Consider the following 232,500-nt stretch of genomic DNA (forward strand, 5'->3'; position numbering starts at 1 on the left):
TCTTACTTTGGGTTAGGATTCACACCTTAAGCATGGAAGAATGTTATATTAATGGAGCATTAAGCCTTAATATTTCATTTCAATGCTGTTCAAACATGAAACAGATTACAACCTGTTTGTTCAATACAGTGGCTCACAGTTATAAGACTGAAGTTTCAGATAAATAAATAATACCTTTTCATACAAATCTTACAGTGTACATGCACAAGTTTACTGAATAGTATTTTCTAAATTTGAGTAAAAAAAATCAAAAAAAATCGCAACAATCGATTTACAAATTCGTATTGGGATTAATCGGTATCGAATCGAATCGTGACGAGAGATGATAACGAGAAAGATGTCCATACTATATACAGTATTAGAATGCTACAGTATTATTTTTGTTATTCTGTATGCACTCGATGTATTTAAGTGCCAAATAAGAGAAAGAAATGACTTTTGCAGAACAACTTACATCTCCGTAACATTTACGTCATTTAGTTTTACTTTGCGGCATCGTTTATAACAGTAGCTTGCCTGGATTTGCGACATTATGCTGCTTTACGTTAACACATGCGCACAATCTCACACACACGCAATTCAGACAATGGAGGAGGAAGAAGGCAAAAGAGCGGATCCCGAAATGGAACATGTTGCATCTTAACTCCATAGAGAGAAGCACTTTTTCTGGAAAAATAAAAAAGGCGGTACATCTTTTGTTTGGTTTCATTTTGTTTTCACGGAGTCCGATGTGGAGCATAAAACAGTATCGTAATATACAAGTTATGCCACAGGAACATTCTAACACCTGACGCGAACACAACACACATATTCTATCACCTTGAGGAGAAGCACGAAAAAGAGCACGACTGTCCTATAGATGCGACTCAACAGAGATAATATACGTGAATCTAGAACAAAACTCAAGAAGAAAAAACAAAGTCAGCTGAACATACAGGAGTCCTTTGCACGTGTCACCCCGTATAACAGAAACACTTCACTGGGGAAAAAAAAAAAATTAAATAAATAAATAAATAAATAAATAACAGAAGTGATAGCGTGTTTGATTGCAGATTCTGTAAAAAAAAAAAAAAAAGGTGTGTGTTTATTTTGATATAATTGCATTTGCCACATGCAAATAATGTTAGGTACTGTTGATCTACTACTCTAGCTGCACTCCAAAGCTACAGACATAAGAAAGTTGAAACTTTGCACTTTGAAAAATATTTTTTGTTGCTGCATTTAATTTATGACCGAAAATGCCTGAACTTTATTTTATATGCCTTATAAAAATGTGTAGGCTACTGGCCTCCTTTGTTTACATTTATTATTTTATATTGCAGTACTACTCGATTCATTTGTGACATTCACTAATGTTACTTACAAATAAAGTATGAAAATGTAAACAAAGTATGTTTCATGGAAGAACTGCAAATATATCAATTTGTGTTATATCGTTATCGTGATATAAAATGGCCCATTATCATGATAAAAAAAAAAACAATTCCTATATTGACCAGCACCATACCCCACCTATTGCTGAAGACAGCTGAGATGGGCTCCTGCACACCGGCAACTCTTGTGACAATAGGTGGTTCAGAGAACCGATGGATGTGGGTGGATGGATGGATGGATGGATGGAGTACATTGTTGAAATATCAGTGTCAATTAAACAATAATGCTATAATTGAATTATTTGAAGTTACCGTATTTTCACAACCATAAGGCGCACCATATTAAAAGGCACAGTCTCAGTTATGGGTGCTATTCCTGACTTTAACACACACATAAGGCGCAGGCAAGGTTAAGTGCAGGCACGGTTAAACGTGTGGTGCTCACAAGACAGGAGGACCAGTGACCACTTTGATTATTGTAAGCAGAAGATCTCGCTTACCCACCTTCAACTCGCAGAATGCAGGCAAGTCATTCTTTCCCATGTCATGTACAATCACGGTCACGGCAAAATTAAATCACCACGTAGCAACAAACTAGAAAGCACTACCAAAACGAATACAACAGCTTGACCACTAACTAGCAGAATAATTAACACAGAACTTGCATTTTAAACACCCTTTCAATCGCCAGTGCCACAAAGCATGCTGGGAGCGCCTCCAAGCGACGCTACACACGGTAGCATGCCATAGGTCGCTTGCACATCGTAATGCATCATGGGAGTTTTTTCTTCGGGCGCCATCTTGGGTGTCCGCCGGTTCACAAGGTACACTCGTGAGTTACACGGTAGAGCTCATCAACCTGATGTAATTTTCGCAGTATTTTCACGATTTACCGGAAGATCAAAAACAACGATACAGGCAGAAGGTGTCTCTGTGTGGTGGGATTGATCCTAATTACGTCCTGACCAAGGGTTAATTTTTTTTGACGGAGAAAGCTTGCTGGCCAAATGTGACATCTCTGGACATCTTTCACTACCTCGTGTTGACAACATGCTCCATAACACGCCAACAAATCCCTGGAGGCTTACAATTATTTTGTAAGCGGGTGGATACAGAGTGTAAACTTTAACATCGCATCAGAAGAAACTGTTGCTGTTGCACGTAAGTAAACCACATGGTGTTGGTAATTCTGCACACAAAAATGTTGATTTGTTCTCAGGCTTCCTGTTATCATTGTGTTTACATGCACAGCTGGGTTTACCTGATGTGGTTTTTCTAATAATTTTATAACAGGCAAATATGGCAGAGCGTATAAGAATAAAAAGTAACTATGCACAGCCTCCCCGTGGCTTAATTAAATTTAATGCTACCCTTTCACTAGTTACATGTTACTTAATCAACTTATTCTAAATGGTTAAGGTTAACCACTCTCAGAGGACGTATTTTTAGTTTCAGTTTCCAGTACAATAAAACGTGTTCATGGTAACTACTGAGCATACTGACAGCTTTTCTTATGATCTCACGGTTAAGGAGGCTGTCACAACACCCAATTTCTGTCTGGTGCCGGATGGCAACAATTCCCATCACTTGTCACGACAACACCAATATTATTACCAGGTATGTATGGCTTTACTTTTTGTAGTTTATTATTTAATTCTATGTTTCATATTTTCATTACAATGTTTGTAATATTTTCAGATTCAGGCACAGATGAGTTTAACTGGACGGACTTCTGCGACTTTGTGGTGTGGACAAAGTGTGATTGAGCGAGTCCACCCAGATCGCTCGTTTTGGCCAGTTGGAAAAGCCAGAGTTTTTTTCCCCCAAAATCCCCTCCTTACCTGAACTGCTCGGGAGAGCATTTACTAGATCAGCAGTGGACTTCCAGTGTTCCTGCTCAGCCGCTGTCACCTACCACTTGCTCATGTACTTCAAAGATGCGGAGTAAAGTAGTTTTTTTGTGCTGCAGCACATTGTAAAATCAAATGATATCACTTGAAGTGTGCCAATCTAGACTGCGTTTTGGAAGTCTAGATTGGCACAGTGGACAGTGGTTTTGTGACAAGTGTGAAACAAGGATTATTGGGAAAACTGTAACAGTACTGGTACTTGTCTTACATTAAACAAATTTAAAAGAGAGCAACTTTTTCCTCTGTACATAGCATAATGAAAGTCATTGCATACCCCATCAACATTACATCATACCGTCATACTCTTAAAATAATGGCCTAATATTTTGACACAAATTATCAACCCTCGTGAGGATAAGCAGTAAGGAATTTTAATGTAAATATCTCAGGATGGTAGGCACCTGTGCTAAAATAAACTGCATTAATTAACAGTTCAATTTTATCCCTGAAATTACTACATCTAATCATTATTCACTTCATTTTTTGTGCTTTTAGAAATAATAGAGATTTATGCCATTACTTTAAGAGGGACCATATTGCCATATTGAGTCAAATCCTGTCATTTGTATTATGTATAGCTTTGTAAACAAACCCAACAATAGAATTTGTATATTCGCTGCCTTTATTAGCGCCAAACAAACAGTCGCATGTTGTCCTCCTTCAATGCTCGCCTTCGTTTCCATCATGTCATTGGCAATCAAGTCGGTGTGGCATGAGATCCCTAAAGAAATAATAAATAATAATAAAAAAAAAGATCACAAAAAAATACATACCAGTAATAGGTTTAATATAGTACAGTAGTATAGTTTTTTTGTCAGTGTAAAAGAAATGTACACATTTTGTTGCATTTTTTAATGTATGAACATTGCTACAGGCAAATACTTGTTTCTATAAACACTTCCAAATGTCTCTAAAATATAAGGTGCGTGTACACACACAAACATAAACACATACATTCACTCATGCATACAATATATCATGTAATGAATTCTGAGTGGCATACCAGAGTCAATGATGTCAGCAGTACTTGAGGGTACAGGTTACTGGAGCCATCTGGCTGCATAACTGCAACAAACTCTCTGCCACTTCCGAGTCGTCTTTTCTTTGCTTGTCTCTCCTGTGCACGTTCATATCTTGGCACCGACTGGGCTGAGACATAGATGTTGTAACTTGGGACCCAACTTTAATGTTGGAGCCCAGTCGGGATGATTGGACAGAAAAATGGGCGCAGGGCGACCTGTTAAAATAAACAAATATATAAACAAATAAAATATGGAAAGACTGGTTATTTTACCGCAGTAGGGTGGCCGTGAATAAGTTCTTTAGCATGATGTGTAGGCTACCGAATAAGTTCTTTAGCATGATGTGTAGGCTACCGGGGTCTGTTTACTTGCATCACCCCCGGGGGTCTGTTTTCTTGCATCACCCCCTTCTGTCTCTTTTTTCCAAGTTTACATTTTGCCACCAAAAAACATGTTATCGGCATTAAGAGCCCAAGACTAATCAATCCAATTTCAGCAGTAAACACTTTGCACTGGCACTACTTGGGTGAAAATGTTCGATGTTAGCTTTCGGCTAACGTCCGCTATCCAGCTTGTACTACCGAACTTGCTTGCTCATGAATCCAAAACATAAGCAACTTGCCCATATATGGGCGGTCGAAACGTTATTAATCCGCATGCATTAAATTAAATAAAGGTAAACAAGCTTACCGCTCACAAAGTGATCGCTGCACACACGAGCCCAAAGTAACGACTTCCGTCCGGAGTCCGCACTCCTCTGTCTCCAGGCCCTGGTTCCTAATTATTTTCGGAATTCGGAAAAAAGACCGACCATTTTCCCCCTTGGCTTTGTTCGAACAGCCAACGATGCAGCAACAATGTACCATTTTAAACGCAGAAAACAAACGTGATAGATACGTGTTAGACCGAATCGCTACGTAAATGGAGGCCACCCAGCATGGCGACTACGAGAAATCCGAGGCGGAAGTGACGACATGTGCAAGCGACCTATTAGCAGTATGCTAAAACTAGCGCTAGCATGTTTTTAAAAAGGCAGAGAGCAATAACAATGTACTCGCGTTGCTTTTGATCAATCACAAATCCCTCAAAGTCCTCGACTTCTGTATCCGAAACAAACTGGGCAAGTTCTCCATCAAACACACTAGGCTCCATCCCATTGTCAGTCAGTCTCGTTGATGTGCGCTCCTCGTTGAACGTCACCGTCACGTCCTCTGGCTCCCTCTCTATCTATCTCATTCCCTCCCTCCCTCCCTCCCTCCCTTCCCCATGCTCGCTGATCACGTCTTCTTCGCATATTAGTGTCAATCAAACAATTCACTTTAAGTGTCTAAAACAAGCAAAAAAACAAAACAAAAAAACAAAAAGAGGACACATGCTCACTGAACATGCACGCTTTAACTTAAATGCCAGAAGTTACCCCCTTCGTTTCATGTATCCTTCCGCCGATGGCCTCATTCACAGTACAAAATAGATCCCCAAAGATATCAATGTAAAAATAAATCAATTTGTCAATGGGGAAATCCTCCCACACAGAAAGAGAAAAAGATCAAATATTCCCTCGCTTCCAGTGTTAATTTCATTAATTTTATCGACTACAAATGCTAGTTATGGTACAGGATGTCGGCAACCCCCCCCCCTTTTTTTTGTTTTTTGTTTTTTTGGTATGTGCTTGTGTGAGCGCTCCTCCCTGACTGGAGGCCCGTATCCCCAAATCTGTTAACCAATCAGGGGAAGGGGGAAGCGCTGATGACATACTGGCTTTATTTATTTATCTATTTTCACAACTTTTACACTTGTAGTGTTTGTTTATTCTAGGCTCTTAATTTATTTTTCCTCATCATGTTTTGTGTGCAGCATTCTCTAATTTAACTTTTCAATTTAACTCTTTCAGTTGACTCTTTCGCGCTCTCACCATGCTGGGCGTGTCTTGTGCATCCGCATGCCGTCATCTTTCAGTTGACTCTTTCGACTAATGCTGTCCTCAATCAGGTCCGCTGTTCATGCATATAAACAATGTGTCTCCTCATACACAGTCAGTCAGAGGTTGGACCTCAGTCCACACACAAGGTGCACCTCACTATTAGGCGCACCGTTGACTTTTGAGAAAATGTAAGACTTTAAAGTGCGCCTTAGTCGTGAAAATACAGTACAGTGGTACCTCTACTTACGAAATTAATTGGTTCTGGAAGAAAGTTCTTAAAACTCATTCACTGCCTTTGACAAGTATACTTGTCAATTGTATTTTTTAGAGCGGTGCTAAATGGGGGCGAATCTGAGCATGCTCCACTGTAAATATCAAACTTGGAAACAACTTTACTGATGCCCAACCACCGGTAGATGACATCATTGCCCCATTTTATAGGAAATAAACACAGTTTCAGAGTCCATGGGAGAAATGGCTGTATTTTGGCAAACCTACATTTTTCTGCTGTCAATTATAAAAGAACGGGACGGGACAAAAAGTAGGGAGTCTATTCTGTTATTTGGTAGATTCGGTTTATATATAATTATTGAATGTAATATCACGTGAGTATTGGAAATGTAAAAATTTTCTATAATGACTGGCAGTGAATGAGTTAAGTAGAAAATTTTGTAAGTAGAGACGCATTTTCCATGTAAATGCCCTAATCCGTTCCAAGCCTCCCAAAATTCAGACATAAATGTTTTATAAAGCATAAAAATGCATCAAAACTTGTAACAAATACATGTTACAATTAGATTAGTGCACAATAAATGAGAGTTGTGCATAATATAAAAAACAAAGAATAGAGTAAAGAATAAAAATGATGGTCATTTACCTTTTTAACTGCTGTCCTCATCGTTTTTTGCCCTCTTTGGTTCATGTTCTCCTCTCTCAGAAGTGTTTTTTTTTTTTTTTTTTTTTTTTGCCTGGTGTTTTGTAAAGAACGGATCCAAAGAGGTTTGCTTTTTTTTTTTCTTTTTTTTTTTTTTAAACAATCCTTCGGAAATGTCCAAGGCAAACATCATCTTAGTGCGCAAACGCCCGACTGGTGAACACTTTTTCTGGGCGATTCTTTTAAACTAATTCTGAAACTTCATGGAAACTTCCGGAATGGCAAGGCATCTTTTTCAAAAAAAAGGCCCGTCTCGTCGCAATTAAAAACGTAATTTTTGCACAAATTCGTTGGCCGTTAGTTCATACATTTACGGAACACCTCATGGGCCGCGGGATGAATTATGAGGACGCTGTATAGACACCGATCTAGTATACGCTCAGAGATACCTATGGTAGAGGTTCCTCTTAGCCAATGGGATGCCAGAACGATGCACAAACACCGATCTAGTATTTACGCTCATAGGTACCTATGGTAGGAAATAGCCATAGCCGAACGTATGCTGCGTTCGGTAATGTATTTTTACCTTTCGTATCTAGAAATTTCTTTCGTAACAAGAGGCAATATTTTCCCGTTGAGGCGTTTCATAACTCGAAAATTTCGTATGAAGAGACGTTCGTAAGTAGAGGTTCCACTGTACAGTCTTCCCTCGCTATAACGCGCTTCACTTTTCGCGGTCTCGCTGTATCGCAGATTTTTTTTTTAAGTGCAATTTTGCATATTTTTTTACAGTAATATACCCATTTTATAAAATTTATGAAGGTTTGAACATTGTCAATGTTTGAACAAGAGAGAAATGTGAGAACATGTAAATGCCTCAATGAGAAAAGTGTATAAATTGTGCAGTCGGGGATTTTAGAGCCTTAAAACATTTATAAGAGTTGTAAAACATAAAGCTAACTACTTCGTGGATTTCATTTATTGCGGGTATTTTTTGGAACCTAACCCCAGCGAAAAACGAGGGAACACTGTACTGTAATTATGCACATTTTGTGCAATTGCAATGCCTTGATTTTAGTGACGTTAGTATACAGTGAGTCATAGCTATAAATGTAGTTGTACAGTATAAAGACGTTAAATATGAAATAACCACTAAAACGTAGATATTATATCATAAATACACGAGGCCAGTACCGGTTCTGACAAGGTTACAATTACAACAACTTGGGTCATGGTGACCCTCTCAGTCCACCACACAAAAACGCTGAATGTCACACACTGTTGCACAATAAACATGTCAACAAAAAGTGTCACTGTCGACTGTCTAATATTGTTTGTTCCTGCATTATCTCCATAGTGGCTTAGAGGGGCCTGGCTCATGTTCCTCCAAACCAAACTCCATCTATCTCAGATGACTTTGGGCAAGAGGCAGGGTACACACTGGACTGGTCACCAACTAATAGCAGAAAACATGTGGAAAACCATTTACACTTATATGACAATGTAGGCAATTTTAGCATTTTCAAAATAAACTAAGTTCTAATGTTTTCGGATTGTGGGAGGAAGCCGGAGTACACGAGGCAGACTTAAACCCTAAAACACAGATTTGTGAGGGAGACGTGCTAACCAATCAGCTGCCCACACCAAACTCATCTACCGGTAATCAATACACTGCCTTGACTTGTCGAGTCTCTTATGTGTTATCTGAATTTCACCCCTACCCCTCCAAGACACAAATTGTTTATGCAAATTATGCAAAAACTGAGGCAAAACCAGAATTATGTCATTACAATGTTGCATTGTTGTTTTACACCTTGGGTTTCCAAAACCATCTGGGAAACATTAAAGCAGCGTGAATCATATTCCAAGTATGTAAGCTACATCTTGGTTCTCATGCCTTCGGTATCTCTGCTCTTTAGTCTGAAGGACTGCAGTGGCAAGGTGAAGGAGGTTATTTTATCTACAGTGCTGGGTTACTTAAACTGTGTTAGTGTCATCATCAATAGTGTGTGTGAGCCTTGATATTTAAAACACATTCCTATGTCATCAAGATGCATCAAGCTGGAAGGGTGTTTGCTATAAAAAAGAAAAAAAAGTGTGGTTTGTGTTACATGGGGGTAGAAAAATAGTGCGGATGAAATGTAGGAAGAGAGCAGAGTGTGTGGAGGGATGACTGATCCATAGCGCTTCAGCTTCCTCGAGCTCTTTGGAGTACAACAGTTACTGCAGAAAAGGAATTCAGCACCTCATCTGCACATCGACTGTCACAGCTCGCAGGTACAAAGCCTACTACACAGATAACACAGCCAGCTGTTACATATTACTGGTAGATGCAGCACATACATTTCAGCATTTCAGAATCAGGAGGGCCTTAAAAGGGAATGTATAGAAAATTTATGCAACAAGTGCAGTTGGTCGGCACACCCCGCTGAGAGAGCTCTTATCAACAAAATAGTATCATAGTTGAAAGAGCGCTGCTTCATGTCCATGTCCGATAGGGCTTTGCTGAGGTAAGGGACCCTGCTCTTTATCAGTTAGGGAGCTGGTTCTTCTCAGAAACACAATTCGGAGAGGGGAAAAAAAAAAAAGGGCTTCACAACGTAAACTGGATACATTGAGAACAATAAACGGTGCTTACACACAGCACTTGGTTTTTGCGGCAACAACCACAGAGTAGGGCCCAAAGATGATGCGCTTATTTGGCGCTGGTGAAAAGGAAGAAAACTGCTGAGTAAAAGTAGCAGATAGCTTTGCAATACAGTATACAGTTGTGCTTAAAGGTTTTAAACTTATGAGTAGGGGTGTGCTCAAAAAAATCGATACGGCAATATATCGTTGCGGGCCTCATTACAATACATGTATCGATACGCAGGCATGACAATCGATATTGCTCATTAACTTTAAATTGGTAGTGAACGTTTGCCTTTGCAGCTTGCATTGTACCTAAAAAATAAAAACCAGCAGCGTCTTTGAAGTTAATTGCCTTCAATTAATGCAAAAATAGCTCACCAGTGATTGGACACTGTGTCTTGCTAAGAAAAATGAAAGTAGAGGAAGAATATCCACATTTAATTTACTAATAAACTTAGCATGGCACGTGTCTTAATGTACACATTTTCCTATATTTTGTTTCAAAACAAAATAGAATGTGTTACATGAAAAAAAAAGCTGTTTTTATTTCCCCAAATATTTCAAATAAGCACATTTTAGAGCTGTAATTTTAATACTTTCGGGAAAATAAATTTTCCCGGTGTGTCTGTGAAATCTGCTCCTTGCTCTGCAGTGCGTACACATTTAGACCAGGAATGCCGCTTGGAGGTAAACCAGAAGAGCTAATGAAAACATTTTTGTCATCCAGCATAATAAACATATCCTTTAGGTATACATATGACTGTTATTATAAAATGCAAGTAAATGAATGTGAAATCTCGGGATACGTAACACCTTGAAGATCAAGTATTGGGATATATATGTATCGCGATACGTATCTTATCGTGACCGCTGTATCGTGATACGTACCGTATCGTGAGGTTGGCGGCAATACCCAGCCCTACTTATGAGCGCACTGTAGAGCGAGAAAAAGGCTTAATGCCTATAAAATCCAAAATACTGTGGCAATTGTTTTGACATTTTCAGAAGTTGTATTTGACATAATCAGAGATGCATATGTGAATTTGGGCGACGATTCATTGTATTTTTTATCATTAAGCGACGTTTAGCTTTTGTACATTTACAGCTGTGCTCATGTCAACTTTCAAGCACAACTGTATATTTGTCACCACTGTGACAAAAATCCCTGGCTTTACAAATAATAAAGAAGAGGGAGGAGACGAGCAGCAGCTAAAAGGAGGGTATGAGTTCATCCAATTGTAATGGCACAGCAGAATCTGGGGGAGTTTAGGCGCATCTATTCTGAAAGCTACACATCCTTTGATGTGTATTTTAGGTTGAGCGTAGAGCAGTTTGCAAGGTGGAGAGGTGCACAAGCTTTTACCTGATTAGCACCATCTGATTTAAAAGGTACGGTTTGTAACATACTTTATTCAGGTGACAACATGATAAACTTTGAAGTCCACCGTGATGCGTATAGTGTGGGTAAGAATTATCGATGTATTATGTATCCCCAAAATCATTACAGATTGCCTGTGTAAACAGACCACTGCCACTTTATTATTTCAGCCGGTACTGTGGAACTAGGTACTTTTTACAAAAATAAAAAATAAAATAAAAAATAAATAAATAAATAAATAAAATAAAATAAAATAAATAAATAAATAAGCTTGATGACTAACAATTTTTCCAACTAAAAACAGGTTAAGGGAAGAAATGTAGGCGTAGGGCTGTGCAATTAATCGAAATTCAATTAAGATTTCGATTATTACCCTCTACGATTACAAAATAGGCATAATCGTACAAAAAACGATTAATAAGAGTAGAGCTGAAACGACATTTCTGCCTCGGATAGCCGCTGAGATAGTCGTAATCAAGCTAATGGCAGTATGCATGAAAGTGCACGGGGCTGTGAGAAACCAAATTTCAAAATAAATCTTCCTTTACCAAGTAGTATATGTAGATCAATGCATTGTAGCACTTTTATTTTGAAATTGTTACCGGAAGCATCTCATCGGGGCTTACAGCGAGCTAACCGCAGTGTTAGCCGTCATGTGTAACCTTAACCCGGACGCTAGTTTGTTCGCCTTTTCATCCGCGTTGAGTTGATTAATGATGAACGAATCAAGTAATTTGAATGGCTCTTCAATGTGAACGATGGGAACCGAGTCTTTATTGACAGCGTTCAACGACAACGACAAGCCACCCCCCGCCACCCCTTTCCCACTATAGTGCGCCGAGCATTCACTTTTGGAGGGAGCGTCATCTTAGCACATGTCTTAGCACATTACCGTCAATCAAACAATTAACTTGTAAGTGGCTCATTAAGGTCTGAAACGCGCAAAAAAAACAACCAAAAAAAACAAAAAAAACTGCTCACTGCGCGTGTCATGCATGGCAGAAGTGAAGAACACAACAACTACGGTGACAGGATCGGCTGGCGAAAAACAGCAACACCAGTGCGGTGAGCGGGGGAGAGGAAAAGTTCTCCACCAAGTAGAAGTGAGTAACTACAGAGTAGATTTGATAAATGACAGCAAGACAGTCAAAACACGCTCGCTGGTGCAGTGTACATACGTGGTGGCCAATGTATGTAGCGTTGTACATACACATTTATATCTTCCTGTGTTCTATAAAATTATGAAACCTTACTGAATGTTATTTTTTAAGACTATTCCATATGTCAAAATTAAACAATGAACGGCACAACCTGTCAAGCATCACTAGTCCTACAGAAGTGTACCGTAGATTGTGGTGTGAAAGTGGACAGGGAGATTTTTCATGACTTACCCACAGCTAAAGGGATGACCTGCTGGTTAGTGGTTTAAAAGCATGGTACTAAATAAATAGTCGAAAAGAAGTTTGAAGTTGAGTTTTTAGTGATATTTTTTTTATCAATTAGTTACACAAACATGATCAATAAACCACGCAAATCTTTATTGTTGATGAAAATACACCTCGAGTCTGATGTACAGTGTTCCCTCGTTTTCCACTGGGGTTAGGTTCCAAAACATACCCAAAATTCGTGAAGCTGTTAGCTTTATGTTTTAAATTTATTATACATGTTTTAAGGCTCTAAAACCCCGCACCACACAGTTTATACACTTTTCTCGAGGCATTTACATTTTCTCAAATTCTCTCTTGTTTAAACATTCTCAGTGTTCAAACTTTCATAAATGTTATACAATAGGTATATTACTGTGTAAAAAAAAAAAAAAAAATCTTCAAAACAGTAAAGCCATGAAAAGTGAACCGCGTTATAACGAGGGAACACTTAATTTTTGTAAAAATATGCCCTCTTTGATCCTGACAGCCTGACTAATTTGCCATTCCTACTGATCACTTATTAACAAACCAGGGTTACTCAAATGAGCTATTTATTTAGCTGACAAAAATTGCTATTGTGGGTCTGATGTCACTTTAGTTCCACTGAATAAAATCTATGGGAAGAGATGTCTAAAATCTCACTGTTTCAGAGGAAAATAGTTTGCTGACAAGCTTGTTGATAAGCTATCCAAAAATGAAAAACAGTTGGTTGTTAATTACATGCAAATGTGTTTTTTGTCTTCTGTATTTATACTTGTTTAACCAAAAAGTAGGCTATATACTATAGAGGTAGGTTTTTTATTTCTATCCAAATACCAGATTATTCGCTACAATTTTCAGTAGGATACCCTAATACCAAAATATTTGATAGTTGCAACCCTAATATTAATTTTGAGTTGTTTTGAGGCACGCCCACACACGTTATTTCACCAACCACCCCTGTTAAAACTAGATTCCACAAGTCATATTGCACACGCTGCACCCCAACTTCAAATTTTTGCCAACATAAATAATCATTTATTACAAAGTCTGTTTGGTCCAAAATGAGCTTACTTTTTTTTTTGTCTTAATATTTTCAAATGTTTAAACATTTTCTTGCTTTGAACAAAAACATAATCGTTTTGAATAATCGTGATTTCAATTATTACTACAATAATCGGGATTATTTTTTCCATAATCGAGCAGCCCTATGTAGGCGTAGAGCCAGTGTGTTTATTTTGTATTTTATTTTATTCATTTATTTTTTTTTATTTATTTATTTATTTATTTTTAAATTGGGGCAATGTATCATTTTTGCTATATTCAAAGTTCATGTACAGTATCTGACTTTGTTTACATTTCTTTTAGCAATCATGTGGTGGTACACATACTACATAGTACAGATAGTGACAGTTTTGCCCATTCTGATGTATATGAAATATTAATTCAAAATCTAGTGTGCAGAAAGGATTTGCATCCTGCATGGTAATAAAACAATGTATATAAACACAAAAGCCCATTTCAAATGTGAATCATATGCATGTATGGGAATCATATGCATGATTGTGTTCGGGTTTAGGTCAGAATTCCAGTTTCTGAAACACTCGCGATAACCTGTTTTTATGCGTGGTGTCGAGACTTACAATACTCTGTAAGCGCGACGCAGGGACGTCATTACGCAAATAGACGTCATTTCCGCTTTAGCTTTCTACGTTCAATGAAAAACATGGTATTTATGTCACTCACCACACTGAATAAAGTAGTCTGTTTCTTCCACACTCCAGAAGTTTGCTTCTTATGATGCGTCACAATGTATGTTTACCTCTTCCTGAGAACTTTCTGGTGGGTTCCGCACCAGAAGCACGGACTTATATACACGTGTATATATATGTGTGTATAAATCAAACATTGTTGCTGTAGAAACAGAAAATAATGTGAAAACACCGTGGAGAAAGGAATGTCTTTAAGCGATGCTTGTTTAGCAAGTGGTCCGGCGCCGCGCATACAAGTCGCTCCTTTAATACAAAGACCATGATTCCTTGCGAATAAAAATAAGTGAAGAAGAAAAGAAGAAGAATAGAGCATGCGCACAATGCAAACCAATTTCTCGTTCAAACGAGGGATACTGAACGCCGTTTACATGAACAAGAATTCAGATTATGAAAGGGTTAACCCAGGGGTCAGAACCCGAATACGGGCATATTCGGGGTTTTGCGCATTTACATGGCCTTTCAAAACCCGAATATCACCAATATTCAGGTTTTAAAAAGGTTACTGCCTGCATGTAAACATAGTCAGTGAGTGGAGGAAGTTTTAGTTACCTTCTACACATGCACTACGTCTATTTTCTGAGTACAAGTGAGAAACATCTGACATATTTCCTTCCTCTTATCACTTCCTCCGAAATACTGTCATCCTCTGCACAACTCACAAACACTATGGGAAGTCCCTGCTGCTTATTTATTTATTTTTTTACTTTGAGAAAATGTTGGTGCGTAGAGCGAACCCACACTAGGGGAACATTTACATTCCCGAGTCAGTATCACCGTGCCTTTGAGACTTCCCTGCCTTTGAGACTGCCCCATTTCACCAAAACCAGTTTTGACATTCCTTTCAAGTCCATACTGACTATATTAAATAGATGTTATGCTGTTAGAAATGGATATTGGTCAAGCTCTCAAACTTTTTTTTTTTTTTAATATAAATTAACTGCAGGTGACTGACATTAACATTTAATGAGCATGTGGTAGACGTTCACTTAGCATCATAATTCAGCTAAGAATATATATCCATTATTTTACTGTGACAGAGTGGAGACGTTAACCTTGATAATGTCGAATTACACGCAAAACATGATGGATCGGAAATTATGAAACCTTTAGTGTCAATATTAACTGTTTCAGTCTCCATTGAAGAAAGACAAAATGTTGTTTGTAATGTCACTGAGTTTGAGGGGCAATTAACTGCCATATATTGACAGGGTGGACAGATGTAAAATATTCAATATGAATACAAAAATAGAATATACATGATCAATTAAACTTATTTTATAAAATAACGTGGGGACAGTAAAATAGAGGGGGGGAAAGGTTCTGTATCATTTAACCACTTCATAAACATGCAAAAGTTAGCAATAACACTGTGTGGCTCATGCCAAAGTCAGGTACAGCCAATGGATGGTGAAAAAAAAGTGGCATAACATGAAGGAAACATTTTATGAGACTTGACCAGTTCAGGGTGTACGCTGCCACTTGCCCAAAGAGGCTCCAGGTTGCCCGCGACACTAAACACCCCCCAGCTCCCATCAGCAGTAGAGAGAATAGCCTAATGGTTGGATTATTGTACTAGTATGTGTCCAAATGTTTGGCCACGAATAAAAAGACGTATGAGTTTCATTACTCTGCTCCATTTTTATGACGAGCGAATGATTCTTTTAAAGGACATCAAAGGCCCTTCCATAGTGAAACTGCCCCACTTCAATTCTGCAAAAGAATGGTCTTGACGATGTAAATCTCACGACAGACGTGAGATGTCTAACAACTCGGGCTGCACGATATTGGAAAAACATGCGATATGCGATATACTTGCTGAACATTGCGATATTGATATTATTGCGATATTTAACATGTACCTAAAGAAATTACATTTTTATTACCTAATGAAAGAAAAACATTTTTCATGTGGCAAAATAAGCAACCTTAATGTAATCTTAGTTAATTAAGTGTAATTATGTCTTGATAATTTTCAACTATTGAATGGCGATGCACATTTTAGTTAGCATCTGACTGGTCAAATTCATATAAAAAGCATAAAATTTCATATTAAACTTATTGCATGCCTTTGCGATATGCATATTGCAAGGGCCAATATCGCGATATCGATAGTTTTTCGATATATTGTGCAGCCCTACTAACAACCCACAATTTGTGATGTATAGCACACAAAAAAGTACAAAGCAAGAAAATAGAATCTTACCTCTCCTCATCCCCGTCGACAGGTATGTGAATTCCAAACAGGCTATTGACAGTTGGAGTGGAGAGCTGCAGGCTCTCGGGCATGAGGGGCTTCCCCAGATCCTTCCCAAATGGCTGTGCATTGATAACACCATCCGATTTCCTTACACCGCCTCCCTCTACCAGTCCAAATCCGGCTGCGAGGAGACTGTGACCCGCCAACGCCCCTGGTGTTTTGCCTTGGCTCATCTGACCTGGAGTCAAACTAGTGGCCGTCACCTTTGGCACAGCTGTGGTGGAGGCACTGGGCACAGCAGTAGGCACAGTGGGGGGCACACTGGAGCTCGCTGCGGTGACAGGCACATTTTGTACACCAGAGGATGCGGGGTGGATGCCATGGGCTTTGACTTGTCCAGTGAGGTCATACTGACCATGAGTCGCTCCACCAGCCAATCCAGGGCCCCCGACACTTCCCATTCCACTGGTCTGGCTCGGAGCCGTCTGTCCGGGGATTACTGATCCGCCGCCAGCGACGTCCCCAAAAACACTGTGAGCAGAAACTCCTGTAGATCCCTGGGGCATAGCGGGAGAGGTTGCTTGTCCCATTATCTGTGGCCCTGCGGATTGGCCAGATACTGACAGTGACTGACCAGTAGCGAGCCCAGACTGCTGTTGATAGAACTCAGTCTGGTTCTGGCCAGGTAGGTGGTGTCCCACAGAAAGTTGGTAAGCTTGCGTCTGGGCTGACGGAGGCAAGATGGGGGACTTCTGCATGTGAGGCAATCCATTGCCGACGCTCTGTGGAGCGGCGGGCTGGATGCTCGCCACCGCAGGCTGGACTGGGACAGATGTGGACTTGCTACTGGTGAGCGCAACCTGCGGGCCAGACCCGCTGACAGCATGTTGCCGAGTGATGAAGTTCTGCTGTGCCGACGTCTCTGCTGGATGCATGCGGTTGACATCGGGTGAAGCACTGGAAACCTGATTTGTGTGTGTTATTGGGCCAACCACAGAGCCGCCGGTCTGCCCCAACCCACTGTCTCTGTCTGCAGCAGCGTCGGGAGTCGCACTGGCGTCTCGCCTCGTGCCCTCAACAGCGCGATTCACTACAGAACCATCTGACTCTTTCTCGTAAAACTCTGTACACATCCACCGGCCTCTTCGGAAGGGTTCTCCAGTACCGTGGTCAAGTTTGATGACCCTGAAACGGGAAGTACAAGTCCCTGTGGAGGAGGCAGGGGCAGGAGGAGGAGGAGGAGGACCTGGACTGGGCACTGTAGCGGGTTGGGATACATTTACGGACACAATGACAGGCCCGGGACTGGATGAAGGGGCAGCCTGTTGCTGTGTGCCAACAGCCGTACCGCCAATTCCTGCTGGCTGCTGAACCGGACCGGACACCGGCACTTTCCGAAACTCCCCCAAGGGATTGACTGACAGCACAGAGAAGTGAGGTAAGTGCGATGGCGCCACAACTCCTGTCGCCTCTTTCTCTCCAGCATTATTCAGCACTTCTTCAGACGAACTCCTGTCACATGCCGGCTCGTACTCAGTCTGAGACACGTCATACATCTCCGACGAAACATCCTCGGCGCGGGACTCATCCGGGTCCTCAAGGCTCTCTGTGTCATCCGCGGTCCCGATAGCCGCCACCTGGGCCTGAGTCACACTTGTGATCTGGAAACAGCTCTTCTTTTTGGCCGGCATTTTCGACATAGTGGCAGGCTGATTCCTCACCCCTAGTGTGTCTATATCCTGCTCCACCAATAAAGGAGAGGCTGACAAATACTCAGCAGGCAAACTTACGTCCTGTCCATCAGGCGGTGTTGTGGTTTTCTGTGGTCAAAAATTGATCAAAGAGTTACTAAACAGCACACGAGGATATATTTTAGGATTAAGAGTAACTGAGGTGAATCTGCGCCATCTCTTTCACATCTCCGGAGACGATTCACGACGCAGACGCCGGAGTAGTTTCAAAGTGCGTCGCGGGCGGGCGGGCGGCCTGCCTGCCTTGTCTGCTCGTCTCCCCCAGTCGGTGCCGTTGTCGCAGAGTGTGTTCCACCGCTTCGAGAGGGAGCACTACAGGGCTAAGGAGGGCCCCGCAGTCCGAGCAAAAAGCTAGCGAGTCAATTCAATTGGTTGCCGCACACTCCCCCCTACGTAGGAACAAGTAAGCGAGACATCTTCTCCAAAGCACTCCTATCACGTAATGTGCACTCACTTCACCGCTCACTCACCATAAGCTAACTGCGGTCCAGGGAAGGAGAGAAAACGTCTTTGAGTGTCACTATTTCAGAATAAAGAGGATATAACCACGAGTGCCACACTGCTACCTTCCTCCCTCGGTGACAAGATGGCTATGTTCGTATGTCGTATGCTACCGCAGTGCATGACGGGTAGACTAGTGTGGTTGGCGTTGCCTACAAGGACCAGCCGAAAAGTCGGACACCGTATTGACGCATATGAGAACGGAGCCTTTATTGTGAACGGAGGTGGCAAACTCATGAGACAACTAAACCGTGGTTAGATGCGCATGTTTTTATAATTCGGTTGTTTATATTTTATGTTATTCATGTCAAACGAGCGAGAGTGCCCATACTTGACTTGGATTATGGAGTACCGTAGTCTGCGGTACTCACAAGCCTTTTCTGCCCCAAGTGGCGGAAATATAAAGAAATAAACTATCTGTAAAATATGAAAAATAATCCCATGAAATGTAATTCACTGTCGTTTTTCCCTCTATCACAATAATAATAATAATAATAATAATAATAATAATAATAATAATAATAATAATAATAATAATAATAATAATAATAATAATATGGATGGATGGATAATAAGAAATATTATTATTATTATTATTATTATTATTATTATTATTATTACTATTTCTAGTGTGATTATAATCAACTATCTGTAAAATATGTAAAATAGTGGAATAAAATATTTAATAATTATCATAAATAATTTAAACAAATAAACATTTTTATGTTCATGTAAATTCATTTTAAATGTTATTCACAATGAATTTAAGCATGAAATTATGATGAGCTGAATGAATATTTTTATTATTATTATTATTTAACTGTCTAGAAATACATCAAATTAATTTTTTATTTTATTATTATATATCATATTTTATTTCATTATTTCTAATTTAGAAATTAATCAAAAAAACATGATAGTTTATTTTACATTTTCAAATATTATTCAAAATAAATGAAAAATCAATTATTTAATGAGATTAACAATTCAAATAAAGTTTTAAAAAATAATTTAAGCAAAACTGTCATATTGTTTATTTTAATAGTAAAACTATTTCATCATTCTCATTTATATTTTAGAATTTGTAATGAATCATTAATGTAAAAAAAAAATCATTTGACCATTTTTTAATTTAATTATTTACTACAGATGAAATAAGATATTATTTAATGAGATCAATTAATTTAATTCATTCACCAATTTTTTTGTCAAATTAGTTATAGAACATGTTAATTGCAATATTTTTTTGTAAATTGTGTTGTTCTCAATAAATCAAATAAGCCATGTTTTTTTTATATTAAGGAATTTAAAAAAAAAGAAAAATAAAGAAAGAAAGTTAAAATAACGTAGTGATACAGAATTAACCATTTCATTATACTATGGTTATTATGGTTGGTTAATATAACTGTAAGTAATCATTCTATTATCTAATAAGTAGTGCTGTCAAAGTTAAAGCGTTAACTAATTAATTAATCACAAAAAATTATCGCATTAATCATGTATTAACGCAGATTAATTGTACTATTAATTTTGACTGCAAATGATCCTTTAGCTTGACAGCGGATGGCTACGTTAAAGGTAGCACAGGTTGTGTTTGAACAATAAACATAACATGCGTTAAATTGAAGCATTTAATAAATGTTTTCGTGTGACTTTCAGAATATTTGTTGATGTCAAACTACAGTATTGGGGTCATTTTTTTTCCACTTTAATTTATGCAAGTAATTAACTGATCAGCAAAAGAGGAGGATGAGACGTCCTCTTAAAATTAAATGCCAAAAAAAATTAACACATAAGAGGTGCATTTTAAATTTGGCGTTCAAAAAATGTTGATAAAAAGCCTTTTTAATTAAGCGATTAATCGTGATTAATCAAAATTTTAAGATGTGATTAATCTGATTAAAAAATTTAATCGTTTGACAGCCCTACTAATAAGATAAAAACATGTAAAAATTGGTATCTTGTTGGAGCCACCAAGCTCACATTACCAAATTATCTGTCATCCTCATTCACAGAACATTAGACATGTTTAATGCATCATTCATTAGTCCTATAATTCACATTCAGATCAATACTGGCTATTTAATATTGCTCATTTTGGTAGTACAATGCATCTGGTATCACTCAGCACATCTATACCCTGGAGTACAGGTCGATAATTTACTGAAATGGAGTGAGCATATGACAGTATGTTTGTTATTCCTTGGAATGTATGGTGTGAAAACTAAAATGACTCAAATTCGACTACAGTGGTGTTTTTGTCAGTGTGATTAGTCTAAAAACAAAGGCAGAAAGCAAAGGTAATATAAGTTGCCATGAAGGTAGTCGAACAAACCAAAACCAAAAAATTCAAAACTGTGCGACCCAAAGTCAGACATGAGCCCTGGTTCAATGAAAAAACGCGTGCAGCCAAACGGGAGTGTCGCAAAGCTGAACGAAGGTGGAAAAAGGACAGATTGCAAGTCTCCTATCAGATCCTGAAAGAAAATTGGCGCTGTTACCAGAATACAGTGGAAGAGGCAAAAAAAAATACCTCGCGAATATCATTCAGGCAAACCATCAAAATCCACATGTACTATTTAAAACTATTGATTTAGTACTTAAACCTCCTCAGCCTACATACACAAACTCTTCCCCTGAAATGTGCAATAACTTTCTTCAGTTCTTTATTGATAAGATTGACAAAGCTAGAGCACTCACCACCACCACCAACATCACTTCTGACCCTTCCATTCAGGTCCATGGCTCGGTGGTGCTAAACTCATTTGAAGTAATTTCTCTGAGATCTCTAGAAGATGTTGTCCACCAGATTAAGCCATCTGGCTCCCCATGTGATTCTGTTCCCCCTCATTTCTTTAAAGAGGTTCTTCCGACTATCGGCAATTCAGTTCTGGTTATTATCAACAGTTGCCTGTCTTCTGGCATAGTCCCCAAACAATGTAAACATGCTGTGGTGCAACCTCTCCTGAAGAAACCTGGTCTAGACCAATGTGTGCTGTCAAATTTTAGGCCCATTTCCAAACTGCCTTTTATCTCTAAAATTCTGGAGAAAGTGGTACACATGCAACTAAGCATCTTCTTGGAGAAAAATAACATCTTGGAGGTTTTCCAGTCAGGCTTTAAGAAGATGCATAGTACAGAGTCAGCCCTGTTACGAGTTTTTAATGACATCCTCCTGGCAAATGACACTGGAGACTATGTATGTCTCATACTGTTAGACCTGACTGCAGCGTTTGGTACTATGGACCACAGTTCTGTTGGCTCGTTTACAGCGTCAGGTGGGCGTTGGTGGTAGTGCTCTTGAGTGGTTTCGATCCTACTTGGCCGACAGAACATTCTGTGTTCGCCTTGGGTGCTCCGAGTTCCCACCGCCCCACTGTCATATGGTGTTCCACAAGGATCTGTATTAGGGCCCATTCTGTTCTCATTATATCTACTGCCCTTGGGCTCAATCCTTAGAAAACATGGAATTTCTTTTCATTGCTATGCGGATGACAGTCAGATCTATGTCCCGCTTAGTAAAAAGGACGCTTTCTCATTGAGGCCTCTTTTGTCCTGTCTGGAAGAAATCAAAGCCTGGACGGCTTTAAATTTCTTGAACTTCAATGAGAAGAAAACAGAAGTTATGGTCTTTGGTCCCAGCGGCTCTTCTCATCCTGCCGACTTGGGTCCTCTGGCACAATATCTGAAGCCAACAGCCTCAAACCTGGGTGTCAAGATGGACAGTGACTTTAAACTGGACCGGCAAATTGCCACTGTTGTCAAATCCAGCTTTTTTTCATCTTAGACGGCTGGCTAAAGTCAAAAATCTCCTATCTCAGCAGCACTTAGAAATGGTAATCCATGCCTTTGTTACATCTCGGCTGGATTATTGTAATGCACTTTATTTTGGGATCAGCCAGTCCTCCCTGCAGCGTCTCCAGCTTGTCCAAAATGCTGCTGATCGTCTCCTTACTGGTGCCCGGAATAGGGAACACATAACCCCTATCCTCTCTTCACTGGCTGCCCGTGAAATTTAAGATCATTTTAAGATTCTTCTATTTGTTTTTAAATCTCTCAATGGTCTTGCCCCCACCTTATCTCGCCGAGCTCTTGCACCCCTACACACCTGCCCGGTGCCTCAGGTCAGCAGACCAGACACAATTGCAGGTACCAAGGGCTAAGCGGAGGCTTAGAGGAGATCGAGCCTTTGCTGTTGCCGGTCCCTCCTTTTGGAACGACCTACCACTAAATATTAGGCAGTCCCTCTCGTTATCCTCTTTTAAAAGACGTCTTAAAACACATCTATATTCTTTGGCTTTTGGCGCACCATGAGACTTGTTCTTGGTGTTTTGTGGTGTGTATGAATTTGATGTTTTGTCTACCTGTTTATGTATTTATCTCTTTATTCATTACTTCATATTTATTTACTGATGTAAAATGTATTTACTTGTAAAAAAAACAAAAAAAAAAACAACCTGTATTCGCACTTCAAAATGTTTGCTTTGTTCTTGTTTACTGCAAAACTGATGTTTATGTACAGCATTTTGTATACAGCAACGCCTGTTCTTAAAGCGCTTTATAAATAAAGTTGAGTTGAGAAAAGGAAGAAACAAAGAAAGAAGGAAAAAAACAAAGTAACGAAGAAAGAAGGGAAAAAAGAAACTAAGAATCAAAGAAAAAAAACAAACAAAGAAGGAAAGAAACAAACAAATAACGAAAAAAAAAAGAAAATCTAATAATTTAATGTAATTTAGCGTTAGCATGTGTAATATTCAGGGACTTATTAAAGACGAACTCTTGCTTGGTCTCACACTGGCGGGAATGTGCCAACTTTTATTTTTCGTCATTTCCGTGTCGACACTGGCGCATCTTGTATACGTCATCGCTAGTGGACATGTGATATATACAGAATACTACATCTCCTTTCTTATGATGAACCAAACTGTAAATAACATAGCGATAAACATCCAAATAAAATCAAGAAAATATATGCAGTATAATCCTTGTTATTATTATCAAAAGGATGACCATATGTCAAACAAAATATTTGTTATTTTTAACCTAAGAAAACACAAATAGAATGCTATCAATAACAACTTGAGCATTAGCTTACTGGTAGCTTAACAATCACAAACAAACAATTTAGACACTTTTTTCTTTCTTTCTTTTTTTATAGATCAGTGATGATTCTCGGCTTTAGGCCTGATCTAGTGGTAATGTAGGGTGAGGATTCCTTGGGGGTCGGTTGACCAACAGGACTTTCTTCTAAAGTCACAAGGTGCGTTTCCATTACCCTTCTTCGCAAAAATAAAAGCGATATTGTACTATTTCGATAAAGTACAATTTCGAATTGTCGGTGTTTCCATTGAAGAGAGTTTCGCTTCTGAGGCCAATTCTCGGAATGTCCCGTCTCGCGAGACCTCGGTGTTCTGTAGGAGGTGTTCATGATGTTTACGGTAGACGGACGCCCGGTGTAGTTATATTACTTAAAAAAAATAATAATAACACTCACTCCTCACCTGGCGGTTTCGGGCATTAAGTGTTGGTGTTGTTGTGTGTCCCTCGACAGTCGGCAAGCAGTTCTGACATGAAAGCGAGTGGCCCCGTACTTCCTACTTCCTGTAATCCTAAAATGTTGTTGTTCCCATGCAGAAGTTGGGTAAAAGGCGGGTTACAAATTGTTAAAAGTTTCTGATGTTTTCTGCTAAATTAACCAGACATGGCAGGACAGGATTTTAAGCTCCTCTCCTTCAACTTTTCGAAGGTGGCTCGCTCGATTACACCTCTCTCTCTTTTGCGCTCATGACGTGCAGTAGCCGATACAAATCACTTCAGCGTGTAAAACTAAAATACAAAACCAAAATTAATAATTCTCAATACAAATAGTCATTGCAAGTTTAATAAAAATACACATAAACAACATGTTACAGTCCTTTCCGCCGTGACCGGGCGGGTGTCACATGACTATCCATCCATCCATCCATTTTCTTGACCGCTTATTCCTCACAAGGGTCGCGGGGGCTGCTGGCGCCTATCTCAGCTGGCTCTGGGCAGTAGGCTGGGGACACCCTGGACTGGTTGCCAACCAATCGCAGGGCACACAGAGACGAACAACCATCCACACTCACACGCACACCTAGGGACAATTCGGAGCGCCCAATTAACCTGCCATGCATGTCTTTGGAATGTGGGAGCAGACCGGAGTACCCGGAGAAGACCCACGCGGGCACGGGGAGAACATGCAAACTCCACCCAGGAAGGTCCGAGCCTGGACTCGAACTGGAGACCTCAGAACTGGGAAGCGGACGTGCTAACCACTCGACTACCGTGCCGCCACGTCACATGACAACTAATGCGTAAAAAGTGTTTCCATTACACTTTTGCGAAATACTTCTTTTTCGATACCTCTCAAAAACCACCTCATGAGAGCGCAAAAACATTTTTGCGATATTTGAGAGTTTGTTTTTTTTTCGAAAATCCGGTGTTTCCATTACCAGCTTACTTTTGCGAAACATGCCTTTTGCGCAAAACTGACGGTAATGGAAACGCACCTACAGAGTCAGGACCCTCATGATCAGAGTCACAAAGTGGTGCTTTTTCTTTGGTGTTGATGACACTTTTCTGGAAAAGCCGTCTGTTGCGTCTCAGAATCTGACCATCCTCCATGATGATGTTGTACGATCTCAGGGTGCCTGCTGACTCGACGACTGTTGCTGGTTCCCATTTCCCATTCGGCAGTTGGAATCGAATTGGAGCTCCCTCAAGCGGAGAAGGTTGTGCTTATGCTGTTTTGTCATAATAAAACTTTTGTCTTGTTTGACAAATTTCTCTTCGTCTGAAAACTGTATCACGGCTGACAAGCTCTGGTTGAAGTTGCTTCTCAGTTGATGGAAGGATTGAGCGCAACTGCCGGCTCATCAACAGCTGTGCTGGCAATTTCAGTCCATCGACCGGGGTGTTTCTATACTCCAAAAGGCTCAGATAGGGGTCTGCATGCTGTCCTCGTGCTTTATCCATGAGCGCTTTGGCTGTCTGGACAGTCTTTTCAGCCAACACATTGCTCTGTGGATATAGCGGACTGCTTGTGAGGTGCACAAAGTCCCATGTAAGAGCAAAATTTTTGAATTCTTTTGAACCATAACAAGGTCCATTGTCGCTGATAAGTGTTTGCGGTATACCAAATCTGGCAAATATAGCTTTGAGTTTCTTGATAACTGTGTTGGATGTGAGGTTGTTGATTTTTTCTACTTCAAAAAATCTGCTGAAGTAATCGACGACAACAATGTATTCGATGTTGTTCCAGGTGAATAGATCAGTGGCAACTTGCCAAGGTTGCTCAGGAATTGGATGTGGAATCATCGCCTGCTTTTGAATGGAGTTGCGACATTCCTGACAAATGCTGCATGCTTCTATCAGCGCCTCTATTTTCTTACCCATCCCGGGCCAGAACAGTACACCTCTCGCTCACTGCTTAGATTTTTCAATCCCTAAATGTCCCGTGTGAATGCATGACAGCATTTCTGCTCTCAGCGAGTGAGGTACAATAATCTTTTCTCCGTTCAACAGGATACCATTTGTCTCCGAAATTTCATCCCTGTGGTTCCAATATGCTGCAATCAGAGGTGAACATTTCTTGTGGGACTCGAAATGATGACTGTCTTCAACATGGAGAGTTGCTCATCCTGGGCTGTGGCAGCTCTGATTTCTGCCATTTTGTTGTCACTTACTGGTGTGTTGCTGATCACAGTGTGTATTTGTAAGTCCATCCCTTCACTCACCGAATTCTCATTGCATTCAATGGGCTTCCTGGACAGGGTGTAGAGGCGAATTGTTCGTTGTTTCATTTGGTTCCTTCCCCTCTTCGATTAATGGTTGACAGAGACTCGGTTTTTACGCGTGACAACAGCATAGCACGGTACAAAGACCGTGTTGCTGCAACCATCTTTTATTTTCCTTCTTCAACAATGTACAGAGTCACACTTCTTCTTCGTATACAATAACAACGATGGACTTGCGCCCCCTATCGCAACATTCTATAAGTAATTCAATACAAAAAATATACACAAAAAATGTCATTTGTTTTTCATCAAAAATCAACTGAGAAAATATTCAAAATATTTAAATCAAATGTATTGCCAAAAATATAAATATGTAAACTTAAATGGCATTAACTTTAAATCAAATGAAATGGCGCTTACATTCCGGCCCCTAATTGTTACTGCTAAGGCATAACAATTATCAAAATTACAAAATGCGACATTTTAAATTTGTCTGTAATTCACACCATGTTAACTATATACACATTATCTTGTGTATTAAAACAAAAACATACATCATTGATCCATTTCAAGCAAAATACACAATTTGTCTACTGGCCTTTCCAAAACACTACTCTTAGTTTTAACTGAGACTCTTCTCACATGACCATTTGAATCACAAATTGTGTTTTCAACCGTTCCCATTAACCATGAACCTCTAGGTGCACTGTCATCTACAATAAGAACAACATATCCTGGTTGTAGGTTTCTCTTTACATTGAACCACTTTTGCCACATTTAACCTCAAAAGGTCGAAAGACGAAGTCAAGCCAGCCGCCCCAACGATTTTTAATACTGTGCATTATGGTAACATGCCGACATGCCGCTGCGTTAGTCACCTTCAAAATAAAAGCTAATCAACACCTGGTTTAGGGCTTAAAATAAAGAATCATAAAGAATTAACGGTTTGTTATCCCAGGACCAGACCAGTTCTAAGGGACACTACACCACCCCAGGTATCCAACCATGAAATTTTAGTGATTTTAATAATAGTCGACATTTCAATATTCAAAGGAGTTTTATTTTGAAATGTAACATCAAATTTTGTTTACTTTGGTTGGATACCTGGGGTGGTGTAGTGTCCCTTAGAACTGGTCTGGTCCTGGGATAACAAACTATGAATTTTTTAATGATTTTTTTAAATCATCAATTTTCAAAGGAGTTCTATTTTGAAATGCAACATCAGATTTTGTTCAAAGTACTTTGGTTGGCTTGACTTCGTCTTTTCGAGTGGAGGCTGGCCTGACCGCAGTTCGAAATTGACAGTCTCCTCTTCCTGCTCTTTTGTTAAAACTGTTGGGGCGTTCTGTAATGACAATGCCCAAGCCAGCGTCACAAGTTGTTTCTTTTTCTTCCCCATAACACTGTACCCTCGTTTCTCACAAAACTCCTTTAAAAAAAAATCACTTTACAACGCTCAAAGTAATCGAAATCTGCGTTACACGCCGCCATGTTTACCGAGCTGGGTAAACATAACCTTTGACCGGGACCAGCATGCCTTGCGCGCGCTGAGATTCCGATTCGATTAGCATGACATGATGCATAAAGTAATTTCAAACATGGCGGTTTTAACGCCACAAGGTTATATGTAGAAAAACACAGACTTACAGGCGGTTTAGGAGTTGCAGGTGAACTTTTATCCACGAGTCTCTCGGGCAATCTGCCAAAAGGAATTCGGTACAGTATTGCCTTTAGCCGCCAGAGGCCGCGCTCCCTTCCCCTCCTCTCTGCAGGCTGTTAGCGCGTTCACGCGCTCAAAGCCCCGCCCCTAACCCCGCCCCCGAACCCTCCCCCCTCCACGTTAAAACACTGTCAATAAGTTGAAACTGAAAAAAGGAGAAGTGAAACTGAAACCCAGCGAGTTGAAACTGAAAAACCGTGAAACTCGAAAAAAGAGAAAGCGTAAAATGTTTTTGCAGATTGGCATTGAAAAAGACATCATAATTAAAAAAAAAAATGTTTAAAGAAAATAGTGTTTTTTCAATGTTTGTATTTTATTTTTCAATACAACCTTTTACAATGCCAATTCTTGTTTTACAATGCCAATACTTGTTTCAATGCCACTGCAGCTTTTTCTACAATGACATTTTTTTTTTTCAATACCAAATCTTATTGACAGTGTTGTGGCTCCATACACAGATCCCAATCTGCATTTAGATGAATCGACCTGCAGCTTTACCTCTTTGGTGTGGTCGAAGTAGGTTAGCACAGGGCCTGGCTCCTGTGTCAGAAGTTCATCGTGATTTGAGTTCCATGCGAACTCATGGCTCTCTTTCAACAGTTGCATGAGGGGGACTGTTGCATCCAAGAGTCTGGGGGCATACCTGGAGAGGTAGGTGACCATGCCCAATATGGTCTCCAGCTCTGCCTTGTTGCGTGCGGGAACCATTTCTTTGATGGCCTGGATCTTGCTGAGGTCAGGTCGGATACTTTCCCGTGTCAACCTGTGGCCAAAAGAGCTCACCAACGCCACTCAGATGACGCTTTTTTCTGCATTCAGCTTTATTCCTCTCTCTCTCTCGTTCTTTCCAACATGGCACCCAAGTTTGTGTCATGCTCCTTCTTGGTGCGGCCGTACACCAGGATGTCATCCACTATGGCTGCAACGCCCTGGAGCCCCTCATATGCTTCATCCACCCTTCTTTGGAACTCATCCTGTGCAGACATTATTCCAAAAGGAAGTCATTTGAACCGGTATCTGCCGAAGATAGAGCTGAAGGTAGTGAGCATTGAGGATTCATGGCTCAGTTTAATTGTCCAGTAGCCGGATCTGGCGTCCAGCACACTGAAATATTGTGCTCCAGCGAGTCTTGGTGTGATGTCGTCCAGAGTGGGTGCACCTAACACCACATTTCCAAATATGCTGTGAAAGGTGTTGGCAGGTATCACATTGGCCTGGGCACCGGTGTCAACTTTAAACTTCAATTTATGTCTTGCTTTGCCGATTTCCAACTCTGCAAATGCCTGCTCCCTTTCGGTGTTCTCATTCCGTTTTGTTATACTGTCAATAAATAGCTCAGGCGGTGACTGCCCTCCATCGTCAGAAACAGTGTGTACTTTCCTCGACTTATAGGTCGCTTTCACATGTTGTCACTTCCGCCACGGATTTGTTGTTGTCGCCATCCTGGGTGGTCTCCACCTCCACTTAGTGATTCGTTCAAACACGTATCACGTTTGTTGTCTGCGTTTAAAATGATACATTGTTGCTGCATTATTGGCTGTTCGAACAAAGCCAAGGGAGAAAATGGTCGGTCTTTCTTTTCCAAATTCCAAAAATAATTAGGTACCAGGGCCTGGAGAAAGAGGAGTGCGGACTCCGGAGGGAAGTCGTTACTTTTGCTCGTGTGTGCAGCGATCACTTTGTGAGCGGTAAGCTTGTTTACCTTTATTTAATGCATGAGGATTAATAATGTTTCGACCGCCCATATATGGGCAAGTTGCTTATGTTTTGGATTCATGAGCAAGCAAGTTCGGTAGTACAAGCTGGCTAGCGGACGTTAGCCGAAAGCTAACATCGAACATTTTCACCCAAAGTAGTGCCAGTGCAAAGTGTTTACTGCGGTCAGGCCAGCCGCCACTCGAAAAGACGAAGTCAAGCCAGTCGCCCCAACGATTGTTAATACTGTGCATTACGGTAACGTGCCGACCTGCCCCTGCGTTGGCCACCTTCAAAATAAAAGCTAGGTAACACCTGGTTTATGGTTTAAAATAAAGATTCATAAAAAAATAACGGTTTGTTATTCCAGAACCAGACCAGTTCTGAGGGACACTACGTCACCCCAGGTGCTTTCAACAAAATCTGATGTTGCATTTCAAAATAAAACTCATTTGAAAAATTTATTTTCCGACATTAATCCCTGATTTTAAAAAATCATTAAAAATTCATGGTTTGTTATCCCAGGACCAGCCCAGTTCTAAGGGACACTACACCATCCCAGGTATCCAACCAAAGGACTTTAAACAAAATCTGATGTTGCATTTCAAAATAAAACCCACTTGAAGATTTAAATCTCGACTATAATCCCTGATTTAAAAAAAATCATTAAAAATTCATGGTTTGTTATCCCAGGACCAGACCAGTTCTGAGGGACACTACAGCACCCCAGGTATGCAGCCAAACGACTTTGAACAAAATCTGATGTTGCATTTCAAAATAAAACCCATTTGAAAATTTAAATCTCGACTATTATTGCTGATTTCAAAAAATCATTAAAAATTCATGGTTTGTTATCCCAGGACCAGACCAGTTCTAAGGGACACTACAGCACCCCAGGTATCCAGCCAAACTACTTTGAACAAAATCTGATGTTGCATTTCAAAATAAAACTCTTTTGAAAATTTAAATCTCGACTATTATTGCTGATTTCAAATCATTAAAAATTCATGGTTTGTTATCCCAGGACCAGACCAGTTCTAAGGGACACTACAGCACCCCAGGTATCCAGCCAAACTACTTTGAACAAAATCTGATGTTGCATTTCAAAATAAAACTCATTTGAAAATTTAGGTATTATATTCGAGATTTAAATTTTCAAAAGAGTTTTATTTTGAAATGCAACATCAGATTTTGTTCAAAGTAGATTGGCTGGATACCTGGGGTGCTGGAGTGTCCCTTAGAACTGGTCTGGTCCTGGGATAACAAACCATGAATTTTTAATGATTATTTGAAATCAGGGATTAATGTCTGAAAATCTAATTTTCAGATGAATTTTATTTTGAAATGCAACATCAGATTTTGTTCAAAGTAGTTTGGCTGGATACCTGGGATGGTGTAGTATCCCTTAGAACTGGTCTGGTTCTGGGATAACAAACCATGAATTTTTAATGATTTTTTTAAATTCGCAATAATAGTCGAGATTTAATTTTTCAAAAGAGTTTTATTTTGAAATGCAACATCAGATTTTGTTCAAAGTAGTTTGGCTGGATACCTGGGGTGCTGTAGTGTCCCTTAGAACTGGTCTGTTCCTGGGATAACAAACCATGTATTTTTAATGATTTTTTGAAATCAGCAATAATAGTCGAGATTTCAATTTTCAAATGAGTTTTATTTTGAAATGCAACATCAGATTTTGTTCAAAGTAGATTGGCTGGATACCTGGGGTGCTGGAGTGTCCCTTAGAACTGGTCTGGTCCTGGGATAACAAACCATTAATTTTTAATGATTATTTGAAATCAGGGATTAATGTCGGAAAATCTAATTTTCAGATGAATTTTATTTTGAAATGCAACATCAGATTTTGTTCAAAGTAGTTTGGCTGGATACCTGGGATGGTGTAGTATCCCTTAGAACTGGTCTGGTTCTGGGATAACAAACCATGAATTTTTAATGATTTTTTTAAATTCGCAATAATAGTCGAGATTTAATTTTTCAAAAGAGTTTTATTTTGAAATGCAACATCAGATTTTGTTCAAAGTAGTTTGGGTGGATACCTGGGGTGCTGTAGTGTCCCTTAGAACTGGTCTGTTCCTGGGATAACAAACCATGTATTTTTAATGATTTTTTGAAATCAGCAATAATAGTCGAGATTTCAATTTTCAAATGAGTTTTATTTTGAAATGCAACATCAGATTTTGTTTAAAGTCCTTTGGCTGGATACCTGGGGTGGTGTAGTGTCCCTTAGAACTGGTCTGGTCCTGGGATAACAAACCATGAATTTTTAATGATTTTTTGAAATCAGGGATTAATGTCGGAAAATAAATTTTTCAAAACAGTTTTATTTTGAAAGGCAACATCAGATTTTGTTTAAAGTCCTTTGGTTGGATACATGTGGTGGTGTAGTGTCCCTTAGAACTGGTCTGGTCCTGGGATAACAAACCATAAATATTTAATGATTTTTTGAAATCAGGGATTAATGTTGAGATTTAATTTTTCAAATGAGTTTTATTTTGAAATGCAACATCAGATTTTGTTCAAAGTAGTTTGGCTGGATACCTGGGATGGTGTAGTGTCCCTTAGAACTGGTATGGTCCTGGGATAACAAACCATGAATTTTTAATGATTTTTTTAAATCAGCAATAATAGTCGAGATTTCAATTTTCAAATGAGTTTTATATTGAAATGCAACATCAGATTTTGTTCAAAGTACTTTGGCTGGATACCTGGGGTGCTGTAGTGTCCCTTAGAACTGGTCTGGTTCTGGAATAACAAACCGTTATTTTTTTATGATTCTTTATTTTAAACCCTAAACCAGGTGTTGAGCAGCTTTTATTTTGAAGGTGGCCAACGCAGTGGCACGTCGGCATGTTACCGTAATGCACAGTATTAACAATCGTTGGGGCGGCTGGCTTGACTTCGTCATTTCGAGTGGCGGCTGGCTTGACCGCAGTAAGTGTTTACTGCTGAAATTGGATGGGTGATGGGGGTGATGCAAGAAAACAGACCCCCGGGGGTGATGCAAGAAAACAGACCCCCGGGGGTGATGCAAGAAAACAGACCCCCGGTAGCCTACAGATCATGCTAAAGAACTTATTCACGGCCACCCTACTGCGGCAAAATAACCTCTTGCCATATTTTATTTGTTTATATATTTGTTTATTTTAACAGGTCGCCCTGCGCCCGTTTTTCTGTCCAATCATCCCGACTGGGCTCCAACATTAAAGTTGGGTCCCAAGTTACAACATCTATGTTTCAGATATGAACGTGCACAGGAGAGACAAGCAAAGAAAAGACGACTCGAAGTGGCAGAGAGTTTGTTGCAGTTAAGCAGCCAGATGGCTCCAGTAACCTGTACCCTCAAGTACTGCTGACATCATTGACTCTGGTATGCCACTCAGAATTCATTACATGATATATTGTATACATGAATGAATGTATGTGTTGATGTTTGTGTGTGTACACGCACCTTATATTTTAGAGACATTTGGAAGTGGTTATGGAAATAAGTATTTGCCTGTAGCAATGTTCATACATTAAAAAATGCAACAAAATGTGTAAATTTCTTTTACACTGACAAAAAAAAGGCTAGTTACAGGAACAGTACTATATTAAACCTATTGCTGGTACCGTATTTTTTTTGTGATCTTTTTTTTTTTTTTACATTATTTCTTTAGGGATCTCATGCCAAACCGACTTGATTGCCAATGACATGATGGAAACGAAGGCGAGCATCAAAGCATTGGAGGCGGACAGCATGCTACTGTTTGTTTGGAGCTAATAAAGGCAGCGATTATACAAATTCTATTGTTGGGTTTGTTTACAAAGCTATACATAATACAAATGACAGGATTTGACTCAATGTGCAAGATTGTCCCTCTTAAAATAATGGCATAAATCTATTATTTCTAAAAACACAAAAAATGAAGTGAATAATGATTAGATGTATTTTCACGGATAAAATTGAACAGTTAAATAGTTTATTTTAGCACAGGTGCCTACCATCCTGAGATATTTACATTAAAAAAAAATATATATATATTCATTCCTTACTGCTTATCCTCACGAGGGTTGATAATTTGTGTCAAAATATTAGGCCATTATTTCAAGAGTATGACGGTATGATGTAATGATGGGGTACGCAATGACTTTCATTATGCTATGTACAGAGGAAAAAGTTGCTCTTTTAAATTGGTTTAATGTAAGACAAGTACCAGTACTGTGTTAGTTTTCCCAATAATCCTTGTTTCACACTTGTCACAAAACCACTGTCCTTTTGGCAGTCTAGATTGGCACACTTCAAGTGATATCATTTGATTTTACAATCTGCTGCAGCACAAAAAACTACTTTACTCTGCGTCTTTGAAGTACATGAGCAAGTGGTAGGTGACAGCGGCTGAGCAGGAACACTGGAAGTCCACTGTTGATCTAGTAAATGCTGTCCCGAGCAGTTCAGGTAAGGAGGGCTTTTTGGAAAAAAACAAACAAAAAAAAACTGGCTTTTCCAGCTGGCCAAAACAAGCGATCTGGGTGGACTCGCTCAATGTAAATATCACACTTTGTCCACACCACAAAGTCACAGAAGTCCCGTCCAGTTAAACTCATCTGTGCCTGAATCTGAAAATATTAAACATTGTAATGAAAATATGAAACATAGAATTAAATAAGAAACTACAAAAAGTAAAGCCATACATACCTGGTAATAATATTGGTGTTGTCGTGACAAGTGATGGGAATTGTTGCCATCCGGCACCAGACAGAAACTGGGTGTTGTGACAGCCTCCTTAACCGTGAGATCATAAGAACAGCTGTCAGTATGCTCAGTAGTTACCATGAACACGTTTTATTGTACTGGAAACTGAAACTAAAAATAGGTCCTCAGAGTGGTTAACCTTAACCATTTAGAATAAGTTAAGTAACATGTAAATAGTGAAAGGGTAGCATTAAATTTAATTAAGCCACAGGGAGGCTGTGCATACAGTTACTTTTTATTCTTATACTGTATGCTCTGCCATATTTGCCTGTTATAAAATTGTTAGAAAAACCACATCAGGTAAACCCAGCTGTGCATGTAAACACAATGATAACAGGAAGCCTGAGAACAAATCAACATTTGTGTGCAGAATTACCAACACCATGTGGTTTACTTACGTGCAACAGCAACAGTTACTTCTGATGCGATGTTAAAGTTTACACTCTGTATCCACCCGCTTACAAAATAATTGTAAGCCTCCAGGGATTTGTTGGCGTGTTATGGAGCATGTTGTCAACACGAGGTAGTGAAAGATGTCCAGAGATGTCACATTTGGCAAGCAAGCTTTCTCCATCAAAAAAAAAAAAAAAAAAAAAAAAAATCACCCTTGGTCAGGACGTAATTAGGATCAATCCCGCCACATAGAGACACCTTCTGCCTGTATCGTTGTTTTTTATCTTCCGGTAAATCGTGAAAATGACATCAGGTTGATAAGCTCTACCGTGTAACTCGCGAGTGTACCTTGTGAACCGGCGGACACCCAAGATGGCGCCCGAAGGAAAAACTCCCATGATGCATTACGATGTGCAAGCGACCTATCCTATAGGTCCTATCCTATAGGTCGCTTGCACATCGTAATGCATCATGGGAGTTTTTTCTTCGGGCGCCATATTGGGTGTCCGCCGGTTCACAAGGTACACTCGCGAGTTACACGGTAGAGCTTATCAACCTGATGTAATTTTCGCAGCAATTTCCCGATTTACCGGAAGATCAAAAACAACGATACAGGCAGAAGGTGTCTCTGTGTGGCGGGATTGATCCTAATTACGTCCTGACCAAGGGTGATTTTTTTTTTTGACGGAGAAAGCTTGCTGGCCAAATGTGACATCTCTGGACATCTTTCCCTACCTCGTGTTGACAACATGCTCCATAACACGCCAACAAATCCCTGGAGGCTAACAATTATTTTGTAAGCGGGTGGATACAGAGTGTAAACTTTAACATCGCATCAGAAGAAACGGTTGCTGTTGCACGTAAGTAAACCACATGGTGTTGGTAATTCTGCACACAAAAATGTTGATTTGTTCTCAGGCTTCCTGTTATCATTGTGTTTACATGCACAGCTAGGTTTACCTGATGTGGTTTTTCTAACAATTTTATAACAGGCAAATATGGCAGAGCGTATAAGAATAAAAAGTAACTATGCACAGCCTCCCCGTGGCTTAATTAAATTTAATGCTACCCTTTCACTAGTTACATGTTACTTAATCAACTTATTCTAAATGGTTAAGGTTAACCACTCTCAGAGGACGTATTTTTAGTTTCAGTTTCCAGTACAATAAAACGTGTTCATGGTAACTACTGAGCATACTGACAGCTTTTCTTATGATCTCACGGTTAAGGAGGCTGTCACAACACCCAATTTCTGTCTGGTGCCAGATGGCAACAATTCCCATCACTTGTCACGACGACACCAATAGTATTACCAGGTATGTATGGCTTTACTTTTTGTAGTTTCTTATTTAATTCTATGTTTCATATTTTCATTACAATGTTTGTAATATTTTCAGATTCAGGCACAGATGAGTTTAACTGGACGGACTTCTGCGACTTTGTGGTGTGGACAAAGTGTGATTGAGCGAGTCCACCCAGATCGCTCGTTTTGGCCAGTTGGAAAAGCCAGAGTTTTTTTTCCCCAAAATCCCCTCCTTACCTGAACTGCTCGGGAGAGCATTTACTAGATCAGCAGTGGACTTCCAGTGTTCCTGCTCAGCCGCTGTCACCTACCACTTGCTCATGTACTTCAAAGATGCGGAATAAAGTAGTTTTTTGTGCTGCAGCAGATTGTAAAATCAAATGATATCACTTGAAGTGTGCCAATCTAGACTGCCAAAAGGACAGTGGTTTTGTGACAAGTGTGAAACAAGGATTATTGGGAAAACTGTAACAGTACTGGTACTTGTCTTACATTAAATAAATTTAAAAGAGAGCAACTTTTTCCTCTGTACATAGCATAATGAAAGTCATTGCGTACCCCATCAACATTACATCATACCGTCATCTCAGGATGGTAGGCACCTGTGCTAAAATAAACTACATTAATTAACAGTTCAATTTTTAACCCTGAAATTACTACATCTAATCATTATTCACTTCATTTTTTGTGCTTTTAGAAATAATAGAGATTTATGCCATTACTTTAAGAGGGACCATATTGCACATTGAGTCAAATCATGTCATTTGTATTATGTATAGCTTTGTAAACAAACCCAATAGAATTTGTATAAACGCTGCCTTTATTAGCGCCAAACAAACAGTCGCATGTTGTCCTCCAATGCTTTGATGCTCGCCTTCGTTTCCATCATGTCATTGGCAATCAAGTCTGTGTGGCATGAGATCCCTAAAGAAAAAAATAAATAAAAAAATACGGTACCAGTAATAGGTTTAATATAGTAAAGTAGTATAGTTTTTTTGTCAGTGTAAAAGAAATGTACACATTTTGTTGCATTTTTTAATGTATGAACATTGCTACAGGCAAATACTTATTTCTATAAACACTTCCAAATGTCTCTAAAATATAAGGTGCGTGTACACACACAAACAAACACATTCACTCATGCATACAATATATCATGTAATGAATTCTGAGTGGCATACCAGAGTCAATGATGTCAGCAGTACTTGAGGGTACAGGTTACTGGAGCCATCTGGCTGCATAACTGCAACAATCTCTGCCACTTCGAGTCGTCTTTTCTTTGCTTGTCTCTCCTGTGCACGTTCATATCTTGGCACCGACTGGGCTGAGACATAGATATTGTAACTTGGGACCCAACTTTAATGTTGGAGCCCAGTCGGGATGGTTGGACAGAAAAACGGGCGCAGGGCGACCTGTTAAAATAAACAAATATATAAACAAATAAAATATGGAAAGACTGGTTATTTTACCGCAGTAGGGTGGCCGTGAATAAGTTCTTTAGCATGATGTGTAGGCTACCGGGGGTCTGTTTTCTTGCATCACCCCCGGGGGTCTGTTTTCTTGCATCAGCTCCTTCTGTCTCTTTTTTTTCCAAGTTTACATTTTGCCACCAAAAAACATGTTATCGGCATTAAAAGCCCAAGACTAATCAATCCAATTTCAGCAGTAAACACTTTGCACTGGCACTACTTGGGTGAAAATGTTCGATGTTAGCTTTCGGCTAACATCCGCTAGCCAGCTTGTACTACCGAACTTGCTTGCTCATGAATCCAAAACATAAGCAACTTGACCATATATGGGCGGTCGAAACGTTATTAATCCTCATGCATTAAATAAAGGTAAACAAGCTTACCGCTCACAAAGTGATCGCTGCACACACGAGCCCAAAGTAACGACTTCCCTCCGGAGTCCGCACTCCTCTGTCTCCAGGCCCTGGTTCCTAATTATTTTCGGAATTCGGAAAAAAGACCGACCATTTTCCCCCTTGGCTTTGTTCGAACAGCCAACGATGCAGCAACAATGTACCATTTTAAACGCAGAAAACAAACGTGATAGATACGTGTTAGACCGAATCGCTACGTAAATGGAGGCCACCCAGCATGGCGACTACGAGAAATCCGAGGCGGAAGTGACGACATGTGCAAGCGACCTATAGGTTACTTGCGCTGTGTATTTGTTCTACACACATTTGCAAAATGGTTGAATTTCTTGCATTGTCGCCCTTAGCTGGACAGTCCTCTGTGCGGCTGCATCTTGGCCCACATGCACCACACTCTTTGCTCTGACTAGTTCCACCTTCTGCTGCGTTCGCCATTTTGCTTCCACGGCGCCTGTGCTCTGCTTCATCTGCTCCTCTATTAACTGCATGCACGGACTGGCTAGCCTGGCTTGTAGCAGGGAAAACCATTGGTTTTTGTAACGTTCCGACTACTGTCGGTGGAAAAGTGGATCCCAAAAACGTAGGCCCAGACAGGAAAATACAATTTTGATGTTTATTCACAAACCCACAATACGCAAAACGCTGGCTCAGATGCAGGGGGGGGGCGGAATAAAAAAAAAAAAAAAAAGCACGAGCACAATACCCGAAAAAGTTCAATAAAAACACTTGCAAAAGGCAAGGAGAAACAGGAGTTAACAAAAACACACTTAGAACGCAAGCAGGCTATATCAATACACAACACACACTACAATCTAACTATATACACAAAAAGCGCCGTGGCAGATACACGTGAAAAATACTAACTTATCAAATCAAAAACTACTATACTATAACACGAGACTAAGATTCAAGAACAAAAGGTCTAGAGAATGACTTGAGCAAGGGCTGCGTGCAAGAAATACCGAACACAATTCGGTCATGGACCATCTCGTCACCGTTGGGGTAGTTACAGTCTTTTACTAGCAATCTTAGCTTGTCACAAACTGGTCAAAACTTTCACTCTCACCTTGCGTCTTTTCGTGAAACTTGTATCGTGCAAAAATTGGATTTGCTTTTGGAGTTAAGGCTCCAAACCTGTCGTAACATGTCTCCAGCAACTTTTCTTCATCAGCTGTTAGAGTGTTATACAGATCACAGCCCTTTTCGCCAACCCAAAGTAACAGGTAACTGCATTTCTCCTCTTCCCTTTAGAGCGCAGCGGACCTGAAAACATTAGCTCCACATGCTGGCGCAACTTCCTCCATGCATCGGGCAGGTTAGACGAATCCCAGTCCATCCGTGGCGAGGGAACACACGAGCTGGCCATCTTCCGCCGGCAGGTTGATGAGCGTTCACTCTGACACCTGTTAAGGAGGGGGTTAGGTGGATGGACCCAGAGGCGGAAAAAACAGGCAGGGAGATGAATGACAGTAACTAGAATAAGTTTGACGGGCTGAAATGTGGGTAGATTTTGCGAGACGAACATGGACTGACTTGGCGTGGATGACTCGGCGAGGACAGAGGCGGAGACGATTCGGAGGACTCGGCGTGGATGACTCGGAGGACTCGGCGTGGATGACTCGGAGGACTAACATATAACATCCAACAATGCTCCCACACAAACACCACTCCCTTATACCAACACGAATGACACTAACAGGACACACCTGGGAGACACAGCAGGCAGAGGGCACTAATTAGGTCACACAAACGGGGAGGGGAGACACACACAGGTGGACAAGGTTAACAGTGACGAGACTAGGGGAGACAAAACTGGACAAAAGACAACACAAACACCCAAAACCAAACTAAAACCCAACCACCCAAAACCGAAACATGACAACACCATGTAATATTCAGGGACTTATTAAAGATGAGCTCTTGCTTGGTCTCACGCTGGCGGGAATGTGCCAACTTTTATGTTTCGTCATTTCTGTGTCTACACTGGCGCATCTTGTATATGTCATCACTAGTGGACATATGATATATACAGAATACTACAGCATATTTGTTGATTTTTGCCAATATAGCTTAAAAATAAGTTTATTTTTGTTTTTCGTTTTGGTTTTTTTAGAATCATGTATTCTCTACGCAGCAGTAACACATGAAGGTCCATCAATTTATCTATACACTTTTGCCTTGACTTACTAGTTTTATTAATTCTGTGACCACACCAGGCTATCCTCTCATCTATGGGGGTGAACCCCAACGTACAGACGCCAAGTATGTAAGTATGCCCGCCCCACACCTGCTCTGCGCCTCTCACTGTGGGGAACTCCAGTACAACTCCAGAGCCCAAGCTGTGTGTGGAAGCTAGTCTGACTATGTCTAGTGGCTAGTTAGAACTTCTCTGCCTCACTCACCAGCTTGAGTTCCTTCCCTGCCAAAGAGGTGATATTCCATGTCCCGATGGCTCGCTTCTGTAGCCGCTGATCGAACCGCTAAGGTCCTCGTCTTTGGCTGCCACCCAGCTCACAATACACCCGACCCTTTTGGCCCATCACACAAGTGATGAGTCCATGGGAAGGGGGACCCACATTGCCTTTTCGGGTTGTGCCCGGCCAGGCCCCATGGGTGAAGGCCCGGCCACCAGACACTCGCCTTCGAGCCCCACCTCCAGGCCTGGCACCAGAGGGGTGCCTCGGTGACCCACGTCTGGGCAAGGGAGAACAAAATCCATTTATGTCACACATTTTAACTCATTCACTGCCAATGACGACTATAGACGTCAAATATCCAAGTAAACAGCCAGTGCAAATTTTGACAAGAAATTTGAATTTAGTTTTAGTTATTCATTGTTTTCAGTCCTAGTTATTAATCATTGTTGTTATTAATAACAACGATGACAACAATTTCATTGCTACGTGCTACCATCGTGCGTAGAACGGATTCCTGTTACCCTACAACACAGGCGTTGACGTTCTTGTGGTCGGTCTTGGTCTTACTGAGACCACATACTGGGTCTCGGCATCTAAAAGTCAATTTTAGTCGACTAAAAGTGCTCTTTATTTTTGTTGACTAAAATTGGATTAAAACTAAAACACAATCAGGTGACTGAGTTATGACTAAGGCTTTAATGAAATTTCATCAGAAGACTATAACTAAAACTAAATTAATTCTTTTTGTTATTATTAAAATTTAAAAAAAAAATTTTTAATTTTTTTTTAAATTAACACTGGCTGTTTGCTTGGATTTTTGACGTCTATAGTTGTCATTGGCAGTGAATGAGTTAAGGGGTCTTTGGAGCGATGCTTTGTCTGGACCCTCACCTAGGACCTGCTTGCCATGGTGGATGACCCTGCCAGGGGCAAAAAGCCTTGGACAACATAGCTCCTAGGATAATTGGGACACGCAAACCCCTCCACCATGATAAGGTGATGGATCAATGGGAAGTTGTTGCTTTACGCAGACTGTAAAGAATAAATAAAAATTCCATTCCATTTTCTCAACAACTTACTCCTCACAAGGGTTGCAGGGGTGCTGGAGCCAATCCCAGCCGGCTTCGGGCAGTAGGTGGGGCACACCCTGAACCAGCCAATCGCAGTAAATAAAATAATAAATAAATAAATACATAAATAGATACAATCTATACACACACACACACACACACACACACACACACACACACATATATATATATATATATATATATATATATATATATATGTGTGTGTGTGTGTGTGTGTGTGTGTGTGTGTGTATATAAGAGAGAGAGAGAGAATATATACCAGTGAGTATTGATATATGTATTGTATGTCTGACCGTTATTTAAATGGCAGCGATATCTTTGCTATTTGTTAGGTAGTCTATGGCATTATGTACTGTTAGCATAAAGCTAATAGACTTCCGTAAGGCAGTTATGTGGTTTGATTATACACAAAGTGTAATTCTCTTTGTTTCATGTTTTGTTTAACCAGTTCAGGGTGTACCCCGCCTACTGCCCGAAGCCAGCTGGGATAGGGTCAGCACCCCCAAACCCCCCCCCCCCCCCCCCCTCCACCCCCACCCCACCCCCCACCTCCAACCCTTGTGAGGAGTAAGTGGTAAAGAAAATGGATGGATGGATAATGACCAAGCAAACAGCTCATATCACGGAAAACTCATGTTGGTTTGTTTGTTGGAAATAAGTCACGGTAAGACTGTATGTTTTTGTATGTGTATTACTGCATGTGTATATTCTCATGAGATATATTGATGATTGTCTTGTCTTAGAAGGGAATGGTATAGTAGTTGCAGCTGCTTCACTGATGCACAAGACAGATTTCCTAGAGGAACAATAAAATTGATTCTGATCCTTATTTGTCAGAATAGTAAAAGTTGGTGTGAAGGACAAGAGGAGGCAAAGTCATGATCAGTACTACTATAATGTTTGGCTTTGCTAAATGGATTTAGTAATGTGCCTAGAGGGTCAGTACGGGTGAAACTACTATGCAACTGGTTGGACTTCAAAGTTCAAATCATGTGATGAAGAGAGTTATTTATGCTGGTACAACATAAAAACAGTGACAAATCAAAATGTTCAGCCAAATAAAAACACGAGTAAAAGTCTTCTAGTTTCAACTGGCAAGAAAAAAAGAGATTATGTCACTATACCTATCCCAATTTGTCACAGAATGGGGTTATGTGGCATTACATGATGAGAGAAAGAATTGCCAATACTGTTTAATGCTCAATGGTATCAATGGTTTCATTTAACTGTAGGCCTATGTGGAATTCACTAAAGAATGTTGAAGGCCGTTATCGTGAGGTTCACCCACACTTATCCAGTAAAATCCGATACACAAGCAAACAAAATAAAAAATAACAATGCTCAGCCTGCAATTGGCTGACAACCAGTTCAGGTTGCACCCTGCCTACTGCCCGAAGCCAGCTGGGATAGGCTCCAAAACCCCTGAGGCCCTTGTGAGGGATAAGCGGTCACGAAAATGGATGGATGGAACAATGCTCAGTTATAATGTGGAGTATTAAATGAATAAGGTTTGTTAACATGGTTGTTTAGCTACATTGTATTCCCAATACTCCAAAATATCACATACTGTACACTTCATGGTATGGCATCATCCATCCATCCATTTTCTTGACTGCTTATTCCTCACAAGGGTCACGGGGGGTGCTGGGGATATAAAATTTGAAAAATAGTTCCCAAGATTTTCTGAATGAACTTTGAAGTTGGAATGGTTTGAATTGGTTAAATACATTCTGAAATTAAATTGGGAAAATGTCCTCATCCATTGTCATGGGAATCAATTTCAGGGAAAATGTGGAGTCATGAGGAAAAGTAGGAAGAGGATGATGTCAAACATCTCTTAATTTGGCTATTTGGGCGATGTGATACATATTTACATTATGTATGTTCTGAATGATTTAAACATTTTTATTTTATTTTAAATGGCTTGGATCAGCCGTCATGAAATGTGGAAGATGTTTAATAAGTATGGAAGGAGAAGGACATTACTTATCTGAAATGTTTGCAAATTGTAAATGTTATCAAGGAAAACATGACATAATGAAAATAAATGACGATCTGTGAAAACTAGTTCCCAATATGTGATTGAGGTGAACACTTCGAAATAAAATATACAGTGAAATGTAGATTTATGGATATAAATAAGTTATTTGGGCAAAATAGTTCCCAAGACGTCCTGATCGAGGGCAAAAGTTGGCATGTTTGAAGAAACGTGTGAGGAGTAGAAAGGCGAAAATTGGCCAAATAATAATAAAAGGAAAACAGGTGGAGGATTTTCAGCATCCGCACAGTAAATGAACAGCCTTTTTGTATACCCCAGGCAAGTATTCCCCCAGACATTTGGCTAATTCCCTCTTCCACTTCTTCTTCTTTTTTTTCCCTTCCGCCGCCCGCTGCCGTAAAAACGCCGGTGGTGGTGGAGGTTCATTGTGCGGAGTGATTTGAAATCCGGACTACACCCAGCCAGCCGCAGCCGCAGCCGCAGCCGCACTAGTGCCCCGGCTTTCTTTGCCGCCCCAGCGCGTCCGAGTAGTGGTGGCTCACATCCGAGGCTCCCGAATCTCTCTCTTTCCGGCCTTGGTCGCTTACTCGCGCCTCCTCAGCCATTTTGTACCACTACTTTGTCTTTCTTCAACATGTCTTGGCAAAACTACGTGGAAAACCTGATGGCCGATGGCAGCTGTCAGGACAGCGCCATTGTTGGCTATTTGGACGCCAAATATGTTTGGGCAGCACATGACGGTGGGACTTTCAACAATATCACGGTAAGAATGTGAAATCGAGGGCAAGGTAGGTGTAAAGTGTTGGGAGTCTGAGCGCGAGGCTCGCCAGAAAAAGCACGTCTGGGGGGAGGGAAAAAAATCCGTTATCTATGCAAATGACTAGCCAACTAGCGGCTATGCTAAGCTAACGCATCGCTGGCCTTCTCTGGCTAAAGAAAACGCCGCAGGATTATTTAGCTGCCTCGTGTACGACGAGACGCATTGGAAACGGGCGTGGACCCCAACACAAATCCCCTTTCTCCCACCCAAAGCCCACTTTAGATAACGATAAATAACCTCTTTATTGTTTGTTTTCTCAAACCATCAAGAAGATTGGATTCGGCTTTGAAGTAAAAGGAACATTCTTTGTGTGCCGTGGCTGTGATGATTAGCTAACGTTAAGCCGCCGATCTGCCGGTTACCTGTGGTCACACACACAAAGCTTGTACTAACTGACTTTTGATCAACTTGTGATTGTAAATACAATTTAAACCAGCTTTATTGTTATTGTGCCGATGTGGGATTGTTGCAGTCATCTATGGAAAAGGGGCGATTCATCATTCCTCATTGCTTTGATTGTGTGGTAGATAAGATGGATCGATACATAACATAGGCCACAATTCATGACCCCATTATTTATATTTATGATTGAATATGTTTATATTTATTTGTGTGGATGTCAAAGAGCATCCAATATTCAGGAAATACAGGGACATGTATTTTCTCCCTTTAAAAAAAATCCACTTCTCATAATTGCATTATCCCACATGGGAGATACCATTCAAAAAAAAAAAAAAAAGTTTTGTCTTTCACATTCAACTCATTCATGCTGGGAACGTATTTCTACATTCCAAGAAATCCCCCACTCCCCATATTTCACACATTTCACTATAAAATTACCTAATTTAAAATAGTTTGCCTAGTTACCCCTCCATTAACATTTAAGTCTTTTACTCAAATTAAACTTGAAACAGTTTAAATCATTCAGGTCGATTTAATTTATTAAAAAAAAAAAAAATCAAAATAACACATTCAAATGTGTTGATAATTTGTTTAAAAAACAAAAATGCCTATTTGCTGGGATTGATTTATTGTTTTTTGTGTTAACAAATCAAGCTACAATCAAGTGAGTCATCAATTCTGGGCCACCCTGTAGATACTTGATTCACACACACGGGGCATTTACAGTTGCAGCGTTGTCCACAATGAAATATCACTAACAGTGTGGAATTACAAAGCCTTTTTCTTTTTTATTTTATTTTATTTTATTATTTTTTATTTTTTATTTTTTATTTTTTTTATAAATGTGAAATTATCGTATCCTTTAATGGCAATTTATTAATTTTTTGGGGGAGGTTTTTTTTTTTTTTTTTTGGGTGGCATTTTCAGGGTAGCTTTTGTCGTGCTCACTAATTAGGGAAGGTCAGAATCTGAGCTAAATGTATGCAAAATAATTTAATTTAAAAACGTACAGCATTTTAGGGTTAGGATTTGCGGCTTTCGTTGTTGATGCAATGAACTGTTTGAAATTGAACCTCAGTTACTTATTTGCGTGTATGATTTTGTTTTTCAGTCCCAAGAAATTGATGTTCTGGTAGGCAAAGACAGAGAGACCTTCTACACCTGCGGTCTTACTCTTGGCTCAAAGAAGTGCTCGGTGCTCAGAGACAGCCTGCAGGATGAGGGCGACTGGACAATGGACATGAGGACAAAGAGCCAAGGAGGAGAACCCACATACAACATCTCTGTGGGACGAGCCGGACAAGGTAAATAAAGACTTTAGGGCAGTCAGAGTCGTATTTGTTATCTGCTGCGCAAGTGAATGTGATGTTCAATTAAGATAATACATTCTCCAGATACATCCAATATAAACATTGGCATGACACCTCTAAAAATGATTAGTTTCCTGTATTGGCAAAGTAGTGACTTCACTTTGTGGAGAATTCACAGATTTGTGAAACAGGCTCCTGATTTGCACCATTGAAAAGCAGTGTAAGTGCTGACTTCAATTAATTTATTTATTTTAATAATTTCAGCTTCCCTCATCAAATCTTATGTAAGGGTTGTCTCAAACATTTATTATTTTTTATGTTTTCAAGTCTGGGGTGTTTCAACCTTTCCCTCGTATCAACTTTGTTAGGCTCCGTCCAAATCTTTTGGGACGAGGCAAATGTTTCCGTTTTCTTTTCATCCTTTTTTTATTTTTTTCCCCTCTTCAGTTCTATGATGCAATATTGAAAATGTAAAAAAACAAACAAAAAACAATCGCATAAAGATCCCAAAGTCTTAGCACACCTAGTATTCATTTATATACTTTTAAAAATGGCCTCCTTTTGGGAACACATTGGTTAAATATCTGGCTTTTTAAGGGCAAGTGGTGTTAAAAACCAAAGTGATTCAAATCCCAGACAAGAATTAAGTTTTTCATTTTCTGATTGGATGTTATTGACTGGAAATTAGATCAAGAAAGTGTGAAAGACTCGAAGTTCTGCTGCAAAGACCCTGCCAAGTTACAATGATTAAAATAAATCGTCAAGTATATAAAATGAAGTTTGAAACCATGCTCAACTCTCAATCAAATTCCTCTGTTACGACTGAAAGACTGACTTCATCTAGGACCTTCCTTGAGTCTGCACATCAGTCCAAGTTTCAGCCATGAAAATATATCCGCTTAAAGTCACAACGAAAGGCGCTAGCCACCAGCTAGCCCTTGCGCAGACAGGTTTGCGTCTAGTAATGATAGCTTGAAATTGAGCTGGGCAAACCACTTAGACAAATCAGGGGAGTAAAGTTGTTATACTGGGGGTGGGGTGACTCATGCTGGATGCCCAAGTATGTAATTGGGCACCATTTTAGCCATGCCCAGAAAGTTAACAGCATCCCTAAAGACCTATCTTACTGAGTGGTGCAGTCTTGCGAAGCTATGCGTTGTGTAGCGATTTTTTTTTTTCTCCATCATTTTTCGTTCAATGTGGAGTTGACACTCTCAAATCCTTTAGGCTCAAATTTGTTTGCGACAAGAATGGTTTAAGAGCATTACTCTTCAAGAGGGTGCGAATAATTAAGGACATTTAAAAGAAATAAATGAAGATGGAAACCATTTAATTTTAACCCTAACCCTTCAGACGCTTCATTTCCAGTCAATAAGTCTAAAGCCCATATCTCACTGGGAGGCGCAGGCTTGTGATTGTGTGCGCACATAGCGACTAGCGAGCGTTGCTTTTTCGGCCGGCTTTGCTCAATGTTGCAAAACGTTGCAAAGCGTCTTGCTACACTCATATGGGGAGAGATTTGGAATAAAATGTGAAAATGTCAAATGTTTGTGGTTCTGAAAAACGTAAAAATCAATCATTTGAGACAACTCTTTAACCCTACTCTCAAACCATCTCTATGCTCTCAAACCATTTTTCTTGTCGCAGAGAAGTGTTGAACATGTCCAAAATGTGAGGGTGACAAGAAAAATGGTTTGAGAGTGTAAAGAGGTTTTGAGAGTGTCTTGCAAGTGTCTTTGCTGCGGTGAATGAAGACTGCCGAGATACGGGCATTAGGCTTAACTGGACCCCTGCATCTTTTTGTTCCTATCAAATCCAAACTGTCCACAATCCAAATACAAGTCGCACAAACTTCAGCATACCTTCACACTTCTCATGAAAGAAAGTACTTAACTTTGGGATGCTTTCCTTGGATTCTTACCTTTTTTTTTCCTTAACCATCCTCCCTTTTCTATCTCTTCTCTTTCAGTTTTGGTTCTTGTAATGGGAAAAGAAGGGGTCCATGGAGGCGGATTGAATAAGAAGGCTTACTCAATGGCAAAATACTTGCGGGATTCGGGCTTTTAATGTTTCCCAGGCTCATTTAGGTAAAAATTTGAGGGACATAAAGAGAAAATAAATAATGCTGTTAAGATTTCTCCTGCAAGCTGTCAAATGTCATGGAAACCTTTATAGCATTGAAGAGTGGTAAGATCCTGACACCTGGACCTCCCCCTCCATCACGTGGGGGCGGGGACAGTTCAGTTTTGTTCATTTTCTCTCTGTATGTTTTTTTTTCCTCCCCCTATGTGCCCCAGTATTGGTTATAGTCATGGGAAAGGAGGCGATCCATGGTGGAAATCTTAACAAGAAAGCACATAACATGGCGGAATACCTGAGGAAGGCTGGATATTAAGCAACCTCACCATCCATCAACCTTAACAGCTCACTACATACTTCCAGGATTTAAGGGCAAACAATGTTATGTTATCCCTTTCTGTTTTATACACAGCCCCCCCCCCCCCCCCCCCCCCCCCAAAAAAAAATCCTAATCATGAAGTAAACATTTTTTTTCACACTACAGTAATGGCATGATCACTGAAATTGTTTAAATGTTTATAAACCAAAGGAGTGTACAAAAAATAACCACCAAGTGTAATGAAAATTTAATTTGCCTTGTATGACATCATCTTCGCTAGTAGCTAATTTAAAGAGAAGGCATTTCCCCGTCCTACTCATCAGCATGTCTGCATTGTTGCATGCGTTTCTGCTTTTATTATGGTTCTCCTGGCCCTTCACCTGTCTCCCAGCCAAAACATCTTCTCACCTGCCTCCAATAAAAAGTTTACGCTGACTTAAGCTTGTATCTGTGCATAAATTTTTCCCTCAGCCCTGTTTTCCCCGGTTTTTGTTTTTTTTCCTACCATCACATGCTTTTATGTCTTGTACCTGGATGTGGTCTTTATCAGATGTGGTGTCTATTTCTTGTTCAAGTGTAATGTAAGGACAGCGTTGTTGTGATACTTCAACACATTCGAATGGAAAGCTGTCTGAGCCTTTATTCCATAACATCCTTGATATCTTGCTTCAGATCCATGCACTCACTTGTACAAGCTATGTCCTCGCTAGAAAGTCACTAGTAGGAGGGAATAAATGTTCGCATGACTGTGCAGCCATTTGAACATTTGGTCAATATTCTACTAGTATGAGATGTTCTTAATATCCAGCCCAAGGAGCATGTCCGAAGTATGTTTTGTCCTCAATAGTTGGACAACTACATACTACTAGCGAGGCAAAAATGTGCATTAGTTGACATCTGCATGCTATGACTGGCAATTGAATTGTCTTACTACTGATTTTCTATTCGACTAGTTAGCTAATTTATTAGTCAATGAGTTTGATATACAGTTTAAGAGGTCCATGTACTAGTACAATCTTTGTCATTAGTAGGATGTTTCAGTTAATAGTAAGGCAAAACTGCACTAGTTGACATGGGTTGGAAAGTGATAGTGTGGTGAAGCATTGGATTTTTGTTTCTAGTAGCACACACTTGTCAACTACTGCACAGCTTTTCCTAGCTATTAATGTAGTTATAGTTCTACACGTATGTCAGGTGTACAGCCAGTGAGGACAAAGCATTAATAAATTAACGTTAAGCTGCAATCAAATCGAATAAAGACAATTAAGCATTTATCCGATGAAGTTGATAGCATAAGGTCACACTGGTAGGTCAAAGGGCGCACGAGTTGCGGAATGAACATTACTCGTCAGTCTTGCGTTCTACTAGTGTGGCCTAGTCATTGTACAAGTGCTTTGAATTGTGGCAAAGCGTCCAGTACAAAGACCTCAAGTTGAATATCAAGGAAACAGAATAAAAGCTGAAACGGCTTTCCATACATTCTGGCATCTGTGGTCATTCCACCTCTGCAACAGCTCACATTTATCAGTCAGCTCCTGCATTTTGTCCAATTGGCTGTTAATTGCCACCCTTTCCTCGTCCTCCTTCCCCATTTGTTCCCACCTTGGACCAATCATTTATGTACAAGGATGTTCACCTCCATTCTGATAGATGATTGTTGGCATCACCCGTTGACTGTAATGAAGAAAAATAAAAAATAAAACCTTAGGTGGCTTCAGAAAGTTGTAAATTCGTAACCGCTCCTTTTATTTGTATTACTATTTTTTAAAGACTTGGACACTACTTTAAATTTGTCAACACTAATAGACGTTTTTCATTTTTTGACTAACTTCATTAACTACTGAAACTACATGAATGCATATTGACTGTAAACCAAGGGTGTTAACTTCTGACACCTTGTCATTATTTGCATTGTGCTTTAGTCATCCAAGATGTATTCACAAATTGTCATCGTATGGTACTTAGAAGTATTATAGCTTAAAAAATAAAAAATAATGCTGTGTACACTAAACTTATTGAAAGTGGTGTTGGTTGGAATAAGAACATTTGTAAGTTGTCTTGTGATAAACTTCCGAGAATTGTGTATTCAGTGCCATAAAAATCAACCTCGTGTTGCTACTAGTTGGATTTTTACCTGCTGCCCCCGGCAAGATATAACTTTTAGTGGCACTTTCTGAAGGGACATTTTGGCATCAGTTATCTCCAGACTTTGTGGAATATGTACAGAATTAAACGAGAGAGAGAACAATGTGTTTGTGTCTTTTATGATGCTGGAAACTGCGCATATTTCTAATTTCATTAACTGAGAAAGGCTTGAGTTTTTATAATTATTGTAATAAACTTTTTATTTTTATTTTTTTTTCACAATAGCATCCAATACTCAAGGTCAAATGACGTCTCAAACACTAGTTTGGAGATGAAAATGTTCAGATCAAGAATGATTGTTTCAAGGTAATTATATAATCAGTTCAAATATGTTAAAAAAAACAAAAACAAAACAACTTTATATTTTTCAATATCAGTCAAGTCATCTAAGCCGATTACGCTTGCTTAGGAATGGTTGTCTGTGCCATGTGATTGGTTGGCTACTCTTTCAGAGTGAACTCCTCTTGCCCACTATGCCCAGTGACAGTTGGGATAAGCTCCAGCAATTGTCATGTAGTTAAAAGTACATACAAACGTCAAAATATGTTAGCTTGCTGGCAGGTTGAACATTCTTGGCTATCCTAGCATTTAATGAGAACCTGGTTGACCTTCACTTGACAATGCGATTCAGTTAACAAGCTGCCTGTTTATATTATTTCACTATGACTGAGTGGACACGTTATGCTTGACAACATCTAAATACACATAATGAAAATGGAACAGTGTAAATCTTTATTCTGCCACCACCACTCACTGTTAGTGTTCCATCCTCCATGGAAGAAAATGCTCGTAATAATATCAGTGAAAGCGGTGGATGAACTACTGATGGGAAGATGGATAAACATGGATTATTGACAATTCCAAACATAGGGCATTTTCTGATATTTCCGCAATGCAGCGATATGAAAACACTTCCTTTACAAGGTGAAAGCAAACCCATATTATATTGCCTTTACCTGTGACTAACATACAGACCAGGCAGCATGTTGTAGTAGTCAAATGACATTTCATCTTTTTTTAATTTTTTAATAATACTGACAAATAAATTACAACGATCGAAATTCCAGTGCTTTCCAATGGACGGAGACGGTCATTTCACCTAGAATGCAATTTTGACTTGTGACGTAAGCTCGGAATTGTCAATAGGGCAATTTTACTTTCTATTGCTTGCCGCTTGTTGGATAATTCTAAAGTAATTTATGCACGAAACAAAACTGACTTTAATTAGCATATTAGTTGTACGTTTTTAGCATATCATCTCAGAGCATAATACTCTGTTCAAGTGAACTCCGGGGCCTCACAATCCAATGCTGCTGGAGTGTGGTGTTCGTGAGTCTAGAACTGAACCTGTAAGCAAGAATTTTTGAGTTGTTGCTATGAGAGGAATATTAAACATAAGATGCATGTAAAGATGAGTCTGTTTTGATCGTTTTGTTCAACAGTTGTATTCTACACGAAAAACATATTCAAGGATCAATAAAGCTATTAGAACAGTCTTTGAATTTTCCATTTGATGATTCTACATTCATTCCAAGATTTTACTCAACTATGTTACAAGCTTTGAAAAAAAAAAAAATAGAAACGTGATTACAGTAATCGCAAATAATTACGAGATATTATGTAATTAATGGCGACACAGTGGATGACTGGTTAGCACGTCCGCCTCCCAGTGCTGAAGACGTACATCGAGTCCGGGCTTCCTGGGTGAAGTTTGCATGTTCTCCCCGTGCCTGCGTAGATTTTCTCAGGTTTCCTCCTCACACATTCCAAAAAACATGCATAGTGGGTTGATTAGAACTAGGCGGTCACCTAGGGTGCTATCTAGTGGAGGGGGCGCCAAATTGTAGGGCAAAAAAAAAAACAATAGATAGATAGATGGATTGATAGATAGCCCTTTGTGACAAAAGTCTCAAAGGGCTTCACATGCCCACAGATGACAATTATTTCCCCCCCAAAACATTTACAATGAAAACATCCAATCCCTCAGGTGCTGTATTAAGAAAGGGACGAAAGGAGGAGGAAAAATGGGCCCAGGGTAGAGGCATGTATGTCAGTCGATCATCATTGTCTATAATAATAAACATGAAAATAGAGTTAGCTTCTTAGCTTGATTGTAATGCCTTTACTCCACCATTACATCCATGCTACTCTGTGCACCAGAGCGGGGCAAAGCTTGCTGCCTTTAACATAAAGTAGTCAGTCCAGTCCAGATACAGTACCTGCAAATAGAGTTGCTTAAATCATTGTTTCACATAACCATGAATATTTGTTCCACAAAATTGTATTTGTTTATTCCCAACGATCTATTCTCTTAGATTTTCAATTGGCAGTGCTGCTTCCAGGACGGAAGATCGAGTCCAGGCTTCGGCCTTCCTGGGTGGTGTTTGCATGTTCTCCCCGTGCCCGCGTGGGTCTTTTCCGGGTACTCCGGACTCCTCCCACATTCCAAAGACATGCTTGGCAGGTTGATTGAACACTGAATTGTCCCTAGGTGTGCTTGTGAGTGTGGATGGTTGTTCGTCTCTGTGTGCCCTGCGATTGGCTGGCAACCAGTTCAGGGTGTACCCCGCCTACTGCCCGAAGGCGGCTGAGATAGGCTCCAGCACCCTCGCGACCCTTGTGAGGAGCATGCGGTTAAGAAAATGGATGGATGAACAGTGGTGCTTCCGATGATGGGTGATGTATGTGAATGTTGGATTTTGATTGATTGATTGATTGATTTTTGGTCCAATCAGATTTCAGTGTGTCTGTGTTGCCAAGTCAGACTAATCTGCCAAATCAGATTTTAAATTTGGCAAGCTGGCCCTCAATGACTCGGGCATCTGGTTCGGATGCCTCCTGGACGCCTCCCTGGGGAGGTGTTCCGGGCATGTCCCACCGGCGGGAGGCTTCGGGGACGACCCAGGACACGCTGGAGAGACTATGTCTTTCGGCTGGCCTGGGAACGCCTTGGGATCCCGTCGGAGGAGCTGGTTGAAGTGGCTGGGGAGAGGGAAGTCTAGGTTTCCCTCCTAAAGCTGCTGCCCCCGCGACCCGACCTCGGATAAGCGAAGATGGATGGATGGATGGATGGATGGCCCTCTGTCCTTCGATGGGTTAGTCAGAGCAAATTAACTATTCAACAAGCAACAATGTCAGTAGGAATCTAAATACTTAAATAATATCTCCAGTATGATTGATTTATTTAATTTATTAATGTTTTTCTCATGTTATTAAATGAATATTAACATGAATTGCCCCCATGATGTACGTGACAGTTGTGTGCACTTTTGGAGACTATGAAGTACCAAATGAGTGGCCTGCACTGTGTTTCTAATGTTTTGTCCCTCCTGGTGAATAATCTTTGAGAACCTATCGGACACATTTGTGGCCACAGCCAGAATTAGGCCATTGATAACACCTGGTGAACAAGCTTTGAGAGCCAATAGGACACATTTGTGGCCACACCCACAATTAGCCCATTGATAACACCTGGTGCAGTGCAACTCTTTGCTTCCTCATTAATCCTACCTGTGCAGCCGACTGTCTTTTAGGTGGTCAGCACAGGAGAACTTGACTTTTTCCTGTATGCACTGCATTATTTTTTTTAAGTTCCAATGGCGTGTAGAGAGCGAGGGGGCTCTAAGATTTTATTATATTTAGGACTTTTTCTGCTTGTTGCCGGTCCATTTTGCCAATGCTCCCACCTGGCAAGGCTAAAGACATCCGTTGGATTAGGGCACAACTCCCCACTGATTCATAACAAAAGTGAAGTTTCCTTTAGTGGAAGGCTCTTAATCTCTCAGCAAATTGACCTGGAGAACACAGCCACAAGTCGGCTTTTGGATGCTGATTCAGATTACCAAGCAGATACAGGTATGTATTCCTTTTCCCATTCTTATGACAGTTTATATATGCAACACACTGTTGTCCATTAAGCAATGTTTGGAGATTTAAATTAAAGTTTTGATTTATGTAACACTTCAGTCAGTGTGCTTCATATATGAATCAGGAGTTTCTAATTTTCCTGTAAACATTTTGGGCCTTATGCAGCATGGCCATTTGGTCAATATTGCTTTAAATGAAATTGTATTGTTTTAGTGCTGATGGAAATGCTGTTAAGGTGTTCTTAATTGCTAGCGTTGGCTTTTCAAATAACAGAAGTTGCACTTTTTGGCTCTATCAGGCCATTTTTAACTTGGCAAGTATTGACCATGGAAGAAAAAAATGGATCTTAATTTATTGTAAGAAGTGGAAGCTCAGTCTGCTGGTTGTAGAAAGATTGCACTATTAACAGTGCACCATGTTCCAAATTATGCCAATGTTTTTCTGTAGTATACTTAGTTTTTTTTTTTTTTTTTGACATGTTAATGGTGTCAGTAATTAATGTAGTAAAAATACCTATCAATCTGCAACACTATTCTATAACTCTGCCAATGTTAATTTTTAAAATGATAAAATTCCGAGGAAATCAAAATGTCATCACTCCTGCTGAGCTATTTTTAGAACAGGCGCATGCATGCCTACTCATGTGGTCCAGGGGGTCTACCTGGTGCCTGGTGGCATGTTTATCATCACTGTTCTATGCATATGGAACGTCATAATTTTCAAATAAATGGTTGGAGAATATTTATCAATGATTAGTATTCCCAAGTGTTTTTTTTTTTTTTTTTTTGCTATTTTTTTTTATTATAAAATGCACTGTTCCTAATTATCCACAGCTGTTTCAAACGTAGTTTGTACAGAATTGAATAATATAGTAACTTCTTGAATTTGCATTATTTGATTATATTTATTTAAATCAGACATCTTAACAGGTCAAGTTACATTTTAAAACAGAACCTTTTATTTTTTTTACGGCAGCTTTGCAAGTTGGATAAATCACAAATCAAGTCCAACTAAATATCTTAACTTTAAATGTCCACATGGAGGTAGCTTAGTTAAAAAGTTAACTTTTGTTTCAATCTTGTGTGAGGCACATTAAGATACAATGACACTAAATCCACCAATTATAAATCTCATTGAGAGCTACAAAAGTGGTCAATTTTATCTATTGTACACACATTACTATAGGGCTATGCTATCAGACACGGCGCTCCGCATACGCTTACCACGCACTGCGCGTAGGGCACCAACTGCCTAAGGGGGCACCAAAAAACAAATCAGGCCCGTAAAAATAATCATATTAGTAATTATGATATCAGTGTCTAATATTTAAAATAAAAGCTTGTAAAGCATGTTAATAAATACAAAAAATAACGTAGCATTATTTACCCCCCCCCCCCCCTCTACTAACTTGCTTGCACTTTGTTTATTTCCAGATGTTTATTTGTTAATAGTAGTGGCATTGAGTTTTATTTTAATTCATTTAGCTTTATTTATTTGAGTATTTGGTGTCATTGTTAGTTTTATAAAGACTTATTTATCACTTATTTTTGTGAACATTTTTAAAACTTCAATATTGACACTTAGAAGTAGGGCTGGGTATCGATTCAGATTTCCAGAATCGATTTAATTCGATTCACAAGGGCCCGATTCAATTCATGATTCACAACGATTTTCGATTCAGTTGAGAAATTCATGCAGCACATATTTTAGCCAGTCAAAAGTACCAATGCTGCAAAGAGTAGAAACTTCTTGCTCCCACAAAACATTTATGCTTAGGGGACCAAAATGGCTAGCGCCCTGTATGCTATAATTGCATCTCTGTACATCTATTGAATGAAATAACTTCTTTTTTCTCTTTTTTATTTTTTTTATTTTTTTATTTATTTTTTTTTTATATAAAGGGTGGGATGTTTACAGGCAACCCAGTATGCAGGGTAATTATTTTTCAAAAGCAGGCAAAGCAGTGACTGATCAGCTCATTAAAATGGACCCAAAGGTGGAATGTACCTCGGACTCTATGAAACTTCAAGTCCAAGATGTTGGGTCCACTCCTGGATCTCTAATTTGGGTGGATAGGGGTATGTTTTTCTTCTTTGGGAATACTTGCAAAAATACTCTATTTCACACTTATTATGATTAGCCTGTTAAATTGAAATTGTGTCCTAGGAAATCTGTCTCCATTGCCTCTATCCAAGCTCCCACAAAGCTGTGGTTACACAGTCAAGTCAACACAAAAAGGAATGATCTTGGTTGCCCCTTACCATGGTTGTTTTGTCACTCTTGAGGTAAGACATAACAATCTTGCACTATTGCTCGATTTTTGCAACTTTTCACACAACCTTAGCAACGTTTCTTTTGAAAACCACCATAGCAACAGATTAAGTTTTTGGAAACTTAACAGCTTTTGAATGGTGAGTAGAACATGTTTTTCCTCAATTACATAGTAACAGTCAAAAACCAATACAAAAGGCAGAGCTATAGCTTTTGTTTGTCTAGGAAGTTCTGAACTCTGAGGACTAAGCCTTTTTTTTTTTTTTTTTTTTTTTTTCTTTTTTTTTTTTAAACTACATAATTTTACTATTAACACAAATTAAAATGTATAATAAAAAATATTCACACTGAAACTAAATGTGGAGATATTGAAGGATTGAACTAGATGCACCAAAAAATGCAGTGTTTAAAATAAATAAAAATCACTGATTCATTGAAGTGGCTAGAACTCAAACAGTTTTCATTATGTAGGAAATTTGTATTGGCCCCAACACAATCTTGTAGTGGCCCCAGGCCAATGTTGATGGTCCGTAAAATCCTGAACCAGTCTTGTGAAACCTAGGTTATTAACAGCAGTTTAAATTTTTGTTTTAAAGATTTCTGATCAATTTGAATGCTGTTGATTAATCTATAAATGAGATCACTTAATGAACCATCCATTGCTATATTTTTTTTAATTCAATTTAATCTCAAATTTCCAGTATAAGGGAAGCAAATCGGGCATTTGAGGCTGAGAGCTATGAACTACATGCCAGCAGTTCCTAAGGAATTTAATGTATTTCATAATTTATGTTAACGTTTGCTCAATGACTATGGTAAATTTTCAAGATCAATGATGGTTTCTCTGGCTGGAAAAACAAAAATAGAACAAGGATAATTTTGTCCTTGCTTTATTAGTTGCAAAATCCAATTGACATCTTACCCCATATAGTGTGACAACTTACCCATTGGTGGGGCAACATGTCACATGTTCACTCCCTCTATTTGATGGCTTATAACTCTGCACTGACACAAAGTACGAAAATGACATAAATACAAAAAATGTACCCAAGACTTTGGTCTTTCCTTTGGTATAGGTTTTTATATTAGGGCTGTTAAAGTGTTAATAGATTAATTAATGACAGAAAAAATGTCACATTAAAATCACGTGTTAATGCATATTAATTGCACTTTTTTTTTTTTTTTTTTTTTTGTGACCACGGATTACATTGAAGGCTGCGCAGGTCAGTGATTAGGTCAATGCACGGCATTTACTATGCCTGTTCCAAGATGAGCGGGGTGTCTCCAGTTGGTGGTAAATTTCGCTTTAAAAAACACCCCTATGGGACTTTAGATAAAACAAAAGTAATTTGCGTTTAATAATTGCTGAATTGCACCCAATTGATATGATGCTGTTACGTTTTGAGCAATACAACACACACACACACACACACACACACACACACACACACGCATGCATGCAATTGCGTACATGCATTTAATCAATGTTTGCAAATGACATTCAGATAATGAAATGCATTGTCAAAATATTACGGTATTTTGTATTTTATATTGCGCCAATACGAAAGTAATTTTGGTGATTAATCAAAATTAGTGTGATTAATGAGATTAAAACTTTTAATCATTTGACAGCACTAGTTTATATATGATGTATTGATTCCAAGCAATGTATAAAAATTGATACAACTAGCCCCTGTCTCCCTTACTTGCACTTAATACTATACTCATTTAAGGGTTGACCTCTTAAATCATTTGATATTCTTCAGGATGATTCTTATGTGCTACCATTACTTTGGTGGGGGTTACCAGTGAGGATGACGTGCCCCTTGGTGAGACCACCATCATCCAGCTCGCCAATGGTCACATGCCACACAGACGGCATGATTGTGAAAACTGAATGGATTGTCCCACTCTCTAAAATTAAAATAAATGGTGAGTTATTGGTTGTTCACTATCTTAATAAACTCCTTTTGGGAGCCATTATTGTCTATTTAAACCAGTGGTACTCAAACCTTTGGTTGAAGGATACTCTTATGGGGTTGTTGCATGCCAAATCTCCCCCCCCAAAAAAATAAATCAATAAATAAATATTTACCAAGCATTTATTTCAATGAAACTTGACAGTGATGGGGAAACTCAAATTTTAGGTCGGTCATAGCGGGGGTTCTGATGCTACGCCTCTGCAGATTTTTATACCAGGCTTCCACAATTCTGGTCCTTGAGGGACAGTCCTTCAGATTTTTGAAGTTTGCCCTCAACACTCCTAACTCATATCAATTCATCAGCAAGCTCTGCAGAAGCCCTTTAATGGTTCAGTTGTTCCAGAAACATCAAAACTCTGCATGACTTCAGACCACAATTGGGGAACACTGTTTTACATTTTTGCCGAAAAGGGGTTTTATCACTTTTCTTTGAACCCTTGCTTTTATATCTTAGGAACTACTGGGTCAATCCATTTAAAAGATTGGTGCATATTTTAGTAACCTTGTGGAGTCAAAGTACCAGTGACTAAGGATATAGATATTGAGTCCTTGTTGCTATTATGCAAAACAATACCTTAACTTTGTTTTAGTTAAAATGTGAGTATTACATGAACAATTTTAAGGTAACTTGATACAAAAGGTTACTGAAATATAAATCAAACTTCTAATTGCAAATATTGAATTTTTGTTGAATTCCATGTGCAACAATAACAGATTTTTGGAGACTGACAGTTCCTGACATATGGATTCAAAGGAAGCCAATTCGGTGGGCCGTCAATCCAAACACCTGCTCGAACTGATCTAAAATTTGAGATTCAGTGTTGGGCCATCACTATAAGGGGTGCAAGGAATTCTACTGCATTGGTTGTTTGCAAACTCACTGCTGTGATGGGCCCAGATTGTGGACAGTTTGTAGTTGTGCCAACATTACTTGACTGTCTGAACCTGCGATCACAAAGCCTATGTTTATCTTGTTAGTGTATGTTCTGCATAAATTGTGTGCATGAGTCAGTCAATAGGGGCCTTTCCACTGCCGGAACTTCTGGAGAACTTAAATTTACCTTAGTAAAATTCATTTTGTTGTACACCAACAATTTCAAGGGTAATTAACTTCCCCAGGGGGCATCAAAGCACTCTCAGGAGCAGGGTCTTACTGAGCCAGCCTGGAACTTTGAGGGCGCATGCTGCAATGACCAAGGCTGATTGGTTCGTCAAATTTGGGGGTGGTTTACATCGGCTGGGCTCATCAAACTCGGATCTTGGACTTGCTGCTGCTTTTCCACAAAGTCCAGGATCTTTGAGTTCTGGGTAAAGAGTTCTTGGTTGTACAAATTAAGTAGGGGATTTATAATTTGTTTCTAGAACATTGTGGAGTTCTCGGTAATTAATTCAAATGTGTTGGAATCTAGCTGATGTAAAATCACCCCCCCCAAATTTAACCAACCAATCAGCTGTGGTCATTGCAGCCCGCCCCCTCAAAGTTCCAGCCTGGCTCTGCAAGACCCTGCTGCCGAGTACTTGGATGCCACCTGGGGAATTTAATTACCCTGGAAACTGTTGGTGGGGGAAAAATATGCAAACTGAATTTTTACCAAGGTAAACTGAAAAGTTCTCAAAGTTCCGGCGGTGGAAATGCCCCTAAAGCAGATTATTGCAAAGCATCCCTAATTTTTCTGATTTTTCAGCAACTAGTTGAGGTACTTTCATCAGACTTAAAATAAATGGTTGTGCACCTCCAAGGAGGTATGCACATTTAAAATGCCTAGTGTAATTTAGTTTTTACAGATATTTTAGTTGTGGCCCACAGACCCCCTGTGTCCAGGATCCTAGCTTGAGCTCCACTGATTTAGACAGACAAAACTGCAAAAAAAAAATCTCTTGTTTTATTTTAAACACATTGTAACTCTTAACAGTGAATGGCAAATGGGAGCTGCTAAATGCTGCATTACGTAAATGTGGGATCGGTGTAGTGGATAATGCTGAAGGTGTGGTCCTGTCTGTCCACTACGGTGCCTGTGTTAAGAATGAGGTAAATAAAAAAAGCTTTTGTGGCAAGTAAGGTTGTATTTAAAGGATTTCAATGACTGATACTTCATTTCAGGATGGGAGGTACACTGTGGAATTGGCTGGTGAAGGAGAAACTGAGGTTTCATGTCCATCTATGGCCCCTGGTCTACCTGAACGTACAAAAAGCTCAACACAGAAACCATCAGAACCTCCAAACGTAGGCTTGTATCCCTCACACCCATTATATTATCCACCTTCAAGACCTTCTAAACCTGTGGCACCTCACAAACCTGGACCTGTTCGAAATCCGTTCCAAATTGAAGGCCCTCCTGGTCATGTGAAGCCGCCACTCTTCCCATTCTTTCCTGTGTGGCCTGAATATAAACCAGGGGATAAGCGCAAACCTGCTCCCAATCCCTCCCAACAAGAAACACCTGATACTCCATCTTATCTCTTCCCCTATCCACTTAATCCTACACTTGGCCCTGTAGCAGATCCTGTCCAAAAGGTTATAGCTGCGCCACATAAAACAGAAGACTCTCTAAGTAGAGTGGAGAAGCCATATTATCCCTTCTTGTCTAATCAGCAGCCTGAAAATAAACCAAGCAAAGATGCAAAGACGGTTACTTCTCCAAAACCCGTCAAGCCACAACCATCTGAAGTCCCTTCAGGTCATTCTCTAAAACCATATTATCCTTTCTTGCCAAACCCACTCTCTGAAAATAAACCAAACAAAGATGCTAGGACTGTTACTTCAAAACTTGAGGTTCAACCAGATCAAGGTGGAAATCAAGCCTCCCCTAACAATCAATTTTACCCTCTGCCAGCACCTGATATCAAGCCTACATCTTCTCCACAACAAAGCCCAGAGGTGCCAACAGTTCAAGCTGGTCAACCATTCTATCACTACCTCTATCCACTTTTCCCTGAACCTGAAAATGAACCACAACCTTCCCAACCGCAAGAACCTGAGAAACTACCAGGTAAAGTACACCAGCCAGTCAACCCTTATCCTTCAAACCCCATGCCTGGACTTAAACCAAATGACAAGCCCATGCCAGCTCCAAAACAGCCTGAGGATCCTCTGGATCAAATGCATCAGCCAAACTATCCATACACCTATCCACTTTATCCTATACCTAGTCTTAAAGAACCAATTACAAATTCTAAACCTGAGGTCCCCCCAGGTGAAGTGACTGTGCCAGCCAATCCATACACTTATCCACTGTATCCTTTGCCCAATCCAAAAGAACCAGTCACAAAGCCTTCTCTTGATCCACAAAATGCTGAGGTTTCTCCTGGTCCAGTGAATCAGCCACCTAATCCATACAACTACCTAGTTTATCCCATGGCTAGCCCTAAAGAACCCAACAAAATACCAATGCATAATCCACTGCCTGAGATCACTCCAGGTGAAGTGCATCTGTCACCCAATCCATACCCCCACCCACTTTACCCTAGTCCCAATCCTAAAGAACCCACTAAAAGGCCGATGCTCAAACCACAAGCCAGAAAGCCAGAGGTCACTCTAGGTCAAGTGGATGAGATAATCGTTCCATACCCCTATCCAGTTTACCCAATGCCCAGTCCTAAAAAAATCTCCAATAAACCAGAGCCAATTACACAAATGCCTGAAGTCCCACCAGATGTGGAGCAACCAACCAATCCATTCACCTATCCACTTCATCCTATGCCCAGGCCTCAAGAACCCACCATAAAGCCAATAGCTACTCCACAAAAGGCTGAGGTCCCTCCAGATTCAGTGAAGCATCCAGCCAGTCACAACCCCTATCCACTTCACTCTATGGCCACTCCAAAAGAACCCACCAAAAAGCCAACGCATAATCCACAAAAGCCTGAAGTCTCAAGTAAAGTGGAGGAGCCGACTGATCCATATCTCTATCCACTTTACCCTATGCCCAGTCCTAAAGAATCAGCCAAAAAGCCAATGCCACAGCTATGGCCGTTCGAACCACAAATATATTCGCTTCCTCCTGAACCAGTGAAGCTTCCAACGGCCCCATACCAGAATCCTCTTTACTCTAAACCAGGTCATAAAGGACAAGCAAAAAAGCTAATGCCAAATCCATGGCTATTGCAGCCTGAGGTCCTTGATGGACAAGGGAAGCAGCTATCTGATCCATACCCCTTTCCACTTAATCATAGACCCGGTCCGAAAGAACCAACCAACAATCCAATTCCAGATCCATGGCCATTCAAACCACAAGATCTTGGAGTCCCTCATGGACAAGTGAAGCAGCCATCTGATCCATATAATTTCCCATTTTACCCAAGACCAAATCCTAAAGAACCAGCCAAAACACAAATTCTGGATCCATGGCCACTGAACCCACAAGAGCCTGAGGCTCCATTTGGTCATGTGAAGCGGCCAGTCTACCCCTTCTGGCATGAAAAATTGGTCGCCAAACCTGCTAAGCAACCCCAACCACCAGCATCCCAACAAACCCAAGTCCAGCAGCCACACAATCCCTACCTGGTTTACCCGATGTCAAACCCAGCAGAATTTTCTAAAAAGCCCATACCTTTTCCACAGCCACCAGACACAAAGCAGCCTGAAGTCCATGGTCATGTGCATCAACCAGCTAACCCTTTCAATCCATTTAACATTGAAGCAGTTATCAAGAACCCACCAAAACCTGAAGTACCTGGGAATGTTAATTGGCCTGTGGAACCTCAAACACCTGGAAAACCAGACAGTCCAACACACATTAAAAAACCTGAACCCATCCAACCTCAACAGAGTAAAATGCCTCATCCACAATGGCAACAGTCTGTAACATTACCCCCAGCCAAGGAACCACAATGGACTATTCCTCCCCCACAGCCCCCTAATGTTGCTGTGGTCCCTGAGGGTTCACCAAATGGCTGCATTCCATTTTGTACCCTTGGATTTTCAAATTGCTGCCCACAAATTTCTTTCCATCAGCATCTTTATCTTGCATCACCTGGACAATCTGACAAAGTGAAACGTGTAGTCTCACAAGAATTTCCACTTGTTGCTTCCATGGCCTATCATGGACCTGTAAATCGCGCAGGTTATTTTTCAACCCAACCGTTTTTTTTTAAACCCAATTCACAGTATTCAAAGTTGCCATATGAGAATAGTCAAAATTTGCCACCAAGCCAGTTATCGCCTCAAGTGCTACCCGTCAGGCTTCAGAATCCAGTGTACACTCCTTTAAATCAAGAGGCACAAAATGAGCACATAAAGCAAAACGGCCACTTTAAGGTAGTCAGTTATCCACCTGGTATGAGTCCTAGGTCTCATATTGCCAGTTATCTTCAGCAGCAGAACCTGAATCGTATGCCAGCACCTAGGGCATTCTCCTTGAGATCTGATGGGTCTTCTCATTTAGGGGTCCACAAAGAGTTTGGCCCTTTTGTACCTTCCATGCTTAATGATGCTGAAGCAACAAACGCTTCACTCCTGCAGAATTTGCCACATTTGTCCCATCAGAATAAGCAAAAAAAAACCTCCAAACGTGATCAGACTGGGCATTCCTTGGAACCGAAAGGATATGTACTGCTACAGCGTGGTCCACCAGGTAGAGAGCCCAGAGGGCCTGCAGAGTCTAAAAATAACTTCAGGGTTGGTGGTCTTCACCAAAATGTCCCAGGCCAACCACTTGTGACACCTCTTGACACCCTTCAGCATGTTAACACCTGGAATTGGAAACCTCGGCTTGGTGAAGGATTGAAGTCTTCTAGGAATCACTTCAAACCCCAAAGAATTACACTACTTGTTCCTGGGTCTAAAGAGCGCAGTTCAACACAGATGTGGTATGTTTTGTTCCACCCCCAAATTCCAAATTCCTCTCCTGATCTTTGAAATGACAATGCTTGTTTCTTGCAGGACTGGACCGTGGCAGTGAAGAGGGTCACAAGCTGAGATGACATGCATTTATTGCAAATAAACATTTGACTTTACCTCTGTCTTGTGCCATCCATAAAGGTTGAAAAAGAACAAGCTTATCTTGACAACAGTCAAATGTACAAGTCTGTTTCAAATTTAAAGTAATCAAAATACTCAAAGTACAGATGCCAGAAAACCTTTAAACACAAAAATTCATACTTCCTACTAATGATTTAAAACTTATTTTTAATTTTTTTATTATAGGACTGTGGTTCTCAAATGGGGGTATGAGTAGGCTACTCCTGGGGTATGTGAAAGCACTCCAGAGCAGGGCTCTACACTAACTTGCACTAGTGCTACCAACTTTTTCAGTTGGTCGCACCCTTTTTGGGAGCGGTAAAACATGACTGTATTGCTAATGTGTAGGTCAATTTGCATATGTATAGTCTCAGATGACAGCGACTCAATATACGCTGCAAAATATTTTACTGCAACAAGACTTAACTGCAATCAAACAGGTCAATTATTTTGTATTACTTTAAAAGAAACTGAAAAACGGACGGCTTTGCTTTTGTGAACATTAGTTCAATGAAAAGGGGCCAGCAATGGGAACTACAGTATTGTAAAGTTTTTGTTTTTTCTCTTTGTGTAAGTGTTAAGAATTAAAGAGCAGCTGGTCTCTTTGTTTTGATTCATTGACATGCCAAAAACTAGAATGGAGGATGGTAGCCTAGTAGATGATTAGGTATTATAAACTGAAGTGATTAGTTGGACCATTGATTGTAATCAAGCGATTTCACACGCAATCTTAATGTATGCCAGCTTTTATATATTGATACATTGCCTACATTGTTTAGATATTTGCAATTAACAGTTGATGCATTGATGTACTTTGTACCTGTCAGACATTTCGAACTCTGACAGAAAATGTTCCCTCATTTTCCGCTGGGGTTAGGTTCCAAAGAATACCTGCAATAAATGAAATTTGCTAAGTAGTTAGCTTTATATTTTACATTTATAAATATTTTAAGACTAAAACCCCCCACCACAGTTTATACTCTTTTTCTCATCAAGGCATTTATATTTCCTCATTTCTCTCCTTTAAACATTCTCGATGTTCAAACCTTCATAAATCCTATAAAATAGGTATGTTACTTAAAAAAATAAATAAAAAAAATGCAAAATTACAATAAAAAAATCTGATACAGTGAGGCCATGAAAAGTCAACCGCGTTATAGCGAGGGAACACTGTTTGAATGCAGCTGCAGTTTCACTTGCCAAGCGCTGTCAAGGAAGCTCCTGTTGGCTAGTTGCGAAGGGTGGGGACTTGTCATATGTTAATACAATGACAGACTAGACAAGACTATAGTACAACTCACCATAGAAGAAAACATCTTGCAGTCAAAGGGATCGTTCGGATTTTTTAACATGAATCTCAATTTCATCCTCACCTCCAGTGTGTGCAATCAGCACTGACTTACCCCTGACAGCGTTCTGTGACATGAGTTCTGGTCCGGTGTTGGACGAGAGGAAAATAGTCCAGCAAGCTGGCTGGGGTCTCGGAAATAAAGCGTTTTTCTTCTAAAAACTAGTGTTCAAAAGCGTGATACATTTCCATCACACTACTCCTTTTCTGAAAAAAGTCAGACGCCATTACCGCCAGCCACTACTTTTCTGTTCGTTCGTATCACTGCGCGTTGCCCTGGAGACGGCTAATCGACGCACTGCAGCCAGCTAGCTGATCCTTCCGCCTTCGAAAAGACAACTTCTAGCGGTTAGCTAGTTATTTCTTTTTGATAACAGCTTTCCGATTATCCCAAAAGAAGACACTTTGTTGATCTGTATGTGCACAAATCTTTACAATTTGTTTTAGTTATATCTTTTTATTTCCAAATAGTTGAAGAGACCATATAAATAGAGTTCCAAAGTTTAATAATAAATCAGACAATGATGGCACAGTTTTATTTTATTCAATCAGAAATCTTCAGAAATCACTGCAGGGTACTTGGCTGGAAAAAAAAAAATAATTCACAGGGGGTATATCACTGAAAAAGGGTTGAGAACCACTGTTCTAGGGGACTTGCTTTCAAGGTTAACTTTGAACTTGTCATACCGCTAAATATTTTAAACTAGAATATGGGCATAGGATTTCATTTATCAATACGGCAGAGGTAAACGTTTTGAGATGAGCTTTAAACAGTATTTCATAATTCTTTATTGCAATAAAATGCTTTGATTTTCATTTTGACACTTAGAATAATGTGGTTACATATGCCATCTTTACAAATATCTGTGAGTTACACTTGGAGCAGTGTTTTTAGAAGCAATCCAGGTTAAAGTATACATAATTCAAAGGAATGCTTAAAAGAATCTGTACCTCCCAGGGCATGGTGGTATCAGGAGAACTGGGTCTGTAACTGTGGCAGGTGCGGCGGGTACGTCTCTCTTAACCACTACAAGGGGAACCTCGGTACTGACTGAGGCAGATGATGTGTCAGATTCTGTAGCATTCAGCACTGCAGGGGTGGCTACGGACACGGCTTCAGAAGATTCTGATGCAGACTCGGCAGACAAAAGTCCAGTGACATGAGGGTCGTAGAGAGAAGTCAGCTTGTGGTGTCTCAGACCATGCTTTCTGGTCATGTTTTGTGTGTGCACGTGGATCCTTGGGAAAACGTGGGAGACCCCAGTGCTATTTGCATCTTGAGGGGGCACCTGAAGAACATGCATCAGTTGAGTGAAGGTGACATTTTTTTGTGTGTGTTCATTCTGATATCTCACCTGACATTTCTTACTATTCTGTTTAGACAAGACTATAGTACAACTCACCATAGAAGAAAACATCTTGCAGTCAACTGTGTGGGCAGCTCCCAGGCCTTTAGCAGTGCAAATACCACGATTCTGATTTAGACAAAAAAGGTAATTGATGTGTAAAAATAACATAACACATAACCAATAGTGGGCGGCACGGTAGATGAGTGGTTAGCACATCCGCCTCCCAGTTCTGAGGACTCCGGTTCGAGTCTGGGCTCCGGCCTTCCTGGGTGGAGTTTGCATGTTTTCCCCATACCCGCGTGGATCTTCTCCGGGTACTCCGGTCTCCCCCCACATTCCAAAGACATGCATGGTTAATTGGGCACTCCGAATTGTCCCTAGGTGTGCTTGTGAGTGTGGATGGTTGTTTGTCTCTGTGTGCCCTGCGATTGGCTGGCAACCAGTCCAGGGTGTCCCCCGCCTACTGCCCAAAGCCAGCTGAGATAGGCGCCAGCGACCCTTGTGAGGAATAAGCAGTCAAGGAAATGGATGGATGGATAACCAATAGTATTAATTTATGGGAAAAAATATAAATAAAGTAACCATATTGGGATTTACATTGTTAGGCAGCTGTGATATGCTGAAATGATAATTCTACTGGAAAAGCATATGAATGTTCTGCCTGTTACAATACGGCACTGGCATAGAAAAGCATTTATTTATTTTTTTATTTTTTATTTTTTACAAAATAATTTTTGGACCATTTAAGTGAAATTCGATCATTTCCCATGGCACAACGGTTGGGTATCACAGCTCTCGAGAGTAACTAACTTGATACTTAGTGTACTTACAGCCATGACGTCATTCAGCGGCCCACAGACACCATTAGTGCAATTGGCTTCAGCTATCACATATTCTGCCAGATAGCGTGTCCCACCAGAAACAATCTGAAAGAATGGTTTGTTTTAAGTCCCAACAGGTTGTCACGCAAAGGAAAAGATCCAGATGCAGCAGAGCATGTAGCACAAATGATGGGTGTCCACCTGTTTCGACATCCTTCCAACTTCAAGCAGAGTGTATGTTGTGTTGACTGTGTTGTTGTTGAACGTTGCCAGAGAGGCGTGCACAAAGTTCAGCGCTGTGGTGTCGTTCAGTGGAAGGAGCATAGGACAGCCCAAACACAGGTCCTCTGTTGATTCTAAATACCATCATGGAAGAAGAAGTATTTTGAATAGATGCAATGTATTTCTTATTCCAACAAATATTTTTGTATTGACATGGCGCACACATGTCAGATTTTACCTTCTGTCTTACACTTGAAGGCTGTGACAGTCAGCATTCCTCCAACCCTTTTCAGAACCACGTCACAGTCTCCTTCTACAGCCTAATTGAAAAAGTTAAAAACAAAACAAAAAACAAAACAAAAAAAAACCTTGATAGTAATGCAGCATATTTGTTGCTATTGCTCAAGACTGCATTTGGTTTTCACTTACGGTGAATGCTTTGGGTCGGACTGTGCAGTTAGCAAGAGGAGTGGGGTCCAGCACGTGACAGTCTGTCTCCAGAAGGTCCACTTCAACAACATAGGTGTCATCTGCACCGGGCTATGACAAAGCAGACATTTGATTACTATTATTAAAAAAAAACAACAACTTTGTTCTGCCTACATCAGAGGTGCTCAAATTTCAGTTTTGTGGCCCGCTTTTTTCTATTGTCCTGCTGCATATTCTGATAATAAAATGGTTACCAAAAAAAGTTCAAATGTTTAATTCAAAATGTAAATGCATATATCATATAGGCTATACATTTTGAATGTTATGAGATATCACACTTTTTTTTAATTGTCACAATTTTTTAATATACAATTGTCAATTTGAACATGACAAGATATCTCACAATTTTTGAGTTGAGTTCAAATTTTTTGTTAAGTTTTTTTTACACAATTTTAAAAGTGTGGAATACATTTGTTGCATAAAATAACCACACTTTATATATATGTATGTATGTATATATATATATATATATAGCTATAATTGTAAATAAATGTCATGATTTCTTTATTTGATGTTGCAAAATTGAATGTTACAAGAATTTTAAATGTTAAAAAAAGTTAAATGAAAATTTGCGACTTGATTTACTTAGAATACATGTTTTTATCTTCTTCGTTACTGATAACACCAAGATAAGATTGAGGCTGTTATTCATTTATTTATTTATTTATTTATTTAAATGTGGCTTAAATGTTATGTGACCCTCAGTGGCCATACTTGGTCTCCAAGTTTTTATTTATTTATTTATTTTTAAAATGAAATCATTTATGCTCAGACTGGGAATAAAAAGATGTATGCGTATCCATACTGGTTTTTACCATGTGTCGCAGACTCACCTTAGTGAGGACCTTGATGTCCTCAATCCTGTTGAGTGCATATTTGTAGCCATGAGTATGCTGGCCATTGAGGTAGTCCTGAGCCGCAAATGCAGCTTCTTCCGCTTCAGGAGAGTCACATTTGGGCTGGCGGATACTGAACTGTGCGCACCCAAGCTCCAGTAGTCCCAGGACCACTGTGATAGTTAGTCGATTCATTTTCTGTGCACAAGGATGTGGAAAATCGGAATGAATGATGAGGAAAAGAGGGAGACCTCATGCAAGCTTCAGAGTATTTATAGTACTTTAAATGGGAATACAGCCAAGTTAAACAAGTACTGTCCTTCCTTTCACGTCACGTGTTGGTGGGTGGAACTACATGGTTGGATCAATAGTGAAAAAAATAAAAATAAAAGCTTGGGACTTTGCACCTATTTTTTTGTATTTCATTCATTAATATCTAATACCAATTTGTTGAACATGGCTTCATATGGCAAATACTGCTACCTGACATATCAGAATGTGAGTACAGTAAATATGTAAGTAACCTATCATCTTGTTTTGTTTCTTCACGGAAAAGTGCTAATACAATACCAGAGAGAAGGGAGCAAGGTCTGCTTTCTAATTCTTGCACTAAAACAAGATTATATGTGTACAATTTACATAGAGTGCATTTTGTGAGTGCAAAAGCATGATTTATAAGTTAGCTTGTGGTACTCCCTTCAACTTGCTCTAACCGTTGACCATGTAAGTGATTTTTCTTCTTCTTAAGGTGTACACATGTTCTGAGTTTTCTTGGTGGAACTGCCCAGTACAGACAATTCACACTATAATAATCATGTGTACATCATGTCACATTATTGTTGAGCTAGTTTTAAAAGTAAGTAAGTAAGTAAGTAAGTAAGTGACATTTTTATGAAAATGTTTTTGTATTGAATATGGCATACATAATGAAACAACCTGAAGTGTCTGAAAATGCATGAATGGATGACGAGTAAATGGGCCCCACTGAGGACTCTGAGCAGGGTCCCTCAGTTATCAGTGGCTTGCACAATAAAAAAGGATGTTTGTCATGGGGCGCTTATTTGAGGACAGCAGCACGCATCGATTTCCAGATAAAGTTGATTCACTGTGTACCATGTAGCAGGGGTTTAAACTGAGACGAGATCATTATTATTTTGGTACTTGTTGTGAACTTTTTCTTTTGTGGTGTGTCGTGAAGGTTTTCTAATGTAAAATGTTTGGTTGTGCAATAAAAACTAAGAAACATGCACAATAGTGAAGTTTTTATTTTTATTTTTATTTTTTTATTTTTTTTTATTTTTTTAGTGGCTTGAAAATCATCCAATTTTCCCAGTTTCCAGGCAACAACTGAATAGTAATTTGCTGTCTGGTTGAACTAAAACTTGGACTTTGTTTCTATACATTTAACAGCGAGTTCGTTAACAGAGCAAACAAAAATGATAATTTGTCGGTCTATTCAAGGTCATCCAGATGTTACTGACCTCGGTGGGGTGCTGAGCGTTGGCTGTGGTACTTCACTGCTATTTCTTACATCGAAATCATAATGGATTTTTTTTTTTTTTGCCATTGTCAATGAAAGGCACATTTACAACTACAATTTATTTTCGGACCGATGGTGCAACATGATATGTAAAAAGTCAATCAATTAATAACCTAAACGATATGCAATACACATCAGGTGTAAGTGTGAAGAGACCCCGGTCTGTTGAGCGACTGAAGTTGTGCATAAGGCAAGATTGGGAATCAATTCCACCCATCTTCAGCAATTATAGTGTCCTTAGTACCCCAACACTTGTTGAGTGTTGTTAAAAAGAAAGGTGATGCATCAAAGTGGTGATCATGCCCCTGTCCATCTTTTTCTTTTTAAATGTGTTGCAGGCTGAGGCATTAAATTCAAAATGAGTGAATATTTTCAAATAAAACATAATAAACAATGTTAAATCAATTTGAACATTAAATGCCTTGTTTTTGTTGATGAATAGTTTCAAGTTGGAATTATTTAAATTGGTTAAGAAATGTGGAAGGAGGTGGTCACTATTTCTTAATTGGGGAATTTTATTGTGAAAATGAAGAAATATTTGATAATGTGACTCCAAATGTATCTCGCTCACGGACGTGTGAATGAAATTGTCATAAAGATTACATCATCATTTATATTCATCATATATACTCATATAGACGTCCATGAGCTCGTACATATTAGTGGTACTAGTACAGTGGTGTCTTCTTGCCCAAATCTTATTAGACCATTCACAATTACGTCATCAGCACACGACACTCGGTGTCAGCGTGCTCCACGACGTCATCATTTGGAGTCGGACAGTCAGTTGTTTCATGGTTTTAGTTTTTTTTTTTTTTGTAGATGTGGTATAAAACAACAGCTCTGAGCTATACTCGTAATGGCAAGTTAGAGCGATATTGGTAGTTTTGAAGGAAGGAATATTAGCAAATGCCGTCACTTGGGAAACGTCACCTTTAATTACCACGGATGGACCTTTTAAAAGTAAGCCTACGGTACGTAATGCTTTCCAGCAATTGCTCACTCGACTTAGCTTAACGAGCTCTCGCAGACGTTTTGTTAGTCGAAGTTTAAAACGTCACTCTATAGTGACAGCTCTGTCAACCGTTTCAATTGTATTGATGCTATATACAGTATGTGGTTTGTAGCCACGTAATGATAAACATCAGTACATCATTGCAACCAAACCACCAATCCCATTTATTTTATTCTGCTTGAGTAATGGATTCTTTTTTTTCTTTTTCCTGTGGAGAAAAAACCTTTGCTAATAAAGCAAATTTGACATGACAGGCTATGGAGGGCAATTTTGGGGAAAAAAAGTAATGTTTTGAAGAAGATAGATAGATAGGTTGATTTTTTTTTTTACAAAGAAACATGAGTTTGTGTGGAGGGCAATATGATTGAATTACTGTATTATATTTTACAGAAGGTGTTCACAATCTGCACTGGTCAACTGGGCAATGTGTCAGAATCAATGAGGTGAGCACTATCAACTATTTTATTTCACCTGAGCAACAGAGCTCAAATGTCAACGCAAATTCACAGACAATTATGACCAAATTGTCAGGTTATATCATATGATCTTTCACAACAACAATTAAATTAGTGTGCACCAAGTGACATCCAACCCGCGACTATCAGTTATGATTTGTTCCCCTATGTTGTGGTTCATCATTTGTGGCTCCTCTCAATTGCAGATTTTCTAGTGCAATTTTTTAAATGGGTTTTTAGACAATACCTACATACAGCAATGCCTTTCCATGTGGGAAAGGAGAGCCACAATCGATGCACTTTTCATCCATTTTTTTGAGAACAGAAAACTACAAACAGTAAGCATACTCATGTAGGATTTGTTGTCGGCCACATCTCACATCCAGACACTCACATGCAGACATAACACACCAATAAGGGTTGAACCTATTAGTCGTGCGTTGACTTTACTAGGGCACAAAGCTACGACCAAATTGTTTTTCAGGGTGTGAGAGTGAGAATGTAATTTGGTGGCATTGGTACGAGAGTATTTTTATTTTAATGCTCCCACCAACACAAGCACTGTATTTGATGTTGTGGCCAATAGTCACCCTCTTCACGCGATCTGCAGATGTACACGCAGTTCCATTCATAAAACATTTCAAGATGCATTAATTCAGCAAGTTTTTAAATTAGCATGATTTTTTACCTATTGTGGAGTGGAATATATCCCGCCGTGTTAAACTGAGTCACTGTATTCAAAATTTTAAATAACTGTGCTCTCACATAACCCCCTCTCCAACTCTTCCAGATGTACTGGATACGGAAGCACCAATGTAAAGTACCTCAAGCAAACAAAGGAATCCATGTATTCAATCAAGGGAGTTTCAGATCTCTCCAGGCAGGCCAAGAGACGTTTGTATTGTAAATGGCAGATGTGGTTGTGGCGGAAATGGAGAGAGAAGTGCTTTTTTGGTTTTATTAGGAGCAGAAAATTGGTGCCAATCAGGGGGCCCAGATCGTGCCTCAACATCATGTCTCAGTCACCAAGAAGTAAAAGGAACTTTCACAGGCATACCTCACCAGTTCTAGAACATTCACAAATTAAAACATCCACTCTTCATTCAGATCAGGAATGTGCTAGTAAAGAAACACATTTTTCACAAACATTCAACTCTCCAGGGACCATCAGTGAATCCACAAACACGGCACCAGAAAGTGTTGTAGAGTATGAATTTGCGGATCCCTCAAAAGAAACACTCAGTGGGCTGAATTCTCGTGTTCAGAAACAAAGAAAGTGTGTTTGTGAAAAGAAGCTTCTTGTTGTCGATGACCACTCAGGACATTGCACCTCTGCCCTTCAAGAAGAAATTGTAAATGCAGATACCAAAATCTCCAGCAAGAACAAAATACTCCCTCAAACTGGAGTTGGACTCTCAGAACTGGCAGACCATATCCATGGTACGTATTTTATTTACTTATTTATTTATTTATTTATTTTTAATTTCAACTGTCCTATGACTTTTTAGCTTTCACAGTGGTGCCATGAGATCCTAGTGACTTAGGAGTTTTTCGAGATATGAGCTATTGCTTAGCCAATGTATTTATTTATTTTTTTGGTTTGACTTGCGAGCAAAAATTTGCGATTTGAGCGCTGTGCTGGGGCACGGCACGCGCACCTGCTCACATTAATTTTTTAACGCAGCTTATAATCAGAATTCATACATTCAATTTTTCATTTTGCATTTTGAAAGTTGAATTTATTAAATGTAAGGGTGAGAGTGGTGTGGGGCGTTCGTAATGGCTCAATAGAGGTGTAAATCCCTAACCTTGCTCTGCAAGATGAAATCTTGCGGTATTTGTGAGTTTATAAACTCCAGAGAATACATCTTGTACCGAGTCCGTTGATATCCACCGATCCAAACCACTGGTGGTTCGGACCAATCACAGAGCGGTATTGTGTTTGGGGCATGATAAGTAGCTGTGATGAAACCAGGAAGCGCCAACGCCGGGAGAAACAAACGACCAATCATGGACGAATGGGCGCTGCAATTAATTGTGTTCTTGCAGAATTACTCACCGTTTCCATGTTGAATATTGAACAGCGAGAGGTGATTCGTGCATTTTTAGTTGATAAAAATGTTCGTGTCTCCTCTCCACAAGAACCAAGAAATTTTCATCTGTGGCCGATATTGGTCAAAACAAACGCGCACAAGATGCCACATCGTCCAATCAGTTCAAAGTATTGTACAGAATGTCCCGCCTTTCCCGGGAGCAGTCCCAGATTGATATTGTGGAGAACTCCCTTGAGTGAATCACAATATCAATCTGGCTATTGCCAAAGGTTAGTACCCCCCCCCCCAAAAAAAAAACATAAATAAATAAATAATAAAAACATGAACAGTTAGGTGTGTGTGTTTAAAAGTGTAGACAATATCACCTATAGAGAATATCTTTGCATTTCGGGTTCACCCTGGAATCTCACCTGAAAGCCCAATATCCCTGAATATCGTTAATAAGAGAATTTAATTTCCTGTTTTTGTAATCTTTGTAGAATTTCTCAATGACTTCATCACGAAGTATGGAACTTTCATCCCACTGCAGCAAAGTGATGTGCTCAGACACCTGTCGAAGATGTTTAACACCAATTTCAATGACAGGTGAATCTCCAAAAGTTAAAATAAAAAAATAATAAAAAAAAAAAAAGGGCGGGGGCGGGGAGAAAAAGGACTTTGGATGGCTGGGTACATACATCCTGATAAACACGAGTGTTATGCAAACAAAAGAAAAAGTGTTCATTCTTCTGACCACACGAAATCCCAAATGTGATTCCATTTGCTGTCTTGTGAATTGTTTTATCAGATTTTCACATTTCTTTATCATTGTTCAACCATTTTTTTAAAACCATGTTTAAGATGACAATAATTTTAAGATAAGGGGAACATTCCATTTTAGTGTATCTACTCACTATGAATACTATGCCATGTCATGTTTTCCACTGTCTAATCAAATGTCCATATTAATTCCTATACACAAAGTAGTCCCTCAAGGTTCTGTCTTAGTGCCAATCACTTTGTCATTGTTCATGTGTTGGGTCAGTTTTTTAGTCAGGTTTTTGGGAGGTGGTCATATCGGTGTTATTCTGACACACAGGTCTGTGATTATGTTACACTGATGCCTACATTCACAGTGTTGTATGTAATTAACTCCATATTTAATTTACTTATGCAGGAGAAATTTCATCTCTGAGGTTGTCAAAGGCAGAATCTGTCTAGTGCTAAAGAAACCTATTCCCTCCTTCCGAGTGGTCTACAAGAAACACACCCTGACACTGGATGATTTGTCCACGTTGGCCCATCAGAATTGGCTCAATGACCAGGTTCATGTGCTCAACATCTCAAGTTGTATATTACTGAGCAGAGCAATACTTGGAACATGAACAGTCTTTTGTTTGTCTTTCTCCTGCTGTAGGTCATAAACATGTATGGCGAATTGATTATGGAAGCTGCCCAACACAAGGTAATCACTACTTAACAACTTCATCCATCCATCCATCTATCCATCATCTACCGCTTATCCGGGGTCGGGTCGTCGGGGCAGCAGCTTTAGAAGGGAAGCCCAGACTTCCCTCTCCCCAGCCACTTCAACCAGCTCCTCCGGCGGTATCCCAAGGCGTTCCCAGGCCAGCCGAGAGACATAGTCTCTCCAGTGTGTCCTGGGTCGTCCCCGCAGCCTTCTGCCGGTGGGACATGCCCGGAACACCTTTCCAGGGAGGCGCCCAGGAGGCATCCGAACCAGATGCCCGAGCCACCTCAACTGGCTCCTCTCAACACGGAGGAGCAGCGGCTCGACTCTGAGTCCCTCCCGGATGACCGAGCTTCTCACCCTATCTTTAAGAGAGAGCCTGGACACATTTCGGCCGCTTGTATCCGGGATCTTGTTCTTTCGGTCACGACCCGCAGCTCGTGACCATAGGTGAGGGTAGCAACGTAGATCGACTGGTAAATCGAGAGCTTCGCCTTTTGGCTCAGCTCCTTCTTCACCACAACGGACCAATAGAGAGTCCGCATCACTGCAGACGCTGCACCGATCCGCCTGTCGATCTCTCGCTCCGTCCTGCCCTCACTCGTGAACAAGACCCCAAGATATTTGAACTCCTCCACTTGGGGCAGGATCTCATCCCCGACCCGGAGAGGACACGCCACCCTTTTCCGACTGAGGACCATGGTCTCGGATTTGGAGGTGCTGATATTCATCCCAACCGCTTCACACTCGGCTGCGAACCACTCCAGTGAGAGTTGGAGATCACGGCTGGATGAAGCCAACAGCACCACATCATCTGCAAAAAGCAGAGATGCAATGCTGAAGCCACCAAACCGGAACCCCTCAACGCCTCGGCTGCGCCTAGAAATTCTGTCCATAAAAGTTATGAACAGAATCGGTGACAAAAGGCAACCTTGGCGGAGTCCAACCCTCACTGGAAACGAATCCGACTTACTGCCGGCAATGCGGACCAAACTCTGCTAACGGTTGTGATAGGGACCGAACAGCCCATTTCAGGGGGCTCGGTACCCCCGTACTCCCGAAAACACCTCCCACAGGACTCCCCGAGGGACACGGTCGAACGTCTTCTCCAAATCCACAAAACACATGTGGACTGGTTGAGCGAACTCCCACGCACCCTCGAGGATCCTGCAGAGGGTGTAGAGATGGTCCACTGTCCACTACTTAACAACTCATTCACTGTCATTGATGGCAGAGATGCAAAATATGTATTGAATTTGAAACTTGTGAGGATTTGTACCACATTAATTTTAAGAGGTGATAAAAAATGACTATTATTTTCTTCTATTTACTGTTTATCATTCTCAGGTCCATTTTCTCAACAGTTTCTTCCACCGACAGCTCATGACCAAGGGTTATAACGGTGTTAAGAGATGGACAAAGCAGGTACTTGTTCTTAATAAATCCCATGTATTACTGGGGTATAACGATGCCTTCCTGAGACTATTCATATTTGACTATATAGCATTATTTTAATTCTAAAGAGCTGGCTTACAGATGAATTGACTTTACCAAAATGCAGGGAAAGAGCAAAGACACTGCTTCACAACCCATAAAAATACCAATTACTACTTTCCCATTAGCTATCTTAATCATTTTTGATACATAGATCCAGTGGTACCTTGACTTAAAGTAACACTAAATGCTTTTTGAACCTTTAATTTATATTTTCATAATTTTGCTGATGAAATATTGACTTACATCTACATGAATGAAACCTTGTCATGGCCTGAGGGGCTCTGTCTCATTTTTACTGGCACTAATCAACTTTGAGGTGGATGGTGTGAACTCTGCCACACACACACACACACACACACACACACACACACACACACACACAACCATCCTTGTACATATATCTTTGTGAGGACATCCATTGACATAATGCATTTCCTAGAGCCTTACCCTAACCGCAACCATCAAAAATGATTGCCTAAACCTAACCCTTACCCTAACCCCAACCATAACCCAATTCAAACCTAAACTCTAAAACCAATTCTTGACCTTCAAAAAGAGGTCTTGCAAAGTGAGGACCGGCCAAAATGTCCTCACTTCACAAAAATGTCCTCATTCTGTTGGATAAAGACCAATTTTGGTCCTCACTATGTATTATGTACAAGAACACACACACACACACACACACACAAAAACTACAAACATGCAGACTGCTTTACGGCATTTTATGACGGATTCAGGAAGTTCAATTTAATTCAGAAACACAAAACAAAGCCGGGGGGAGAGTAAGTTCATCACCGTGGCAATTAATTATTGCCAATTTGCACCGGTGTCGGCCGTAAACTCTCCAAAACACAACAGCCATGCGCTTAGCGAAGTTTTTTTTTTTTTTTTTTTTTTTTTAAGTTATTGTTGTTTTCCGCCTCTCGTCCCAGGCACATATCCACATGCACAGCCGTGGTCTCCGAGCAGGAAGTCGATTTGCTCCGCCAGTTGCCTTCACGGAAACTATCTGGGCGGGGGGCGGGGAGAGAGAGAGAGAAAAAAAAACAAAAAACGCCATCGAACGGACCAATCAGAAGCGAGCTACGCCCCGCCATCTACGGCGTTCAAGGATTGCCGACGTGTGCACGGCAGCCGGCCACGAGCGACGCGGCACTTAAGGCCTCAGTATGCTTCTGCGAGAGGGTCGCGTGGAGGCGTCACGTAGGAGCTCCGCTCGTGCGTTTGCCTTCCGACTTGTGCGCAATACACATCTGTGTCTGCTGGAGTTTCACACCAAGTCCCGCTGTTGCTATGGCTGGGCCCCGCCATCTACGGCGTTCAAGGATTGGCGACGTGTGCACCGCAGCCGGCCACGAGCCAAAATATATCGGGATATGAGTTTTGGTCCATATCGCCCAGCCCTAGACTCAAGTGTTGACAGCCAAAAGTTAGCAAGGTAGGAGAACTTTACACACATAAAATGTGTCTACTCTGAACACACAAAATCTCTGGTCTGTACGTAAGAGAGAATACGAAGCGGTTAAAAAACAAAGACCATCTGGCCTGTCGAGGGTTGAGTCTTTTAGCTTGACGTAAGTATTCTAGGTTTCGGTGGTCGGTCCAGATCACGAAAGGAAGTTCGGCGCCTTCCAACCAGTGTCTTCACTCTTCAAGAGCCACTTTTACCGCGAGAAGCTCTCGATCTCCGACCGAGTAATTGCGTTCTGCCTTGGATAGTAGCCGTGAGAGGAATGCGCAGGGATGTGTTTTTCCGTCCTCCTGGCAGAGCTGGGACAATACTGCCCCAATCCCTATGCTCGAGGCGTCCACCTCGACCACGAACTGGCGTTTGGGGTCAGGAACTTTGAGGATTGGGGCGTTGGTGAATCGAAGTTTCAAGTCTTTGAATGCCTTTTCGGCTTCCGGGGTCCAAAAGAAGCAAACTTGTGGGGAGGTCAAGGCGTGTAGGGGAGCGGCAATGGTGCTGAAGTTTCTAATGAATCGACGGTAAAAATTGGCGAATCCGAGGAATTGCTGGACTTTTTTACGTGAATCCGGCGTGGGCCAATCTCGCACGGCGCTGACCTTGTCTGCCTCCATCTCTACTTTTCCCGGTGACAAAACGAATCCCAGGAAGGAGATGGTGTTGACGTGAAACAGGCTCTTTTCGGCTTTTACGTAAAGCTGATGATCAAGCAGGCGTTGCAAGACTCTGTTCACATGGTTTTGATGGCTTGCTTGGTCAGGAGAGTAAATCAGAATATCATCCAGGTAAACGTACACAAAGTGGTCAATAAAGTCCTTTAGTACTTCGTTAATCATTGCCTGGAAAACTGCTGGGGCGTTCGTGAGACCGAAAGGCATGACAAGGTACTCGTAGTGTCCTCGGGGAGTGTTGAAACCAGTCTTCCATTCATCCCCCTCGCGGATTCGGATGAGGTGATAGGCGTTTCGGAGATCGAGTTTCGTGAAGATTTTAGCTTGTTGTAGCTGGTCGAACACAGAGGACATCAAAGGCAGTGGGTACCGGTTCTTAATCGTGATGTCATTCAAGGTGCTGTAGTCAATGCATGGGCGTAGGGATCCATCCTTCTTGCTCACAAAAAAGAAGCCTGCTCCCGCAGGCGAGGAAGACGGTCGGATGAGGCCGGCTTTCAAGGAGTCGTCAATGTAAGTGTTCATGGCCTGACGTTCGGGTCCTGAGACCAAGTACAGTCTCCCCTTGGGGATGGTTGATCCGGGGATCAGGTCAATCGGGCAGTCATACGGTCGGTGTGGAGGAAGAGTCATGGCCTTGGTTTTGCTGAATACCTCCCGCAGGTGGTGGTAGCAGGATGGAACAGTGTGCAGGTTCGGATATTCCTCTTGAGCAGGCGAGGCGAGAGACACCTGGTGAACCTGGCCTGTGGTGTTCCGGGGTGCGGGTTGTTCCAATCTGTGAGTCATGCAGTCCTTTCCCCACTCCAGAATGACTCCAGAGTTCCAGTCGATTCTGGGATTATGTAGACGCAGCCAAGGGTGGCCCAGAACCAAAGTGGGGGAAGCAGCATGGAAAACATGGAAGCGAAGGGTCTCGAGGTGCTGTCCGATGTGCACTTCCAGAGGTTCAGTGATGTGGGTGATTTTGAAAAGTTCCTTGCCGTTCAGCGCTCGAGCCTGGATGGTTGAAAGAAGTGGTTCGGTGGAGACTCGTAGTTGCCTCACGAGCTCCCAGTCCATGAGGCTCTTGTCGGAGCCGGAGTCGATGAGGGCTGACAGATCTGTAGTGACATGGTGATGGGTTATCTGAATCTGCGTGAGCCTGTGGTTCTTGGCGGGTCGGGGTGGCGAGGAACTCACAGGTGAGCCGCCCTTCGTGGCGCAAGTTCCCACCAGGTGGCCAAGGCCCCTGCAATAGAAGCATCGGCCTTCTCGGCGGTGGCGCTGTCGCTCCTCGGGAGTAAGCCGAGCCCGTCCCAGTTGCAAGGGTTCCTCTCTGGCGAGACCCACCTCTCCTGGTTCCGGTCGGGGAGGAAGGATGGGTTGTGGCCTCCCTGCCTCCGGTGGCCGTGACCATGGGGTGGATTCCTCCCTCCTTCGGAGTCCGCCGATCTTCGCCAGTTCCTGGCGACGATGATCGGTGCGGATTGCGAGTGATATCAATGCGTCCAAGTCTGTGGGGAGTTCTACGGGGATCAGGAGTTCTTGAATGGCAGGTGAGAGTCCTTTCAAGAAATGATCGTGTAGTGCAATGGCGTTCCAGCCACTGTTTGTGGCCAACGTTCGAAAGCGAACTGCGTAATCGCTGACAGGTTCCTTGCCTTGTTGAAGTCGGCTCAATGCTCGTGCCTTCTCTCGATCGTTGTTCTCTGGGTCAAAGACTTGGCGCAAAGCGACTTGAAATTCCTGTACGCTTTGACAGACCGAGGAACCCCTGGCCCATTCCGCGGTCGCCCAGGTTTTGGCCCGTCCCGTCAGGTGCGACACCATGAAGGCCACTCGGGACCGGGCTGTGGGAAATGCCTGTGGTAAATGTTCAAAATGTATGTCACACTCCGTGAGGAAAGTCTGACAGCGCCAGGGTTCACCGGAGTATCGTTCTGGAGAGGCCAGTCTTAATCCTACCCCGGTGAATGGCGTGGTCGGGACGGGGAACTCAGGATCAGGAAGTTGTCCGGTGGGAGCTGGCGCTCGACGCCGTGAGAGGCTCACCAGCTTGTGGACCTGGCTGGACAATTCCCCAATCTGTGACAACATGGCTTGCTGGATCCGGTCCTGGTTGTCAAGCCTCCTGGCTCTGCAGTGCAGCCTCGACCTTGCCTGCTGGGTCCATGCTGGCCGAAGTGTACTGACAAGACGAGGTAAGGTAGGACTCAAACGCAGGAGTAAGGTGGGCCACCAAGGCAACAGGTTTATTACCGGCCAACAGCTGTCTCCTCTCAAACTGAGAGGAGAACGGGGAATCAAAAAAAGTGGAGAACAAAAAGCGCTCCACTAGGGAGGAAAAAACAGGCAAAAGGTACTGGGGACAACAGAAAGCGCTCCGCTAGGGAGGAAAAAGGGCACAAGGCAAAAGGGGTAACTAAAGGCGCTCCACTGGGGAGGAAAAGGCACAAAAACAAGGCAAAAATACAAGGCAACGTGAACGAGGTCATGAGGACTGTGGGACGCTTCCATGCACTGACTGTGACACTTCGGCACTGAGGGTAGAATGCAGCTGGCTTTTATTGAGAGTCTTGATTGGTGGCAGGTGTTTGTAATCATGGGCGGGGACCGGTAATAATGGAGCGGCAGGAAGGGTAAGTGACCTGGGGTGAGAGGAGAGTTAGGATTTTCAAAGCAAGACAGGAAACATGGATAACAAAATAAAAGCATGGGCCGTCACGCCGGTGGCGGCGTGACAACTTCTTCCTTTCTCATAGCCTTCAGGCTGTGCCATGTATATTTCTCAATCGATGGGCACATGCAGATAAGCTGTTTTAACATCCATTTGATGAAGAATCAAATCATCTTGAGCGGCTTTCTGCATCACCACGCGTACACTGGTCAGATTTGCTGTAGGTGAGAATGTTTCACCATAATCTATTCCTGCTTTTTGGCTATATCCTTTAGCTACAAATCTGGCTTTGTACTTGTTATGCCCATTACTGTCCTTACTGATGGAATAAACCCACTTTCCTCCCACTACCTCTTTGTCTTCTGGCAATTTGGTCAAAGTGAAAGTGTGGCTTTCCTCTAAGGCAGGGGTGGCAAACTGCGGTCCTCGAGGGCCGGTGTCCTGCAGGTTTTGCAGATTTCCCTACTCGAAGTGCAGCTGATTCCAATTAACAGGCTCGTTATCAGGTTTCTGCAGAGCTTGCTGATGAGCTGATCATGAATCAGCTGTGTTGAAGAAGGGAAATATCCAAAACCAGCAGGACTGCGGCCCTCGAGGACCGGATCTCGCCACCCCTGCTCTAAGGATTTTATTTCCTCATCCATTGCTCGTTTCCATTTTTCTGACACAGTTGATGCCATGGCCTCTTTAAATGTCTGAGGTATATAACACACTGCCCGATAGCAATAATCTATGCTAGTGAGCGTACTGTCATCCTCCTCACTTTCATCTTGGGTATAGTCTTGTAGATACCCCGGGGGTTTGCGTTCCCGAGTCGGATATCTCCCACTGCATGAGACATGTGGTGTCACCTTGGGGTGCTTCTCACCATCATCCTCCAGTGGTTTTGGACCATCAGTTTGTCTGTCTGTGCTCACATTCGGTTGTGTTGTTTTGTTGTTGCATCGGGTGTCATTATTAGATGTTGAGTCTGTGTTTCGCTCTCACATGTTGTCTTGGTGACAAACTTTACCAATCTGTGCTTTTGTACTTTGCCTTTGTTGGGATAGTAAACTAGAAAAGCTGGACTCTCTTTGTCATGTCCTACAAAGTGCCCCTTTTCACACCTTGAATCCAGTTTAACCCTGTCTTGTTGGTATGCGTAGCATATTGACTCGAATTTGTGCATCCTGGTTAGATTACATTCTTTTTCTGTCAATGCTGTGTATGGGGTGGTGCCCGTTCGCTTATTGAAACACCGATTTCTTGTATATGCTGCCTCCAGTACAGCATAGTGCCACAGGCTCTTGGGTAAGTTACTGTCGATGAGCTTACATCTGGCCATCTCAAAAAGAGTACGCCATTCTCTCTCGGCTACCCCATTCTGATGTGGGGAGTAAGGGGAAGAGGTTTCATGTTTGATCTTGTTCAAATTTAGTAGAGCTTTAAACTCTTTGTTGGTGAACTCGGTTCCGTTGTCAGACCTTTTTCATTTCACAGTGCCATAAGGTGCTACATCAGCTAAGAATTTTTCTGTAGCTTGAAGTGTATCACTCTTTGCTTTCAAAAACTAAACACCGCACCTGTATATACATCTGTGAAATATTGCATATACTTAAAACCCTCAATTGACTCATTGTTTACTAGACCAGCTAAATCTGTGTTCACCGATTCAAGTGGTGTCTTCACCTTGTCAGTTGGATTTCTGTTTCTTGTTTGTGTGAATTTTCCCTTGATGCATACATCACATTCTTTTTCCGGCCTGTGTTTAGCACCTTTGATGTGCATGCCTACTAGAGATCGACCGATATGCTTTTTTCAGGGCCGATACCGATTCCGATTATCGGTAGTCAAGGAGGCAGATAACCGATATTTGAAGCCGATATTCATTTGCAGTAAAAGTTAAAATGTTGGCACCAAATTTTTGAATAATGCAAACCCTAACCGTTCTTTACAATGGATTCTCACACTACACTTTTCATTTTACATCCTTCTATCTGCAATAAGACGTTGGTGGCGGGGGGAGTTAAATGTGGGGGCCAATGTGACATTACCTTTTATAGCATTTGGGATACTTGTAGTTTTATTCTATAAATGTTATATTTTTATATTTTGAAGTAATAGGAGGAACCCTGTCATTCAAAATGTGCATCAGCTGTGGCATTACTTATTACTACAGCAAAAATAAATAAAAAAATTCCATGAGAAAAACTATTCATCCCTGAACACCATACAGTTCTTGTAGACCTTGTTATGATTATTGTTATTGTTACCATATAGACAGTTTTGATAAGCTGAGGATCTTAAATCGAGAACAGCAATATCATGCTACTCCTCTCTACAAGAGAACTGTCAAAAGACACTTCATCATGTAGTTTACTGCCACTTAGGATGCCCCAATCAACGCAGAAAAAGGGTTGAGTAAAATAACTTGGTTATAATAATAGTAAGAATAACTTGGTTAAACAGACATTGTTGCGGTGGACCGCTGCCAGTTTCTGCTGTTTAATGTGTTTTACACTTATAGACACGTGTGTGTATATGGGCACACTATTCTCTCACTACTGTATTGTACTGTATCACTTAATGGCACAGATTTACTTGTCTAAATAATAACTGGGCTGCAACATTGCTAATTCACATTAACAAGCACTATCTTAGCTGTCCACATGAATAGTTACTAACACACGAGAAAGTTATACAACACACCAAACATGAGCTCATTATTCAAAGTATGATGCACGTAACGAAATTACATCACTGAACATTAATTGCAGCCGTGTACGGCCGTAGATGTTACATATTAGTGGCATCCATTGAGAGGATAATGTCCCAAATGACGGCAGACATGACGTGAAAAGAGAGACAAAACGAGCAAATAAGCACACTATACTTTAGTGCACTTCTCTACTAATGCCAAACATACGGAAGAGGACACGTTCGTGTAGTTAAACGGTGTTTGAGACACTTAATTTGTTACGGAGCGGACTTTAACGAGGTGCACAACGAGCTGTCAATCAAATCGACGTCGAAGCTTAAGGCACACAATGGCAAACCAGTGCGACAAATAAACACAATATAAAGTAACTAAACGCTATTTAGTGTCATTGTGGCATCTCACTGCATAATAACCGCTATGCAACAAGTAATGGACGTGACCCAGAATGCAATGTGTGCGTCACGAGAGGTAAATATAATGACGTTACTCTACTCTTAACATGGAACTAGACAATATAATAATGACAACTGTTAATATTTGGAACCTTTCTAACAAACATTATTTACTTAATTAAGTGAAAATGTGTGTGATTCCCTCCCCGAGTAGTTCAAGTAGCGAATTAGCTACTGGGTGTTAGCCTACATGCTAAGCTGAACACACCACTGTTAGCTAGCGGGGATTCAATGCAAGGCAATGCAGCTCCATTCATATAGTGCATTTAATACACAACATAATTCAATGTGTTTAGCTTATCATGGTGAAACGATCGGCGGAGTCTCTTCTCTTTTAACTTACCTTCGAAGCATGTGTCTGTCGCGTTGTGTACGTGGGTGCGTGTGTGACCGGCTACTGTGATACAGGCATACACTACTGATTGGTTCTGGCTCTTGCACGGCTAACCAATCAAATGCTGCTATGGGCGTTACATTGCTGGAGTTGGACTCCATAACAGACAGAGACGCTCTGGGCTGCATTCGAAGCGAAAAGACGGAGTTTTAAATGGATCGCTCATATCGGCCGTCAGATTAATAAAACAGACCGATACCGATATGTACCAATATGTCAAATATCGGCCCCGATTATCGGCCCGACCGATTATCGGTCGATCTCTAATGCCTACTCTTACATTCTGCAATTTCAGTATATCCTCGTAATTGCAATGCTCCATTATTTCATGCTACGTCTCAATATCATGGCTGACATTACACACATCATGTTCATCCCATTCTGTTTGCAAATAGTACATCCTGTTGTGCACATTAATGTAAAAAATTCTACCATCAGGTGCTACAAGAACATTATTGCCTACCTGAAAGAACATTTTGGCTCCATTACTAGTAGCAGATCTTACCGAGAATAGTTCTTGTAGAAAGGAAGGAATGTATAAAGCATTCTTTAAAGTCACTGTAGACCTCTGCCCTCCATTGTCTATTAGACGTACCTGTGCATCTCCTTTGCCATGTGCCAGTCCAAAAACGCGTTTACCGTCCGCCAACTCCATGCTGTGCTTTTCTGGCGTGAAGTCGCTGACGAAGCTCTTGAACCGCCTTCTGTCATTGATGATGTGGGACGATGCACCGGTGTCCACAATCATTCCCTTTTGCTGGGTCTGCTGCGCTGTCCGGCTGAAATCCTCCGTCTCCTTCCTGAAGGAGTAGTCGTCGTCTCCGGTTGCTCTCCGCACGTCGCCTTGTTGCCTTTCCTGACTGCTGCCGCCATCCTTACCGCCATCTTGAATACACACGCAGCGAGCGTTCTGCCCACGTTTCTTCCTACACGCTTTGTCTGCGTGCCCGTGTGTTTGCAGTAACTACACCAAACAGTCTTTGAGCATTCATCTTTACGGTGGCCCTTTTCACCGCATCGCCAACATGCCAGCTACGTCGGGGTACCAGTCTTCTTCTTTTGTGCCGCCCGGGCCTTCAGCACCCTCTCTCCCGCCTCTTCCGTGACCGAGTTTGTGTCCTCCGCGGCCTCGTAGTTTGGCAACTTAGCCTTGAATTCCCCTAGCGACATGTCTGCCGAGCTGTGTGTCACCATCAGTGTGAATGGCTTGTATTTTTCTGAAAGCCCCCTCATAATCATTGCCATCATCAGCCCCTCACTAGGTGCTTCACCAGCACTTCTGAGTGCCGTTATAATCTGCTCCGCTCTGATGACATATTCTGTTACAGTCTCTGTGTCTGCTTTCTTCAACGATGTCATCGTTATGTACAGGGAAACAATGCGGGCCCTACCTTTGCAGATTATAGTGTTCTCTCAGCACTTTCAGACTCTCTCGTCCTTTGTTTTTAGTGTCTCTGAAGATGAGTCCCAAACTCGTGTTGTCGAGGAGTGGCGCCAATGCACAATATGCGTCCGCATTCAGCTTGTCATCCAGCGCCCTCTCCTCCGCCGACAGTGGCTCAGTGGGCTCCGTCAAAATAGTCTCTGTCAAACCAACCATGCATACAACACAACATCCTTTCTTCTCAGAGTTCATACTCCTCTGCTCTCCAGTCGAATGTCGGCCACTTCGTCTTGCTCATGGTCGTCATTGTCCGTGTGTTCGTAGCTCTGGTTTACTGCCCCTTAGCTTAGCTTTAGCTCCCCTGGTGCTCACTCGCTCCCACCGCTAAACTAGCTATACTTTGCAGCTAACTCGCTACCGTTGCGAACGCTCACTCCGTCTCACATTCAGAATATTCTTGTAACCTGGGCCCATAACCTAATAAAATTCAGCGTTACTTAGTAATGGAAGCTTACACACTTTTGCCTCCTGCAGCAGAAGAATGATTCATAAAGACGAGTGGCAGCTTCGTTGTCTCTCCAACAAGGACGTTCTTTATTCAGTCAGCACGCAACACACGTCCGCTCACCATCAAACAAGTACAACAACGGGGGGTGGGGGAGAAGAAGAGAGAACATTCGAGAACGTCTGTGACATCATCTAGCGGCGACAACACGTCCCGCAACAAATTAACTTGACAGTTACAAGCGATCATACAATACACTTAACACATACGGTAATCATCCATATATTGGCAGTTCACTATTCACAAATGAACCAATTTTCCCTTGTGATACTTATGCCCAGCTATTTACTGCTAAATCCACAAATTTGTGGAGGTTTTTTTTTCTAAAATGCCCAAAGATGGTCCCAACACCCTGTATAAATAGGAAAGTATTAAATATTTGCATCATGGTAGTATGTTGAAGTAATACATCCCAACCAAAGACTTATATGCTTGTATGTCTGGGAGGAAATGAGTTTACCCTGGATTATGAGTGGAAGTATATAAGTAGAGGTGGCTATTTGACGCATCTATTTATATCCAATGTATTTTTACTAAATCAATTCGTCTGTAAGCTATTTACTTTATATTTAATATTTATATTTCATAATGATATATGATTAGTTTAAAATCATATTTCAGTGTGTTGGGATCATAGTTTGTGCTATACTTACAGTTCAAACTATAAATTTAGGCAATTATAAATGATCATTTTAAGAGCAGTGTATTAACTCATTCACTCGCAGCCATTTTGACTGGAGCAACCCCCTTCGTTATTACTCTTTTACTGGATTTTGACTGATTCTACAAGGCCCACAGAATATTGGGTTCTATTGCTATAAAAAACATGGAACCTACCAAAAGAAAGATTAGCGTCTTGTCTTGCCTCTGGTCTTGCCAGGGAAAAAAAGTGTATTTGTATCCATTTCTGTTTTGCAGCAGTTAACATTAGAATATAGCTAAGTTTCATCATTATTCACATTCCTGGTGAAAACACTGGGGAAAAGAGCTTGTTGCAACATGGCACTGGTTGAACTCTTATTCTCTGCTGCCACCTGCTGGTCGTATTGTGTAATAACTACCATTGCTTTAAGCAACCTCTTCAGGTCAGAGGCTGCATCAAAGCCTTCTGTATGCTCTATCATAAAAAAACACACACACACAAAACATGTAAATATGTTTTTGAGACCCTGGCAATATTTAAAATAGAATATTTTTTAGATGTTTTTGGGGGCAAATGAGTTAATTACTCATGTTTCTTCACTGTTCATGGCCAGATGCATATAACAAAGTGGGGTTTACTGTAAAATAGCGTTAAATATTAAAAAATGAAAAAACAGATGAGGTTGACCTCCAAAACTGGCAGTGGGAGCATCTACAAGTGTTTCTTGAATGTCTTCCTGCAAATCTGCAGGTTGATTTGTTCTCCAAGAGTCTCTTGTTGGTGCCCATCCATCTGAAGGTTCACTGGTGTCTGGTAACCGCAGATGTTGTGCGAAAAAAGATCTGTCTGTTTGACTCTCAAGGGAATGCGCCACACAAAGTTGCACAGGTAAATTCCATTTTTTTTGTTGCCAGTGCTTGAACTGGTATCATGTGTGGGTGTTACTGTGCGCATTTTTGCTCACCGCAGAACATCGTGACGTACTTGATGGCGGAAGCGAGAGAGAAACAACACGTTTCTTTCATAAGCGGTTGGACCGTGTCATTCAATGAGGTAGGACCAGCCAGAAAAAAAAAAAAAAACCTACTGCTGAGTTTGTGTTTTCTTTTCCCAGAATCTCCCACAACAAACCAATGAGAATGACTGCGGTGTATTTGTCTTGGAGGTACTTTCCACAGCTCGTACGCTTGACCAATGTCAACCCGATTCATTAAATCAAAAACATTTTTTTGTTTTGTTCTTTACAGTATTCCAGATGCCTCGCCTTAGCTCAGCCGATTTGCTTTTCACAAAGAAACATACCAAAGATACGCAAACGGATCTACAAAGAGCTCTGTGAATGTAAGCTCCATGAATAGGCTCAATAATCATATACTGCTCACAAAAAGTTGGGGATTTTCAGGTGAAACTCAGGATTCACAAAAACATAAATGCACACAAGGTGAACTTGATTTGACCTTCTCTAAACATTTTTTTTCATGTCCAACTGTTCAAGCCTTTCAGAGAGTGGCTTCAGCAGGTTTTATCAGCGATACAGAGAAACCGGAGGAGTCACATAAATGTATAAAAGTAGTCGCTCTTGAGAAATGTTCATGGCTTTAAGAGAATGACTGCTCCAGCAGTTTCGTCTTGTCATCAGTGGTGGTCGAAGCAGGCTTTCCGCTGCCTTTGTGATTTGTCAAGAACAGATCCTGTTTTGAGAAACTTGGCATGACTAACGTAGCTTGTACACGCTAAGCAGCATCATGACCGTCATTAAACGACTCAAACCGGCACTGAACTGTAGTCATAGACAGAGAAACTTCGCAATGGCAAGGCTTCAGACAGGATGCTTCCACCAGAGGGAAGTGATTTGATGAGCTTAGAGTGTCACCGAGTATCATTAGGAAGTCTCTCAGACAGACAGACAAGTGGATGTCCTTGGAAAGAAATATATTTTAAAAAACCTGCAACAGTGAGTTACGCAAAACGTACTGAAACATTGAGCAGTGTGGCATGTGTGTTCAAAAAGCACAAGTTAAGTTCACCTTACAGAACTTATATTGGATTTTATGTTCAACCAAAAATTGCACTTGAGAGCCAAATATCCCTTAACTTGTTGTGAGTTTGAACATTTCTCTTTAGAACTCATCATCATCCCAATTGCAGCTGTATAGCAGTGTAGTCTCAAACGCATCTTGTAATAGGTTGCAATTTTCATGCTTCTTATGTGATTACGGTATAAATATTATTAAGCCAAGGCACTTGTACGCACATGCACGCACACCCATACACTCAAAACGTTCCAAATGTATATATTAGGCAAGGGCCGATTACTGGTTTGACGAATTCACATAATTTTCAAAAGTCGAGGTACTGGTTGTCACAGGTAATGAGTGCTTTTTTTTTTTTTATAAATGAGGGGCTTCTAAGGAGGGCACGGGAATTGAAATAATTAGCCTTTTTATTTTATTTTATTTTTTAGTTAATTACCTCCAATTGTTTTCCTTCTCTTGAGCATGGAGGGAGGGCTGAGCAATTACACACGGAGAAGAAGGAGAAGGAGGAGGAGGGAGTGAGCAAGACGATAAACACTACAAACACGAATGTCGTATTGTTCTGTTGATAATGTGTAAAAGTGCCAGCAGGTATTAGTTAGCCCCAAGGACAGCATGAGTAGCCCACATTCTCTTCTAAAAAATAGCTCACCAATGACGGGACACTGTGACTTACTAAGAAAAACTAAAACGCAAGTTTAACATTTACTTATCTATTATTTATTTTATTTATTTATTTCTTATTTAAACTTAACATGGGTCATGTTTCTTCTGTACCAATTATTCTATGTTTTGTTTAAAAATAAAATAGATTATGTTCAATGAAAAAAAAAAGTTTTTATTTAGCCAAATATCTCAAAAAAGGTCATTTCAGAGCTATAGTTATAATGCTGTGGTCCAACGATATTTTTGCTCACAGTTATCATGCCATAACAATCCAATATTGGCCCATGTCTAGTATATACTGAATTAAAGCTGAACACTTCTCAGTTTGCTCTCAAAACTGCTTATTAAATGTGAAATCTGGATCTGATGATCATTCATCACGGATTGATTTCTTTAATATTAAAATAACATGACATTTGACAAACATCCTGTTTGACTTGACCAAGTGAGCCTTAATATAGTCTCACAACTGCGTACTTGTAATGTTGAAGATTTGTTCCTATATTTTTGGGGTGTTTCCTGTATTGTGTTTTTGATCCTGTGTAAATCATTTAAAAATCTAAACTGTACTTATTGTTTTATTTGTTGCCCGCAATAGTAGATGGCACAATAGAAGCTGAATATTTTGTTAATAGAAGCAGAATCAGAAGTAATATATTTTCTTGTTTGTATAGGCTACAGAAATTAAAGCCTTTCACAAGGAATTTTTTAATTCAAAGTTTGATTTATTGTTTCAGCCAGGTACGCTGTCCAAGGAATGCAATCCAGCATGTTCTCAATATAGTTTACACAATGGGGCAATGTTTTGATTTTATTGGTATAAACTCTCTTACAGTTCATAACTTGATTGTCTCACAGAACAGCTAAAACATGCCTTGATCAGAAAACAGTAATTCACATTCAAAATGAGGGGCTAAGGCACAAGACACTGTGCTCTTCAGTATGATACATATTTTCAGTATGATACACATTTAAATGAAATTACACAGAATAGAATTGTCATTTGGAGATCAGTCTATTCAGATCAATCAACAGAGCTTTCTATTTCTGTCCAAATCTATATTATACAATAACACAACAATTGGACCATAATTATGTGCATAAGTTGAACAAGAAATACAGAAACATTGAAAAAGCGTAATCAGATTTTGCCAGAAAGCTTGACTGCAGTTCTTGTAGGGCTGGCTGCTCAATTGATTGTATTGATTAAGTGGTTTATGTGTCAAGAAAACCCCCACATTCCGGACTTCAAAACACATTGCAGCTGACAGAAGTCTGATTTGAAAAAAAAGAAAAAAAAGAAAGATATAATTTTATGGCCTTATCACCCAGCCCAAGGTTCTTGTTTTTGCCCTCGTTCATGTTTGCATTATTTTTTAACAGTGTTTGTGTACAAACGTGAGCTAATCATTAACCTGAAACCCCCAGTCGATTTCAGGCTCGTCGTCCAGGCGTATGATGAGGTAGGACACCAGCTGGAACAGGTTCTGCCACAGGCCCAGGAAGACGTATATGTAAAAGTCACTGACGTCTATTTGGCAGTGGATACCAGAGTAATTCAAATCACACACGCACTCAAATCTGTTGATGTAGTTGAGGCAAAAGCCTCCATTCATACATGGGGCAGAGGCACACTCGTCCACGTCCTTTTCGCACCTGCAGCCAAAATAAAGGAGATAAATCATCTATCACTGTTTCCAAACCTTTATTGATCATAATTTGGAGCAATCCAATCAACCGCGTTGAATTTGACTGTATGAATACTTTTTTATTTTTTTCCCTTTTTTTTTTGTGTCAAAATAAAATCATTTTAAAAAGTGATTTGTTTGTACTGTAGGCTATGTATGACTCCTCATGCCATGTCTTGCAATGTTGCCTCTTTCTTTTGTCATTTCGGACTATCAAGGTCTCCATTCGCTTTCATTTCCATCACTTTACCCCTGTCACGCCGCCACCAGAGTGGCGGGTCATGCTTTTATTTGTCACAGTCAGTGCATGGAAGCGTCCCACAGTCCTTATGTCCTCGTTCATGTTGCCAAGTGTTTTTGCGTTTTTTCCTCCCCAGTGGAGCGCCTTTTGTTACCCCTTTTGCCTTGTGCCCTTTTTCCTTCCTAGCGGAGCGCTTTTCGTTGTCCCCAGTACCTTTTGCCTGTTTTTTCCTCCCTAGTGGAGCGCTTTTTGTTCTCCACCTTTTTGCTTCCCCGTTCTCCTCTCAGTTTGAGAGGAGACACCTGTTGGCCGGAAATAAACCTGCTGCCTTGGTGGCTTACCTTACGCCTGCGTCTGAGTCCTTCTTTACCTCGCCTTGTCAACCCCAAGCATTTGGTTTTGTATTTCTGGCCCCCACATGTGTTCAATTAGTGCAACATAGGTGTGGAACTAAAAGGAAATGCGAATGATACATGTCCTACCATTCTCCTGAGAAGCCAGGTAGACAGAAACAACTGTTGTCCACTACTGAGCAATTCCCTCCATTAAAGCAGCTGAAGTTCCATCTCGTACCGCTACATTTTGACTCAGGAAGCTGAGGAAGACTAGACAGACCAAGACGACAACAAAAGAATACGAACATTAGAATGTTTTATATTAGCTTAGTGTGCTAATGCTAATCGTGATTGCTAACTGTTTAGCATAGGCTAATTTTGTTGATATTTAATTAATAATGCATATGCACATAAGATAATAATTCATTAGCTATTTATCCACTCAATTCAACTTTCAACTATATATATATATATATATATATATATATATATATATATATATATATATATATATATATATATATATATATATATATATATATATATATATATATATATAACTTGATGAATGATAATTTTACTTAAATGGATGTTTGAAAACAGTTCTGAAAAAATAAATACAATATACAAACATTGTACTTGTCAAGTTAACTGTACTTAATTCATTTACTGTACTGCAGCCTGCGTATCACTCGTGGCAGCCGCACTGCACTTTGAAAATCCATCCATCAATTGTGAATAGCCTACCACTTATCCTTACAAGGATCGTGGGTGTGCTTGAGCCTATCCCAGCTGACTTTGGGCGACCTGGAGGGTTCACCCTGAACTGGTCGGTAGACAACTGCAGGTCACATAAAGACACTTTAGGGTGTGTTTCGTGTTTTTAGAATGCAGGAGGAAGCTGGAATACCCAGAGAAGACCCATGATAGTACGCTGAGGGCTTGCAAACTATGCTAATGCATGTGCTAACCAGCAGTCCACCGTCCTGTTTAACTGCTGTCATGTCAAAAATTCTATTTGAGTCATTCATGTTGAGGCACTTACGGTTTTGTCTCAATGTACCATGGGATGTCGGGAATTTTCTCACTGTAAGAGACATGTTTTCATTAGTACAAGATGTAAGACAAGATGTTTCAGGGCATGGAATGCCGTTTGAACTTTTTTTTTTTTTTTTTAAATCCAGCCAAGGTTCATTTGCTTGCACAATTTTTGTCCTCATTAGTAACACAGTTCAGCACACTAGTAGACAACGTCATCTTACTAGTATTAACGTTTTCCCGCTACTCCGACATTTCTGCACATTTGTAAGACAACATTGGCATGCTAGGACATCTACCGATTATTAGTGAGGCAGAACTGCACATTAGTCTGTGCGCAACTAGTAGTGAAGCTGACAAGCAGAATTAATATACAGTAATGATTGTCACTAGAGAATTACTCTTTGTGTATTTAACCAAACAAATTTTGTCTTACAAAAGTCTGCTTAGCTTAATGCTAACTAACAATGCCTAGTGCCAATGATGGGTTAACTATCCATCCATCCATCCATTTTCTTGACCGCTCATTCCTCACAAGGGTCGCGGGGGGTGCTGGCGCCTATCTCAGCTGGCTCTGGGCAGTAGGCGGGGGACCCTGGAGTGGTTGCATGGGTTAACAAATAACCTCTAAATGGGGTTGTTATACTGATCTGAATATATGACTGGATATAGGCCAAGGATTGTGAAGTCGCGAGGCCGCCATATTGCTCCTCCCAAGAAACCTTTCTCTGCATACGATTCTATACATTCACAGTATCGAAATTAGAGAATATTTTAGACAGTACTGAGTAAAAACAGCATGATTTATGGTGTTCTAAATTGTGTTTGTTTCATGTTTACAAACGTTCCATCCTCGTCGCTTTTGGTCACATGGAAGATGACCCGGAAGTGTTTACGGAGTGGAGATTGCGCATGCAAAGTTTTTTGCGAGGGAAGGCAAAGTTGTTGTTTTTTCTACCTTGTCACCTTAGGGGCTCCGTAAATATTGGGGTCTTAGGAACTGAGAAAAGAAAAAGGGGGTCTTCAAAGCAGCACATAGCGTCCACTTTATTATTTTTATTTCATTTATTTTTTTTACTTGTTAAAAAATAGTGACCATCAACAAACCCCCCATCCCGCCTCCGGCCTTATACTAACTGCCTATGAGCTGTATATCTCTCATCTGTATGTATACCGTATAGTTTATACAGTAGTCTGCCCGTGAGGTGGGAGGAGCAAGATGGCCGCCCTGTGACTTCAATGGCTTGCACAGGCATTATGGGCTATCCAGTCATATATTCAGGTCAGTGGGTTGTTGTAATACTTAAAGCAAGCTGCTAGAACAAATTAATTGCATTTACATTCGTTTCACTCGGGAACGGTGATTTAAAGGGATAATTCGGATTTTTTGATTGACATGAATCTCTATTTCATCCTCACCTCCAGTGTGTGCAATCAGCACTGACTTATTACCCCCTGACAGCGTTCGGTGTTGGTCGAGAGGACAGTAGTCCAGCAAATTGGCTGGGGCCACTTAAATAAAGCGTTTTTCTTCTAAACACAATTTGTGTTCAAAAGAGTGATTCATTTGCATCACAAACTCTCTCCTGAAAAAAAGTCAGAAGCCATTACCGCCGGGCACTACTTTTCTGTTCGTTCGTATCACTGCGTGGCGCCAGCCCCTGCATGCAGCTGATAGACGCACACTAATCTACAAGTTGTTTGTGTTTTCGAAGGCGGAAGGCGAGACTATCAGCTCTCTGCAGGGCGACGCGCAGTGGTACGAATGAACAGAAAAATAGTGCCCTGGGGTAATAGAGTCTGACTTTTTTTCAGGAGGGAGTTTTGTGACGCAAATGTATCAGTCTTTTGAACACAAATAGTTTTTAGAAGAAAAACGCTTTATTTCCGTGACCCCAGCCAGCTTGCTGGACTATTTTCCTCTCGTCCAACACCGGACCAGAACTTGCATCACAGAACGCTGTCAGGGGTAAGTCAGTGCTGATCGCACACGCTGGAGGTGAGGATGAAATAGAGATTCATGTCAAAAAATCTAAACTATCTCTTAAGATACGAGTGTTCTGACTTACGATGGCGGTCGATCAATTAAACTGGTGGCCCGGGGCACCACTATTTGAATGTTTGTATATTTTGGGTCACTGGAGGAAAAGTCATCAAATTTTTGGGGTGAAAGAATCATTTTTAGGGTATTTTATTTCTTTCAAACATCAAAATGGGTCAAACTTAACACGACCAGTATGTAAAAGTTAAGCTGGATATTTACAAAAAAAAAAAAAAAAAATGCTCAAATGGCTTTCCATACATGTTCAATTTTTGGTTTTCTTAATGATGAATAAAAACTAACTTGCAATATTGTCCAGTCAGGTTCTGGGGGCAGAGGCACGAGTAGCTCTGGAATCCCTTGAGGCATGTCGCGCCATTGTTGCAATTGTTATTCTCACAAAAATCCACATTCATCTCACACTGCGCCCCCGTGTACCCTCTCTCACACACACACTGGTAGCCCCCAGGAATGTTGCTACAGTTTCCACGAACGCACGGCTTGGCCACGCAGGGGTCGCTCGGCTCTTTGCACAATGGACCGCTCCACGTCGAGGGGCAGTTGCAATGATGCAGGTCAAACCGATCCTCACATGCACCTTGGTTCTGACAAGGGTTGGGAACACATACGCTCGCCCCCCAGCAACCGTGGTGTGGACTGGCGTTGACGTTCAACTGCGAAAACTGCTCTTCCTGAGGTCTGAGAAGTTTCAAGTCTGTGTCCAAGTGGTAAGGAAGTAAAAGGCCTCCGACTTCTACAGGACCCAAACATCCAGAGAAACTCACTGGGGAGTCCAAGCTCAGCCCACCTAGGAAAATGTCTGCTCCCTCCGAAAGAAAATCCAAATCCCCAACACCTAACATGGACATTTCTGCTCTACTCCCATCCACATCTATAATCCATTTAGGGGCTGGATCGTCCATGCTGAGGCTCAGAGAATGCCACTCTCCATCACTGACTGGACCCTCACTCTGTATGGACGAACTGTCTTGGTCCACTCCAGCCCGGTTCACCACAACTACTCGGGAGTCCTGAAGGGAGACAGTGATGTATTTGGAGCCCCTTTGCGCATGCAATATGGTGGCAGCAGGCTGTCTTGTGCGGAAGCTGAGAGAGACGCCGCTGAGACTGACGGTGCGTTTGTTCTTCCCATTGTTCCGGTAATGCATAATTCCACTTTCTGGACGAATTGTTACACTGGAAAGACCTATCGAAGGGAAGAAAACGTGACTTTAAGGCAACTTTTGAATACTGACCATTCTTTAGAGGAAGTCAGTAGTTCAACACATTGTAGCAGTCTTCAGCCACCCATCAGATTTGTTATTTTCACAATGCCATAATTATCACATGTATATAATTATAACATTTTTCTATTTGATTTCACGTATCATTTGGACGGATGTGAGGCCATCAGATTTTGACAGCTGAGGCTTTGCAGTTTGGAAATCATGCCATTTAGTTGCCCATGGCTCATCCACTGACAATGGGACAGTGATGCAAAATTGCCATCTGGCACATAGTTTTTCTGTCTTGACTGCAGTTTTGCGCCAGTTTGATACGTTTTACAGCCGCCACACTACTCCAGCAGTTTACACTAGCCATGACGAGTTTCTCGAAACAGAATTTGTTCTCAATAAAGCATGCAGCAAAAGGCCTGCTACTACTACCACCATGGGCGAAAACACCAAACTCCTGGAGCAGGCGTTAGCACAAAGCCAAGGAAAGTCTACTTAACGGGTTGCACTGGAACTCAGCATCAACAAAAGCTTGATTTAGTGAGAATGACAACTTTACTCAGGTTGTTGAGCATCATAACCTTCTGCTCTAGGAGTTTTGTGTTTTCATTAGCTTTTCTGCATGTTTTATCAAGAACAAATCCTGTTTCGAGAAACACTGAAGAATTTCTGGTTACAACAACAGTTGTACAAAACATCCTGAAACATTGAACAGTTCGACATTCAAAAGTTTAGAGTTGGAGTTTTAGTTTTAGAAGTTCACCTTTAAAGGTTGTTGTTGCAATATAGGTTCATCCTGAAATTCCACCCCAAAGCCCAATATCCTAAAGTTAAAGTGAATAGTGTAAATATCCTTTCACTGAGTATATGTTCATACTGTCTAAGGTCTATACCCCCCCAGGTGAACATGTGACATTTCCTGCAGGACTCGTCATCGCAAACCACCACCGACATGTGGCTGTAGACTTAATCTGACCAGGGCTTAGCACGTCTTAGAGGAATCCTATAGCGCATCTCTGCCTCAACTCTATTCCCTCCTGCAATCAGCCGCTCTGTAATTAATCGGTGCCTTTGCACCAGCCATTGGACCGAGGAGACCACATACACTTCCCTCCAGAGTTTACAAGTCAAGTTTAGAAATGCTATGTGGCCTTCATTTCTTTCTAATAACAGTGTCACTATGTTCATACACCAATGAATTTTCAGGCAAGACAAGTGTGAAACATCTGTCACTCACACTCAAAGCCATGCAAGCTCTGCCGGCATACAGTGGAGGCGGGACAGGGAGAGAGGTCACACCATTTCACCTCCTCGCAGCTCTGCCCTGCCGTGTTGGGGGGGCAGTTACAGGTGAAGTCGTCCCACATGGAGTAACACACACCACCATTGAGACAGGGGTTCACCTACAGCAGAGGAAAAAGAGCTCAAATCGATCTACTGAGGCAAATGTTGAATGTTTGTCATCACAGGGAGTGTGTTCGAACAAGAATTTAGCTGAATTTGGTAGAAAACATGCTCCCTGCAATAATTTGTACAAAGTACAGTATATCCATACATTTATTTTCTGTTGTGATTATCCTCATTATGTTCACGAGGGAGCATATGACGCTCGTAGTAGCATCTGATGATTTATTTTGTCCAATCAGATTTCAGCCTTTATGGGTTGCATGTTGATCCAATCTGCCTATTGCCCACGGAATCATTAGTGCAGGTCTATGCACATGGCACAGTTGCAGGCTGTTTAGTTTCTATAGTTACAACCTCTTCACTGGAGGCTTTTGTACCACCAGTCTTAAATTGTCAGGACTTACCGCACAGGGGTTGTCACTGCTGCATCCTGGCGCAACACTTATCAGCTGTTCCAGTTTGTAAGATTCCACAGCAGTTGTTATGGGATAGAACTGAAGTCGCTTATTGTTCATCCTCAGATCCTGGACACATCCTTTAAAGTAGCCTCCAAATGTGGCTGAGGCCCTCGGGTCCGCTAGTCCACCCACAAAGACCCGATCCCCGTGATGGGCCCAGATGTGTCTTATTGGGAGAGAACCTTGTACCTGGGCCGACTGGATCAGGATTGCCTCTAGACCTTCTAGCTTCACAGTCACCAGATGAAAATGGCCATCACTGATCACTTTTTGGCCAAGCAAGGTTTCAAAGTTGTTGACTTGAATTTTGACCCTGCCCTGATCCAGCCAAAGTCGGAGGTACTGACTAGTGCTGTTGGCCAGGATCAGCAGGAGGCCTCTGGGCTGCCTGGTTCGAATGAACATGGAAACAGTCAAAGTGTCACCAGGGTCGTCATCTATTGAGAAGACGGCGTAACTTTCCAAGGCTTTGCTCCCGAACCTTGCAGTGACGTACTCTGGGAAGGGAAACAAAGTTATTCTGTATTATGGAGCAAACATTATTTACAAATAGAGTATTTCATAAAAGTGAGTGCACCCCTCATATTTTTGTATTATATCTTTTCATGAGACCACACAAAAGAAATGACACTGCTATAATGTAAAGTACTATAGTCAGTGTATAGCTTGTATAACAGTATACATTTACTCTCCCCTGAAATTAACTCAACACACAGCCATTAATGTCTAAACAGCTGGCAACAAAAGTGAATACATGCTTATGTGAAAATGTCTAAACCATCCCCTCCTAGGCCTCATGTGAATCATTAGCGTTGCAAAGATTCTCTCTCATACTGGTCACTGAAGTTCATATGGCAGCCATGCTTCCGTCAACTTGCCCAAGGGCAGATGTCAAGTCAAGTCAAGTCATCTTTATTTATATAGTTGTGGCTACTTAAGTAACTTATCGCCACCAGAGTGAAAATGTGTGAGCGCACGAATAATGTATCCACTGTGAAGCATCTGTGAGAGTCCAAAAAAGCGCAATATAAATTTGAAACATTATTATTATTTAAAAAAAAAAAAAAACGGTAGTTGGACGAATATGTGCAACATGACGTATGGTGTTTCACAGGGTTCAATTCTGGGGCCTCTGCTGTTTTCATTGTATCTGCTGCCACTGGGTTCCATCTTAAGAAAACAGTGGTGGTTAGAGTTGAGTTTAGTGATGGGATTCAGGGTCGTAACTGCATCATTGCAATGAGAAGTTGAACAATTCTAGTCCAACACAGTTACCGGGTAGCTATCTAAAAAAAAAAAAAAACTAAAGCAACACTTCATTAAGCTGCATAGGGTATAGGGTATACAACAACACAACACTTGTGAAGAGAGCCAGATTCAATGAAATGGATACTCTCCCTGTACATTTTGTTTACCAGTAAATACTATACCTATGACTTTAATTTGGGAGAAAATTATTATTTATTTTGTTTGTTTTTCAACAAAGAAGGGTTCGGTGAATGCGCATAGGAAAGTTCAATACCTCCAACAAGGTTAAGAACCACTGCTATGGAGTCATTGTTGTCCCATGGAACAATGTAATACAAATATTTACAAGAACGTGAGAGAGCTACTTATTTTTGTGAGATACTGAAGATCTCAGGCATAGTCTAGCCTTAGCGTGATTCGGTAAGACGCTTTAATTTATCTAGATCAGCTTCTCAAACCCACGTTTTTGTAAATCCTTTGCCCAGGTGTTCCCCGAATGCCTCCTCCTTGCATGTGTCTGAACTGTATGCTATTTCTACCTGTAAGCTCCTTTAAAGTCTGCTGACTAACCTTACTATCTTGTGGTATGGCAGAAAGCCACACCACAGGATAGTAAGGTTAGTGACCTGCTTGCCTTTTCTTAGTCATATTTCAATCAATCACTCCTTTATTTATATAGCACCTGTCATGCTTAAAAAGCCATACCATACCTTAACCTTTAAACATTAATGGGTCATGGCGAGATTAAATGGTACGTGGTTCCTTTAGAACATAGGAAAGGCCAGTACTGGGATGACATGGTTCAGTGGTAGAATGGTCTTCACCCATCCATGAGGTTGTGGGTTTGATCCTCACCCCTGGTGACCATGTTGAAGTGCCCTTGAGCAAGACACTCAACCCCAATTTTCTCCCAGTTGGCATAGCTGCAGCTGACCATTGGTGTGTGAACGGGCGAGTCAGTGAACTTTGTTGGTGGCCTGTTGCTGCAAAGAATTATGGGTAACGTCTTGTAAATGTTGGTCAAGAGTAACCTATACTAAAGGAGGTTTAAAGGTTTAATTGAGCCAACTTTCCAAAGCATCTTTAGAATAACTGTTCCTTCAAGTATTCTCATTTGAATAAGATAGGAAAAATAGAAAAACGTAACCCAAAGCAAAAACCTGATTCCGAAGAGGTCGTTAGAATTTAACAACCTTTCTTCCAAGTCCTACCAGGTCATCCATCCATCCATCCATCCATCCATCCATTTTCTTGAGCGCTTATTCCTTCACAAGGGTCGCGGGGGGTGCTGGCGCCTATCTCAGCCGGCTCTAGGCAGTAGGTGGGGGACACCCTGGACTGGTCGCCAGCCAATCGCAGGGCACACAGAGACGAACAACCATCCACACTCACAAGCACACCTAGGGACAATTCGGAGTGCCCAATTAACCTGCCATGCATGTCTTTGGAATGTGGGAGGAGACCGGAGTACCCGGAGAAGACCCACACAGGCATGGGGAGAAGATGCAAACTCCACCCAGGAAGGCCGGACCCTGGACTCGAACCGGAGTCCTCAGAACTGGGAGGCGAATGTGCTAACCACTCAACTACCGTGCCGCCCCCTACCAGGTCATCTCACTCAAATAGGAGAAGAAAGTTCCAAAGCAAAAACCAGAATCTGAAGAGGCCCATATACTTCTGTAACATCTTACCGTCTTCACAGTTGCCGCCCTCATAAGGTCTTTGGCACTCGCACATGTAACTCCTCCATCCCTGGCTCACGCAGCGGCCTCGATTCTGGCATGGTCCTTTGTCACATTTGTCGTTATCGTTGCATCCCATTGTCACATTAACCTGAGCATCAGAACCCTTCCCCGTTGCATCAGGCACCACCAGATGGGAGTCCACGAGCACATCTCTGAAACAACCCAAAAAAGCATATGGGGGTTCTGTCTTGTTGCCTGGAGTTACTCCTATGAAGAGGCTTTGACGTTCTGTCCCAGGTTGAGGGAGAGCAGAGGCTGCCTCAAGAACTTGGACCTCGGTTTTGCTTTCCCTGACACAGGTTCCCTCAGTACAGAGGAGTCGGATCAGGCTGACCACTCCACCGAGTGAGGCTTCTAGTGTGTGCCATTTGTTGTTGGAAATAAATTCTGGTAGCTGCTGAACCAATGTGCTGGATCCTTGGTTTTTGAGACTGTGGAGGCACAGATGTCCATCCATTAACTCAATGCTAAGGAGGAGGCCGGCCACTCTTCGTTGCAAGAGAGTCCCAACAAGTCTTTCTGTCCGGAAGCTGAGTGTAACATTCAGAGGGGCTTCTGGCTCAACAAGATGAGTGTCTATGTACATGTAACCTTGGCTCTCAAATGAAAAAACAGTGGAGGTCTGGCATTTGGAGCCTGAGAAGCCAGCAAGGCAGATGCATGAGTAAGAGTGTTTCCCGTGTATAAGTACAGGTGAGCAGATTCCACCATTTTCGCATTGGTTGTCATCGCAGCCCGAAAGTGCAACAGTGCAGGTCTGCCCCCCGTAAAGACGGCCGTGTACGGTCTGCTGGGAGCAAAGGCATCTGAAGCCGCCAAGGTGACTCTCACACACGCCACCATTTCGGCATGGCTGCAGTTCACATCCGGTGATGTTCCCATCAGAGAGAATACCTAGAAAGAGAAGATTGCATCATTGATACTGCTTGTTAGGAAATGAGTTGAGTTGAATTTGCTGCCACCATACAGCCCTCATATCAAGTTTGTGCACACAAGTTAAAGCAAAAAAATCAGCCCACCGACTGCTTGTATCTCAAAAAATTTGTGTGTGTATTGTGCAAGTCGTAAAGAGGAAGTCAACCATAGACATTTCTCGACAGTAATATGTTATATGTGACCTATAGTCTAAACATAACATTCTGATTATTATTGCATTCATGGAATACGAATTAGAGAGCAAAATCCAGCTGTTTTTATCCTCAGGGGGCGGCCATTTTGACACTGTCGACTGAAGATGACATCACAGTTGCTCAGGGCTCAGGCAACGAACAATCACAGCTCACCTGTTTTCTGAAGCTGAGCTGTGATTAGTTGTTACCTGAGACCTGAGCAAATGTGATGTAATTTTCACTCGATAGCAAGTGGCAAAATGGCCACCTTCTGATAGTGATAAAAACTGCTGGATTTTGCTGCTTAACTCGCATTCCACTAACTCAAAATACTATATTTAGGCTTGTGGGGCTGCATAGAATTTTCAGGGTTGTTTTTTTTTTTTTTTTTTTGATTGCCACTTTATCTGAAGTGAAATCCTAACCTTTTTCAGATAAGTCCCAAGTTACTGTGACAAAAATCACCAAATTAAGTTAAGTCCACGCTACATTTCAAGCAACTCGACTCAAATTATACAATCTTATTTTGTAGGGGTCTAACAATAACTAATTTGAATCTGAAAATTGCTTTTGATTTAAAAGATGGGAGTACGTCAAAACATTCCACTTTAAAATGTATCGAGATATGTTTCAAATTGTCTTTTATCGGAGATACATATTTAAAGGAAATGCTACATTTACAGTACAAATTAATTCATTTATATACTCAACAAAAATATAAACGCAAATATAAACACAACACTTTTGTTTTTGTACATGTTTTTGTTTTTTTATGATATGAACTCAGATTTAAAATCTTTTTCCACATGTACAATATCACCATTTCTCTCAAGTATTGTTCACAAACCAGTCTAAATCTCTGATAGTGAGCACTTCTCCTTTGCCAAGATAATCCATCCCACAACCAGTCATACTGATTGGTTTTCTGGGTTAGTGTCTTTCAAAAGTTTAGGGTCAAAATTAAAATTAAACATTTTTATGAAAAAAAGCACATTTTTTAAATTAAATATAACATTACATTAATCTAAAACACAGACTAGACATGGTAAACAAACAAACAAGCTTTACAAAATGAGGACCTTTCTAAATGACACCCATTCTATTGAACAGTAGTGTACACTATCTATATGTCCGCCTACCTTCAAAAAGCCACCACAAAATCCAAACATACACGATGAATTTTAACATTGTCCTCCTCAAGTCCTCCAAATTAATAGCTATTCAGGAAGGTCTTCATTTTACACCAAATCCATCTGGGGAATTATATGCAGCTCCATTCTCATGGCTGCTCCTCCATGCACGCATGTGTGCTCAGTGGCACGCCTGCGTCGTCGCAAGCCAAGATTGGAGAGATTAAGCTAATGCACTTACAATGTCTTACACTTTAATTGTGTTGGCAAAGGGAGTGCTCCAACCAGGAGGATAATTTCAGCGATCCTTCCAAGGAAGATCTGACTCTGAACTGTGTTTTTATTGGAAAACAGGATGTGCTTCACTGGAGACAATGTACAATTAAAAATGTAATTAAAAAGTGTAGAAGTGGTCGATATGAAAGTAGTAAGAAAAATCCCTGTGTCATTTATTTTTGGCTACAAATGAGTTTTAACACAGGAATACATACAAATGCATGTCCGTGTGGACGCATTGACATTTTCTCCACTGTCTTCTAACTAAGGACAATAGCGATAAAAAAAAAGAAAAAAAAGTCTTTATTGTCATTGTAACAGTAACAATGAAATTCTCCAAAGTTGTTAAAAAAAACAAATGTATTCTCTCCATATAGATGCACATTATTTTACATGCTGTGAATCGGGCACATGTGCATGTACTGCAACATCCATCCATCCATCCATCCATCCATCCATCCATCCATCCATTTTCTTAACCTCTTACTCCTCACAAGAGTTGCAGGGGATGCTGGAGCCTATCCCAGCTAGCTTTGGGCAATAGGCGGGTCACACCCTGAACTGGTTACCAGTTAATTGCAAGGCACACAGAGACAAAGAACCAGACACACACACAAGCACACCTTGGGACAATGCATAGCCCCCAATTAACCTGCCATGCATGTCTTTGAAATGTGTGAGGAGACCGGAGTACCCGAAGAAGACCTACGCAGGCACAGGGAGAACTAAACAACTACCACATGTAGGCCCCTACCCCTGCCTTTAAAGGCCCGGTCTGCTGTTTTCACTCAGGAAAAGGCACTTTTTAAATACAGAATTTAAACAAACAAACTACTTCTCCATTTACAGCTCTGGGCTTCTCTTAATGTCTGGTGGTGATTTTGTCCTAAATCCCCCCCAGCCTGTATCACTCATTCACAAATGTAAGCCTCTGTGAGTGAGTGAGTGAGTGAGTGAGTGAGTGAGTGAGTGAGTGAGTGAGTGAGTGAGTGAGTGAGTGAAAAAATAATAATAATCCGTGCGTGCTGTCAAGTTGCCGCGGGAGTGACGTCACGCAGCCGACAAATTCGCCTGTCCCTGTTTGCGACACGCCAACCCCCGCTCTGCGATTTGCTGGAGGGGTATAAACACTCTTTCCACAGAAACGTCCCGCTGTTTACAAAACAAACACAAAATGGCAAAATACAGGCGATGGGGGTGGGGGTTTAGGAAAAAATCAACACCAGACATTAAGAGAAGCCCAGACCTGTAAATTGAGAAGAAGTTTGTCTGTTTAAATCCTGTATTTAAAAAGTGCCTTTTCCTGAGTGAAAACAGCAGACTGGGCCTTTAAAGGAAAGGTAAGGGGTCGTATGTTTTTTTTGTTTTTTTGTTTTTTTTCCCCCCCAAGAAAGAAGAACAACAAAGATATTTTTGTCGGGATAAAACGTCTACTCTTACCACAATAATGCTGTATTTTGCCAAGTTTAAAGTTGAAATGAGTAAAGAAGCATTTCCTTAAAAAAAAAAGGGGGAAAGTATAATACAGTATTCTCAAAAAATGAACTTTATGACTGTAAAAAAAAATCTCTTAATAAAAAAAAAATACTTTATTCATGCAGGGACGTCAGATTTATGTAATCAAGGCTAAGGTATAGGCAGGAGTATTTTTTTTTTTTTCCTATGCTATGTTGCTATGTTTTTTTTTGTTTTTTTGTTTTTTTGCATGCCAGACCCCTATACTGTTATGAACTTGAAAGAAAATTATACAACACAATTATTTATTGTATTTTTTTTTTTTGTACGCCCAGTATTTGATTCTGTTTCAGTAAACCACGATACACATTCATTTCCTGAGAAAAATCCGTATTTTGGTGTTCATTCACTTTTTCAACATGGAACTTTAAATAGATGCAATGTGATTAAAAAGCGATAAGATTAGACATATGATCAACATTTCTCATCGTTTTGGTAATACTGTGCATTTTTTTTTAAACTGCAAAGAGACTGTGGACATCCATCCATCCAACCGGACCCGTCGCCATGGGCGGGCCTTGGGGGTCCGTGCCCGCCCTGTCAGTCAGCCGTGCCCGCCCTAGCAAGATGACTCACCAACTATTCGTCCTATCAGTCACGTAAACTTGCGCCTTCTGTTTTAAGTCAAGCATGGCGTGCCAGCCAACCACATACCTCCTTTCAAGTTTGGCTGTGATTGACAACTAAGCAAGCCAATGACAATCAGGATCCGGAGGGGTGGGGTTGGGTGGGGTTAGACGCGCGCTCTGCAGACGTGCAAATCTACTTCCGGGTAGATAGTGCGCATTTGCCGGCTGGCGCTGGCACAAGGACTGAGCAGTGAGCACGTCGTGCCTTGATCCAGCATGACACAGTTGACATCAATGGGAATCCTGAGTCCACTGGTTACGTTTACAAGTGAGTGTCAAACTTTTATTTTAAATAGTCAAGCCACACAGCACGGATGAATTGTAGCAATACACAGTATGCTGTTAACAGACCCAAGCAGTCACACATACACAACAACAACTAAGGAGCATAAAATTATTTATCACTAAAGCAGTTGCAGTACAATGTGAGTTGAATTCTCTTTTCTTTTTTTTTTTATTGCCAAGTTTGTTCATGTTGATGACTGTCACTAAGTTCTAATAAAAAAAAAAACAGCACTTTGTGCATCCTTTTGGATTGATATTCTGCTTAGTTTTTCACTGAACCCATATGTTGTTTCTGTATATCATCGACATAACTCAACCTTATTTCTAAATCACTTTAAAACATCCATTGCTGGATACAAAGTGCTGTGCATGGAATAGAAATTAGTCTTTTAGTAGACACAAGTGAAATAAAATAACACAAAATAAAATTAATTAGAGTAAATATAAGTAGATAAGTATACACACAAATAAAATACTAAAAAAAAAAAAAATCTGTATAAGTATAGAAATAAAATAACACAAAATACAGAAGGCACTATAAAAAAAAGTAAAATGATGTGAAGTCTCATGCTGAGTCAAAGATCAAAGAATAGAGATGTCTGGCAAAAATGAAAGGAAATTTTGTCCATATCGTACAGTCTTATCCAACACGCAAATGAAGGCAACTTGTAGCCAATTCCAGATAGAAGGGGCTGGGTCACAGAGTCATTCATTCGGACATAGTTGTTTACAGAAGTGAAGAGTGGATTTGTTTCAAATGAACTTTTGAGTTGAATAAATGCAAAATGAACTACACATTTTTTTCAGTTTGTCTTTTAGATTTCAGATTTCCGCTTTAAAGTGACAGAAAATATTTCTGAACACTTTTGCAGTTGTCACAATGCCGCTGTTCAACCTGATGAACATTAGATTTAGGTTGATAAAGTGTGCCCCCCCCCAAAAAAGGTAATGCCCCCCCTACAATTTTTTTCTGGTGACGGGTCTGCATCCAACCATTTTATGAACCACTTACCTCACCCTGACATAAACTTTACATTACATTACAAACATCTCTCGTGTGAAAACTTCAAACTTTTATACTTTAAATACTACAATATTTTATAAATTGAGCCCTTGATAAATGAATGTATGTAAAGTATGACCTCGGGTCAAAACGGAGCATTTCAATATTTAAATTTAGACTACGTTTCCCAAGATTCCATAGTACCGGAAATACTAACGTTAGAAAACCAATACTTCCGCCTTTTTTTTTTTTTTTTTCATATTTTGTGTTATAAATATATCTATTAATTTAATATGTATTGTTGTTTATTACATTTAAATACAATAATAGGTTTAGTCACATATTCTTTAACCAGCAATGGGCGAGCTGTTTGTTGCAACGTCTGTAAAATTAGGAGGGCGTTTCAGACGTACAGAAAATTATTATTCCTCGTACCTACGCTATCCCCCCACAACCCAAGTGGAGGTTTTTGGCTGTACTTTACACGTGTTTGTGAATGCGGTTCACATATTTGAGGTATGATTTTGACGGGGGCGAATCATACGCAAATTTCCATATAAGAGCGTTGAAGTCGTTTGTCAACATCTCCTCAGAGGGGCCCTGCTTGTCCTGTGGCTGATGGTAGCAAGTTAGGGGTCCTTGAAGTGGATAGCGAGTGTACAACCACAACGCTTTCATTTAAGCAAGAATGGCTTTATAAAGGCTTTACGGCTATCTTCAGTTCATAAATAACGCATTTTTATTTTTTTTAGTGTTGGGTTAACGGCAGACTGATTTCTGCACCGGACACACGCTACTAGCAAACTGAAGTCGTTCCTTGTTATTGTAAGTATAGCCTACAAACTTCCTAAGCTTTACGTGAATTTGATTCATGTGCAATTTAGCACATTTCGTACACTGTGCATGATTTAATCTGAACCTAGTATTCAAGGAGTATTGTGAACTATGCGCCTACGTAAAATACACCTGCGTTAGCCATATGCAGTGGACATAAAGTCTACAATTTTTTTTCTTAAAAAAATAAAATAAACCGTTTTCAGAAGTAAAAAAAATGTGATATCAGAGACAGATAAGTGGTTGCACTGGTGTGTGTACACTCAAATGGGTACGTGACTGTATTCAGGATTAACTAATGACATTCATACTATGAATGTTTCTTTGCTTCTGGGTTGTCAGAAGCAGAGTCACTTTAAATGGTAGCAGCACACACCTGCTCTCATTTAAACTGCCTCTGCTTTTGACAACCCAGAAGAAGTAGAAGAAAAGCAGCCCCGAAACATGCTTCAATCACTCTGTAGTTATGGTGTTTATTTGGTGATGAGCAGTGTATGTTTTGTAATTATGGCCAAAGGTTTAGCCTTGGTTCCATCAGACCATAATAAAATATCCCAAACAAATGTGCAAAAAATGTGTTTGGAAAGGCAGTTAGTGTTAGCGCAAACCTTCAAGCCGATGCTAAAACTTGAAGAAAAAAAATTGCCAGGAAATTTATTTAGAGTTAATTGGTGGCACTTTAAATGGTGGCAGTTTTGTGCTGACTCAATTTTAACACGTATGTGAACGTGATTGTTTTATCCTGAAGATGGTCACATCCACATTTACAGGGATGTGCACAACTGCACACTTGTGCATCTACGTTATCGCAATCCAGCTGTACATATACAATAGAGGCTTGGATTATATTGAAATGGTTGAATACGTATTAATTTCACAAAATGCTTTTACTGTGGTTTTAGTTGTGCTGCATCATATTGAGAGGTGTTCTTCATTTTTTTTAAATACCCTTATTTGTTTGTTTGTTTAAGGTGTTCAAATGCTTTCTTTGTTGCCCTTCAGGATTAAATCATGGTATCCTCAAACACCCCAATTGACAAAAGAACAAGCAATTCCTTGCCTGCCAAATACAGCAAGCAAAGCAGAGCCATGCAAAAATGCACAACAGCATCTGGCGCCTCAACCAGCTCTGCAAGTTCCCGACACGCAGCCCCACAAATCCGGCACTTGACCATGGCGCATCACAGTCGCAACCTAGTGAACTTCTTGAATGAGGATCGGACTCGGCAGAGGTTCTGCGATGTGTCCGTGTCCGTGGGTGGGAAGCTTTATGGCGCCCATAAAGTGGTATTGGCCCACGGGAGCAGTTACTTCCACGCTGAGCTGTCCAAGAATCCCGCCACGACCCATGTGACTCTGGATCACGTGGAGGATTCAGTTTTCCAGCACCTGCTTGCCTTGCTGTACACATCGGAGTGCGTTATTGCCGAGACGGAGCTCCAGGCTGTAACTGAAGCAGCCCGCTTTCTAGACATGATGGATGTTTTAAAGCTGCTGCGTGAGGAAGTGCCAAACAACCCTATAAGTGGGGATGAGACTGAATCACTAATGATAGCCACTCAAGGCTCATTTATTCAGCAGTTTTGTGTAGAAAAATCACCACAGGACTACAGTGTGAGTGATAGTCAGGCGCAAACGCAAAGTAAAATCCAGAAGATGTGTGTTGATAAGGCGACTACTATGCGAAGATCAGCTCGAAGGAGGAAACCGCCAACCAAGTATAAGAAAGATGATATAGAGTGCATGAACAACACTGAGGAAACACAAATAACTCAATCACCAAGGGAGCAATTTGAAGAAAGATGGAATGAAGAAGAAGCCACAGATTACAAACTGGTAGTGGATGAAACAAGATCATCACATTTGGAAGATTGTTTGGCTGAGGAGGATGAAGGACCGATTGAGGAGGGCGGTAAAGCGTCAGCCCCAGGTCCCGTATATCCCGAAGGTCTGACTCCTGCCATCATCCGCATCGGCAGCAAGAAGATTCTCAAGTGCCCCAAATGTGACAAGACTTTTGATCGAGCAGGTGGGAATGGTGAAGTGTTAACTATCCAAATTTATTTCAAATTCATGTCTTCCAGCTCACCTAATTGGTGATTGCGGTGTCTACCAGGCAAGTACGAGAGCCACACCCGCGTGCACACAAAAGAAAAACCCTTCCAGTGTGACGTCTGCCTGCAGCGCTACTCCACCAAATCCAACTTGACGGTTCACAAGAAGAAGCACGCCAGCAACGCTCCCTTCCAGATCAAAGAGCACAAGTGTCCCTTCTGTAATAAACTCCACGCTAGCACGAAAACTCTGGGCAAGCATGTACGCAGGTGAGACCGGCTTCACTCCAGTTTCAGACGTTTTCAGCCCTGTCGCACAGAGTGAAAATCAATCATCATAAATCACCAACAATATGCAGCTAGCATGTACACAATCATGAACCCATGTTGGATAAACAACAAACCACCTTCTCATGAGGCTCTGTAGTATTAGCAAGTCCATCCATCCATTTTCTTGACCGCTTATTCCTCACAAGGGTCGCAGGGGTTGCTGGAGCCTATCCCAGCTGGCTTTGGACCGTAGGTGGGGTACACCCTGGACTGGCTGCCAGCTAATCGCAGGGCATATTAGCAAGTGTTCTGGCCTAGATAATCTTGCTCTTTCCTCTGTCCTGCAAGGTTTCACCCAGAACACCTCCAAGAGTTTCTCAGTAAGAGGAAGAAGAAGATGAAAAGTGAAGGCTGGAAATGTCCTGTGAGGGCTGCACTCTTTATTTATATATATTTTTTTAAATCACAGCTAATGTATCTAACTTGATCACAGACCACTATCTAGCTATACGAATGTGCATTTAATGAAATTAGTTGACTTTACTCCTTTTCTCTTTTCTTGCTGAACCAGATTTGTCTGAAGTGTTTTACCCGCAGGACTCACTTGCAGGAGCATATGATCCTGCACACCCAAGACCGGCCATTCAAATGTGCTTTTTGCGACGAATACTTTAGGTCCAGGTTTGCTAGGCTCAAGCACCAAGAAAAGTACCACCTGGGTGAGCACTATGAGGAAAATTACTCCTTTTAAGAAGGATCAATTTCTTTCTTCCTGGAACAAATTTACATACATTTACTTTTTACATAAAAACAGAGAGTTTATTAATCACAACTGAATTAGTAAATAATTCAATACCAAATGAGTATTATTTTAATTATTTTAAAAATTAACCGTTTTACATTCTTTGCACATTACATGGCTGCTGTTTATTTAAAAAAAAAAGAAAAGAAAAGAAAAGAAATGCTTGTCATTTTCAGGACCTTTTCCTTGTGAGATCTGCGGACGGAATTTTAACGATACCGGGAACAGGAGGCGGCACATTGAATGCACACATGGAGGGAAAAGAAAGTGGACGTGCTTTGTGTGTGGAAAGTCTGTAAGGGAAAGGTGGGGAAGGATCTTCCTCGCACTGTCTGTATGTACTTCCTTTTGGATGCCGCCTTTCAAAAATAAGTTTTCCTCCGGTAGAACAACGTTGCGGGAGCACATGCGGATCCACAGTGGTGAGAAGCCTCACATTTGTGGTCTCTGTGGGCAAAGTTTCCGCCACAAAAGCTCATACAGGTTGGTGAAATGGCATCTGAGTTTGATTGTTCACAATGTGAATTTTCTTGCACTACTTTATTTTTGACAGGCTCCATTTGAGAAGACACCGCAATGACAGGCGCTATGAGTGCGACGAATGTGGGAAGACCTTCGTACGCCACGATCACCTAACCAAACACCAGAAGACGCACTCTGGTACAATCCTCTTCAACCCCCAAGTATATTTAAGTATGGTCATCATAATATGGCAGTGGAAGGATTTATCACTGCCAAAAACTGAGCTGAAAAACAAAAATAATTAAATGAGGAACATGTTACAGTGGTGCAGTTTTCCAGATAATGAACAATTCCTCAGAAAAGACGCTCTAAGCTGTTGTTGCCATTTCAAATGGACTTTTTTCTGTCAAACTTGTTTCAACTCAGTGGAGATTGTGCTACTCCAGATGGACACCTCTTGGCCATCTGGCGGGCAGTATTGTCTAATACAGATAGAAACCTTTTTTGGTTTTTCTTTTACTCTCTACTCACGTATAATGTGCACTCCTAATTTGCTGGTATCTATGATCAAAGATTTCCTGTGTACTAATTTGATAGATTGGGATTTTTCATGTTCAGACACATTTTTTTTTTAATCCATCCATCTATCCATTTTCTTGACCGCTTATTCCTCACAAGGATCGTGGGGGGTGCTGGAGCCTATCTCAGCTGGCTTTGGGCAGTAAGCAGGGTACACCCTGGACTGGTTGCCAGCCAATCGCAGGGCACACAGAGACGAACAACCATCCACGCTCACAAGCACAACTATGGACAATACGGAGCGCCCAATTAACCTGCCATGCATGTCTTTGGAATGTGGGAGGAGACCGGAGTACCCGGAGAAGACCCACGCAGGCATGGGGAGAACATGCAAACTCCACCCAGGAAGGTCGGAGCCTGGATTCAAACCCGAGTCCTCAGTACTGTGAGGCGGACGTGCTAACCAGTCATTCACCGTGCCGCCCCATTTAAAAAAAAATTTAATTAATTAATTTTAAAAAAAGGTTTTGGTTTGAAATTCTCTTACTTTGATAAGTTTCATCTGTCAAAAAAATCAAGTCCACAGATATATGAATACCAGTAGCGGTACTTAGATATAATGTGCCCTTTTTGAGCTGTGTCCCCACAGTGTCTCTAAGTTCGGAGGTCTAAGTGGTCAGCACGTTTCATGAATGTAAATAGTACACACTTTGGCCTTGCCAGAAAAAATTAATCGCATGAAAAACGGTTGACAAATGAGCAAGTTGCGTTACGAGTTACGGCTTAATTTCATTGTCCATGCATGTCCATCCGGTCCGTGAAAAGCATGTAGGTACTTGTATGAATCAGTCATGGTGCAAAAAATGTTGGGGACCACTGCCTTAAAGCATTATAAAATGACTATTCTAATTTTATTAGCCCACCTTTTTATTGTGTGACTTGTGCAAAAAAAATTTTTACATTTTTTTGATGTTCATTCATTAAAAATAAATAAATACATCAATAATATGCACAAAAAAGAAAAAGAAAAAGTTCTATCCCATCATCAACATAAAGGTCTAGTAATCGGTAATTATATTACATAGGTCATGCCACGCCCGACAGGAGGCTGTCATGTTTGACCAGCATCATTCTGCTACGGATACCCGAAGGAGATAAACTTAAGAGAGTGTAGAGAATTAGGGCTGGAGAAAAAAAAGTCGACAAGGTCAGATAAGTGGCTTTGAATTTAGGTTGTTGCATTCTATTAAAGTACCAATAGATGGCACTAAGTTTTATATACAGGTATACTGTACTATTGCTTTTAAGGTATAAGGTAGATATGGTTGTTGTATAACGTATAATTATCTATGTTTTATGCTACAGTGGTGTAGACATCTTGGAGTAGCGGTAATCAGCTGAAAGATAGAATTGCTCACTAATTCTATCTGCCGAACTGCTGCTTGATGTGAAGTGAGCCGAGTTCAGGATGTGCATCTCAAATTCTTGCTGGCGGATCACAGAAGAATCAACCAAACAAATCACTCATATCTCGAGGCATCACTGTATTATTCCCAGCGTGCCTGCTTTATTTCAGGTGAAAAAGCACATCAGTGTGAAGAATGCGGGAAGTGTTTCCGACGCCAGGATCACCTGACGGTCCACTACAGAAATGTTCATTTGGGAGAGAAAGTGTGGCAGAAGTATGTTAGCGACACACGCCTAATTTGCATTTATTATAGCCATATTATTCTCTCTGCTATCTGTACAAAAATGATCTCATTGGTATTCTTGTAGGTATAAAACACTCACGCATCAATGTGAGGTTTGCAAGAAAGAATTCAAAGGAAAATCCAGTCTGGAAATGCATTTCAGGACCCACTCAGGTAATTGCTTTAATCATAAATGTTTTTTGTTGTTGTTTTTCTCTGTTACTCACTGAGAGCCATTTGAGAACCGTTTTGTGCTCATGCCAATTTAACACAGTAATTATTTGGCGCCATCTTGTGGATAATTGTGGTGTCATGAGATCTAATTGAAGGTGTGTGTTTGGTTTGACTACACCTCCTGCATGGTGCAAGTTTAGGTTCTTGTTTCACTACCAATACAGCTACTATTAGCCCATGTGGTCTGTTTTGTAGTTACAATCTGCCTCTATTACCCAACATTTATTACTGCTTGTGAATGCCAAAAGGTTGGTTTGTCTTAATAGTTTGTGTCAAGTGCTCATGTGAAGAAATTTGCGGCGTATATAGCATGGAAATTACGGTATTTTCAAATACTGATAGTTTAAAAAAAAAAAAAAAAATGATGGTACTGAATCATTTTTGCTGGCTTAAAAATGAGGTACTTGAACTTACTACATTTATTTGATTCATTCATTTTTGTTATTTACTGATGTTCCTGTGAAAGGTGAGAAACCCTTCAGTTGTCCGGAGTGCCACCAGACGTTTCGGATCAAGAAGACCTTGACCAAGCATATGGTGATCCACTCGGACATGCGTCCTTTCAACTGCCAGCAGTGCAACGCCGCCTTCAAGAGGAAAGACAAGCTCAAGTATCATGTGGACCACGTTCACAGCATCCGCTTTCTTGAGCAGCCTCTCGGTGGGACCCTGGGTCAGGACAAAATGGGCCCAGATCCTTTTTGTAAGGAACCCAAATCGACACCGTCGGACGTCTGTGTGCCTGACACTTTAGAATCCGTCCAGATGGCGGGTAGACTCGGGCAGGGCCAACTGGACCCTGAAGTTGAAGAAGCGCAGCCAAATTCAGGCTACCAGAGCTCAGAGCTGGCATTTTTAGAGAAGTACACTCTGGGACCCCAGTTGACCAACATCGTCCCCCCTGTGAGGCCCGATCAGATGCTCGACACCCGAGAACAGGCATACCTGGGAACGCTGCTCGCTTTGGATTCCACTTCCTCCGTGGAGAACATCTCAAACGCTAACCAAAGTCACAGGTGAAACAAATAAGCATAGTCTTGCAAAACGAAAGACAAATGGAAGAACTTGTTGTACAGCTGCTAAAAATGACAGTGGCACTTTGACTTGAGTGTTCATTCTACTTGTATCGATTATGAATATGAGCTTCAGATATGTTCGAATAAAGTCTCTTCCAACGCACCTGAATCAAATGATCAGCATTGTTATCAGTTTTCTGCGGAACTTGCTGATGAGCCGATCCTTTGGATCCGGTGAGGAGAGAAGCCTCGAAAACATGCACGACTGCGGCCTTTGAGGACCTGAGTTTAAGACGTGGTACTGTTAAGAATTCACATTTAAAAAAAATCAAAAAAATCTGCTCTTTCCATGTATCTGATTCTGAACTGATTCAAAACATTGCATCTCTTCAAGTCTTACTACATTTCAATAATTCAGTTAATTTTCCATCCATTGCTTGTCACTTCAGTGTCAGCTTTTCAGCTTTCATGTGCGATTTTGACAGAAATTACTTCAGACGTTGGCCTCCTTTGAGCTTAATGGATGATTGCTGAAATGACAAATTACGGAGGCACCACAAAATGATCCTTTTTTTTTTTTGAGCAAAGTTTTATTCACCACAGTCCATCAAACATTACACTGTGTATTTCACGTGAGTGACAAGCGAGGAGACAGCGATATTCATCAAGCTAAAAATAGATGGAGGTGGACAACAATCCAGACATCGTCGGAGAGCTGCTGTAAAATGCTGCATCTTCAACCTGGATCCTTTAGCAGAAATGCTGATGACGAAGAGAGGATTTAATCAGAATAAAAAAATCAAAACTGACATTGTGTTGGGGGTGGAAAAATAAGTCACTTACAATCTTCAGTTCCAACCAACTACAACCTGAAACAATCACAACGGCTTGTGAACAACTGAAGTTTTAGTCAGATTCATGCATTCATGAATTGATGTCTGTGGCATGTTTATGAATCATTTCGAAAACAAAAAACACTTACATTGGCCAAATGTTATTCTTCCGTTGTTGCACTGCCCCTCCGAATAATGAGTCGACACCCAGTGGTCCAGTTGGACACATTCCAGTCTCACCGTTTCGCCATTGTTTCTATATTTAACTCCGTCATGTTTTAAGTGGTGATATTGATCGGTGTCCACAGAGCAGAAGGTAGCTGTACACAACAAGAAACAAGTCCATCAACATCTCATAAGTCAAATGTTCCGACTTTATTATTATTATTAAACCTTTGCAGGTGGGCGTTGTGGACCACTGGCCATTAGTGTTGCAGTAGACCATCTCCGGACCTACTCGTTTGTAGAATCTGCCACACTGGTATTTCAAAAACATAGGATCTTTTTCTACAATCTCAGCATTGTGGACAATGGGACTCCTTCCACAATGGTCAACTAAAATGGGTTAATAGAAAAATGCACTCAACATCTCAAACATTTACCACCTAAGCTGATGAAATCATTGGATAATGAATGAGTAGCTACTTGTAACTTGTGGATCATTATAACCGGTGTTGGTTGATGATCCTGCAAGATAAAAGGAAGACACCATGAGTAGCACACTTTATTTTTTGTCATTTAAAAACTGGTTCAGTGGGACAATGTTTGAAAAAATATTTTTTGCTTTGCATATTGTCACTGCCAGGCGAATCTTCGCATCTCCACAATCATAACTTGAGAAATCAACCAAGCAATGAGCTGTTTTAGTGGTGTAATAATAGGTGGGAATGAATCTCTATGCACGCTTCTGCACAAAGCATTATAGTGATCCATTTTTAACAAAAGCAGCTTACGCAAATATATCTAACGTAATTTCACTACAAAAGCAGCTTACACAAATATATCTAACGTACTTTCACTCATTGTCTTTAAAAAAAAAAAAAATCCAGATTTTCAATCTTGAGGCGACATAATGCTGCACTGTTCCGGCAGAATAAGAGAGGTGGAGTTACAGTTCAAGAGTTCAAGAAAGTTATTGGATTTATTATCAAGCTCTTTTCATACATTTTAAATTGGTTAATACTGCATAAAAATAACACACAACGTGGTCGTGGGGACAGACCATCAGTATTGATTTGTACACAAATTTAATTGAAAAAGGATGATGACTAAACATGAATAATAAATGAACATATTTGTTACATTGAAGATTGACATAACTTTTAACTGTTTTAAGTGTGGACACATTGTTTCAAAGGAAGTTCTTTCATGACCAACTCAGCACTGCTCAGTGACTGACCCCACTTCCCCAAGTAAATATACAACGCTATCAAAGCATTGTAGAGTGAAATCTGCCATCCAGTGGCAGAGAGCTTCTTCTCGATTCGGTTCTGAGGCTGCTTTGCTTCATTCAACAAAGTGTTCAAGAAACCTTACACTTGAAAAGATAGCCACTTAGCTTATCAGTGCAGAATACATAGGCCTAAGGGTACCTTCATTTTTGTCCAGGTGACTTTGATTACTGAAACTTAATTTTTGGGGGTCATAAAAAGCAGTACTACTTCGTGTGTGTGTGTGTGTGTGTGTGTGTGTGTGTGTGTGTGTGTGTGTGTGTGTGTGTGTGTGTGTGTGTGTGTGTATATGGGTGTGTGTGTGTGTGCCTGATAAAATTTTTCTTTCTTAACCTTTTTTTATTTTATTTTTTATTTTTTATTTTTTTTATTTATTTTTTTTTTAAATTTGGTCATACCTCCATCTGCAGGACTTGTCTCACTGTCAGTAGATGGTGTGGAGCTACCAGGGGCTGGCTTTGCTTGTTTGACTGTGCGGGTGGGGGATGTCAGTTTGAACAACGATGGAAGTTTAGTCACAAGTTCACAACTATTATTTTGCTAGCAACATGTGGATGATGCATACACTTAACTGACCTAAACACAAACGGCAAATCTGCTTTATTTTACTTACTGCAGGATGGGGCGCCTGACCATTCTTCATGAATGCATACAATGCACTTATTCTGTTTTCCTTCTACATCGTATCCAGCTTCACATTCGTATACTATTTTAGTATTAGAAGCATACACATCATGGCGAGGGCCCTGATTTATGATTACAGCGTGTTGGATTTTAGGGGGGTCATCACATGCCTCGATACTTTCTGTAAAAACAAGACCAATAATGTGTATACAGTAGGCTATATGACAAAATCTTCAGAAATTAGACAGACTTACGCTCACAGATTGGAAGAGAACGTCATGATCCATTGACACACTGAGTGGGAGCATCCCTGTTTTTGTATGAGTAGCCGGGATCACAAATTATCCTTATTTCATAATAATTCTCATACCAACCCAATGAGCTTGAAGTGAATTTTGCGTGAGGGATAATTGGTGGAATGCAATTGTTGATATCTAGGGAGCAAAAAAACAACAACACCATTACACCTTGGATCGTACATTTTAATCAGTTTATAATACAGACAAAAAAAATTGGTTATCTTATGGCAGGCATCAGGCCCCCGGGCCTTGAGTTAGACACCTGTGCCGTAAGTCCAACACTTACCAGTACATTGCGGTTGAGTGGACCATTTCCCATTCTGGCATGTCGTTGTTGCCCACCAGCTCTCCGCTGCTGGCTTGAGTCCAGTTTCACACGCATAGGGCAACACCGTTCCATGCGAATATGTGTCTTGTTGAGGTACAAAATAACCTCCGTTCAGTCTGGGCGCACGACAAGAACGCGTTGCTGAAACATAGTGATGGGCTACAGAAAACCAAATCAGGAAAATCCATCCAATATAGTTCTTGAACATTCCCAATAGCACCATGATTAAAAAATATATATTCAGAGTAGGCAAGTAATGGTTTTGAGTCTGTTTGTGGTCAGTCAGTGGTCAGTAAATAATTGCAGCTCTGACCTTCCTCATATCAGCTTGGAGATGAAGAAACAGCAAACATTACTGAGTAAAGCGTCATTAAAAGGTTTTAAGTTCCATCCATCCATTTCATGAACAGAAATATACCAATGAGCTCTGTACTTGAGCCACGGCATAAACGTGAATTTTCCCAAATTATTAATTTGCCCAACAACTACTGATGCATGTAAATAGAGGGATAAATTGAGAAAGAACACCCCCCCAAGGTCCCCCCCAAAAAATCAATGATTGTGTCTGGACTGTTTCAAAAATATCTTTCCTGGCAGCTGGGATCAGAGGTTGGCATTAGGACACAGCAAGACAACAACAGTGAGTACAAACCCACGCATTTTCGTCAATGTGACGACACTGAAAAAATTACATTTGTTATCATGTAAAAGTGTACAGCTAGTTTTACAGTCTAAATAAACTGTAACGTCGAAATAAGTCAACTCACAGATATAAAAGTGAATACATCCCTCCTGAGATTTTTATAAATACAGTATGTTATTATTATAACATTGTGGTTCGGAAAATGGATGGATGTGCAATTTTGTATTGAACAGTGTAAATTGTGCACCCTAAAAATGAATTAGTCAAATTAACCATAAAATTGGTTAAATTAATTTACCAATCAAGTTGGTAGCTATGTATCTGGCCAATCCTTTGGTGAAAACCAATCTAGAATTGTAGTGTTTTCAACCAATCTATATTGGTGATAGGACCATCAAATAGAAATTGGTCATTGACCAAGATATTGATTAAGTTGCGTGGAACCCGATAGGAAGTAACCAATCCAACCATTATACATTGGGTTAATGAACAATTAAATTGGTTAAAATGGTTATTAATATTGGTTAATACTACCTGGAATGTTACTATCTGGAATAAAGTAGTGTTTGTGCTGGAGCCTATCCCAGCTATCTACAGGCTGTGGGCAGAAAACCTGAACTGGTTTCCAGCCAATCGCAGACCACATACAGATAAATAAACATTTACTCACAATCATGCCAAAGGAAAATTTACACAGACTCGGTCCTCGAGGGCCAGAGTGCTATGTTATAGATGTTTCCCTTCTCCAATACAGCTGATTCCTATGATCAGTGAGGGAAAACCTCGAAAACCCGCAAGAGTCCGGCCCTCCGGCCACTCCTGATTTAGACACCTGTGCCGTAAGTCCAACACTTACCAATACATTGCGGTTGAGTGGACCATTTCCCATTCTATGTTTTTGGAAAAACTGTGAGGAAACCAGAGTACTGGGGAAAACATGCAAACTCCACACAGGAAGACTGGAGCACAGATTGGAACCCTCAGCCTCTGAACTCCGAGTTGGTATGCCAACACGTCGGCTACAGTGCCGCTCTATCCATTTGTCCAACATCAGCAAAACAGTTGGGCTAGTGAAGTTTCCACCAATGGTTAACCAATAACGTCGGTAGTCCGATAAACAAACGGATTGGTCAGAAATTGAACAATGTATTGGTTAAACCAATATCACCTTGAAGGGTAGTTTTATTTGATTGTTTTTTTTGTTTTAAACCAATCCATTGTTAGTATGGAGGACCAAGAACGCCAAAATAAAGAATAAATATGAAATACAAAACATATATAAAAAAATATAATTTAAAAATTAAATACAAAAATAAATAAATATCAAAAACAACAAATAAAAATAAAAAAATTAAATAAATTTGAAAATAAATGTGGAAATAAATACAAATAAATAAATCTATAAATAGATTTAAATATCAATCAATTCATAAAAACCCACACAGGAAGACTGGAGCCCAGATTGAAACCCTCAGCCTCTGAACTATGAACCAGTCGGTATTTTTTTATTTTTTTTGTATTTAATTTTAGAATTAGATTTTTCAAATCTGTTCATATTTTCACTTGTGTGTATTTATTTATTATTTATGTTGGCATTTTTTGGTCCTCCATAGACAGCGTCTGCAGCATGAAATAAATGAGAGCAGAGCATTTTCATTTATTTTTTGACATTTAATTCTATTTATATATTTATTTTTGTAATTATGTCCACATTTATTTTTATATTTATTTTTAGAATATCATTCTTTATGTACAATATTTAATTTTACTTGTATTTATTTATGTATACTCTACATTTATTGTTGTTTTTATTTCCATTTATATTTATTTGTTTGTATTTAATTTAGAATTATATATTTTTATTTGCGTTTTTATTTTCACGTTATTTATTTATTTATTTATTTTAACTCTCCTCCATAGTTAGAGTACATCTTGATATGACAACCGGTGAGCTGGGAAAGTCGTTATCTGAGCCCGGACTTGCTGTAGCGTGAAGTCTTTTTTAGTCCAGCAAGTGGCAACGGAATTTTTAAACTCGCATTTTAATGTGCATCATTTTTTGTTGCTATCTGCAATGGGTACACCGTACTGTACACGATCATACGGTAAATAACTCGGTTGCAGAATGCGCACATGATAATTTTTGTCCTCTTTCTCGTTCCGTTCTCCTGGAGAGTGCCTTGCGCAAAGTGTTTCATCTGGGCCGAGAACAGGTTTCAGTCACTGGGTGAGTTCAGTTCAAGAATTTTATGTCCGCTGATAAACTATCAGGAATTCTTTGTCTGCTGATAAACTATCATTTAGATTTGCGCGCAGTTTATTCTGTTACGCTCGCTGCTGCACCGAAAGCTTTCTTCAGTCTCGACGCACTCATTTCAAGCATATGCCGCGTATAAGTAAAATGTGTCTGCTGAAGACGTTCTGCTCAAATGTCGGCACTGGTAGTGTAACCGCCTGCATTTGAATCTATGCGCAACGCTACCAGGTGGTGTCCTTCCTCATGGCTGAAATCTTTTACGTTGGAGTGGACGTAGGCACTGCCAGCGTGAGGGCTGCTCTGGTGACCAGAGAAGGACATTTGAAGACGGCTGCTCAGGAGTCCATTAGCATCTGGGAACCCCTCAATGACCATTATGTGCAGTCTTCCTCTGAGATCTGGCAGAAATGCTGCGCAGTTGTCAAGGTAAAAGCGAGCTACACGAGTACGACGAAGCAGGGGATGCAGAATAGCGCCCACTAGAGAAAAAGAAAACTGTTCAAATATACTGTATGGAGGAAGAGTGGGATATTGAATAATAATAATAATAATAATAATAATAATAATAATGCTTTTTTTGTGGATTGTTTTATTTTATTTTTTTTCTTTGTCAGGAAGTGACACAGGGAGTGAATAAGAAGTATGTGAGAGGGATCGGTTTTGATGCTACCTGTTCCCTTGTGGTGTTGGACCAAAGCTTCCAGCCTGTAGCGGTCAATCAGGATGGTATAATCGTCATTTCACCCAATGACAATCAGGATGGTATAATCGTCATTTCACCCAATGACAATTAACACGATTGTTCATTGAATGTCCGTCATGTTCCATTCCACCCCCAACCAAACAAAAAAACGAGGATTGGTGACTGGTCTGCACCCAACTACTACTGATTCTGATGTATAAGAAGACATGAGTAAGAATAAGGCAAAGCTACAATAACAACCACCATGACTGCCTTTCCTGCTTATCCAGGAAACAACCAGCGAAATGTGGTGATGTGGATGGACCATCGTGCTGCAGAGCAAGCGGCCCGGATCACAAACACAGGCCACAGCGTCCTGAGTCGGGTTGGAGGGGTCATGTCACCAGAGATGCAACCACCTAAACTACTGTGGCTCAAAGAGGTAAGAGGTGAGCGTAGGTCCAATAGTTGATGTTTTACATTGTTCGTTATCCCAGACATGAGAATTTATTATTGGTCCAAAGATTCTTTAATGTCTGCAATCTCATACTGTCATGACTAGGGTCATGCAAGGGTTATGCTTACTGTCATGACTAGGGTCATGCAAGGGTTATGCTTACTGTCATGACTAGGATCATGCAAGGGTTATGCTTACTGTCATGACTAGGGTCATGTAAGGGTTATGTTTACTGTCATGACTAGGGTCATGCAAGGGTTATGCTTACTGTCATGACTAAGGTCATGTAAGGGTTATGGTTAGATGCTATGTGATGTCAGAAGCTACGTGATGTCAAGAATCTTTAATCTCTTTATCTGGTTAACAGCCAATCAGATACCAGGTCAGTCCTGTTACCCACATGTCTAGCCACAACCAAGCAGATCGATTCGCTGTCTATATACCTTTCTGAGAAGGGTGTGTATTTGTCGGATTATTACCTCTCTTCCTCTGTGCAACTCTCGTTGTTTCTCATCTAGGTAAGTTTGTTCACGCCTCTCGATGTGAATAAAAAGTTAACGTCTTATTTGTGTCTGAATTTTTGGGATCCAACCTCAGCACATAACACACTGTTGTTGTTGTTGTTGTTGTTGTTGTTGTTCAATCAATCAATCAATCAACTTTATTTATATAGCACCTTTCATACATTTAAAATGCAACTCAAAGTGCTGTTGTTTGTGTGCGTGCGTGTGTGCGTGCGTGTGTGTGTGTGTGTGGGTGTGTGTGTGTGTGTGTGTGTGTGTGTGTGTGTGTGTGTGTGTGTGTGTGTGTGTGTGTGTGCTTCTGTAGAACCTCAGGGAAAGCTGCTGGAACAAAGCTGCTCACTTTTTTGACCTTCCAGACTTTCTCTCATGGAAGGCCACTGGCTCATTGACCAGGTATGTTGTACAAGTACTTTTAACAATAATTTGTATCTTCGACATACTGTCGATATATTTATGATAGAATTGAATAAGTCTTTTTCGGTTGTGCACTGAGGAAAATCTGGTTTAAGGAGACATCTAGACAGTAGCTGCACACAGGAAAAATATTTCAAATCAAGATGATGAGACAGTATGTTAAAAATAAGTACTTTACATACAGATGCATGTGAATGGCACATACACGAGTACCTGTAAAACTCTAAATATAAAATTAAATTAATAAAATCAAATAAATAAATACAAAAATAAAATCATATTATCCAAAATATTCAAAGTTCTGTTTTAATATTTCCAGACTACACTCTGGTGATGATCACCTGTCTACACATGGACTCACAAATGATGGTGACATTAAGTTACGTTTTTTGGCTATAAAGTGACATAATGTTTTGTGTCTACGAGTCAAGGAGGGAAGCCCATGTTACGACATGAGTAGAAAAAAAATATTGCAAGTTTTGTTCTAATATTTTCAGACTATTAGCATGTGTACACGTGTACTCATACATTTTGAGGACAATCAGTTACGGTTTTCGTGTGCATGTCACGGAAATGGCCCGATTGTACACCGTTGAACAGTGTGTAACGTGATTGGTTTGGGCCGAGTACAGCCATGGGCGGGTGCCACTGGACAGCCAGGCAGGGAGCAAAAATGGGCCGAATATCCACATGTACTCTTTATTAAAAGACCAAAAATAAAGATGTTCTTGCACCACGATAAAGCGTACAGTTCTGTATATGACCACTCAGGTCAATGGCAAAAATACTGTACTCTGAAAAAGTGACCCATCGGCATGATAAAACAGAGGCGCCACCATGTGGCGCGTTGCCATACTACGGATTGTTGCAAAGGTAAATAAATGGACCGCTTTTTATATACAATAGCGCTTTTAACTACACACAGACATTCCACCCCTCCGCCCCCTCCCCCTTGTGTTTTAGTTCAATTTTGTCAATTGATGAGTTATGTAATTTGTCCTGCTTTTGAAATCTGTTACAATTATCTGACAACTAAAAGTTAGCCTTCTACTTTCTTTTTAGTGATTTTTTTTTTTAAAGCTACTTTTGTTTTCTCTGCTTTGCTTTGAATGTCAACTGTTGTTGATGCTTGAAGGTGTTGTCTGCTTAAAACTGCCTTGCCTTACTAATGTACACAAGATTTTTAATATTGTTTCTCACAATTAAAAAGCTAACATCTGAGAACATTCTCCAATTGTTTTAGCTAGATGAAGTCCATTAAAAATATTCTTGAGGATTATAATCTAACGTTACATGAATTATCTAAACATTTTAAGTGAAATTGAAAAGTACATTAACATTTAAGAAAGTCTATGGGGTATATGCTACGGAAGTTTTTGCACATCAGCTCTGGTTCCGGTTCGGTTTGCGACGTGTGGGCCACGTCAAAATACTTGTGCTTCCGACTTTGTGCACCTCGGTTGCGTGTTCGCAACCCGGACCGGAACCAAATTCATGTGCAAACTCACGGAAGTCGCAAGTCCCGCCTCTTCCATATACCCCATAGCATTTCAACTGTTTCTTCTTGAGGTGTCTTCTTTTTAGTTTGAACACTTCCAATACTTTTACTAGTATAAAGAACATTTTCTTAGTCCTAGTTAGCTCATAAACGCACAGCTATAAATCGACTGTATTATGTTGCATACTAAAATGCTAGCTGCTCAAGTGCAGTTGCACAAAGGCTGTTTTAAGGCCGTTTTTTAATTGAATGCCTTACTGTATGTTTTTGATACTACAAATGCTAAGTTTAAAGGGGAAGTCAACTTTAAACATTTATTGGTAATATTTTAAATGTGATGTCACTTCACTATTCCAAACATGACATTCTGATTAATATTACGTTTGTGGAATACAGTATGAGTTATAAAGCAAAATCCAGCTGTTTTTATCCATCTCAGGGGTCAACCATTTTGCCACTTGCTGTCGACTGAAGATGACATCACAGTTGCTCTGGGCTCAGGCAATGACTAGTCACAGCTCACCTGTTTTCTAAGGCCGAGTTCAGTGGCAAAATGGCTGCCTTCTGATACTGATAAAAACTACTGGATTTTTCTGTGTAACTCATATTCCACAAACACAATATTAACCAGAATACTGTATTTAGACTAGTGGGGTGCATAGAACATAATGTCAAGAAATTTGTTTACGGTGGACTTTCACTTTAAGTTTAAATTCTTGTTTGAAATTGGCCCACTGAAAATACGGTTTGCTGATCAATTAATATTCTGTATAGACAATTGTGTACAAGTACCGTATTTTCACGACTATAAGGCGCACCGCATTATAAGGCGCACCTTCAATGAATGACATTTTAAAACTTTTTCCATATATAAGGCGCTACAATAGAGGCTGGGGTTACGTTATGCATCCATTAGATCAGAGGTGTCAAACTGCATTTCTCGTGGGCCGCAGTCCTGCAGGTTTTCGAGGTTTCCCACTTTCAACACAGCTGACTCATATTTAAGCTCATCAGCAAGCTCTGCAGGAGCCTGATAATTATCCTGATCATTGAATCAGGTGCGTTGGAGTAGAGATACCTCGAAAATCTGCAGGACTGCGGCCCACGAGGAATGCAATTTGACACCTCTGCATTAGATGGTGCTGCACTAAAGGGAATGTCAACACAACAGTCAGATAGGTCAGTCAAACTTTATTAATAGATTACAAACCAGCTTTCTGACAACTCCTTTCACTCCCAAAATGAATAAACAGCTGTTTTATTATTTTCTCTGAGGTAAGGTATTAGTATTAGCTAGCGATCCAAGATGGCGGGATCTTCTGCACATGCGTGTCGCCGATCGTGCAGGGTCACCGATAGCGTCTTGACAGCGAGACCTGTTGCGGCTCAATATTGATCCATATATAAGGCGCACTGGATTATAAGGCGCATGGTCAGCTTTTGAAAAAATTGAAGGCTTTTAAGGTGCGCCTTATAGTCGTGAAAATACGGTAATTATTATGATAAAATGTTTAAATATTCTCTTGGTGTGTATTAAAAAAAATAAAGAAAGAATAAAGAACGTTATGCCGGGAATGCTTCATTTATTCCGGTGTTGCCCCCACTAGATTGCAAATTCATCTCTGCTGTTGAGATGCTACTGCTGCTTCCTTTATTGTTAACAGATCCCTTTGCACTCTGGTTTGTAAATGGACGTATTGCCCCCCAGAGGGATGGGATGGCAGTTTTTGGACATCAATCGGACTGGAGGATCTCACCGAAAACAACTTTTCCAAAATAGGTCCATTTTAAAAAGCATAATGCCAAGTTGTGAAAACATTAAACATAATTATTTTATTTGAATGCAATTTCATTTATTATTGAATCAATTGTTTTTCTTGCAGGCAACACAACATGTTCTCCTGGGAGTCCTCTTGGGGATGGCCTGACACAGGAGGCCGCAGCAGATTTGGGTCTAGATCCAGGAACTGCAGTGGGGGCTTCGCTCATTGATGCTCACGCTGGAGGCCTTGGTATCTCATGCAGAACATAGTTGTTTCTCTGCAACATTTGTACCTTTAGTACACTAGAAGAATAGCACCACCGTACCATGGTGTGATATCTGGATTTAGTCGACGCTTTCAACTACTCCTGAACTGCATCTGACCTTTGCTAATCTCAAATTGTTGTGTCAGTCAGGGGTTAAAAGAACACATGCTGGTCATGTCATAGTGATGTATGCCGCCTTGCCCTTACACTCATGCATTGGGGAATTCCAAATGAGAATGACTTGAAAGGGTGGAGATAAACTTTGCATCACAGAACGCTAATATAGTACTTGCTTCTTTTTTCCACACAGAAGGGTCATTGTGTCTTGTTTTGTTTCTCCAGGTGTGATAGGAGCAGACGTAAAAGGCTTTCAGCTGCCATGCGAGGAACAGCCAATCACGACACGCATGGCCATGATCTGTGGGACATCATCTTGTCACATGGCGGTCAGTCTGTTACAGTGTTACCCTGCTATGGTTCATTTCCACCCCACCCCCCAAAAAGAAATGAAAGAAATACTTATCCACAGCGTGGTTTGCGTTTTTGTAGATGCAAGTTTTTTTTTTTTTTTTAGTTTCATGTTGTATTTAATGCATGATTGACTTAAACCTTGACCAGGTCAGTGAGCAGCCGCTGTTTGTCCCGGGAGTGTGGGGTCCCTACCTGTCTGCCATGGTACCAGACGTGTGGCTTAACGAGGGAGGACAGAGTGTCACGGGACGTCTGGTCAGTGTATTCTGCTCTGGTGGTCCTTGTGCAGTATGTGCGAATGTGTCTAAGGCAAGCCTAGTTAGTCACTAGTCAAGCCCAACTAATATTACAACGATGCAGAGTATTCTCTCAAATTAAATAGGATACTAGATATTAGGGGTGTTAAAAAAAAATCGATTCGGCGATATATCGCGATACTACATCGCGCGATTCTCGAATCGATTCAATAATCGGCAGAATCGATTTTTTTTAAATTTTTTTTATTTTTTTTTATTATTTTTTTTTTTAGGATTCACACCTTGAGCATGGAAGAATGTTATATGAACGGAACATTAAGCCTTAATATTTTATTTTAATGCTGTTCAAACATGAAACAGATTACAACCTCTATAAGACTGAAATTTCAGATAAATAAATAATACATTTTCATATAAATCTTACACTCTACAAGCTTACTGATTAGTATTTTCAAAATTTGAATGAAAAAAAATCTCAACAATCGACTTATAAATTCGTATCGGGATTAATCGGTATCGAATCGAATCGTGACCTGTGAATCGTGATACGAATCGAATCGTCAGGTACTAGGCAATTCACACCCCTACTAGATATCAGGTTAACTACTATTTTACACTCTTAATTCTATGCTCGCTAGGTAACAGGAGTGTTTTCTACAAATATGAAAATGATAAATTGATGGCTGTCTAAAGGACTGACTAAATGTCATGTTTCATGGAAAGCATCTTAAAGGATTTTAATCACAGAGTCAAGGAACGAAAAAATAACCACACACTTTTTTTTTCCCTCTCTTGCACAAGAAATACAATTCAAGGATGGTACAAAACTGCTGAACAAGAAACCAAAATTAATCTCAAGAACTCATTTTGTACCCCCCCACCACCCCCACCGCAAAAAATAAAAATAAAAAAATCAATTCACTCAAAATGTTATTCGTAATGTTATTATTGAACTATGTTTGTCCTGCATGTCATTGCAAATCCGCAAAAAATTAATAGGCCTTCTCATGTTGTTGGTGTAGTGTTATGGAATAAGATCACTGTCAAAAAGGCGTATCCATAAAAAACTAAGGTGTATCCATGATAAACGATTCGTATCCTAATAGTATTGTTTAGTGTGTTAACGTGTCAAAAATGTGTGTCTGAATTTTTTTCTTGTAAGTACGAATCAAAATTGTGCGCGTGTGGATTTTTTTTTCTTACGACTCTTCAGTTGTGAATACGCCACCGCTGCTGTGGATACGAATCCAGAACATGCAAATTAAGATGACATCACAGACAGTCGAGCTACGATTCCTCCACCTGCGCCAAGAAGTGTATTTTTTTTTTTGTTTGTTTGTTTTGCATGTGCCAAGAAAATGCGGATTTAAAAAATTACTAATAATATAAAATAAAAAATAAATTGGATTCTGACGTTAACATTACCTGCTAAAATGATGCTGTGATGAGGCTTGACCTGAGCTGTGAGAAGCCCCGTCCAAATTGCGTGCGTATGACATTTTTGCGATCTTCTATCTTGTTGGCACATAAAAATAAATAAATAAATTAAAAATAAATAAATAAATAAATAAAAAACAACTTTATGGCGCATCCACAGGCGGAGGAATCGCGGCTCCACTAGTTTGTGACCTGCCTGTGACGTCATCGTAATTTGCATGTTCTGGATTCGTATCCACAGCAGTGGAGGCGTATTCACAACCGAGGAATCCGCAAGAAAAAAAAATTCTACACACACACAATTTTGATTGGTACTCACAAGAAAAAAATTCACAGACACACATTTTTGACACGCGAACACATGAAACATTACTATTATGAATACAAATCATTTAGCATGGATACGAATCTTTATCACGGACACGCCTTTTTGACATTGATCTTACTCCATATAGTAACCCGGTGTAAGCATAACTGTGTAACAGTGTGTCTCCTCTTCCAGATTGAACACATGGTGAAGGGCCATGCCGCTTATGTGCAGCTCCAGGAAAAGGTGCGGCAGAGGTTAGTTGATGCAATCAGAATTTGGCTCTTGAAAAACATTGCAACGCAGCTGTCGTCTTCCATTTGCTGACACATAATCATGTTCATATTGGATATGATTACGTTTGGTAAGATGATTATCCTACTTATACTAGTTTTCTGTCATCCCAAATAAATGTCTTTGGATGTGTTTTCTCAGTTGTCATAGCACCAGCGACAGCATCTACAGCTACCTGAACAGCTACCTGCGGCTAATGGCTTCGTCTTGCTCAGCTGTTGACTTGCTGGGCTCAAGTCTTCACGTGTGGCCAGACTTTCATGGGAACAGGTCACCGCTGGCTGACCCCACCCTCAAAGGCATGGTGAGTCCAAGCTTGATGTAAAGGCTGTACTTTGGTCTGTGGTCATACATTAAGTGATACTTACTGTAAATATTGTGGTACCACAGTTTAAAATGGTTCACAGGTGTGTTAATAATGATGTCTGTGACATGCTTGGAGAAAAAAAAATCAGCAATCAAAATTAATATACTTGACACCCCTTATTTTTGCCTTACTGAAATAAGCCTCTGCGAGTGACCTACTCACTACGCCCACATACTGTCGGCGACTCTGGCAAGTACAGATTTTAATTGCCATGATGACGCTGGGTGGACCTACGAGCGGCTGCTGTATAAAAAAAAAAATAAGTTGCTAACTACAAAATTCACACAAGCCACCACAAAGACAACATGGAATTGGATTTTCCCTCGTAGTTTTTGAACTTCATCACCAAACTGCTGAATTCTACCTAGCAAATACTGTTTGTGTATGTGGCACATGCAGCGCCAGACACAAATATTGTCTGTAACTTCGACCCATGCGAGGATGCGCGCTTCGAATAACGAATGAATTTCATCAATCAACTGTGTGATGTGACCTAACACTAATCCGTGTATTCAACTTCAACATAGCTAAATGCAACTGTGCTTACCTTTTGTTTACCATAGTGTTTGCCATAGTGTAGTCTAGGCGTGGCTTGAAAGGGTTGGATCTTCACCCGAATAATACATATGAGGACATCATTAAGCCAAATTCGTAGCTTGCTCATAGACACATGTGAATAAGCAGGCAGCTTGTAAAATATTTGATTAGTGTTTTAATTTTATGCTGGGTGGGCAGGCATTCCAGAGATGCTACTTTTTTTTTGTGTATTCCACCAATCAAAAAGTCAGTTTTGCATAAAATGTCCCTATTAAGGGTGATTTTAAAAAGAAGCTTATGAAAAGGGAAAAGAAAAATAGGCCACAAACCTCTCAACACTTCTCAACTGAAACATTAAATTAACATGGAAACAGTAAACACCATAAAAACACTAAAATAATGCTGAGTCAAAAGCCATCGGATCAAAATGTACGAGTTCTAAAAATGGACACAGGATTAGGAAAAAAAATTGCAAACAACTGGACCTGAAACATATTGTGTTTGACCTTCGAGGTTTCACTGGAGTATTTGAATGTGTGAAAATGAGTGCTGACAATTTTACAGGTGGTTGGACTGTCTCTTTCACAAACTTTGGATGACTTGGCTTTACTCTACTTGGCCACCATTCAAGCCCTGGCGGTCAGTCCACTGCTTTTTTTTTTTCTTTCAAAAATGACCTCTGAGACTTTGCGGAATAGTACGGAATGTATTTGCATCCCTGTTTCTTCACTGGATGTTTGTCTGATTTCAGCTGGGTACACTACATATACTGGAAGCCATGAAAGAAGCCGGTCATGACATTAAAACTATCTTCCTATGTGGAGGCTTGAGCAAGAACAGCTTGTTTGTGCAGACTCATGCAAACGCAACAGGTACAAAGTAAAACAAGAGACCATGACATGCTTTTGTGTTTGCGAACAGCAACTGATGGATCACTCGATAAACATCCCTCCAGTACACATCACTCCAAATGTACCAAATTAATTGAGAGTGATTTCAATTCCTTTATTTTTGAGCTAGTCATTTTATCTAGTAATCTGAAACTGAGCAGCGCTGTTTATTGTTTGAATAATTAATATAATAGGCCAAACTCAAATGATAAATGGGTAGATTCAAAATAGTGCTGTGTTAAATGATTACAATTTTTAATCTGATTAATCACACTTTTTAATTTTGATTAAACACGATTAATCAGCTAAATTACTTGTGTAATATAAAATACAAAATATATTTTAACATTAACGCATTTTATTATCTGAATGTCATTTGCAAACCTTGATTAAATGCATGTACGCAATTGCATGCATGCGTGTATTGCTCAAAACGTAACAGCATCATATCAATTGGGTGCAATTCAGCAATTATATTGCAAAGAACGTACTAAATACTGACGAAAACTTGGTAACGCATCATATCAACTGGGTACAATTCAGCAATCATTAATTAATTAAATGCAAATTACTTTTGTTTTATCTAAAGTCCCTTCGGCGTGTTTTTTAAAGCAAAATTTACCACCGAGCAAATCAACTGGAGTCACCCCGCTCATCTTGGAACAACAGGCGTAGGAAATGCCGTGCATTGACCTAATCACTGACCTGCGCAGCCTTCAACGTAACCATCCACTGTTACGTTCAAGGCTAAAGTGCGGTCCCAAAAAAATAGTGCGATTAATATGCGTTAATACGTGATTAATGTGATAATTTTCTGTGATTAATTAATCTATTAACGCTTTAACTTTGACAGCCCTAATTCAAACAAAAGGTGCTGTCTTCTAATCAAGGTTATTATAGTTCATGAAAAGTAGCAAAATAACAAATCTAAACAAAAAAATAAAATAAAATAAATTAATTAATTAAAAAAAACTAACAAAATATATTTTACATTTATACAACTAGCTATAAAGCTAACTATAATTATAGCAGATGTCCTTTGTTTTAGTCTTTCTTAAATAATTTCATTCATGATGTTTTATCAACGATTCATCACAAAAAATATTGCATTAATAATGTATTAATCACACTACTGCATTCATTTAGACCGCAGATGATCCTTTAGCTGACAGCGATGGTGTTTACGTTAAAGGTAGCACAGGTTGTGTTTGAGTAATAAGCATAACTACATGCATTTAATAAATGTTTGCGTCTGACATTCAGAATATTTGTTCAACTTGTCAAACTATCAGGGTATTTTTATTTTATTTTTTCCATTTTAAATTATGCAAGTAATTAACTGAAAGTGGATGAACGTGTGCCAGTGGATCAAAAAAAATGATGATTAAGCTCATCAGTATTACTGTATGGCTGTATAGCAAAAAGAGGGTCAAATGGTCGTTTGGGGATTGTAGTTTACCAACTTTATTTCATTACACAATACTTAGTTACTTTGCTTTTTTTTATGTTTCACTCAAAAAATACTCCATATAAAAAAACTAATAAAAACTACAGTAAAATGAAGTGTTTTTGAAAAATAAAAAGTAACAAACCTACACTTAAAACTAATTACAACTTATTGAATTAAAAAAAACAAAAAAACAAAAAAAAACGGAAGTCAACATGAAATTAAAAAAATAACTATAATGACCCCTCCGTGAGTCATCACCTTATCGTGGTGGAGGGGTTTGCGTGTCCCAATGATCCTAGGAGCTATGTTGTCTGGGGCTTATGCCCCTGGCAGGGTCACCCATGGCAAACAGGTCCTAGGTGAGGGACCAGACAAAGCATGGCTCAACAACCCCTTATGATGAATTATAATAATGGATCCAGTTTTCCCTTGCCCGGACGCGGGTCACCGGGGCCCCCCTCTGGAGCCAGGCCTGGAGGCGGGGCTCGAAGGTGAGCTTCTGGTCGCCGGGCCTTCGCCCATGGGGCCCGGTCGGGCACAGCCCGAAAAGGGAACGTGGTTCCCTTTTCCTATGGGCTCACCACCTGTGCGAGGGGCCAAAGGGGTCGGGTGCATAGAGAGCTGGGTGCCGGCCAAAGGCGGGGACCTTGGCGGTCCGATCTCCAGCTACAGAAGCTAGCTTTTGGAATGTCACCTCTCTGGCGGGAAAGGTGCCCGAGCTGGTGCGAGGCAGAGAAATTCCGACTAGATATAGTCGGACTCTCCTCCACACACGGCTTGGGCTCTGGTACCAATCCTCTCGAGAGGGGTTGGATTCTCTTCCACTCTGGAGTTGCCCACGCGGAGAGGCGCAGAGCAGGTGTCGGCATACTTATTGCCCCCCGGCTCAGCGCCTCTACGTTGGGGTTCACCCCGGTAGACGAGAGGGTAGCCTCCCTCCACATTCGGGTGGGGGGACAGGTCCTGACTGTTGTTTGTGCATATGCACCAAACAACAGCTCAGAGTACCCACCCTTTTTGGAGTCCTTGGAGGGTGTGCTGGAGAGCGCTCCCTCTGGGGACTCCCTCATGCTGCTGGGGGACTTCAACGCTCATGTGGGCAATGACAGTGAGACCTGGAGTGGCGTGATTGGGAGGAACGGCCCCCCCGATCAGAACCCAAGTGGTGTTCTGTTATTGGACTTCTGTGCTCGTCACGAATTGTCCATAACAAACACTATGTTCAAACATAAGGGTGTCCATATGTGCACTTGGCACCAGGACACCCAAGGCCGCAGTTCGATGATCGACTTGTAGTCGTGTCATCGGATTTGCGGCCGCATGTTTTGGACACTCGGGTGAAGAGAGGGGCGGAGCTGTCAACTGATCACCACTGCCACCTGGAAATGCGTGCCCAGCCCGCATTTCCAGGTGGCAGAACGAGCGCTGTACTACTGGAATAACGAGTACATCATGAGTCTGATCAGCGACAACGCGGCCAAGATTCTCCCAACGTGGTGTGTTGGCTCTGATGGTGGGGGAAAATGCCAGTCAGACCTGGCAGACACAAACGTTTTGTGAGGGTTTGCTAGGAACGTCTGGCGGAATCCCCTGTCAGAAAGAGTTTCAACACCCACCTCCGGCAGAACTTCTCCCTTGTCCCGGGGGAGGTGGGGGACATTGAGTCCTTGTGGGCCATGCCTCCATTGTTGAGGCAGCCGATCGGAGCTGTGGCCGTAAGGAGGTCGGTGCCTGTCGTGGTGGAAATCCTCGGACCCGCTGGTGGACACCAGCGGTAAGGGATGCCGTCAAGCTGAAGAAGGAGTCCTATCGGGCCTTTTTGGCCTGTGGGACTCCGGAGGCAGCTGACAGGTACCGGCTGGCCAAGCGGAATGCGGCTTCGGCGGTCGCTGAGGCAAAAACTCGGACATGGGAGGAGTTCGGTGAGGCCATGGAAAACGACTTCGAGGAAATTCTGGTCCACCATCCGGAGTCTCAGGAGAGCTAAACAGTGCACCATCAACACTGTGTATATTGGAGATGGGGTGCTGCTGACCTCGACTCGGGACGTCGTGAGTCGGTGGGGAGAATACTTCGAAGACCTCCTCAATTCCACCGACACGTTTGAGGAAGCAGAGTCTGGAGACTCTGAAGTGGTCTCTTCTATCTCTGGGGTCGAAGTCACTCCTCGGTGGCAGGGTCCCAGGGGTGGATGGGATCCGCCCGGAGTTCTTAAAGGCTCTGGATGTTGTGAGACTCTCGCTGTTGACACGCCTCTACAACATCGCGTAGACATCGGGGACAGTGCCTCTGGATTGGCAGACCGGGGTGGTGGTCTCCCTTTTTAAGAAGGGGGACCGGAGGGTGTGTTCCAACTACAGAGGGATCACACTCCTCAGCCTCCCTGGTAAGGTCTATTCAGGGGTGCTGGAGAGGAGGGTCCGTCGGGAAGTCGAATCTCGGATTCAGGAGGAGCAGTGTGGTTTTCATCCCGGCCGTGGAACAGTGGACCAGCTCTACACCCTCAGCAGGGTCCTCGAGGGTGCATGGGAGTTTGCTCAACCAGTCCACGTGTTTTGTGTATTTGGAGAAGGCGTTCGACCGTGTCCCTTGGGGGGTCCTGTGGGGGGTGCTTCGGGAGTACGGGGTACCGAGCCCCTTGATATGGGCTGTTCGGTCCCTGTACGACCGGTGTCAGAGTTTGGTCCGCATTGGCAGTAAGTCGAATTTGTTTCCAGTGAGGGTTGGACTTTACCAAGGCTGCCCTTTGTCACCGATTCTGTTCATAACCTTTAGAGACAGAATTTCTAGGCGCAGCCGAGACGTTGAGGGGGTCCGGTTTGGTGGCCTCATCATTGCATCTCTGCTTTTTGCAGATGATGTGGTGCTGTTGGCTTCATCTAGCCGTGATCTCCAACTCTCACTGGAGCGGTTCGCAGCCGAGTGTGAAGCGTTTGGGATGAGGATCAGCACCTCCAAATCCAAGACCATGGTCCTCAGTCAGAAAAGGGTAGCGTGTCCTCTCTGGGTCAGGGATGAGATCCTGCCCCAAGTGGAGGAGTTCAGGTAGCTTGGGGTCTTGTTCACGAGTGGGGGCAGGACGAAGCGGGAGATCGAAAGGCGGATTGGTGCAGCGTCCGCAGTGATGCGGACTCTGTATCGGTCCGTTGTGGTGAAAAAGGAGCTGAGTTGTGGTGAAAAAGGAGCTGAGCAAAGTTCTCGATTTACCGGTCGATCTACGTTCCTACCCTCACCTATGGTCACGAGCTGTGGGTCCTGGATACAAGCAGCCGAAATTAGTTTGCTCCGCAGGGTGTCCGGGCTCTCCCTTAGAGATAGGGTGAGAAGCTCCTTCGCATTGAGAGGAACCAGTTGAGGTGGCTCGGGCATCTGGTTCGGATGCATCCTGGATGCCTCCCTGGAGAGGTGTTCCGGGCATGTCCCACCGGCGGAAGGCCCCGGGGACTACCGAGGGCACGCTGGAGAGACTATGTCTCTCGGCTGGCCTGGGAACGCCTTGGGATCCCGCCGGAGGAGCTGGTTGAAGTGGCTGGGAAGAGGGAAGTCTGGGCTTCCCTCATAAAGCTGCTGCCCCCGCGACCCGGTCCTGGATAAGCGGTAGTAAATGGATGGTTGGATGGATAACTAAAATGAAAAATCTACCGTAATAACTATTCTATCCTAGCTTCAAAGTTGTGTCTCAGGTCCAGTTTTAAATGCCAAGAAATAAAAGCTGAAATACTGATCTGTTGTCTCACATTTTTCTTTACATGTCGAACCGAAATGTTTTCAGTCAACAGCAAATATTAAGGACTCATTGTTTCAATTTTTCGAAGGAGAGTGTACATGATACATAACTTCTGTAAATATTCATTTTAAATACTGTTACCAATTTGGTCACTTTCAGGGTTGCCTGTAGTGTTGCCAGAACAAACAGAGGCTGTATTGGTGGGTGCTGCAGTTCTTGGAGCGTGTGCATCGCAAGACCACGGCACCATACAGGTGGAAAAACACAAGTTGTTGATGTCTTGAACGTTTCTTTAAAATTATTCTTAAATGAATACCTCACTTGCAGTCAGTGAGTCAAAATTTGGGATATTTAGTTTATCTTTTAGTCATTTGTATTTACGTTTACCTTCTTTCAAACCTTTTTTAAATGAGTTTTGGATGCCATTTGCTTGTGTGAAGAGTACTCTGTAAAAAAAAAAAAGAAAAAAAAAGAAGAAGCAATATTAACTTGGAAAAAAATAGTAAAGTTTTTTTCACTCAGAAATTCTAAGTACATTTTACAAGGAGAGGTTTGGGTACATTTCACCAGTTTTTTTAAAAATTTAAAAAAAAAAAAAAAAAAGGAAAAAAAAAAGCTACTCAGGGGTTGAGGAACGAACCCACAATCTTCAGGTTGGGAGACAGCCACTCTACCGCCTGAGCCATGTCACTCCTGCTGTGTGTTAGTATATTGTGGTGTCAAGTGGAATCCTTGTACCACCAAAAGACCAGTTTTTGTCTCATTTTGGACATACCAGCAATGCAGTGTTGTGACAAACAGCCAAGAGTGGTATGGCTCAGGTGGTAGAGTAGCTGTCTCCCAAGCTGAAGGTCATGAGTTTGTTCCTCAACGCTTGGCCATTGAAGCGCCAATTGACCCCTTGCATCTGCTGGTTGGACGAAAAACACAAATTTTATAGTTTACCTTACAAACCACATTAGTTCACTTTTCCCCACAAAAGAGACTCAGATTTCTGCACAACGCACTTGAGATTCAATATGTTGGATAATCTTTTCAACTTATTATCCCTGTGATCTACCACCGTCAGATCTCCAAACAACAGGGAATGATGAGATCCACTAAAAATAAGACATAATTGTGTGAACTCGGCTGCACCTGTCAATTCCCCCTCTTCCAAAGACACATGCAGCAGACAGTTGTCGTGTCTTGATCCGCTGGATTGTGCAGCTTTACAGTGCAGAGAGGCTATGCGCTGCATAAGTCATGAGCTGAGCCGCATCACAACTACAGTAGCCCAATTTTTTTCTACAACTGGGTTATGGCTGGCCTGAAAATGTACAACATGATTTATGAAGGCTTAATTTACATTTCTGTTATGATTTTAGGAGGCGATGGCGAAAATGGCTAAAGTGGGAAAAGTTGTTGAGCCCGATCACAGCCTTCAGAGGTAAGGTCAAACTTGGACATCTTCTCTTCCTTATTAGCTCTTAATTGTTATCCTTTTACATTTTAGAAGAGGAAAACATAAATGAAAAAAAAATAAACAATAATTCTATGAATAATGATTTGTGCAAAGTCCCATGAGTGATCCAATGCAATAATAAACTGTCAAACATGGAACAAATATAACCTCTTTTGCAGATTTTACCAAAGAAAATATAAAGTATTCAAGTGCCTTGTTGACCACCAGAGGGAGTACCAGTCCCTCATGGGCACTTCTGGGACAGAGTGTCACTCACTCTCGCTCTGAGTAGAAGCTCGAGCAGGGATTTTGTGCCCTCTTGAAGAACAGATAATGTTGGACCACCCCACAGCAATTCTGCAAATTGAAAAAGACTATTGTGGGGTTCCTGCCATTCATCACCCTGCCCACTTTCAGCGCACATTACTATCATATTGTAAATTGGAATCAATGGCATGTTTCCTATGCTTTTTGTCATAATATATGTCATATGTCATAATATGAGTTCTTAATAAACGTGAGTTAATGAACTTTTCAGAGGCAGGATTCTCTTTCATTTGTGCACTGATCTCATCAATTGGGATTCAAATATGTAGTTGGTAGAGCAACATCTGCCATATTCTGTTCAGCATCTACGAAATCATCTCAAAACTCGCGGTGTCAGGCAATTAAAATTTTTTTAATCGTAATTAATCGCATGACTTCAATATTTAACACAATAAAGCACACATAAAATAATTCATAGTAAAACGTGTCATGTTGTTTGTCAAAATTTAATAAAGAATGAAATGTGCCTATGTACTTAACAATTTCATTATTTATCTTAATGTTGCAATTTACTTATTTCAATATTTATTCGAATATTTCTCGTTCAGTATTGTTTTAAATATTTCACTGTTTAATTATGTCCGTATTTATTCAATTTTTTCAATATGTAGTTTGTATTTAAATAGTTACTCAATAGGCAAGGCAAGGCAAGTTTATTTGTATAGCACCTTTCATACACAAGGCAACTCAATGTGCTGTACACAAGGAAAGACAACACATAAGCATCAAGAAACAGTAGTTAACATTCAGAGGAAGAAAAATAAATGAAAATAGGTTACAAAATTTACTAAAAAGAACATACAATAATAATCTTAAAACATTATTCAACAAACTTTAAAACATTTAACATAAGGAAGTTTAAAATAATAACACTTAATTAAAGCTTTTTAAAAGTCCCTAATCAAAGGTATAAGAAAAAAGGAAAGTTTTTAACCTGGATTTAAAAGCATTTACACTCGGGGCTGACTTCGCTTCTGTTGGTAGCCTATTCCATCTGTGTGCAGCATAATAGCTAAATGCAGCTTCACCATGTTTGCTTCGAACTCTGGGTTCCACTAGTTGGCCCAAGTCTGTAGATCTCAGAGCCCTGCTGGGTTTGTACTCAATCAGCATTTCTTGGATATATTCAGGACCCAAACCATTTAGTGATTTATAGACGAGTAGCAGAACTTTAAAATCGATTCTACAGCCGACTGGGAGCCAGTGTAAATCCTTAAGTACTGGAGTAATATGTTCTGATCTCTTTGTTTTGGTCAGAACCCGAGCTGCAGCATTCTGAATGAGCTGCAATTGTCTCATGTTCTTTTGAGAGAGTCCAGTCAGAAGACTGTTACAGTAATCTATTCTGCTGGAGATAAAAGCATGGATAAGCTTCTCTTGGTCTGCTTGAAGCATGCGGTCCTTCAGTCTGGATATGTTTTTCAGCTGGTAAAAGGCTGTTTTAGTGATGAATTTAATATGATTGCTGAAGGTCAGGTCTGAGTCTACTAGTACCCCAAGATTTCGAACTTGGTCTTTAGTTTCTAAAGGACAGTGACTCAAGCTGTTTTTTTAACAGCAATCCTCTTTTCTTTATTGCCGAAAACAATTAGCTCCATTTTGTTTTCGTTCAGCTGAAGGAAATTTTGGTTCATCCAGTTGTTAATTTGCTCTAGAGAATGACACAATACGTTAATAGAACTGCTGTCATTTGGGGACATTGATAAATACAGTTGTGTGTCATCTGCATAACTATGATAGTCAACGTTGGCGTTCTGAAGCATTTGACCCAAAGGTAACATATACAGACTGAACAACAGGGGTCCAAGGACTGACCCTTGAGGAACCCCACATGTCATGGCCTTTCGATCGGATTAAAAATTTCCAATAGTCACAAAGTAACTCCTTTCCTCCAAATAGGACCTGAACCATTTAAGGACTGTCTAACAGTATATTATGATCAATCGTGTCAAATGCTGCACTGAGGTCCAACAAGACGAACACCGATATCTTCCCTGCATCAGTGCTCAATCTTCAGTACTCTAATCAGAGCTGTTTCTGTACTGTGATGAGGTCGGAAACCTGACTGGAATTTATCCAAAAGTCCGTTTAAGCTCAAGAAATTGCTGAGTTGATTAAAAACCACTTTTTCGACTCTTTTAGTTACGAAGGGAAGCTTTGCGATTGGTCTATAATTTGCTAGCAGGGAGACATCCAGTGTTCTCTTGTTTAGAATGGGCTTGACGGCGGCTACTTTCAGAGATTTAGGAAGCTCACCTGATTGAAGTGAGCAATTCATTATTTGTTGTAAATCGATCTGAACAGATTTCACAATGGTTTTGAAAAAGCCAGATGGTATTGAGTCAAGACAGCTCGTGGAAGGTTTTAATTGCTGAACCAAGTCTACTACAGTATTTTGATCCACTGAGTCAAATTCTGTCATGGTAATTAAATTATTCCTAGGTGATTTTAAGTGCTGCATCATTTTGTTATTTTGCTGGTTTGTAACAATGTTTTACCTGATGGCTTGTACGTTTTCACTAAAGTAGCTAAAGTCTAAAGTCAATAGTTATTTCAATATTTAAATAAACAAATATTTATTTAAATAATGATTCAATTATTTCCATATTTAGGGTATTTTCCCTTTATTTACCATGTTTAATTTCAGTATGTATTCAATTATATTATTTTTGTGCAAGGGAAACGCAAGACCATTTATTGTGTTCATCATAAGGGGTCTTTGAGTCGTACTTAGTCTGGCCCCTCACCTAGGACCTGTTTGCCATGGGTGACCCCGCCAGGGGCATAAAAGCCCCAGACAACATAGCTCCTAGGATCATTGGGACATGCAAACCCCTCCACCACGATAAGGTGCCGGCACATGGAGGGGCGTCCGGATGTCACACCGTTGACTCTTTTATAGGCTACCCTCAGCCCAACTCTGGTGGGGGGAAGACGCCACACAACATTTTGACTGCATTTTCAGCTCTCAGCCTGCGTGCGTGCTGTCTGCGGGCAAGCAGCGAGTGTTCTTGATGTCTTTTGTGAAAGTTGACTTTTGCGATGGAGGTGCAAAAGCTGACAGCACCTGGCATAGGCGTAACCAACCCGTTTTTGGGGGTGCTCAAGCACTCCCAAATTCAACCCAAGCACCCCCAAGAAATTTAGCATTTTTAAAACTCTCTTTTCCTTCATAAAGGACAGGATAGGCTTAAATATGATGAAAAGCGTTAGATAAAAAATAAAACAAAACAAAAATGTGAACAAAGCAGCGCTGGAAATACTCCCCTGCCTTGAAATGGTTCAGTCCATTTGATTCTTCGCCCCTCCCCGCTCCTCCTTCGCTCTGCCCGTGTCACTTGCGGCATAGCGGCATAGCGGCAGAGTCTGTGGAGGCTCTGGTGTATTACAGTGAGAGTATGTTATACAGTGGTTCTGTTGAACAGCTATTTTAGACTTAGACTTGACTTTATTGATCCCTTTGGGATGGCTCCCTCTGGGGAAATTTCCATGTCCAGTAAGATGAATTGATACTTATTTATATGATACTTTTTTATCTTTTTATTTTTATTTTTTCTTCTTGTTTTTTATCTTCTTTTATCTTTTTTTAAATTTTTTTTTTTTTTATCTTTTTTTTAATTATTTTTTTTTTTATCTTTTTTTAATCTTCTTGGTAATAAAACAGCTTGTGTTTGATAACGCAGAGGTAGATTCTTCCATCTGCCCTTTGTCTTGACCGCTTATTCCTCACAAGGGTCGCGGGGGGTGCTGGAGCCTACCTCAGCTGGCTTTGGGCAGTAGGCGGAGGTCGGGGGACACCATGGACTGGTTGCCAGCCAATCGCAGAGGTAGATTATTTATTTATGTTATTATTTAGGACTTATTTAAATGACTGAATGGATATTTGTAATGACTGAAAGATGTTTGAATGTGAATGTTAGTGGAATGGGAGAGAGTTAAAGAAAAGGGAGAGGAGATGATGGTTTTTCAGCTCATTACGCCGTCTCCATACCTGGCTTCGAAGGACCACTGGTCAAAATAGACTCCAGCACCTGGCTGTGATGGCAATTGAAAAAGATGTGCTTGACCAAGTGCAACACCAAAAAGTTACTGACAGGTTTGCAACCCTCAAGTTCAGGCAACACAGCTTAATCCATAGCGCTTTTCCACCTTACAAGGCCCTCAATGCGCTTTACAGTTTGACTACCCATTCACCTACTGATGACGCAGCATCAGGAGGAATTGGGGGTTCAGTATCTTGCTCAAGGATACTTCGACATGGTCACAATGGCATGAGATCGAACCCACAACCTCTGGGTTGGTGACAACCACCATACCACTGATCCATGCCATCCCACGTAAAGTGTAGTGTGAAATAATAAAGTGTTGAATAGAATGCATCATTGTCAAGTCGCATGCTTCTTGTGTGTGTGTATGTGTGTGTGTACTCTATCAGAAATAAATGAGTAAAAACTGGGCATGGCGTAATACTGTTTCTGCTAACCACAAAGTGTAATGTGCTGTTCACAAATAGGAAGTGACACTCCTGAACAGTGTCGAATGATCCTAAATCACTTTCAAGTGAAATGGAGGAAAAAAAAAAAAAAGAACCAGCCAGACACTGTGGGTGCTCAGCACCCCCAAAGCGCTGAACCTAAAATTGAACAAAGCATTATTGCATTGTTAAGAGTCTCTAACAATACTATTGTTACAGTATCAAGCCATTTATTACCCTCCAGTTCATGTTCTATTTTTTAGTAGTTATTGTAGGCTTACATGTTTGAAATAAAAATTGCCGTTTGAAAAGCATACGTACATGATACAGCTAATTTTTTTTAAATCTCATTTTCATGACGTTAGGCGCACTTTGTCAGGAGAATGACAGGGCAGGTCAAAAAAGAAAAGAAAACTCACTGGACCTCAGATGTGAGGAATCAATCAGGTTTATTTATGTTTCATTTGACGTGAAGCAAAAACAATGAAGTCCTCCCTCGGTAGCGATCGTCTACAATAGCCGAAGTCTACCTATACGAACAATGTTTTTGATCATTCCTGCATCAAGGCAAGTGTCAAATGCCATTCCTAAACATGTAATGAACTTCATTTGTTGCACTTGTCGGTGGTGCAGCAGAAAGCTGTGGAGCTGTGAGGAATATTCATCTGCTGACATTCACTCTCCGACATGCAGCCTTGCTGCACAGAGTTACCTTCACCTGTGGGCAAAAAAGACGGAGAATTCGTTTATGGGAAAATTCACATTTTTATGGAGCCTAAATGTGAATATAAGGGAGTGAAAAATGAGAACACTGGAACGAAATACGGACCGAGGCCGATGCCATGGACAATTTTGGCACAGACATCAGTGTCATGCCTGCAGGTCTCCAATTCTCCACCACAAGTACTCTCACTTCCTCCACAGTAGCAAATCAGGGCCTCGCCTACATAATCAAATGTTTTTAATAAGCACACCAAACGATGCTTTAGTGGAAACGAAGCACGGCACACTCACCCTGGCTGACGAGGAGGAAGATGAGAAGAGCAGCAAGGACGGACTTCATGTTGATCAGGCGAGGATGCACGTGGACTGGATTGTCCTTCGTCCTTTATATGCAACCTTCCTACCCAATTTTTTTGCAATGCGGCATAAAACCAGTTAAATATCAACTCTATCTTTTTTTTTTGCCAGGAAACAACTCTCTTGCACAACAGTGCACAAACATACGCAACAGGGTTATACAAGACAAAAACTATTGCCAACATGTTGACTGCATCGAGAAAAAAATTAATCGCTGAAAAAATTCTCTTTTTTTTTTTTTTCCCTCACATAGATTCTTGAGACGTTTTGTGGTATATAATAGACTTGCCAACCATGATGCTAACACAAACCTGCTGGACTGAATTTTCTCCCAAGAACCACTAGAAATGTCCAAAAGGAATCTCAAGTGGCTGCTTCACAACAAAACAGCAGACTTCCCACATCTTTTTGGACATGGCTTCTTGTGACTTTTTTTTGTGGATCGTTTTGTCTACGTTTCAGCACTTTCTGTCCTTCTCCATCAATCTGTGGCACTCATCCTTCTCGGCACGAAAGCAGTCTGTTGCTCACAAATATTCACTTCTGTCCTGAGTCTTGCCTCCATGCCGTTCACCACTAGATGTTGCTAAATAACAGCATGCAAGAATTTTTAAGCACAGACCAGACTTCACAAGCCTACCACGGTACCTTTTAAAAAGAAGCGACTCTTTAAATGATGACTTTAGTGACCATGCAAAATATGGTACCAGCTACGGTATGTGACTCCTTTAAGTGACCAAAATGTGGCAGAGACCATTCAACCTTTTATCAAGAGTTATCATTGAAAAGAAAAATATAATTGATTTTAACTATAAGGTTGTACAAGGTGAAATAAAATTATCGATTTTAACTCTTGACAAAAAAGGGCACATAACATGGAAATGAAAGTTCTGAATATTGTACATGCAAAATTAAAGCCATTGATAAAAATTAAGAAGAAAACATGACATTTGGTTGTCAGTTACACTGAAATCACGTTTAAATGTAGGCCCGTATTGTTAGGATTTGTGGGAGGTTGTGGACCCGAGTTGAGGAAGGCGAGGAGTGGCTGGTGTGCTCGGAAGTATTCTTAAATTTAACTCATAAACAAAGTACAACAAAACACAAACCAGTACAAAACAAAGCTGGGAACTAAACTTACTCGATTCAAACTAAACGGGCAGAACTCAGAGGCGCAGGGGGAAAAAGTGTGACACGACAACAACAAAGACTCGACAAGGACTGAACCAAAGCAGGGAACTAAATACACATACTAACGAGATAACAAGAGACACCTGGACAGGACACAAGTGGCTTGGGGAGCTGATTGGACAAACACAAGGGAACGGGAAAACGAGCACAGGTGGACACAACACATTGACATAACTAGAGACACAAGGAAAACATTACCAAAAACCCAAATCAAAACCCAGACCCTAACACGTATATTCATTATGACAAACAGATTACACAGTTATAATACATTCACTGGTACCATGAAAAATTGGCTTTATTATCAAGTATCTTGCTTGTTATATCAGGAGCCAAAGACAGGAGATAAAGCAAATACATGCAATCAGATCTCTTATTTGAACATATGTGTTATGCATGAACACACTGATACATTTCCAGCATTCACGTTGAAAATCAAAATCCGTGTACAGTAAAAATATACCATATACTAGTAATAGCCTGTGTCATACACACATGCAGTGTATTCATTCTATTATACTATATTATATTCAAGTCAAGTTTACTTATACATAGCCTTTAATCACACAAGTGTCAAAGTGCTTCACATGACCACAGTTGACAAAAATCAACGACGTCCCCTGATCGAACCACAAAAAGGCAAGGATAAACTAAAAAAAAAAAAAAAAAAAAAAAGTCAAAGGAAAAATGAGAACGCTTGAGAAGGGGCCGCAGATGTGGTAATCCCCTGTCCAGGATGATGCCCAATGGGCAACAATTTACATAGTTTGTGACACTAAACAATATTAACTAGAGTAGTGCAAGAGTCCATTTAGAGGCCCGGTAGGTCGGGGCAGCTATCATTTCCATGGCAGCAATTTCAAAGGTAACGGTCCGCCCCTCATCTCATTCCGGGCAACCAGCACAGAAGCATCCAAAACGGTCATTGACACCTAACTCACTCTCCAAGCCGTGAAGGAGGAGGGATAAAGCAGTGCCCGTCCCAGATCGTTCAGCCAAATGCAAGATTGTAAAAATGAGTCTTAGTTGTTCCAATGATCTTTACAAAATAAAAAATGGAATCTTTGAAAGCATGTCCACCTCCCAGTACTGAGGACTCGGGTTTGAGTCCAGGCTCCGGCCTTCCTGGGTGGAGTTTGCGCGTTCTCTCCATGCCTGCCACTTTAGCAGCAACTTGAGATTCCTTTTGGACATTTCCAGTGGTTCTTGGGAGAAAATTCAGTCCAGCAGGTTTGTGTTAGCATCATGGTTGGCAAGTCTATTATATACCACAAAACGTCTCAAGAATCCATGTGAGGAAAAAAAAAGAGAGAATTTTTTCAGCGATTTATTTTTTTTTTTCTCGATGCAGTCAACATGTTGGCAATAGTTTTTGTCTTGTATAACCCTGTTGCGTATGTTTGTGCACTGTTGTGCAAGAGAGTTGTTTCCTGGCAAAAAAAAAAGATAGAGTTGATATTTAACTGGTTTTATGCCGCATTGCAAAAAAATTGGGTAGGAAGGTTGCATATAAAGGACGAAGGACAATCCAGTCCACGTGCATCCTCGCCTGATCAACATGAAGTCCGTCCTTGCTGCTCTTCTCATCTTCCTCCTCGTCAGCCAGGGTGAGTGTGCCGTGCTTCGTTTCCACTAAAGCATCGTTTGGTGTGCTTATTAAAAACATTTGATTATGTAGGCGAGGCCCTGATTTGCTACTGTGGAGGAAGTGAGAGTACTTGTGGTGGAGAATTGGAGACCTGCAGGCATGACACTGATGTCTGTGCCAAAATTGTCCATGGCATCGGCCTCGGTCCGTATTTCGTTCCAGTGTTCTCATTTTTCACTCCCTTATATTCACATTTAGGCTCCATAAAAATGTGAATTTTCCCATAAACGAATTCTCCGTCTTTTTTGCCCACAGGTGAAGGTAACTCTGTGCAGCAAGGCTGCATGTCGGAGAGTGAATGTCAGCAGATGAATATTCCTCACAGCTCCACAGCTTTCTGCTGCACCACCGACAAGTGCAACAAATGAAGTTCATTACATGTTTAGGAATGGCATTTGACACTTGCCTTGATGCAGGAATGATCAAAAACATTGTTCGTATAGGTAGACTTCGGCTATTGTAGACGATCGCTACCGAGGGAGGACTTCATTGTTTTTGCTTCACGTCAAATGAAACATAAATAAACCTGATTGATTCCTCACATCTGAGGTCCAGTGAGTTTTCTTTTCTTTTTTGACCTGCCCTGTCATTCTCCTGACAAAGTGCGCCTAACGTCATGAAAATGAGATTAAAAAAAAATTAGCTGTATCATGTACGTATGCTTTTCAAACGGCAATTTTTATTTCAAACATGTAAGCCTACAATAACTACTAAAAAATAGAACATGAACTGGAGGGTAATAAATGGCTTGATACTGTAACAATAGTATTGTTAGAGACTCTTAACAATGCAATAATGCTTTGTTCAATTTTAGGTTCAGCGCTTTGGGGGTGCTGAGCACCCACAGTGTCTGGCTGGTTCTTTTTTTTTTTTTTCCCTCCATTTCACTTGAAAGTGATTTAGGATCATTCGACACTGTTCAGGAGTGTCACTTCCTATTTGTGAACAGCACATTACACTTTGTGGTTAGCAGAAACAGTATTACGCCATGCCCAGTTTTTACTCATTTATTTCTGATAGAGTACACACACACATACACACACACAAGAAGCATGCGACTTGACAATGATGCATTCTATTCAACACTTTATTATTTCACACTACACTTTACGTGGGATGGCATGGATCAGTGGTATGGTGGTTGTCACCAACCCAGAGGTTGTGGGTTCGATCTCATGCCATTGTGACCATGTCGAAGTATCCTTGAGCAAGATACTGAACCCCCAATTCCTCCTGATGCTGCGTCATCAGTAGGTGAATGGGTAGTCAAACTGTAAAGCGCATTGAGGGCCTTGTAAGGTGGAAAAGCGCTATGGATTAAGCTGTGTTGCCTGAACTTGAGGGTTGCAAACCTGTCAGTAACTTTTTGGTGTTGCACTTGGTCAAGCACATCTTTTTCAATTGCCATCACAGCCAGGTGCTGGAGTCTGTTTTGACCAGTGGTCCTTCGAAGCCAGGTATGGAGACGGCGTAATGAGCTGAAAAACCATCATCTCCTCTCCCTTTTCTTTAACTCTCTCCCATTCCACTAACATTCACATTCAAACATCTTTCAGTCATTACAAATATCCATTCAGTCATTTAAAAAAGTCCTAAATAATAGCATAAATAAATAATCTACCTCTGCGATTGGCTGGCAACCAGTCCATGTTGTCCCCCGACCTCCGCCTACTGCCCAAAGCCAGCTGAGGTAGGCTCCAGCACCCCCCGCGACCCTTGTGAGGAATAAGCGGTCAAGACAAAGGGCAGATGGAAGAATCTACCTCTGCGTTATCAAACACAAGCTGTTTTATTACCAAGAAGATTAAAAAAAGATTAAAAAAAAAAAAAAGATAAAAGAAGATAAAAAACAAGAAGAAAAAATAAAAATAAAAAGATAAAAAAGTATCATATAAATAAGTATCAATTCATAACTTACTGGACATGGAAATTTCCCCAGAGGGAGCCATCCCAAAGGGATCAATAAAGTCAAGTCTAAGTCTAAAATAGCTGTTCAACAGAACCACTGTATAACATACTCTCACTGTAATACACCAGAGCCTCCACAGACTCTGCCGCTATGCCGCTATACCGCAAGTGACACGGGCAGAGCGAAGGAGGAGTTTGGCGAGCGTGCGCCTTAAAGTCGTAAGCTTGTGTGTGCTTGTTAAGCATGCAGACATTTCAGTGCTCTACTCATAATCTCAAAGTTTTAATGATTTATTCAACTGCACTATCTGCATTCCAGATGCAACTAATATAGACGTTATTTCCGAAATGTTTGGATGGTGAATTGGTTGTTGGATTACTTCGCTGCTGAGACGCCAATGAGCCAAGGCACCAACCATCCCAAACAGCTTGTGCTTCATTTGTTTAAAAAATGGATTGATAACTAGGATATCCCTAAAAGCTAGACTAAATCTGACTAAATCGTAATATTTCAGATTTATTGAGATCTTACGAAGGAAATAACAAACCATGATCTGCAGCGGAATAGATGTATGAGATAGGGAGCTTTAACAACTGCAACATATTTGGATAAGCAAGATATTGCCCATGTCTTTCTAGAAGAGATTTGTTATCCATCCATCCATTTTCTTAATCTGAAGAAAAAACATATAGATAGGCTATTGTGTATTTTTTTTCAGTTGTTTACCATTAGCTAAATTTGCACTGTTTACATTATTTAATGCCTGTTTTATATTTTACTTTTTCACATTTTTGCAATAAAATTTGGTATTATAGCTTGTTGATATTCATGTATAAGGCAATGACTACTTCTGAATTATTTTTTTTAACTGAAATTGTGGCTTTCCTCAGATTTTGACACTTTTTCCATTCAATAACATTGAACTTGGATTGCGAATTTATATTGAATGCACTTTTATCCCAAACTGAGGTGCTGTCATCTTCATTTGCATAGGTTGGCTCCCAGCCATTTTTACTTAGGCTCCCAGCAGCAGAGAGATTTTGGGATTACAAAAAAAAATAAAAAAATAAAAAAAATAAAAATAAAAAAAAGCACATGTGACACGGTCACACAGGTGGTCGACACATGAGGGAGTGTTGATTTCCTGCGGACACCAATGGAAAAATGTCCTCAGCAGTGTCCAGATGGAATAGCTACCGTGGAAGTACTCGATCATCATCATCAGAATGTCGACATCGGGGATCCAATTGTTCTTTCTTGACTCCTGGAGCACCAAGTGATGAGCTTTCTGTCATGGCCTGCACCAGAGTTCATGACCTGTTATGTGCCTGTGAGAGTTCATGACCTGTTATGTGCCTGTTATACGTCTGTTTAGGTACAATACGTGATGTTCGTGATGTCAACATGTAGGTGGAGTCTGGACCTATGTGATGCTATTCTTTAGTGCTTTACGATTCACTGTATGTTGGTACAGTCTGATAAATGTATTCATTGCCAGATTATTGATGACTGTCGGGTGTACGGCGTCTCTGGGTTTCTGCCTCTCGATGTGAATAAATGGAGGGCTGCGCCAGAGTTCATGACCTGTTATGTGCCTGTGAGAGTTCATGACCTGTTATGTGCCTGTTATGCGTCTGTTTAGGTACGATACGTGATGTTCGTGATGTCAACCTTTAATCCTTTGGGTGAAGTCTGGGCCTAGGTGATGCTGTCTTTAGACCTTAACGATTCACTGTTCTAGGTGCTGCTTGAACGATTCGGTGAATGAATCTTTTGAACGGTTCTTTTAAATGAACTGATTCTAGTGATTCAGTTCACTTAAAAGAATTGTAATGCCCATCACTACTTGGGAGGAAATAATTTTCAGTTCAGTGGAATTGATTTTCACTATGGCACTGCCACATGATCATAATTGAGTTCAGAAAAGCAAATGAAACTTGGAAAATTCTTTAGTAAAGATAATTTTAGTTGCTGTAAGATGGAAGATTTATAATTTACATTAAATGGTCTTTCACTTCAAGATCAGTGTTGCCGGTAAGTAACGCGTTACGTTAACGCGTTACTCAAAAAAGTTGCTTTCTAAAGTAACTAATAGTCTAACGCGTTACTTTATTCTACAAAGTAGTCTGATTAAAGTTACTGTCCAGAGAATCAATGGTTACTCCACATTTTCATGAAGAAGGCAAACTATCTCACTGTTGTAACAGTCACAAACAACTACTGCTAACTACGAAGATGAGGCAGAAGTCATTGATCACCACACTGAATTCAGCCATGGTCTGGTCATGAATGGTTTGCACATTCAAAACAAAAGTGATGATACTTTTACTACTAGTTTTATTAACCAACAGGCACACAACACAGCAAAAAAAGTGTTCATTATGGACCATAAAAGTGGTAAAAAAAATAATTTATTTCCATCCTCAACTGGTCCGTGAAGCATTATGGGATGAGGTCGTCTCCGCCCTCTCGCCAGGGGGAGTGACGTCAGACAAGTTACATTTTCAGTAGGGGTGGAACAAAAAAACGATTCGACCGAACCATCGTTCGTCAAGGGGAGCTAAACGACCGTATCGGTTGCGAGTGAGGCTTTATGGTTTTCATAACAATAGCAAGAGTTCTGCGCCGTGCTCTACTTGTTTTGTTTACATTTCAGTAGCATCACCATTCAAGCTACTTCCGTGTTTCCGTGCTCGCGACACGGCGCGCGCGCGCGCAACGAGTGACAACATACAAATGGAGACAGTTAGCAGAAGCCGGTGCCGTACATCTCGGTATTTCCCATGGCTATCGAGTCCTCTCGGTGCACTTGTATGTCCCGGGCCGGCGTTGGTACTGCGCGCGAGCCAAAAAGAATAACTCCCGTGACGATCCAATGCATGGATTCAAACGACACAGGTATGTCCCACAGCCAACACACCAGCTAAGCTAAAAGCACACTGCAAGTATCTCATTTCTCAGTTTGTGGCTCCCTGTCAATGTCTACAACTAGCATGAGCAGCAGATAGGAGAACTGAGACGTGCCCGCGATTACGACAGCCCAAAAAACAAAATATAAACAGTAGTGATTCTGTGGTCATCATCGTGTCTCAGATTAAAAAAACAAAAACAGATGTCATACATTAACCAAAAATGAAAGTGATGACAAAAGAAAAAAAAATTGTTAAATACAAAAATTGTTGATTAAAAAGGGAAATTAACTTTTGGAAATATTTTTGCATATATTAAGTGGTTAAAATGTGTTTGATAGATTTATTGTTCCATAAGGTGGCTTCATATTTCTTTTGGCTGGACGGTAGGTTTATTTCATGTCTTAAATTTATGTTTCTGAAATACTTCACAATGTGCAAATATTCTGTTTAATTGTGTTGGTGTCTGTCTAAAGGTTAAATATTTATATTTAACATTAAATTATCAACCTTTTGTTTTCCTGATCCTTATTTTGAAGAGAAAAAACAAACAAACAAACAAACCAAAAAACAATTATAACTGTCAATAACTACTAATAAATATTTAAACTGATACATGTGTACACACTGGAATAGCGGAACAAACAAACAATAGAGGAATTTAGGGGATTTTCATTTTCAACCTGGATAGATTTTTATTTTTTGTTTTATAAAAAGTATTTACGTTACAAGAAGTCAAGAGAGACTGCCTATTTTGTTTTTCATTAAAAAAAACCTTTATTTTCATGTTAAAAATGCACTTTCAATAAAGTATTTGGAACTCCGTTTCTACTGCATTATTTTTATGTTGAGATGGTGTTATCGGCAGCTGCTGAAAGTAACTAAAAAAGTAACTTTTAATCTAACTTAGTTACTTTTAAAATCAAGTAATCAGTAACGCAATTTAGTTACTTTTAAAACCAAGTAATCAGTAAAGTAACTAAGTTACTTTTTCAAGGTAACTGTGGCAACACTGTTCAAGATACAAATTATTTTAAGTGTGATCACAATCTGCATGAGACACAAACAAGGAATCAGAATTAATATGATAATAATAATATATAGTACATGGATCTCAAATACATTATTGTAATCTAATTAAGATTATCTATCTATCTATCTATCTATCTATCTATCTATCTATCTATCAGTGGCAAGCGGTGACTTTTTGTAGTGGACATGCTGAAAACTCACATATGCGAGCGCCCGTAAGGCCGCGAGCGAATTTTTTTGGGGGGGTATTTTTATTATTAAAGCTACTCTATGGAGGATTTCCCAAAAAAATCTCTTAACAATAGCCTTTTTATTTGACCATTTATGACTGAAACATATTCTAATTAGTAGATCAACATCTTAGCTGTTCACAATGGGTACTCCTACAAGCCTCTGGCCAATATTATTTAGGAAGCGTCCGGTCCGAATTCTTCGAATTTCCCGCCCTCTGTCAGCGGATGTGACGTCATGCGCGTGCTCGTCCACTGTTTCCTGTAGTCGCGAAGACGGAACTAGTACGAACTTTTCACTGCAATGGAGTCTGCTCAGAAGAGACCGCCACCTGCATCTAGCTTGCCCCAGACACCCTTCGTTACTCCGCGGAAGTCTAAAAAAAAGGAAAACATTGTCAAGTGCCACGAAAAAATCTAAAGTTGAGAGTGACCGATGGCGGGCAAGAACGAGACTGAATATTGGTTTGGCATTTCAGCGGTGGAGAGAGTTGAGATCTGATTTGGATTTGAAAAGTGATGCACAACTGGCTTGCTTTCTACTCCAAAGGTAAGAAGCGAGTATCTTGACATTTAGAACGAAAAAAAAATTTGTTGTTTTCAATTTGCAGTAACCTCAAGATCGCCCACTTCTCGGTTGTAGCTATTGAGGTGGACGGCAACTTTTAGCATGAAATTGGCAGCAAGAATGGATGAAATATAAAAGTATGACTTTCTGAAGAATGGACGTTCCATTCCGCTGCGTTTCAATCAGGCTATAAATGTTGGTCTATTTTCCTCCGTGACGATAGCCTATTGTAGCTACATCATGCTAGCTGAATGTGAACGCTACTACTGAATGCCGATAACATTCACAGCCGCACCACACAAGCAGTGAATGGGTCTATGTTTTTCTCAATCGTCATGTCTTTACAGATATGAGAAAACCAGAGCAGCTCCAACAACATCAACACCTCTGAAATTGGGGGTGCCACACAGAGTCAGTGCAGGGGAATCAGACGGCTAGGCAGGCACTATTTTCTTTCTTACGAAAATGGGTCGTATGTCACAAAATTTTATGCAAAGGCATGGGTGTTCATTTATCACAACATTACTTTGTGTAACCTGTCGGTAGATTATGTGTTTTTCTGCTTTTACTTTGCAGTCATGACCAAATTAGGTGGGGGTAAGTAGGTGTAAATAGAGGGTCATATATATTTGGGGGGAGGTGGTTATTGTATAAGTGTGGTTACGCTATGAGTGGAGACCAAATGAAGGGGTATATTTGTATGGGGGTATTGTTGAATAAATGTGTAAAGAGAGGGTGTAAGAGTTGTGTTGTAGAAATGTGATTATAATTGTGAGTTGGTGAAATAGATTGTATTTCAGCCATAAATGCATGTTCACAACAATTTTATTTCAACAGGGAGAACTTTGCAATGGTTGGAGTGAAACCACTAAATGAGGAAGTAGGGCCATTGGAAGAAAGGTAAACGTGTCAAAATGTGTATGTTTATTTTCTAACATTTTGCAGATTTCTCTATTAGTGCGCTTTTTTTTTCTTTTTTTTTTGTCAATTTGTTTTTCTGGATAGCTTCAAATCGATGGAGTTGTATCCAACAGTGCTAATTGATGAGGAGGTAGCCAACAGCTTTGACAACACTGTGTAAGTTGTCAAAAATTCTCCGTTTATTTCGCGCTCAGGCATATAAAAAATGGTTGAGTATGCAGATTAATTCATCATTCCCTTTGTATTATTTTCTTGCAGTATAGAATTCGAAGACAATATCAGATGAGACCCATCTGATGTTGATTATGTCCCACCCATCTATGTGCGGTATGTGGTGTAGTAATATGAGAATTTCCAAATGTAATAAATTATGTAAAGTGAATATATATTTATATTTCTTGTATCTGCGCAGTGCTTGTGGTTCGTTACAGGATGATATTGACAACCTTCCTGTTGTTGATTATGAAGACGCTGTCATTGACATCCATGACCGTGAAGAGCAAGATGAAGAGACATGCCCTACAGAAGAATTTGATCATTCCATCTTTCCAGGACCACATAGAGTAAAAGAAACAAGTGATCTCATCAAACAGCCTGCTTCCATCACATACAACAAAAATTTGATACAACTGGCCGTTTTTTTTACAACTGCCAATAACTAAATGTTACTACAGTGATGACAGCACAGGTGTGAACTGTGAAGGACTTCCACCATATGAGATACGCTTGCATTCGAGAGGTACTGCAGTAATATTGGAATGGGTAGGTCAGGTTTTTCATTTATGATTGACAATTACAAAATATTACGGTACTTCATATGTATAATATATATCTTCCCTCTCACTCCTGCTACCCCCCTTATACACAGTATTGCTCTCATGGGCATAAATTGTGGGTATGGAACAGCCATCCATTACTAAAGTATGGAATGCAAGGAGGAGACTTCATGTTAGCCACCAACATTCTTCTATCAGGAAACAACTATACAAAAGTTGCCTGTTATATTAATGAGGCTTGACGACCGTGTGTTCCTTTGAACATGCTTTTATTAGCAAACATGGCGACTCCCGTCCGTGCATCTTCACGACACCAACACACTTTACGTCTCGTCTACAGAAGCCTGTAAGGTTCACAACCCTATTACATTACATCCCCCTTTTTTTTATAGATGATATTTTCTCCCAAACACCCAATTTTCCTTCTCCTGCTTTTTTTTTTTCCTTTCCTGAAATGCAATTCCTGCAAACTAATAATACAACAAATTTACCTTAAAAAGAACATGAAAATCAACAACATGGTATTCATAACATCCGAATTACCAAAAGAAAACACTTGTTTTCAAGCATCTACCCATCTCTATATCTAGCAGGTAAGTTCACTAGTCTACCAGATCTGGTGCGATAAGGTGTATTTAATTGTCCAGTTAGCATACCTCGCTTCTCTGTATCAGTTGTGTGCTCTGGTGAATATATGTGAGTAGCGTAACTACCAATATGTGCCTCTGAATCCGAGTTTGACCTGCTCTCAAAGTCACTGGTAGAATGAAAGGTTTCCTCTTCAGTTTTCCTGAGATGTTTCCTGTTCCTCCTGTACAACCTCCCATCCGGTGTACGAACAACGAAAGATCTTGGTTGCTCGTGCTCTTGTAACACCACTGCTGGCTGCCAGGATTCTCCTGTTTGTATCCTGACGTTGTCACCTGCCTGCAATTCAGAGAGTCTCTTGGTTTGCCTGTCAAAATACAGTTTTTGCTTTTCTTGCTTCCTTCTCAACCGACTCTGTATCTGGGCAGTTCCATCAGGTGTAAGCAGGGAATTTGAGGTCGGGAGCCTTCCTTTCAGTCGCCGTCACATCAGCAATTGTGCTGGCGATAATCCTATAGCTTCCAACGGTGTGTTGCGATACTCCATCAACGAGATGTAGGGGTCTCCATTGCTCTCCGTCTTTTTCAGCAAATTTTTAACAGTCTGAGCCATCCTTTCCGCTTGACCATTCGACTGGGCATGGCCAGGACTCGATGTGATGTGCTTAAATTCCCACTTTTCAGCGAAGTCCTTGAACTCACCACTTGCATACTGCGGTCCATTATCCGAGACAACAACATCAGGAACACCATGCCTTGCAAACATTGATTTGAGAGCGACGATGACGCTACCACTGGTGGTGTTGCTCAGCTTTGCAATTTCGGGGAATTTTGAATAATAATCCACACACAGTAGGAACTCAGAGCCTCTGAAGTGGAACAGATCAGTCCCTACTCTCTCCCAGGGTCTTCCTGGTACCGGATGTGACAGTAGTGGCTCTCTTGGGTTGCTGTTGCGATTTTCATTACAACATCCTCAATGTTTTTAGACGTGCGGCCAATACAAAACATCCCTAGCTCTTTCTTTGCACTTGACAATTCCCAAGTGTGACTCGTGGATCTTTTGTAACATTTCTTGTCTCAGCTGTTGTGGAACAATAAGCTTTGCTGCTTTGAACATTAATCCAGATGAATGAGTGATTTCATCACGGAATGTCCAATAAGGCTGAATTTCTTGTGGCACTGCACTTCTTTCATGTGGCCAACCTCGAACAGTTATGTCTTTCAATAACTGCATTTCCGGGTCCTCTGCTGTAGCCACCTTGAACTTGTGTAACTTTTCCTCAGACAGGGGCAACTGTGTAATCAGATTCACCTCCAGTTCTTTTTCTAGTAGATCTTCTTTCTGCTCATTGAGAAATGCTCGACTCAAAGCATCCGCAATATGCAGTTCACTGCCAGGCCTATAGGTGACTTTAAGACTGTACCTCTGCAGCCTCAGCAGCATCCTCTGAAGCCTCATGGGAGCTTGGTGTAATGGTTTCTTAAAAATGCTTTCCAGAGGCTTGTGGTCACTCTCCACCAGGATGTGTTTTCCATACACATACTGATGGAATTTTTCACAGCCGTAGACATGGCAAGTAGCTCTTTTTCAATTTGAGCATATCTGCTCTGGCATTCAGTGAGTGACCTTGCTACTGGTTGTCCATCCTGCAGTATTACTGCTCCAATGCCTTCTGAGCTAGCATCAACGGATAATGTCACGGGTTTGTTCACGTCATAAAATTTCAAAGTTGGAGCATTGGTGACCAGCTGTTTAAGCTGCTCAAAACTCCTTTTTTGGGTTTCCTCCCAGTGCCACTCTATTTCACTTTCAAGCAACTTCCTTTAAGGTGCACTGATGTCTGAAAGATTTGGAATGAACTTTGCGAGATATTGGGTCATCCCCAGAAATCTCTGAAGTTCCTGTTTGTTCTGTGGCGCCGGGATCTGTGTCACCTCTCTCACTTTTTCCTCATCAGGTCTCAGTCCATTCGCGCTGAGTGTGTGTCCAATGTATTTGATTTCTGTTGTCCTGATCACACATTTGTTTTTGTTCGGTTTCACATTATTCCTTCTTACTCTCTCCAGCAACAACTTCAGTCTGTGATCATGCTCTTCCAGGGTCTCTCCCCACACAAGCAGATCATCAATGATGTTCACCACACCCTCGAGACCTTCGATCATCTGTGCTATAGCCCTCTGGAACACCTCTGGTGCTGATGAAATTCCAAACGGTAAACGCCGGAACCTGAACCTCCCAATGGGGGTATTGAATGTACAGAGCTTCGAGCTCTTTTCATCAAGCTCAATTTGCCAAAAACCTTGATTGGCATCCAGCACAGAGAAGTATTTTGCATTTGGCATACGGGACACTACCTCCTCCACTGTGAGCAAAGGATAATGCTCCCGTCTAATGGCTTTGTTCAAGTCTTTTGGGTCCATACAAATACGGATTTTCCTGGGTGTGACAACAGTCACCATGTTGTTCACCCAGTCAGTTGGCTCTGTCTGCCTGGCGACCACTCCCATGTCCTCCATGCGCTGCAGTTCCTTAATGACTCTGTCTCTGAGTGCAACGGGAATTCTTCTGGGCGCATGCACAACCGGTGTAACATTGTGGTCAATCTTTATGTGATGTTTTCCTGGTAAACATCCCAATCCGTTGAAAATATCTGCATATTCTTCCAAAATGTTATTTTCTTTTCCAATTTGATGCATTCTTTTCACCAATCCAAGTTCCACACAGGTGTCACCCCCCAATATAGCTGGAACATCCTGCTGGGTGATTTCAAAGTCAATGTCATATTCGCGGCCCTTATGAACACATGTCAATGTTCTAGTTCCAAGTGGTGCCATCTTCTGTCCAAAAAATGGAACAAGTTTGCTTTTGCTTGTCCTGAGCTTGCCTTTGACTTTCAGTGCCTTCAATGTTTTGACTGACATTGCATTACAGTCTGCGCCTGTGTCCAGTCTAAAATCCACAGTTTTCTTGTTTATTTCCAACTTCTGAGTCCATTTTTCTTCCTCACTTTTCACGTGTGCTGTCTCCATCATGTTCATATGCTTTTCATCCTCTTTGCTTACTGTGCCAATGAACATGATATATAGTAACACTACAGCAAATGTCAAAAAGTGATTTATTGCCCCTAGTCCTTTGAAGTAAGCCCCGCCCCCTTCCGGCATCTTAGCCCCCCCCCCCCCCATAAACAGTCCTTTGAAGTAAGCCCCGCCCCCTTGACACCTTCTTAACCAATCAGAGACCGGAAGACGGCTTCTGTCAAAAAGTGATTTATTGCCCCTAGTCCTTTGAAGTAAGCCCCGCCCCCTTCCGGCATCTCAACCAATCAGAAGCCGTTATTTTGAATTAAGCCCCTACCCACTTGACACCTTCTTAACCAATCAGAGACCGGAAGACGGCTTCTGTCAAAAATGATTGATGACATTCTGCACCCCCCTCCCCACCCCCTCATCGTCTTAACCAATCAGAGGTTGGAAGCCACCCCCCTCATCGTCCTAGCCAATCAGAGGCCGGAAGACGGCTTCTGTCAAAATTTGATTGATGACATTCTGTTTCCCACAACATCAAAGACATGTTTTCCGGTCCCCCCACCCCCATTAACAAACATAGGGTTCCGGTCACCCCACCCCCATTAACAAACATAGGGTTCCGGTCACCCCCCAAACAGTAGCTTTATTGTTTTCCGGTCCCCCCACCCCTTTAACAAACAATTGATTCCGGTCACCCACCCCACCGACTGTCTACGTACTTCCTTTGAACCCCCAAACAGTAGCTTTTGTTGTCCAGGTGATAATAAACTTTTTTTTATCTTACAGGAAGGATCCTACCAGCTTTTGAAGTATTATGGGGAAAACGAGCCCTTGTATTCATGAAATTTTTCACACGAATACTGATAAAATGTACCAAACGGTGGGAAACGACCAATCTTCACACCCCGGATGGGCCTGTGTGAATGTAAATTAGTACGAGGCTCACTTAATCTAGTTAAAGTGAATATTAAAAAAATGTTATCCATTTGTTTTATGTTTTTTAAATAAATAAAAGAGACTTACCGATGTTTCAGAATTCGCAGTCGTGTCTCATTCAATGGGGTTTTTCTTTTTTAAAAAATAAAAAAAATTGTGACTAGGAGCTAGTGAGTTGCGACCCCCTCACGCCGCGGTAAACGGCGACATCTATTGGGCAAAGGATGTTACTACATATGGTTATTGAGTGAGCGACACAAGGAGGAGCTACACATTCCTCTTAACCGTATAATCTACGTTTTCAGTGTAACACGCCATCAGTTCAACCCTTACCTTGGATTTACCAAGAAGTTTGTCTTTTGGGGTCTCTGAAAAATCGGCAATCAAGATGGTGAAAGGTAATGATCTTTTTATTATTATTTTTATCGGTTTATTTGTATAGAAGATATAAAACTATTTCGCTATTATTTTTCATATCTTACAGATACTGTTACAACAACCGCTCAAGTGTACGATGCTCGTGAGTTTACTAAATTTTAATTATTCGTATTATTCTTCTTAATTTAATATAGGAAATTGTTTTATAAGGTCCTCAGCAGTTCGACTTTAGCGACGACGATTTTACAAAGGAGGATTACGGTAAGAATCTGTGTTTAGTCTAAAATTGTAGTATATTGAATTTTAATGTATATTTTGTTTTTATTTTCTAGATTCTATCAAAGCAAAGGAGTTTTCAGTTCTGCACAAAGAGTTACATTCGCTTCCTTTACTCTGGAGAAATCCAACGGGAGAGGTCAGTGTTTTGGCTGACGAGGATTCGAGGCCGGTCGCTAACGGAAGAGGCGAAGAAGAACCGGGGGCTGTTTCCGACGACGCCCGGAGCGCTAACGTGCTGGAAGCGGCTCCTATTCCCCTCGTTTCAGGCCGTGCCAGGATAAATATTAGCAAATACGTGACAACGAGTGGTGAGCGATTGATATTTATTATTAAAGAGATTTATATAATAAGATAAAACGCCTTCGTTTATTGTTATAGTAGAAATATGAAACGACGTAATGTTTTGAAATACTACATTACCCATAATGCCTGATCCGGCCCGCGAGATGGTTTTGTAAAGTTAAAAAAAAAAAAAAAAAAGACTGTCGGCCCAATTAATCAGCCGGCCACAATCAAAGCTTATAAATTCATAATTACACAAGTAAGTCTCAGTTGAGCAATGCATCTTGTACATGGAATTGCTCTGAATGTCGTTATTTTAAACACAATTTAAAGTTAGTTTGTTTAAAAAATAAAAACATGAATCAAACACAAACATGCTGAATAAGACACATTCAACTACACATATGACAAGGATTAACGTCCTTATAACTTCATTAACGGCACCCGGCACACAATCAGTGAACATTATACAGGTTTATGCAAAAAAAAATTTAGGACAATATTTGTACAGATGCGCCCCACAATTTAGGGCTGGCCCACAAATACCGAAAATCTGCATGTAATTGACGGCAATGTTTTACAAATTATTTTACAATTTTACCGATCCGGCCCAATTGCGAATATATTTTCCTCCATGTGGCCCCTGAGCTAATATGAGTTTGACACCCCTGCCATAGATGTATTTGTGCATGAAGAAGGGTGTGTACACTTTTATTTTAATTTTAATTAGAGTGAGGCGTGAAATTAATCGGTTGATGTTTTGTGCATTGTATTTGATAGCAATGTAATAAAGAAATCTCGGTAGGATGAACACAATAAAGTTGGTATAATTTTGTCTACAAAAGTAAACTAGGGTATTAAAATGTTGATATTGAATGTAAAACCTAAAAATTTGATTCAAAGGTATTCAATTTGTAAATTATACATTTTGAATGACGGAACAATGTATGACATTAGAGTAGCGAAAATTTGTTTACTTTTTTTTTTTTTTTTTTGTGTGTGTTTAAAAAAGATAATAATTGTACTAGTTTAAAAAATACTGATTTCTGGAGAGAATATGTAATCACAAACTCAGGCAGGAACTGCATGCGGACATTATTGGTCAGACGTCTGACAGCGTGTGTGCATGTTTTTTTTGTTTTTTTCCCTGTGTTTTTTCCCATTAGTAAAACAGACTGTTATATCTGATGCTTTAGTCTGAAGTATACTTTGTATTACGATACATGCGATTCTATACCTTCTATTTAAAACTAAGAAAATTGAAAGTATGAAACTTTGAGTTTCTTGATACCTTAATAGATTTATACTCTACTTAACCCTTAATCTTTAATTTTAAAGCCGATCTTTGCAACAATTTAACCAAAATCAGCTTCTTATCAGTAGATTAACACCTTAGTCTCTTACAAAGGGTATTCCTGTAAGCCCTTGGCTAATAGTTTTTTTTTTAGAAAGGATCCACGGCTTGAATTTATGACACCATAGATGCAATATGCATATGAGGGAGGATGTGTACACTTTTATTTTAGGGCTGTAGCAATTCAAATTGGAATTTTACACATTTACCAGATTTAAAGACACACTTAGATGTTATCCTAAATGTTATAAGCGATTCTCTTTACAACAATTTAACCAAAATCATCTTCTTATCAGTAGATTAACACCTTTGTCTCTTACAAAGGATATTCCTATAAGCCCTTGGCTAATAGTTTTTTTAGAAAGGATCCACGGTTTGAATTTATGACACCATAGATGCAATATGTATATGAAGAAGGATGTCTACACTTTTATTTTAGGGCTGTAGCATTTCAAATTGGAATTTTCCACATTTACCAGATTTAAAGACACACTTAGATGTTATCCTAAATGTGATTCACTGTGCAAAATAATAATACTAATGACACTAAATCACGGCAAGGCGTTGCTCACGTTCTAGTTGTAAACCTGCTTTGGGGATATACATTTTCTACAAATGTACCACTGAGAATATTTACGAGCTTGTAAATAAAATACTAAAGGGGTACCAACATGAAAAATTAAATTTTTGGAGGTTTTAGCTGTGTTAAAATGCTCTTACCTCGCCAAATACATGACCGAATTGGAGTTTTCCTCCATTTCCCCCCTCTCTGAGAAATTCTGTTCCACAAAACACCAGCCCCACCCATCCTGAGAAAAAAAGCTGTAGGCGGCCTTTGACGCCATAAGGTTACCCTCTCTCACGTTTTTGGTGTACGTCTAGCTATGTATTTTATGTTTTCGAGCTGTTGTATATAAGATTGTGTTGTACATAAGAATTTTACCCCCTCTTACGTTTTTGATGCGTTATAAAACTAATAAATGCGCTGATTTTTTTTTTTTTTTTAAAGGATTAGACTTAGAGAAGGTGTTGGTGGCACTCTCATGAATAAAACGCGCAAGTTGTTTTAGCCCCTCTGCAGATGCGTACACGTATAAAATGTTATTTTTCTGTTTCTAGTTTTGTTACCGCTAGTGCTATAATTTGTGTCTATACGATTTTTATCGGATGTCTCTATGTATTTTTGTTGTTGTTTAAGTTTATAAGGTTTGTATATACGAATGCGCTGTGTGGAAACGGGTTTTAATATCTATCGTTTTTGTAATATTTAAAAAACTAATAAATATACTGTTTTTTTTTGTTTTTCTTAAACTGATTTATGAAAAGGACTTGTAATCGCAAACTCTTTTTTTTAAAAGCAGTAACTGATTTAGGAGGTGGAGGGGCAACGTATTATGGGGATCATACTTTTTGAAATCTTTAAACTGTCGTTTGTAAGAGTCTTCTATCTTGATGTTAGCCTTTTTATCTGAATATGTATGAATGAAATATCTTCTAATTATTAGCTCGGATTCTTTCAATGGATAGCCCTGTAACCCTTAGGTTAGTAGTTTTTTTTAGAAAGTATCTGGGTATGAAATATGTTATGTTAGGAATATGGCGTGTACGTGAAGAAGGTACGTCTGGCTATGTATTTTATGTTTTTGAGCTGTTGTATATAAGATTGCGTTGTACATAAGAATTTTATCCCCTCTTACGTTTTTGATGTGTTATAAAACTAATAAATGTACTGATTTTTTTTTTTTTTTAAAAAGGATCGGGCTTAGAGAAGGTGTTGGTGGCACTCTCATGAGCAGAGTGCGCAAGTTGTTTTACCCCCTCTGCAGATGCGTACACGTATAAAATGCTATTTTTCTGTTTCTAGATTTGTTACCGCTAGTGCTATAATTTGTGTCTATACGATTGTATCGGATGTCTCTATGTATTTTTGTTGTAGTTTAAGTTTATGAGGTTTGTATATACGAAAGCGCTGCGCGGAAATGGGTTTTATCCTCTTATCGTTTTTGTAATATTTAAAAAAACTAATAAATATACTGTTTGTTTTTTTTTGTTTTACTTAAACTGATTTATGAAAAGGACTTGTAATCGTAAACTTTTTTTTTTTTTTAAAAGCAGTAACTGATTTAGGAGGTGGAGGGTGAGGCTGGTCCAAAGTGTGCATGTGTGCTTGCGTGTGTAAGGTGTCAGTGTTTACGCCTAGGGGGCTATAAAACAGTCTTTGAAAGTGATTGTCATACGATGCTTCGATCTGAAGTATACTACTTTGTAGTCGCGTATAAATAATTTTATACATTCTTTTTAAAAAGAGAGAAATGTAGGTACGAATGTTCGAGCCTGTTAAAATGCAGCGAACTTTATACTTGATTTAGAAATTATTCTTTAATTTACTAGGGCAATGTATTGTGGGGGTCATACTTTTTGAAATCTCTAAGCTGGTGTTTGTAAGAGTCTTCTATCTTGATGTTAACCTTTTTATTTGATGATGTATGAATGAAATATCTTCTAATTATTACCATGGCTTCTATCAATGGATACCCTTGTAAGGCTTAGGATTGTAGTTTTTTAGAAAGTATTCGGGTATGAAATATGTCATGTTCGGGACATGGTGCGTACGCGAAGAAGGCTGATGTAGTTTTATTTTTGTTTTGTTTACGATTTAGTTTTTTTTTAGGGGGATGTAGGCATCGTTTTAAGGTGCCAGGTGTATTTTGTGTAAATAATATATGGATACTTACTTTTTATTTTTGTTACCGATAGTGCTTTGTTTCGTGAAACCCTTATGTTTTGTTTTGTTTCTTGTTTTTTTTTTTAACTTACCCTTCGATGATAAATAAAACGTCTTTAGACTTATCGCTAGCGAAGATGTAGCACGTTTAACATTCTAAATAGTTTTATCGCTGCACGACGTATTCGAACTAAGAGATCCCAAGTCTTTGTGAGTTTTTTTTTCTCTTTTAAATACTTAGAAATTCCCATTGTTAAATTAGCCTATAAGATATTATTGAATATGATAGGCTGTAAGATTAGCTATACTAAATCACCCCTGGATTTAAAACACAAAACTATGAGATTTAATCAGAGCGTAACAATCTACCGCGACGATCTTTTTTAATCTTAAAACCGCTCTTTGCAGCATTTTACCTAAATATATAGTGAACAAACGTGTATCTTGTATGACTAAGAGACATTTAACTTTTGATTGAACGATTTATTTCTTCCTTACAAATCGCGCTTACTTTCCAATGATACGCGTAGGTAAACAATTTTTTACAAGTATGATTGTGAAATAACAGCTACTAAATTACTTAATTTGAATGAATAATATTATTTAAGACGTCTACCCATCTAACGCTTTAAAAATAGCGACATAATTCAGATAAAAATATTATTCGTACTATATTGTTTTTTTTGTTGTTTTTTTTACAATAGTTTCAGAGTTCTCACAATAGATGTTCGATGATACTATTTTATGTTTTTCTTACCGGTATGATTAACTTCTATTACATTTATGACTTTTCGCTATTATCTTTACATCGTTTTAAGGTGGCCGGTGTATTTTGTACAAATAATATATGGATACTTATTGATTTTTGATCAATTTTTACTCGTATATTTACCTACTTTTGCTTTTAGGCGTATGTTAGTTAGTTAGTTACTTGTATATGAGTGCGTATTCTAACTTTCCCATTCACTTCTTGGTTCCATTCCATCACCCCTGTGAGACCGGACTCGTCTACTTAATATCACTAAAGTCTGTTCAAAAATCATTGGACACCCTGACAGAGCCTCATATTCCTTTTGTGACCGAATCCTGCTCGATCCGTTTCACTCACTTCATCGAATGTTTGAGTGGCTTCCATCATCTCAGCAGGCTGAGACGCCCACTCTGACGAACACAGCGGCGGAGGAGGAGGAGGACTACATTTGTCCCCAGAACACTAAAATCTCTTGAACAGTGACCCCCCTCCCGGGCCAAATTGCGACAGACTGACTGACTGACACGTAGCACTTTAGTGTGAAGCACGGAGCACTTTCTTTTGTTTTTTTTTATTGTTATTTATTATTTTTCGTATTTGTTTTTTTTAATGTTCATTGATTTCATGTTTTGTTTTTTTTTAACTTCCCCTCGAGGACAAATAAAAGCGTTTTTGAATTGAATATTTAATTACTTGTGGTATTTTATTCATTTTTAAGTTATTTTTTTGTTTGTTTTTTTATAAAGTCAAATTATTACCTTTATGAAACTTTTTAGTTCTCCTTACGCTTTACTATGAAATGTTTCAAAATACTCGGTCCCTCCAAAACAAAGTAAAACAAAACGTGAAAATCTGCATACTTCTGGAGAGTCGTGGGGATGTCCAGATCGTTCTAACTCGATCCCCCGGAGGTGGTGGCACTAGTGAATCTCCTCAAAGATTATCAAACGTTCGCAATGTTAGGGGGAGCGGTCTTTATTAGCACGAGACCCCCCACAGGGGCGTGGTTTTTACCAAAAAAAAAAGGTTGGTGGCGCTAAAACAACAGATTTTTAAAAAATGCAAGTCAGAGAGTCTCCTTGATTCCTTCGCACATTAAAATCAATATGCGACTAATATAAAAACATTTACCGTAAAATAAAACATCTTTGAATAAGTCCCCCCTGTTTTAATCCGGGATAAAACATTTAACGATAATATTCGTCAGTAAAGACACAAGGGGTATAAGCCGACGTTTAAAGCGTGTAAAGACGTCGCTAAAGAGTAAACTCTCGGAATAACTTTAAATTATAAAACGTTAGCCTCACGAATAATTAGTCAATACGGGAATCGAGTAGTTAAATATTAATTACAAATTTTAACGGTATACGTACGCATTCAATAAAAATACAAGCGGGCGATTAATACTCGGCAAAGTTACGCCTAGAATTTTTAAATTAATACTCGGCAAAGTTACGCCTAGAATTTTTAAAATAAAAATGTGTAAACACGTTTTGTTTTACTTTGTTTTGGAGGGACCGAGTATTTTGAAACATTTCATAGTAAAGCGTAAGGAGAACTAAAAAGTTTCATAAAGGTAATAATTTGACTTTATAAAAAAACAAACAAAAAAATAACTTAAAAATGAATAAAATACCACAAGTAATTAAATATTCAATTCAAAAACGCTTTTATTTGTCCTCGAGGGGAAGTTAAAAAAAAACAAAACATGAAATCAATGAACATTAAAAAAAACAAATACGAAAAATAATAAATAACAATAAAAAAAAACAAAAGAAAGTGCTCCGTGCTTCACACTAAAGTGCTACGTGTCAGTCAGTCAGTCTGTCGCAATTTGGCCCGGGAGGGGGGTCACTGTTCAAGAGATTTTAGTGTTCTGGGGACAAATGTAGTCCTCCTCCTCCTCCGCCGCTGTGTTCGTCAGAGTGGGCGTCTCAGCCTGCTGAGATGATGGAAGCCACTCAAACATTCGATGAAGTGAGTGAAACGGATCGAGCAGGATTCGGTCACAAAAGGAATATGAGGCTCTGTCAGGGTGTCCAATGATTTTTGAACAGACTTTAGTGATATTAAGTAGACGAGTCCGGTCTCACAGGGGTGATGGAATGGAACCAAGAAGTGAATGGGAAAGTTAGAATACGCACTCATATACAAGTAACTAACTAACTAACATACGCCTAAAAGCAAAAGTAGGTAAATATACGAGTAAAAATTGATCAAAAATCAATAAGTATCCATATATTATTTGTACAAAATACACCGGCCACCTTAAAACGATGTAAAGATAATAGCGAAAAGTCATAAATGTAATAGAAGTTAATCATACCGGTAAGAAAAACATAAAATAGTATCATCGAACATCTATTGTGAGAACTCTGAAACTATTGTAAAAAAAACAACAAAAAAAACAATATAGTACGAATAATATTTTTATCTGAATTATGTCGCTATTTTTAAAGCGTTAGATGGGTAGACGTCTTAAATAATATTATTCATTCAAATTAAGTAATTTAGTAGCTGTTATTTCACAATCATACTTGTAAAAAATTGTTTACCTACGCGTATCATTGGAAAGTAAGCGCGATTTGTAAGGAAGAAATAAATCGTTCAATCAAAAGTTAAATGTCTCTTAGTCATACAAGATACACGTTTGTTCACTATATATTTAGGTAAAATGCTGCAAAGAGCGGTTTTAAGATTAAAAAAGATCGTCGCGGTAGATTGTTACGCTCTGATTAAATCTCATAGTTTTGTGTTTTAAATCCAGGGGTGATTTAGTATAGCTAATCTTACAGCCTATCATATTCAATAATATCTTATAGGCTAATTTAACAATGGGAATTTCTAAGTATTTAAAAGAGAAAAAAAAACTCACAAAGACTTGGGATCTCTTAGTTCGAATACGTCGTGCAGCGATAAAACTATTTAGAATGTTAAACGTGCTACATCTTCGCTAGCGATAAGTCTAAAGACGTTTTATTTATCATCGAAGGGTAAGTTAAAAAAAAAACAAGAAACAAAACAAAACATAAGGGTTTCACGAAACAAAGCACTATCGGTAACAAAAATAAAAAGTAAGTATCCATATATTATTTACACAAAATACACCTGGCACCTTAAAACGATGCCTACATCCCCCTAAAAAAAAACTAAATCGTAAACAAAACAAAAATAAAACTACATCAGCCTTCTTCGCGTACGCACCATGTCCCGAACATGACATATTTCATACCCGAATACTTTCTAAAAAACTACAATCCTAAGCCTTACAAGGGTATCCATTGATAGAAGCCATGGTAATAATTAGAAGATATTTCATTCATACATCATCAAATAAAAAGGTTAACATCAAGATAGAAGACTCTTACAAACACCAGCTTAGAGATTTCAAAAAGTATGACCCCCACAATACATTGCCCTAGTAAATTAAAGAATAATTTCTAAATCAAGTATAAAGTTCGCTGCATTTTAACAGGCTCGAACATTCGTACCTACATTTCTCTCTTTTTAAAAAGAATGTATAAAATTATTTATACGCGACTACAAAGTAGTATACTTCAGATCGAAGCATCGTATGACAATCACTTTCAAAGACTGTTTTATAGCCCCCTAGGCGTAAACACTGACACCTTACACACGCAAGCACACATGCACACTTTGGACCAGCCTCACCCTCCACCTCCTAAATCAGTTACTGCTTTTAAAAAAAAAAAAAAGTTTACGATTACAAGTCCTTTTCATAAATCAGTTTAAGTAAAACAAAAAAAAACAAACAGTATATTTATTAGTTTTTTTAAATATTACAAAAACGATAAGAGGATAAAACCCATTTCCGCGCAGCGCTTTCGTATATACAAACCTCATAAACTTAAACTACAACAAAAATACATAGAGACATCCGATACAATCGTATAGACACAAATTATAGCACTAGCGGTAACAAATCTAGAAACAGAAAAATAGCATTTTATACGTGTACGCATCTGCAGAGGGGGTAAAACAACTTGCGCACTCTGCTCATGAGAGTGCCACCAACACCTTCTCTAAGCCCGATCCTTTTTAAAAAAAAAAAAAAATCAGTACATTTATTAGTTTTATAACACATCAAAAACGTAAGAGGGGATAAAATTCTTATGTACAACGCAATCTTATATACAACAGCTCAAAAACATAAAATACATAGCCAGACGTACCTTCTTCACGTACACGGCATATTCCTAACATAACATATTTCATACCCAGATACTTTCTAAAAAAACTACTAACCTAAGGGTTACAGGGCTATCCATTGAAAGAATCCGAGCTAATAATTAGAAGATATTTCATTCATACATATTCAGATAAAAAGGCTAACATCAAGATAGAAGACTCTTACAAACGACAGTTTAAAGATTTCAAAAAGTATGATCCCCATAATACGTTGCCCCTCCACCTCCTAAATCAGTTACTGCTTTTAAAAAAAAGAGTTTGCGATTACAAGTCCTTTTCATAAATCAGTTTAAGAAAAACAAAAAAAAACAGTATATTTATTAGTTTTTTAAATATTACAAAAACGATAGATATTAAAACCCGTTTCCACACAGCGCATTCGTATATACAAACCTTATAAACTTAAACAACAACAAAAATACATAGAGACATCCGATAAAAATCGTATAGACACAAATTATAGCACTAGCGGTAACAAAACTAGAAACAGAAAAATAACATTTTATACGTGTACGCATCTGCAGAGGGGCTAAAACAACTTGCGCGTTTTATTCATGAGAGTGCCACCAACACCTTCTCTAAGTCTAATCCTTTTAAAAAAAAAAAATCAGCGCATTTATTAGTTTTATAACGCATCAAAAACGTAAGAGGGGGTAAAATTCTTATGTACAACACAATCTTATATACAACAGCTCGAAAACATAAAATACATAGCTAGACGTACACCAAAAACGTGAGAGAGGGTAACCTTATGGCGTCAAAGGCCGCCTACAGCTTTTTTTCTCAGGATGGGTGGGGCTGGTGTTTTGTGGAACAGAATTTCTCAGAGAGGGGGGAAATGGAGGAAAACTCCAATTCGGTCATGTATTTGGCGAGGTAAGAGCATTTTAACACAGCTAAAACCTCCAAAAATTTAATTTTTCATGTTGGTACCCCTTTAGTATTTTATTTACAAGCTCGTAAATATTCTCAGTGGTACATTTGTAGAAAATGTATATCCCCAAAGCAGGTTTACAACTAGAACGTGAGCAACGCCTTGCCGTGATTTAGTGTCATTAGTATTATTATTTTGCACAGTGAATCACATTTAGGATAACATCTAAGTGTGTCTTTAAATCTGGTAAATGTGGAAAATTCCAATTTGAAATGCTACAGCCCTAAAATAAAAGTGTAGACATCCTTCTTCATATACATATTGCATCTATGGTGTCATAAATTCAAACCGTGGATCCTTTCTAAAAAAACTATTAGCCAAGGGCTTATAGGAATATCCTTTGTAAGAGACAAAGGTGTTAATCTACTGATAAGAAGATGATTTTGGTTAAATTGTTGTAAAGAGAATCGCTTATAACATTTAGGATAACATCTAAGTGTGTCTTTAAATCTGGTAAATGTGTAAAATTCCAATTTGAATTGCTACAGCCCTAAAATAAAAGTGTACACATCCTCCCTCATATACATATTGCATCTATGGTGTCATAAATTCAAGCCGTGGATCCTTTCTAAAAAAAAACTATTAGCCAAGGGCTTACAGGAATACCCTTTGTAAGAGACTAAGGTGTTAATCTACTGATAAGAAGCTGATTTTGGTTAAATTGTTGCAAAGATCGGCTTTAAAATTAAAGATTAAGGGTTAAGTAGAGTATAAATCTATTAAGGTATCAAGAAACTCAAAGTTTCATACTTTCAATTTTCTTAGTTTTAAATAGAAGGTATAGAATCGCATGTATCGTAATACAAAGTATACTTCAGACTAAAGCATCAGATATAACAGTCTGTTTTACTAATGGGAAAAAACACAGGGAAAAAAACAAAAAAAACATGCACACACGCTGTCAGACGTCTGACCAATAATGTCCGCATGCAGTTCCTGCCTGAGTTTGTGATTACATATTCTCTCCAGAAATCAGTATTTTTTAAACTAGTACAATTATTATCTTTTTTAAACACACACAAAAAAAAACAAAAAAAAAAGTAAACAAATTTTCGCTACTCTAATGTCATACATTGTTCCGTCATTCAAAATGTATAATTTACAAATTGAATACCTTTGAATCAAATTTTTAGGTTTTACATTCAATATCAACATTTTAATACCCTAGTTTACTTTTGTAGACAAAATTATACCAACTTTATTGTGTTCATCCTACCGAGATTTCTTTATTACATTGCTATCAAATACAATGCACAAAACATCAACCGATTAATTTCACGCCTCACTCTAATTAAAATTAAAATAAAAGTGTACACACCCTTCTTCATGCACAAATACATCTATGGCAGGGGTGTCAAACTCATATTAGCTCAGGGGCCACATGGAGGAAAATATATTCGCAATTGGGCCGGATCGGTAAAATTGTAAAATAATTTGTAAAACATTGCCGTCAATTACATGCAGATTTTCGGTATTTGTGGGCCAGCCCTAAATTGTGGGGCGCATCTGTACAAATATTGTCCTAAATTTTTTTTTGCATAAACCTGTATAATGTTCACTGATTGTGTGCCGGGTGCCGTTAATGAAGTTATAAGGACGTTAATCCTTGTCATATGTGTAGTTGAATGTGTCTTATTCAGCATGTTTGTGTTTGATTCATGTTTTTATTTTTTAAACAAACTAACTTTAAATTGTGTTTAAAATAACGACATTCAGAGCAATTCCATGTACAAGATGCATTGCTCAACTGAGACTTACTTGTGTAATTATGAATTTATAAGCTTTGATTGTGGCCGGCTGATTAATTGGGCCGACAGTCTTTTTTTTTTTTTTTTTTAACTTTACAAAACCATCTCGCGGGCCGGATCAGGCATTATGGGTAATGTAGTATTTCAAAACATTACGTCGTTTCATATTTCTACTATAACAATAAACGAAGGCGTTTTATCTTATTATATAATTCTCTTTAATAATAAATATCAATCGCTCACCACTCGTTGTCACGTATTTGCTAATATTTATCCTGGCACGGCCTGAAACGAGGGGAATAGGAGCCGCTTCCAGCACGTTAGCGCTCCGGGCGTCGTCGGAAACAGCCCCCGGTTCTTCTTCGCCTCTTCCGTTAGCGACCGGCCTCGAATCCTCGTCAGCCAAAACACTGACCTCTCCCGTTGGATTTCTCCAGAGTAAAGGAAGCGAATGTAACTCTTTGTGCAGAACTGAAAACTCCTTTGCTTTGATAGAATCTAGAAAATAAAAACAAAATATACATTAAAATTCAATATACTACAATTTTAGACTAAACACAGATTCTTACCGTAATCCTCCTTTGTAAAATCGTCGTCGCTAAAGTCGAACTGCTGAGGACCTTATAAAACAATTTCCTATATTAAATTAAGAAGAATAATACTAATAATTAAAATTTAGTAAACTCACGAGCATCGTACACTTGAGCGGTTGTTGTAACAGTATCTGTAAGATATGAAAAATAATAGCGAAATAGTTTTATATCTTCTATACAAATAAACCGATAAAAATAATAATAAAAAGATCATTACCTTTCACCATCTTGATTGCCGATTTTTCAGAGACCCCAAAAGACAAACTTCTTGGTAAATCCAAGGTAAGGGTTGAACTGATGGCGTGTTACACTGAAAACGTAGATTATACGGTTAAGAGGAATGTGTAGCTCCTCCTTGTGTCGCTCACTCAATAACCATATGTAGTAACATCCTTTGCCCAATAGATGTCGCCGTTTACCGCGGCGTGAGGGGGTCGCAACTCACTAGCTCCTAGTCACAATTTTTATTTTTTTTTAAAAAAGAAAAACCCCATTGAATGAGACACGACTGCGAATTCTGAAACATCGGTAAGTCTCTTTTATTTATTTAAAAAACATAAAACAAATGGATAACATTTTTTTAATATTTACTTTAACTAGATTAAGTGAGCCTCGTACTAATTTACATTCACACAGGCCCATCCGGGGTGTGAAGATTGGTCGTTTCCCACCGTTTGGTACATTTTATCAGTATTCGTGTGAAAAATTTCATGAATACAAGGGCTCGTTTTCCCCATAATACTTCAAAAGCTGGTAGGATCCTTCCTGTAAGATAAAAAAAAGTTTATTATCACCTGGACAACAAAAGCTACTGTTTGGGGGTTCAAAGGAAGTACGTAGACAGTCGGTGGGGTGGGTGACCGGAATCAATTGTTTGTTAAAGGGGTGGGGGGACCGGAAAACAATAAAGCTACTGTTTGGGGGGTGACCGGAACCCTATGTTTGTTAATGGGGGTGGGGTGACCGGAACCCTATGTTTGTTAATGGGGGTGGGGGGACCGGAAAACATGTCTTTGATGTTGTGGGAAACAGAATGTCATCAATCAAATTTTGACAGAAGCCGTCTTCCGGCCTCTGATTGGCTAGGACGATGAGGGGGGTGGCTTCCAACCTCTGATTGGTTAAGACGATGAGGGGGTGGGGAGGGGGGTGCAGAATGTCATCAATCATTTTTGACAGAAGCCGTCTTCCGGTCTCTGATTGGTTAAGAAGGTGTCAAGTGGGTAGGGGCTTAATTCAAAATAACGGCTTCTGATTGGTTGAGGTGCCGGAAGGGGGCGGGGCTTACTTCAAAGGACTAGGGGCAATAAATCACTTTTTGACAGAAGCCGTCTTCCGGTCTCTGATTGGTTAAGAAGGTGTCAAGGGGGCGGGGCTTACTTCAAAGGACTGTTTATGGGGGGGGGGGGGGGGCTAAGATGCCGGAAGGGGGCGGGGCTTACTTCAAAGGACTAGGGGCAATAAATCATTACTTCAAAGGACTAGGGGCAATAAATCACTTTTTGACATTTGCTGTAGTGTTACTATATATAACATGTCTTCCTCTTCTTCATGTTGTTCAACCACATGAACTTTCTTTCGTCTACCTGGTTTAGTCTGTGATCTACACACTTTAGCAAAGTGATTTTTCTTATTGCACAGGTTGCATGTTTGGCCAAAAGCGGGACATGTATTTGCACCATGTTTGTATCCACATCTGTTGCATTCTGTCTCGCGTTGCTCCATTTGGGCCTTCTTTTTAACCTTCGGTTTGACAGTTTGTATTTTGTTTATTTCAACTTCCTCTGTCAGTGCTTTAACTTGGCTGGTAGTTATCTCACTTGCACGGCAGATATCGATGGCTTTATCGAGTGAAAGATCTGCTTCTCTTAACAGTCTGCCTCTCACTTGGTCGTTTGTAATGCCACAAACTATTCTGTCGCGTACGAGGGAGTCATGTAACAGTCCAAATTCACAGTCCTTGGCCTTGTTTTTTAAATCCGTTACATACGAATCAATTGACTCCGACTGCTTTTGTGCTCTTGTGAAGAACATGTGGCGTATGTATGGTAAGTTTTTCCGGGGCTCACAATAGTCCTGAAACTTCACCTTTGGCACATTTATTTTGTCCTTCTCGTCCTCTCCAAAAGTGAAAGTATTACATACTTTAATGGCTTCCTCTCCCGCGACGTGAAGAAACGTAGCGCACTGCACCTTTTCCGACTTCTCCTCGATGCCGCTGGCTGTGCAGAAGAGCTCAAAACGCTGGATCCGCCAATTCTCGGCAAGATTGCCTTGCAGACACAGACTCGGTGGAGGTTGAAACTGCGCCATAACGTCACTCTTCCTCCACTTTAACTTCTGACACCATGTTATATTAATGAGGCTTGACGACTGTGTGTTCCTTTGAACATGCTTTTATTAGCAAACATGGCGACTCCCGTCCGTGCATCTTCACGACACCAACACACTTTACGTCTCGTCTACAGAAGCCTGTAAGGTTCACAACCCTATTACATTACAGCCCTCCTCTTCCAATTCTTGAATATGTGTAACGGAGTGATATATTTAGTATTAAATTATGGCGGAAGTGACGCAACGGCACGCAGTGGGACTTGGAGGGCGGCCCCGTAGCGTTTGCTCAGAGCTACGAGGAGTCTTGGCGTGGTGAGTCGCATCTCGTGGTCGTCCGGATTAATTAATAATTATACTGTATTAATTTTGATTTATTGTACTTATGATACTGTGTGGTGTGCTCACCTGGTTGTCTTTGATTGTTGTGAACCCACATAGCTTTTTCTGTTGATTCTAAAAGTAGCGTTTTGTCGTCCAAACTTTTGGCGGTTGATGTAACGTCCCAACGGTCGTTTGCTGTACAGATTCCGTTTGCCCGAGACCCAGCGATTCACCACTGCCTTGCTTTGTCACACTGTGTTGCAGGTAAATGTTTTTCTTTTTGCTGTTTTATTGTTCATGGTGCTGTTTTGTTTTCCTTGATTGTATTAATGCAGGGGTGGCAAACTGCGGTCCTCGAGGGCCGGAGTCCTGCAGGTTTTATAGATTTCCCTACTCAAAGTGCAGCAGATTCCAATTAACAGGCTCGTTATCAGGTTTCTGCAGAGCTTGCTGATGAGCTGATCATGAATCAGCTGTGTTGAAGAAGGGAAATATCCAAAACCTGCAAGACTGCGGCCCTCGAGGACCGGATCTCGCAACCCCTGTATTAATGGCTCGAGCTCACAACTCAGCGTGGCCACCATTATTTTTGTATTTTGCCGTGACGCATTTTACGTTGCTTGTGATGCGTTCAGGGACACTCCGAAAATGAGAGTGAATGTGCTCTTTTTCTGTTGGATTGTAATTCTATGTGAATTTTGTTGTTTATTAAGAAGAAATGTTAAAACTATATTATCACTTTGTTAGAAATGTGCAACTGTTGTTTTATTTGATAATAGAGTAACTTTGTTTATGTAAAATGAGAGCTACGAGGAGTCTTGGCGTGATTCCGCTTGCCCGAGACCCAGCGATTCACCACTGCCTTGCATTGTCACACTGTGTTGCAGTGATCTGACATTAAAAGAAACATCAACTACAACTATCCACCTGAGTGTCTGAGGTGCTTGAAGCAACAGTGACGTGGGGCTGCATTTGCCACATACAGAAGTGGCCCGTCACATATGGGAATGGTGTCACATAGCACCTTCTACGCTATACAAGATGCCTATTGTGTAGATGCTGTAAAGGAGTTCTGGGAACAGAAGAGGACTGAAGTTATTGAGCGTTTGCGTCCTAAAGAGAGTGTTGTTGCCCTTGGTAAGTATCTATTTGACTAAACAGCCACAGGAAAGGTTTTGGTAATAATAATTATATCAATATATATTTTTATCTTACAGCTGATGGAAGAATGGATTCCCCTGGTAAGTAAAAAAAAACAACAAAAATAGTGGCCCGACTGTACTCTTGTCAACCTCCATGTCTTGTCTCACTTGAAAGTATGTTGTTGTCCCCAGAAAAAAAGCTGCATTTAATCATGCTTTTGATTTTTCTTTTTTTCTTTTTTCTTTCTAAAGGCCACTCCGCACAGTATTGCACATACACAACAATGGAGCAAGACACTATGGATATTATCAGTGTTGTGACTTTGGACAAGAGGCAGGCTGATCGCAAGAGTATCACCATGGAGAAGCTGGCATTTATAAAAACCAATTGATAGTCTAATGACTGAGCTTGACATAAAGGAAATAGTAACAGATGCTCATGTGCAGATTGCTTCCCTGATGCGTAAGAATAAATTGCTCATTTGTATAAGTACATTTGAATTTAGACTTACTTTTTTGTTTCATGTTTGTTTTATCTCCAGATCTCGAGAGAGGGAGATACAAGGACAGAAGTGTAATTCATTCTTTGGGTGTGTGGCATGTAGCAAAAAAACTCACAAAAAGACTACATGCTGTAAGAAAAAAAAATATTATTATTATTATTATTTTTTTTACAATACTGGTGTGGAGAAAAAATATATATATATTTTAAACATTTATTCTGTTCCTAGGCTGGAATGTTGACTTGCCAGAAGCAATTAATTGTGTGGATCAAGGATGTGGTCAACCACTTTTGGTTTAGTTGTCAGAAAGCGAGCAACCGGGAAGAGTTCATGGTTAGTATGGTGCAATTGAATATATAGACTACATTTTGTACTGTATGTACTTTGAGTTTGTCTTGCTTTTATGACTATAATCCATAGTTGTGCATGCTTTCCCTGACTATTTTTTCTGAGTTGTCTATCACTGGTGTCAGGCAGAATTCATGTGTCTCCAACTTCATCGCTTTTCAGGAAACTTTAAAATTGGCAAGTTTGCTCAACCATTAGCATTGCATCATGTAAGAGACCAAGCCATTTCCAACAATTATGATTTGTCAAACATTTCTAAAAAATTACAGCCACTGATGTTGACTGACCATTACTATAGATTTTTGTTGGAGGGGATTAGGGGTGTGAATTGCCGAGTACCTGACGATTCGATCCGTATCACGATTCATAGGTCACGATTCGATTCGATACCGATTAATCCCGATATGAATTTACAAGTCGATTGTTGCGACTTTTTACTCAAATTTAGAAAATACCATTCAGTAAACTTGTACATGCACACTGTAAGATTTGTATGAAAATGAAATTATTTATTGATCTGAAACTTCAGTCAGTGAGCCACTGTATTTAACAAACGGGTTGTAACCTTTTTCATGTTTGAACAGCATTGAAACAAAATATTAAGGCTTAATGTTCCATTAATATAACATTCTTCCATGCTGAAGGTGTGAAGGTTTGACATTTTGTTGAATATTTTTCCATCAAAAAAGGATGTTAAAAAATCGATTCGGCTGCCGATTGAATCGATTCGAGAATTGCGTGCTGTCGTATCGCGATATATTGCCGAATCGATTTTTTTTAACACCCCTAGAGGGGATCGATATTCAACAATATGTGAATTGACATTTATGCCCAACACCTATGATATATTATTCAAATGTTTGATATCCTGTGCTTCATGGAGCTCCATAAGGAGTTCCAAGGCAGACGTGTGTGACAGTGTCCACTAAAGTGTTCACCTTCTTTTAGAGTATCTGGCGAGGTGTACCTCACCATGTATGTGGAGAACATGAATGGGCCCTTGGAAAATGTCTTCATGGACCCATAGATGATTTGACCTTACAGAAAGAAGCCCTTCTACCAGGTTCACCTGCACATCAAGCACTGTCCCAAATTGTGCTTATTAGGAGGTGGCTGAAGGATTTGGAGAAATTCATAACATTTAGGTAAGATAAAACAAAAGTAATTAGAATTTTCTCTCTGCAGGATGCTTTTGAATGTTTTTTTAGGGCTACCTTTTCTTTTTAGGGCTATTTGTTGCTCCTATTTGTGGAAAAAAGTGACATTATATTCTAAGCAACTACGCAACTGCCTAGTTGATATGAAGTTTGGTGTAATGGCATATAGTAAAAAATTCTAATATGTTATTCCACAGGACAACTCACAAACTGGAATCATTCCAAAACCATATTCTAATGTATGCTGGTAAGCGGTTTGCTTTCTCCCCGCCCGTCTATGAAGCCTGCACTCTTCTAGCAGCATTAGACTACAACCACCACAATCGCCGGCCAGTACACATTAACAGTAAAGGCAAAGTTTCGTGAGTAACTATGCAATTAATCAATTTGTGTGTGGGAAGTTGCATACATTGCTGTCAAATTATTTGCTCCCCTTACTGATTTTTATTTTTTGAACATTTATCACTTGCAAAGGTTTCATTTCATCGGTCCAATTTTTATATTAGTGACACAACAAAATAATATATAAAAAGTGCATGTTCTTACATGATTGTATTTACCAATGAGCAATACAAACCTATCTGACCCTATGTGTAATTGTCCCTTTTCAAATTTGAACAAAGAACAGTGGTCCAAAATTCCTCCAAAATGGTGTGAAAGAATAATCACCAAGTATTGTAAATGTTAGATTTCAGTTATTGCAGCCAAATATGGCACAACTAACTACTAGGTTCAATGGAGTAATTACACATTTGGGTCAGATAGGTCTGTATTTCTACTCACTGGTAAATGAAATCATTGTTTAGAAACTGAATTATATATACTTGGTTGTCTTAGTGGGATTTTACAATTGTTTTTATGAAACGATAATTTTGGTGAGTGATAAATGTGCAAACACACATCAGCAAGGGGGCAAATTTTTTTTTTTCATAGTACTGTATGTATAATTTCAATTTAGGTTGAGTGTGTTGTGTTTCAGTCAAAAAAGGCTATACAACAAGAAGTCACAGCGCTACAGTGTCTACACAGTGAAGACAAAAAAGGACTACAATTACATCCCTCAGCTGCAGGCCAAAATATTGGAGACTCGACTCTTATCGACAGGGGGACTCCCAAGGATAAGGACTCGGAGGCCAAATGACCCCCGGCATCTCGGTCTTCTCCCAGGGATTGTGCCCCCACCCACAGCTGAATTGGCCCAGTTTCAAGTCCCCAGAGGACAGGTTGGCCTAACATTTATCCATAATGCTGTACTTTGTATGCCAGATAACACGTAGCATTGTATCAGTTTATATATTTGATGTGAATTTTGGAATTAATATTTTCATGTCTGCGCTTGTCATAGGAAAAATAAAAAAGTTAAAAATTTGAAAGATATACCAATGACTTGTCTGTCTTTCCAGGATGTTTTTTCAGCATCGTGATACGGAGCTGAAAAGGACGAGTGGTTCAACTCAAGCATGTTATTTACAGTCAACAATAAAGTATGCACTGTACTCTACATAATAAGTATGTGTAAATATATACATTTTTTTAATTGCCTCTGAAGGGTGCCTCTTTGTATCCAACATAGTTCCCAAAATGGTCAGGGTATTGGTCTCGAATCCTCCAGACACAGCAGCTTGGAATAACTACTCGATTCCCTGTACCCAGACGGCCGTGTTGCCAAATGGTGAATTGGCGGTACGCTGAAAACCTATATTCCCTGTTATCAACTCCAGGGTCTTGGCTGTCATGCAGTGCAAGGATATCATTCCATGTCATTCGTGCCAAGCGCAAGATGCCTTCATCCATACAATACAGCTCCATATGTGCACTTTTGGCAATGCAGTTTATTGGAGTTTGTCTGCAGCATTTATTTTCAGCATCAGTGGGCATCAATTTACAGTCCTGGCAAGTACACCATGCTGGTAGACCCTGGTTTGATGTTGCTGGTCATGTTGTTGCCTGTCTGAAATCCATGATGTCCAGAAAAACACCTGGCAGACGACTTACAATCATTTGAAGGACTTGAGAAGTTTTCTCCACTGTTAGTTGTTGCAATTTTGCCTGAAAATGTAGACACTAAGTGTTGGGACCACACAATTTGATTGTATTGAAAACAACAACACAAAAAAAAACAAAAAACAGTCAGTGTCCTGCATATAAAAAAACGTCAATTTTTTTCTTTTTTCACATTTTTATGTTTTGTGATGTCTGCATTCAGCTTAGTTAGAAAATTTAAGAAAAAAATACAACAGTAATGATATTGCATACCTGTATCTCTGTCACGATGGGGGGGTGTTGGAGGCAGGACCCAAATGCAGGGGGCAACAAAAACAGGTCAAGGCAGGGATGCAAGTAAAAAAAAAGGGGTTTAATTAACAAAAAGGCAAACGAGGTACTCTGTGACTAAAACAACAAAAACAGGAGGGAAACAAGACATGCATGGCATGCAAGGAAACATGGCATGACAGGAACAGCAATAGCAACAGAAACAATAACTCAACAAGAACTGAACGGAAAACAGGTGACTAAATACACACAGGCTAATTGACAATGACTAGACACAGCTGGGCAAGGCACAAGTGGCAAGGGAAGCTGATTGGTGGATACACTGGGAAGGGAAGACACACTCAGGTGGACGTGGTTAGACATAACGGGACAAGGGAAGAGACAAGGACCACATGACAAACAACCCAAAACACCAAAAGAAAACAAAATCCCACCCCCACAAAACCAAAACATGACAATCTCAGCAGTTCTAGCAGCACTAAGCTCAGCAAGCCTCTGTCTGTCCTCTTCGCTAAAAGATCTCCCACCCCTGCCTCGTCCCCTTCCTCTACCTCTTCCCTCTCCCCTCAATGTAGCTGTCCCTCTTGCTCTCCCTCTTGCTCTCCCCCTGACTGAATCCCCTTCATGGCTCGTGCTGCTCCTGTCATCACTGAATATTGATGTCCTCGACACTGTCCTATGGAGAGTGAAAGTGGGTATGGACTCTATTAATTTGAATTAAATTTCAGGTGTTCAAATTTAGGATTTTGAAGAAATAGTAATACAGCATAAGTAAACTTTGAATATTTGTAGTGTAGCCTTGATAGACACATGAAGTTTGTTTTACTTCACACAAAATGGTAAGAGGTTTACTATCCGAAATATGAAGTGTTATGCACTAATTTTTACATATGCCTAATCAAACAACATGAAATTACTAAACCATCGTGAACATTTTTTTTCAGTCAAATGTAAATTGGTGCTTACTGCTACGTGTCAATCATGAGAAAGTATGAAAATGGATAGGCAATCTCATAACAACATTAGACAAACAGAGTAGCTTGAATGTTTGGCGTTTTAGAAAATAATGACATACTGGATTATTGGAGAAGGTATAACTTCATTATTACAATTTAGCATATAAAATACATGTATGAATTTAGTAGTGAACTCATCACAACCCACTACAGTACACCTTCTCATGTCAAATATTATTGACCTACAGAGTTTCACAAAGAATAATTGCAGGGGAAGACACTTTGGTCAATCATCAATTTCCATAAATGACGGTCCACCTTTTAGCTACCGCACAATGACACTAGCCTTGGGGCGACAAACTAATAATGACTTGAATCAAGTTCACGTCCGTCGAGCGGGGTGACTACAATATGTAACTGCATATTTATGTCGGAATGAGGTCCAATTAATTGACGTCATTTGCACGTCTTTTTTGGAATGCAATATGATCTGCACGTCCTGTGGACGTCAATTGTTTAGTGGGGAGAGTCTCATTCCGTGAATTGATGATTGACAGAAGTGGCCAGCTTTGTATAATTTTATAAAACTTCTCTTACCTTTGAAAACATAGTTAATTTGACATGAAGTGTCCAGCCTCTGAGTCTCAGTAATGAGGTCGTGCACGTACGAGTGCGCGCAGTGTGCACGAGCGTGCAATTTCAGTTTTCGGCCACAGGTGGCAGCAGCGAAGTGAAATTTTAAATCCTCCATATAGTTGCTTTAATTTCAATATTAAATATTATTTTATACCGCTGTGTAGGTATAAAATTAAAGCAGAAATATTCAGGACTGACGCAGGTTGATACGCACACTGTAATGTAACCAGTTCAGTGGTATATGAATTGACAAAATCACAATTTGCCAATTCGTTGGAATTTACAGTATTTGGAACTGGCTTGTAACCATGATGTAAATTCAACCCGGAGAAGGGAAAAAAATGACATCGCAGAAAAGCCGCAAGAGGTTTCAAACAACAATAAAGTTTACTGACCTATTTGAACAGCCACCTAGCCACTGATGTTTCTCGTATGTCCTTTCTTGAACGCTGGAGCCTCCTCGGGCATGAAATATGGCATTTGCAGGCCCTCTATCTCCGGGACGCAAAGCCACTGACTGCTAGCCAGTGCTAGTTACAATATAACCAGCACAGTACAACAGCTCTCAATGCTAAGCAGGAAAAAAAGTATAACAACTGTTACGGCTGTTGGCTCGGGCCCGCCGGCGTCTACGCTCCCCTTGGGTGTACATAAGTCGAAACAAAAAGTCAAAGTGCGGTTTAAAAGGAACTGAATAGAAACAATCAACATCACTACACAAACACACCCCTACACCCACACATACATACATGCGATATATATACACAGTAGAGGTCATCAAACAATTGTAACTCTTCAAGTTTTTGCATCAGGAATATAGCATTTTTACGTGTCATATATTTTAACGACTTTACATAGTTGTCTTGCATCTGTCTTTTGAAGGCTTTGAAGATAGGCTTTATCTTGCGCCATTTACATGTGGGAATAAAATATTTTGCCAGCAGAAAAATGTTATTTATCACAATCTTACTTTCAGAAGCATCAGGAAAGAAAACAAATACAATGTTGTCCCATTCCAAAGTGTCCTGTAGCCGGATTTTTGAAGACAGCCAGTCCCAGAGATCGTCCCAGAATGTTTTTGTGTACACACATTGGTAAAACAGATGTTCTGTAGTTTCAATGTCGTTCTCACAAAAAGTACAAACATTTTGTTCAATATTAAATCTTCTTCTAAGCAGTTCACTGGATGGATAAATATAATTCAAGATCTTAAAGTGTGTTTCTTTTGTCTTGGGATTGACAGGGAGTTTCAAATATTGTACATAGGTTTCCAGCTGAGCAGGACTTGTTTATGAAAAGATGATAATTTAACTGGCAATTTATCAACATTGAAATCACACCTAAGAACAAATTCAATACCTCCCATTTTTTCAAAAACACCTTTGGACATACAAAACCAGATGCTATTATTTTCTATTAGAACAGCTCTTAACCATTTAACTTTAAGTACAGCATTTAAACACTCAAAATCAATTGCTTCAAGTCCACCTTCTTTATATTCTTTCACAATCTAAGCAGTATCTTTAGTTATATTAATACCCCTGTATTTCACACAAGATTTAATCGGTATGTTATATGGTTCTGTGAGGTTACAATCATGTATTGCCATAAGTTCACATTTAGTGCGATTAAGTGTCAAAGTTACTCCCTTTGAGTTCAATCAAGGCTCAAATTCGTTCTTTGGGTTTCAACAGACATTTAATGTCGTCTACATGTCTTGTACATGTTAAACAACACACCAACAATGCCGTCAGAACTAAGTAAAGAGCGAAAATAAGCTCAATTTGCATACAAAATAAAGAGGCTTCACAATAAACAATTAAGAAATTAAATGACAAGTATTTACCTCATTGGCCACACTCACTCAAAAGGAATAATAACAAAAAGCACGTCTTCTGGACAAGCTCCTTCCTTGTCATCCACCTGTGCGTCAATTAACAGTGTCCCTTAGCAACGTATGATGGAACAAAAAGGTCTCTTCCCCTTTTCAATAGTTTTTAATTCAAATGAAATTATCTGAATATTATGACTTATTTAACATTTTTTCCATTAAAATAATAGCTATTTATTTTTCTTTTAATACCAAATCAAAATTATGACATTAATCAATTAAATAAATGAGCGTTGCCTCTAATGGCAGCAACAGTCAAACCAGATGCTCCAGAGAAGGTGTCAACCAGTTTTAGGACTTCTGGAATTTGTTCCATATTCTTAAGAAAAATTGTGTCATCTGCGAGTTGACTGATCAACAGTTGGTCATTGAAAATAGGGATGTTCAATTCCACTTGTTTTCAGACCGATACCGATACTCAGACCCTCAGTACTCACCGATACCGATACCAACTGCCGATACCAGTAGTACATTTTGACAAATAAAAAAGTCACTAAAAGATATTTTTAAACAAATATATTTCCTTTAATTTTGACAAAACAAAAAACAAACAAACAAACAAAAAACAGCACAGTCACTCTTCAATAGTCTTAACGCTCAAAATAAAACACAAAAATGCTCTTTTAGTTTAAGATTCACAAATTTGAAGTATTTCCAAACCGGTGGTTTTGGTGAAAAACTGCTGCAAGCTAGCACCAGTAACAGGCAAGGAGGACTCACTTAACGTCTTCCTCCTCTGCCATCGGTCGCTTGTACTCGTCTGCGTCACGAGTACTCGAGTACTTGAAAAAAGGCTGGTATCGGCCCGATACCGATACCTGGTATCGGTACTCGCCCATCCCTAATTGAAAATATTTAATTTTTCCATTTTTGAATTCTTTAACATAATGGCCAAAATTTCAACAGCCATTATAAACAGGAAAGGTTAAATATTGCATCCTTGTTTGACTCTCCTATTCACAGAAAAGCGTAGTGTGGTACCGGTTGGGAGTATCACCATGCTTGTAGTATCTGTATAAAAAGTTTCAATTATCCCACAAAATTTTGGTCCAAACCCATATACACGCAGCACATCAAAAAGGAATTTGTGTTCTAATTTATCAAAAGCCTTTTGGAAGTCAAGAAAAAGTATGAATCCCTGGTCTTCTATTTCATCCTTGTATTCGAGAAGGTCTTTTATTAATCTGGTGTTGTTATGTATTGATCTTTTGTTTACAAAACCTGATTGTGATTCACTTATAATAGTATCTAATTTGTTTTTAAGTCTATTAGTATGTTAAATATATGTTAGCAGTTTATAGTCATTATTTAAAAGAGTAATGGGGCGAAGGTTTTCTATTAGTTTAGTATTTTTGTCCGGTTTAGAGACCAGAGTGATGATACCCTGTTTCATGCTTGTTTGTAAGGATGAATTGCTTATTGTCTCTCTAAACACACAAAAAAAGTAGATTCCGAAGTGAATCCCAAAAATGTTTGTAAAAATTACCAGCCAAACCATCTGTACCTGGAGAACGGTCTATTTTAAGACACTTAATTGCCTTATCAAGTTCAGTTAGTTCTATATCTTTTTCACAATCCTCTTTAAAATCTTTATCAATCTGTGGAATATGTTGTTTAATTTGTTCAAGAAGGCATTCTGCCTTTGGAGGTGAGTAGAATGAGGTGTATAAGTTTTGATAGAACATGGTCATTTCTTTTGCAATAGATTTTTCATTAGAGCACTCCTCCCTGTTAATCAATAAGGATGTTATTGCCTTTTGTTCTTGTCTTGTTTTTTCTAGTCTGCAAAAGTAAGCAGTATTCTTTTCACCATCCTCCATCCACTTCGCGCGAGATCTTATATAGGCTCCTCAGGCTTTTCTTTCATATATTTTATCTAACTTTTCTTCTAGGTGTAAAAGTCTGTTCTGTTCGTTATCGGATATTGTAGAACGTAGGGTAATTAATTGAAAGTATGTCTTTAATAACCCCTTCCTCTTCCGTATTATTTTTCTTTTTTAACTGTTTACTGTAAGTGATGGAATATTGGCAGATTTTGTTTTTCAAAAATTCCCATTTTTGGGTAAATGATGCCAAAGATTAATCTTCGAGAACATTTCGTATAAGGTTGTCAATGCCTTGACAAAAGTCATTATGATGCAATAATGTAGAGTTAAATTTCCAGTATCCAATTCTTCTGTAGGTTTATGTGACAGGTGTCATCTGTAACGTCACACAACAGTAATCAGTAAGAGGTGCTGGTAGAATTTCACAGTTTTGAGATTTGAGTATCATATCACTGACTAACCAGTAGTCAAGTCTAGATTTTGCTGACCCATCTGGTTTGAACAAAGAATACTGTCTCTTATCTGAATGTTTATGTCTCCATGGATCTGTTAGATTCAAGGATTCACAATATTCAGATAACATGGCATTAAGATGTATAGAATTATATTTGCTGGGGCATCTGTCGAGCCAGTCATCATTAACCATATTCCAATCTCCTCCTAAAATAATGTTTTCTGATACATATTTCAGTTTGAGTTGAAATAGCATTTCCTTTATTTCAGAGAGAAGATTTCTATTTTGCGTTATGCTGCGATGACCGTAAATGTTTCCCAGGATTAAAAAATGTAATCATCTATTTTAAGTACTGTCAGAATCCAGTGACCACTTACATCCTGGCAGTTGTTGAACAGAATTGCTACACCGCCAGATCTTGATGTTCCGTGTGAAAATTTCCCAGACGGAGCCATCCCAAAGGGATCAATAAAGTCAAGTCCAAGTCTAAGCCTAAAATTTTATTTTGTTCCCCCATTGAGTTGTCCAAAATTTTTAATCTTTTTCAATTGAATGAGTTTCCTATAGTAGAATACATTGTGTGAGTTTGCTTTTGCAATATAGAAACAAAGCCTTTCTTTTGACATTATCCCTTAGACCTCGAGTATTCATTGTTAACAATTTTAGATTGCACTTCAACCGCATATTCATTCACACACATACACACCTACAAATTACCAAGAAAGAGAAAAGATAAGTAAACTTACTCTAAGAATTAAACTATACCCAAAATTGGTCCCTACATATTAAGTAAACATTTGCCCTCTTTAAAGTAGCTTTTGCATATTCATTAAACAGAACACCACAACCACTCCTTTGGAACAAATCAAAAACTAAACAACTGGAGCTATTAAAAGGTTGTGTCTAACCTTTAAGCTGTAATTACACGCCCATCAATAATGGCAATGTGGCCTTTGGAGTAAGTTATCTTATTCTGCGATCTAGCCAGTTTTATTTTTGGCCAGAGTAGCTCACACGACAGCAGTTCTTCCTTGATGAAGTCCTGGACAAAGCGGACTTCTCGCTCCTTGCAAATTGGTGAGTTCTTCGTCGATTTCCACACTTCATCGCGACGTACTCGTCTCACAAATTGCATAATGACCTGGCGGCTGCGGCCGCCCTCCTTCCTCCCGACGTGGTGTACGGAGTAGACCACATCCCCGATGTTGTCAGCCCACTGTGGAAAAATCTTCATCAGAAGCTCTTCGAGATTCCAACGACGTTTGTAGCGTTCGACTTCCAGTACCTTTTCTTTCAAAACAGCATTTTCCTTTTCCATATTTTGGCATTCGGCTTCCAGAATGTCAATCTTTGAGTGGCACTCGGCAACTGCCTTCCCATTTTCCTCGACACGCTGAAGTAGCTCGGCAAACATGTCAGATTGATGGTTCAGTTTCACACTGAATTCATGCACTTTGCTTTCAACATTCTTCAGGATTTTAACTACATCAGCAAACGAGTACTCCATTTCGGCAGTTGTCATTTCGGTGTTCGGAGTCTCCTTCGCAGTGTTTTGTGCCAGCCTCTTAGCAGGAGGTAGCTTGGTGGGGATCGTGGATAACGATCGTCGGGTGCCTTGTGCATTCGCCTTGCCTGGTTTAGAGGTGTCCATCGGGGCAGTCTCCTCCGCGGCCGCGGCGGCAGCGCAGCTATGAAAAGCTAACGAGCTATTCGCCTTAGCTTTTTCCTTCGTCGCAGACATTGTTTTACTTTCTTCTTCTTTTTCACGAATCACTCAGAAGAAGAAAAAAATAAGTTTTCTTAGCTCACGGGAGTTTGTTCATCAAGATTGGGCAGTTATTGTGTATAGTTGGGACCAAATTGAGCGGAAGTCCGGAACTAACACAATTGATTTCTCATTGCGAGAAACAAACTGTCGACTTCTCCGCTCCCCGTGAGGAAAACAGGACAAAATATACAGGAATTTAAGACCAAAACAGTAGAACTACGGTATTGCATTTTAGAGGACACTGACAGAAATTTTCAACGATTTTATTTTGAAGAGGTCGGGCAAGCGCCGCCTAATAGCTTACTAGGACGGAACGCCACTGTCTGTCTGTCTATCTATCTATCTATTAGGGGTGTTTAAAAAAAAAATAGATTCGGCGATATATCGCGATACTACATCGCGCGATTCTCGAATCGATTCAATAAAAAAAAAATCGATTTTTTTTTTTTTTTTTTTTTTTTTTTTTTTAAGAGCTCAGAATTGTTCATTCGGTAGTCTTACCGATTCAACGTCTTATCATCATTGCCTTTTTTTTTTTTTTTTTTTTTTTTTTTGTGTGTGTGTGAATCGATTTTTAAACTTCCATTTTTAATGGAAAAATATTCAACAAAACGTCTGACTTCGGGTTAGGATTCACACCTTGAGCATGGAAGAATGTTATATGAATGGAACATTAAGCCTTAATATTTTATTTTAATGCTGTTCAAACATGAAACAGATTACAACCTCTATAAGACTGAAATTTCAGATAAATAAATAATACATTTTCATATAAATCTTACACTCTACAAGCTTACTGATTAGTATTTTCTAAATTTGAATGAAAAAAAATCACAACAATCGACTTCTAAATTCGTATCGGGATTAATCGGTATCGAATCGAATCGTGACCTGTGAATCGTGATACGAATCGAATCGTCAGGTACTAGGCAATTCACACCCCTACTATCTATCTATCTATCTATCTATCTATCTATCTATCTATCTATCTAATCTCGCTAGCTAGCTAGCTAGTAATCCAGTTTCTGGTTAAGGTAGGCCATTTTAAGATTAAAAAGAAAAATTGTAACATTGTTATGAAGATTTCGTCGTCGTCTTCGGTTAAATGGGGAAAATATCCTGGGGGGGAAAACAAAAATAAATAAATAAATAAATAAATACATAAATAAATAAATAAATAAATAATAAAATACAATTTGCAAATACTGTATGCGACGTCTTGGGTGCCGAACTTTAAATATTACGACTAGATGGCAGACATGTCTTAGTTATGCAGTTTTGTGCCGTCCTTGAATGGCAATTATTATGCAAGAGAGCCTTTTTGCACGAGAAAAACTAAATTACATTATGTGGTTATTTTGTTGTTTGCGTCAAACCCATTCTTGCTGGATTAGGTTAGTGGACTTATTATACATTGAAGTGCTTTTTTTGTGCTATTTGAGCTTTTTTTTTTTTTTTTTACCATATTCAGGAGATTTCATGTGCATTTCAGCAAATCTGTTTCCACTCTACCAGCACTGCTCTTAGATCTGCTGCTGGTCAGACTTGTCAAGACTGCGGTCAGACGTCGAAGGCCTGCATCCCAGAAGCGTGCAGACCTCTTCTCCACTTTCCTCATCGAGGGTAACTCCATCCCCTCAGGCCACGCCACACGAGCGGCGATGTGCGCCCGCTTCCTCTTAGCCCAACTGTGGGAAAGCAACTCCATGCGAGTGCTGGTGTAGGGATGGGCCTGGTCAGCATGTCCCGGCTTTTTTGGAACATGCTACAGGTATCAAATCCAAACTAAGAGAATAATTACAACAAAACAATAATGATCAGTTTGATGATGAAATACCTTGTCTGTAGTGTGCATTCAATTGATTGTAGGTTGAAAATGAATTTCAAATCGTTGTAATCTGTTTATGTTTTATACTCTCATCTTCTCTGGAATTGGTGTTTGAATAATGTGTTGAAATGTTAATGATCAGCTGGCTTCAAGATCTTCCTTAAACCGCAGCGTGCCAATTGCAAATGCACACTCTCGTCCACAGAGGGCACCATGTAATCAGAACTGGGCAGTGTTGAGTGATATTGATATATTCCAGCACATCTTAATATTTGACTGAAATTGTATTCCAACATATCTGAATATTTTACAGTTTATAATTCACTATATTGTGACATGTGTCCAACCTAAATTGGCAACATAAAACATCCGCATTGTGTCAAGTGGCTAAATGGAACGCAACCAGGTATAAAGTACCTTGTCCATGTTTACTGATTTTTATGCTGTATGTAATAAAGACAAATACACGTATTGTATTGTTTGTTTGATCATTTACACCAGGGGTATCAAACATACTACTCGCGGGTTAGAACCGGCCCGTCAGGGGATCCAATCTGGTCCTGTTGTCTTGTTGTTGCTAATTTGGTCCACTGAGGGCACACTGACAACCACTTAAATCATTTGCTCCCAAAAACATATAAATACGTTCTATTTTAAATATTACCAGTGTCCCAAAGACGTATTTATACGTTTTTTTTTGTTTTTGTTTTGTTTTGTTTTTAATGTTAGTGCATACAGAAGGCTTTGATGCGGCCTCTGAACTGAAGAGAACAGTTGAACCAATGGTAGTTATTACAAAAAGGAATAACTAATACTCTAAGCAGAGTAAAAGAGAGCAACCAGGACCAAGTTGCAACATGCTGTTTTCCCCTTTTAAACAGATTTGTTAGCTATATTCTAATGCTAGTTGCTGCAAAACGGAAATACTAAAGAAATGTACTTTTTTTTTTTTCCTGCTGAAAAAAGAGAGTAGGTTGGTAGGTTCCATGTATTTCTAGCAATAGAACACGATATTCTGTGGGCCTTGAAAAATCTGTCAAAATCCAGTAAAACAGCTGGGAGCGAAGCGGGTTGCTTCAGTGAAAATGGCTGGGAGTGAATGAGTTAAACACTAAATCAACTTTTTGTGTGAGTGTGTGGGTGTGTGTGTGCTGATAAACTGGTGTCTTCAATTTCTGTCTACATGACCTGGTCATGTTTGTTGAAAGCTTGAATTTGGGGCAAAAACCATGTGTTTGGCCCATCTTAAGGTTAATTAAACACCATGATAAACACAATTTGTCTGTATGTCCTATCATTACGTGATAATTTGCAGATTACGTCACTTGTGGATCGTGACATCGTCGCTCCCGCCACTCACCGGCTCAGTCTCGTACTCGCCTCCTTAAACGCCTTCTTAGCGAGTTGTCCAGTCAATCACAGCCAGATCACGCCCAACCCTCTCCCCATCCGCAACCCAACGGTCCTCCCTAATTTACACAATTGAGGAGATCCAATATAAAAGCTGTACGTATCAAAAAATTCTGCCCCCAGCCCTTCACAAAGATACAATAATAATACTTCAAGAATGACTCCTCATGCGTGTTGTAGCTTTGTGTAGGCAGAATATTTAATGCAGTTTTAACATTGGAACCACACAAGTATGTGTAAAGTTGTGAGTGAGTATCGTGGATAAAGCACTTTTGCTTGTGACATCACATCAGTATGAGCATAAATCTGATATGTGAACATGGAGTATGCACCATCTGGTTTATGGGTGTTTACAAATGTTTGGCATCTTCCTGCTGACCAATGCAGCATCACTGTGCAGCTGTGCTTATCGACAAAGCACATTCTACAACTGCATTTATGTTGCTGTTTGTGCATGTGTACTCATAAATTATACACTACAGTAATCCACAGGCCATGTGATGTCATACCCAGTGAGGCTGACAGATTGTTCAAAAAGTGGGACATTATCTATATTTTATATTGAGTACTGCCCAAACTTGTACACATTTATCATTGAAGTGACATGTCTACTTTGTGATGGCTTTTAAAGGGCATCCTATTTACAATGGTAAAAATAGATTGTGGTTATGCACAAACACATGACGGTGAGGCTTTGTCATGGCAACAGAAAAAAGTGGGGAATAGCAGCAAAGGGATGTGTGACCTGCATCTTAAGTGAATAATTTATATTTGAACATCAGATTTCTTTCGCTCGAAACAGTTCAAAAGACAACACCCCCTCCCCCAAGCTCTTCACTTGCTAGCCCCGCCCACTCGAACGTCGTACGTGACCATGTAGAAATTGTCCCAGGCAAACAGCTTCCTCTGGGTGTGGTTGTAGTCCACCATGCTGTTGTAACGATACTTGTTCTTGAAGGTCACAGAGAGGTCGCGGCTCGCCTTGGTGGCTGTGTCGAACACATGGTTGATGGTGGTGTTGGCTGCTGTATAACTGGCCACTGTGTACAGACGACCACACACCATGAACGCGTTGGCCACGGAGTTCTTTCTGATTTTCGTCTCCCAGCTTCTCTTCACTTCTAAGCTCTCAGTGTCAAGCTGGGAAAGCACAATGGCGCCTTTTGCCTTGCTGGTGCTGTAGATGGCCCACAGACCTTGCTCATCCACTGCTAGGTCAATGTCAATGTAGCCCTCCCACGAGTAAGGGTACTGGCCATGGAAGCCGGCATGAGGGAGATTCCGGCGTGATGCCAAGGTCTCGGACGCCAGGTCGTAGCGGATCAGGGTGCGGCTGCGTTTACGCTGGTAGTAGAGGGAGCCGCAGTACATTGTTGCACCGGTGCTCTCTACCGCTTCAGGCAGCAGCAGGACTTTCATCGGGAAGCCACGGGAGAACTGGTTCATGTCTTCATATGCAAACAACTGACGGAGGTCTTTACCCACTGTGCCACACTGTCCTGTTGGTATACTGAATCCCTTGGGGATCAGGATCCTGAAGCCAAACGCCGTACTTCCCTGTAAAACCGTCAGCCTTTCTGTGTAGCATTGGATATTCCACAGACAGTAGCTGACCACAACCTAAAAATAAAACAAAAAACAATTTGTCTACAACCCAGCTCAATATTACATTTACAGAGTATGAGTTACGCAGCAAAATCCATCCGTTTTTATCCATCTGAGGGGGTGGCCATTTTGTCACTTGTTGTCGACTGAAGATGACATCACAGTTGCAGGCAACGACCAATCACAGGCTCACCCGTTTTCTGAAGCTGAGCAGCTGTGATGTCATTTTCACTCGACAGTAAGTGGCAAAATGGCCGCCTTCTGATACTGAAAAAAAAAAAAAAAAAAGCTGGATTTTACTGTTTAACTCAAAATAATGCAATATTAACCAAAATACCGTATTTAGAGTCATGGGGCTGCATGGAACATACTATTGTCAAGAATCTTTGGGGGAGTTGACTTCCCCTTTAAACAAAACTTACTAGAAGCATTTCGATTAGGAAGCAGGTGAGATGCTGGGACTTCGGATACCTCTGCCTTCAGCTCCTGGTAAGCTTATTTCTAAAATCATATCCGCGATCTGTGAAAACCAAACGAAGGCCATTATTATTTTAGTGGTGACATCACACTGCCCTTAAAAATGAATCTGTCAGTTTGGCAGTATACACGTACTCCCTTGGAAAAGATACAAACGGTTATGCTAGTAAAAAGTTCTATAGGGTACTTTAATGTAAATTAGACCTTGAGGGATACATTTGTTACTGCAGTACTGCTTTTGTATGTTCATTCTGGACTTTTACAGCTTGTTAATGCACCATTGTGGCCCTTAAATGGCTTAAGGTTCCTTTGAGTCCAACAAATTGCCTTGTGGGCTGCATTAGTGGGCAGTACTAGTCAAAGATTTCTAAAATAAGTGTAATGTGGTCTGATGAGTACCAAACATTTGGTACTACGGGGTGACCCAAAAAGATGCGTACCCATATTTTATTCGATAAAAAAATCCATTTTTTAACGAATGTCTTTTCTGTTGCAGGACGCGAAAGGTGAAACTATGGATGATCATTTGCAGCTATAGTTGCCCTGAAAATGTCTTGGACAAATCAGAAGATATTCTCCCTGGAGACCTATTTTGCGACAAAATCATACCAGAGTGTACAGATTCAGTTTCGAAAGCTTTTCCATTGTCGCAACTTTCCATCAAAATCAACGAATGTTAGTTGGATTAAATAAATAGGTCTCCAGGGAGAATATCTTCTGCTGATTTGTCCAAGACATTTTCAGGGCAACTATAGCTGCAAATGATCATCCATAGGTTCACCTTTCACGTCCTGCAACAGAAAAGACATTCGTTAAAAAAATTGATTTTTTATCGAATAAAATCTGGGTACGCATCTTTTTGGGTCACCCTGTAATTGGTCCTTGAGGGACAGACAGAGGTGTCACAGGTGCTTGCCTTGTACTCAACTGATTCAAGGACGCATCTGTCATTCAAGGACGCATCTGTTGAGGAAGGACGCATCTGTTGAGGAAGGACGCATCTGTTGAGGAAGGACGCATCTGTTGAGGAAGGACGCATCTGTACTTGCTCCTGCACTCGCTCGTGAATCTAACTACTTGTTGATTTTTGCATTGGGATTTTTAACTACATTGTTGCAGAATGCCTGGAGGAAAAAGAGCTGACGAGAATGAGGAGATAAAATCTTTCGTGGCGTGGAATACTTGGCAGACTTGGCAGAAAGACAACACTGTGACATGCAACATGCAAACAATGCTCCCACACCCGCGTGAGACAAACACCACTCCCTTATACCAACACTAATGACACTAACAGGACACACCTGGGAGACACAGCAGGCAGGGGGAACCAATCAGCAACACACACGGGGAAGGGAAGACACAAGCAGGTGGACAAGGTTAATGATAACGAGACTGGGGAAAAACACACAAAACACCAGACAACCAACACTCACCAAAATATAACAAAAACCCAACCCCAAACAAACTGAAACGTGACACAGAGTTTGACTTTATTTTCACGATCTACACATTTGCAATAGCGAGAAAGTTGGACAATTGAGATGGAAAGAAAAATGACTCATTATGCTTTATAGATTATTTAAAGAGGAAAGATGTGTTTTTTGTAGTCACAAAACAAATTATACTTGTTTACTCAAGACTAGAGCTGTCAAACGATTAAAATTTGTAATCAGATTAATCACATCTTAGAATTTTGATTAATCATGATTAATCACCGACTTAAAAATGCTTTTTCCCCCAACATATTTTGCCCTAAATTTGAAGCTCAGCTGTTGTTAATTTTTTCGACATTTAATGTTTATGAGGATGTCTTCAAAAATTTATATTCACTGCACACGCTCATCCTGCCTTTTCTAATCAATTAATTATTTGCATAATTTAAAATGGGAAAAAAATTACCTACAGCATATGTAAACATTTATTAAATGCTTTACTTTAACGCATGTAGTTATGTTTATGGCTCAAACTCCAACACCTACGTTTAACGTAACCATCTGCTGTCGGCTAAAAAGGATCATCCGCGGTCAAAATTAATAGTATGATTAATCTGTGGTAATACAATGATTAATGCAATATTTTTTTGTGATTAATTAATTAGTTAACGTTTTAACTTTGACAACACTACTCAAGACACCACTATAACTCACTCTTAAAAAACAAAAAACAAACTCTAAATGTCTGGCGCCTTGAAAAGCTGCTTCACAATCCAGGTATGGCATTTAAAAAAAAATAAATATTATCATATATAAGTATGTGTTCACGGGATTCCACGTGCTACAGTTCTGGATTCCTCTTTTTTTCATCAACACAGACTGTAATTCCATCTAAATTGCTTGCCAGAGAGGAGAATGGAGAAAATGTCCAGCAATCGTACGTTTCCTCTCAACCACGCCATGAGTAGCAGGTAGACTTGCATAATTCTTGTTTTCATTTTGACATGACAGGTTGTGCTCATACACTGTATGCAGACAGTAATGGTATGTCGAGGGAGGGGAGCAACAGCAGAAGAAAGTGTGATTAGCAGATGTGTGAGATTTATGTTTTTTTGTCCAATTGTTTTAATTCATCCCTTCAGTGCTTGTGGTTAGGCCTTGAATCTCTAAATCATCCTCACCAAAGCCATCCTGAAACAGAAGACAAAAAGTGAACAGCATGGCATGTTGAAGACCCATGAACCACTTCTTGATCTACGGACAATAATTTGTTGCTCACCAGCACTTGACCCTCTGTCAGCTCTTTGACATGTTTAATTTTAATGATATGTTTCGTTGCAGTTCATTTCATCTCAAGACAAGATCATTCTGCTTGAAATGTGACACAATGAGGAAGGTAGGACTCAGACGCAGGGAGAGAGTAGGCCTCAATGGCAACAGTTTATTTTCTCCACACCACAAAATCACCTCGAACTGAGGGAAAAAGGGGCACTCAAAAATGGGAGAACAAAAGACACTCCGCTGGGGAGGAAAAGGCTCAAAAACAAGGCGCAGGGCAACAGTCAAGGACTGTGGGCCACTTCCAAGCACTGCTGTGACACTTCAGCAAACTGAAGGAGGAGGCTGATGGCTTTTATTGCTGGGGCTAATTGGTGGCAGGTGGAGACAATCATGGGCGGGGACCGGTAATGAGTTGACAGCAGGAAGGGCAAGTAACCTGGAGTGAGAATACTGTTAGAGACTTCAAAATAAACAGGAAATAATGCAACAAAATAAAAGCATGGGCTGGCCCGCCTGTGGCGGAGTGACAAAATGAGGTTATTCTGTTTATAGTCAAGTTTTTGCACTGGCCTACTTCATAGTTTGTAACAGGATTATTTATTGGTATCCTCCACAGTGGGAGATTCCTAGTTGGAGTGAATTCAATTTTTTTATTTTTAAACCTTAAACATTGACCTGGGAAAAAGGAGATGAGGAGAGGCGGTGCAGTGTTTGTTATTGGATAACCCTGCTCAGATTGGGGAAGCCTTCCCTTCTGAGTGTGTTATGTGGTTAATTAAACTATGCAGAAAGTTCAAATCTAGGCTACTGTGTGTTCATTTAGGTCCAGAAATATTTAGACAATTACAGTTTTTGATTTTGTCTAAAAACTAATTTTCTCCCAATAACATGTAAATATGTTGTTTTTTTTTATGTTCTAAGTGTCCCAAAGACGTCTTTAATGTTGTGGTTATTTTTTTGTTTTTGTTGTTTTGTTTTTGTTTTTTGTTTTTTAATATGCTAGAGCATACAGAAGGCTTTGATTCAGCCTCTCAACTGCAAAGAATGGTTGCAGAAATTGTAGTTATTACACAAACGGCCAGCAGGTGGCAGCAGAGCAAAGGAGATCAACCAGGGCCATGGAGAAAAAAAAGCTATATTACCTACAATTTTAAATAGATTTGTGAAAACTGTTGAAACTTAGCTCTCTTCTAATGCTAATTGTTGCCAAACGGAAAAAGATAGAAATATACTCTTTTTTTTCCTGATGAAGGGAGAGACTTTAATCTTTCTTTTGATAGGTTCCATGCTTTTATAGCAATAGAACACAATATTCCCCTTGTGAGTCATTACCTTATCGTGGTAGGGGGAGGGGGGGGGGGGGGTTGCGTGTCCCAATGATCCTAGGAGCTATGATGTCTGGGGCTTTATGCCCCTGGCAGGGTCACCCATGGCAAACAGGTCCTAGGTGAGGGGCCAGACAAAACATGGCTCAATGACCTCTTATGATGATGACGAATATTGGATCACGGTTTCCCTTGCCCGGATGCGGGTCACCGGGGCCCCCCTCTGGAGGCAGGCCTGGAGGCGGGGCTCGAAGACGAGCATCTGGTGGCCGGGCCTTCACCCATGGGGCCTGGCCGGGCATAGCCCGAAAAGGCAACATGGGTCCCCCTTCCTATGGGCTCACCACCTGTAGGAGGGGCCAAAGAGGTCGGGTGCATAGCGAGCTGGGTGGTGGCCAAAGGCGGGAACTTTGGCGGTCCGTTCCCCGGCTACAGAAGCTAGCTCTTGGGACATGGAATGTCACCTCTCTGGCAGGGAAGGAGCCCGAGCTGGTGTGTGAGGCAGAGAAATTCCGACTAGATATAGTCGGACTCTCCTCCACACATGGCTTGGGCTCTGGTACCAATCCTCTATGAGGGGTTGGACTCTCTTCCACTCTGGAATTGCACACGGTGAGAGGCGCAGAGCAGGTGTAGGCATACTTATTGCCCCCCGGCTTGGCGCCTGTACGTTGGGGTTCACCCCGGTAGACGAGAGGGTAGCCTCCCTCCCCCTTCGGGTGGGGGGACGGGTCCTGACTGTTGTTTGTGCATATGCACCAAACAGCAGCTCAGAGTACCCACCCTTTTTGGAGTCCTTGGAGGGTGTGCTGGAGAGCGCTCCCCCTGGGGACTCCCTCGTCCTGCTGGGGGACTTCAACGCTCACATGGGCAATGACAGTGAGACCTGGAGTGGCGTGATTGGGAGGAACGGCCCCCCTGATCGGAACCCGAGCGGTGTTCTGTTATTGGACTTCTGTGCTCGTCACGGATTGTCCATAACGAACACCATGTTCAAACATAAGGGTGTCCATATGTGCACGGCACCAGGACATCCTAGGCCGCAGTTCGATGATCGACTTTGTAGTCGTGTCATCGGATTTGCGGCCGCATGTTTTGGATACTCGGGTGACGAGAGGGGCGGAGCTGTCAACTGATCACTACCTGGTGCTGTGTTGGCTCCGATGGTGGGGAAGATGCCGGTCCGACCTGGCAGACCCAAACGTATTGTGAGGGTTTTCTGGGAACGTCTGCCGGAATCCCCTGTCAGAAAGAGTTTCAACGCCCACCTCCGGCAGAACTTCTCCCTTGTCCCGGGGGAGGCGGGGGACATTGAGTCCAAATGGGCTATGTTCCGCGCCTCCATTGTTGAGGCGGCCGATCGGAGCTGTAGCCGTAAGGTGGTCGGTGCCTGTCGCGGCGGCAATCCTCGAACCCGCTGGTAAGGGATGCCGTCAAGCTGAAGAAGGAGTCCTATCGGGCCTTTTTGGCCTGTGGGAATCCGGAGGCAGCTGACAGGTACCGGCTGGCCAAGTGGAACGTGACTTCGGCGGTTGCTGAGGCAAAAACTCGGACATGGGAGGAGTTCGGTGAGGCCATGGAAAACGACTTCCGCACGGCTTCGAGGAAATTCTGGTCCACCATCCGGCGTCTCAGGAGAGGAAAGAGGTGCACCATTAACACTGTGTATAGTGGCGATGGGGTGCTGCTGACCTCGACTCGGGATGTCGTGAATCGGTGGGGAGAATACTTCGAAGACCTCCTCAATTCCACCGACACGTCTTCCTTTGAGGAAGCAGAGTCTGGGGACTCTGAGGTGGGCTCTCCTATCTCTGGGGTCGAAGTAACTGAGGTGGTTGGAAAGCTCCTCTGTGGCAGGGCCCCGGGGGTGGATGAGATCCGCCCGGAGTTCCTAAAGACTCTGGATGTTGTGCGGCTGTCATGGTTGACACGCCTCTACAACATCGCGTGGACATCGGGGACAGTGACTCTGGATTGGCAGACTGGGGTGGTGGTCCCCCTTTTTAAGAAGGGGGACCGGAGGGTGTGTTCCAATTACAGAGGGTCACACTCCTCAGCCTCACTGGTAAGGACTATTCAGGGGTGCTGGAGAGGAGGGTCCGTCGGAAAGTCGAATCTCGGATTCAGGAGGAGCAGTGTGGTTTTCATCCCGGCCGTGGAACAGTGGACCAGCTCTACACCCTCAGCAGGATCCTTGAGGGTGCATGGGAGTTCGCTCAACCAGTCCACATGTGTTTTGTGGATTTAGAGAAGGCGTTCGATCGTGTCCCTCGGGGAGTCCTGTGGGGGGTGCTTCGGGAGTACGGGGTACCGGGCCCCCTGATACGGACTGTTCGGTCCCTGTACGACTGTTGTCAGAGTTTGGTCCGCATTGCCGGCAGTAAGTCGGATTCGTTTTCCTTGAGGGTTGGACTCCGCCAAGGTTGCCCTTTGTCACCGATTCTGTTCATAACTTTTATGCACAGAATTTCTAGGTACAGCCGAGGCGTTGAGGGGGTCCGGTTTGGTGGCCTCAGCATTGCATCTCTGCTCTTTGCAGATGATGTGGTGCTGTTGGCTTCATCCAGCCGTGATCTCCAACTCTCACTGGAGCGGTTCGCAGCCGAGTGTGAAGCGGTTGGGATGAAGATCAGCACCTCCAAATCCGAGACCATGGTCCTCAGTCGGAAAAGGGTGGCGTGTCCTCTCCGGGTCGGGGATGAGATCCTGCCCCAAGTGGAGGAGTTCAAGTATCTTGGGGTCTTGTTCACGAGTGAGGGTAGGATGGAGCGAGAGATTGACAGGCGGATCGGTGCAGCGTCTGCAGTGATGCGGACTCTGTATCGGTCCGTCGTGGTGAAGAAAGAGCTGAGCCAAAAGGCGATCCTCCTTCCCAGGGCTTCACCTACCTCCTGACGATGGTGGACAGGACGACCCGCTGGACGGAGGCCGTTCCCCTCACCTCCATATCGACCAGTGACGTGGCCCGGGCGTTTATCGGGACCTGGGTCGCTCGGTTTGGACTGCTGGCGGACCTCTCGTCCGACAGGGGTGCGCAGTTCACGTCAGAGGTTTGGACCTCTGTTGCTGAAAGCCTCGGGGTCAAGCTACACCGCACCTCCGCTTATCACCCTCAGGCTAACGGGCTGTGGGAACGGTTCCATCGTTCGATGAAAGCCGCTTTGCGCGCTGGACTTTCTTTCTTTTTTTTTTTTTTTTCTTTTTTTTTTTTTTTTTTTTTTTTACCAAATACAGAAGCAGCGAAAACAGAAGTTGTAACGATGTGGTGGCTCTCGTTAACAGGCAGAATCTTGGCAGGATTAAGTTGCCAAATTGAGATTAAAATATTCTATGTACATAGACCATATTTGTTTAAATCTTGATACTTGATTTTTATTTAAGGCAGAGATTTTTTCCATTGAGATATAATTTATTAGTAAGTTTAACCAGTGGTCGATATTTAGAGATTGTTTATTTTTCCAATTGACAAGGATTATTTTTTTAGCAATAGTAAGGGCTATAAATATAGATTGAGATTGTTTACATGGTAGCTCAGTTATTGTTAAGTCACCTAGTAAACACAATCTTGGAGATAAAGGAAGCCTACAGTTTAATATATCAGCGAGCTTTTCCAAGATTTTAGTCCAGAAATGCAGCACTGGAGTACATGACCATAAAGCATGAAGATAAGTATCGGCAGTGTTTTGTGAGCACTGGAGACAAATGTCGGAGTCAGAGAGTCCCATTTTTTTCATCATATATTGTGTAATATATGTTCTATGAAGTATCTTATATTGGATAAGTTGCAAATTTGTCTGTTTGGTCATTTTAAATACATTTTCACAGATTTGGGTCCAAAAGTCTGGTTCCGGAACTATAGACAAGTCTTTTTCCCATTTTAAAGTCGGTAAATACGTTTTATTTGTGTATAAAAATAACTTATATATTTTTGATATTTTCTTTATTGTTGTTGGAGAAAGCTTTATAATATCTTTAGCTAAGACAGGCAGTTGGAGCGTATCCTGAAGTGTTGGGATTTGTTTCTTAACCATATTTTTAACTTGCAGATAATGTAAGAAATTTCCCTTTTTTATTTCATATTTCTGGACCAAGTTTGTATACGATATAAACTTATTATCTGAGAAAAGATGATGAAGGTGTGTAATTCCTTTCTGCTCCCATAGGCTTAAATGGAACGACTGATTATTAAGTTGAAAGTCGGGGTTATGCCAAATGGGAGAGAGCCCACAGGGTGCCAATTGGGAGTTTGTAATTTCTAATGCCTTCCACCAGGCAGTCAGGGTGGCGGCTATCATTGGGTTTTTAAAACAATTATGTCGTCTTATTGATTTTGTAATAAAGAGTAAATCTGACAGTCTAAGATTATTACAATCCTTCTGCTCCAATTCCAACCAACAGTTAGTATCTCTGTTGGGTTGTGTCCATAGCACAAGATATTGTAGTTGATTAGCTAAATAATAGTACATAAAGTTTGGTGCCTCTAAACCTCCTTTAGATTTACTTTCCTGAAGAGTAGATAGACTAATTTTGGCTTTTTTTTTATTCCAATAGAATTTTATGATAGCAGAGTCCAGCGATTGGAACCAGTTAGACGTAGGTTTAAATGGAATCATTGAAAATAAATAATTAATCTTTGGTAAAACTTTCATTTTTATAGTAGCTATCCGTCCTATTAAAGAGATCGGAAGATTATTCCAGCGCTCCAGGTCACTACGGATACTATCCAATAATGGTGAAAAATTTAAAGAAGTTAATTCAGTTAACTTAGGTGAAATTTTAACACCTAAGTATTTTAAATTACCTGTAGGAAAGGAGTAGTGTGGATCCTGACTTGTAGGATTCCATGAATTTTCTGTAATAGGTAATAATGTTGATTTTGTCCAGTTAATAGAGTAATCTGATAAGTGAGAGAATTTAGTTATTAATTTAAATGCTTCCCCTAGCGAGATAGCAGGTTCTTCTAAATAGAGTAATATATCATCGGCATATAGATTAATTTTATGTTCTATTGTCCCGGAGTGGATTCCTTGGATCCGTCTATCCTGACGTATAGCTAATGCAAGCGGCTCAATAAATATAGCAAATAATAAAGGAGAAATTGGGCACCCTTGTCTTGTTCCCCTTTGTAAAGTAAAACTCTGTGATGTAATCCCATTAGTAGTAACTGTAGCTTTAGGAGAATCATATAATATTGAGACCCATTGAATGAATGACTCCCCGAAGCCGAATTTATTTAAGACAGCAAAGAGGAAGGACCAGTTAACTTTATCGAATGCTTCCTGATTCAACCTGGCATGCTTTCATTCACAATCAACAACTCTTCCTTGCTTCTCCCCCTGTAGAACACTTATTTTTCAGGCCCATACCAGCAACATTACTCAGTCTTCATCCTTTTATGCAAGCTTCTGAACTCTTTGCCATCTTTTCTTCTTTCAAAACCAGATTCAAAACTCATCTGTTATGCATACTAATAACTATTATCCTCTAAAGAAAATTGTTGATGTAGTGTTATAATGCTCTTTTTTTTCTACTGAAAGGGCAGCAACAAATGGAGTAGGCTAGAGCGGGGTAAGTAGTGCCAATTTTTACTTCAAGTGTCTTTTACGTAAGCGGATTACAGGAATGCCTCCAACTAAAATATGCAATCACTTTGGATCTGAGAAATATAGTTTTAGAAAACAAAAAGTAGTTTTGTGCCACAACTTTCCCCCCAGTGCAAGGTAGGTTGTGCGATTAGTCAGAATTCAGTGGGGTAAATTGTGCCATTGATAACTGAAGTAAAAAAAAGAAAAAAAAAAAAAAAAGATCATTTTAATCTCTCAAACGATTATGCTATATACAAAGAAGACAAATTCAATACAAAACTTTGATTTGCAGGTTTCAGAGGCCGTTTCTTCTTTCATTGTTTTGCTTTTCCTGTTCAGCCTTTTTATCTTCTTTCTTTGTGAGCCTTCTCCAACTTCCAACATCTCAGGCGTGTCAGTCACAATTCTTGTTTTCACTTTCTTTTTTTCTTTCTTTTTTCCCAATCCAATTTTTTCTTTCTGTAGATTTTGGCAAGGGTAAACTTCTGCAGATTTCCATCTCCTTTCTAACCTGATGTATGGTCCTCCCTCTTTTCAACTCCTTTTGAGGATATATATATATATATATATATGTTAGGGCTGGGTATTGCCGCCAACCTCACGATACGATGATACGATACGTATCACGATACAGGGGTCACGATACGATACGTATCACGATACATATGTATCCCGATACTTGATCTTCAAGGCGATACGTATCCCGATATATTACATTAATTTTCTTGCATTTTATAATAAGTCATATTATACCTAAAGGATATGTTTATTATGCTGGATGAGAAAAATGTTTTTGTTAGCAGCTCTTCTGGTTTACCACCTAGCAGCATGCCTGGTCTAAATGTGCACGCACTGCAGAGCAAGGAGCAGCTTTCACAGATACACCGGGAACATTTATTAATGGGCATGAGCCGATATGAGCAAAAATATCAAAGTATTCAAACTACAGCTCTAAAATGTGCTTATTTGAAATATTTAGGGAAATAAAAACAGCATTTTTTTTCATATAGCATATTTTGTTTAAAAAAATATATATATGAATATTGGTACATTGAGACACGTGCCATGTTAGGTTTATAAGTAAATAAAAGTTGATATTCTTCCTTGCTTTCATTTTTCTTAGCAAGACACAGTGTCCAATCACTGGTGAGCTATTTTTGCATTAATTGAAGGCAATTAACTTCAAAGATGCTGCTGGTTTTTATTTTTTTCGGTACAATGCAAGCTGCAAAGGGAAACATTAACTGCCTATTTATAGTTAACGAGCAATATCGATTCTGACGCCTGTGTATCGATACGTGTATTGTAATGAGGCCTGCAACGATATATTGCCGTATCGATTTTTTGAGCACACCCCTAATATATGTGTATATATATATATATATATATATATATATATATATATATATATATATATATATATATATATACATATATATATATATATATATATATATATATATATATATATATATATATATATATATATATATATTAGGGGTGTCACGATTCGCCAACTCCACGATTCGATTAAAATTTCGATTTTGGGGTCACGATTCGATTTTTTTTTCGATTTTTTTTTTTTTTTTTTTTTTTCCGCTCCCCCACTTTATAACACAGAGGCATATGCTTCTGTAGGCTAAGGCTAGTCTATGATCATTGGTTCTATTCATTGTACAGTAAATCTTATTTCAAAAGATCGGCTACATATAGGTGATGCAATTTCCATATTATTTTTGTGTAAATTTATGTAATATATGATAATTGACATTAGGCAGGAATGATCAAATTCAAAGAATTTATTTACAATATAAAGTTAACCGTCTTGTTCTTACTGAAGTGTAAAATAAAAAATAAAAAAACAAAAACAAAAAGTCACAGTGGGTGCCTGCCATCTATTGACTGTTTTTGGTTACAACAGTGTGCTGTGCGTTCCTCTTAAAATAATGTGCAATGTGCAACAACAACAAAAAATATATTGTATCCAAAGTCATGGAACAAATACAGCCTGAACAAACTATATCCCAACATTTACAGTTGCTGGGCATACTGTAGCGTGGTTCAAGTACACTAATTAAATGTTTGAATCCAGCGTTTTCCAAGGCTGCAGGTCTGCTGCTATAAATAGACCTATGGATCTGGCGTTTCGCGCGAGCTGAAGTGTGTGGAAGTTTCACTGTAAATGAGGATGAAATAGTTGGTTGGACCGTTGTTTTCCCACTTCTAGTTGAATTTGATAAATCTAAATCTTTGTGATGCCTGCGTAAATGTCCCGTCATGTTTGTCGTGTTTCCCGTTGTTACGGCTGGCGGCTCGGGCCCGCCGCCGGCTCCGCTCCCCTAGTATGTATGTGTGTGTTTGTGTCGGCTGGTGCCCGTATAATGGTACTTCAGTTTGAATGCGCCAGCGCGACACTCTGATTGGAGGACTGTGCCAGCGCGACACTCCGATTGGACGACTGTGCCAGCGCGACACTCCGATTGGACGACTGTGCCAGCGCGACGCTATTGTGTATCCGTGTATTATACCCCTATTGGTTATTGTTGTTTCTCCTCCGTTCTGTCAGTTCTGTCAAATGCGGTTATTATTTGTTCACCTTCCACTTTCACTCCCTTGTCAAACCCCTGCCTGAAATTTCAATTAAAACTACTCAGATGTTAAAGTCGACCCGTGTTTATCTACTCTATATTTTCTGTTATTGTGTTACTTCCCTTCCCCTTGACGAGCCGGGCGTAACACCGTGGCCGAGTACAGTACGCGCACATAGCATATCTTGCAACTGTGGTCTTTTTATCGACAACGTGAACGTTGTCGACATAACTCACCGGGAACGCAAAATGTTTCCAAACTGGTGACGAGAGAAGCGGGAGCGGCTTGAAGCACCATTGCTGTGTCTGTCCGCGCTTGCCATCATGACTGCAGGAGAAGTCAGCTAACAAGTGCCGTTAGCTAGTAGCTGAATGGCTGCGTCTCATTTGCTTTCCTGGGAGGTGGCGGTGGCGGCGGTGGCGGCGGGCGCGGGGTGGGGGGGGCATCGAATCGTGTGTCCTCTCTTCTATTTCGATGCTCGAAATCGTGACGTAATTTCGATCGATTTCGATAAAAAATCGAAATCGTGACACCCTTAATATATATATATATATACAGTGCAACCTCTACTTACGAACGTCTCTTCATACGAAATTTTCGAGTTACGAAACTCCTCAACGGGAAAATATTGCCTCTTGTTACGAAAGAAATTTCTAGATACGAAAGGTAAAAATGCATTACCGAACGCAACATACTTTAGGCTATGGCTATTTCCTACCATAGGTACCTACGAGCGTAAATACTAGATCGGTGTTTGTGCATCGTTCTGGCATCCCATTGGCTAAGAGGAACCTTCTACCATAGGTATGAGCGTATACTAGATCGGTGTTTGTGCATGTTTCTGGCATCCCATTGGCTTAGAGGAACCTCTACCATAGGTATCTATGAGCGTATACTAGATCGGTGTCTATACAGCGTCCTCATCATTCATCCCGCGGCCCATGAGGTGTTCCGATGAACTAGTTAAATAAATATCAGTGTCACTAGTTAACTAGTGACCCAGTCTGGATGTAACTAGCTTGCAAGAGAGAAATCAAGTGATTCACTAGTTAACAAGTGAGGTCAAAACGAGCCCAACTAGTGCCACAAGTGGGTATATTTGCATTTACTAGTTCACTAGATCACATTTTATACCTTACTAGTCAGCTAGCAAGGTTGGGAAGGTCCCAACTAGTGGACATTTTATGCCTTACTAGTTAACGTGATCAATTTTAAACCTTACAAGTGAACCACTAACGTAAGAAGAAACGCAACTGGTGATGCCAGTGGACATTCGGCCCTGACACGTCAACATGCAAAATGCAACTCAAACGCCAATACGTTCACTAGTGGACTCCATGCAAATGAAGCAGGCGGGACAAGAACTTTGATTGGTCGATATTCAAATTAGATGTATTGAAGCTGTAACCCTTACGTGCCTGGACCTCAATAACTCTAAAGAAAATAAACTGTATTTACAAAAAAACAAAAACAAATGCAAAAACAAACAAACAAATAAACACATGCTGAATTCATCTCTCCCCCAGCAGTAAACTCAATAAGCATTGTGGCTGTTTTCAGTTTGTTTGTTTTATTTTGAAATAACTGGTACTTTTGCACTGTATAGATACCGTGCAGTATACAGGCATAGACAGAGAGTGGCCAATGGGTGGCAGTATGTGTATGCAACCGCTGGGATTGTTTTTTTGTTTGTTTGTTTTTTAACTTATTTTTTATTTTCCTGAACCTGTAGGAAACCATTGGATGTTTTCCTACTCATCTCCATGAGCATTAAAATCCGAGTAGCCTAGTGGTACTATTAGTACGATAGTAGCACTAGTGTATAGTGCTTGTAGCATTCATGGTGCTAGTACCACCAGTAGTGCTAGTATCACTGTTTAAACAAAAACAAAATTTTGCAAGTTTTCTAGTTCAAATTTATGTTCACTTCACTTGTTAACTTGTCCCCACTAGGGGGCAGTTTGAGCTTGATACCCTTGATAGCGAGCATGTCAACATGCACCAGGAGTTTGATATCCGTGATATCAAGCTCAATGTGCCCACTAGTAGGCTAGTGGACACACTGAGCTTACTTACTTGTTAACATGTAAGCTCAATGTAAGCTTACGTGTTAACAAGTAAGCTTACATTCAGCGTACATGTTAAGTAAGCGTACATTCAGCGTAAATGTTAACAAGTAAGCATACATTAAGCTTACATGTTAACAAGTAAGCGTATATTGAGCTTACATGTTCAGAAGTAAGCTTACATTCAGCTTACATGTAAACAAGTAAGCTTACATTGAGCTTATAAATTAACAAGTAAGCTTAAAAATGGACACTATAGTGGTGTCAGAAGAGACTCGAGACTAGTGATGTTACTTGTTAACATGTACGCGTACTTGTTAACATGTACGCTGAATGTAAGCTTACTTGTTAACATGTACGCTGAATGTAAGCTTACTTGTTAACATGTACGCTGAATGTAAGCTTACTTGTTAACATGTACACTCAATGTACGCTTACTTGTTAACATGTACGCTCAATGTAAGCTTACTTGTTAACTTGTAAGTTCAATGTAAGCATACTTGTTAACTTGTAAGGTCAATGTAATGCAGTGGGGCTCTTGCCATTAGGCGGATTAGGCAGATGCTAGGGGCGCTCGTGAACAAAAAGGGCGACAGGGAAAGGAGAATTTTTTATTTTATTTTATTTTTTAAATTATCATTTATCAGTCAGGCGGCATGGTGGGCGAGTGGTTAGCATGTCCGCCTCCCAGTTCTGAGGACTCGGGTTCGAGTCCAGGCTCCGGCCTTCCTGGGTGGAGTTTGCATGTTCTCCCCATACTCGCGTGGGTGTGCTCGGGTCTCCTCCCACATTCCAAAGACATGCATGGCAGGTTAATTGGGCACTCTGAATTGTCCCTAGTTGTGCTTGTAAGTGTGGATGGTTGTTCTCTGAGTGCCCTGCGATTGGCTGGCAACCAGTCCAGGGTGTCCCTATCTACGGCTAGCCAATGACAATCGGGATTGGGAGGGTGGGAGTGACGTGCACTACCAGAAATCCTGCCTAGGGTGCCAAGTTGCTTAGGAACGCCACTGATGTAATGTGTCCACTAGCCTACTAGTGGGCACGTTGAGCTTGATATCACGGCCATCAAGCTTGGTGTGCATGTTGACATCCTTATGTGCACATTGACATGCTTGATATTCTTGATATCAAGCTCAAACTGCCCTCTAGTGGACACTTTAAGGAATAAATATACAAAGTGCTTACCAAGCAGGCACTTTGAACATTTACTTAGTAACATGTACGCTCAATGTAAGCTTACTTTTTAACATGTACACTCAATGTACGCTTACTTGTTAACATGTACGCTCAATGTAAGCATACTTGTTAACTTGGAAGGTCAATGTAATGTGTCCACTAGCCTACTAGTGGGCACGTTGAGCTTGATATCACGGATATCAAGCTCGGTGTGCATGTTGACATGCTTGATATCCTTGATATCAAGCTCAAACTGCCCTCTAGTGGACACTTTAAGGAATAAATATACAAAGTGCTTACCAAGCAAGCATTTTGAAGATTTACTTGTACAGACGTGTTCTTACGCCGCCTTCATTACCCAGGATGCACCAGACAAGATCTACGTAACTTCGGACAGCCAATCAGCCAATCATACACCACCAGCAGTTTGAACAGATTTAACAACAACTGAAAATTTAAGTCCAAAAGAAGGGAGAATTTATTTAGGAACTGTTGCACTGGATTCCTTTTTATTTAGTATAGCGTATAAAGTGGAAAGTGACTGCACTGTATTGATTTTGAAAAGATACAAGGGGCAGTAAACGTCTGTGGAAGCTCAAAATCAGGCTTTACAGGGTTAAATTTTTCCTGGGTTGAGCACTGATCAGAGAGCCAATAGGAGTTACCCACTTATGGCACTGTCCGGCCCCCTGATTAGCATTTAGCGTAACTAGTGCCACTAGTGAGCAATTTGGTTTTCACTTGTTCTACAAGTGAACATTTGGGCATTGTAGCTAACTAGAAAATGTAAAAGACCTCAAAACTAGTTGACTTGTGAGCATGTTGGCATCCACTGGTTCTACTAGTGAACATTTTGGACCTCACTAGTTGAACTAGTTCAGTCAAAATGTCCCACTAGTGTAACTAGTGGAAATTTTGGGCATCACTAGTTAACTAGTAAAAACGTTTGAGTGTCACTAGTTCAACATGTAGACTTGTCAGTGTTTTGTCATTCACTAGTTAACAAGTAGGTATTTCAGCTCACTTGTTAGCTAGTGCAGGAAATCAGAGGTAACTAGTTAACATGTTAGAATAATTCACGGTCAACTAGTAAACATGTTAGAGCTTTTGTGCCTTACTAGTTAACTAGTAAGCTTTTGATCATGACTTGTTTGGTCCAGTGGGCAACTAGTGCATAAAAAAGAAGACTAGCTGCGAGTTTGGCACTACATGCATGCTTGTATGTGTCACTAGTTAGACTTGTGTCATCACTAGTTGGATAAAAGTGGCACAAGTTGCAGAAAATGAGTGGCATGTCAGTGTTATTGTACAAGTAATACAACAAAGCGCATAGCAAGTATGGCTGAATGTCCAACTAGTTCTGACGAAGACTGCACTAGTTGAGAAACACCACTGTCTGATATCAAGGATATGGAATAAATGCTCAAAGGGCTTGCCATATCAGTCAAACCATTCGACAGCAACTTTAGGTCACTGTTGCCCCCTCGTGTTATTTCAGCAAAATGCATTATGACCGCAGTGAAAAGGCCGAATGAAAAAAATAAGATTTGTGCTGTCATTGCAAATGAGAGTGTCGCACTGAGAGTTCTTAAATACTACATTTTAGAAATAAATCACTAAATTACGTGTATATATTCTGTCACACAATTGAATCCACTACAGTAGCTGCCTTTTGCACGTCGCGTGTTGCGCAGCCGTGCCGCATGACTCACTACTAGCCAAGCCAGTAGTACGGATGTAAACAGGGGGTGGGTTCAGGTAGGCCTAACCTTCACCTACGCAGCCAATCACGAGTCGCCTCCGGTCCCTTCTGGACGTTTCTCATTGGATCAGCGCCGCGTCGATATGCTGCATAGAGGCGACGTTCTACAATTTAGCCAGAGAGAGGGAGCGAGAAGGGTAAAATGATTAATCTGTCAACGGTGAATTTGTGCTCGGAATGAGAGTCCGTTGACAGACATCCGGCCTGGAGCGTGACGAAGCACAGCCGGGAGAGCAGCATTAATGCGCAGGAAGCGCACAACTAACCGCCGTTGTGCCGCTATAGCAGGTGGCGCCGTTTCTGTTATCGTACAGACTCGCAGCGTCTTTGCTGCCTGATCCGAGAGTCCTTTCAGCACCGGACAGCGATCAGGACCACCGCACAACAGCAACACCGATGAGGTCCTGAGGCGAGGTAGGCTGGACACGCTACGGTCACTAACGCCCTGATGACAATGCGAGCGTTTTGCGAGATGTGCATGCAGATGAGGGTGCTTCAATTGGCGATTGTGATGCATTTCGACTGATGAATGTAAAGATACGGAGCTTCATCCAACAAATGCCCTTGAATCGATAGGCCTCCCGTGCGCGCGCGCGTGTGTGTAGGAATGGATGAGAGGAGGGGAGGTGGTAGTGGTGGTCATGTTGGTGGCAAGCAACTGCGCAATTTTCTGTCCCTGCATGTCTGTTCATATCATTCTTTTCCACACCTTTCTCTCTTTCTCTCTCTCTCCTCTCTCTTTCTTACAACCCTCCCTTCTTCTATAGTCCGACTGGCTCGGGGCAGTGCGTGGCTAGATGACTTCACTACATCAACAAGCACCGCGGTATCCTGGACTAATATAGCAACGCCACATCCCCTAGCCTCTCTCTCTTTCTCTTTCTATCTCCCCCTGTCTGCCTCTCTATAGCTCCCACTCTCTCTTTCTCTCAAACGCTGATCCCTCCGACCAAAGGCACCATGGGAAACCGTGGCATGGAGGAGCTGATCCCGCTGGTCAACAAGCTGCAAGATGCATTCAGCTCCATCGGCCAGGCGTGCAACCTGGACTTGCCGCAAATCGCGGTGGTGGGCGGCCAGAGTGCAGGAAAAAGCTCCGTGCTGGAGAACTTCGTGGGCAGGTAAAATTGACCGCAGCAAATAGGATAATCCCTTAACCTTGTGACATAAGCAGCCTATGGGGGCCAATCTCTGTAGCCTGCAGAGTTCAAAGCATTCATAGTCAGCTCATCATGTTTAAGAGACCTTTAAACCGTGTTGACCACACACACACACACACACACACCGCAACACAGCCCAATCTTGTGACTACTAGAGCGAAGCTGGATTTAGGTTGCAGCAGCACCTTGGGGATCTCAGCCAGGTGCTTGCACTCATTATAGATCATCTTTTAAAAGATGACGCCTGACATTTTCTGGACGGCATTATATTCTACATGCATGGGTGCATAATCCACCCACACGCTCACTAATGATCATTAGTTCAGCCTTGGTATTTGGAAATGGACAAACTAATGGAATAGTTATTGACAATTTTTAGCAAATGCTAATCAGTCAGTCTCTTGATTTGTGGGAAATTATGGCTGGAGTGATTAGCTGATTAGTGATTGATTAGCTCTAGTGTTTTTTTGTGTTGTGTCTGTATGTATATTTATAATTTCTGGGTTGACTTCCCCTTTAAATTCTTACATTCACATCACCACACACTGGTCACACAATTTATTTCCGTCTGCCTTTACAAATATAATTATAAGCTATTTTGATTGTTGATGGACATTGTCAGAGAGGTTAGAGAGGTCTTGTTAGTAACTGCCAGCAATAATCGTCAGCCATTTTTTTTGCAAAAAATATTATTTTTTGCCTAAATCATCTCCTCATGATGGAAATGTTTCAATTTTTTGTGTTTACTGAAAAATCTAAAAAAAAAAAAAAAAAAAAAAAAAAAAAATGACTAGGCAATTATTTTAATAAGGCATCAATAAATGGATCGTATTGCTGTTGGTGTAGCTGCACAGTATATACAGTACAATACAGTAGTAGTTAGTATGCCTGAAGGTTGAAGAGGGACCAAAGAGTTTGGTTAAGTGTGCACACCCAGATGGATGAATATTGTCTTGTTCTCGTTGAGTTGTCGTGATGCCGAGCAACAGTCCATCTGTGCACAACACAATCTGAATCTTGAATGGATGAGAAGTGCTTTTTTTTTTTCAAACTGCTCCTACTTGTGGTGTTGGCCATTCCTGCTGAGCATGCTAAAAGTAGTGTTTTTTTTTCTCTATGATTCTCACCTATTCAGATCATGATCATCTGTGAAGGCTGAATTTTTTTTGTTTTGTTTTGTTTTTTTGTTCCAAAAACATTCAAAATCAACAAAAGTATTAGCATTTTGCAAAAGATCAACATTCTTTGTATCTTTGTGGAATTATGTCCACTGACATGCATTTAAGTCCCAAGAAATGGGAGGTTCTTTTCTATTTAAATCAAGTGCCAATGCTTCATTTTCAATAGTCTTACAGGAAATTCTTGGCTGTAAAATGGCCACCATTCTATTCAGTGTTTGATCTACTTAAACGATAAATACCAAAAATGCAGTCGTTCAGTAAGATGTTTAGTGTTGACTGTCTGGAGTGATGAATTTTGATTATTTGTTTGTCCACAGGGACTTCCTGCCCCGTGGATCTGGCATCGTCACACGCAGGCCCCTGGTTCTGCAGCTTATCAGCGCTACTGCAGGTGGGTTCCCACACATTTACCCACCCACACATGCTGCTGGCACACTCACAAATTGACAAATGTAGCCCCCCCCACACACACACACTTTTTTTTTTTGTCATTTGAATACCGCTGTTTTATATTCCCTGCTGTCACTCTGGCCTTCTTTCCCTCTCACATGTTGTTCCATCGCCTTCATTCTCTGTTTCATGTCATCCATCTTCACAGAATGGGCCGAATTTCTCCACTGCAAAGGGAAGAAGTTCACAGATTTCGATGAGGTTCGCCAGGAGATTGAAGCTGAGACGGACCGTGTCACCGGTGCCAACAAAGGCATCTCTCCCGTCCCCATCAACTTACGCGTATATTCCCCAAATGGTGCGAAACCACAATTTTTTCATTTTCAATACTTCAATAAGTGACTCTGTGGCATCCAAATAGACTGTGATCAGATATGAGTCATCCTCCTCTTGCTCTTTTTTCAAAGATGCCTTGTTCAAACGTTACAAATGCAGAGGGTTGTTTTGCAGCCTTTTCATTTGTAGTCAAGGCTGGTGATAAAAGAATGCATCGAGATTTTTCTGCTGGTATCGCTTTAATTAGGTGCACTTAAGAGGTTGTAGTGAAATGGTACATCTATTGCGATATCTGTGTTGACGTCACAGCCCATTTAGAATAGAAGGAATCAGACAGTAATTGTACCTTGTCATTTTTAAAAATACATTTCTTGCTGTAGAACTGTGAAGACTCATCATCAAACTTGAATAACAGCCAGTACTTAGCCCCTTGATTTCCTAATTCACTTTTTAGATGAAGGTTGCTGTATTGAATCTTACCATGAATAACTTTCAGTTCCAGCAATCATACATAGCGCACATGTTTATATGAATGAATAGGCGCTGATATTTGTTCAATTGAAACTGGACGAATTTGTATTTTCCTCAATTCTGACTGTATGATAACAGTGAAAAAAAATATTGTGGCATCACGGTATTTAAAGTTACAGCTCTAAAATGACCTCTCTCTCTCTTTTTTTTTTTTTTTTTTTTTTTTTAATATTTGGGTAAAATAGAACAATATTTAGTTGCCATTAAATATACCGGTAAACTAATTTATTTTTAAACAAAATGTAGAACATTTGGTGAAAAAAAATGTGTACCATGTTAAGTTTAAACGAACAAACAAACAAACAAATACAACAACAATGAGCTATTTATAGAACAGACCCGTCAACTACCCATGTTGTCCTTGGAGCTAACTAGTATCCGCTGGCACCTTTTTTTTTCTTTTCTTTTTTTGATTGGGGACTGGGGGATTTAATCAACAGAGACATCCATGTTTGCAGTGTCTCATGCGTATTGCACCTAACCTCCTGCCCCTTCGTGTGTAACAGCTTAGCCAAGAAAGAGAAAAAAAGTGAATTGGAGGCATTTAACTTCAAAGAGGCGGATGGTTTTCTCAACTCTGCAAGCAGCCAATCACATTGTGCTCTGCTCAGATGTCCCCCTTAAATAAATAAATAAATAAATAAACGAATAAATAGAAAAAAAAGAAGACCTCATGACTGGTGACTGCCAGTATTAGTGGATTTTGAAATGTTGACATTTTAAAACCATGAGAAAGTGTCAAACCGGTGATCAGGTCTTTTGGCAGAATTTCAGCAAGATATTGGTGTGTGGCAGTTCGCCTCACAGAATCCTCCATAAGGTTTTGATAAACCAAAAAAGTTAAGATTAATGGATTTGTCAACCATAGCACAGTTCTGAGATTTGGAATTTGGATTTTCTGTTTCTGAATTAACTGTTGTTGCTGATTTTATTCACTGAAGGGTAAAACTGAAAAATTTCAGATTGCTCTGCAATAAGATATTGAGAAATGGGAATCGTTTCAGAATGTACTTGCGATTATTTGCACCAAAAAAATCAGAAAATATTGTGACCTATCGTGGCCCACTTAAGATCAAATTTGGGTGAAAGTGGCCCCTGAATTAAAATGTGTTTGCCACCCCTGCTATAGATGGTGGTATTACCGTAATTGATGGAAGCTCTGAGGATGTTTGTTCCTGTTAAGGCATTTGTTCATACAGTGTTTCCAAAAATCGTCCAAATGTCCTCCGCTGTTCTCATATGGTGCTCTTCCTCCTGATCAGTGCTGAACTTGACCCTCATCGACTTGCCTGGGATCACCAAGGTGCCGGTTGGAGACCAGCCTGCTGATATCGAGCAGCAAATCCGGGAGATGATCATGCAGTTCATCACCAGGGAGAGCTGCCTGATCTTGGCCGTCACTCCCGCCAACACTGACCTTGCCAACTCGGACGCCCTTAAACTGGCCAAGGACGTTGATCCTCAAGGTGAGTCAAGGGATTGATTCAATTAATTAACTGATTGATTAAATCAAATGGGGCTATCTTTAGCAAGATGCTGTCAAAAAAGGAATTTGTATTTTGACCTCTCTAAATTTGGGCACAACATGTATCAGCAGTGATTGCTCAGGTTTCAATTTAATATCAGAGGCTAGATGCGAAGATAAACGAAAGAGCAGCTAAAGGACAGAAGACGCTTTAAAGGGAAAGGCAATACTCCAGATGAGATGATGAAGATAATTTGACCTCCAGACTGCAGAGTGGGAAAAAGGAGAGGACGTGCGGGAGAATGAACTAGAAGGGAAACAGGAAGAGGAGGAGGACACAGATGAAGCAATGAGGGAGGAAGGAATGAATCATTTGTGCTGAATGAGGACAGGCGAGAGATGCTAACTAGACTGACATACCAACAGGCGAGTCGAATTGAGAATGTCCTTCCATTAATATAGTGACAAAATCATTTCAATGGAATTATCATTATATAAACATCATGATATTGCACACATGAAAGACTAACCACTCTGTGAGGATGCTGTGCATGAGAATGATTATGGTTCACATTAGCCCCTGACCCCAATTAATTTCAAGGAAGAGGATTATGCAGAGGGGGAGAAAAAGGCAAGATGAATTGCAAAAGTTCTTGTAGTATTGAAAATTATATACAGGACTGTATCAGAAAATTTAAATATTGTGATAAAGTCCTTTATTTTCTGTAATTAAATAAGCAAAAATGCCATACATTCTGGATTCATTACTAATCAACTGAAATATTGCAAGCCTTTTATTATTTTAATATTGCTGATTATGGCTTACAGCTTAAGAAAACTCAAATATCCTATCTCAAAATAATAGAATATTTCCTCAGACCAAGTAAAAAAAAAAAATGCCATAATCAGCAAACATTAAAACAATAAAAGGCTTGCAATATTTCAGTTGATTTGTAATGAATCCAAAATGTATGAAATTTTTGCTTATTTAATTGCATTACAGAAAATAATGGACTTTATCACAATATCACAATATTCTAATTTTCTGAGACAGTCCCTGTAGTATATTATCAACCAATCAGTCAATCATATTATTTATTTCGCACTTTTCATACATAAAAATGTAATCAAAGTGCTGTGTAATTAAAACATCCATAGTACAACATAAAAACAAATCTTCAATTTTTTGACCTTCCTTTTTCTGTAAGGATGTACAGCAATACTAACGTAAATACATCAAATGAATACCGAAAGCGAATGTATGAGATTATTTGGCTGAAAATGAAGGACATTTTTATTATAATTATTGTTAATTTTCATTAGTCTTATAACCATAAAATGTAGTTTCAGTTATTTTATTTATTTATTTTTAAATCATTTTTGTGTTTATTGTATTTCATAATTTTTTTGTATTTTAGTTTCAGTTATTTTTTTCTTTTAGTTACATTTTGTGTATGTGTGTTATTTTACATTAACTTTAATAACCTTGCTTCTACTGTGCTTTACATATTAACATGGAAGTAGTGGACTTGATGAAATAGAGCACTTTTTTCTTCTCACAACCAAGGCAATCTAACCGCAATGTGGTCCTGTAGGTCTGAGAACTATCGGAGTGATCACCAAACTGGATTTGATGGACGAGGGCACAGATGCCCGTGACGTGCTGGAAAACAAGCTGCTGCCACTGAGAAGAGGTTTGTTGGCAGACTAGCCGGCAGCATCCTTCACACAACTGAAGCCTGCTTTTTTCCCCGCCTCCTCTCTCACTCACTCCCCCAGGATCAGTCATTATTTTGGTCAATTTGTGTCCCTTTGTTGTTGTTTTCAGGCTACATTGGCGTGGTAAACCGCAGTCAGAAGGACATCGATGGGAAGAAAGATATCAAAGCAGCTCTGGAGGCAGAGAGAAAGTTTTTCTTCTCTCACCCGGCATACCGGCACATGGGGGACAAAATGGGCACCCCACGCCTGCAGAAAGTGCTCAACCAGGTGATCATGGATTTACTCGCAGTGCACTTTGCATAATTAATAAGATTGTGCCCTAGATTTTTTGTCCCCCCCACTTCCATTATATGACACATCATTGTGGGGGATGAGAGACAATGTCTATACAAACAAATCCACTCACTTGTTAACCAAAATATCACAAACATGTCTCATTGTGCATCTACATGCAATCATAAACATTGCATAAAAATGTATACCGTCTTAATTTTGCCATTTACAATTGAGCATATTTATATTTGGAAAGGCAGACTGTTTTTTGTTGTTGTTTTTTTTGGTTCACAAGGTTGAATTATTTTGAAAATGTGTATTGTTGGAATTATGTTCCCATAGCAACTGACCAACCACATCAGAGACACTCTGCCAGCCTTTCGCAGTAAGCTTCAATCCCAGCTGTTGGCTCTGGACAAGGAGGCCGAGGAATACCGAGGATACCGACCAGATGACCCGTCCCGCAAAACCAAGCAGCTGTTGCAGTCAGTCTAATAGCCCCCCCAGTTTCACCCGTAAAATAACTAATTGACAATTAAAGGAATGTTTGTTATCAATATTGTTTTCAGGATGGTGCAGCAGTTCTCTGTGGACTTTGAGAAGAGGATCGAGGGTTCAGGAGACCAGGTGGACACAGTGGAATTATCAGGTGGAGCCAAAATCAACCGCATCTTCCATGAACGTTTCCCATTTGAACTGGTCAAGGTAATCTTTATTGCAGACAATATTAGATATTTATATCCATATTCTATCACCTTGTAATAGAAGATTTTTTTTTAACTGCATATACTTTTTGAAGCATTTCGCTTGGACTATTAAAAGGCCTTTAGATTTTTCTATTTGAAAATGATTGTGTAATATAACTCCCACAAGGTTGCTTGTGTAATTTCTTGACAAGATGACACTGAACGTCAGGCCGAGTAGGAGACAAAATGATATTTAAAAAAAAAAAATAATAATAATAATAATTTGTCTTCTTTGTGGACATGGCATACTGTCTGAGCTCACTTATGAAGTCATTACAATGGTAGTCATACACCCGCTACTTCACTAAATGCCCTCATTTTCTCTGTCTGTATATATTCTTTGTAGATGGAGTGTGATGAGAAGGAGATGCGTCGTGAGATCAGTTATGCCATCAAGAACATTCACGGAATCAGGTGGGTGTCTTTTCCTTTTATCGCATATTGCACTAATCAAGTAGGCGCCAATATGGCCTTACATAATGTTAATTAAGGTTTTTAGTCAGATACTCAAATATTGGATGTAACTGTTGAAGCTGCAACACTCGACTACACACAAAAAGCCATCCCAAGGGGAGGATTTGAAAAAAGCTCATTTAATGGCAAGCCAGATATCTAAAAATATGTTGTTCATGGGAGAAGCCTTTATTTTTTCTTTTGTTTTGCTTTCGCCTTGTCACGGTTGTCTTTTCACAGCATCCATATCTTTAAAATATACATTTTATTTATCCAGATATTATTTCAAGCAAAAGCAATTTTTAAACATTTTAGTAATATAGTCTATATAGTGTTTGAACCAAACTTCAGTATACGAAAATATACGGTATTTTTTGGGACCGTTGGGCTAAACTAGCAAGTCACTGAAATTACCTTAACTTTCACAGATTTACTGTAATTTTTTTCATTTGGGGGGAAAAAAAAATACAAGCACATGTTGGCAGCATTGAAGGTTTTATATACCTGCTACTGTTGTGGACAGCTTAAAAGGATTACACCACGGTATTTTAAGCCCTTCCAACAGTTAACAGAATATCATGATTCAATCTTACTTTTGACACCATGGCAATGTATTTTTTTAATGAAATATTCTGTGTTTTGCTGGTTACTTTTCTAACGCGGAAGCAAAATGCCCGGTTCAGTAAAACACCGCCTCTCCCTGTGTGATTGTCGGCGAGCCGACTGCAGTCTGCTATGGGAGCTCTGCGTTTGAGCACTCCTCTGAATGGCCACGCAACTTGACGCAAGCCAATTCTTCAATAAACATTTGAAACAAAACAGCTCTTTGCCACAAGAAGTCGCAGAGGAGGAGGGGAGGAGAGGGAAGAAGAGAAAGGAAAGAAGAAGGAGGAAAAAAACCTTAGCTGGTCTCAAATCGGGGACTTGCTGCTTACATCGCAAGCACAAACCACTATACTATTCATTGAGTTAGGTTCAGCAGTGCAAAGATTTTACTTGTAGTTTACACAACTGTCAGCCAGCACACTTTAAGACGGACAGTTGTCATTGCAAATGTTTAGGATAATTGATTGCTTTGAATTCATTTGGACAAAATGTTTATTGATAAAGGCTACTTTTGTCACTATCCCATGGAGGTCTCAGAGAAGACCTCCTAATGATGAAACAGACTGACAACAGCTCGTTTTCTCAGGTTGGGAGGGGCTGGCGCTTGGAGAGCAGGATAACCTAGAATTTCTCATAGGGGGGGGAATGAAGGAAAACACCACTTTGGCGATGTTTTTGGTGAGGATTTAGCATTTTAACGCAGCTTAAAACTTGAAAAAGTTGATTTTTCATGTTGCTGTCCCTTTAAATACATCAAAACATGCACTAAATGCAGGATATAGCTATACATTTAGTAAAAGTCAATAATGTTGAGTAGTACAGAAACTTTAATCTTTTTTCTCTGTCTGGGTGGCAGGACGGGCCTGTTCACTCCAGACATGGCGTTTGAAGCCATTGTGAAGAAACAGATCATCAAGTTAAAGGAGCCTTGTGTCAAGTGTGTGGACATGGTCATCCAGGAACTCATCAACACTGTACGCCAGTGCTCGAACAAGGTGATTCATACAGTTTTATACTCTGCAAAGGCATGTCTTAATTAGGGATGTAACGATATCCAAACATCACGATATGATATTATCACAATATGAAGGTCACAATACGATAATTATCACGATATTGTGGGGGCGTTGGCGATATTTAAAAAAGATCACAATATTGTAAAAAAGAGAGCTCATATTAAAAAATGCACAATATTGTGCTTTTGTACATAACAGCAATGCATATAAACCACCTACAATCTCTAATAACAATATTGAGGCACTTACTTGCTAATCCAAGCACACATTGATCGCTTCACAAGCAAATTAGGTTCCCCTTCATCTGACAATTAGCATAGATTTTAAACATAGAAGGCCAAAACATCCCTAATGAAAATTAAGTAGCACTAATAAATTAGCCACTAGAGGGTGCTAGAACTGTCCATCCATCCATCCATCCATTTTCTTGACCGCTTATTCCTCACAAGGGTCGCGGGGGCTGCTGGCGCCTATCTCAGCTGGCTCTGGGCAGTAGGCGGGGGACACCCTGGACTGGTTGCCAACCAATCGCAGGGCACACAGAGACGAACAACCATACACACTCACACGCACACCTAGGGACAATTCGGAGCGCCCAATTAACCTGCCATGCATGTCTTTGGAATGTGGGAGGAGACCGGAGTACCCGGAGAAGACCCACGCGGGCACGGGGAGAACATGCAAACTCCACCCAGGAGGGTCCGAGCCTGGACTCGAACCGGAGACCTCAGAACTGGGAAGCGGACGTGCTAACCACTCGACTACCGTGCCGCCCGGTGCTAGAACTGCACAAATGGAAATCAACCTGACTTTTTTTTAACAAATTTGTTCCTTTTAAATATTGTGAACATGACGACGGCGATATTGTGGCAGTTTTAATATCGCGATATCACGATATTGCCCTTATCGTGACATCCCTAGTCTTAATGCAGTGAGAACAATTCAAACATATCTGACATTTTTTTTTTTTGACAATAACATTAGAATGTTAATTTTTCAGTTTTCATTGTTTCCCATATGGATTTTACAGTTCTTTATCAGCAGTCATTATGTGGAAGTAACGATATGCTGTGTATGGTGTGTTTACAGCTGGAATGTTTCCCAAGGCTGCGTGAAGAAACAGAGCGAATTGTGACTTCTCATATCCGAGACAGAGAAAGTCGGGCCAAGGAACAGGTAACACACAGTACTTGATTTTTTTCTGTGTCACCATACTTGTTATGTGCACAAACGTGTAATGTATTCATTTTGATACTTTGATACTACTTGTTTAAAGTAGCATTTTTGCATGTAAGGAATGAAGCTTTTAGATTGTTTGTGTTTACTAAACATAAGACTAACAATTGGCCTTCTTTTACACAGAACAACTTTACCCCTGATAATTTTGTTCTGATAACTTTGTTTTCTAATTCATCCAGAATTGGGGGGAGGAGTATTTATGAGAATGTCTGCCTTTAGCGTTATTATGTAAGAGCAATTTAAAAAAAAAAAAGAAAAAAAAGCGGATTGTCCAAAATATATATCTCACAATTCCTCAGAAAAAAAGTAAAACATGTCTATTTTAATTGCTATTTATTGGTTCAGGTTTACAAATGTTTTCTAATTAATACAGAATTTGAGGGGAAAAAAAAGTATTTGTGTACCACCACCATTTAGCTTGCTAACCTAACTTTGTTATGTAACAACAATAAGAAAAAATGTTGTCCAAAATACTGTATAGACAGTGTATATATATATATTACTATTCCTCCGAATAAAACTAAAATTGTCTATTTTAATTGCTGTTTATTGTTTCAGGTTTATATTTTTTTTCCTAATTCATACAGGGGTTGAGGGAAAAAAAGTATTTATGACAATGTACCGCCCAGCTCGCCTTTAACCTGCTACCGAACAAGCTTTGTTATTTGTACCAACAATAATAAAACAGACTATCCAAAATATTGATCTCACGCGGGAAAAGTCAAACTTGTCCATTTGAATTAATGCTGATTTTTTTTCAGGTTCTACTGGTGATAGACATTCAGCTCTCTTACATCAATACTAACCATGAGGACTTCATTGGCTTTGCAAAGTAAATACTCACATTGTATAACTTTACATCATCCTTAGACAATGAAAAACTTGCAAGTTGTCTCTTGATTGTCACCCTCACCACCTTCTACTCCACAGTGCGCAGCAGAGAAGCAGTCAGACAAACAAGAGTCAGAGTTCAGCAACAAACCAGGTGAGGGATTTGTCCCAAATATAGTGCACACATGGACAAGATATCAAATATAGTCTTCCACTGGAGTTCATCTATTGAATTTTGCACAACATATGTGATTTTTAATTTTATTTTTAGATGTGTCTGTTATTTTTCACTTTACTGCATTATATCTGTAACTGGGCACTGGGCACCCGTGTATGTTTTATTTGGCTTTATGATTTTAGTTACAAAAAAACAAAAACAAATCACAATGGATTTGCTTTTTGCCACCACCATCACATCAGTGTTGTTGTTGAGACCTTTCCCTTTGTTTGAACCCCTCCTGTGTCATCAAGGTGCCACTTTGCATTTCATCCCCATCCCTTAGTGAGAATGTCAGCTGCCCTCTTATGGGTGTCTGTGGGTGAGTATTACTCATTGTGGGTTCTGCTTTGCAATCTCATTTGTGCCTGCAATAACGCATCTGCCCAAAGTATGGTGCTCTCTGCCACTGTTGCCTTCACAGGAACTTGATCTAACCTCTGTAAGACTCTTCGGTCACAAAATGTCTTCCCTTACTGGCAGATTCAATCTATTTAAAGTTCACTTTAATTTTGTGAGAGTATACAAATTGACGAGATGAATTTCCCCATTGCAGGACTACAAAGGCCTATTCTATTCTATTCTATTCTATTCTATTCTATTCTATTCTATTCTAAAAGCACCACATTCCTCCTTGTTGCAGGCCTCCTCTCCTCCTGCATCAGGCCTGATTGTAAGACATGATCAAACAATCGCTTGCTGTCTAACACCTTCACCCACCAAGGCCCACAGATTACAAGGCGGTGCCTCATAATGAAGTACAAATATCAAAGGATTTGCCGGGTTAAAATGTTTTATCTACTGCATACATACATGGACATACATATTGGAACACCTACAAGAATTCTAGGTACAGTGCGAGGAAATACAATATGGCGTTGGTCACCTTTGTGCAGCTATGATGGGGCCTCATTCCAATATTATATTTCCATCTTGGTAAAATGGAAATATAGTAAAGATAAGAGTCAAGAGGAAGTAAGTCATAGATTAGTTAATTGGTTTACAAGTGTGTCTTAAGACTTACTGTATGTCCATAGAGCGTTGCTGCAGCTTTTTCATTTGTGCCGGTAACAGCAGCAGCTTCGAAATGATTCGGGTAACCTCCTCAGTGTGTCTTAGTGAGGTGGTGCAAGACTGACAGTAATCTAACCTAATAAGCACTTGGCACTATGCCTGCAGGTGTGTTTATGCAGTGGGGTTACCACAACTAACACAATGCACACACACTTGTCTTATTGTTTGTCTGAAGCATTTAACACAACGGTCACTTAATAATGAGCTAACATGGCTTTTTCTTGTGGGGAACACACGTCTTTGCATGACAGTGCACTGTCGTACAGTCACAAACACAACACAGCACGACACGGCTAACCCTTGCCACTGCACACATTTCATTGCAATTCAAAGCAAATGAATAATATCTCGTGTCCTTCATCGCTTTTCTTGTCCTCCAGCCTTTCATTGCCAGTATTTACATGATGTATTTTTACAACTTTTAACCTTTTTGGCCTCCCCAGGTCATCCGCAAAGGCTGGCTGACCATAAACAACATCAGCATCATGAAGGGAGGCGCCAAAGAGTACTGGTTTGTGCTTACTGCTGAAAGCCTCTCCTGGTTCAAAGACGATGAGGTGAGTTGTACCTATGACGTATTTTATCAAACATGGAAAACTAAGGTAGGATTTTGGCCATCCAAGATGAAAGTGATGAGGAATGCTTGGGGGGAAAAAAAACAGCCATCATAGCTCGAAAATGATGGTCGTATGTTTCATAGTTGGAAAGGTGTGAACAAAGACAGGTATGAAGTTTTCATAAATGACCTCAGTGTGAGGTGGACAGTGGACAAGTAATTACTAGCACTTCTGTGTCACAGTTTGATATCCGGGGTTCAAATGTCACCTCTCACATTCTTAAAAGTGCCCCGCAATTGGCTGGCGACCAGTTCAGGGTGTCCCCCGCCTACTGAACAAAGCCAGCTGGGATAGGCTCCAGCACCCTCGCGACCCTTCTGAGGAATAAGCAGTCAAGAAAATGGATGGATGGATGGATGGATAGACATTCTTAAAAGGTAAACGTTAGATTAATTGAAGACTCTAAATTGCTCATATGCCGTCTATTCTTATTCAAATTTTCAATAATTCTGAAAATAAAACTGAACGGAAATGCTAGACATTGTATTAAAAAATAAAATTAAAAAAACACACCAAAAATTTGCAAAAAAAAAGTTTTTATGCTTGGAGTGCGTGGATTATTCAGCGTATTGATAAAAGGAATAAAAGGAAAATACCAATTTTGGCAATGGAAACAGGTTTTGCAAATAAATGATGACATAAGAGACCCCTCTCATATGACGTCATCTCATAGTGCACTCTCATCTCCTCTCAACATACGCAAAATAATAACAAATGGAAATGGGCATAATTCGCATGAGGTTTCATTTGCGCATTTTCACAAAATTTGCATCAAAATTTCAAAATATTTGGACCCCATTAACGTCAGTCAACATTGCTGGCGTCAGGCAGAAACCTATCAACTCCCAAAGCAGGTTCTCTGGAAGAGAAAAGCTTTTACAGTGAACCAACCAATAGGAACACACCATAACATGATATGAATACACAGCCGCTATCATCACAACTCAGAACAAAGGAGATGGAGATCAAAGAGTCGAAGAACATTTACTTGGCAAGCGCTAAAGTTTGTTGCCATGACAACAATCTGGCAGACACACAATGATCATCAAATCAGATGTTCTGTAAACAAATTTAAATGTTTGCTCCATTCCACAATAATGTAAAGATTCCATAAATTGACGATCAAGACATTTTTTAAATTATACGGTGTACAATAGGCTGATTGAGACGAGTATGGCACATTCCTAAAAATGAAAATGACTCCCATATGAGGTAAAAAGTACATTTAATTATTTACATCTGATCAATAGAAATAGCTGCAATGACTGATGCCAGATGCTTGTGCAGATGTGGTCGCTGGCGTGGTTGGCTGGCTGTTGCCTATCTGCCTGTCTGTGCCTGCTGTACAGGTTGGAGGATATTCTGCACAGCAAGTGTAGATAGGCGGACACACTGCAACCTCTTCAGATTCCGACTCATTATTTTACAAAGAAATTAGAATGCAATTGTTTATTGGCACTATATTCAATCAACTACAGCCTTTCTGAAAGTATCGTTGATTGTAAATCATTTAAAAATGCTCACACATGTGGAATTATGACATGCTTTTTAAGATTTTTTTTTTTTAAATTTTTAAATTTTTTAATTTTTTAATTTTTTTTTACGTTCCGTAATGTCTTTCTTCTCTGCACAGATCTTTCTCCTGGGAATTCAGGCATTTGTTTCATCTTTGCAAATTTGGATACTTCCCAATCTCAACCACATGGTCACTCTCAGACACCCAAAATATATGAACAGCACTCACTGTCAGACTGCACACAGACTGCGCAGCATTGGGGGTTCAGATTGTCATTTGATACCTTAGTGTGGCAATGCAGGAAATTATAGACTTCACGAGTGTGGCCTTGTATATTTCTGTTTTACACTCTGTGAACTTTCTACAGTCACATACACATGCATGTGCGTACACTGAGTGTTGCGCTCCCCTCAGTGTGGTTAGCATTGGAACTGCTTGCGTTCCTATTGTGAAAATGGAGAATTTTTAATCCGAGACATCAGCCTTTAACAATTCTGCAGCGAGAAACGTTTAAATATCAATACACTCCTTCATGAATACAGTATCCATTAAAGCTTATGTGAAGCTTTTCTCTCAACTTTATATAAACTCTCTCAACTCTCTCAACATTCTCTTTGGTAGGCTTCTATGCCAAGTGACACCAGAGAAATCCACTTGCTCTTATGTTCAATTTGGCCACCCACTGAAATCATCTTGTCTGAGTGTGACTATATTTTCAAACTGCGCTTGATTGATTGTCCCGCTGTCCTTTGGCGAGTGTTTGATGCTTTGCAGGCACCTATGCTCCTCCCCCTCCTGTGTAGTGCATCTTCCTCACAGTGCTAGCAGGCTAGTAGCCTGCACATGTACTCATTCATCTCTGCTAAAAATGTTTCAAATATTTTACTATTATCACTCAATAGACTTCTACCACTGGTAATTTCCTTAAAGAAGTAACAGATTATTGTTTATTCGCCAACAACGAATTAAAAAGGACATGTGAGTTCTAAATCACTTACGACAAAGTATACATGATTCAGATTAAGAGTACAGCAAGGAAAACAGAGCACCAAAACAAAGAAGTTGGAAAGCTTGGAGACAGACATACACAGAAAGACAGACTGACAGAAGAAGGTCCATGCCCAGTCTAACCAATGTGCAGACTACTGTACACCAGTATGACAATGAACAGGTAGTCTGAACACTGGGTGGACGGAGCCGGAATGAATTGTCAGGCCTTTTGCTGTTTTCTGCCATTCCAGCTGCTCGCGGCTCTGAAGTGTCGTCTGTGCCCTCCCATGTTGGCACCGAGGAACCCATCAACCGAAAGCTCTTAAAAAGTGCAATTGGCTTGTCAGAGTTGTTGCCTCCCCAGCTTTTAGGTGCACATCTCTTGGTGTGTTTATTTTTTCAGTAGCGGTTTGCACCTTGGGTCCCCCCACAGTCCGTTTCGGTCATGCCGGCCATGAAGAGTATCCAGTCCTGACGTGGCATATGCGCCCAGACGACTGGGGCAGACTGGCTGCACGTTCAGGGAGGGGATGTTTCAAAAAAGAGGGAGATGGGGGGGTGAGTGAGTGTGAAAGGGAGAGGAAGCAAGAGGAAGAGGGAGGGGACCTGTGTGACCATATATGGAGTGTCGTGACCCCTTTGGGAATACAACCCAGAATGAGTCCGCCGCGTTTCGGCATTCTGCGGTTCGCTTTTTTTTTTTTTTTTCATTTGAATTCAAACACGCAACAATTTACCTTTACTCGTCAGATGATCAGCAAATCTCCAAATCGGGTTTGTTGTTTGTTCTCCGATTCAGTCTTCCCTCCTTCGCCCGCCGTCTCTTTAACTTCAAACATACTCCTCCTCCTCTGGTTCTCCAAGCGCTGCTAAGCACTACCAGATGTTGAATTTTAACGCCAGGCTGTCATTTAATCTCGCACTCTCTCCCGCCTTCTTCCCAAAAAAATCAGGCAGGAAGTGGGCCCCTCTGGAATGGAAAGAAAAAATATTGAGAAACTACTGAGTGGCGTAGGGGGGATAAAAGTAAAAAAGACAAATAATCCAATCAAAGGCGAGGTGATGATGAAGTATGAAAATGATGATGAGAATTGTTTGGCCCAAAGGCCCTGTCACGAGCCCACTTGTGTTTCTATCACCGCGTCTGAGCCTCACATCTTAAAAGATCAACATTGTGTTTGAACAGCGCATTATGTGGAGCTCCAGTGCTTTTATACATCTGCATTTCCTCTGACGTGACCACCAGAGTTTTCTCCAGCCTCTTGCTACCAGCTCTCCTTTTTTTGTATAACGCACCGTGAACGGCGACTGCGTCCTGAACCCGCTTCATAATGACTTCCACATGTGGTCTTGTTCCCTCTCTTTTTCCTCTCCATTTCTTTCTTCCCCCTCTCACTCCCACTTTTACCTCCCGCTCTCATTTCTCCCCCATTCCTCCTCCCTCCTGTCACCCCTTCTCTTTCGACTCACCCCCTCTCTCGCCTTTCCTTAAAACCAAACTTCGCCTCCTACTTGCCAACATCACCCAGGACTATTGTGTACACAAATATCATTGCACAATTGACAACGAGACAATAATGACAATGGCGTTGCTCTCGTTCACAGGAGAAAGAGAAAAAGTACATGCTCCCTCTGGACAACCTGAAAGTGCGTGATGTCGAGAAGAGTTTCATGTCCAGCAAGCACATATTCTGTATTTTCAATACAGAGTCAAGGTCAGCCACCCGTGCTTTATAAAATGAATATCGATTTATAGTTATATAGACCACACTTAGAGTTCTAGAGTTCTAGACCTGCGTGTGGTGCTTGAAATATGTTTTGGATTATCAGTTATGTAGTGTGTGCATGAGTCCAGCCAACAAACTAATACACGCAGAAACAACTCCATTCAATTCACTGTCAATACATAAAGCTGTTTTTTTTTTTACATACTTATTTTATAACGGCAAACGCTGTTAGTAAATCTACAAAGTTTAACCTTTAATTCTATATTCATTTGAGTGTTTTTTTGTTTTGAAAGCTTTATTAGTCATCTTCTCATCTAAAACAATTGACTTATTTTATGCATGTTCTGCTGTGGCATCCAGGAATGTGTATAAGGACAACCGCACTCTGGAATTGGCTTGTGACTCTCAGGATGATGTGGACAGCTGGAAGTCTTCTCTGCTACGTGCCGGGGTCTACCCTGAGAAGACCACCACGGTTAGCAGACTTTTGTTTAGTGATTGTTATGACTGAAAAAGTGCTACAATCTGCATGAACCTTTGCTGCACTTTGTGCTATTTTATTACCGTTTTTATGTTTTGTCTCGCCTCTGTCTTTTACATTGATAACACCTTTAAACTTGAATGTATTTTTTGTCCCTCTGGAATTCTCAAAGGTTGAAAGTGAGTCCTCCACTACCACCTCGGATAACTTCTCCATGGACCCGCAATTGGAGCGAAAAGTGGAAACGATCCGTAACTTAGTTGACTCCTACATGGCCATTGTTAACAAGTGCATCCGGGATCTCATGCCCAAGGCCATCATGCATCTCATGATTAATAATGTAAGCAAGCGACTCACTTCCTATGTGTGTTTATTCTGCATCCGAATGTTCAATCTGCACTTCCTCTCTCTGCCACTAGGTGAAGGAGTTCATCAATGCAGAGCTGCTGGCCCAGCTGTACTCTGCAGGTGACCAGAACGCCCTGATGGATGAGTCCCAAGAGCAAGCCCAGAGGAGGGATGAGGTGCTGAGGACCCACCAGGCCCTAAAAGAAGCTTTGGCTATCATTGGGGATATCTCAACCACCACCATTACTGTTCCTCTGCCACCCCCTGTTGACAACTCTTGGGTCGGGGGATCAAGCGGTGGTCGCAGGTACTTCATTGTAATGTCATCAATGAAAAACAGGGAATACATACAATATCAAAACATTGTAAACCTCCTTTACTGCAGGTCTCCTCCTCCAAGTCCCACTGCCCCGAGGAGGATGTCTGCAGGCCAGCGCCCAGCACCTCGAGGAGCCCCACCACCACCA

The 232,500-nt window shown here is 40.3% G+C and overlaps 12 protein-coding genes and 9 long non-coding RNA genes across 37 annotated transcripts in view; 13 read left to right on the plus strand and 8 right to left on the minus strand.

The window, feature by feature from the left end:
• The window catches only part of LOC144005530 (TSC22 domain family protein 2-like), a 123,898-nt gene extending 104,986 nt beyond the window's left edge, over positions 1-18,912 (minus strand). For 2 of the 5 annotated variants that reach the window (XR_013279609.1, XM_077503797.1), the window contains exons 1-2: positions 18,706-18,912; positions 16,491-18,304 (exon numbers count right to left, since the gene is read on the minus strand). Coding sequence is in view for 4 of the 5 variants with exons in the window: in XM_077503797.1 (XP_077359923.1) it covers positions 16,491-18,304; positions 18,706-18,708 (1,817 nt within the window). In the remaining variant the exon portion in view is untranslated. Of the gene's footprint in view, positions 1-483; positions 1,056-16,490; positions 18,305-18,705 lie in introns of those variants that run through there. The other 3 variants (XM_077503790.1, XM_077503774.1, XM_077503785.1) reach the window with 3 other exon arrangements.
• Positions 2,139-3,512, plus strand: LOC144005566 (uncharacterized). The gene is made up of 3 exons (XR_013279616.1): positions 2,139-2,534; positions 2,904-2,990; positions 3,072-3,512. It is a non-coding gene; the product is annotated as an uncharacterized LOC144005566 (long non-coding RNA).
• Positions 3,888-4,515, minus strand: LOC144005556 (uncharacterized). Its single transcript, XR_013279612.1, has 2 exons — positions 4,287-4,515; positions 3,888-4,004 (listed from the first exon to the last, which is right to left on the minus strand). It is a non-coding gene; the product is annotated as an uncharacterized LOC144005556 (long non-coding RNA).
• A 10,022-nt stretch (positions 18,913-28,934) lies between the features above and the next one.
• On the plus strand, positions 28,935-33,710 carry LOC144005560 (uncharacterized). Its single transcript, XR_013279614.1, has 3 exons — positions 28,935-29,904; positions 33,168-33,296; positions 33,586-33,710. It is a non-coding gene; the product is annotated as an uncharacterized LOC144005560 (long non-coding RNA).
• Positions 33,711-35,566: 1,856 nt separating this feature from the next.
• Positions 35,567-37,378, plus strand: LOC144007225 (uncharacterized). The gene is made up of 3 exons (XR_013280128.1): positions 35,567-35,914; positions 36,284-36,370; positions 36,452-37,378. It is a non-coding gene; the product is annotated as an uncharacterized LOC144007225 (long non-coding RNA).
• LOC144007278 (uncharacterized) lies at positions 37,163-38,507 on the minus strand. Its single transcript, XR_013280133.1, has 3 exons — positions 38,210-38,507; positions 37,539-37,769; positions 37,163-37,281 (listed from the first exon to the last, which is right to left on the minus strand). It is a non-coding gene; the product is annotated as an uncharacterized LOC144007278 (long non-coding RNA).
• Positions 38,508-44,154: 5,647 nt separating this feature from the next.
• On the plus strand, positions 44,155-49,113 carry pfn2a (profilin 2a). Of its 2 annotated transcripts, none has more exons than XM_077503874.1 (3): positions 44,155-44,506; positions 46,077-46,269; positions 48,245-49,113. In XM_077503874.1, the coding sequence occupies exons 1-3, from the start codon at positions 44,378-44,380 to the stop codon at positions 48,340-48,342; spliced, it is 420 nt and encodes a 139-aa protein (XP_077360000.1). In that variant the 5' UTR covers positions 44,155-44,377; the 3' UTR covers positions 48,343-49,113. The 2 variants fall into 2 exon arrangements, with proteins under 2 accessions (XP_077360000.1, XP_077359990.1); XM_077503864.1 differs by having other exon boundaries at positions 44,156-44,506; positions 48,573-49,113.
• Positions 49,114-54,295: 5,182 nt separating this feature from the next.
• Positions 54,296-64,893, plus strand: LOC144005569 (uncharacterized). The gene is made up of 7 exons (XM_077503850.1): positions 54,296-54,673; positions 56,587-56,763; positions 56,852-56,970; positions 58,723-58,888; positions 60,852-60,967; positions 61,040-64,746; positions 64,820-64,893. Exons 1-7 carry the CDS (start codon positions 54,415-54,417, stop codon positions 64,836-64,838), a joined length of 4,563 nt encoding a protein of 1,520 aa, XP_077359976.1. The 5' UTR covers positions 54,296-54,414; the 3' UTR covers positions 64,839-64,893.
• Positions 64,894-66,767: 1,874 nt separating this feature from the next.
• ahsg2 (alpha-2-HS-glycoprotein 2) lies at positions 66,768-70,208 on the minus strand. The gene is made up of 7 exons (XM_077503888.1): positions 69,960-70,208; positions 69,067-69,177; positions 68,876-68,957; positions 68,617-68,771; positions 68,425-68,520; positions 67,649-67,720; positions 66,768-67,534 (listed from the first exon to the last, which is right to left on the minus strand). The coding sequence occupies exons 1-7, from the start codon at positions 70,155-70,157 to the stop codon at positions 67,181-67,183; spliced, it is 1,068 nt and encodes a 355-aa protein (XP_077360014.1). The 5' UTR covers positions 70,158-70,208; the 3' UTR covers positions 66,768-67,180.
• Positions 70,209-72,198: 1,990 nt separating this feature from the next.
• On the plus strand, positions 72,199-93,297 carry LOC144005600 (sentrin-specific protease 5-like). 2 transcript variants are annotated; one of them, XR_013279623.1, is made up of 11 exons: positions 72,199-72,465; positions 72,908-72,960; positions 73,763-74,412; positions 75,506-75,611; positions 76,183-76,330; positions 76,423-76,470; positions 77,824-77,901; positions 89,658-89,795; positions 89,877-90,072; positions 90,155-90,248; positions 93,038-93,086. XR_013279623.1 is itself a non-coding variant. In XM_077503926.1 (11 exons), exons 1-11 carry the CDS (start codon positions 72,451-72,453, stop codon positions 90,263-90,265), a joined length of 1,482 nt encoding a protein of 493 aa, XP_077360052.1. In that variant the 5' UTR covers positions 72,199-72,450; the 3' UTR covers positions 90,266-93,297. The 2 variants fall into 2 exon arrangements, 1 of the variants encoding a protein (XP_077360052.1); XM_077503926.1 differs by having other exon boundaries at positions 89,877-89,960; positions 90,022-90,072; positions 90,155-93,297.
• Positions 92,322-105,451, minus strand: LOC144005587 (protein crumbs homolog 1-like). 3 transcript variants are annotated; one of them, XM_077503901.1, is made up of 8 exons: positions 105,294-105,451; positions 102,992-103,939; positions 99,999-100,549; positions 99,425-99,590; positions 97,256-98,159; positions 94,919-94,960; positions 94,021-94,143; positions 92,322-93,265 (listed from the first exon to the last, which is right to left on the minus strand). In XM_077503901.1, exons 1-8 carry the CDS (start codon positions 105,340-105,342, stop codon positions 93,013-93,015), a joined length of 3,036 nt encoding a protein of 1,011 aa, XP_077360027.1. In that variant the 5' UTR covers positions 105,343-105,451; the 3' UTR covers positions 92,322-93,012. The 3 variants fall into 3 exon arrangements, 2 of the variants coding, with proteins under 2 accessions (XP_077360027.1, XP_077360037.1); XR_013279620.1 differs by lacking the exon at positions 92,322-93,265 and adding an exon at positions 94,634-94,714 and having other exon boundaries at positions 94,029-94,143; XM_077503911.1 differs by lacking the exons at positions 92,322-93,265; positions 94,021-94,143 and adding an exon at positions 94,460-94,714.
• A 2,385-nt stretch (positions 105,452-107,836) lies between these two features.
• zbtb41 (zinc finger and BTB domain containing 41) lies at positions 107,837-117,048 on the plus strand. 2 transcript variants are annotated; one of them, XM_077503954.1, is made up of 12 exons: positions 107,837-107,972; positions 109,745-109,817; positions 110,829-111,855; positions 111,943-112,150; positions 112,499-112,574; positions 112,722-112,869; positions 113,129-113,258; positions 113,340-113,435; positions 113,506-113,612; positions 115,510-115,615; positions 115,710-115,798; positions 116,325-117,048. In XM_077503954.1, the coding sequence occupies exons 3-12, from the start codon at positions 110,838-110,840 to the stop codon at positions 116,876-116,878; spliced, it is 2,532 nt and encodes an 843-aa protein (XP_077360080.1). In that variant the 5' UTR covers positions 107,837-107,972; positions 109,745-109,817; positions 110,829-110,837; the 3' UTR covers positions 116,879-117,048. The 2 variants fall into 2 exon arrangements, with proteins under 2 accessions (XP_077360080.1, XP_077360070.1); XM_077503944.1 differs by lacking the exon at positions 107,837-107,972 and adding an exon at positions 109,241-109,508.
• On the minus strand, positions 116,962-123,727 carry LOC144005663 (complement factor H-like). Its single transcript, XM_077503990.1, is given in 9 exon segments — positions 116,962-117,636; positions 117,718-117,743; positions 117,857-118,027; positions 118,101-118,262; positions 118,353-118,394; positions 119,557-119,628; positions 119,772-119,963; positions 120,037-120,216; positions 120,368-123,727. Coding segments are annotated over 9 exon segments (1,122 nt in total). The 5' UTR covers positions 120,633-123,727; the 3' UTR covers positions 116,962-117,624.
• Positions 120,931-140,623, plus strand: fggy (FGGY carbohydrate kinase domain containing). Of its 6 annotated transcripts, XM_077503966.1 has the most exons (17): positions 121,774-122,054; positions 123,227-123,279; positions 123,538-123,735; positions 123,924-124,071; positions 124,282-124,433; positions 125,277-125,365; positions 128,549-128,664; positions 128,768-128,896; positions 129,255-129,358; positions 129,531-129,638; positions 131,580-131,641; positions 131,820-131,982; positions 133,147-133,221; positions 133,334-133,454; positions 138,809-138,903; positions 140,017-140,078; positions 140,273-140,623. In XM_077503966.1, exons 3-17 carry the CDS (start codon positions 123,553-123,555, stop codon positions 140,379-140,381), a joined length of 1,716 nt encoding a protein of 571 aa, XP_077360092.1. In that variant the 5' UTR covers positions 121,774-122,054; positions 123,227-123,279; positions 123,538-123,552; the 3' UTR covers positions 140,382-140,623. The 6 variants fall into 6 exon arrangements, with proteins under 6 accessions (XP_077360099.1, XP_077360092.1, XP_077360106.1 ...); XM_077503973.1 differs by lacking the exons at positions 121,774-122,054; positions 123,227-123,279 and adding an exon at positions 120,931-121,049; XM_077503980.1 differs by lacking the exon at positions 123,227-123,279.
• Positions 140,624-143,776: 3,153 nt separating this feature from the next.
• On the plus strand, positions 143,777-144,722 carry LOC144007306 (uncharacterized). The gene is made up of 3 exons (XR_013280152.1): positions 143,777-143,916; positions 144,154-144,247; positions 144,341-144,722. It is a non-coding gene; the product is annotated as an uncharacterized LOC144007306 (long non-coding RNA).
• A 604-nt stretch (positions 144,723-145,326) lies between these two features.
• LOC144005679 (uncharacterized) lies at positions 145,327-146,036 on the minus strand. The gene is made up of 3 exons (XR_013279635.1): positions 145,909-146,036; positions 145,724-145,837; positions 145,327-145,612 (listed from the first exon to the last, which is right to left on the minus strand). It is a non-coding gene; the product is annotated as an uncharacterized LOC144005679 (long non-coding RNA).
• A 2,573-nt stretch (positions 146,037-148,609) lies between these two features.
• On the plus strand, positions 148,610-149,354 carry LOC144005695 (uncharacterized). Its single transcript, XR_013279636.1, has 3 exons — positions 148,610-148,772; positions 148,844-148,957; positions 149,069-149,354. It is a non-coding gene; the product is annotated as an uncharacterized LOC144005695 (long non-coding RNA).
• Positions 149,355-156,131: 6,777 nt separating this feature from the next.
• On the plus strand, positions 156,132-156,938 carry LOC144007351 (uncharacterized). The gene is made up of 4 exons (XR_013280161.1): positions 156,132-156,361; positions 156,467-156,538; positions 156,641-156,709; positions 156,795-156,938. It is a non-coding gene; the product is annotated as an uncharacterized LOC144007351 (long non-coding RNA).
• Positions 156,939-156,998: 60 nt separating this feature from the next.
• Positions 156,999-182,294, plus strand: LOC144007387 (uncharacterized). Of its 3 annotated transcripts, none has more exons than XM_077507187.1 (11): positions 156,999-157,144; positions 177,823-177,883; positions 178,507-178,756; positions 178,837-178,860; positions 179,014-179,224; positions 179,304-179,395; positions 179,493-179,597; positions 180,561-180,757; positions 180,967-181,131; positions 181,749-181,992; positions 182,173-182,294. In XM_077507187.1, exons 5-11 carry the CDS (start codon positions 179,161-179,163, stop codon positions 182,191-182,193), a joined length of 888 nt encoding a protein of 295 aa, XP_077363313.1. In that variant the 5' UTR covers positions 156,999-157,144; positions 177,823-177,883; positions 178,507-178,756; positions 178,837-178,860; positions 179,014-179,160; the 3' UTR covers positions 182,194-182,294. The 3 variants fall into 3 exon arrangements, with proteins under 3 accessions (XP_077363313.1, XP_077363165.1, XP_077363247.1); XM_077507039.1 differs by lacking the exon at positions 156,999-157,144 and adding an exon at positions 176,867-177,610; XM_077507121.1 differs by lacking the exon at positions 156,999-157,144 and adding an exon at positions 176,867-177,438 and having other exon boundaries at positions 177,516-177,883.
• Positions 182,295-194,384: 12,090 nt separating this feature from the next.
• LOC144007533 (myocilin-like) lies at positions 194,385-197,121 on the minus strand. Its single transcript, XM_077507303.1, has 3 exons — positions 196,823-197,121; positions 195,840-195,937; positions 194,385-195,432 (listed from the first exon to the last, which is right to left on the minus strand). Exons 2-3 carry the CDS (start codon positions 195,846-195,848, stop codon positions 194,647-194,649), a joined length of 795 nt encoding a protein of 264 aa, XP_077363429.1. The 5' UTR covers positions 195,849-195,937; positions 196,823-197,121; the 3' UTR covers positions 194,385-194,646.
• A 16,051-nt stretch (positions 197,122-213,172) lies between these two features.
• Positions 213,173-232,500, plus strand: part of dnm3b (dynamin 3b) — a 25,579-nt gene continuing 6,251 nt past the window's right edge. The window contains exons 1-20 of the mRNA XM_077503991.1: positions 213,173-213,528; positions 213,882-214,235; positions 215,773-215,846; positions 216,054-216,203; positions 217,975-218,178; positions 219,773-219,871; positions 220,006-220,166; positions 220,515-220,657; positions 220,742-220,877; positions 221,265-221,332; positions 222,834-222,972; positions 224,083-224,169; positions 224,994-225,064; positions 225,163-225,217; positions 226,798-226,911; positions 231,083-231,192; positions 231,565-231,679; positions 231,858-232,025; positions 232,105-232,340; positions 232,419-232,500. The exon at positions 232,419-232,500 is cut by the window's right edge and continues 92 nt beyond it. Coding sequence (XP_077360117.1) covers positions 214,075-214,235; positions 215,773-215,846; positions 216,054-216,203; positions 217,975-218,178; positions 219,773-219,871; positions 220,006-220,166; positions 220,515-220,657; positions 220,742-220,877; positions 221,265-221,332; positions 222,834-222,972; positions 224,083-224,169; positions 224,994-225,064; positions 225,163-225,217; positions 226,798-226,911; positions 231,083-231,192; positions 231,565-231,679; positions 231,858-232,025; positions 232,105-232,340; positions 232,419-232,500 — 2,373 coding nt within the window. The 5' untranslated portion in view covers positions 213,173-213,528; positions 213,882-214,074. The remainder of the gene's footprint in view (positions 213,529-213,881; positions 214,236-215,772; positions 215,847-216,053; positions 216,204-217,974; positions 218,179-219,772; positions 219,872-220,005; positions 220,167-220,514; positions 220,658-220,741; positions 220,878-221,264; positions 221,333-222,833; positions 222,973-224,082; positions 224,170-224,993; positions 225,065-225,162; positions 225,218-226,797; positions 226,912-231,082; positions 231,193-231,564; positions 231,680-231,857; positions 232,026-232,104; positions 232,341-232,418) is intronic.

The sequence above is a fragment of the Festucalex cinctus genome, chromosome 1 (genome assembly GCF_051991245.1).
Source record: "Festucalex cinctus isolate MCC-2025b chromosome 1, RoL_Fcin_1.0, whole genome shotgun sequence".
Taxonomy (NCBI): domain Eukaryota; kingdom Metazoa; phylum Chordata; class Actinopteri; order Syngnathiformes; family Syngnathidae; genus Festucalex; species Festucalex cinctus.

Bases quoted from the DNA above. Each gene is read 5' to 3' on its own strand.
- pfn2a (XM_077503874.1), top strand. From the start codon at position 44,378: ATGTCTTGGCAAAACTACGTGGAAAACCTGATGGCCGATGGCAGCTGT. The intron at 44,507-46,076 runs GTAAGAATGTGA...TTTGTTTTTCAG, and splicing joins GGACTTTCAACAATATCACG to TCCCAAGAAATTGATGTTCT. The intron at 46,270-48,244 runs GTAAATAAAGAC...CTTCTCTTTCAG, and splicing joins TGTGGGACGAGCCGGACAAG to TTTTGGTTCTTGTAATGGGA.
- LOC144005569 (XM_077503850.1), top strand. From the start codon at position 54,415: ATGGCGTGTAGAGAGCGAGGGGGCTCTAAGATTTTATTATATTTAGGA. The intron at 54,674-56,586 runs GTATGTATTCCT...TTTTATATAAAG, and splicing joins AGATTACCAAGCAGATACAG to GGTGGGATGTTTACAGGCAA. The intron at 60,968-61,039 runs GTAAATAAAAAA...ACTTCATTTCAG, and splicing joins GTGCCTGTGTTAAGAATGAG to GATGGGAGGTACACTGTGGA.
- ahsg2 (XM_077503888.1), bottom strand. From the start codon at position 70,157: ATGAATCGACTAACTATCACAGTGGTCCTGGGACTACTGGAGCTTGGG. The intron at 68,958-69,066 runs GTAAGTGAAAAC...TTTTTCAATTAG, and splicing joins TCCGACCCAAAGCATTCACC to GCTGTAGAAGGAGACTGTGA. The intron at 67,721-68,424 runs GTAAGTACACTA...TGTCTAAATCAG, and splicing joins CGCTGAATGACGTCATGGCT to AATCGTGGTATTTGCACTGC.
- LOC144005600 (XM_077503926.1), top strand. The intron at 76,331-76,422 runs GTTCATGTGCTC...CTCCTGCTGTAG, and splicing joins AGAATTGGCTCAATGACCAG to GTCATAAACATGTATGGCGA. The intron at 89,961-90,021 runs GTAGGACCAGCC...TTCTTTTCCCAG, and splicing joins GGACCGTGTCATTCAATGAG to AATCTCCCACAACAAACCAA.
- LOC144005587 (XM_077503901.1), bottom strand. From the start codon at position 105,342: ATGTTAAAATTCATCGTGTATGTTTGGATTTTGTGGTGGCTTTTTGAA. The intron at 100,550-102,991 runs GTAAGATGTTAC...TTCCCTTCCCAG, and splicing joins GGGCGGCAACTGTGAAGACG to AGTACGTCACTGCAAGGTTC. The intron at 93,266-94,020 runs GTAGGACATGTA...TTTTGGCTGCAG, and splicing joins CCTGGCTTCTCAGGAGAATG to GTGCGAAAAGGACGTGGACG.
- zbtb41 (XM_077503954.1), top strand. From the start codon at position 110,838: ATGGTATCCTCAAACACCCCAATTGACAAAAGAACAAGCAATTCCTTG. The intron at 112,870-113,128 runs GTGAGCACTATG...TGTCATTTTCAG, and splicing joins CCAAGAAAAGTACCACCTGG to GACCTTTTCCTTGTGAGATC. The intron at 115,616-115,709 runs GTATGTTAGCGA...GTATTCTTGTAG, and splicing joins GGAGAGAAAGTGTGGCAGAA to GTATAAAACACTCACGCATC.
- fggy (XM_077503973.1), top strand. From the start codon at position 123,553: ATGGCTGAAATCTTTTACGTTGGAGTGGACGTAGGCACTGCCAGCGTG. The intron at 128,665-128,767 runs GTCCATTTTAAA...TTTTTCTTGCAG, and splicing joins AAACAACTTTTCCAAAATAG to GCAACACAACATGTTCTCCT. The intron at 129,639-131,579 runs GTCAGTGTATTC...CTCCTCTTCCAG, and splicing joins AGAGTGTCACGGGACGTCTG to ATTGAACACATGGTGAAGGG.
- LOC144007387 (XM_077507187.1), top strand. From the start codon at position 179,161: ATGACTGAGCTTGACATAAAGGAAATAGTAACAGATGCTCATGTGCAG. The intron at 179,225-179,303 runs GTAAGAATAAAT...TTTTATCTCCAG, and splicing joins GCAGATTGCTTCCCTGATGC to ATCTCGAGAGAGGGAGATAC. The intron at 181,993-182,172 runs GTTGGCCTAACA...CTGTCTTTCCAG, and splicing joins TTCAAGTCCCCAGAGGACAG to GATGTTTTTTCAGCATCGTG.